General features: G+C 49.2%; 18 protein-coding genes and 4 non-coding genes across 34 annotated transcripts; 13 read left to right on the top strand and 9 right to left on the bottom strand.

The window, feature by feature from the left end:
• Positions 1-5,038: 5,038 nt before the first annotated feature.
• TSC1 (TSC complex subunit 1) lies at positions 5,039-29,557 on the bottom strand. Of its 7 annotated transcripts, none has more exons than XM_058818075.1 (23): positions 29,425-29,557; positions 22,183-22,245; positions 20,987-21,162; positions 20,035-20,138; positions 19,268-19,420; positions 17,523-17,667; positions 16,349-16,503; positions 15,975-16,048; positions 14,395-14,573; positions 13,849-13,958; positions 13,508-13,631; positions 13,004-13,119; positions 12,700-12,772; positions 11,298-11,396; positions 10,638-11,205; positions 10,374-10,417; positions 9,683-9,849; positions 8,643-8,825; positions 8,181-8,291; positions 7,571-7,693; positions 6,433-6,620; positions 6,171-6,332; positions 5,039-5,898 (listed from the first exon to the last, which is right to left on the bottom strand). In XM_058818075.1, the coding sequence occupies exons 3-23, from the start codon at positions 21,090-21,092 to the stop codon at positions 5,418-5,420; spliced, it is 3,465 nt and encodes a 1,154-aa protein (XP_058674058.1). In that variant the 5' UTR covers positions 21,093-21,162; positions 22,183-22,245; positions 29,425-29,557; the 3' UTR covers positions 5,039-5,417. The 7 variants fall into 7 exon arrangements, with proteins under 7 accessions (XP_058674058.1, XP_058674057.1, XP_058674060.1 ...); XM_058818074.1 differs by lacking the exon at positions 29,425-29,557 and adding an exon at positions 29,283-29,365; XM_058818077.1 differs by lacking the exon at positions 29,425-29,557 and adding an exon at positions 29,283-29,365 and having other exon boundaries at positions 5,039-5,895.
• A 4,097-nt stretch (positions 29,558-33,654) lies between these two features.
• GFI1B (growth factor independent 1B transcriptional repressor) lies at positions 33,655-46,078 on the top strand. 2 transcript variants are annotated; one of them, XM_058818314.1, is made up of 7 exons: positions 33,655-33,813; positions 38,666-38,794; positions 40,196-40,342; positions 40,898-41,160; positions 41,422-41,559; positions 41,989-42,154; positions 42,552-46,078. In XM_058818314.1, exons 2-7 carry the CDS (start codon positions 38,680-38,682, stop codon positions 42,728-42,730), a joined length of 1,008 nt encoding a protein of 335 aa, XP_058674297.1. In that variant the 5' UTR covers positions 33,655-33,813; positions 38,666-38,679; the 3' UTR covers positions 42,731-46,078. The 2 variants fall into 2 exon arrangements, with proteins under 2 accessions (XP_058674297.1, XP_058674296.1); XM_058818313.1 differs by having other exon boundaries at positions 40,184-40,342.
• A 7,594-nt stretch (positions 46,079-53,672) lies between these two features.
• On the top strand, positions 53,673-58,219 carry LOC131566953 (bile salt-activated lipase-like). Its single transcript, XM_058818415.1, has 11 exons — positions 53,673-53,738; positions 54,014-54,164; positions 54,404-54,526; positions 54,865-55,062; positions 55,161-55,291; positions 55,787-55,894; positions 56,119-56,236; positions 56,506-56,692; positions 56,937-57,140; positions 57,377-57,574; positions 58,015-58,219. Exons 1-11 carry the CDS (start codon positions 53,673-53,675, stop codon positions 58,217-58,219), a joined length of 1,689 nt encoding a protein of 562 aa, XP_058674398.1.
• Positions 58,220-60,358: 2,139 nt separating this feature from the next.
• LOC131567020 (bile salt-activated lipase-like) lies at positions 60,359-65,546 on the top strand. Its single transcript, XM_058818500.1, has 11 exons — positions 60,359-60,424; positions 60,700-60,850; positions 61,326-61,448; positions 61,787-61,984; positions 62,083-62,213; positions 62,635-62,742; positions 62,955-63,072; positions 63,920-64,106; positions 64,351-64,554; positions 64,791-64,988; positions 65,342-65,546. Exons 1-11 carry the CDS (start codon positions 60,359-60,361, stop codon positions 65,544-65,546), a joined length of 1,689 nt encoding a protein of 562 aa, XP_058674483.1.
• Positions 65,547-66,155: 609 nt separating this feature from the next.
• GTF3C5 (general transcription factor IIIC subunit 5) lies at positions 66,156-74,490 on the top strand. Its single transcript, XM_058818097.1, has 11 exons — positions 66,156-66,305; positions 66,971-67,193; positions 67,408-67,606; positions 68,345-68,540; positions 69,165-69,269; positions 69,928-70,042; positions 70,707-70,787; positions 71,288-71,385; positions 72,006-72,088; positions 72,378-72,520; positions 73,082-74,490. Exons 1-11 carry the CDS (start codon positions 66,156-66,158, stop codon positions 73,237-73,239), a joined length of 1,551 nt encoding a protein of 516 aa, XP_058674080.1. The 3' UTR covers positions 73,240-74,490.
• On the bottom strand, positions 74,256-129,471 carry RALGDS (ral guanine nucleotide dissociation stimulator). 4 transcript variants are annotated; one of them, XM_058818094.1, is made up of 18 exons: positions 97,300-97,611; positions 82,217-82,327; positions 81,545-81,738; positions 81,145-81,219; positions 80,815-81,008; positions 80,318-80,439; positions 79,983-80,198; positions 79,761-79,864; positions 79,358-79,442; positions 78,619-78,696; positions 78,438-78,524; positions 78,128-78,160; positions 77,851-77,972; positions 77,623-77,718; positions 77,277-77,478; positions 76,731-77,057; positions 76,502-76,616; positions 74,256-76,331 (listed from the first exon to the last, which is right to left on the bottom strand). In XM_058818094.1, the coding sequence occupies exons 1-18, from the start codon at positions 97,477-97,479 to the stop codon at positions 76,156-76,158; spliced, it is 2,517 nt and encodes an 838-aa protein (XP_058674077.1). In that variant the 5' UTR covers positions 97,480-97,611; the 3' UTR covers positions 74,256-76,155. The 4 variants fall into 4 exon arrangements, with proteins under 4 accessions (XP_058674077.1, XP_058674078.1, XP_058674076.1 ...); XM_058818095.1 differs by having other exon boundaries at positions 74,257-76,331; positions 76,731-76,976; XM_058818093.1 differs by having other exon boundaries at positions 74,258-76,331; positions 76,731-77,090.
• A 2,659-nt stretch (positions 129,472-132,130) lies between these two features.
• On the bottom strand, positions 132,131-142,552 carry GBGT1 (globoside alpha-1,3-N-acetylgalactosaminyltransferase 1 (FORS blood group)). Its single transcript, XM_058818499.1, is given in 11 exon segments — positions 132,131-132,262; positions 134,662-134,684; positions 134,687-134,707; positions 134,710-134,822; positions 134,824-134,901; positions 135,500-135,634; positions 138,156-138,191; positions 138,291-138,341; positions 139,417-139,479; positions 140,748-140,766; positions 142,498-142,552. Coding segments are annotated over 11 exon segments (726 nt in total).
• Positions 142,553-144,152: 1,600 nt separating this feature from the next.
• Positions 144,153-146,953, bottom strand: SURF6 (surfeit 6). The gene is made up of 4 exons (XM_058818387.1): positions 146,638-146,953; positions 146,041-146,253; positions 145,387-145,478; positions 144,153-144,906 (listed from the first exon to the last, which is right to left on the bottom strand). The coding sequence occupies exons 1-4, from the start codon at positions 146,729-146,731 to the stop codon at positions 144,235-144,237; spliced, it is 1,071 nt and encodes a 356-aa protein (XP_058674370.1). The 5' UTR covers positions 146,732-146,953; the 3' UTR covers positions 144,153-144,234.
• A 307-nt stretch (positions 146,954-147,260) lies between these two features.
• Positions 147,261-153,255, bottom strand: MED22 (mediator complex subunit 22). 2 transcript variants are annotated; one of them, XM_058818110.1, is made up of 4 exons: positions 153,092-153,255; positions 152,551-152,631; positions 152,098-152,306; positions 147,261-148,720 (listed from the first exon to the last, which is right to left on the bottom strand). In XM_058818110.1, the coding sequence occupies exons 1-4, from the start codon at positions 153,212-153,214 to the stop codon at positions 148,522-148,524; spliced, it is 612 nt and encodes a 203-aa protein (XP_058674093.1). In that variant the 5' UTR covers positions 153,215-153,255; the 3' UTR covers positions 147,261-148,521. The 2 variants fall into 2 exon arrangements, with proteins under 2 accessions (XP_058674093.1, XP_058674094.1); XM_058818111.1 differs by having other exon boundaries at positions 147,261-148,714.
• A 40-nt stretch (positions 153,256-153,295) lies between these two features.
• Positions 153,296-157,179, top strand: RPL7A (ribosomal protein L7a). The gene is made up of 8 exons (XM_058818167.1): positions 153,296-153,342; positions 153,858-153,978; positions 154,239-154,388; positions 155,113-155,253; positions 155,586-155,665; positions 155,997-156,127; positions 156,488-156,557; positions 157,007-157,179. The coding sequence occupies exons 1-8, from the start codon at positions 153,340-153,342 to the stop codon at positions 157,109-157,111; spliced, it is 801 nt and encodes a 266-aa protein (XP_058674150.1). The 5' UTR covers positions 153,296-153,339; the 3' UTR covers positions 157,112-157,179.
• Positions 154,099-154,171, top strand: LOC131567048 (small nucleolar RNA SNORD24). The gene has a single exon (XR_009275621.1). It is a non-coding gene; the product is annotated as a small nucleolar RNA SNORD24 (small nucleolar RNA).
• On the top strand, positions 154,976-155,041 carry LOC131567049 (small nucleolar RNA SNORD24). Its single transcript, XR_009275622.1, has one exon. It is a non-coding gene; the product is annotated as a small nucleolar RNA SNORD24 (small nucleolar RNA).
• LOC131567046 (small nucleolar RNA SNORD36) lies at positions 155,351-155,428 on the top strand. The gene has a single exon (XR_009275619.1). It is a non-coding gene; the product is annotated as a small nucleolar RNA SNORD36 (small nucleolar RNA).
• Positions 155,849-155,922, top strand: LOC131567047 (small nucleolar RNA SNORD36). The gene has a single exon (XR_009275620.1). It is a non-coding gene; the product is annotated as a small nucleolar RNA SNORD36 (small nucleolar RNA).
• Positions 157,180-157,698: 519 nt separating the features above from the next.
• LOC131566775 (surfeit locus protein 1) lies at positions 157,699-163,432 on the bottom strand. Its single transcript, XM_058818166.1, has 9 exons — positions 163,329-163,432; positions 162,495-162,576; positions 162,248-162,375; positions 161,824-161,906; positions 160,523-160,714; positions 159,555-159,627; positions 159,020-159,182; positions 158,390-158,471; positions 157,699-158,171 (listed from the first exon to the last, which is right to left on the bottom strand). The coding sequence occupies exons 1-9, from the start codon at positions 163,413-163,415 to the stop codon at positions 158,105-158,107; spliced, it is 957 nt and encodes a 318-aa protein (XP_058674149.1). The 5' UTR covers positions 163,416-163,432; the 3' UTR covers positions 157,699-158,104.
• A 62-nt stretch (positions 163,433-163,494) lies between these two features.
• SURF2 (surfeit 2) lies at positions 163,495-166,507 on the top strand. Its single transcript, XM_058818126.1, has 6 exons — positions 163,495-163,613; positions 164,009-164,163; positions 164,386-164,489; positions 164,884-165,075; positions 165,615-165,766; positions 166,405-166,507. Exons 1-6 carry the CDS (start codon positions 163,506-163,508, stop codon positions 166,486-166,488), a joined length of 795 nt encoding a protein of 264 aa, XP_058674109.1. The 5' UTR covers positions 163,495-163,505; the 3' UTR covers positions 166,489-166,507.
• Positions 166,508-166,816: 309 nt separating this feature from the next.
• On the bottom strand, positions 166,817-180,672 carry SURF4 (surfeit 4). 2 transcript variants are annotated; one of them, XM_058818124.1, is made up of 6 exons: positions 180,554-180,672; positions 173,541-173,727; positions 172,149-172,225; positions 171,515-171,558; positions 170,412-170,598; positions 166,817-169,725 (listed from the first exon to the last, which is right to left on the bottom strand). In XM_058818124.1, the coding sequence occupies exons 1-6, from the start codon at positions 180,599-180,601 to the stop codon at positions 169,459-169,461; spliced, it is 810 nt and encodes a 269-aa protein (XP_058674107.1). In that variant the 5' UTR covers positions 180,602-180,672; the 3' UTR covers positions 166,817-169,458. The 2 variants fall into 2 exon arrangements, with proteins under 2 accessions (XP_058674107.1, XP_058674108.1); XM_058818125.1 differs by lacking the exon at positions 180,554-180,672 and adding an exon at positions 179,460-179,536.
• A 143-nt stretch (positions 180,673-180,815) lies between these two features.
• STKLD1 (serine/threonine kinase like domain containing 1) lies at positions 180,816-193,218 on the top strand. The gene is made up of 19 exons (XM_058818235.1): positions 180,816-180,887; positions 181,749-181,844; positions 182,271-182,315; positions 183,617-183,691; positions 184,310-184,414; positions 184,601-184,671; positions 185,238-185,353; positions 185,703-185,815; positions 185,902-186,062; positions 186,496-186,626; positions 187,244-187,327; positions 187,995-188,111; positions 188,648-188,782; positions 189,653-189,781; positions 190,601-190,729; positions 191,300-191,428; positions 191,661-191,798; positions 192,076-192,155; positions 192,987-193,218. Exons 1-19 carry the CDS (start codon positions 180,873-180,875, stop codon positions 193,047-193,049), a joined length of 1,932 nt encoding a protein of 643 aa, XP_058674218.1. The 5' UTR covers positions 180,816-180,872; the 3' UTR covers positions 193,050-193,218.
• REXO4 (REX4 homolog, 3'-5' exonuclease) lies at positions 192,461-197,843 on the bottom strand. Its single transcript, XM_058818236.1, has 8 exons — positions 197,557-197,843; positions 196,797-197,149; positions 196,369-196,521; positions 195,486-195,679; positions 194,955-195,043; positions 194,613-194,687; positions 194,280-194,354; positions 192,461-193,707 (listed from the first exon to the last, which is right to left on the bottom strand). Exons 1-8 carry the CDS (start codon positions 197,749-197,751, stop codon positions 193,606-193,608), a joined length of 1,236 nt encoding a protein of 411 aa, XP_058674219.1. The 5' UTR covers positions 197,752-197,843; the 3' UTR covers positions 192,461-193,605.
• Positions 197,844-198,269: 426 nt separating this feature from the next.
• ADAMTS13 (ADAM metallopeptidase with thrombospondin type 1 motif 13) lies at positions 198,270-216,516 on the top strand. The gene is made up of 29 exons (XM_058818350.1): positions 198,270-198,335; positions 198,616-198,682; positions 199,468-199,751; positions 199,891-200,032; positions 200,369-200,508; positions 201,069-201,152; positions 201,230-201,354; positions 201,617-201,763; positions 202,104-202,238; positions 202,740-202,890; positions 203,500-203,604; positions 204,026-204,177; positions 204,281-204,344; positions 204,856-204,982; positions 205,297-205,445; positions 206,778-206,898; positions 207,464-207,544; positions 208,244-208,425; positions 208,815-208,950; positions 210,523-210,652; positions 211,340-211,529; positions 211,769-211,886; positions 212,187-212,316; positions 213,151-213,355; positions 213,817-214,114; positions 214,575-214,721; positions 215,187-215,363; positions 215,686-215,870; positions 216,137-216,516. The coding sequence occupies exons 1-29, from the start codon at positions 198,270-198,272 to the stop codon at positions 216,293-216,295; spliced, it is 4,197 nt and encodes a 1,398-aa protein (XP_058674333.1). The 3' UTR covers positions 216,296-216,516.
• Positions 216,517-218,436: 1,920 nt separating this feature from the next.
• Positions 218,437-224,850, top strand: CACFD1 (calcium channel flower domain containing 1). Its single transcript, XM_058818438.1, has 5 exons — positions 218,437-218,569; positions 222,976-223,048; positions 223,684-223,809; positions 223,916-224,023; positions 224,624-224,850. The coding sequence occupies exons 1-5, from the start codon at positions 218,437-218,439 to the stop codon at positions 224,715-224,717; spliced, it is 534 nt and encodes a 177-aa protein (XP_058674421.1). The 3' UTR covers positions 224,718-224,850.
• A 4,520-nt stretch (positions 224,851-229,370) lies between these two features.
• On the bottom strand, positions 229,371-234,160 carry SLC2A6 (solute carrier family 2 member 6). The gene is made up of 10 exons (XM_058818407.1): positions 234,060-234,160; positions 233,398-233,560; positions 232,872-233,078; positions 232,010-232,109; positions 231,282-231,493; positions 231,007-231,159; positions 230,616-230,724; positions 230,213-230,386; positions 229,829-229,974; positions 229,371-229,746 (listed from the first exon to the last, which is right to left on the bottom strand). Exons 1-10 carry the CDS (start codon positions 234,158-234,160, stop codon positions 229,591-229,593), a joined length of 1,521 nt encoding a protein of 506 aa, XP_058674390.1. The 3' UTR covers positions 229,371-229,590.
• Between the last annotated feature and the right edge of the window lie 11,908 nt (positions 234,161-246,068).

The following is a 246,068-nucleotide window of genomic DNA, read 5'->3' as shown; positions in this document are numbered from 1 at the left end:
TGGTTTAAATTTGAACACACAAGCTGTGAGGAGACCAAAGTTATTCTCCAGTTTGTGTCTCAGCTTCCAGGGATGAGCACAGCACAAATGGTTTGTCATAATAGTCCTACCAAAGCCAGTCCACCACTGCTGCTCCAATTTCCTGTTGTCATTTTGCACTTGACCAAGGTGATACACACAAAAAAGTTCCCAAATTTCAATAATAGGATTCATACATGCAAGAAACAGTTCCCAAATCTTAGTAATAATTTCTAGCCTAGCCCTATACTTTCAGTCAGTGTCAGGCAGCCAAAATTTTAAGACCCAAGCAGAAAAATGAGTGCATAAAACTTGCAGCCTGAGGTTTGATAATGACAAGACCAGCATCTGTTGGAAGACTGCAAAGTTAAGTCTCAGAAAAACATCCAGACAAATTACTTAATTTCCATACAAGTTCTCCTCTTCCAGAGTGGATGGACACTTCAAAAGACGAAAAGATACAGCAAGAATTGTTTTCCTCTACTACAAATCAAGCTGTTTGAAGAATTTACATAAACAGGCTGTAAATGCCAAACACAAAAGTGCAATAAAGTTTTACTTTAGCCTCAGTGAGCATAAAATTGCAAGATACACACTGAGAAACCAGGCAGGGCACCAGCCTGACTTTCCTACAGATCTGTCAGTTAGTCCAGAAAATAAATGCTGCTTTTTTGTTCAAAGGCTGAAATAGACACATGGGCTCGTAAGAGATGATATCAACAGAATCCTGGCATCTGTATGAATTATCTCTGTGCTCCCCTTGATTCGGCTAAGGGTCAAATCAGCCTTTTGTCAAACTGAGAAACCTGATGTCAAAGGTGGGGAGTGGAAGGGGGGATTGGACTGGATGAGCTTTAGAGGTCCCTTCCAACCCAAACAGTTCTATGAGAAACCATTTATTCGGTGATAATCATTCTGTATGTTCAATATGTGGTTCCAGCACCGAGAGGACAGGCCAGAGCTCAGATCCCCAGGAGTGAGGATGAAGGGTCAGGAGCTGTGGTGGGCTCTGGGGGAAGCAGAAGGGTCTGTTGCAGGGAGAGCAAACTCAGCATCCCAGAGATGGGATGGGCTTGGCAGGGCCTCTAGCGGCCGCCTCGGAGCAGTGTCCAAACCTCTCACCAGAAACCTTTAAACAGCTCCAACAACCCTGCTGCCCCAGTCCTGGATCCACAGGGCTTTTTAACCCTGCTCACAGATATCCAACCCCAGGGACACCCCAAGGCAGCTCTGGGGCTGCTGCCCCCACTGCCATCCCCAGAGCTGTAATTTCAGAAGAGCCAGCGGCTGTTCCCTGTCACCACCAGCCTGTTCCCCACATCATCAACACCCCGAGGCAGGGGAGGCTTTCCTGGGAGTCCTCAATTCCCCTGGTGGCGCTGCGGCAGCAGTTTGAGCTTTCAGTCAGCTGAGCATCGAGCACAAGGAGCAGAGGCGGCTTCACAGAAACCAGGAATAGTGTCTGGCAGGCAGGAGAGATCAGCCAGCCCAGAGCTGGAGTGAAAAGACCTTCAGGAAAAAAAGGTTCAGCCAAGTAAAGCCCACAGACACCAAAATCATGAGGACCATAAGTCAAGTATTTGAACAGTCTTGTCTGGAAAGCAAAGCCCATGGGAATGCAAACCAGACTTCCTTTGCAGAGCTCCTGAGCATGAACTGATGAAGCAACTCAACTGCTGTGATTTCCTACTTTGTAACCACTTTTAAAATCCACCATTGTGCCAGCAGCTAAGTAGTTCCAACGAATCAGGATCAATCAGCAAAGATATTTGCATTTCCTAAATTTGAAGTATTTCCTTCCCTAATGTCTCCTTGTGTGATTATCAGCTGTTATGAACTACCAAATGTACTGCTTGGCATTAGTAAGGAAGGCATTTAATTTTTCTCTTTTTGTACCCAGTAATACACTTCTGTGGGTAATTTTTATGTCATGATTTTTTTACACTGGCAAGTTCACCTCTGCCATGCCAATTTTAAGGGATGCCTTATTTTGAACCCATTCTGCATAAGGGCAAGTTAAATTCACTTTGTGCTTTGTTTTCATTTTACTACCCCATGCTGTAGAACTAATCCCAGTGCAGGGGTCCAAACAACTCTGTGTCACTGCTGTTTATGGTATTTTCTATATAAAATTCTCCATAAACATTACTTGGCCACAGCATGTTCACAATGTGCCACTTGCACAACTCAGACCTTTGCCTGTGTTGCTCATATTTAAGAATTATACTTAATCCTTAATTGGAATGCTGAGGCTTGTGTATGGGTTATTAAACTGCTTTGAGCAATCTTTTAAATATTAATTTATTTTAAGAAGAAAGAAAAAAACAACAAAAAACAAGCAAACAAATAAAAAACAATGAAAGACCAGAACCAGTGAGAAAGTGCCAGTCTGGGAAAAAAGCAAAACTAGAGAACAACCTTACCTCACTAGAATGGAGTGGCCCCAAAATTCCTTGTGGTCTGAGGAAGTGTCCTCATGTATGCCCTGTATGGAAGGGAAAAGCACAGACAAAGCCAACTCCTGACAGCAGCCCCAGCTTTGCAAACAAGGCTCTGACATTTCCAGCTATTAATTTCTCTAATCACTGTGCAGTCCTGGCCTGCAGGAGCAAGGCCATGCAGAAGCTCACCAGCAGATCTGCAGCACTGAACTGTTTGCAGTTCATTTATGGATTATGCTGGCACATTGTTGGTGAGTTTGTTTGTCACAGAAGGAAAAAAAAGGCTTTGGCTCCATGCAGAAAAATGAGCTTCTAATGGTGAATCCTGGGCAAAGGGGCAGCAGCACTGACCTGCTCTGGACTGTCCCACCTGGGAAAATGTTTGGACACTGAACTCCCTTCCATGTGTTTGGTCCCAAAAAGGTCTGGCAGGGAATTTAACACAGAGTAGTGCAAAACAATACATTTTATTTGTTCACAGTTAAACACAAGCAACTGCCTTGACATTTTAGAACATTCTAATAAGGACAGCAAAACCTCCTTTTGGTTTAAGTTCTCTTTAGCTTACGATTGTACCATTTCCTCGTATTTCATATTTATGGCATTTAATGTGGATTGTTTAACATGCTTACAAAGAGCGAGGCAGGGAACAGATTAACTTGACAAAGACAGCAATTTTAGATTTAACTAAAAGCAGTCAGTTAAAAAAATCTGTTTCCACTTCACTGATGGGACCCCTTCAAACAAACTGCAAGTTAACTACATACAGCAGATCCATGATTTTTAGACTTAGGAAAGAAAATTGCAAAATTTGTTCCTCCATAATCTTTGTGGTCCATAAACAAACCTAAAGTGGTTTCCATTACTATCCTGGTGCTAAAATCCTGTTTAAAAGAAGAAAAAAAGCCACCTTACCAAAGAGCTTGCGTTGCTGCCAGGGCATTTTTGTGACTGACACAAAACCTGCCTCTCCTGGGAACGCCAGACCCGGGCTTGGCAGAGCAGGATGGGCAGGAGCTCCTCCAGCATTCCCAGCTGAGCTGGCCCATCAGGCCCTTTGTGTGCAAACCATTCACTCCCCAGGCTGGGATCCAGTGGGAGAGGGGCAGGGAAGCTCCAAATCTCACCGAAACACGCGCTACCACGTTTGCTACCACTACGTCTGAGAAAGCCTAAAGACAAAACCAGGCTGCCACTTACAACCAACTCTCTACTCTCTACTCCATGCAGAGTCAGCTTTGACACAACCACTGAAGTTCACCTCTACTCTCAGAGTTTGGACTGACCAACTGAAAGGACACGGAGAATAATTTAAGACAGGCAGAAATGTATTCAGACCTTGGAGTTACGGAGGAGGCGGGAATGGAGGACGAGTCCTGTCAGCCATGAGCTGAGCTGCCCTGACTGCCTCGCTCCCAGCTGGGCTAAGAAGGGATTTGAACTACAAATGCAAGTGTGCTTGGACTTGATTTCTATGTGAGGTGGTTCTTAAACAGCAGCTGCCACCCACAGAATGTTTAGGAGAAGAGGCCACGAGTGATGCAGGGGAATTGTGAAGCCTGAACCGTCTGAGTACACCTGGACCCAGCCACGTGGGACATTTAAAACAAGCACTGCCTTCCTAACAGCAGGCCCTGCTCTGCCACGAAGGAGATTGAGTCTGATCACTGACAAGCCCTGATCCCACAATCCTCCTTCACAGAAGGCTCAAAATTGACTTAAAACATGATTAACACCAAAAGGCTTCACACCAAGATTCTGATTTCAGTGTGAGCAGGATTCCTCCTCAGCCTTGTCACCTAAGGAAGGAGGATGAGGGTGAAGGGGAGAGACCTAAAGCCAAACTGACACTGCTGAACTCAAAAATGTGCTGCAATCTGAGTAGGAGGGCACTCAAAGGAAATAATGCTCTCCAAGGCAAGCCTGAAAAGGTACTGCCAGGAAGAATGAAGCCAATTTCTTGGACTCAAAACATGGTGGTCTTGTTCAGATCAGAAACAAATGAAGGAGGGTGAAGCAGCACATTTCCCTGATTAGAGAAGCAAATCCTCCTCTGCAGATCTTCATAAGCTTGGAATTCTACCTCCATGCTCTGCATCCTCTCCCTACTAGAGTAAAGCTTCCTCTTCCCTCTTCTCCTACCCCAACTGCTTTCACATACAAACCAGGGTGAGGTCAATCAGGCAAACACTTCAAACACCAAGAAGATCTGAAGCTGGTGTTTTAACAAGTCTTCAGCATTTACGGTCTCTTCTGCATTACAAGCTCCAGTTCCTTTTTGTCTGTTCAAATGTAACTTCCCAGGAAATGTTAAGGACAATATAAACAATGATCATGAATTAGGGTGAATGAATCATTTTGCAGAGGTACAATGTTCTTTAAACATTTGGGTATTCAATCAGACTCCAACTTAATGAAGGTTGGGCTCTGAGGGATGTGGGACAGTGGAGAGGCAAAAATAGAGAATGCACTGGAAATCCTAGTGCTGCTTCTTTCCAGGATGAAAGGAACCAAAGTCACCTGGACAGGCAGCACAACCGACTGCTCTAAATGGGAAGCTTGCAAAGAAATACAAAGCATTCAGAGTAAACTCACAAATGTTAATTTGGCCTCATATTGCACTCAAGTTCATAAACGCAGCCACTCAACTGGGGACAGGGAGAAAGGGAAAAAAATACTTGCAAATGCTAACAGTTGTCCCTTCAAATTAGTACACGCTGCTAAGGACTGAATTTGAGAAAGAAGCAAGAGTTAGGCTGGGCATTTTCAATTCCAGACCCAAAAATCCACTTTGCATTCATTCAGCAGCCTCCTTCCGTTCCTGGCCATCGATCCTGCTCCGCTGCATGAGCCACTGCTCAGACCAAAGAAACATAAAAGCTTTTAGTTAAACTTGCACTCACGCCTCCTGTTCTATGCCAAGAATATGAAAATAACACTGATTGACTATCTTCCTCTTTAACTGTGGTCATGATGAGTTTCATTGTAGTCCATGATATGAAGCTGTCCAACACTGCTTTCCTGGAGCTTAGGCGAGAGGTTTTCGGGGCTTGGAGGGGCCTTTGACTCCATGCTTGGATCTTTACATAGTTCAGTCTTTAGGGCATCAGACAGCCTGTTGATGCTGACCCCCTCCTCATCACACTGGCTCTCACTCTTGTTTCGAAATAATTCTCGTGCCTTCATTCCAAGGAAGCTCTTGGAGCTGGGGAGTGAACCTACAGTCAGTGGGACAGTAGTGGAGGGCTCCAGCAACATGGATGTCTCCCAGCGACTGCTCAGCCTCTGGTTCTGGGGTTTTTCTGGGGTGGAGAGCTCGCTGCTGCTGCCCCCTTTACTGCTACTGCTGCCTCGGGTGCTGGGAGGTTTGGTCTCTCCATTTCTACCCAGTGTTTCTTCACTGTGTCCCGCTGTGTCTTCATTACCACAATCCAGCCTGCTGGGGAAGAGAGAGGACACAGAGTCAGGGAATCACAGGAATTAAACAGTGGAGAGGGAAGTGCTGGCCAGGGCAGATTGCTTTGATTACTTTCCCTTTCTGCCTCTGGGTATGTACTTGAACAGGTTTCCTTTCACAATTCTGGGGCAAAGCAGGAGAGACAGGAAGTAACCAGATGTGTCACACACTCAGCTTTGCACATCCACTGTTTTTAAGTCCAAAATTGACATAAACCCACATTAGTCCTGCAGATTTCACACCACCACCCTCACCTTTCTTCTGCTGCTTCAGCTGCTTCTGTTTTATCATCTTCAAGTTTTTTCAGTAGACTGCTCTTCTCCAGCCGCCCAAACAGATCCAAGATCTCCAGCTCAAATGCCTGGGTGATTTTTTTCTGAGCTTTGTATCTGCTTTCTACTGCCTGCAGCTGACCCCTGAGCAAAGAGAGAAACCAGAATGTCCAAAATCTCCAAATTCAGCCTCAGCTGTGCATCTGTGAAAGCACAGCTAAAATGTTACATAGGAAGCTCCTACCTTGCTTGGATTTTAACATCTTCCAGGTATTTCTTTTGCTCCAGGAAGAGGTGGTCCTTTTTTGCAAGCTGAGATTCCAGTTCAGCTATCCTTTTCTGGGAAGCATCGAGCCTTTGGCTTTGCTGCTGAACACACAACTTTGCTTTCTCCAGTTCTTTCCGAAAAGCAGCGTGCAACATTTCAACCTCCTCGAAGCAAACAACACAATGGTAAAGTCTAATTTGATCCTGTGTTATTTTTATTGGTGTTTAGACATGTTTCTGATGTTATAAATAGGCACATTTTAAAGCAAGCCAGAATAAAAGCAGCATTTCTAAAAACAGATATAGAAAACCAGCCCTGATGAAGATGTACACTATTAAAATAACTACACATCACTGGAATTTATTAGCACATTAATGTTCCTTATGAAAACCTCTTTTCATCAAAGCAACTCTTGCCAGTTCTGCACTGGATTAGAGTACACAAACTCTATTTTAAATCCATTTTCCAACAGAACCTTCATTAAATACCAGTAGAAGACTTTTTTTCAGTGTACTATTCACCTTCTTTAATTACGTGCTCTCACGCAGGAACAGTTATATTATTGTGTAATTTACTTGCTTCTAATTAAAAAAAGGTTCCTTTGAAGTCAGGAAGTAAAACCATATGAACCACAGAAGTTTCAGTGAAGTTACTGTTAACTTTTAATAGGAAAATGACTGAGTGGGAAGGCTGAGATGCTCATTTTGAAGTAACACCTCAAAAAACCCGTAAAATCCTTGTTAAGATCTTTCCACAAATTCTGGCACTACTACCCTGCATTATTTTACCAACAATCTGCTGTCATTTGAGCACAGTAAAGTCTTGGCTTTTGGAAAAGAAATTGCTAGAATTTACATCAGTTGGCTAAAACAGACCCCAGGTGTACCCCAACAACTCCTCCTTAGCTTTCAGAAGGGGCACTGAAAATATTCCTCAAACCCACAGGGCACAAAACATCTGAACAGAAGATAAAACATACAATCAAATCCCTGAAAATCAATTTCAGAACAAAGAGTCTGTTAAGATACAAAGCCTTTCCTTCTGAACTCAGAGCTGGGAAGTGCTGGATGATGACCTCAAGAGAAGTCTCCCCAAAAGTCCTCTGCACTGGTACCTTTGTAGTGTCTGTGTGCTTGTGCTGCAGCTGCTCCAGGTACAGCTCATTGACCTCCCCAAGAACCAGCAGCTGCCTGTTCAAGAACTCCATCTGCTGTTGCACTGATTCACTGTTGGAAAGCTGGGAAGGGAAATGGAACAGAATCCAACATTGGGATGAACAGTTCAGGAGAGTCACAGCTGACAGGCACTCTGGGTATTTTTATGAAGAAGGGAAACAAAGGCTAAAATCCAATGCTTCATAAGTAGTTAAGTGTTGAATAAATTGTTTTCATAAAGAACTTTTCATTCCATTTAACTTACAATATAAACAGTATCTCTCAGTTGTCAAGATTTAGCAGAGCTTTAATACGAATTCATAATGCTCAATCTGCAAATCCCTGCTGTGGAAAAAGCCAAAATAAGAACTTCCAGAAGCCCTTTAACTGAGCTTAGAGTTTCTTCACCAAAATTTTTCTGTGTTGTTTTTGTGTAATTAAATATCAGACTCTCTGGAGCTCAGCACAGGCTTCTTTCAGATCAAGAAATAAAAATCACCTGATGAAAATTATCAGATTAAAAATAATCAGAAAGACACAAAGGGACCCTGGGAACACTGACTTTCTTACCTTTTGAGAAACTTGGCTAAGCAGCAATTCAGTGTGACACACCTTGTTATTTGCCTTCTTTAACTCTAACCTCAGATCTGCTATCATGTTCCTGCAGTCTTCCAGCTTGGTCTGTTCAAGTGACAAAAAAATTACTGAGGGTTCTGAAACTTCACTAAGGACAGCAAGGGCACAGAGCTGGGAGGCTGCAAACCCCCAGCACTGGAAATCAAGTTATAACTGACCCCTCCAAACCAGCTAAGAACCTGCCTTTTCCTATTTCCAAGATGAAGACAGGACAAAACAGAACTATAAAAGGATAACATTAAGTGAAACACTTTCAATTATGCACTGTCTTATTCTAAATCAGGACAATATCTCCAATAAAAATGTGCAGCTTTCTCTCAGGTATTTCATGCCTTGTTACAAAGAAGGTTATTTTTAAAACCATTAAGTAGACAACAAATTGTTGTTGCTTCATACCTGCAATTCCTGGCTCTGGTTGTAGAATTCCTCCCGGTCGTGCTGCAGCTGTCGGATCTGGCTGTGAAGCTGAGCCACAATATTATCATGTTCCTCCTGAAACTGGTGGTACCTTGCCTGTTCTTTCTGCAGACTCAGTTTCAAGGCCTGGATCTCCTTTTCCTGCAGTTTCAGCTGATCTTTCTGTTAAGAATCCCACATGAGGCATCAGACAAGACACCTCCTTAGCAACTAGGATATCTATGCTCAGCCAAGCAAAGCTGTCATTAGCAGCATGCAGGAAAACACTTTTCCACACACACAAAATTTTATACAGAGCATTTTCTCAAGGCTTTTGGGGCTTGGCTTGGTTTTGGCTGAAAAGGAGATGAAATGGTGATAAGGGTGGACAGGCTGAAAACTCACAGCCACATTCAAAGCATGAATGAGCAACAGTCTATTTTTCCACTGCCTCTCATGCTTTCAACAGGGACTTGAGCTTCACAGCTGAAGCAACAGTCCATCTTCCAAAACCTACTTAGAAGTTTATTTTTGGCTCTTGTAGTTAATTATCAGAAGGTGAAACTGTTGATGGAATTAGTTATAACATGAAAATATATAATGAAACACACCTAAATCTGTACTGAGACATCCTTCAGTGTACTTATACCTTCAAATTCTATCACAGTGAACAACTCTGGAAAACAACACTTGAGTTTCCAAAGCTTTTGCTATTAGTCCTCATCTGAGGAGCAAAAGGACAATACTTTATCAAATATGCAGTAAGGTGTTTAGGCATTGAAAACCACTCCAGTAACAGGGAAGCTGGTAGGGGTAAAGCAGGAAGGATTGAGGTGCCTGCAATCAACTCCAAACTACTGACATTAATAACAGCACACAGAACCGGTGTGTGTGTCACTCCACAAACACCGACTTCAATAAAGCAACAAATGAGGCTTCTTTGTTAATTGAGTGGTACCAACAGACACCAGGCAGGCCAATTAACACTTTGAGCAGCACCAGTGTGTCTCAGGCACTGGTGGAGCTGTGTCCCTGCTCACCATGGCAGCGTTGTGCTCCTCCAGGGCCGTGGCTTTGATGACTTTGCGCAGGAGGCGGCGGTTGCGCAGCGCGTGCTGCTGCCTCTTGAAGCGCTCGTACAGCAGCTGGTTGTGCAGCAGAAGCAGCTGGTTCCTCAGGGTGTGAATCTCATCTGAGGGGGGAGAACCTGCAGTGGGACACACAAGAGGTTACTGAGCTGCACTCTCTGCTTTATTTGATCTCCAACATAAAAATCATAAATGTTTTTCCCAAAGCAATGGATATATGCCTCAAATGGATTGCTCCTTTGATTAAGGAAAAAAAGCCAAACCATCATCACCACAAAAGTCTCAGAGCACAAAACTAAGACACAGACTCATAAATAAGCAAGAAAAACGATCAGTTTTAGATTGAATGAGCAGTGAGAAGGTGCAAGGATCTGTCAGATGACCAGCAGCACTCTGAAACTTAGCAAGGCTGAAATGGTCAAAAGCAAGAAGTGTCTAGAATTCTGCACTTTTCAAAGATGAAGAAAGCAGCTCATCTCTCTGGAACACAGCTATTTGCTAAGCAGATAAACCATGACTTAGTGGAGGGCATCATCTTTCTGCAGCATTAGTTAAAAACCCACAAGCAAAAAGTATCAGGTCATTGTTTAAGCAAGTCTAATAATAGAGGAACAGATTGCCAAAACATGAGAAATTTCCTCACCTCCAAAGTGAGTCCAGTCAGCAGATTTGCTTGGCAGAGACAATCTGAAAAAAGAAAATGCAGCATTAACAGGTAAGTTTAAGTAAAAAAATGGAATGTTCACCTCAAAAGAGCTTATAGCCTGGTAAAAGTACAATTAAGGTCAGTTGGAATAAAAAGATTAGGGAGGAACTGTGCAGCTGCTTTTTTGGCACCGCTTAAAATTAAACCAGCACAAAAAAGAGTAACAATAAAGTCTGCAAAGTAAGATTTTCAGTCACCTACTTGTTCAGCTCCTTAGTGTGTGCATCTGCTCCTTGCTGAATCAGCCTGTCCAGCACTTCCACGGGAGAAGTTGAGGACATACAGTCTTCATCCTGGCCTCCCTTGGCTTTCTTTAGCAGCTCCTCAGTCTTCTTGCCAACAAAGAGGTAGGCAGTCTTTGGTAATGCAACCTCAAAGAGGTGCTCATAGAGGGGAGGCTGCCCACTCCCAAACACCATTCTCCTGTGTGCTGGTACTTTACAAGGGCTGGGAGTGAGAATACTCGGCTCCCCAGAGGTTCCTTCCCTGTTCCCAGCAGGGCTTTCCCCAGGGCCTCCACAGGGCTTGTCTATGGGAGTAAACGTTTGTTTGGGTGTTTCCCGTGCACCCTCAGGCCCAGGCTTGTCCAGAGATGTTAAAGGCTCAGAGGTCTGACTGTGTCCCTGAACACTGGAGGCTGCTGAGTGGGTTTTCTTCTGAGAGCCTGACAGACTTTCATTTGTGCGGTAAAACGGGGAGTCAAATCCTCCTCTAGGCACCATGTGTTCAGCATCGGTGGTGATCTCGGAGATCTCTTTAGATATTGCATCTGAGGAGAGGGGGAGCACCATGATGCATCTGGCATTTCAACAGGACAAACATTTCCTTAACTAAGATGTAGGTAAGGAGGGCAGACATTACCTTCCTCTCTGTCCTTCTCAGCGCTATCTTCAAATGACAACCCACCTAGAAACTCTGGAAGATCACTTAAGGTTACTGAACTTTTACTACTGGGTATGTCTGAAAAAAAACAGAAAACAAAAATTTAGTTGTACAGGTGCTGTTTTCTCCAGCCTTAGCAAGCACAACACAAGTCTTACTGCTGCAAGGTCATCAGAATAAAAGCCTGTCCCTGCTTCAGATGCTTCCTCAGAGGAGGAAGGTATCTGACTGTTCCATTCCACATAGAAAACAGTTCAGAGATCAGTCACAGGTTAGTCCTGATCCCAAAATGTAATTTTGTAAACTTAACATTTGCTATTGCACAACCTCTGTGAGGAAGAATGTGTTGTTTGCAATTTAATCCATTAAATAAATAAAATAAAGTGGCTCCTGTGCATTGTGACTGCTGCACTTCCACATTAGCATTAACCTTCCCTTTAGCTTCTCAGCTGGCTCCACAAGCACACAGCACCTGCCTGAAAAAAGGAAGTTTAGCAATCTGATGTAATACAAACTTGCCAATATGTGGCTACTGATCAAAACTGAGACAGCAGCTGTGGGATACACACTGCAGGACAGAAATCTCATGCTCAGCTCAGTCACACATCAGGAACTCGGTAAAAAACTTTGCTTGCTCATAACTTGGAATTCAGAATATTCAGATTCCAGTGGTACTACACAACTACACCACAGAAAACCAACTTTAGATTTCACTATCATCTCTACTTTGAAGATGGTTAAGATTCACAGCACAGAAGTCTCAAATACAGTTCCAAAATCCCTTCTGTCTGTCACATAGGTAGATGACAGGAATGGAAAATGGAACCTACATTTATCTATTAAAAGTTGAGTTCCTCAACTTACTCATTTCAGTATTCCATGGGACTTTAAAATAGGTTCAAGTACAGCAATATAATTGTAGATAGAAAACAAAGTTTTTCCAGAGGCCTTTAAGAGGGAGCATCATATCTATCCTTATGTGCAGCCTTACAGTTTGATCCACACGTGACTGATAACTTGATGAAGCAAAATTTAATACACAACTTGCTGCTTCTAATAATAATCCTCAAAAAATCAGCTTTTATAAAAATAAATATTCCTTTTCAGCCTTCAGTTTATATTTGCATTTTTACATATGCAAGAGAGTAAGGTAAAAAAAATCTCAAGCAGTTTCTGAACATGAATGGGTAAATTGAAATCAGAAGCATCACAAGAAGGTTTTAAGTTGAATCACAGGTTAAAACAGGATCCTGGAACTACAAAGAACTAAGGGGAAAAAAAGAACCTGTGGAAAAGGGTTTGGGAATTGGAACAAGTGTCAATAAAAACTGGAGTTGTTTACAATAGGTTGTAGTAATGGGGAGAGGAAAATGGAGTTTACCCAATGATTTATCGCTGTTTATGACATTTTGCTGTCGGTGCAGTAAAGGCCTCCCAGAATCTGGTTTGTCCTCCTGGAAAACAAAAGAAACCCAGAACTCATTAATTGCCTTAGATTTCATTGGCAACTGTGCAGCTGGAAGTGGCAATAGTTGTCTACATTTAGAAGAGTTTTTGCAGTGAAATGCAAAATTTTTTTATAAACCACCTACTCTGATTTTTCTTTCTCAGTTAAGGTCACTGCATTAAGGCAAGTCAATGAAAAAAAAAAACCAGATCAGTTCAGCAGAAGAATTTTGTAATACCTTTTTAGGAGGTGTGGCAGCAGCTGAAGGGAGTGAAACATGCACAAAGTCATCTGAAGTGCAGGGTGGAGGAGGAGATGTGGCTGGTGTTCCCAAAGGTGTTCCTTTCCCCCCTGCTGAAAAGGAGCACAAGTTCTCTCAGCAGGCTCCCCCTTCCTCCTTTCAGCTGAACATTGTATGTGAAGAATTGTACATTTAAACACCTCATAGCATTTATTTCTTATCCCTTAAATTGCTTATCTTCTTAAATCTCTTTCAACTGTTCATCAACACAAAAGTGCAGTTTTCCAAAAGTTGTTTCAGATTTTGGCACTGAATTCACAAATTCCCTCTCAGTTTGCATCAGCACTGCTCTAGGTGAGGTACTCAGTTTGTAGGAGTAACCACTCCAGCTATCAACTGGCATGATGTGGCATTCCCATTTAAAAACTGCCAGTCAAATTTACAGCCAGAATTTCCAGTAAAACAAACCTTGGAGGCCTAATCCCAAACTGCAGCACGTACCAGATGTGCCAAAAGCTTTGCTGTAGGGTTGTGATGCAGACTGGGATGACTCTGATGGGACAATGCCGGGGGACGTGGGTGGTGTGGTCATACCACACACTGCAGAAGGGCTCCAGATGGTGACCTGGGCACAGAATAAAACACAGTAGAGCTCAGATAAGGAACATGTGAAGCACCTGCATCCAGGTCTTCACTCAGGAAATTCAATTAAATGTGAAACGAACACCAACTTCGGAAGGATTCACAGCACAGCTCAAAAGCTCATGGATTTTTAAGACTGGCACAAGAAATTCTTAAAGTGCAAAGAATGAAAACTTGCTGGGCTTCATCTTCTGCTTTACCTGCTGTGGCTCAGTTGACAGCCTCGTGGACTGTGGGCTCAGAATCTGAGGTAGCTGCCCTGGCATTTGTGATAGTGTTAACCGAGGAGTGGAATATGGGGTAGAAGTCCCTGAAAGTTAAATAAAAGAAAAAATCAAAATTCCAAAGCATCCAGCACATCAAATACAAACCCATGATTCTTCTGGATAGGATTAAAGGCTTTTAATCAAAGCATTTCAAATTCATTCAACATACACATTTGTAGCTAGAGATTTTTCTTACAGCCCAAGAAAATATCTGTTGAATACATTATACTATAGCTTTCTTTTTTTGTTGTTATTTTAGGGTAGGGAGGACAGGGGATGAAGAAACAATGCTGAGAATGTGCTGTATGTCTGCATATAGAAAATATATCTATGTATTTATATTTTTAATGATAGTTTATTTTCTGGTGCCTAAGAATCAGACTTTTAAGTGGGATAAATTAGTGAGATAAATTTTTTTTTGCTCTAGGGCCAGTTCTTCTCCAGCAATTGGGTATTGATTAACCATCAGGCAGGTCTTACCATAGCTGCTCTGTATGTCAATGTAAGAGCTGGCACTGGGGTCAGTTTGATGATGTTTTGAGCTTGTGCAGAGTTTCCGAGACACAGGGTAATAACCATCTTCATAGGAGGCTTCTGCAGGGTCCAGGGAGATTTTGGCACATTCTATCACAACATCATGAGTTTCTAGCCTTTTCCACCTGCAGACAGTTTTTGGATCCAAAAGAGTAAGTTAGTCAATTATTGTTAAAAACAAGAGTTCCAGGAGATAGGGAGAACTGGCTTGTAGGATGGCTCATTTGTTCCAGGCAGCTTTGCATGCTCCCAGCCAAACTGGAACAAGGCACCAGACAGAAATTGCAACCAGATGACTTGTGAGAAGGGGTCTCAAAGAGGAGACAAACAGCTTTGACACAGAGATCCATAAAGGTCTGCCATGGAGCACTCTGGAAAGGAGGAACAGCACACGAAGACTTGGTTGATCCTGAGCTTCAGCAGCTGTAGAAATCAGCTCAACTACACTCAGATGTTGGTAGTCAAAATTTAGACATGCCAGCAGTGAGGGAATCTGTATTACTTAAGCAAACACTGTCTGCAATGCCAGTTTCAGATCTGTGTTTTTCCTCCCAAGTTTGGGGAATGTTTTTTACTAATACTACCTCCTTCATCCTGAGATAAATTAAACAGCCAGATTAGATCTGCCCAATATTTCAGGGGATGGAAATTCACTGCAAAGAAGAGAAAGCCCAGAAGGCTGTCTATGAAAGGCTGGGTTGCTTTGAAAAGTAAAATACTCTCTGTCCAAGATACCAAAAGAGAAGGCTTCCACTGGAAGGTTTGTGCCAATTGTGCTCCTGAGTGGTGCCACCCTCCCCCCTGCAAAATTGAGCATTGTGACATTCAATGGGTTCCCAGTTAGGAGTGATTTCCTAGTGGCTCTGAAAAGCAGGGCAAGAGCACTACTGTGCAGCAACAAGAGTCAAATTCTCCTCTTCAGTGGCTGGGCCTGTGGAGACAAGAGAAAAGCAGCAAGTGGTGCTGCTGCAGGCAAATGAGCCTATTGCTAAAGAAAACTAATACAACTGATAATGTTAACACATACCTGTTAAAAGAACTGATCTGTTAAATGAACCAAAATCTAGGTACCAAAACAAGACACACTGAAGCCATTTTAAACACTTCAATCCCATCAAATACTTCAAGAAACCCAGGGAATATGACCCAAACCTTCAGGCAATGAAGCACCTCTGGCAGTTTCACTTTATTCATTATAGGAAAACTGTTTTAAATCTTTACGAGGATGTTTGATCATTAAGATAAAGTAAAGTAGAAGACAGATGCCATCCCAGACACAAAATGAATTTAGAGTCCCAACATTGTTGTTAATGACCTTTCACAACAGTTTCTGCTTATTCATCCAGCTGAAAGCTGGGATGAGGAAAGTCTACATGTTTACATGGTGCACCTACAAATCTGGGTGGCAAAACACCCCCACACAAACCAATACTGACAGAAAAGGTTTTGCTGCAACCTTCTGAAATAACCCCACAGAAAGCTGCTCAATTTGAGCCTTTCCTAATAGCAGAGAGAACATATAATACCTTCGTGGGTCCAGTTCATGGTCCTTGGATCCAGTCACTAACTCTGGATGAATACGCACATGTTCCATCATTGGCTGTGAGGAAGAAGAAGGATTTGTTAGCAGTGCAGCACTTTGGATTGCACTAAAACACACAAAGCTGATGAGTAAACTACTGATCCCAATAGTTCAGAAAGTTACATTTAACAGATAAGGTTAATACACATCACCACAGCTTCAGGAGTTCATCCCAACTGAGCTTTCAGTCAAATCACTCATTTTTATACTGTTTTGTCAAACAGCCCTCAGCTGAATTGACAAATTAACTGTAATTAATTGGAATATATAGCTATAAATTTCTTGCCTCAGATAACACAGAAAGGAGCAGCATTCTACCTTGACTACTTCTTCAAAGGTCTCCAGGTTTTCCTTCATACTGTAGTGAGAGCGCAGAAAGGAGACAAAATTGCAAGGATACATTCCATAAAGACGATGAAAGAGAGAATAAACGCTGGCATGAAGATGGACAAGATAAATCTCTGCCACATGACCTGGAAAAAGTAGTTAGAATCTTTTTCATTACATTGGAGAAAAGAATAAAAGTTCTAAGAATGCAAACAAAGTACTTTTAAATTTGAAATGTTAACTGGAAGAAGTCTTCTGAGGTACAAATAGTCCCTATTGAAATTGTGAAGTCTTCTCAGAAGACAAGCAACACTTAGTCATCAGCTCATAGCAAACCCAGAATTTAAGATAAGGACCATTAATTCCAACCAGTGTGCTGTCATTCTCAAAGCACAGCTGAAATAAATAAAACCTGAAACTCCTTGAGATAGTGAGCCAGAGTAAGACTGACTGGATGATTAAAAAAGGAAACCAAGGTTTGTTTCACTTTAAAAGGTAAAAACTAATAGCTTGCAGCCACCAAGAGCAATCACAGCAGACAAATCTTAGTATTCACCTCAGAAGTTCCAATCCTACTTGCAATGCAGAATGGCTCTCTAAATAGCAGTTCTATGTGCTTAACACAGCATTTGTTCATTCAGCCATGAGCCACACTCACAGATATTGCTGCTGTTAGACATCAGACCCCTTACAGCAAATTCAGCAAAGCCAGGGCTCTGAGAAAGCCAGTTTTATCAACCTTCATGACTATTGATAGTTGCACATTAAATTAAACTCTTATATATGTTGCTTCTTTTCTCCCACCCCATTTATATCTGGGAATATCAAATTCCCCAAAATCTGCCTGAAACATTAGCATTTTTCCTTCTCTCTCCATTAAGATCAATCTCTGCTTTTCACTGTCATCAGGGCAGTACTTTGGTTCAGTGAAATTTCATGCAGTAGCAGCACCACATGGAAGATTCTAAGAGACTTCTGAATTCTGAGCAAAGAACTCCCCCATGCTCTCAAAGAACAGAACAGCTTGTGGGTTTAACACATAATTTTCTGTGTTTAAATAATCTCAGACCACTAAGAGTCTCACAAAAGAATGTGCTCACCAACTGCACAAGAGTCACAAGGATACTGCAGACCACAACTGCATGCAACAAAGTTGAAATCTCACCTGGATTCTGCAAGCACCAGGCTGAGAGACGCCCAAAGATACCAAAGAAATCATGAAGGTACTGTTTGCCAGACTGAGGAATCATTGGCAACATGGTTATTAGCACTAGGACACCTGTGGTGAGTACTACTACATCTGTGTCAGTCTGCAAGAAGGGAAAAAACCTGCATTAGTTAAATGTGTTGAACTTAATTTTTTTCCAAGGATGAAGTGAACATTGAATCATCATCATGGAAAAAGTTCTCTATTGAAACAGTTCCTCTGAAACCTACTAGAACTTAATGATCCAAGATTATTGAATTTTTCATAAAGAACAACTTGAAGAAAAAATAGATTTGGGATTCTTGCTCCTACTCTGCTGCTTTTCTGTAGAGATACTTCACTTAGTTAAAAAGGGAACATCACCACAGTTCCACAGCTGAGTAAAAACAATTACTGGTATGTGAAGCATCTTATGAGCCACCTTCCTTCCTTCCCACAGCTAAGCACACACAGCACTCAGAGGCTCAGAAACTGCAGATCTGATCAGGGTGTCCAAGGGTGTTGGCCAGTTACCAACACAGGGGTCAAAAGCTTTTCTGCTAAATCTGGCTGCTGGAAACTTCTCCCAGCAGTAATTCAAACAATGACTAGAACACCTTGGCTTGTCCCACAAGAAAGGGAGGTGGCAGTACAAAACTTTGGCTGGATGAAACAGGAAGAGAGAATCTGATTTTAGGAAAGGACACAGAAAATGTTCAAACTCTTTCCTTGCTTCTTCAGTTTAATGCACAATTTCCTTGGTAGCTCCCCTGCTTTGTCAGCACAGGGTGCACAGAGCACTGGGCAGGTGCTGCTGAGCTCTCTGGGTATCTCCCAGGAGATGGGACAGAGTTTTTAGGGATTTATCCTCCTCTGTGTGTCTACTCTCCCTCAGTCACACAAAACCTATCAGAGCACATTTCCTGTCCATCCCCAACCTCTGTCCACATCCCAAGAACTTCCACATCTCTGTCCTACTCCCAGCAGCTTTCTGACACACCTCATTCCTCCCTCAGTCACACTGCAAAGGACAACAGATCTTGTCAGGCACATCAGGAGTTCCAGGAACAGCAGCTGGAGCTGCTCCTTTGGCAGTTACAAATCTGTGGTGCTTTTGTTTTGAAGAGTGCTGGCACTTGACTGCTTTGTGCATTTAAATGTGACTTCATGACTAATGTGGATTCCTCACTATCATAATAAATTCCATTACTGCCAATGCATTCTAGGTCTCAAAGCACTTTTCACTCCTTATTCACTGGTACAGTGCTGTACAGTATTATACCTGATCAATCTGCAGATGAGAGAAAAAACCCACAAAGCTTGGGAAAACAGCCACCTCCTTGTAATCAGTAGCTAAGAAGGGAAAGTCTGCTAATTCCAAGGTTACTTCACCTGGGAATAGTCCATTGCATGGCCCATCTACACTGCAAGCAGAGGACACACAAATTCAAATTGCACCAGTGGGAAGTTACTGTATTTCTCATTAGATTCAAATTCATGATATCCACCAACTTATTTTGGGGAAGTTTTAATAAACATTCCTAACTCACAGTGACAGTGGCTTTTAGAAACAAGATTGTCAGCAATAACAGCATCAGCACAGAGCATTCAGCTGATATTAACAGCACTGTGGCTTAGCTAAATGACATCAAAACAAGAATCAAATGCCTTGCATCTGTATGCAAGTTTACCTCAGGTGTTTAGACAGCCCTGACAGTTCTTACCTTGAGACATTTGAGTAATGAAAGCAGGAGAGGTGCTTGAGAAAGTTTGTGTTTCCAAGATGGTTGTCGTCTTATCACATGTCCCAGCAGAGAGAGGGTGGGTAAACGAGTAGCAGCTTTGCCCATATAATCATTAATTTTGTCCAGTAGATGCTGACAAAGGATTTTTCAGAGAGTGGTAGAAAAAGAAAATTATTTATATTTAACTGCTCTATACCCTATTTCACCAGTCTACATTCAGCAGTTTGTCAATATGGAAATTATGGGCATTTTACAAATATACAAGATCCCAGGGGAAATAAAACCCTGCAATAACTTTGAGACTACGGGTAGACAAATACAAACTATACAGGCCAGAAGCAGCGACTGCACTTTGAAATGTTTTTAAGTAAATAATAAAAAAAAAAAAATCTGGGCAGCAGCCAATTTGTAGTGCCATTTCCAATCTACTTAAAATCTCTACTTGCTCTCAAAATACCCAATTTGTTTTAGGCTAACACATCCTGCACCAGGAGCACTGTAAAGAGACAACACTAATCTTTTAACCCTTTGCTTTACAGAGGTTCTTTGATTAACTGGGTCAGTTTAAGCAACTCTGTAAGAAACAGAGACCTCTGAAGTTTTTTTTAAAGCTTAAACTACTCTTACTACAGAGATACTACATCTCTACAGCAAGGTAATTCTACACCAGCGTGGAACCCCTAGAGTTTTAATGGATGCTATTTAAAGGCTGCTAAAATCTGCCATAACAAGATTATTTTTTTTACCTTGTCATGAGGCTCTTGCAGAGTGGACAGAATATGCAGTGCCTGCTGAGAATTGGTTTCCAAGTAATAGTCCACCAGGTTGTTGACAAGCATAGGCCCGCGGTCTGTCAGTTTGGGGACAGCAAGGAAAAAAGCCAAAAATATTCTCAATACACTAAAATGAAGTATTTGCTACAAGGACATTGCAGAAGTTTTAAGCAATTGTTACACAATTTCTAACATAATGCTTGGTGTTTAGGAAACCTCTGGGAAAATGAGACCTCTCAACCACATTTCCTGATTCCAAACCATTCCAGTGAATGCATTCAGCTCAGGGAAAGGAATCAGGTTTTTTAATAACAATTCCTGTCTAACCATAAAAGCCCACAGGGAGCTCAGCTGCAAGGGTGCTTTACCCAGTACAGTGCTCAGGAGTGAGCTGATGTTCTCTCCCTTCAGCAGATAAAGAGAGCAAGTTCAGGGACAAGGACACTGGCAGTGCTCTGAAAAGGCTCTGTCAGCACAAGTGATGCCTCAACAGCAGCAATCGCTTTTCACCAAGTCTCAGTCTGTTGTTTTGTTTGGGAATTGGATTTTTTGTTTTTTGCTTTTTTTTAACAAAATCCCACTGGCTCCCATAATGTAGGTGACACCTAATTCCTTCTGGATACACTTGACAAAGAAAGTTTCATCAGCTCACACTTGAGGCTCTGCCTCAGGAAAAGCCAGTCATTTTGTAATAGAGTTTTAACAATTATGTAACAGACCTTCCAGGAGCCATGCCATTAAACAAAATGGACTGAAGAGAAGCCTCAACCCTTAAAGCAATTTCAAACCCAAACATCAAGAGTTTCTTTCAAGCTGCATTTGCAAAGACAGTGTTTGATATAAAAAAAAAAAAAATCCTACATCATTCTACCTTTATTGATGTGAAAACAAAACCCTTCCCAAAACTACACAAAAGGATACATACCACAAATGAGATTATCTTTGAATGCAGCTGTTATATCTTCCAGGACACCCAGAATTGGAGAATCCAGCATTGAGAGGAGCTCACCAACATTTCCTTGCTGTGCCATGATGCACGTACTGACATGAATGTGGAGGTTAAAACTTCAGGAAGTTCTTCATTGGTGTCTTTCTACCAGACTGGGAGAGAAGACACAGCAGATGAGTGAACTTTTCCCTTTCCACATAAAAAAAATCTCATCTCTCCTACTCCTTTTCCACATAAGTGCCCATTTAACACTGAGAAGATTGTGAGGGTTTCCACACCTGCAATAAAAGCTGTAAGAGTTTCCAAAAAGCCAATGAGTCATGAGCAGGGTTTTCTTCATGTTTTTCACAAAGATATTAATCTGTTTTGCAGAAGACCTCAGTATCTACACAGTCCAAGCATTATCTTACCATATTTTTTTTAATTTGCTCTCCAGGTCAGTAAACTGAAGCTAAAGGTTTGAATAAAATGTAAAAAGCTGCCTGGAATCTCTCCATTGCTGAGTTCTTACAGCAATTCCTCCTCAAACCACCTTCCCAGTTCTTTGCACAAGACTAAAATCTGGAGAAAACACCTCCAGATCCTTCTCCACTCCTGTGACCAGGTCAGGAATTCACTGCCCTGGGCTCTGCATTGTTGCACTCTGAGAGATTTGGGTTTCAAGACTTTGCAGCTGTGGCCAGGCTGCAGTTGTTGGGAAACTGGAGCAGGGCTGCTGCAGCTGCTGCTCCTGGGCAGCCTGAGCAGCACAGCACACTTCAGCTTCACTGGTGTGATCTGTGATCACAAACTGCAGTGCAAAACTGCAGAAAGTATTAAATGCAACAGTAAGCAGGTAACTATTGGTCAGCTGGAGCAAATCTAAGCCATGTCAGGCTTTTAAAATGGTTTTTCCCATCTACCAGCACCAGAGGGGTTCAGGTGTCACACTGACCTACCTACCACCAAATGAATCAGGTTTTATTTCATCCAGAAGAATCCAATACCAAATCTTTCCCAGTGGAAGAACAAATCTGGCTTTAGATCACACCTCATATTATCAGCAAGGGTTTCTTCTTCCCTCCCACTCCAAGCTAGAATACATTTTTCACTTCCCCCATGGAAGGCAAGACTGACACATACCAAGTTTACACACAAAATTGTTTTTTTTACTGCAGTTGTGTTTACAGCACCTGTTCTGTGGATGAGCTGTGCTTCTGTCTGCAATGCTGCCAGCCACACACCTTTCATGATCACTAATAAAGAAAAAACAGAAAGAGGTTAAGAAAAGGCACAAATTATTTCTTCTTTATCACAGCAGGTAAATGTTCAGAACATCACTAAGTGTTTTACACAGAACAGAAGAGCTGTGCACCCCCTGCATGAGAAGAGTCAGCCCTCAGTCTGAAAACACCAAATGGTGCTGCAGTTGCTCTTTCCAAAGCTGTCCACAGGTTAAGCTGTGCAATTACCTCAAACTAGATGGTTTTCACAAGACCATGGTTTTGTACTGTGACCCTTCATAAGCTGCTAAAGTTTTATTTATGGCAGGTAGAATCTTACACAGAAAGGATTCCTCTCTATTCTGAACATACAGTAATTAATTTCAACCTTTAAATTCTATTCAAAACATCTTTAGCCATTAGCCAAGGACCACAGAACACTGCTCTGTTTTAAATAATAATAATGCTGTAATTGCCAGTTTAATAGGTACAGATAATGCTGTAATTACCTATATACATATTACTTTCTTGAATATTTATGTTTTAAAAAGTCACTGGACAGCAGGAGTTAACATGTTCACCAGTAAACTTTGTCATTTGCAACACAGCACTCTGCAGTTGCAGAACTGCCCAAGGTCACTTTTCTTAGTGCCACCAGACATCAGCTTACTTAACCTGGCACTGATTGCAAATTCAAAGGTGATAATATGGCACCACTCTCCCAACTGGCATTTCAGGAGCAACAAACTGGCTGGAGCATTGCAGGAATCACCACTGCAGAACATAAAACCCCTCACCCTCAGTTTTCCATGATCATAACTGAACCGTCCAAATGAAACTCCAGGTCATGTACAAGCAGCCAGCAGAGTCTGATCACTGAAGTGTTTAGATTTAAATGCTATTTCCTTTCTAGTCTAATGCTGGCAAAATGCTAAACCTGCATTAAAACTGGCTGGTAGTGTGAGCAAGACTTGGATAATAATAGAATAGAGATTTGGGGTGAGGGAAGTTGCCTTTTACTGAAAGGAGAATGTATCTATGCTTTTCACAAAATCAGAGCTGGCATTTGTTGTGGTTTAGGATTTTGGTTTGGGTGTTTTTGTTGGTTTTTTACCCTACATTGTGCAGACTCCAAAGCTTCCACTCCTTCCTCAAAGCACTTGCTGTTCAGAAGACAAACAATGCTCAGAGAGTGGCACCATCCTTTCAAAAGGTTTAAAGCCACACATCCATGCAACCTAAGAAGTCAGCCTTCCACTCTGTTAATCATTTTGAGGAATGAACAGCTTTTTCCACTTCTAGCAATCATTGTAACATTGAATTGACTCAATGACTGCATTTGCAATATTGTATGGGGAAGCAGCTCACTCCAAGGAAATTATTCCTTCATTTCTGAGAACACATCTTTCAAACAGGACTTGCTGTGCCTCGGTTTCTATCAGGACAGTCTCAGCTATGGTCAAGCAACAGATTCACCAGCTTCCTAAGCAACATGAATTAGTTCTTTAAAGTACTGTTAACAAAAGAGATGCATGGCCACACCCCCAGAGCAACTGCAAGCAAAACCTGTTTTAAGAATTAAAGCAGCAGAAACACAACTCTCTGCTTTTTTACCCCATGAAAGCCTTGTAAACTCTCTTCCTTTAATTCCCATCCCAACCCAGTAAAAAAGAGTGATTTTTGTTTTATTTTCCTTGAGCAATACCATTATTTTGGACCAGATCTTTGTCACACCAGTAAGAACCTCAACAGCAGTTTCACAGATTCTGATATTGCCAGAGGAAAATCTGCAGCCTGGTGAAATCATAAAAATCCAAACCCACTTTGGATGGGCTCTGGAAGTCAGGCTCATCAATTCCTCTGCAGACAGATGGGGAAAACCCCTGTTAAATGTTGAGTAGTAAAAGGATTTCAAACTTTGTGCCATTGTGCCTGCCATCAGATAAGGGTGAGGCTGATAAGGGAGCTCAGCACTGATAACACCACACATGTAGGTAAGGGATCATTTCCCAAGCTCCCTGACTAAAACAGATGGCTGGAGTGACCTTGTGCCAATAAATCCAATAATCCATTATTTCAACTTTTCAATCATGCATTGGGACTTCTTTAAAGTAGAGCAGTCTCCACACCTAAAATATTCAAAATATGAATAAAAGTATTCAAAATATGAATAAAAGCATTTCAAAGCATATCTGAAAATGGAGCAATGTTACACACAGATACCTCATGAGGTGAAGTTTATCTCAAGTTACACCAAACCAGTCAATGCTGTCACCCCACTGTACACAAATGGTCACAACTTTAAAAAAGCAAATCACAGCTGTCTCAAGGTAAAGTCATTTTAAACTCTAAGTAAGACTGAGAGGCTCCAAATCTGTGCCCAACACAAATGAACAAGCCAGGAAATTCCAGTAATAATCTTAAATCATGTCACACTTTTTTCAGGCAGCTGAGTAAGTAATTTACAGGCAACAGGCTTTAGTCAGAAAGGTCCTGTTCTGCTCTGTGTGTCAGTGTGATTTATCACAGTCCCACCAGGAATTTGGGATGTGATTTCCAAATCTTGCAGATAAGCACAGGCCAGGTTAAGGGGCTGCCATCACCCTGTGAAACAGCCACTGACTGTCAGGGTATTTTGTATCTGGAATTGATACTTGCTGTGAACAGGACATCCCTGACACCTTTACAGTATCAGCAGCAGCAGGGCTTTATGCTCAAATACACAGTTACAAGATGAGCCTCCATAATGCTTCCATCCCCAGATACTGCAATCATTCTCTCATCAGAAGAATTTCCATGTCCCTGCAGCCATTCTTGCAACTAACAGGATTAAAACAAATAAGTTTTCCATGTGATTTAACTCACTGACTCTTCACTAACTTTTAAAACTAGTTTTATACAAAAGATCCAAAGTGCTTGGTTAGTAAAGCATAGAAAAAAGTCTGTTTAAATACCTTTTAAAATGCAGCATTTTAATCTCACTGGAAAATATCACACCCACAGCATTTCTTATATTCAAGAGCCTTCTTTAAGATATACTTAGTAAAAAGTATTAAAGTACCAACACAGCTTTGGAGCCATCTTACAGAAGGAAAAGGAGAAGCCAACAAGCCAAGAACCAAGTCTAAATTTATTTTAATTTAACAACACAAACCAGTTTAAGCTCCAAACTCGAGACAAAGAGAGAGACTGCAGAAATATTAATTGGAAAAGGCTAAACAGAGAGAAAGAGACAGCAGAGTATTCCCAAAGATTATGACTTCTGTAAGTATTTCTGTCAAGAGAAGATGTTCTTCTGTTCAGGGTATTTTTATCCCAAGGCAAATGAAAAAGCAGCTGGTAGTGCCAGTTATGCTGCTCGCAGGGCTGGGGAGGAGGGGGACACCACAAACACACCCTCAGCCTTGGCTGCAAAAACACCCAAATTCACACCAGGAGCACCTATTCTGAGGGAGGGGGATCAGCAGTTTTATCTCTCCTCATTAAGCAGAGTTAAATTCAGGGTGTGCCAGTAAATGGTTATTGCCCCTCTGCCCCCAGAGGAAAGGGGATTTCAACATCACAGCACCAGAAGCTCCAGATTTTCACTTTTCCATCTGATTTCCATGGCAGGTAAGGTCAGGTCACATCCCCAGGTACTGCTCTGGCAAAAGCCATGAACGAGGACAGAAGGATTTTACAGCAATTGTGCTCAAAGAAAAATTCTGATTGACAACACAGCAGCCCTTTTCACTGACATCTTTGAAATGTTGGTCATGAAAGGATTAAGCCTAACCCCCTCCCTTTCACCACACAAAAAACTGAAGCCCATTTTATGCTTCCTAACCATGCCCAATCTTACATTTCCCTCCCAGTTAAACTGAACATTGCCATTATACAAGTGACATAAGCAATGAATGAAAAGTTCCAGCAGGGAGAAAAACCACTGGTGGCATAGGAAAGCAAGCAGCTGATAATTCCCCTTTTCACCACCCAGAAATAATAACTCTAAACATTCTAAACCTCATTTCAAACTGATCACTACAACTGGCAATACAACCAATTTAATTTATTTATTCATCTTTAAAGAAAGAAGGTGTCTGGCTTCTTCTAATAGTAAATATTTTCATGGTTATATTAAGATCTGATACTAGATTCTATAACTAAATTAGATCACTATTTATAGTTATAATTTGATATTATACACATTCTCCTCTATTTTGTTACAGGTGCTTAACTGATGTGGGAACAGGAATAGCACAAAAAAACACAGCAAGCCCAAACAAAGAGAGAAAATCAGATTCAGCAATATTTAAGATTCTTTGGGCTCTATGCTGTGCTAATACACCACTGCTAATTGCTACTCATCACATTTCTGTCAGAGGAAAATTGTTTAAAAACAATCCATGTCACAAAAAGCCCCAAACATGGAAGGGCTGTCTCACAGGAGCCAGGCTAACCAGCCAGCCACGAAAGGGAGTCAGGGATTATTGCAATTCCTCACACACAACTGCACATATTAATAGCAAATAAATAAATAAGAACAAGCCCTGCTTTCTAGAACAATTTAATTAACACTACACACAGTAAGTCAGCCCAACTATGGAATCTTTTAAACTACAAACAGGTGATCAGAGAGCTCTGACTTGGCACTAACACAAGGACTGAGACTCCTAAATCTCTGCAGCATTTTTTTTTGCCCCCAAGAGGAACCTTTTAAAATATTCACAGAGTTAGGCAGCAATTCAGTAAACCTTGAAACCACTGCAACCTATCTAATGTACTCATCAAGGCTTTTTAAAACTGCTCCAAGAATGAAACCCAGCATTACACAGAACAACAGCAAATGATGTGTAACTGTAAAGTAAAAACAAAACATGAATAATGCCCAGCAAAGTGACAGCAATTCACCACTGCAAGAACTTCACTCTGGGTCTTAATGTGCTGCTCAAAGAAATGCTTCTGCTAAGAAAGGAAACATCATTAATTGTGCTCATTATGTTTATTAAACTACAGGAACATGTAACACCAGACACTAAGCTGTGACATTCTTAAAACACACACCTGTCTGCAATTGCCACAAAACCTGGTGCCTCCCCTGCTTCCACCACTGCAAAGTGCTCTCATTATTATTTTTATAATTAATATTTCATTGTTATTATTTCATTATCATTCATTTATTTCCTTATTATTGAAGAATCCCAGAATGGTTTGGGTTGGAAAGGACCTTAAAGCTCATCCATGCTGCCATGGGCAGGGATAATTTCCATTATCCATCATCCCAGGCTGCTCCAAGCCTCATCCAAACTGGCCTTGGGCACTTCCAGGGATCCAGGGGCAGCCACAGCTTCTCAGCCTCCCCACCCTCACAGGGAAGGATTTCTTCCTAATAAAATAAAATAATTCTTCCTAATAAATCAAAAGGCATCTTTTCCAAAGATCTGTTAGTGTGTGTTTGCACCCTGCATGTGTTCCAGGCCACTCAGTTTGCACAGGGGCTGAATCACATCCCCAGCTCCTGTCAGGGCTGACAAGAAGGTGCCTGGCAGTTGGAAGAATTTCAGGAATCAGGACGAGTCAACATCCCAGCAGTCCAGCTGCAAATAGAGCCAGCATTCATTTTAAGCTACAAATAGCTACTGAAGACAAATATTTGTCCAAACACCAAAACATCTGCAGTTGGCCAGTGTATCTCACATTAATAATGCCACGTCTTAGTCAACATAAAGGTAACAAAGAGTTAAGGTGTCAGGATTAAACACAGCCAGAGATAAAATCATTTTAATTAAAGCTTATCTCATGACTTATTAGATATTCTGACTGTATTTTCATGGTGTAAGTCCCTGCAATTCCCCACAAATGTAGTCCTGGGTGAACTGGGCTGCTACAAAACCAGAACAAATGAACAAATCAAAGCAAAATCCTTCACTCAGTTTTTTTACTGAGTAAAGGATTTTAAGCCCCTGATTTTATGTTAAACTTCAGCTGTTTCTGATAAGCAGAGTACCTGATTGCTGCTCAGCAAATACAACAGCAGGCAGATGGATTCCCAAGGTTTGCACTGATTATCAGAACTCCCAGAGTTTTCAAAGATTTACTTTCCAGTTGCTCATACATGTAAATTGAAGAGGGATTTTTTCACCTAACGGGATCACTTCAGCAGTGCTTCAATTCTGATAGATTTCCAACAACTATCCCCAGAAATTAATGTCAGGAAACTGCAGGATCAGACCACACAACGAATGAAAACCTGTATTAGCACCCACTGGAAGGTTCTCTGGAAACAGCAGCTCTGGAAAGAGTTCTGCACACAAAACCTGATCCTGGTTTCTGGGTCATTTCCAGGGGTTTTGAATCATACATTCCTTTAAGGCACGTTCTTCCTTTCACTCACTGCCGTGTAAGAGATTCATTAAAAAACCCCAACCCCGAAGAGCAAGGAGAGAAGCTCTGCATAAACTGATAAAACAATGACAGAGGCTGCATCCATAGCAAACAAAGGGTGAAAACTTCAGAACTGCAGCCTTCCAAGTTCTTTGTGATAACAGGAAGCAAAATGTTTTATTGTAGAAGTAAACAACATCCTGACTTCACATTACCTACCCAGGAGCAAGGAAATGAGAAAAGCCTTCCTCACCGAGGGAAAGACTTTAACAACTGATTTATTTAAAGCCCAACCCCGGACAAGGAACCTCCTCGGCAAATAACCAAGGCAGGGGAAACCTGGAAATCGCTCCTCAGCCTTTGCAATGGGAGTGCTGAGCCTTTTTCAATAAAAATCACAGAATTAAAAGGGGGCTTTGGCTGGTGGGGGGACCCTGAGTGGGGGTAGGGGCAGCACCCCGGAGCAAGTTTGTCTGGAAGGAAGGAAAGCGGACAGAGGGAGGCAGGAAAGGGGACGCAGGGGGAACATCACCCCCCCCGCCTTCCCCATCCCCCCGACCCCTTCCCTTTCTCCTGCCGCCTCCTCCCCCAGCCCTTTCTCTCTGCTTCGCCGCTCATCTCTCTGCTCTGCCTCCTCCTCTCCGTCCCCGCGGCCGTCCCCGGTGTCGCCGCGGCGGTGGCGGCGGGGGGCGGCCCGGCGCACTCACCTCGCCCTCTCCTCCCCTCAGCTGTTTACCACTCCGGGCTCCTCCGGCCCACAGGGCGCCGCCATCTTGGCCCTGCCTCCCCCTCCCATCACAGCGCTTCGCCCCTCGGATCCCTCCGCCGCACAACCTAGTCCCGCCTCACCGCCTCGCTTTCCGCTGCCTGCCCGGCTTCTCTCCAGGTCCTTCCCCGCCCCGTTCACCCCTCCCGCCTCACGGGACGTTCCCGCCGCGGGGGATGAACGGGGGGCGAGCCTGCGGCCGCCGAGCCCCCGCGGAGTGCCGCCGCGGAGGGATCTCGGCGGGGTCAGCGCTGCGGCTGCGGAGGTCGCGTGATGCGGGGGGCGGGGCCGCGCGCGGGCGGTAAACAAGGCCCGGCCCTGAGGGGAAGCGGCCGGTGGGGGTCTGTCCCGGTTCTTTCGGGTTTTATTTGGAGATCCTGCACAAAGTGCTGAAATGAAATAAAAAAGTGTCTCGGAAGTGCCGTTCTGTGCTGGCGGGACACGGCTCTGGTGGCTCCCGGACAGCACCCCCGGGCACGCTCCCCAAATCTCATTGATTTTAATGGATGAGCGTGCAAAGCTCGTTTCCTTCTGGTTTTAGTTCCCTCAGGACTCAGTCATCCAAACCGCGCACAAGGATTCTTTGTTTTTGTTTTCTGTTTTTTTCCCCCCCTAGAATACAGCAACATAGGACACAAACATCCCATCCTTGCAGATAAAGGTTAATTTTTCCCTGTGGAAAATACAGGGTAGGAGAGAAAAAATAAAATCACCACGGGGAAGGATCTCTAGCCTTCGGTTTGGTGTGCCAGAGCAACAGGTTTAAAACTCAACATTTCATTCCCCAGGCTGGCGGAATCTCAGTGTTTGTCCTTCTCCAAGGAGGAGCAGCTCCACAAGGGTGCTCGGTCTGACTCCTGAGCCTGCCTGAATTGCACCCAGAGCCCAGCAGGAACCACAGGCATTACATTTGCAAGGTGGAAATGACGTGCAAGGGAAAAAAACCTAAAAAAACCTAAAAAAAAAAAAAAAAAAAGCAGATCACAGCCCCATCTGAGAGGGATCGGTTGGTTTTTAACTTCTGCAGCAGTTTCTGTGTTTCCCAGCTCTGATCGCTGCAGGACTGAGATAGTTCCTTCCTGCTGCACCTGCAATGGGTTGTCCTGCTTCATGAGGAGATAAGAGTTGCTTGGAGCCAGCATATTTTTAATCTAGTCCCGCCTTGTGCCTGGCAATTAATATTTATTATGGTCTGGACAGAGTGATGGTAGTTTGTTGTTTTTTTGGGTTTTTTTTCCTTGATGTGCAGAAGACATGTTTGTTTAATCTGCCACAGAAAAGAGTGGAAATTAAGATGAGCTTCAGAAAAGAGCTGGAAGCAATTAGTTGTGTTATTTTACTGGGACTTAATTGCTGTAACAGTCAAATTGACAAAGAAAACATGGATGCTATAGCAGGGGTTTGCTGCTGGATTTGAAAGGAGAAACAACTGCACTAAAAGGGACGTGTTATGTTGTAATTAACCTGTTTACTATTACTGAACTGTACATGTAAAAATCTATTTAATTAAGGTGCACTGGAGCATAAGACAAGTAGTGAGCACTCACAGCAGCACACAGAATTTAATTCCACACAGAATTAAACTGTCCTTGTGTGCAAGCAGGGCTCTCTGCATCCCCTGTGGGTCAGGGCCAGGACAAACCTCTGGGAGCCCAGATAAGCTCTCTGTGGCTCTCCCCTCTCTGCTGAGCCTGAATAAGAGAGAACGGGGAAAATTATATCAACAGGAAGAACATAAAATAAGAATGACCACACGGGGTCAGCTCAAAGGTTCTGCCAGCCCCAACTGCACCTCCAGCTCTCTATAATAATTCAGCTTGTGTAAGTCACCTTTTGATGGTGCTTTCAGTGGAGAGATGAACAGAAGCCAGAGACAGAAATCCAGTGAACACAACAAGCCAAGCTGACTGCACTCCCATCCTGCAGCTTTTTGCTCCACAGGAATCCCTGAAATCAAATAAAGGGAGAAGGAGTGGGTGACAGCTGGAGAAAGCCCAGCAGTGTCCCCGTGTCCCTTCAGGCTTTACAGTGTGGTGACCTTGGTGCTGAATGAGAGTTTCTGTGCTGTTAGCTCAGGGATCAGGCTGTCCGCACTTACATCTGGCCTTGTGAGGGACATGGGGAGGCAGAAGAGCTGCTCCAGCTGTTACTGACACTGGAGATGGAGGCAGCCTCCTTTTCCACAGCCCTCTGAAATCAGCTGGCTGGGAGGTTTTACTGAACACAGAATCCTAGAGTGGCCTGGAGGGGACCTTAAGTATTTTGACACAACTACTTTTCTAGAGTTTTTTTTTTTTTGTGTGATTGACTTACTTGGACTGTCTCGAGTTCAAGAGTCACATTCTGCACCCATCTGCATTTTGTGTCAATGTGAAGTCTATGCTCAGGGGTGCTGGCAGAAGGCAGCTCCAATGTTTGATAAAATTACACCTCAGTCCTTTGCAGCAGCTTGTCATTTTCCTGTTTTGTTTAATTCCTGTAACTGTCTTCATACGGAACCCTGAAGCTGCAATGTACATTTTGGGTTTGTTACAATGCTTGTTTTTGTAGCGGGAAATGTAATCCCTCAAATGCCTGTGTTTAAGAGGATGCAAATCAGCTCCCCAGCACAATGCCCTGGGAACGTTTCTTTCATGCAAAACTCGCCTAGATAAATATGGAGGGGAGGAGGGAGCGGGGAAAAGGGATTGTTCACTTCTCTAAACAACGACAATTAATTATGCTCAGTATTATGACAGATGGGTTAAGATCAAAATCTGAATCTTTCTCAATGCGGGTGAAATCCACGTTCCTATCTCGAGTTGCATCAGTCCCATTGCACGGCCTGGCCGGTGCCATGGGGCAATGCCACCATGGCTGGCACGGGCACAGCGTTGGGGACAGCAGGATGTCCCCAATGCCGTGGCTGGTGCAGGATCCCTCTGCTCTCAGCCCCGAGTGTCCCTGGATCTGCTCCGTCAGGGAAGCCCCAGCCTCCCTCTGATCCCCGGGCAGAACAAAGGTTGTTCCTTCCTGGTGTTCCCCACCCCGGGCTGCAGCAGGAAAAGGGACCCAGCAGAGCTGTAGGAAGCAGGGAAATGTGTTTAGAAGCTCACAGGGAGCAGGAAACTCCCATCTCCAGAGGAGTTTTCCTGCTGGTGGCAGTCCAGTGCTCAGCACACAATGCTGGTTTGCACTTTACCTCTGATGAATTCCTTGGAAGGCATGTCTGCACTCTCAGTTCCACCATGCACGGAGAGGGGACATCTGAGGGCACACACAGCTCATGCCACTGTGCACCTGCACAGCCAGGAGGGTTGTGAGAATAGAGAATAGCTAGAGAATAGGTGGAATCAAGGAATTATTCCCATTCTCTCCCTCCCAAGTATTTGGGGATTTCAGCTCTCCTTGTTTGTTTCCAAATAAGAGTGGTGCCCAAGGATTCTAAAAGAAAAATCTGTTCTCCAGCTCCTATTCCCAGCTGTGCTAGAGAACAACCTGGGGACAGTCACTCTGCCCCTGCTCCATCCTCCCTCCTTCCACTGGGCCATTACTTTGACACTCAATTATTCCACATTTGCAAACCCGTTCTCAAACCTTTTTTGAAAGCAAGCGATAGAAGTGCAAATTCTTATTATTGCTCTTGAAGAGCTTTTTGCAAAGCTGTTGTTAATGAGCTTGCTTAATGAGCTTTCTTAAATCTATATTTATACCCTGTATACAGCTGTATATAGATAGAGCAATGCCTAAAATATGTGTGGATTGCACACACATATGCCTGGGAAAATGAAGGGTGATTAACAGGCATCTTCTTCAGTTATACCATGCAAGTATTTATTCGTTTTTCCTTGGAAATAGGAGAGATAAAAGATCCATTCTGGAATAAAATAATTCTGTGCACATGTGCTTGATGGTTTTGTTTATAAGCCCCAAGTATATGAGTGTGTGTGTGTGTGAGACAGATGGTGTGTCTGTTTGTGAGAGATATGATGCAGGGATGAATGTCTGTAAAAATACAGGTTTCTTAAGGGCTTTCTTAAATTATTTTTTTTTTAACTGAAAGACAAAATAACAAATGCCTGCTCAGTGCATTATTTCCTGTGTCATGCTTTTTGTCAATATGACAGAGGAGTATTCCTGCAGAAGGCAAAGCTGCCCCTAAAAGTGAGGGTGCTGCCCCCAGGGCTTCGAGCTGGGCATCGTGAATTCTCTTCAAGTTGTCAAAGTCCTGGGAAGTTTTGATAAGCAAATACTTTCTGGGCTCTGCCTCTTATTGGCTGTTTCTTCACCGCCAGATTTTGACACAAATAATCTGATTGAAAAATCAGGGAGGGGAACAGGGGAAAAAAAACAGAGAGAAAAAAGGAGAAGTATCTATTTCAACTGACTGCGACCAAGTGAAAAAGTGGAAGAGGAGTCCTGAGAGAGGACGACGTCTCGCTTGTCTGGGGAGATTTCAAGGCAAATCCAGTAAAGCAAAGTCCCTCAAACAGGTGATTGATTTATTCTTTTAAACACTTTTAACTGCATTGGTTTTCTCATTTTTCTGATATGTTTTTCTAAGCTTTTTTCCTCCTCCTTCTTTGCTCATGTCTGCAAATATGTAATATATTCCATTGCCTAAGCCTCTTGTCCTGAGGGCTCCTTTGTGGTAATAGTTCACCTGACTCATTTGAATTGAACCTTTTGGAATTATGTGCCATGTGCTTCACTTTTAAACATGAAAATGGTAATAGAACAAAATATAACAGATGTGACAATGGTCTCAGGTACCTGTGTCCCAGCCAGCTCCATTAGCAGGACCTGTGGAGTTTTTTACTTTGCCATTGAGGAGAGGGAAAACCATGTTTTTCCTTTTATTTGCTCTTTTATAGGGCCAGACCTTAACATCCAGAGAGCAGCACACCTCTGCTGCCATCACGTGTGCCAGTTTTTGTAGATGACAATTCCTCTCCCATTCAGGATTTTTGCTTTGAATTCATCTTTTATTATTTTTCCACCCTTTTTGAATACAGGGTAATTAATCTAACAATTTTTTAGCATATGGAATTAGCTATTTATAGGCACTTCTCATATCACAAGATTGATTCAACACATTAATGGTTTGCAAGTTCACATTGAAATTGCATTTGTACAATAAGGAGATCTGGAATTTGGGAGATTGCACTGTATAATTCCATCCCTAAGGCAAAGTTTCCTCAAGCCAGTGGCATTCCCAACATCACAGGGAGCTATGTGAGCTTTCCAGAGAACAAGTGCTGCAATTACTGTCTAAATATATTTTTTTCTAGATGTTGCAGCTATACCAACATTTCTGTTCAACTTCTTGGACAAAATTTCCACCATAATTTGCTGCCCCTGCCATAATGTCCATTCATCCAGTTTTACCACAAGAATTAAATATGTCCTGCTCATTTTTCCAATAAAAAAGTGGCGTTTAAATTACTTGCTCCAAGTACATTCGATCTTGCAAGGATGGACTAGTGAAGAAATTATTAATTTTGTTGTAAAGAGCTGAAATTCTTTCAAATTTGACTTTAAAAAGTCAAGAGTCCATAAAACCTCTTATTTTATTTTATTTTATTTGGGTTCTTAAACCACAGATACATTGTGTTCTACTTTGTGCTTTTTTCTTCTAAAATCTTTTGAAAGAGAAACTATTTTGTATTTTTGGAAGCTTCACTTTTTCCAGGAAAAAAAAAAAAAACAAACAGAAAAAGAAGGGGGAAAAAAGCACAAAAAGGGTAATATTAAGATATAAATGTAAATAATATCAATTAAACAATGGAAAGGAAAAAGTGCTTTTTAGCCTAAAACTTTGTATGCTCATAAACTTTAAGATGTGGTGTAATGTACTACTAGTGAGTTCTAGTCTTCTAATGCCAGTTAAAATTTAATGTTTCACTGAGTGTAGCAAGAAAAAGCATTTAATCTCTACAATTAACCTTGGAAATCTGAAAACAGAATTACTTGAATTTAGAGAAAAATGAAAGTCAGCTTTAGAATGGAGCTTTCACTGCAAATTGGGTTCAGTGTGGCACAATCCTGCAAACACTGTCCCCACCAAAGGCTCCATAACCTAATCCAGTGAGAGAATGAGTTTCTAAATTCATGGAATTTATAGAATATAGAATTCATAGTTTATTTCTAAATTACATCAAGGACCAGTGCTGTGGATTTGGGAACTGAGCTGTTGTGCAGTGAAGTGAATGAGGGCTTCATGAGCAACACAGGATGTACTAAAATGAGGATCCTGGAGTCAGAAGCCACCCCTAAACTAAAAACCAAGACCACTTGCAATGTTTCAGTGTCCCATTAGAGTTTTACCTGGGATACTCTGCAAAATCATCCAAAAGCGTTGCTGAGGGTGGAGGAACTTTGAGTTTGAACATGGAAATGCTGGATCTGCTTTCAGATCCGACTGGGGAATTTATAACTGGTGAAAGAAACCCTTCCAAGGTGCTTCAGGTGAGGTACCCAAAATAGTGAAGCTGCTTTTTTCCCCTTGGCTCCTGCTGTCTTTTCCTCAAGGCACATTAGAACATTATTATACAGCTGCATGAATGGCAGGCTAATAAGAATGTCAATTTTAGCCACCTGCTGGTTTTATATCCTCTATTGAATTAATAAAAATGCCAGAACACTTCAATTTTGAATGGGCACTCTTGCCCAAGCAATAAATTCCCTTGTGCACTTACCAGTCCAGGTAGAAACAGCTGCCACAGGGGCTGAAATGAACAACAAAAAAAAAGAAAGTTTAATTTTCAGCAAAAGGTTGAAGCTAAATTCTGTCAGAAGCTTCAATAACTCTAAAATGTAGCAGGTGGCAGGGTCCACAGCACTGCTTTTCCTGGGAAATACAGTGAGCCTTTAGGAGCAGCTGATCTCTTGTACAGATAATCTGGAGTTTCGAGGAAGAACAGTCCTTTTTCCTCCCACAATCTCTGCTTGTAGCTTTCCTCTAGCCTGGCTGTGTGAATCACAAAGCCAGTCCAGTACAGTTGTTAATTAACTCTGCTTTGGGCTCCCAGTTCCTTTTTTTTCTGTAAAATGGGGTGGGGGAAGGTGACTTCCTTTTGCAACGTTCAGTCCATTGAGATGGCTGTGCTCAGTCCTTATCAGCACTCAGGATACTGCACCAAATTTGACTTTTACACAGCCTGGGGCAAACCCATCCAGAAATATTCTTTTTATTCATGGACATCTGCTTTTAGGCACCACTGGAAAAGAGGGGCTGTACTTAGTGCTGTCTGAACTTGGCATAAAACTTTGCTGGATTGTTTAAACCACCTATCTCCCATCTGATTCACCTGGCTGAGCTGCCACAGGATTCTGCAGGATTCTGCAGCCTGAGGGCAGGGAGAATTCCAGCAGGCACAGCTGCATGCAGGCTCTCCCCACTGCCACAGCTCCTCTACCCTGGAGGAAGCCCAGGGAAAGCAGGAGCTGGTTAATTCAGGCAGAGGAATCTGATGCCTGAAGTTTCCTGGTGTCAATTCCCTCATTGTGGACACAGTGCTGCCCCACCACATGGGAAAACCCCCGTGACAGGAGTGGAAATTCCAGGTTTAAAGGGTTTGGAGCAGCACTTTACCTTGGGGCAGGTTATAATGCAGGGCTGGGTCAGTGCATAGGTGGCTCAGCTGGGACTGACCAGGAGCTGAGCAGAGCTGCTGAAGGGTCACAGCCCACTGCAGAACAGCCCTGTCTTTGAGCTGCAGCTATTTCTGTGCCTGCAGCTTTCACTGGGCAGGGGCTCTTTACAGATCTTTGAATAAACCTCATTAGAGAGTTCCAGGAGAGCAAAAAGCAGCAGTGTGTGCTTCAGTGCCCCTTCCCTCAAGGGCCTGCTTATGGTCCCTCCTCGGTGCTGTTCTGTCCTTTTTCTAAAATTAAATTAAAAGTCTGCTCTTGTCCTCAGCTTTCTATTATTCATCTCAAGCTAGACGTAAATTTCTTGGAAAAAGATGAAGAAAAACAGGTGAGTCATTTCAGAAGAAAAAATTACTTGAGCCAACAAGAGTTATCCCTGAATTCATAGATGGAACAGTGGGAATCCTGGTCCAGATTTAAAAAGACAGCAGCATATCCAAAGGCAGCTGGGCTGGGGGCAGACTGGCAATCCCCCTGTCCCCAGCAGACCTGGCTGTGGCAATCCCACAGCTTTGGGCACCACTGTAAATGTGGCCCTCAGACCTTTAAACAAAACACCACTGGGCTCTGTAATTATATTTAGCATGAAGGGGCAGTACAGGCACTTCTGATCTCTGGGGAACAGACCTTTCCATCCCTGCCCGTTTGGGATTTCAGGACTGCTGTGTCCTTGGACAGACATTTCATATCATTCCTGCTTAACAGGTGCAAACTTTATGGATTTTGGAGGGTTTTCTTTAGTAAATAAGTAAGTTCCACTGAACTGCTCTCAGGAAGGAACAAAACTTAATTACAGTTTCCAGTCAACAGAGAGTCAGGACTTAAATGCTGACTTTTCAAATGAAATATAGCAAGATTTGTTTTTAGTGCCTCTATCCCAAACAATTACAAGGGAAAATGCAAATACAAATGCAAATTAAGCACCAGCTGATATTAGTGCTCACAACATTTTCCCTGTTGCCACCCTGCCTCCATCAGAGCAGTTACCAGCCCCAGGGAGTGGGCACAGGGTGGGCTGGGTTCTGGGTAGCAAAGATAACACATTAATTGCAAGAGAATTTGGTATGATTAAATTTCAGCATTTTATGTTTGTCCCTAACCCGCCTTTTCAACGGTCTGCAATATTTGAGTTGGGTCCAAAAGGTGACTTCTCACCCAGCCCTCCTGCTCTGCCTCTGCTCTCTTGTTTGTCAGCCAGAGCTCCAGCTACTCAAGCAAGAGGGAAACCCTCCACACATCACTCTGCAGGGATCTCCCTGTCTCTCTCCTATTGTTGGTGTAGTTTTATCATTGTTGTTTATATAATCATTTCACAGTAGAGCCCAGGCTGTGGTTTGGGACAGCACAAACACTCATACTTTCTCCAGTGGGGATCTCTAACCTATGGTTCCCTCTCCTGCCAGGGAGGAGAAGATCTGAAATGAAAAAATGAAAAGTCAGACAGGACTGCAAGAGACAGGTCCTGGCTTTCAACAGGTCCAGGCTTTCACCCTGCCTTCCACAGACAGTTTTGGTCTGTAACTCAGATCTCAGGTTAAGCCTGTCCCTGTTTCTTTTTCTGTAATCCTTTGCCTCAGCCTGGGGTAGGTTGTGAAGTATGATTTTTACAGGGTGCATTTAATCTGAAACAAGTGTGAATTTACTCCCCAAGCCACAGAGGTTTAGCTGGTGTTTTTCTGTGTTTCATCCCAGAAGGTGAATGGAAGATGCCACGTTCCTTTTTGGTGAAGAGCAAAAAGGCTCACACCTATCACCAGCCCCGCTGTGCGGAAGATGACCTGCCAGTCCTCCCCTGGGGTCCAGTGCCCTCTGCCTTCACTGGTGAGTGTGTCCATCTCCTGGGCTTGTAGAAACACACTGAGGTGAATCAATCATTCAGCAGGCAGCTAAGGGAGCAGGATGAGTGAGCTAAGGAGCATCCAAGGGCTTCCACACAGGGATGCCAGTGTAAGGGCAAGCTGATCCCTTTCTGTGTGTCCTTTCCCTGCATAAATCCACACTGATCCTCCCTTTGTTTCCTGCTGGGTTACTGGGGAGGTTTGAGCTGTAAGATGCTGTGTGGAGTTGGTCACAATTGCGAAAAATGACCAACTTCAGGCCACTTATAGCTGGGAAAAGAGCTTGCACTGGGTTGTCAGTGTTCTACAAACTCACAACTCTGCCACCTCCACCTCTGGTTTCCTGTGCTTACTGCCCACATTCCCTCTGGACTGCATTTTCTCTACCATCTCTTCCTGGTGTTAACACCACCCAACACAGCTCTGCCATCCCTGCTGTGCTCCCTCTGCTCCTGGTCTCCCACAGCCATCCAAGCAGTGGCAGGGCCAGAGTAATTATCTCCTCCCTTCAGGCACCATTCAAATTTTCTTTATTCAAATTTAGGATCAGTTTACCCTTTGTTCTAGCCCTGGCTATCAAATTAGAGTCTAGCCCTGAGATAAGTTTGATAAAAAAGAAAGGAGGTAACATTTTAATTTCCATTCCTGCCATCATCCTTGGGCCATTTGTTGTGTCTCTGGTGCAGTGGCAGGTTTTGACAAGAGATAAACACTGTTCCTCAGCAGATCTAGCCCATCTCCAGCAGAAAGGAGACACATTTTGCACCTCTGTGATTTTAGATTTTTACTACAAAGTTTAACAAGTGTTGGTTCGTGCCTTTAAGGGCTGGGACAAGCATGGAGAAATAAATGGGAGTGTGGGCAGGAGGAGATGAGGCTCAGTGCATAAGGACTTGCCTCCCCCCTCTGCTTCCTTACTTGGCTGTCCATAAATCCAAGTTAACAATACCCAGCTCTCTCAGGAGAGGGGTGGGGAGGTTAATAAGTTAGTGATTGTTAGTTACCCACACAAATGGAAATGGTTTTAAATAGGGAAATTATTCTTACAGACATAATTCTGGGGTTGATTTTCTCTAAGTGTATCAGGTATCAAGGATCCTATAATCTCATCCTGCCCCCTCTGCCTTGCCTGTCTCATCCTGCTTGGAATTTCCCTTCCTCAGCAATGGGCAGACCTTGAATGCTGATTGCATCACTCTGCACTTCCTCAGGGAATCGAGCATGGGCTGCTCTGTCCAGGCAGGAGTTCACACATGAGTGCAAAACTCACCTAAACAGACTCTTCTTGTAGCAGCCAGAGTGACATAACTGTGCAAGAAGTGACATAACCTTACAGCATCAAGAGTGACATAATGTGACACAACTGTGACAGTGCTCTTTACAGCCACAGGAGACAGGACACCAGAGGACATCAAGAAACAGGACCTGGGATGTGTGGTTCCAAAACAAGAGAAGGACCCACCTGAACTGAAAGAAGAGAGTGTCCCTGTCCAGTACCTGAGCAGGATGCTGCCAGGCCCTTCAGCTCAAGGTTGGCTACCCAAAACCCCAATTGCAGAAGAGGTCAGGGCTGAGCTGGTTATGGAGCCCCTAAAACTGGGCCCAGATTTTCAGTAATGAGAGTTCTTATTTTGACATCAATGGCCAAACTTGCCACAGGCAGAGCTCATCAGGAGCATTCTGTATTTCCCTTTACAGTTCTGGTCTGTACCAGGAAGAATGAAGGATTGTGCTGTTATTCCCAGTGAATGACCCTCCCCACATCAATGCAGCTCTGTGCTATGTGGGTCAAGGCAGGTGCCCACAGGGCACTTGTTCAAACACCTCATCAAGGAGGGCTAGCAGGGGGCTCAGTATTCCCTTAGCCAGAAAATTTCCATGGCATTCGGTGCCATAAAATTTCCTCAGACTGAAATCAAAGTCATGATGGGAACTTTACCTGGGGAATGGGGATTTGAATCAAGGAGAATTTACCAACTGCAACTCCCGAGGCAAGGTGGGGAGGCAAGATGGGGAACTTTTTAACAGGTGCCCAGCTTCAGGCCATGGTGTGACACTGACCTCTCCCTCTCCTTTGCAATCTCAGAGATGGCCATGCCAGGGCTGCAGATCAAGGACTGCACTAACACAGCGAGCACCCCAGCCTTTTACAAAGCTGGCTTTTCCTGGGATGCTTTCCACATGCCATACAGCTACCAGCAGATGTCTTCCAGCATGCAGTCAGCCCTGCTGGAGCACCCTGTGAGCCTCTATGGGAGCCACCTCCTGCCCAGCACCGAGCCCCCCCTGGATTACAGCCTGCATTATTCCTCAGACATGGAGACCTTCCACTGTGTCAAGTGCAACAAGGTGTGTGTTGGATGAGAACCTCTGGGATGGGGAGGGCCTGGAGGGATTTTCATGGCACACATGAAGCATGGAATGCTTCATTTGGGCACACCAAAATGTGGCTCAGAGCAGGGCCTGCAGTGAGGAGAACAAGGCAGTGGGAATGCTGCCGTTCACATGAGCTCTCACAGAGGGGAGAATGAAATAAAGAGAAGGAATTGAAAACAGAGATGGAAGTGCAGCCACCTCATGTCAGAAAGTCACAGGGATTTTGTTTTGCAGGTGTTCTCCACTCCCCATGGCCTGGAGGTCCATGTCCGAAGGTCTCACAGCGGGACCCGTCCCTTTGCCTGTGAAGTGTGTGGCAAAACCTTTGGGCACGCTGTGAGCCTGGAGCAGCACACCAACATCCACTCCCAGGTGGGTGGCATGGTTCCAGAGAACCAGCTCTGGACCTCAGCTCTTGCTTAACCCATTACAGAGGAAGTGACACTTCCTAGGTTACAAACGTGATGCTTTTCCTGTGGCACGCAGTGACAAGGGCAGGAGCTCTGAAAACTACAGGCCAGAGCTCTTGGTCTCACAAATCTCAGTCTGCCCTTCAGAATTCCTTGGAAGGCAAGGGAGGATCATTGCTACTCACTCTGCTAGAGGGTGCAGGAGTTGGGATCACAAGATGTGATCCATTTCCATAATTAACCCTCCCTGCATTCCCTTTGTGCTGCACCCAGCATTATCAGTCCACGAGCCAAGGAGATTTGCTTATCAAATCTACAACTCTCATCACTCTTCAAGCTCTGTCACATGTCTTACAGCCTCAGACATCCCATGATTTTCCTTCCCCAACAGGAAAGAAGCTTTGAGTGCAAGATGTGTGGGAAGACATTCAAACGTTCCTCCACCCTCTCCACTCACCTGCTGATCCACTCGGACACGCGGCCCTACCCCTGCCAGTACTGCGGGAAGCGCTTCCACCAGAAGTCAGACATGAAGAAGCACACCTACATCCACACAGGTGAGAAACCAAATATTCCATGAGAAAACCAAAATTCGAGCTGATGTACACTCACAGCCCCCAGACACAGGTATTAGACTGGGGGTAAGTGTGCAGAGGCACTGCAAAGTCATTATTCCACATGGAATGAGACAGCAGGAGGCTGGAGCACATCTGCCTGACAAGGAGGTGGTTATTGGCCGGCCTGTGGTGCATGTTGGGGTTGTACCCAGCTGGAGAGGACTGTCCCTGGTTCTTCCCACCCTCTGGTGCTGGATCTCACCCAGTCACATCACCAGGAGAGCTGGGCTGGCAGCACCCTGATGCCCAAGCAGGTCTGACTCTGCTAAAATGCATTTCTCTCTCTCTTTGTTCAGCTGTTAAAGTGAGGTTTTCTACCATTTTCTGTGCCCTGCAGGGGAGAAGCCCCACAAATGCCAGGTGTGTGGCAAAGCCTTCAGCCAGAGCTCCAACCTGATCACCCACAGCCGCAAGCACACGGGCTTCAAACCCTTCAGCTGCGAGCTCTGCGCCAAGGGCTTCCAGCGCAAGGTGGATCTGCGCAGGCACCGCGAGACCCAGCACAGCCTCAAGTGAGGCCTCTCTGCTGGAGCTCCACCTTCAAGACTGTCCCCAGCACCTCCATCCAGCTCATAAAGCTCCCATGGTGTCCTGTGTTCCCCTGGGGACTCACCAAGTCATCACTGGCTTTGGTGTTTGGCACCACAGGGCCTTGCACATCCCGAAGAAATCTGTGGAAGCTTTCACTTTTTGATTGCAACAGGTACCAGCCCAGATCTGACATCACCTGCTCAAGTGTAAATCCAGAGGAATTCCTCCAAGGTCACTGTTACTCTGGCTTTACACCAGGAGCAGGATTCAGGTTGTCAGGCTGCCCAGCTGGGAGGAGGGGACTCCTGGGCTGGTGGCAGCAGCAATCTGTACAAAGCTGGTGCTGTAACCATGTTCTGCTCTGATGGTTGGGAAGATAAGCCCAGGGCATGCAAATAGATTGCATTTAGTCAGCTGTGTTCAACCTGGACAGGCCTTCTGCAGAGACTTGCCCAGGCCATAAATTCTGCCAACAGACACCTTAAAGTAATTTCTTTCAGCAGAGCATTTACTGTGATCAAATGACAACTTAACTGTGCTGTATTTTTAGCTTGGAGTGGGAGGAAAATACTGAAGAAACAGCTCCTATCCCTTACAGATAACAGGGGTCTCTAAATACATTCCTCAGACACACCACACTGCAGAGATCCCAAGCAGGCTCCAGGAAGAGCCAGAGCACAGCACCAGGCACGAGCTAATGATCCCCATGCCTTGGTAGCATGGGAGAGTCTTGGAATCGGGGCTAGCATGTCCCACAATATTTCCCTGCATGCTGCACATGCCAGCTTAGAGCTGTCCTGAGCAATCCTGAGTCACTGCCTGGGCAGGAGTGACCCTGGATATCAATGTCAAGGGCCAGAGTTCTGCTTGCCAGGCTCTCTCCTCAAGGAGGAAGTGACTGAGCCTGTACATGTTGGCAGAGCATGCAAGTACCTCACAAGTATTATACAAAGAGAGCAGTGGTATTTCCTCCTTTTGCCAGGTCTAGGGGTTGAAGCAAAGCACTGGAGCAAGTAAAGAACCAGTTTCCCTCCAAGCTCTGCCAAATTCTCTCTATAATCTTTGGCAAGGCACTGCACTGGGCTTTTGTTTTTCCAACCCCTCCTGGTGGAGTGGGGCCATTCACTCAGGTTTGTGGAGTCCCCTGAGTTCTTAACAGGAAGGACAAAGTATTATTATAACATTATTATAACACAGACAAGTGTTTTCAGTTAATTGGGGCATTGTAGCAGCACGTGGCTCACTCCATAACTGCATCCCTGAACACACAGCCCTGGACGATGACACCTGTGGAAATTACCCTGGGAACAGGCTGGGGCCAATTCACTCCAGAGGCTTATGAAGGAGTGCCCATCGTGGGCAAACAAAAAATGATCCAAGTGGAAAATTCATATATTGCCAGAAGAGAACTGCCCTCAGTTCCACTGCTGTAAATCCCAAGTTATTCTCCTAAGACCTAAAATGTTCTTGTCCCTTTTATGCTGTGCCTAAGCTGTAAGTCATTAATCTGTACGTGGAAGCTCAAACCCAGAGTCTGGGCTCTGGGCTTTACTTGTACTCCTGGCTTTACTTGTACACTGTAAATATGTATTTATACTTATTCTAATGTATCTTTTTATTGCACTATACCAGACAGGGACATGTACAGGCCTGCTGGGATTTATCTGATAAATCTGTTCCTTCTTAGTAACTGGGCTAACACAGTGTATTTCATGTTCAAAATACTCATTTAAAGAATGGCTCACACCTGACTCTGGGGACACAGGCAGTGGGGATGGGGTAAAAAAAGAGAAGGGAAAGAATCTAGGATTGCTCTTTATGGTTTGAATAGGAATAAAGATGGAAATTCACATGCAGGAAAGGGCCCCATTAGAGAGATTTCATCCTGGAGACAGATTGGTTCAGAGCCAGCTCTGCAGAGCAGGAGGGCACACCAGGTACATGGAATGTGTGTCCAACAGCCAAAGCCCCCAAAAATCCCTGCTGTCCTTCCCTAGGCCATTCTGGGGAAGGTGCATAACCTGTGATGGAACTGCTCCCCAGCCCCACACACACCTCTGAACACCCACACATGCACAAGCCTTGCTCAAGGTAAAGGCACTTCAGCTTATTAAAATTACTGCCCAAAATGCAAACTGTGTTTGTTATTCCCCTTGTCCTCCACTAATCTGCAAACAGAAATATTCAAAGAGGGTGTCAGCATCTGGACTGCTCAGGAGCAAAACCTTCCAGCCCCAAACCACACAGGCACACCAGCACAGACTTCCCTGGGGACAGCAGAGGTGACTGATTCATGTAAAGCTTCCCAATTTTGGCCATTTGCAGTCAAGTGCTGGCACACATCAATTGGGAGAGTGCCTGTGACCACTCATAAAACCAAACCAGACCCCTCGTTCTCCTGAGCCTTGTGAAGAAGAGCTGCTGTATCCATTAGATTTTCATTCCAAGGTACAGAGGAGCTAAAACCCTCAATGGACAGTTGGGATCTTCTCTCCTGTGTGCTCCTACAGCTTCTCCCTCCAAACACAGCACTCATCACCCCAGTCCTGCTGTTTCCCAGGACTCCAGGGTGGGTTACTGAGCCCAGAGATTCCTGAGGAGCACCTACACTGGAGGAGGCAGTGCCAGCAGAGAACTGGTGTTGTTAACACTCAGCCTGGTGCTTGTGAGGAGCCTGGGGAGCCCATCCCAGGAGATCCAGGGACAAATTTGGCTGGATGGGCAGCAAGGGGAGGAGCACAAGGGATGGCTGCAGGCAGTGCTGCAGAGCTCAGGAGAACACAGCTGTGGCCAGAGCAGGGCAGGGGAACTTGGCTGAGCCATCCCCACAGGCACAGGCAGCACAACAGAGACACAGCCGGTGCAGGGGGGCACTGGCAAAGGCACCAGCAAGGGACAGACAGGAGGTGACAAAAGGGAGGAGAGGACAGGGAATTAACTTCCAGTGTTTTCCACTAAGACACTGCAGTTTCTTCCTCTTGAGTAATGAGTTGTCACTTTAAAATCACCTAATGCCCAAGTCCTGGCATTGCCTGAGGCCTGTGGATGCCCCTGCCTGAGGCCTATGGATGCCCCTGCTTGGGGCCTATGGATGCCCCTGCTTGGGGCCTATGGATGCCCCTGCTTGAGGCCTAGGGATGCCAGCAGCCCAAATGAAAAACAAGGCAGAGCCCCAGTGCCCCTTCTTCTCTCTCAGCCATGGGCAGACCTGCTACAAAGAGCAGGCAAAGGGCTGCCCTGATCCTTGGAGCTGCTGAATCTGCACCACGGGCACCCAAGGATGCTCAGCACCCCTCAGGACCAGGCCATGGCTGTCACCAACTCCAAACACCTGGCCTTGCTCTCCAAACATGCAAATCCTCAGTCCTGATCACTCTGGCCCAGCCCCTTTCTCACCACCTCCCCTTGCATCACAAACACTCTGGTCAGTCAGTCAAGGAAACAGATAGCAAAAAGCAAAATCTCAACTAATCTCTGTGGCTGAATAAAGAGCTGATTGTTTTTGCCTCTGAGCTGGCTCTGTATCCTGTACTTCCTCAGTCCCCTTCACAACTTCTTCCCTTTATTGCTAGGGAAAAATAAATCCTGGTCTCTGGGCTGTTTTGTTTAGCAAATGAGGGACATGCAAAGCACTAACCCCGGGCATTGTCAGGAGGAGAGAGGTGCCTCTGTGTCTTCCAGACAGCCTTGAGGCACTGAGAGCAGCAGCCCAGAAGAGCTGTGATTAAGGGTGAATTTCAGTTTGGACACATGAATCTGTCTCCCCAGTGAGGACAGAGCCAGGGGACACCTGCAGGAAGCAGAGGGTGTTCCCATTAAGCTGGAATTTATCTTCAGATTGTAATAACCTCACAGAGTGCAATCCTGGAGGAGGCAAGATCCTGAAGCCTTCTTGTGTTGGCAATTGTTAAGGAAGCCCTAAACAGAACTGCGGGGAAGGACAGGGAAGAATTAGACTCCAGTTGGATGCAGGTTCTACTGGTTAAAGTTATTTGCTGCATCTGCTTCCTTCCCACCTTAGACATCACAAGAAGGGGTTTTAAGTGAAAAAAAAGATAAGAGCAGAGTCCCTTGTCCTCACAGCACGTTGCTCCCCAGTCTCAGGTGATGGAGACACAGCAGCAGTTTAAATCCAGCCCATCAGCACAGCACACAAAAGGAAACTTGAAGGTGTGGGGACAAAAATAGCTGCATACACATTTCCTTGCACAGGGAAAACATTCCTGCCTGCAATTAAGGGCCTAACATGGGACTGGATATGGAGCTCATCCTGTAGTGTTGCTACGGAATAATTTTTTAAAAGTACATCACTAACCATTTTTTAAACATTTAATCTGCTCACAAAGCAGAGATTTCCCTCTGCTTTTCACCTGGAATAGCACATCCACTCAGAGGAGGCAACCCAGAACAGCCACACAGGAATTATTCAGGGATAGTGAATCTCTATGCTGGATGAGAGGTAAGAGAACACAGATCTCTGCAGAATTCCTGGCCCACCATCTTAAAACTAACAGTCACCATGGACACACACTCATCTTACATCTTTAAACTGAGACTTAAAATCTGCCACACATTTCCTGCACGACCTTGGGCAAGGCTTGAGTGCTGGATTTCTGAAGTTGTTCAGCACACTGTGAAGCTCTCAGATGATCTTCACCCCATCTGTGAGAGGAGGATAATCATTCTCCCTCTCCCCTTCATTTCACTTGTTTATTTCAACGGTAAGATAGTCAGGAATGAGGCTGCTCCTCCTTATCTGCCACATCCAGCACCTCACACAATGGAGCCTTGATGGGGCTGGAACGCCCAACTGTGGCAGCAATAACGAGAGATAGGAGCTGAATCCAGCAGAGCTCCCTCGCTCCAGAGCTGGCTCAGCAATCCTGCAGCAGGCACAGAGACCCAGCATTGAACCCACTAAACTCACAACCAGCAGAGGAACAGGGTGAGCGGCAACACAGGGAGGATAAACCAGACAGGAGCAATTTGACTTGTGAATAATATTGCAGGGAGAGAGACAGAGCTGGATATGAGCTGTGAACATCCCACTCAGTGCCCTCACTCTGAATGTGCTGCTTCAATCTGAGCACTCCTCAGTCTGGTCCTTGGGCTGATTTTGACCTGTGGGCCCAAGGGGGATCTGTGTTCACTGCACCAGAGAGCAGAGAGTCCTCAGGAATGGGGAAATCTGGGGCTGGGGAGGAGCTGAGCATGCACTGAGCTCAGCTTTGGTCTGATAAGTTTATCAAGCACTGCCGGCTGCTAACTGCCAGCCGGGGAAAGGAGCCTGTTAGGGAGGAGGAACAGCTCCCAGGGCAAGATAGGAGAGCCCAGGCCTTATCAGAGTGCCTGAGCCAAAGAGGGAACTGGAGAGTGAGCACTTTCCAACCACTTCATCTGAACAACAGACAGATTGGCAGGAAAGGCCTGTCAGCCCTTTGGCACCCAGGCACCAGGCAGCCCCCCATCCATGCAAGTAACCTGGCTAAGTGCAGCCTGGGAGCTGCAAATGTGAAATTTGGGACCTGAGGGAGTGCATGGGAAAGGTTTTCTTAGGGCGTTGCTGAGTGTGAGAGTCAGATTTACAACAAACAATTCTGATGCTCACTGAGTGAGCTGCTCCTGTTCAGTGCCCAGAGCAGCTTCTCCCTGTGCTGCCTCCCCTGAGGTTTGGGAGGGGGATCTTCCACTTCACAGTTCCAGCAGTCACTAAGGTTTGGTGTCCAGATAATTGCTCTGTCTCTGAAAAGTAGTAAAAACCCCTGAGTGAATAGAAGGGGGAAAATCCTGACTGTTCCCATTTGAGGTGAAAAACAAGAGCCAGCAAATACCCCTTCACATCTTCTCCTAGGGCAACAATAACTAAATCAATCCAGCTGAAGATCACACCAGGGACACCCTCCAGTGTTTGGATGAGCTCCCCTGGACCTGTGCAAGCCCCCTGTGCAAACACCTCAGCTCTGACAGGGAGGAGAATGAGAGATCCCTGCAGGGCACATCCTCTGCTTGGTTTCCCTGATGGAGCTGGGTCGTGCAGGATGAGCCAGTGTCACACCTGCAGCTTTAACACATTTCTTTAGCTTTGCTGTTATCAGGTCACTGCTGTTATCAGGTCACTGCTCATCCAGACCATATGGACAGCCCTCATCTTGCATCCCACCACCTTTGGTTCAGGCTGGTGTCCCAGGTCCTGCCTGCATCTGGGGATTTTGCTGAGATTCAAGCCCTGCCCCTGTGCTGGCAGGATGTGCTCATCCTTGGCTGCAGTGCTATCCCCTGCTCTCCATGGGAAATGAGGCAGGAAACCTTCAGGAGTAGGTCAGGAGATCTCTGCTGTGACCTACTGACTCAAAGGCTCCCTTTTTTGATAAGAAACATACCTAGGAAATGATTTCTCTCTCTTAAAGCACATATCTAAACCAGGGCTGAAGTCCTGCCTTGTATGCACCTACTTCTCTCCCTGAAGAGAGGGAGCCCAGTATCTGTAGGCATCTGAAGTTGCACCAGCTGAGTCACAGCCCTGTGGTTTCTGCACCACTCTCAGGCTGAGTTTCTCACAGCTGATTCTGCTCCAGCCCATAATCTGCATTTCTCCAGGTCATGAACAACCTCTGAGCCATTTAATTCCTCTGTGCATCAAGGGCTGCTCAGCAAGCTCCAACAGCCACATTCAGCACCAGCCAACACAACTCTGATGTTCAAGGCTTCCTCATGAAGAGCAAGGGGTTTAAAAACCCATCTCCATTGATTCTGCCTTCCTCTTGAATAATTTTAAAGCCATGGGAGTTTATCTTACATCCCAGGCTCATCTATATTAGGAGTTTTGGTGGGATTTTTAGCAGTGGTCAAGTTCACTGTTTTTTTTCTCTTTATAAAGTAGAAGTTATCTCTTGTCTCAGTTGAGGAAGGGGAAGTTGGAGATGACAGAGCATTCCTGTTCCTGAGGGCCCCATCCTGAGAGTGTGGACATGGTGGAGCATGTGTCAGTCAGACATCCCTGCCTCAGCTCCTTATTTAGATCCAGCCTGTAGCAGCTTCAAGATCTGCAGATAAGAGCAAGATAGAATTCCTGCACATGCACAGCAATGAACTGGAGTGGCATCATGAAAAACCCCACAAAAACCCATAAAGCATCAAAGTTCTGCATTGGAATCTGCCAACCTGCATTTTCCACCTTAAAATATTTGCCCAAATTTAAGTAGGAAATGGAGCTGAGCTGGACTTGCAGTCTTGTTTGTTAACCAATTTTATCTTAACCTCCTTGAAGTATTAAAACTAAGTAGAACATCCCAAGTTAAAACTCTTTTCTTAGGAAAAGTGTGATGTACTATTGGTAAGACTTTATTTCTGAATGATACTTATGAGACCTGCACAAAACTCATTTTCTAGTGTCTTAAAGGCAGAGCTGGCAGGGCAGAAGACCTTGGGTTTCAGACTGGGTGTGCATGAGACAGCTGAGGTTTCTCTGTTACCTGGAACACAGGGAAACAGCTGGAAAGTCAGAGAGCCATGTCCCTGTGCCTGCTGCACAGTGCCACAGCTGTGGTGGTGGAGAATTCAGCAGGATTGATAATACTTTGCATTTGAATGTGCCTAAGGATTTCAAAAGGGCACAACATCCATTTAGCCCCCAGCCTGCGTGTTTTCTCACAGCATCATTATTAATTTTGCAGAAGATACAACACAAACTTTAGCAGGAACAATAATTTCTGCTTTGGGAGTGCCACCTCCTCATCCTCCCTTCCCAATCCCCAAGTGCCCAGCAATCTTAGCTCAGAAGGGAATGTGACTCAGGCCTTCAACTGAAGGGCTGTCACTTGCAAACCCTCAAGGCTGGATGTGGCCCTGGTTTTATCACTGGCCACCAGCTGCTTCTACAGCTCTTGCCTCCTCCCCAATGATTCAGCAAATCTTCTTTGAGGAGAAAAACAAGCACACAAGTGAACAAATCACAATGTCAGATTACAAAGATGAGCGGGGAAAAGCTGTGGCTCGAAGGAGGAAGATAAAAGTTGGTGAAGTTACAGGAGCCAAGGATGAAAATGCCCAATAAAGACAAGGTTTTTATTGAAGGGAAGCAGTAATAACATGAAAAAAATGTTGTAGTTTGGATACTTAATGCTGTGGAACATTGCTAAGAGTAAGGGAACACAATGTGGAAGGAAATGAAGCATATTCTACCCTCTACTATCTGGGCATTGCACAGGGCTGATAGGGATTTGTGCTGGTATAGATGAGAACTGAACAGTCCATTCTGGTTTACACTGAAACAGAGTTCCCCTAAGAAAGCTATTTTCAGGAGGAGTTTCTCTGTCTGTCACCAAGATTTCCAATAATCGGGAAGCACCTTGCCAGGCACTTTGAATATCACTGTTCCTGGAAAAAAGGATGCAAGTCATTAGCAGAGGGCAGTTGGAAGTAATGTTTTAACTCCTGACAGCTTTGACCACTGCATCATATTTTTATATCATTTTTATATCCATGAATGTATGGTTTCCTGCTTGAGGTGAAACACAGGATCAGTGTAACAGCTCTATAGAATAAAGAGTAAAAAAAGTAAAAAAGAAATTCCAGCCAGACCTCAGCTAGGAGATGTAATATTTCTTCTAAAGGCATTCCACTCTACTCAAAGCCCAGACTTCCAAGAATGCCATGAAATCTTAGGGAAAATAAATGTTTGGAATTTATGGAGAGCTCATGCCTCATCTGGGGAATCTCTCAGGCAAGTGAGTCCTCCAAGCTCTGTGAGAGAGATACAGCATGGAATTAATGTAACACAAAAAGCAAGCCCAGAAGGAAGGGAGCTCAGGAACTGTGGACACATATGGGATGGATAAACTGTTCCCAGAGGCATTTGGGGTACATACTTGCGCTGCTGCTCTTCCCCAGGAAATACAAAAGATGAAACCATGGCACAGCCCAGAGGCTCTCCCCTCGAGCTCACCCCGGGATATTGTTGGTGTGTAAGTCATGCAAAGAGTGCCAGGGGTGGCTCCTTTTAAAGCATTTCCCTGTGCTGTGCTGCCACCTGCTCTCACAGCTCTGGGAGTCCCCCCTGGCTCTGACAATACTCAGGTGAGCTCTAGAACTGCAGTGTCAGCCCACCTGAAAAGCGGAGACCTTACCACCAAGTTCAAATGTTTAAAGTGTGGCTACAGAGGAGATGGAGACTCCTTTTAGGAGGTGTCACATGTTAAAAATGAGGGGTAATGGGTACAAGTGACTCCTGGGGAGATACAATTGAGTACTAGAGGACAAATTTTCATAGTGAGAGCAATCAGTCACTGGAATAACCTCCCCAGGGAAGTGGTGGATTCCCCAACACTGGACACTTCTCAGATCAGCTGGGCTGTGTTAACTAGACGGGGCTTTGCCAAGGGAGGTTGGATCAGGTGATCTTTGAGATCCCTTCCAAGCTGGTGTTCTTTGTTTCCATTAAAATGCGCTTCTGCTGCACCCTACAGGCTGAAAACAGTTCTTTTATCATTAATCACAACTTCTAAGCCAGGCTTATGGTTTTGTGAGTGGAGGCTGGCTCCTGGGTATTTGGGGGTTGAACTGTTTCTACTCCATGCCAGAGCTCTCACAGAAGGAGCACACACAGTTCCCACAGTTCCCACCTTGCTGGGATGGGCAGGAGGAAGAGCAGCAGCTGTAACACAGACACACAGACACACAGACGTGCCACCACCCCTGACTCAAAGACCCCACAGAGGTGGGGGACACAGGGCTCAGCTGTGCCAGAGATGTCCCACATGCTGGATCCCCTTGGGAAAGGGAGAGCTCAGGAACAGGGGGGAGATGGCTGGAGACCTCCAGCTGCTGAAGCTGCTGCCTTGTTCTGCTTTATCCCTTTAGGGAACAACAGAGGAGGCACAGGGGAAAACTGCCTGGCAGTGCCACTCCAGCAAAAGTCCACTTGAGGTGAGGGGACCTGAGGATGTGGTGAAGGGCACTCCCCCTCCCAGCACACCCCACACATCCTGGGATGCAGCAAACCTGGTTTTCTGCCAGAAATCGATGTCCTGTGTTCCTGTGCACACCTGACCCTGATTTGCTTTGCCAGAAGGACAATCTGGGAGATCTCCCACAAGAAACATCTTTCATTTTCTCACTGTTGACCTTCATCTGCACTCTTTTAAGAAAAAAAACCTCAATGGCTTTCTCCTCTTGCATTGCCCCTTGATGCAGAAGTTGGGCCAAAGCTATAGGGTCACTCAGCTGAGTCCCTTCTCTTCTGGAATCTGGAGCACAAACTTCATTTTCACATGTTCTAGTGACAGCCCCATGTCTCTGTGAGCTACAGGCAGAGTGAAAACCTGGTCCCTTCCCTGTTTCTTAGAGAGGGATATAACAATTCCCTGTTTTGGGGTGAGAGCCTGATTTCCCTCAGCAGGACCTGTCACCCACACAATGCCATCTTTGTCATGAAGAAATCTCAAACAAACTACTGGATGCTGCTGTCCAGACCTGGAAAAAAGTGTTCACCATTGCTATGGGTAAATGGGTGCCTACATTTTCATAATAACTGGCTAATGAGGAAGCTCAAAAAGCTCCCAAGAGAGAGGCAAGCATCTAAACGAGCTGGTAATACACCACAGAGGAAAAATAACAGAGAAGTTGCATTGCCAAATCTCTCTGAGTGTGGGAAGTATAGTCTGATCAGGTAAGTGGCCATGTAGAAAATCAAAAATATACCTGAGGAGATAGGCCTCCAGCCCAAACAAGCAGCAGCTGCAGGGCTCTCACAGGGCCATGCCCTTCAGCCAGGGACTGGCCTCAGGCTACTGAAGGACAAGGCTGTGGAGGCTGCCCCGCTTCAGCCCAGAGCCAATCCTGGCCCATGGCATTGGCACACACACCTGCACTGGTGGCTTTATAAAGGCAGCCCTCCAGCTGGCACTTTCCCCTCAGGGCTGCTCTCACCATGGCTCGCTGGCACATCCTGGCCTTGGCCCTGTGCTCCTACCTCGGGGTAGCCTGGGCTGCCACAGTAAGTACAAAGCTGGCTTTGCACCCTCAAGCTGGAGGTTTTCTGCTCCTGCCATTTGTCTTTGGGCCTGTGGGGGGATTGCTGCTGCCTCTCTGCTCCCAAGGGCACCTGCAGGACACCTGCACAGGCACAGCTCCAGTGACACCTGGGGGCTTTCCACAAGGCACCAAGGGCACGGATGGGGAGGGTGGGATGGGAATGGGTGGCAGTGTGGGAAGCCAGAGTGATGAAGGGCAGAGCAATGGATTTTCTCTTCTCCATGGTGCCTCCTGTAGCTGGGTGTGGTGCACACTGAGGGAGGATTTGTGGAAGGAGAGAGCAAGAAATTGGGACTCTTTGGGGGCTACGTTGACATCTTCAGAGGGATCCCCTTTGCTGCCCCTCCAAAGACTCTGGAAGACCCCCAACCTCATCCTGGCTGGGATGGTAAGGTCCAACTTTTGAATACCTGTGGTTTAGGGTTTTATTTTCACTTGTCTCCTCAATCTGGCACATATGGAAAATGGTACAACATATTACTCAGACTGGTCACAATGGCTGGGGAGGCTTTGCTGCCATTTGCACTCGACTCAAAGAGGAAAGCATGGTTGAGCAGACAACTTTCAACCAGAAAATGGAGCTGATGCCCTTAATTAGGACTTGCTGTCTTCCTTTTCCACTCTTAGGAACACTGGAAGCAAAAGAATTCAAAAAACGCTGCATGCAGTTGAAGCTGACACAGACCGATGTCCGTGGGAGTGAGGACTGTCTCTACCTGAACATCTGGGTCCCTCAAGGGAGAAAACAGGGTATGAGGCTAGAAGGGACCTGGGATGGGCTTTCCCACCTGCCTTGTGTGCACAGATTGTGCTGCAGCCTCTCTCAGCAGTTCTGTTCCATAGTGGGCAGGTGCTGAGCAGTGATTTTCAGGGGGAAAGGTGGGGACTGTGTCAGACAATGTCCTAACTCACCTTCACCCTGTTGGGAGGGTCAGCCTCTTGAGCAGAGCAAGGATGTACTTGCAGAGCATCAAGTCAGCTCCTGCCCAGGGCAGGTGCAGCAGTGCTCAGGGAGGGGATGAGGGATGGAGGGGCAGCACCTGCCAGCTCAGTGGGGGCTCACTCTGCTCCTGTTCCCCTCCTCCCAGTCTCTACCAAGCTGCCTGTGATGGTTTATATCTATGGCGGTGCCTTCCTGCTCGGAGGCAGCCAGGGAGCCAATTTCCTGGACAACTACCTGTACGATGGGGAGGAGATCGCCGTGCGGGGCAACGTCATTGTGGTGACCATCAACTACCGCGTGGGGCCGCTGGGCTTCCTGAGCACCGGCGACGAAAACCTGCCAGGTACCAGGGCCGATCCCTCGCTGGGACCCTGCCCCCGGTGCCCACTTTGACAGCTTGGCTGTGCCCCTGCTCACTGCCGGGGGATGTCTGTCCCTCAGGGAACTACGGGCTGAAGGACCAGCACATGGCCATTGCCTGGGTGAAGAGGAACATCAAGGCCTTTGGGGGTGACCCAGACAACATCACCATCTTTGGGGAATCGGCCGGTGCTGCCAGTGTCTCCCTGCAGGTGAGTTATCTTCGTTGGTTCTGATCAGAGCCCCTGCTCTGCCAGTGGGAGAGAGGCACCCCTTGGCACTCATCTGCTTTCCTCCCCACTGCTGCCTCATTAATGTCCTGCCCTGGCCAGCCCAGCAATGCTCAGCCTCAGTGCTTTGTAGCTGCTCCTCTTCTTCAGCTTCATCCATCCCACCAGTGCAGCCACGTGTCCTTGCTTTTGGGAGGTGTGGGCAAACAGCCATTACTTTCCGTGTTCCTCTCTTCTCTTCTCTTCTCTTCTCTTCTCTTCTCTTCTCTTCTCTTCTCTTCTCTTCTCTTCTCTTCTCTTCTCTTCTCTTCTCTTCTCTTCTCTTCCTCACTTCATGTTTAACTCCTGAGACTGTTCAACAACACAAGACCTGGCAGTTTCCCCAGGCTGAGTGCACAAGATGTGGGGGGTCTGGTAGGCCATGGTCTCCTCAGGAGTTTGTTCCCAAACCCCTCTTGTTTCCATTTTTCCCCCCAGACGCTGTCCCCAAAGAACAAGGGCCTGTTCAAGAGAGCCATCAGCCAGAGCGGTGTCGGGGTCTGCAGCTGGGCCATCCAGAGGGATCCACTCGTCTGGGCCAAAAAGGTAATATGCAAGTCGTTTGGAAAACTATAAAAAGCAACAAACCAATTCCCTAGAGGAAAGCCTGGCTAGGAAGTGATTGGCCAAGAGCTGTGCCCAACAGTGCTGTGGAACTTCGCTGCTTTGAGATTAAAATGAGATTTAAACGAACCCACATATCTGACTGCATAAAAACTACTCCTGGCTTTGGAAGTAATGCTAGGATGTTTCTCTCTCTTCTGCCACAGCTTGGAGAAAAGGTGGGCTGCTCCACAGACAACACCACCGTCTTGGCCAACTGCCTCCGTATCTCTGACCCCAAAGCCTTGACCCTGGCCTACCACCTGCAGCTCACCCACCTAACCAGTAAGTGCCCTGCCCTGTGCTCTAGTCCATCAGCCACCCTGGGCTCTCCAAGCCACCTGCAGGACTCTGGAGCAACTGCCAGGAGTGTTGAGGTGTTGCTTGTGCCCGTCAGAAAAGGGACATTAATGAGAGCTCTTGCAGTCACCTTTCTGTGGGCAGATGCATATTGCATCTGATGCACACTGCCCACCTCAACCTTTTCTTGGGATATGCCAGAGCACACATTTGTTTCCTCACCTCCTTACAGACCCCACTCTTGTCTCTTGCAGTGCCCCTGGTGCACACCCTTGCCTTCTCCCCAGTTGTGGATGGGGATTTCCTCCCAGACGTGCCAGAGAAGCTCTTTGCCAACGCTGCTGACATCGATTACCTGGCCGGGGTCAACAACATGGACGGGCACATCTTTGCTGGTGTGGATGTCCCCGCCATCAACCGCCCGCTGGTGAAGGTCACTGCGTGAGTGACAGAGCCCTTAGAACCCTCAGCAGGAGACATCTGCTCTTCAGAGTAGCTCCCAAACCCCAAGGAGTCAGACTTGAGTGGACAGGGCACAGCCTTCCACACAGGATGTCACTCCAAGCCTGGGTGCCCAGGTCTTTTGTTGCGGAGTCCAGAGCCTTCAAGAGAAAGGACCAGGCAAGAGCCCTGCCCTGCCTGAAGCTGCTGCTCAGTAATTAATTCATATCATTTGTCTTTTCAGTGACCAGGTGTACAATTTGATCAAAGGCCTCACCGTGGACAGGGGTGAGGCTGGAGCCAACGCCACCTACAACATCTACACACAGAGCTGGGGTGACAAACCCGAGCAGGAGGTCGTGAAGAAGACAGTGGTGGACCTGACCACTGACTACATCTTCCTGATTCCCACACAGGTGGCACTGGACCTGCACCTGCAGAATGCCAAGTGAGCAGCTCAGCCCTGGGGGTGTTGCACATGGGGCAGGGTGAGGGTGAGAATTGGAAATGGAAGTTAAAAATGGCCTCAGGATGTTTTCTCCTGAAACCACCCCATGTGAGGTGATGCACGTGAGCATCTTCCAAGGCTGAATCTGTGGCCCTGACGGTGTTTGGTGTGTTGGTTGGGATTTGCAGCCCCTTTTCTGCTTTCTCCTTACTGAGCCAGTCTCTTTGATTGCCCAGGAGTGGCAAGACCTACAGCTATGTGTTCTCTGAGCCGTCCCGCATGCCCGTCTACCCCCGCTGGGTTGGGGCAGACCATGCTGATGACCTGCAGTACGTGTTTGGGAAGCCCTTTGCCACCCCTCTGGGCTACTGGCCCAAGCACAGGACTCTCTCAAAGGCCATGATTGCTTACTGGACCAATTTTGCTAGAACTGGGTGAGTGATCTGTGGTTTGATGCAGCATTTCAGGCTACTGGTTTTGCCCAATAACTTTTCAGGATCATTCCCAGAAGTTCTCTTTATTTGTATTGTGAGCAGGGCTCTGTGTCTCACAGGACTGGAATTTGGTCTGCGTTCTCCTCCTCCATAGCACATGTGGGGAAGACAGAGGCATTTTCATTACTTATGATCTCTGCTTCCACTTGATGAGGTTTACTCCTCAATCCTTGTGTTCAGGCAGGACATAAATCCCTGTGTGAAGCTGGGATTATGCCAGTGGGGATGGAGGGAGAAGGCTGCAGGTTATCAACTCACTCCTGGCAGGCACAATTCCTAGTGCTTGTGCCAGTGTCAAACACTCTGCATGGTCACACATTTAACTGCATCCCCAAGCTGCCCTGATAAAACTGAGCTTCTGTGTCTCCTTTTTCCCCCAGTGATCCCAACAAAGGGCATTCAGATGTGCCCGTTTCCTGGCCAGCCTACACCAACGATGGCAAGCACTACCTGGATATCAACCACAAGATGAACAAGGACTCTGTGAAGCAGAACCTGAGGTCCCGCTTTGTGACCTTCTGGAACTCGGTCTATCTGAAGCTGCCGCAGGTTGCTGACATCTCCCAGTCAGAGTTAATGTTCTGAACCCTTTAAAGATAGTTCATTAAAAGCTTGTAACTGAGTGACTCTGGTTCCCATTTTGTTTGCCATGACAGGATTTTCTTGCCAGTATTAAGATCAGGCAGGATGGCACATCCATTGTGTGGGCAGTGTGTGTTCCCCTGGCTGTGAAACCCCGATGTCCCAGGGAAGCTGATGGCAGCTGGGGTCCAGTCTCTCCCTGCTCAGCCAGCTATTGGCCCTGGGGTTGTTTTTCCTCATTGCCCCTGTGAGCCCAGGCAGGACAGCCCCAATCCTGACCTGTCCTCTGGATTTCCCTGTGTTACCATCAAAGTTCCTGCTACTGCCAACCAGATCATAGAGAGCTACAGCTGCAACAGGTGAATGCAAACCAGTCCTGACCTGTTGTTTATCATGCACTGACATTGCTCAAAAACTGATGGGACAGAATAAATCCATGTGGGTGGTGATTCCCCACTGGTTTTGGGGCAGAGGCTGGGCTTGATTGGGCTGAGGAGCTGCAGCTCTAAGCAGGGCAGGATAAAGAGCACAACTTTCCACAAACCTTATCCAGCACATGTCCCCCATCCACACACTGGGTCTGGTCTGTCCAGGCCCTGGTACCCTGTGGGAAGAGCAGGGGGGCCCAGCCGTGCTGGGGCTGCCCCACAGGCCTGGCTGGTGTGGAGAAACCAGGGCTGGTGTGGGACATCGGGGCTGTGGATGCTGGGAGGAGAGCAGGGGTGTCACAGTGGATGGGACCCTGGTGTGTGTGTGTGTGTTGAGGTTCTCCATGCAGAGAGGCTGGAGGATACGGAGCCCATCCCTGGGGAGCCCCTGCACTAGAGCCATCCTCCTGCCTGCTTCCAGAGGGCTGGAGCTTGGAGACAGGGCTTCCAAGAATTGATGTCATGTGTTCCTGTGCCCTCCTGGCCTCCAAAGGCTTTGCCAGAAGAACAATCTGGGAGATCTCCCACAAGAAACATCTTTCATTTTCTCACTGTTGGCCTTCACTGGTTCTTTTTAAAGGAAAAGAAATTTCCAGATTGAGTTGATGCCTGCAGTTCCCTCTTGCTTTGCCCCTGTCCCAGTGAGTAGCTGCAGTAGCTCCAGGAGAACAAATGAAGCCTTTCCAACCCAGACTTCATACAGATCATTCCTGAGTGCTGGAGGGTTTCTTGCCAGCCAGGGTAGAGCTCCTCTGTCAGTGTGCAAGTGCATGTAGCTTTGAGTGGATTTTTAAAAATTTTCTTTCTTCGGTGGTGCCATGAGATCCTTTATGGTACCAGTGTGTGATCAAGGAAGGTTGAGCCAAAGTTAAACCAACCCAGTGCTCACCTGGCTGAGTCTCTTTTTAGATATCTGGAACACAAACTCCATTTTTGCATGTTCCTATGAGGACTCTCACCATAAAATGCACGGGAATCCTTTCCTTCTTTGCTTCTCTTATCAACTGATGTTCTACCAGCGCTGGGATTAAATGTGAAAAGGTATTGCACGATGACAGATGAGTTTTCTGTTAAGAGACAAATTTCAAAGCTATTATTTGTATCTATCCATTCCCCTCTCTCTCTGACAAACACAAAAAGCGGTGAAGATGACAAAGAGCTACTGCCATGAGCCTGCACAGATATGAGGAGGAAGGAAACTTCAAGCTTTCTGATAGATGTGGCAATGAAATGGAGACAGAAATTCTGGACTCTGTGTGAACTTGAGCAATCTGGCTGCTGTTGGATGGAATCAGCTTTAAGACTTGCTGTCATTTAGAATCTTTTACATTCCCCAGTGTGTTACAAATGCAAGGCTTCTCGTAGGTTGCTGATATTATGTTCTACTGCACAGCTTAATATGATGTCAGCCCCCTGTGCTGGGATGAGGCGTCTCAAGACTCCATTGGGTTTAATTTCTCTGGAATTTTCTTGGACTGAGCAATTTCCTTTGGTTTGGCCTCCAGCCCAAACAAGCAGCAGCTGCAGGGCTCTCACAGGGCCATGCCCTTCAGCCAGGGACTGGCCTCAGGCTACTGAAGGACAAGGCTGTGGAGGCTGCCCCGCTTCAGCCCAGAGCCAATCCTGGCCCATGGCATTGGCACACACACCTGCACTGGTGGCTTTATAAAGGCAGCCCTCCAGCTGGCACTTTCCCCTCAGGGCTGCTCTCACCATGGCTCGCTGGCACATCCTGGCCTTGGCCCTGTGCTCCTACCTCGGGGTAGCCTGGGCTGCCACAGTAAGTACAAAGCTGGCTTTGCACCCTCAAGCTGGAGGTTTTCTGCTCCTGCCATTTGTCTTTGGGCCTGTGGGGGGATTGCTGCTGCCTCTCTGCTCCCAAGGGCACCTGCAGGACACCTGCACAGGCACAGCTCCAGTGGCACCTGGGGGCTTTCCACAAGGCACCAAGGGCACGGATGGGGAGGGTGGGATGGGAATGGGTGGCAGTGTGGGAAGCCAGAGTGATGAAGGGCAGAGCAATGGATTTTCTCTTCTCCATGGTGCCTCCTGTAGCTGGGTGTGGTGCTCACTGAGGGAGGATTTGTGGAAGGAGAGAGCAAGAAACTGGGACTCTTTGGGGGCTACGTTGACATCTTCAGAGGGATCCCCTTTGCTGCCCCTCCAAAGACTCTGGAAGACCCCCAACCTCATCCTGGCTGGGATGGTAAGGTCCAACTTTTGAATACCTTTGGTTTGGGGCTTTATTCTTGCTTCTCTTTCTTTTAGTTGGTTTTTCTCAAACTAAAGATGTTCTTGCCTGCTTTCATCAACTAAGCACAGCCAAAAAAAATCTCTTTGTCTCCTGAAGGGTCTGAAAGTCTGTGTCTAAATGTTCCCAAGAACCTCAAGTAACCCTGGGAAGTAACAAAACTCAGGCATGGCACCTGCATCTGCCTTCCCTATGCCTTGGCTGTCTAGAGCTGGTTCAAAAGGGAAAGTCTCCCAGTTTGTCACTCCCTCATACCAGGCTGGGAAGGCTTTGCTGCCACTTGCACTGGGAAGGCTTTGCTGCCACTTGCACTGGGAAGGCTTTGCTGCCACTTGCACTGGACTCACAGAGGAAAGGATGGGTGAGCAGACAACTTTCAACCAGAAAATGGAGCTGATGCCCTTAACTGGTCATCCCTCTTTTCATTCAGGAACTCTGAAGGCAAAGGAATTCAAAAAACGCTGCATGCAGTTGAAGCTGACACAGACTGATGTCCGTGGGAGTGAGGACTGTCTCTACCTGAACATCTGGGTCCCTCAAGGGAGAAAACAGGGTATGAGGCTAGAAGGGACCTGGGATGGGCTTTCCCACCTGCCTTGTGTGCACAGATTGTGCTGCAGCCTCTCTCAGCAGTTCTGTTCCATAGTGGGCAGGTGCTGAGCAGTGATTTTCAGGGGGAAAGGTGGGGACTGTGTCAGACAATGTCCTAACTCACCTTCACCCTGTTGGGAGGGTCAGCCTCTTGAGCAGAGCAAGGATGTACTTGCAGAGCATCAAGTCAGCTCCTGCCCAGGGCAGGTGCAGCAGTGCTCAGGGAGGGGATGAGGGATGGAGGAGCAGCACCTCCCAGCTCAGTGGGGGCTCACTCTGCTCCTGTTCCCCTCCTCCCAGTCTCTACCAAGCTGCCTGTGATGGTTTATATCTATGGCGGTGCCTTCCTGCTCGGAGGCAGCCAGGGAGCCAATTTCCTGGACAACTACCTGTACGATGGGGAGGAGATCGCCGTGCGGGGCAACGTCATTGTGGTGACCATCAACTACCGCGTGGGGCCGCTGGGCTTCCTGAGCACCGGCGACGAAAACCTGCCAGGTACCAGGGCCGATCCCTCGCTGGGACCCTGCCCCCGGTGCCCACTTTGACAGCTTGGCTGTGCCCCTGCTCACTGCCGGGGGATGTCTGTCCCTCAGGGAACTACGGGCTGAAGGACCAGCACATGGCCATTGCCTGGGTGAAGAGGAACATCAAGGCCTTTGGGGGTGACCCAGACAACATCACCATCTTTGGGGAATCGGCCGGTGCTGCCAGTGTCTCCCTGCAGGTGAGTTATCCTCGTTGGTTCTGATCAGAGCCCCTGCTCTGCCAGTGGGAGAGAGGCACCCCTTGGCACTCATCTGCTTTCCTCCCCACTGCTGCCTCATTAATGTCCTGCCCTGGCCAGCCCAGCAATGCTCAGCCTCAGTGCTTTGTAGCTGCTCCTCTTCTTCAGCTTCATCCATCCCACCAGTGCAGCCACGTGTGCTGTGAAGAAACAGCCTCTACTTTCCATGTCCCCCTCCTCTGCTCCTCCTCTCAACATCTCACTTTTTAGCTTTAACTCCTGACACTGTTGAACACCACAAGACCTTGCAGCTTCCCCGGGACAGGTGCACACCCTGCAAGGCCGTCCACCTGATTTGGCAGGCCATGGTCTCCTCAGGAGTTTGTTCCCAAAACCCCCTTGTTTCCGTTTTGCCCCCCAGACGCTGTCCCCAAAGAACAAGGGCCTGTTCAAGAGAGCCATCAGCCAGAGTGGTGTTGGGCTGTGCAACTGGGCCATCCAGAGGGATCCGCTCCTCTGGGCCAAAAAGGTAACGTGCAAGTCATGATTGAAGGACTATAGAAACCAAAAAAGTTTTTCCCTAAAGGAGAGCAGTGCTAGGAAGTGATTGGGCAGGAGCTGTGCCCACAGCGCTGTGGAACTTTGCTGCTTTGAGATTAAAACCCCAGCTCTGCCTCTGAAACAATAAGCCCTGCCTTTGGGAGCTAACACTAGGATGTTTCTCTCTCTCTTCTGCCACAGCTTGGAGAAAAGGTGGGCTGCTCCACAGACAACACCACCATCTTGGCCAACTGCCTGCGCCACTCTAATCCCAAGGACTTGACTCTGTCCTACCACATGCAGTTCACTCACCTGCCCAGTAAGTTTCCCAGCCCATGATGTGGTCCATCAGCCACCCTGGGCTCCCGAAGTTCTTGGCAGGACTCTGGAGCAACTGCCAGGAGTGTTGAGGTGTTGCTTGTGCCCTTCAGAAAAGGGATATTATTGAGAGTCTTGCAGTCACCTTTCTGTGGGCAGATGCACATTGCACCAGATGAACACTGCCCACCATGCAATGGCAGCAGTGGCTGGATTATCCAATGGTCCTGCCTTGGCCTCAGAGCAGCTGTTTTGGCTTCCTGTTCTATGAAAACAGCAAGAGCAATCCCAGAAAACAGCTTGTAAACAAACAAAAAAGATCCTACCCCTGCTATTTCTATTTGAGTCGCTGGGTGGAGTGCAGGAACGCGGCTGCTTTTGTGCTGGGGGGATTCCTTTCCCAAGAACATTCTCCTGGAGCTTCTGGTCACAAACCACAGCGTTTAGCCTTGGTCAGAACAGAGAGTGGCCAAAACACTGCTGTGCTACTGCACACTCTGGGGCTGGCTGTCCTGACAATCAGACAGCATGGCCAGGTGGGATGAGAAGTTCAGTTCTTTCCTATCTTTAAGTGGGTTTTTCAGAAAGGATTTGAAGGAGGAGAGGATTTGTGGATGATAGCAGGTGGTATTTGGCTGGCAGACCTCTTGCTCTTCTCCTTCAGCCATAGTCATGAGGTTTACCCTGCATCTGGGTGACCTCCTGCCCATGCTGAAGTCACTGCTCAAGCTGTCATTCACGTCACCTTGTTCTTTCCTGAGCTCTTTGAGTCATGAGATATGCCAGAACACAAATCTGTGTTTCCTCCTTACAGGCCACCTTACAGACCCCACTCTTGTCTCTTGCAGTGCCCTTTGCGCACACCCTTGCCTTCTCCCCAGTTGTGGATGGGGATTTCCTTCCAGACGTGCCAGAGAAGCTCTTTGCCAACGCTGCTGACATCGATTACCTGGCCGGGGTCAACAACATGGACGGGCACATCTTTGCTGGTGTGGATGTCCCTGCCATCAACCGCCCGCTGGTGAAGGTCACTGCGTGAGTGACAGAGCCCTTAGAACCCTCAGCAGGAGACATCTGCTCTTCAGAGTAGCTCCCAAACCCCAAGGAGTCAGACTTGAGTGGACAGGGCACAGCCTTCCACACAGGATGTCACTCCAAGCCTGGGTGCCCAGGTCTTTTGTTGCGGAGTCCAGAGCCTGCAAGAGAAAGGACCAGGCAAGAGCCCTGCCCTGCCTGAAGCTGCTGCTCAGTAATTAATTCATATCATTTGTCTTTTCAGTGACCAGGTGTACAATTTGATCAAAGGCCTCACCGTGGACAGGGGTGAGGCTGGAGCCAACGCCACCTACAACATCTACACACAGAGCTGGGGTGACAAACCCGAGCAGGAGGTCGTGAAGAAGACAGTGGTGGACCTGACCACTGACTACATCTTCCTGATTCCCACACAGGTGGCACTAGACCTGCACCTGCAGAATGCCAAGTGAGCAGCTCAGCCCTGGGGGTGTTGCACATGGGGCAGGGTGAGGGTGAGAATTGGAAATGGAAGTTAAAAATGGCCTCAGGATGTTTTCTCCTGAAACCACCCCATGTGAGGTGATGCACGTGAGCATCTTCCAAGGCTGAATCTGTGGCCCTGACGGTGTTTGGTGTGTTGGTTGGGATTTGCAGCCCCTTTTCTGCTTTCTCCTTGCTGAGCCAGTCTCTTTGATTTCCCAGGAGTGGCAAGACCTACAGCTACGTGTTCTCTGAGCCGTCCCGCATGCCCGTCTACCCCCGCTGGGTTGGGGCAGACCATATGGATGACCTGCAGTACGTGTTTGGGAAGCCCTTTGCCACCCCTCTGGGCTACTGGCCCAAGCACAGGACTCTCTCAAAGGCCATGATTGCTTACTGGACCAACTTTGCCAGGAGTGGGTGAGTGATTCCCATTCCACATTTGGGGCTTGATGCAGCCCTTCAGGCTGCTGGTTTTGTCCAGGAAGTTTTCAGGTTCATTCACAAAATCAGAGTGTTTCGTGTCTGTATTTCTTATTCCTGAATCCTGATGTTGGTACAGAGGTTAAGTCCCTTTGTGAAGCTGGGATGATACCAGTGGGGATGGAGGGAAGAGACTGCAGGTTGTGCACTCATTCCTGGCAGATAGAATTCCTATGGCTTTTCTCACTGTCAGATTCTCTCCTTTCCTCTCACTTAAAGCCTGACTTGATCAGACAGTGTTCCTGCCAAAATCTTCAAAACTGAGCCTCTCTGTTTTCTTTTTCCCCCAGTGATCCCAACATTGGCCATTCGGACGTGCCTGTTTCCTGGCCAGCCTACACCGACAAGAGCAAGTACTACCTAGATATCAACCACAAGATGAACAAGGACTCTGTGAAGCAGAACCTGAGGTCCCGCTTTGTGACCTTCTGGAACTCGGTCTATCTGAAGCTGCCGCATGTTGCTGACATCTCCCAGTCGGAGTTAATGTTGTGAAGCTAAGAAAGAAATACCTTTTAGAGATCATTAAAGGATTTCTTGTAGCTGAGTGTCTCCGTTTCTCTGTTTTTTGTGTCTCTGTGTTGGCTGTGACAGAGTTTTCTTGCTAATGTCAAGGACAGGCAGGATGGAACATCCTGAGGGCAGCGCGTGTTCCCTGGCTGTGACTGTCAGTCCTGGCCAAGCTGTCCTTGCGGCAAATTACATTCTCACCCTCACCTTCATACCCTTCATCTGCCACCTTTTGTGGCTTTAAACATTGCTGAGACGAAAGCTGAAGTTCTTAGGGAGCAAAACCTCATTTCAGTGAGAATTAACACCACACTCCTTGCACGATCAGAGAAATGTATGTGTACGTGCGAGCATTTGCTCAGCTCAGAAATGTCCAGGCAGCACAGGGACAAAACAACCCACGGGGGAGGTGATTCTGTGTTTGTTTACGGTCACAAGCCGGGCTGAGGAGCCCCAGCAGGACAGGACGAGCGCAGACCGCCCTCAGGCCTCGCCCTCCCCTCAGGCCCAGCCCGGCCCGGCCGGAACCGCGGTGCGGCGGAACCTTCGTGCCGCGGTGCGCGGGGCGGCGCCGGGAGGGAGCGGCGCGCAGCGATGGCGGCGGCGCGGCAGCGCGGCCCGCGGGGCTCGGCCGTGCTGGAGCTGCCCCGCAAGCCGCGCCTGGTCTGCGTGGAGTACCCGGGGCTCGTCCGGGACGTCGGGGCTATGCTGCGGACGCTGGGAGGAGAGCAGGGGGTGTCGCGGGTGAGGGGGTTCGGGGAGTGTGGGGGCTCGCTGGGCTGAGGGTGAGGGGCGGTGAGACCGGCCCTGGGCAAGGGGATGGGGCGGGAGGGGGCCGGGACCGGGGCCGGGGCCGGGGCTGGGGCTGGGGAGAGCCTCCATGTGGGATCCTCTGTGTGAGCCGTTCCAGCCCAGCGTGTCCCCACCCGGGGCCCGTGGGTGGTTTGGGGGTGATGCCGCTTCCCTGCTGTCCCCGAGCAGGCATTCAGGCGGTGTGCAGTGAAATCATGGAGTCATAGAAGCGTTTGAAAGGTTCCATAAAGTTCATTCAATTCCACCCTCTTGCTGTGGGCAGGGACACCTTCCACTAGACCAGCTTGCTCCAACCTGTCCTTCTGGGGATGAAGCAGCCACAGCTTCTCTGGGCAGCCTGTGCCAGGGCCTCCCCACCCTTATAGGGAAGAATTCCTTCCTCATATCCAGGATATTATATTTTTAATTAATTTTTCCTGATACCCAGGATGTGAGTAGCTGCACACCCCTGCGATGTGGGGCAGGGATGGTTCCCCTGGGGCTGTGTGAGGGGCACAGCTGGTGCCCACAGCAGCCTCTGGGGCTGGGGGCTGGCACAGGAGCACGGGGCTGTGGGGGTGACATGCTGACAGGGGCTGTGCCCCCCTTGCTGACAGATCTACGCCGACCCTGCCAAAAGGCTGGAGCTGTATTTCCGCCCCAAGGACCCCTACTGCCACCCCGTGTGTGCCAACCGCTTCCCCACCTCCACCATGCTGCTCAGGGTCACCAGGAGGAGCAGGAAGAAGCAGCAGTTGGACCCCGAGGAGCAAATCCAGCCAGAAGTGCAATTTGAGATGGACATTCTTGGGATTGTCAGCACTGTTTACAAATTTCAAGGTAACCCTTGTGATGTGGCTTAGAGATGAGTGTGTTTGCTGGGAAAGGGAAGTGTTTCCCCCTAAGCAGTTGAGGGCTGGAAGGAAAATCAAACCTCCTTGCTGGATAAACCTTTGCATAAACTTGTCAGACTCCTGCTCCTGAAAGTTGAGTGTGAGAATTATTGTTGGATTCACAACAAACTTCACAGTGTTTTATCTTTTGTTTCTTACAGGAATGTCTGACTTCCAGTACCTGGCAATGCACTCTGGCCCTGATGGCAAGCAAACCTCCATGTATGACAAAGTCCTGATGCTCAAACCAGAGAAGGAAGAGTTTTTCAATAAAGATTTACCTCTTTACATCCCACCACCCATTTTCTCACGCCTGGACACTCCTGTGGACTATTTTTATCGCCCAGATATACAGCACAGGTCAGTGCCTTTTCTCATGATACATCTTTCATGTGTTTCACCCTTTTAATTTGCTGCCTTGTGCTGATTTGGCACAACACAGGCAAAAAACCACAGAAGGTGCCTGGCAGTGGCAACCTCAGCAAAATTCCACTTGAGGATTTGCCAGCTGAGGGGAGCTGGGCATGAGGTGAAGATGATGATGCCTCTCCCAGCTCACCTCACACAGCTCCTGCCTGCCTCCAGAGGGCTGGAGCCAAGGACAGGGTTTCCAAGAATTGATGCCATGTGTTCTGTGCTCTCCTGGCCTCCAGTGGCTTTGCCAGAAGAACAATCTGGGAGATCTCCCACAAGAAACATCTTTCATTTTCTCACTGTTGGCCTTCACTGGTTCTTTTTAAAGGGAAAGGAGTTTCCAGATTGAGTGGGTGCCTGCAGTTCCCTCTTGCTTTGCCCCTGTCCCAGTGAGTAGCTGCAGTAGCTCCAGGAGAGCAAATGCAGAGGGTGAAGCCTTTCCAATACAGATCATTCCTGAGTGCTGGAGGGTTTCCTGCCAGCCAGGGCAGAGCTCCTCTGTCAGTGTGCAAATGGATGTAGTTTAGAAGTTTTGGAATTTATTTAAATTTAAATTTTCTTTCTTCAGTGGTGCCATGAGAATCTTTTATAGTACCAGTGTGTGTGATCAAGGGAAGTTGAGCCAAAGTTAACCCAACCCATTGCTCACCCAGCTGAGTCCCTTTTGTTTTCCCTGTTCCCTAGGGAGGGCTACAACAATCCCCAGGTGTCTGGTGAGAACCTGATTGGCCTCAGCAGGGCCCGGCGCCCACACAACGCCATCTTTGTCAACTTTGATGATGAGGAAATCCCAACTAAGCCCCTGGATGCTGCTGTACAGAACTGGAAGAAAGTGTGCACCAATCCTGTGGATAAAAAGGTGGAGGAAGAGCTGAGAAAGGTGTGTGCCTTATTCCTGGTGTCAGCACTGTCCTGGGGAGGAAAAAGTAGATTTTTCTCCCTAGAAATTCTTGGTGATTGTGAGTGACTGACACAAGTGTGAGTAGATGCTGCTGACACTGCTGTGTCCATTTCAGTTCTGCAAGTCAAGACTTGAATCTGTGTCTTAACTCTCATTAGGCCCTACAAGTTCTCACATCACCATCCAACAGCTCCTGTTGAGGGCCAAAGGCTCTGATATGGACCTGAGTGCACTTGGAAAGCTGCTCTGCCTTTGGGAACCCTTCCCACTGATGTGTGCCTGTCTGTGTGTCCTTCAGCTCTTTGGGAACCCTTCCCACTGATGTGTGCCTGTCTGTGTGTCCTTGCAGCTCTTTGGGAACCCTTCCCACTGATGTGTGCCTGTCTGTGTGTCCTTCAGCTCTTTGGGAACCCCTTCCCACTGATGTGTGCCTGTCTGTGTGTCCTTCAGCTCTTTGGGAACCCCTTCCCACTGATGTGTGCCTGTCTGTGTGTCCTTGCACCTCTTTGGGAACCCTTCCCACTGATGTGTGCCTGTCTGTGTGTCCTTCAGCTCTTTGGGAACCCTTCCCACTGATGTGTGCCTGTCTGTGTGTCCTTGCAGCTCTTTGAGGTGCGTCCCGTGTGGTCTCGCAATGCAGTCAAAGCCAACATCAGTGTCCATCCAGACAAGCTGAAGGTGCTGCTGCCTTATTTGGCCTATTACATGGTGAGTGGTACTTCTGTGAGCATCACCCTGCTCTTCCTGGTCCTTTACCACTTCTGAGGTCCTGCCACTAAGTACCTGAGCTTAATTTAATGTCAAGAGACGGGGGGAAGGAAATGCTTTAGAGCCAAAGTTGAAGCCAAGAAGGATTCAGTGGCTGTTTGCTCTACAGGTTTTAATCACCTCTGCAGGTCAGGACCCCCATCCCCCCCAAACAATTCTCTCAATGAGACATTTGAAAGGAATTACAATTGTTTGTCTACTCTGAGTTGGACTCACTGGAGAAATACCAACAAGAGATTCTCAGGGGCTCAAAACAACAAAACAGTCATTACTGGGAACTTTGGAAAATCAGAAAAACTTTGGTCACTCCAAGTCACTGTTCACCTGGCAGTGGTAGCAGTTTTTCCACACAAGCACTTGGCTGTGACCTTGCAGGTTGGTTTGTAAAAGCACACAAATATTTGTGCTTTGATTGCCAAGTGTATAAATATATTTCAGTGTATAAATATTAGCATGGCAAGTGAGCAAAGAGCTGGTAAAACAAATATCTTTGGGCAATGAGGGAAAATATTAGAACTTTCCAAGGACCTTGCTACTGAAGGAAGTTGCAACACTGTGGTGCTTTTTTGTAACCATGTTCCCTCATGTGTTTGTGCAGTTAACAGGTCCTTGGAGAAGCTTGTGGGTTAGGTTTGGGTATGACCCCAGGAAACACCCTGAAGCAAAGATTTATCAAGTGCTGGACTTCCGAATTCGCTGTGGAATGAAATATGGTAAAAGGGCCCAACCCACAGAGCTGCTCTCTCTGCTTTCTGGTTAATCCTGGTAGTATTTTTCTTTTTATGTGTTTTTCAAACTCTTTTGCCATATTTCTGCTTTGATGAACTTGTCACCTTTTGAGCTCCTTACTTACTGTAGTTCTTTTTAAAATTCCTGTAATACTTTCTTTCATAGTATGCAATAGCTCTTTTCTCATTTGGCACATTCTAAACTCTGCCTTTCCTCCTCCATATGTTCCAAGCCCAAGTGGGTGTAGCAGAGCATCCTCCTCACTCAGGGGAGGCACCAAGCAGGAATTCTGGTGCTCACATAGCAGCTTTTCCTCAAGGACCTCAGCATTTCCTGCAGGATGCTGGTCTCAGACCTTGGATGTGGGGTTCCCTGTTTTGATTTCGCAAAGGACAAGTTGAGGAAAAGGAGTTTTTGATGCCATCTAATAAGTCCATGACAGAGCTGGGTTCCACTCATTGATATCAGATCACATTTCCAAGTTAAAGGGTTTTGTTGATCTCTTCTCCCCACCCTGCTAAGACCAGCATATCCTCCAAGACCAGCCTGCCCTTCCCACACCAGTCCAGCCCTTGTGTTCCTGAGCTGGGGATATTCTGCAGAGTGCTTGCCCTCAGTTCATGACTGGATTTTGGTTTTCACCTCTAGGTTACGCTGCTACTGACATGCCTGTGAAAGCAAAACGGAGCACGTACAACTACAGCCTGCCCATCACTGTCAAGAAACAAGGTATGGGCCAGAAGGGCTGCTTGGCTCTTCTGCTTCTCTGTTTGCCCATCCCAGACACAGGTGGTGAAGCTGAGTTCCTGTGTTCTAGCTGAGCCAAAACTGGAGCTTGTGTTTTGGTTATAATATTGCTGCTGTTAAGCCAGAGAAAAATCTGCTGGGAAGTGTTGTGGGAGTCTGGCTGAGCCACAATGTCTGTTAGCAGGCAGGAGGGAGTTCTGCAAGCCACACTGGGAATTCAGAATTCACTGAGGTGCAGAGAATAGGGGAGTTCTCTTTGCTGTGTCAAAAGAGAGTAGAAAAGGTTAAAATTGTGAACAAATGGGCTCTGGAAAAAGCTGCACAAGTCAGCACTTTTCCTGGGGCTGTCCAGTAACATCTCTAAAGAATGAGCAAAGCACATGCTCTGTTGCTGGTTGGTCTGGTTTTGTTGAATCGACAGAGAGAGGTGACAGTCCAATATGAAAGATGTCCCTCATTAGGACTCTTTGTTTTCCTTTCAGGAAGTCACACAGTCAGTGTCCACGACCTGAAACAGGGGCTGGGTTCAGCTGGTACATCTGGGGCAAAAAAGTCCCCCTCCAGCAGGTATAAGCTGAAGGTAAGCATGACTTTCTATGCCAAAATCTTGAATTATCTCAGTGAAATGGAGATGATTCCTGGCTTATCAGTCATCAGGGGATCAGCTGTGAGTGATTTAATGTGCTCAGGTTTACCTGGGAAGCTCCCAGTTGGATATGGCACTATGGAACACCACCTGAGTGTATTTTATTACATGCTGCAAGGTGAGATTGCTGCTCATCTTAGATGTGAGGAGTATTTTGCTTAAGTTGATAAAACTGGAACTTCATGGGCAGCGAAGTGCAAAAAAATCACCATGTCTTTATGAGGTCATGCTGCAAAATCCAACAGGGTGGAATAAATAAATAAATGAGTCTTACCATTCCTTTTTTTGCTAGAATGAAGCCCATGATGCACTGCTGGGCAGTGACAGGCTGCAGACAGAGCTGCAGACTGGAGAGGTGAAGTGTGTTCTCTGCCCAGCAGTGCTGGTGTGACTGTGGCTGCAGGGACATTTTGGGGCATTCCTCATTCAGCTTTTATCTTCTGCCTTAAAACTTGTTTCTCTTGGAAGTACAATGTTCTTCAATCAGCCCATTGGAAGTACTTTCATTACAGCATAACATGCACATGAATACTTTCCTTTTTTCCTTCTTTTAGGAATCTGTCTACATTTTCCGGGAAGGAGCCTTACCCCCTTACCGCCAGATGTTCTACCAGCTCTGTGACTTAAATGTGGAAAGGTACTGCACCCTGACAGCTGAGTCAGACAGATTTCAGAGCCTGTTGTTTATACCCTGTCCATTCACCCCTCTCCCCCTGAGCAGGAACATCAGAGGTGTTCAGTTGCTCAATAAAAACAGAAAAGTATTTTCACACATGAACTTCCTTTCCCATCTGACAATTAACCTGGATAACCAACTGTGCTATTCCAGCTCAGTGAAGGGAAATGGAAGTGAAGCAGTGTGTCTCATTTGAAACTCACACCTGAGTGCAGAAGATTAAGGTTTCTTTCCCTTTTGCTCTCTTCAGCCTGCAGAAGATCATCCATCGGAATGACGGCACCGAGTCGGAGTGCACGGAGCGGGACGGGTGGTGCCTTGCCAAGACCAGTGATGACCTCAGGGACAGCATGTCCCTGATGATAAAGCAGATCATCAGATCCACCAGACCTGGTAAGGATGCTTTGAACATGAGGATGTTGTAGCTGGCACAGGCAGAGGTGTCCCTGCATCCTCTGTGTGTTCTTTGGGATGTAGCTCATTCCAGTGTGGGAGCTGAGGCTGCTGGCCTGCAGTGGGAATGTGAGGTGGCATTAGGGATGGCTGGGAGTTAAGGTTTTATATTTCATCTTCCCAGTATCAAAAGCCCTTCAGCTTTTAAATGTCTTTTGCACAGTGATAATCAAAATCTTCATTTCGTTGGTAGCATTTTACTTTTTATTGATATTATTGATTGACCAAGAAGTGAGAAAATTATTTCTTGATGATGCTGGGCCAACGCAATAATATCCCAGTGAATTGGGTCAGAATGAGGCAGGAGAGGAGGTACAGCACTGCAGCTCTGCTGCTGTTCTGCTCTCCTTCCTGGACTGTGGAGTTGGATTGCTCTGGGCTTGATTTGTTAAGATGAGCAATATTAGCTGTGCCCCTGAGGCTGCTGTGAACTCAATTGCAAATGCCCCTAGGCTGCACTGAGAGAAGCATCACAGTGTCTTTCTTTCTTCCCAATTTAAGCTCTTTTCTCAAATACAACAAGCAGTGAAGATGGCAAAGAGCAGCTGGCATATGAGTCTGGAGAGGATGAGGATGATGAAGAGGAGGAGGAAGAGGACTTCAAGCCTTCTGATGGGAGTGAAAATGAAATGGAGACAGAAATTCTGGACTATGTGTGAACTCAGTGAGCAGTGTGGCTGCTGTGGACAGAACTGTCTGCGCTTGCTCCTTGAGAGCCAAGGGTTCAGGGAAAGCAGAGCTTGTGCTAAGCTGATGATGTTCTCTGCACTGACTGCTGGTGGGCAACATTCTGGGTGTTTGGGAGCCACTGCTGCATTTTCAGAATTGCTGGCTGAGAAACCCTCCAGCATGCTCAAGAAACTCCCAAGAGTGAGCCCAGAATCCAAACCAGCTGGTAACACACCTGAACATGGGAGAAGCTGCATTCCCACATCTCTCCATGTGTGGGAGTGCACTCTCTCCAGGTTGGTGGCCATGTGGAAAATAGAAAAGGTGCCTGAGGAGATGCTGGGAGAAGAAACAATCAGTGCTCCTGGAGTCCCTAAGGCAGGTTCTGCCCTTCTGCTTGTCCAGAGGGAGTGAAAATACTGAGCCATGCCTTCAGCACTGAGCCTTGCTGGTCATCTTGGAAATAAAGCCAGCAAGAAAAGACACTTTCTAGCAGTGAATAATTCCCTTCCTGGGTGCAGTGTTTGTTGTCCTCATTACCTGATGCACTTCTCAGGTCTGTTTTGACTTCCCCAGCTAGCAAGTAATAAGCACTGAAGGCAGAGGGGCAGAGCTTCAGGTGCACAGAAGTTGGCCACTGCCAGCTGCATTGTTCCCACCAAAAGAAAGCCCCAAAAAATTAAAGAGCTACTGGTATTTTCTAGTTCTTGTGCATTCCCCAGTGTGTTCTGAGCACACCTGAAAGCCAAGCTCTTTTAAAAAACAAGACCTCCTCTTCTCCTCCACTGAGGAGGCCCTGTTACAGTTGCTTTCAAAGCTGTTATTTGTAACAAAAGTGGTAAAACCCAACAAATTATAATTGGAAGTGCAACAGTTTCAAATCACAGGTTCAAAGGAATGAGGTTCATTTCAAAATTGAGCCCTGGTCCCTCAGCCAAAACACCAATTTGCCAAAATAAAGTTCAACCCCCAGAGTGAACATAAAGTATGAACTCCCCCACAGTCAGGCCCATCCGTCTTTCCCCAGGAAAGTGCTGGCATTTTGGGGAAGGAGAACAGGACAAGCCCTGCCTTGGGGCAGAGACGTTTGAGCATCAGTATTTTATTGCAAAGACTAATTACATTGCTGTGTACAAGTCACACCGGGCAGTGTGCTCCTTCATTGAAGTGGTACAAAATACACAGGGTACAGCCAGTCCCCCCGCTGGGAGGGGAGGGGACAGTGCCAGGGTGGGCAGGCACGGAGCAGAGGGGTGGTGCTGGTGCCCAGGGGAAGGGGCTTTGGGCAGGGGGGAGGCAGGAGGCTGCCCGTGCGTCAGGGAGCCAGGAGCTCCCATCATGTGCATCATGGGCAGCGCTGCCCGAGGGGCCGCGGGGCGGGAGGAGCTCCGTGCCAGCCACGCTCACACCCAAGCAGCCTCTTCCTCACCAGCCCCAGCCCCTGGAGGGTGCTCCCTGTCCTGGAGCAGGGGAAGGCACCACAACCACCTGGGAACGCTGACGGGCGGGAAACTGAAAAGATCTGCTGGAATGACGAGCTTAAAAAACAGAGATGGAGGCAGGAGCAACAAAAGGTCCCCCTTTGGTTAGTGTTTCCTACAATGGTTAAAACAGGCATCTCTGCCCCTGCTCGAGCAATTAGTGGTAGAGAATTTGGGGGGGGGGCTGGCAGGGTCTGCACCCCGTGAGCACAGCGCAGCAATGCTGCTGCTGCTGCCAGCGTCCCTCCCAGCAGCCTTAAATACCAGGGGGTGCACAGGACAGGGACTGGGCTGCAGGGCAGGGGAAGGCTGGATTAGTAAAATGTACAAGTTTACCTCTTCTATTTACAACCAATAAATACTGGAAAAAAAAAATCAGTAAACTTTTTTGTTTTATACAAAAAAAAAGTCTCATTGCTGCTTCTCCCATGGTCAGTGTTTGAAAAAGTCCGGTTAAAGCCCAAAGTGAGTGGCACTTTCTGTGGGTCAGGCAGTGGCAGCTGGGGCACCTGGAGCACCTTGAGCTCTCTGGCCCCTCCATGCCCACACAGACCCAAAGTCTCTATTTACACAGTTTCACACAGAACTTTGCTCTCCTCCTCCTCAGGCTGGCAGCGCCGGGGGCACGGCCTGAAGCTCCCCCTTGGCAGAAGAGACACTGGCATTTGATCTTTGGTGCAAGTTTGAACTGGCCCAGTCCAGCTGGAGGATGTGCTGGATCCAGAGAAGAGCGAGACCACGCAGGCTTCCAGCTGGGGAGAGCACGAGGCACCCACTCCATCATGGCACGGCCACAGGCTCCTCCATGGGGCTCAGCACTGGTGCAGGGCTGCATCCTTCCAGCTCACTCCCAGCCCAGGGCATCCGTGGCTTCTCCAAGGGAAGGACAAGGACAGGCAGAGCTGTGCGGTGGTGGCAACGCCAGTGATCCCAGGGAGGACAGACGTGGAGGTAACACTGGGAAAGCTGGGAAGGAGGCTTGGCAGCCCCTTCCAGGGTGATGGTAGCTCCTGCTCTGCTTTGTCACAGCCCCTCTGCAAGTCACTGCTCCTCAGCTCGCTTAGACACAAGGCACCTACGGCAGAGGCGGGCTCCAGCTCTGGGCTGGCCGGGCTGGCCGAGTGTCGCACCGTGGAAGGTTAAAAAAAACGAAAAAAACAAAAAAATAGACAAATACCCCCCCCATTGCTGCCTTCCTGTGTAGAAAAAAAGACCTGATTGGAACGGGGGCTTGTGCAGAGAGAGGCAGAGGTTGACACCAGTTGCCCAACTCTCAGCTCTGGGTGCGGAAGGAGGTGCACGGCCATCGCCCATGGGTGAGGGTCACTCCTCTGCCCTGCAGGGTGGCACAAGGAGTGGCCACAGCCAAGCCCGGAGCAGCTGCCCCCAAGGCCCCGTCGGTGATGGGTGGCAGTGGGGCTGAGGCTAGAAGATGCCCTTGGCGATCTTCAGGCCTTTCTGCTTCATCCTGGGCAGGGTGGAGCTGGAGCCGTGCTTGATCTTCACCCCCTTGGAGAAGCCCCGCTTCTTGAGCACAAAGTCATAGTTGGCAGCGGAGTTCATGGCGTAGAAGACGTTGGCATTGTCGGGGATCTTCAGCTCTGGAAGTGAACAAGGATGAGGGTCAGTCAGGTGCCCTTTCCTTGAAAAGGGACCAGAGCAGGGCTAAGGTTTGTCCCCAGGTGCTGGATGCCTCTTGCTGTCACCTCTCATCCCAGCTCCAGCCTGGTGCTGCCCAGGAAAGCCCCCACAGCCCAGCTCACACACACACCTCTCTCCTCCGAGATGATCTGGACAAGCTCATAGTCTTCAGGCCGGTCCCCATCCAGGTTGTGTTTGGCCATGGCCTTACGAATAACCACGGGGGTCTTGTCCTGGCTCGTCACCTGCAAGCACAGAGTGCTGTGAGCTCAGAACACTGCTAAAGCCTCCTCCAAAACGTGCCATGCCCACATCCAACCAGCACAAGCCACCCACCCCTCCCTGGGGATGTCACTAACCAGGATGCTCTTGTACATGTTGCCGTTGTCCACAGCCAGGCTGACTCGGATGATGCAACAGTCGTCGACCTGCTGGTTGTAGAGGGGCAGCGAGAGTGAGGAGTAGCTGGAGATGCCGGAGACCGAGCGCTTGTGAGTGCGGGAGGCCGTCACCGGCGTGGAGGAGACGGAGGAGGAGGAGGCACTGCTGGAGCCTGAGCCGATGCCTGACGTGTCCAGGGAAGAGAGGGAGGTGGATTCCCAGAACTGGAGGGCAGGGAGGAGAGGGGATGCGGAGGACACAGTGGGTTTAGCTTCTCCATCGGCCACAGACGGGGCGTACCAGCGCTGGGGGAGGGAGGCCAGAGGGATCTCACTGACCTGTGACAACGGGGGACCGACACAGCTACAGCCACCGGAGGCACCAGAGCCTTGCCGTGCTGCCGGAGCAGCCCCCGGGCCCCCCGCCTGCTCCCCCAGCCCCAGCGCCAGGGCAGAGGTGGGACAGTCCCCACAGCATGGCCACAGCGGCCCTGGGACCCTTGGACCCTGAAAGCTGCCACGTACCTTCTTCTCCTGGCAGTCAGGGGACTCAGGGATGAAGCTGATGTTGATCTCCTCCACGTCAGAGCTGCTGGAGCCAGCAGAGGTGACACTCACTGAGTCAGTGGCGTCCCCACTGCACAGGTACTGCCCACACTTGAGCTGGTCGAAGGATTTCGAGTGGGAGCTGCCGCTGGCACAGGGCTCCGTGCTTGGTGGCTGCCGGCTGCCAGGAGAGAGGTGGGGCAGGTGAGAAGGGAGCAGGTGAGGCTGCATTTGACTGGCAGGACAGTGGCCATGCCTGCCTGGTCCCCTGCAATGTCCAGCCAGAGATGCCCCACGCTGGCCCCACCTCCCACCAGGGACTCACTCGCTCCATCTCTTGATGATGCCCGTGTTCTTCTTGGCCTTCAGCGTGTTGCTGGCTGACTCTGACAGCGGCTCAATCTCACACGACAGCCCATAGCTGGGAGGGGAGAGAGGAAGGTTTGAGATCCCTGTGCTGCCACCAAGTGTGAGGGAGGCAGAGCAGAGAGGGGAGCAGGGGGCAGCTGCTGCTGTCAGAGGAAACGAGTGGTGGGACCTCCCTCTCACTCACCTCTCGGCCTCACTGAGCCTCTCCAGGCTGTGGAACCACTCCACAAACTGGTCCTCCTGTGTGAAGCTGTAGTTGTTGCAGGCTGACTGGAGCAGCTTGATCTGTGCAATCACTTCGAACTCCTGCAGCAAAGGGAAGCCATGAGACCAGAATGCCCTCCCTCAAAAGTGAAGGACACGAAGGAAAAAAGGAGAGGGATCAAGTCCTAAGTGACTGGCACAGCCTGGGATTGCAGCAGGCCAGCCCTGCTGTGCAGCTGCCAGGGCAAAACTCTCACCTTCCTTCTCTTCTCAAAGTTGATCAGCCCACCCTGGAAAAGAAAGAGATGAAGGTCAGGATGGAGCAGGCAGAAGAATATTGCTCCCTCCTCTATCTCTATATTGCTGCCACTGCAATGTGAGTAACCCTGCTGAGAAACAGTAGCCCATTTCCTTGGGAGAGAGGTGGATGGGCAGTGTTGGATATGGGATGTGGGATACAGGATGTGCAGTGTGGGATACAGGATGTCGTGTGGGACACAGGACACAGCCTTCCTTTTATCAGCCCAGGCTCTGGGAGGAAGGGGAGGACAAGCAGGAGGTACATACATCCAGGAAATCCTTCATGGCCGTGTCCAGCATCACCAGGTCTGTCAAGAAGGTGCCAAGGTAGGGAATGGTGCCCTGCATCACACCCTGTGGGGACAGAAGGGACAGAGGGGTCAGCAGAACTGGGATCAGCCTGGGCAGCTGCTGGGAAGGGGCACAGGGACAGCCCTGCCAGACTCACCATCTCTCGCTGCTGCTGCTGCCGTTTCTGAGCCCTCTTTGGGTTGATCTCCAAGGTGGCAAACTTGGATGTGCCCTCCTGGATGGTGGGGAGAGTTGGGATCAGCACAGGTGGGAAATGGCACTAATACCTGTTAGCTAAAATTCACACCCATTTTCATTTATATGACTTCAATTGTAGGAAAGAGGAGGGAATCAAAGCTTTTTCATGGCTCACACAGAGGAGAGCCTTAGTGGACAGGAACTGCTGCTCTCATTTCTGTACAAATGCCTCCCTAATGGGATGTGTTGTTACCTTCTGCATTTTGTTTCTTCTCACTCCCTAAACCAGAGCTAGGCTGGGATCTGTGGAGAAGTTCCACATGGAATAAGGACATTTTTGCTGCAGCCTTTCACCAACTCCACCACCCCACCTGGAATCAAGAGGACTTTGCACTGGACTCTTAACACGCAGCTGCCTCTGGGGACAAGCTGTCACCTGGTGCTCTGGATCCCATCCCAGTGCTTATCTGTTCCCTGAATTGATTTGCCAGCTCCAAGCAGTAAGTTTGGGGTGGAGAAACAGAAATTACAGCCTTGATCTGAAAACCCTGCTTGCTCCCCAGACTCAGCACACCCTGCCTGCACCCATAACTGTGACTCCAGCAGCTCTGCCAGGGCTTCATGCCTGTGGCTGGCACGCCATGGAAAGCTGAGCTGCCTGCCAGGAACAGGGCAATGAGGGTTCTCCTTCCCCCTACCTTGATGAGAAGCTCCCGGCTCAGCGAGTGGTTGTTCTCGTCGGAGAAGATCTCGGAGAGCTCGTGGAATGTGCGGAAGCTCTCCCTGCACAGGGGAACAAGGGGAAAAGTCAGCAATGCTGCCATGGTGGGGTTTCCTCCTTGGGCTCTCTTCTGCTCACCCCAATGACCCCAGTTGTGCTCAGCTCCAGCTGGGCCTTGCTGTTTGGGAGCTATTCCAAGGTGTTTCACACAGAAGGGTGAGGTGCTTTTATTTCCTCACCCTCCTGAAATCCCTGACACTGGCCCCTGGGTTTTGGGCGCACTCCAAGAGGCAGTGCTGGAGCTGAGGTGATCCCATAGACACATCCAAGTGCCACAGCACATTATTCCCCTTGAAAGCAGCCCTGCAGGAGCTCCTTACCTCAGGACCTCGTCCCAGGTTTTCTTGAGCCGGTGCACGGCGTTGCACTGCAGGGCAGAGAGGATGGCTCGGAGGGAGGAGAAGTTTTTCAGGATGCGGCACTCCTGAGGGCAGACAAAGAGATAACAGGATTGGGGTTAAAAAAAGCTGGAGGATCTGCTGGCATTCCAGCAGGGGAAAAAGCTCATCCCTGGGGTGGAGGTGGGAGGGGAGCTGTCCTACCCGAGCCACTTCGATCCACCGCTCCACCACCTTGGCCCTCTGCTGTGGCTTCAGGGACCTGTCCCCGAGACAAGTGGCAATGACACAGTTGGCCACGCTGTTGAACTGGGAGACCGTGGCACGGATGGTGGGGGCCAGGTGCTCTTTGCCCTTCTTGTCCCTCTGGGACCAGATGCAGCCCAGGCAGTGGTAAGGCACCACTTTCTTGAACAGCTCCTGGAAGATGAAGGGATGGAGAAGGGTTTCTTGGTGTTCTTTGAGGAGAGAACAGGCCAGGAGAAGAGCCAGGACAGTGCCCAGAGCACCACTGACCCAGCTGGTGGGTGACTACTCACAGCATCCATCAGTGTGAACTGTTCTGCCACCATCTCTGGGGAGAAGGAGAGGAAATCTGGCTTCCCATCACTGACGCCGTTCTCTTCTACCAGCTGGAAGGTGCAGCTGCTGTGGTCCACAGCTGCAGGAGACAAGGGTGAGGCTGAGCACTGCAGTGCCCACACCAACCCACACCAACCCCCTACAGACACCTACACCCCACCTCCCTAGATCTTCATCCCATCTAGCTGTGCACCTCCAGCAATAAGGCTCAGATAAAAGGATAGTCATTTTAAACCTGGGTGCAAATGTCTACAGAGGATTAAAGGCAGATTAACTAATCCACTTAGAAATCCCACTCCTCCTGCAGCTGGATTGGCTTCCCAGTGAAATCCCATGTACAATTCACAGGTGTTCATCCACGTGGCTCAAGTTTTAGAGAGCCTCAATGCCAACCAGCAGCATTCCCTTCACCAGCAGCCCCAAATGAGCCCTGCAAGCCAGGGGAGCACCCCACCTTCTGCCTCGGCCTCGCTCTGCTCCTGCTGCTGGAACTGGGCCAGCAGGATGCGGGCTCGGCGCTCCAGGTCGGAGCCGGGGATGTTGTGGCGCACGTAGGAGATGAGCTGCTTCAGGCAGGCAAAGTCGGGGGGCTTGCGGAAATCCTCCGAGTACTGGTCCAGCCAGGCCCCCAGGATGGAGGAGATGGTGCTGCAGGAAGGGGGAGAACACAGGCAAAGGGAATCAGGTGCCAGGAGAAACCTGTGTGCACGCCCACAAGCCCAGGGCAGTGCTGGGATGACAGATCCTTCCCAAAGAGCTGCCACCACAGCACAGGCAGACTTACTTCTTCAGCTCCATCCTCTCATCCACAGTGTGCCTGGCGTGGTCCCCGTTCGCCTGCACGTGGAGTTTGCCATACCTGGTGGGGCAGAGGGGAGGCAGTGAGCACCCTGCCTTCTTCTCCCTCCACATCACTCCCAGCTCTGCCACGGGGTCAGGATGAACCTGCTCTGCAGTGTCCTGCTCCCCTCCCTCTGCCACAACCTCCCCATTACAAGAAGGGAAGCAGCCAGCACTGGCCACCTCACTGGAAGAGCTCCAGCTTTCCAGAAAGTTCTGTCCTCCCTGCCCTGTCCCAAAACCCTCACTGATGGAGCTGGGAGAAGCCACCAAACCCCCAAGGCATCGCGGCAGAAGATGCTGGGGCTTTCCTGGCCACCCCCAGCTGTGTTTTTGGGACTCACCTGTTCAGCAACAGGTCCAGCACTTGCTTGGTGGTGGCGAAGGCCCGGTAGGTGCAGAGGAAGATGGTGACATAGGTGGAGTCATTGCCCTTGAAGGCTGAGACCAGGTACTCCACCAGCTTCTCCAAGGTCCCGGCTTTGATCGTCCTCACCTTGCACGTCTCGTAGAGGTTTAAGGCTGACTCGTTCTCAAACTGCCAGGACAGGAGCAGAAGTCAGTGGGCTGGGTGAACACAGACACCATCAAGTGCAAAGTGTTCCCAGCAGCTTCAGAAGGCCAGGTCTAGGCTGGGATCCCCACAGGGATCTTCCTTGCAAAGTGTTTCCTGCAACTTCACAAAGTCAGGTGTAGTCTGGGATCCCCACAGGGATTTTCCTTTCCTGGGAAAGGACGGCTGAATCTCCTCAGATATCAAACACCAGCAACACAGCTGAGAGGACCTGAGCTCTTGGGAAACCTCAGGAAAGGCCTTAGAGTTGCCAAAATCCAGATACAAATCAGAGTTGCCCTATTTTTCAAAACGGGGCTGTGCAGATTGTTTCACCTGTACCCCTTCCCATGCAGCAGAGGGCAACAGGTGCTCCCACTCCCTGCTCCCAAATCAACACATGATTCCCGTGGCAGGGAAACATCTGGATCCTGCCCTGAGGCAGGAGGAGCCCCCAGCTTACCCCCAGCCAGCGCTGCCCTTTGTTGGCCGTGTGGTGGAGCTGCACTTTCCGGAGGGATATGCTGTAGATCACACCATCCTCCAGCTCTTCTCCAATCTCCTGTGTGGAGCTCTGCATGGAAAAACAAGATACACCATGAGATAAGGGGAGCAAAGCGTGGCAGAGACGCTTTTGTGGCTCCTGTGAGGGATCCCAGCAAGCCAAAGGCAGCAGCTGGCTGGCAGGGAGTCTCCCTCACCTGCTCAGAAATGCAAACCAGGTGACACCAGGGTGTCTGGCTGGCTGAGCCTGCCCACAGTGGAGCCAGGACTTTGGGAAAGCTGCTCTTGGTCTGTCCCACATCCCCTGGCTCCATGTCTCAGCCCTTCAGCAAAGCCAGTGCAAGGACCCCTCACAAGACAGGGAAGGGGACAGTGACAGCACAGCCCAGTGCCCTGCCCTGGCTGCTCCCCTCTCCTGTGAGGTGACATTGGCTCCTGGTCTGAGCAGAGTCTCAGTGATCTGAACCAAGCACCCTGGTGCCCTTCCCTAATAAATAATAATAAAAATAACAAAATAATGAAAATAATAATAAAAATAATCACGGTCAAACCAAGCGGCCCATGGCACAAGGCAGAAACCCAAAGCTCAAAGCTGGGGGGAAAATCCCAGAGATCTGCACCAGGGTGGGATCAGGCACAGCCAGGACTGGTTTGGACACAGGGTTCAGGCACCCAGCTATGAGCTCCCATTTCTGCTCTGGAGAATGGAGAGCACCAACAAATTGTTGAGGAAAGGGGTGATGCTTCTCAGGGCAGGTCCCCAGGCACACACCTTCCCCAGCACCACACACCAGCACGGGCTCAGCAGCAGCTCCGGCCCCACAAGGACAATTTGTTTCCCTCCTCCTCCTCCTCCTCCCTAACCACGCTCTGCTGAGTCAGTGCCTCCCTTAAGGAGATTTATCCAGATCCTTTTAAACACTGCAGGGATCTCCCCCGCCCTCATCCCCCTCACCAAATGGCAGGACATGGATGAACACACACCAAAACCCAGAGCTCAGCAGAAGGAGAAAATGCCTGAAAGCTGTAAGCTGGTTAGAGGGGGAGGTGAGCATCACTGGGACACAGGGCCGTGGGGACAAACCTCTCCTGCCAGAGCCAGCCCTGAGCATTCACAACAACACGCTGAGGAAAAACTGCCATGAAAAGATTTAGGATGGAGCCCCAGAAGTGATGCTGCTCCCTGCAATAAATCCTCCCCAAATTGCCCTGTGAACACAGGGACAGCCACACCAGGCTCAGAAGAGGCTGCACACCTCAGGAAACAGGAGTAGAACACGACCACAGGATCCTGAGCTGATGGATGCCACGCACACCCAAACACTCCTCCTTTATCAGCCCCACCACAGCAGTGCCCACTGCTCTGCTCTCACACCCTGCTCAAGCCAGGGCTGTTCCTCACAAGGAGTTGAGGCAGGGAAGCACAGCCAGCCCAGAGACTGAGGGGAAGCTTGAAAAAGCCTCTCACTCACGGCTGTAATGAATGAGGGCAGAGAATCCCCCTGGGCAGGGTTCTGACTTTTTCACTTTCTGCTGAACCTGCTTTTCTCACTTCGTGCCAGACTATGGAGAGGGTTGGTTTGCTGAAGTTCAAGGAGCTGTGAGGTTCTGCTGTGGACACCAGGGGCCTTTCCCAGGGTCCACTGGCTTCCAGAGCAACCCAGAGAGCACCCACATGAGGCAGCAGACACCAAACATCCTTCCTGGCACCTGTGTCTGTCCCTCTCTTGTTCTCTGGGATAAATTATGGCACAAATTTGTGCTCAAGTACACTGCCCTGGGGACTGGCACAACCTTGGCACAGCTAAAGCTTTGTGTCCACGCTGGATCAAACATCTGCACTGACCACACCTGACCAAGTTGGCCAAGCTGTCTTTCTTCCACCTTTAGATGCTGTTCCCAACAAAAACAAAACAAACAAAAATCAACAAAACAAACAAAAAAAGCCACGGAAATGCTTCCCAATTTTTCCTGGGCTCTTTCCCAGCCTTTATCACCCAACCTGCATGTCAGCCCTGCCCCTGTGTACCTCCCACTTAAGCTCTGGGTCCAGCAGGACCAGAGCCCTGTACAGCCTAACTCAGAAAAGAGATTTGGCTGGGCAGTTGTAAACCCCAGACGAAAATATCGAGAAAAATCAGATACTTGCTAACATGCAATTAAATTCATAAATTAAAGCATATGGGAGGAAAAAACCATCTCAGGATCAACCCATGAATCATTGGCAACCGCTGTGCAACTACAGTGGAAATTATTGCCACAACTGCGCAGGGTTTTCACTCTGCATTTCATGTCACGTGCAGGGGATACACCCCACTCCACATGCAGAAAAGCAAATTTCATTTCCTTCCCATATTCAAGACTGTCAGATTCATTCATTTTTTGCCTTGCTGACTTGTGCATATCCCCCCAAGTTCCCCCTTTGCAAACCACACACGGCTTCCCAGCGGTCTGCAGGCTCCTGCCAAGAGCCAGGAGAGCTGCTACACTGGGACATTCTAAAATTTGGCTATTTATATTCCGTGTGAGCTTCCTCTTCCCTGCGGCTGCTCCTGCGAGATGCTGATTGTGCATTCCGCGCACGCTGGTTAAAAACCAACCCAAAGCAAAAAAGCAGCGGCAGGATGGAGCCAGAGCAGCCTCATCCCAACACCTGCACCAAGCACACGTTTCTCCCCTTGCAGGTGAGCTGGGAGCAGGGCAGGGACAGACTCAAAACCTTGACCTGTGCCACTGTGCAGAATCCTCCATTCACACCAGCAACCAAAGCTGAATGCCTTCAAAATGGTCTCTAAAGAGTCAGATGAGTGCTTTCCTTTGCTTAGATGATTGGAAATTACACTATTTCAAAAGATGCAGAGCAGACAGGGCCTTGGAGGCAGCAATCACTGAATATTGCCACAGTCCCTGCTCCCCAGTGCCTGCCCTGCACATCTGCTGGAATTTCCTGCCCCTCAGTTCAGAAGAAGGGAACATGAGTCGGGCTCAGCCAGCACACAAATCCTCCTCCACCTCAGCCTGAGGGTGAGACACAGGTGAACAGCCCCTTCTGTTGGCACAAGGGATAAATCCAACAGGCCCAGGCAGTGCTTTAAACATCTGCAACAAGATTTGATGGCTATGGCATCTGCACCTTCCACCAAATTCATACAGGTGGGACCTGGCAGCCCAGAAAGTGAGATCCAGCACATTTCAAGATGGGCACCAAGAAATGGAGTACACAGAGAAAATGAAGGTTTGGTGAAATCCTGGTTCTCTCCACACACCAGAAAGGCTGGAGCACAAGGGGCACAAGGAAAAGCCACATGTTTAACTCTCCCCAGTTGCGCAGAGCAGAGGCTCTCGCAGAAGCAGCAGTGAGTGAACTCTGCAGGAGTTCATCCCCTGAAATATGAAACGGGAGCCTGCACCAGATGGCTGCCCTGGGCCTGGGGACTGCCTCTTCCAACTGCAGCCAGCCCTGGAGCTCCCACTGATGGTTCAAAGCCTTTGTGACTACACCAGGGAGGAATTCCTGCTCCGTGCAATAAACTCTTCTGCTCTCCGCTCAATGTTCTTGTACTCGGCGTGGTGTCAAACCCCACGTCTTCACACAGAGGATTAATAAGGAGCTCTAAGAGATGCAGCCAAGGTTTGTGAGCCTGGAGGAAGGGTGTGAGGGACCCTGAGAGCAGGCAGAGAGCAGCAGCAGCAGCAGGGACTCTGCCTTGGGCTCTTCCCGACAGATGAAAGGAGGGGAAAATGCAAAAACCAAACAGCAAAGCAAAACATTGGCTCGGGCTCTACATTTTGGAAAGTGTTTGAGCTCAGTCACAAAGCTGGTTTTAGTTAGACAGGAGCAAAGTGCAGGATTAAGTGTGAGCGCGGCTGCATCCCCACACTTACACACAGACAATTACCCAACAATTACCAGGTCTTAAGAGCTCTGCTCCCACGTGCCCCAGGTTAGTGCACTGGCCTCCAAAGGCACAAAAATAATGAACTGTTAGTGGAAAAAGGTATTAATTTCAGCACACATGGAGGAGGCACAGCTGCCTAAAGTGCTTTTGCTGATGCTCTCTGGGCCACAGCTGGTTTAACAATCAAGATATTTGTGTTACTCTGCTCTCTTTTCTGTTGAGTTACACAAAATTCCTGTTCTACAGACAGGTACAGAGCAGCACCGAGAGTATCTCTGCTGAATTCAAAGGGGCTGCTGCTACCAGCCACAAGAGAGGAGCAGACACTAACCCAGCCCCTGGGAAGCCAGGAATGCGTGCCTGTTGGGAATTAACAGAGACAAGAAAAGGCAGAGCTGAGCTCCAGAGACGTCACCAGGGGTTTCCCATTGAAGCTCTTGCACAAGCTCAAATGAACCCAATGAAAGGTGGTAAAGCCAGAAGCAGCAAGTGGGGGTTTGTTCTTTACAATCCCCAGCCCTTTCTCAGAATAATCCCTTCCCACTAGCAACGGGAAATGGGCCTTTCCAGAAACAGAGGAAACCAGCTCCAGCATGGCCCACGTCCAACACCAACCCCCAGCTTGCTTTCATTTCACCCCCAGGAGCAAACCCTGAACCCCTGCAAGCAACAGCAGCGACTCTGGGACCTCTTATGCAAAGCTGAGTGTATGACATTATGTAAAAGGAAATAGGAAAAAAGTCAGCCCCGGGTAGTGAAAGGAAAACAAGCTCAGTTCTGTGAACTGAAGATAAAGACCACAAAAGCAGAAGCACCCTCTGTCCTACACGTCCAAAATAAGCACACACAGCACAACACTCTTCCCCTCATGGGGACTTCCAGGCAAAAAGCCCTGAGGTGGCTCTTCCCCCACAGCTCTGCCTCGAGGGATCATCCACTCCTGGCACTCACAGTTTCCTTCCCCTGGCTGTGCTCAGAAAGGCTCCAAGGACTACCCTGAGTGCTGAGGAAGCTGACAAACATCCCCTGCTTTAGGGGAAGGAAAGGTGCCCACGCTGCTGACTCACAGCATGTCCTTTGGAGCAGCAGCCCCACTGAGGGCAGCAGCACTTTTGCTCCAAAACATCATCCCAGCCATGGGTGTTGAACTGTTCATTCCCAGCCATGGCCATGGTGCCACTGGGGTGGGCAAGTTCATCTCCCACTGTCTCCTTTCCCCCTGCTGATGGAGCTCAGTGCCCTGCCACAGCTGGGTGTACCCAGCCCCTGCTCCCCATGCAGCAATGTTCAGCAGAAAGACAATTCCTTTGGGTTTCCAGCACTCTCTGCCTTCCTTCCTGCCTGCTCCGAGCTGCCTCAAACCAGGACCGATTCCAGCAGCCCATAAAAACACAGTAACAAAAGGGGAAACAGGAAAAGAACAGAAAGAGGGCCAGAAGCTGAACTCAAACCCACCATGAAAAAGGAGTGGTTTTGCCAGGACACCAGGCCAGTGGCAACAGCTGAGGGCCTGTTCTCTCTCCAGCAGATGCTGGGTTTTCCTGACACTCTGCTCCAGATGTTTCAGCACAGAAAGCTGTGCCCTAGGGGAACTGCCCTGGAGCCAGAGCATCTCCCAGCACCACGATGGGGCAGAGAAAAAGAGAAAGAGGGGTCACATCACCCCGTATCTGCCTCTTGTAGGGATCTTACACCTCCTCCTTTGGGCTCTGTGGGTCCTGAGGCCAACAGCAGCTCTGCCCCTGTGTCTGTGACCCAGAGGGAACCAAAGGCAGCCTTGTCCACCCTGGCAGCCCAGGGAGAAGGGAAGGGAAGCTGGCAGCTGTGTTGCAGAGGCATCTTGTGACTCACACGCAGTGAGTCAGTGGCTGGAGCAAGGATTAGGAGCTCAGCCTCGGTCTAGGAACGAGACAAAGCAGATAAGCAGGATTCCTCCCCCGTTTGCTCCTGGTTTGCTTTTAGGGAAAACGAAGAGCCTTCCCACATGGAGAGACTTTTCCCACTCTTTTTGTGGTTTGGAAATCAAAGGCTCTGCATGGCCACTCCATCCCCAGCCTTCAATCAGATCCCTGAGGTGGGGAAATGCAGGTGCTGGGGGCTCAGGCTGACAGGGGGACTCCCCAGGAAAAACAAACTCCAGCCACAACAGGGATGACTGATGAACTGCAAACCTTGAGTTTCCTACACCCAGGAAGCCACCGCCCATTTGCTCCCCATGTGGAAACACCACCCCGTGTGTTCCCTCCCAGGGGACGTGCTGGGATGGGCTCCCCTCGCAGCCTATTTGGAGAAAACTGAGTGCAGCAGGTTTTGCTTCCTCTCTAAGTTGATGGAAAAAAAAAGATCCCGCCAACACAGCAGATCTGGCTCTTGATCCAAAGCCCTGAGCCCCGTGCTGATAATGGCCCTGGAGCATCCCTGTCCTGAGCCAAGGCCTCTGCAGGGGCAGGCTGGTAGCAGAGGGACACAGCCCTGCTCACAGAGCCACCGGACTCGCCCACACCCCCGGGGCATTACTGGAAGTGAAACCAGAACGACGCGGCTGGTGAAAAACGGTGCATAAAAAATTAATGCAGGTACTGCTCTGCGAGGTTAAATAAAGATCGAGCGGTTCGTCCCGAGTCATTTCGGCTCAGAACAAAAAGGGTTTGGGTTTTACTGAGGTGGAACAGAAAAATCTGCGATAAAAACATAACTGAAACAAGTTCAAAAACTGATTGATGTTTTTCTGGGTGTACAGTAGCACCTGGAAGTCACATGCAACATGACAGCTCCCCAGTGCCTTGTTCAAAAGTGAATTTAAACATGAGGGGTGGCATGAAAAGTTCCAGCCTACCTGACCTAATGCTACTCCATCAATTCCACCTCTGGAGCAGGGCCCTGGTACACCAAATGTGTTATTTCTGGGGCAGCAACAGCTGCCAGGTGTGTTGGGGAAGGGATGGAGATGAGGTTGGCACTCAGAGATGATGTTCCTTGAAACTGATTGGAATAGTCACAACTAAAATGTCAATTCTGGCGTCACACATGTTCACCAGGACACACAGATTTGTTCCTTGTGGCAGCTCCAGGGCAATGCTTGTCCTTTTCATGCATCAGCACCTGCAAGTGACTCCATCTTCACAAAAGTCTTTACATTCCCAGAGATGCAAAACCTTGAACACTCTCCAGCTCTCAGCCCATGCACCAGCCCCAACAGCCAAAAAATTTGTCTTAAGAAGCATCATCTGCAATAAAATCAGCTCCTTTTGTCAAACCTGCCCCTTGCCCTGGCACATCCATATCCTGCATGAATGAAGTGCTCACCTGGGCACACACAAGGTGAAATGTGCAGGAAGGGCACACACAAGGTGAAATGTGCAGGAAGGGCAAAGATCCCAACTGCCAGATCCCACACTGACATTCCCAGAGAGTTTCACCCCACAGCACCCCCCAGCAGCCTGGTTAAACTGTAAATATAAATGTCTGTACAATAACTCTCCTGCTGCAGCTTGCAGAGGGGAAAAGACAGCAAAGCCAAAATCTCCCTGGAATTCTGAAGGTGCACACACTAGGGGCTGTCCAAAAGCCAAAGCCTTGCTCTGGCTGACAGAAACAGCACTTTTCCCCTCTGTTTCCATTTGAACAAGGTTAATTTCAATCTAGCTCAGACACATCCTTAGTTTAGATAAGCTGAACCGAAATAAACCCCAGTGAAATAAACCCCAGTGAATAAACGTGTCCACCCATGTGTTTACTCTGCCTTACGTCAACCAGCACTCCCTCCACCAAACCCAGCATGACCAAACTGGGCAAAGCTGACAAGCCCAGACCTTTAGGGACCCCCTCCTCAAAATCCCATACAGAGAGGATGCCCGGGGGCCTCTGCATGCCCTTATCCCAGCCTGGCTCGGGCACGCTGTGCCAGCCGGCTCGATGGCACCGCCGGTGGCACCGCGACAGCCTCGGCTCACTCTGTGTGTGCGTGTCTGCACCAGGGTGACCCAGTAAACAGCTGAAGCAGAGAAAATGCAGGAACAATCCAGCACGGAGGGGCTGGCGGTGAAAGGACGAGAGGAATAAATGCGGGGCTTTGTTCTCCGGCCGGGATGACGCGCGGCTCCTCCATTTGCTGCTGGTTTGTGATTCCCGGGACCAGCCGGGCTCGTCCCGGCCTCCTCCCGACACCCGCAGCCCCAGCGTGTCCCAGCACAGCCCAGCTGCGGGTTCCAGGCCATTCCCTTCGCTCCGAGGAGATTTTCCCCTGGCAGAGCATCCCGCTACTCGCTCCCCTCCCCGCGGCGCCCGTGGGAAGGTGGAAGAGGCGAGAGCGAGCGCTGCTGCTCTGTAATCAACAAAATCTCACCTTGGGAGTATTACTTAAATAGGTGTCAGGGAGGCAGGAGGTGCGACAGGAGCGGGTGGCAACATGCCGACACCTGGGGGGGGGAACGGGATGCTCCGCCAGCTCCCGGTGATTTCCACAGCTGAGGCAAATGAGATTTGACGATTAACTGGCACCTTTGGGGAGAAAGCCACTTGAAAAGGATAAAAATCGTGTTGTTGTCAAGAGTCTGAACACACAGCAAAGTGAGGTTTGGCCCCGGGTCCTGCCCTGTGTGCCAGATCTGTGGCACAAGGAACGCAGGTGCCCAGGCTGGGAGGACAAGTTCCATCCCCAGACCCTCAGCCCTTGCTCTGTAAGTGCGGGATTTTAGCCACGGAGCACTTCAGAGCAGCTCAAACATCCCCAGGTGCCTCTTCCTCCTGGCCACACACCTCGGCGAGCAGGCACACACACACGTTCCCATCCTCACTCATTTGCTCCTGCCACCCTGCCTGCTTCATCCTCTGTCATTAGCAGCCACAAGTGAACACTCCTGCAGCCTGCCCTCACATTCAATAAAATTATTTTGGGATACCCAAAAAGCTGAAGTGCACAATGACTGGGGCAGCATCAATGTGAAGAGGGCAGAACGCCAACCTTCATCCCCTGACTGCTTCCCTTTGATGTTCCCTGCATTAAGACCAGCCAAGCCTCAAACATCCCCATCCTGAGGAACACACCAAAACCCATGGGAATGAGGACTGGGAGGGAAGGAGTTTGTGGAATACCCCCCCCCCAAGAAGCACCTCAGGGAAGAAGTGTTTGTTATGACACCGCTGTGAGCCATAGCTGCGCTCTGAGTCACCCCAGCAGTGCCAGGGAAGAACCAGCCAGGCCTGTCCTGTCCCTGTGCCAGCTCTCACTGTTGCAACAGGGACAGAATGGAGTAGAGCACATTGTCTGGAAATCCAGAAATGCCAGTGAGTGTCACCAGCAACGGGCACCACCAACACTGCTCAGCACGGGGCTCCCGAGCAGCAGAACTGCAGCTGGGGACAGATAGCCGTGAAAAATTAAACCAAAAGCAAACAAAGAGCAGCTTTTGGAGGAAAAATAGCAGCATTTGGAGAAAAAGTGGGCTGTTTTAAGGTGATAAACCAGCCTGAGCCTTGGCCTTGCCCTGGAGGGTCTGTAGGGATTATTGGGGTGACACCATCAGCCCCACCTCACATCCCCCAGCTCCCAGGCTCTGCTGCTGCTCCAGTGCATAGAGCCAGACCTTGCCACCAGCTGAGCATTTCAGACAGCTGTCTGACCAAAATCCCCAGGGTTTCAGCCTAAAGTGGAAGGTGAGGTCCTGAACCCCCCAGGCACATGAAGGTGGAGCTTTAGCATCCTTCCCACAGCTGAGCTTTGCCCCTGCCAGACCCAGGCCAGGTGCTTTGCTTTGCCCAGCTTGGCTAAACCCTGGTTTCCTGAAGTCAGTTCCGACTCCTAGAGGTGAACCCAAAGCAAACACACAATTTCACAAACACTCTCTGGCTGGAGCAGGAGCCTGGGGCAGGCTCTCAGCTGCAGAGTCTCCATGGAGACCCAACCACTGCAAGGAGCAGGGAAAGGCTGTGTGGTTTTTCTCCATCACATGAAAAGAGGTTCTGGTAAGATGGGTAGTAAGCCCTTGGCAAAGCAGGTTTCCACACAAGCCCTCAGTTCAGCTGCTGGACTGTGGTTAGCAGAAAGCAAAAAAATAATGCCTCAGCATTCCAGATGAGGCTGCCTCCGATGAGTTTCCTCTCCAATCTGCTCTGTTTGCAATTCAGACCAACTTTTTTCCCCTCCCATCTGCTCTGAGGACTCGGCTGGTCCCTGGCAGGCAGAGCCATCCCCATCCTGCCTCTGCTGAGCCCGGGGCTCCCCACGCAGCTGCTCCCAGCACCCCACGTGTGCAGGGAAGACGCCCTTTCTCGTCCCAGCATGTTCCTGACAGCAGAGCTCATCCAAATACCATGGGTGCAATGAAAACAAACTGCTGCGGAGCCAGCCGAGGCTAAAGGGCCACGCCAGGAGCCTCTGTGTGTGTTTAATCTCCAGTGACACTCAGCTGTCACATAACTCCTGACCCTCAGGTGGAGGGAACTCGGCGTTATCTAATGTGAAAGTGCTGCCCTACAAGAACTTGGGTCAGCACAGCTGAATGCAACTGAAAACCAGGGAGGTGATTTGCATAACATCACAAAAACAAACCCAAACGAGGTGAGGGACGGGGTCTGGGGAGCTGCAGAGTCACTTCAGGGCTCAGGAGGAGAGCAGTGTTTGCTCAGCACAGCCCAGCCCACGCTGCCCGTGCTGGGAATTGGGAAAGGACTTTCCTGGCACCTCTGGCAGGGCTGTTCCCAGGTGTTATCAGAATAAATGCCCTTCTGCAAACCCCCTGTGCCAACCCAGTGCCCAGAGCAGCCCTTGCAGCTCTGCCCCTGCTCCAACCCCCTCCCCGTGACTCCCTGGCTGGGATTACTGGGATTACTGGGATTACTGGGATTAGTGCTCCGTGCTCAGCACTCCCTTTCCCCAACGACTCAGGAGCAAAGTCCAAATGCATTGTTACATTGGGGCTGCTGTGAGGTGCAGGTGAGTCCCCACCTGGGCACTGAGACACTGATAACTGGGATGTCCAAACACCCCAGTGGTGCTGCTGTTCCCAGGGATGCTCCCTCACAATTCCAGCGTGATGCTTCTGCCTGGGCACCAAACCCCACTGCCAGCCTCACCTTTCAGCCCACAGATGCTTCCCTCTGCAAAACAAAGACCCCACAGACCCCTGGAACAACAGACACACACTTGGGAGCAGCCACGGATGCTGCTGTGGGATCTAACCCACACAAACATCACATAAACCTGTAAAATGACTCAATCCCACAACTCAACTCCTTCTCCCCAAGGCCAGAGGAATGTTTCAAACCCCAGTCCTCCCCACCAAAGCAATGCACAAGCCCTGAGCTGTGCTGGAGCCCCCCGGGGCCCCCTGCCAGCAGCTCAGCCAGCTTTGTATCCAAATCCTGCTCCTTAGCAACCACATTTTTTCCCCCCCTCTTGCTGAGTCCGTGGGAGATGAAGAAATATTTGAGAACTGAGACAGCCCTGCTGCAAGGATATATTTAAATAAAAGGAGCACGGACGTTTGAAAGCCGGGCATTAGGCAGCTCTGGAGATAAGGGTGTTAGAGAAAGTGTGAGCAGGGCAAACCCAGCCTTTAAATGTGCTCTGGAGTGACCTAAATAAGCTCTTTCCTCCCTCAATTACTCTCCCCTCGGGGGCACAGAGAGCTGGGAGGGGAGATGGAGGAGCTGCTGGCCAGACCAGCTCAGGGGGCCCTAAAACCAGGCAGACCTCTGGCCCTGAGAGTGGGGTGGTCACAGCCAGACCCCAAATCCCAAACAGTGCTGGGTGCTCAATGAGACCCATCCCTGCAGGCACAGCTGGCCTGATGCTCCTTTGGCTCATCACACCCCGAAGCCAGACCCAGGGAAGTGGGGAAATACTCCAGGAATAGATAAATAATCTGCATTTATTTGCCCCTGCCTGGTGATGCCACCCTGAGAGCCACAAAATGAGAGGCTGCAGTGCAGCAATAGTGTGATCTGAAGCTGAGTGATGCTGAAGCACAGGGGGGGCCTGGGGGGCTGTTTGCCCATTCAGCCTCTGAACACAGATTTCAGTTTCCAGGGCCGCCAGTCTGGTACTAAATCCACTAAAACCTCAGTGAGACCCCAGTGTGGGGATCCCCACCCTTATGGAAACATGGCACAGCAGCCTCTGAATAAAACAATTATTGCACAAACTCATTTGGAAGCTTCTCTGCAGCTTCTCTCTAACCCTATCAAACAATAATAATAATAAAAAACCCCTCCCACCTCTGTTATTCCCACCCTGCATCAGCCACCAACAAGCAGCATCCCAGCCTGCTCCAGGCCTCACCAAACCCCTCTGGAAGGGAGCCAGAAGGTCCAAGAAATACCAACAGATGATGTTCATCTGGCAAATTGCAAGGGACATATCAGGTTGTGCCTGGGGGGGGAGAACAGGCTGGGGGAAAAGGATCTTATTCCAAAGGCACCATAGGAAGTGAAAAGAAAATGGCTTTTAAGAGGTATCTTTGTCTCTCCCTCCCAGCTGTAAAGAACAAGCTCTGACCTATGAGGCATCTGGGCTGGGCAATTCAAGTTTTCAAGGATTCATTTAGCAACTGAAAATCTCCTAATTGTTCAGAAAACAAACACAGCCAGAATTACAAGGACTTTTTTTATGAGGGTTCTTTTTTTTTTTTTTTTTTTTTTTATGAGAGTCAGCCCAGCCTCCTCAGAGGTTCAGCAACATCAGCTGCATTAAAGTTTCACTCTGTGTCATCTGCAGTGGTGTTTTAGGCCAGCAGAATCAGGAGAGCCACCAGATTCACTCTGTGGCTCCTCTGTACTGGGAGGATTGACACTCACTGCTGAATATGGAGTGGACTGGAACTGAAAAGGTCAAAACAAAAGGTCTGCAAAGCTCCCCTGTCAATCGCCCACTTGAGGCAGCCAGTTTAAATTTTCCATCCCCCGTGGTTCGAATCCTGCTGAGAGCCCTTGGCTGCCTCACCCAGGGATGCTCTGGGATGCTGATCGATACCGTTGCTGTGGGATACAGGCCAAGGCTGCCCTGCTGCCCTCCCCTGGGGGCTCGGCCAGGACCAGAGAGAGCCACAACCCCTGCAGCCTGCCCAGCAGCTTTCCAGGGAGCCTCCATCCCCTGTGGGACCGGACTGTGCAGCCAGGAGCTCTGCCAAAACCAGCGCGGCTCCCCCTGATGAGGTGACAAAGGTCCTGGGGACTGTCACTGGGGCTCAGCAAAACGCTGATGGTCCCCGGGGGATCTTATTCAAATAATCTGCTTTCTCCTCTCAGTGCACAGCCTGAGGATTGCAACCCCACCAGGCCAGCACAGTTGTCACAACAGTGACACATTTTTTCCCTTTCCCAGTCATGCAGTGAACACCCTGTGCATCCCAAAGCTGCTCAGGAGGTCACAGTGCACCCCTCTGGGCTGCTCCTTTTCTCACCACCACTTGGAAATAGGAAAAAAAAATAATAAAATGGAGGAATTTCTCTGTTCAGGACTGGGAGGGAAGCTGGAGGGATGCTGGGGCTGTGCTCTGACCATTCCCCAGCACAGCCCAGGGCAGAGACGTGGGCACAGACAGCTCGGGGGGAGCCGTGGCTGGCAGCTGTGTCCGTGCCAGGCTCAGGTGAGCAGGGCTTTGCTCAGGGCCATCCCTTTTCCCACATCCCCCAAGATGCTCCAAATCCCCCCTGAGCTCCAGAGCCTCCTCCAGCCGGGCACATCGTGTCCCCTGGGATTAGAGGGGCAGCACGCTGCATCACCCCCTCTTTTTCCCCCCTCCCTGCTCCTGCTCTCCCTGCCAAAATCGCGGCCCCTGCGCCTCCCGAGGCCGGACTTCCTGCCAGGCATAACACGAACCAGATGATGCACTCCAAAGCATGTCAGCACGCCCACCCCCAGGAGAGAGCAGCGGGGAGGGGAGAGCGGCGAAAACAAGCTGGATGGAGCTGCCATGAACCCTCCCGGAGCTGAGGAGCTCGGCTGCCACCAGGCCAGAGGTGAAGCGGAACAGCCTGAGCTCATCAGCCCTTCCTGAGCAGGACTTTCCATCCAGCAGGTTGCGGGGTTGGTTGTTGGGGACAAGGAGGCGCTGCCCTCCCCGGATATCTGCACAGCAGCCGGAGAGGTTTTAGCGGTGATTTCCCCCCCTTCCACCGCCCCTTTTCCAGCGGGAAGCATCCAGAGCAGCACATCTGCAGCTGGCTCTAAATCCCAGCAAAGCCAGACGGGCTGACCCTCGCTGCTGTTAACCCTTGCACCGCCAGGGCTGCGAGGTCTGAACAGCAAAACCTTCCTCCTGACACACACCGTTTGCTCCCCACCAGCGACGCTCCCATCACACCGATGACGATCATCCATTATCGAGATAAAAGGCCCAGCTGTGACTCAGATTATCTCGGGTGCCTCCACATGCAGCTGCCATCAACAAAGCGCTCGGGCCTCGCTGGGACCAGACTGACTTTGAGCCACCCGGGGGGTCGAATCCAAACAAGCACAAATATTTTTGCATCCTCCAGGAAAGTCATCCCGATGCCCCTAACCTCCCCAGAGGACGCTTTTGTGGTTTGGACAAGCCTGAAGGCTTTAGAAACAGCTCAGATCTGAGCAGGCTCCTGCCTCCCGCAGCCAAAGTCTCAAATAAAATATTAAAAGCCTGAAGTTTTAGCAATCTGCCTCTTTCCCTGGGTGCTTGGAGGGAGAGCATCTGGTTTCTCCCTAGAGTCCCACAGAGACTCACAGCAAAAAAAGCCAAGTAGGGGCACCCATTTGTTCAATAAAATGAAACACCTAAAGCACTCAGAGGGCCCTACAAGAAGGCTGGTGAGACTTTTGCAAGGGCATGGAGTGGTAGGATTTCAGCTGAAGGAGGGCAGGTTTAGATATTAGGATGAAATTATTCTCTGTGAGGGTGGTGAGGCACAGGGTGCCCAGAGAAGCTGTGGCTGCCCCTGGAAGCGCTCCAGGCCAGGCTGGACGCCGCTTGGAGCAACCTGGGCTAGCGCAAGGCATCCCTGCCCATAGCAAGGGTGGGGAGAGATAATTTTTACGGTCCCTCCGAACCCAAACCGCTCAGCGATCCTGTGTAACAGCACTCTGCGAATCACCCTGCGGATGCCCACAAACTCCGAGCCAGCCCTAGCGAGGCAGAGCCCCCCCCAAACCCCCCAAACCCGGGCTCACCTCCAGCGGCGGCAGGTCGGGGTCGAGCTGCGTGAAGCTGTGCAGCACCACGGGGCTGCTCTCTCCGGCCACCTCCAGCCTGACGCCGCCCCAGAGGCTCCGGGCCCGCCGGCAGCCCTCGAACATCCTCTCGGTGCCGGCGGGGCCATGCTGCGGCGGGGCCCGGCGGCGGCTCACCATCGGCGGGGCCGCCGCGCCCGCATCCCCGGCTGCCCCCAACCCCGCCGCCGGCCCCGCCAGCCCCCCCGGCTGCCCGGGGAGCCGCAGCGGGGATGTGGGGGCGATGCTCGGCGGAGAGAGGAGCGGAGCGGGGCAGGCGCCGCACGGAGCGGGGCAGGCGCCGCACGGAGCGGGGCTGATGTCACGGCGGGGCAGGCACGGAGCCGGCCGGGCTGTAAAGCTCGGCTGGGTTTCCTCCCTCCCTCCCGTCCCTCCCGCAGCCTCCGCCCGCCCTCAGGGGCTGGCCCGGCTCGGCTCGGCCCCCTCGGGGAGGGGGGACGGGGATGGGACGCGGCGGGTGTGAAAAGCCCCGAGGCCGAGCGAAGGGGAGGAGGAAGATGAGGATGATGGTGATGGAGGAGAGGTAAAAGCAGCGACAACTGCTAACTCTTGTATCTGAGTATAAAACCTCAGTCTCCTTACTTTCAATAGTAATCCAATGGTTTTAGGAGCCACTCATCCCTGGTGCAAGTCCAAATGGACCTCTCACTAGCCCTAAACACATTCATACTCTTAACCCTAGAAACCCTCTCCACCCCCATCCTATTTCCACTTCTACCTAACAGCCTCCAGAACACCCCCAACACAATCACAAACACAGCCAAAACCTTGATCAGCCTAATCCCAGCAGCAATCTACATCCACTCCGGAACAGAAAGCCTCACCTCCTTCTGAGAGTGAAAATTCATTACAAACTTCAAAATCCCCATCGGCCTAAAAATAGACTTTCTACTCCCTTACCTCCTTCCCCACTGCACTGTTCGTGTCATGATCTATCTGTGGGATGGGGCGGCCGGAGCTCCAGCCTCAGCTGGGTGGGGTTAAAAACAAAAAAAACCACCGGGTTTGTTTTTTACCGTTGATGGGAGGGAGCAAAGTCACACAGGTGACAACGGCTCTGGGCGAGGAGCTTTGTGTCACCGGGTGCTCGTGAAACACCTGGGGTTCACACACCCAGCCAAAGGAAAAGTGTGAACTGCCAGCCCGTGAATATCATATCAGCACGTGTTTTCATCCCAGCGTTATCTCAGCCCATGAGCTCAGCTTGGTGACACGGTGACAGCGCTGCGGGGACAGCGGGCAGTGTCCCCTGTGACCCCCGGTGAGTCAGTGCCAGCCCCCCAGCACACGCAAAGGGGGCATCAGGGGCCAGGGCAGTGCTCTGAGCCCAGCAGGGACTCCGGGAAAGCAAAACGAGCCTGGGGGACAGCAGGGCTGCAGATCCCGCTTTAGAGAACCCCTGCAACATAATTTTGTTTTCAGAGGCAGAGAGAAATGAGCAAAACTGTTTGTCATTCATCAGCCCCCTGTGCTGAGCACTGCGTGCTCCAGCCCTCCCCTGCTCTTCCCCTTCCCTCCTCACACACTCACAAACTGCATCCCAGGGTCGGGGCAGTGCTGCTGACACCACCAAAACCCGGATTTTCATGCCTCAGCTCCCTCTGCAGCTGAAATAACATCGGCCTCCCAGGGCCTTGCAGCCCTGCAGCTTTATTTCCAGCGAGGATGGAGCCAAGGCTCACATGTCCAGCTCTGCCCAGGGCACCAGCAGCTCCTGCCCGGGCAGGAAGGGATTAACAAAACTGCCAGGCCGTGATAGGCTTCCAACTGGAAAGTTTACCAGGCAGAAGGATGAGCCAGGACAACGTGGCCTATTGTCCTGCTTTATCTGGAGCCAAAGAGGTCAGGGGGGACTTCCTGGACACGCTGGGAAAGGGGACCCAGCCCAGCAGCAGGGCCTTGCACTGCCCTGCCAGCCCCACATCTCTAGGGGCAATACACACAATTTAACCTGCCCAGGCACAGAAATCCAGCCCTGATCCCTGCCCAGGGCACCCTGCAGTGCCAGGTGGGTCAGGGCAGCTCACTCCACCACAGGAGGATGCGATGCTGCTCCCTGCAGAGGTGTCCCCAGCCCCACTGACACCTCGTGCAGGAACCACGGTGGCACTGCAAGATGTGCTGTGAAACCCAGAGCTGGGCATCCCTTTGCTCAGGACATGCCAGAATCAGAGGCAGGGACCTGCTGGAATCAGAGGCAGAGATATCCTGAAATCAGAGGCAGGGACATGTTGGAATCAGAGGCAGGGACCTGCTGGAATCAAAGCCATGGACCTGCTTTCCAGCAGAAATCAGCGTTGCCTCTCCAAGCTGTGAAATATTTCAGAGGGAGACTCTGCTTTGCTTCATGTTGGAGTCTTAGGGCAGAGAAATCACAGCCCACCCCTGGAACGGCTTGGCAGGGCTCGAGGGCACACAACAAACAACAGCAGCACTCATTTTCAGCTGGCAAAACCCTCCCAGAGCCTCCAGCTCCGTCTGACCTCTGCAGAAAGATGCAGCTCTGTCTGATGGGCAATTTTCAGCGTCCCTCGGTTGACCACTAAAGATGGTTTCAGGGGAAAAACACTTCTGATAATGGATAATAAATAATATAAGGCAGGAAAGCAACTGCAGGGGTTTAAAAATAGCCAGTCAGTTTCCTCTCTCCTCTCCTGGGAACCTTCTGGGTCTGAAAAGCAAAACACTCAAAGCAGGGTCAGGAGCCCAAGTTCAGGATGTTTGCTCTGCCTAGCTGACCCCAAACACTCAGAGGCAAGGATCTTGAAAATCATGAGATTCAAAACAAATGACTTTTCAAGGCTTCTTATTTGCCTCTGATCACACAGGTGAAAGGGAACAGGCAGCATCACACCCTCAGGTTTCCCTCTGGCACCCTTGAAGGTTGAGAGATTGTTGCAAAATGGGATTAATTGACATGCACGTGACTTCAGGGATTTAAGAAAAGGATCAGTGCTTGAGTGACTCATTAAAAAAAATATACTGTCAATTTGCACTTGGCAAACTCAGCCAGAAACTTTTCACAGCACACTGAGCTTTTCCATGCCATCTGTAAATGTCCCATCCATTCTGGCAGGCCCAGGAGTTGGGTGTTGTGACAAATCCACCAATTTTTGCCTTTCCACCACTCTGAAATCAGCTCTTGTCTGGATGAACACAAACCCACATGGTCAACACTGGAGCAGCTCTGCTCCTCTGCTGCAGCCTCCAGCCTTTCCTGCAGGGTCAGCAACATGGAGAGGGTAACACAGAGAAACTTTTGGGAACTTTAGGCCAGTTTTCTGGTTTGGGAATCAATTTGGGTCAATCTGTCATAGTCAGGACCTGCAGATTCAGACTGAGTTAACAACTGGGCTCAGCCTGGACCCCGAGTTGTCTCTCCCCAGCCCGTGGTGTCCGAGCATTCCCTCAGCTCCATCCTCCAGCCCTCCTTTGCTTTCCTCTCCCTGCTCTGCTGCTGAGTGGGGCTTCCCAGCACATTTCCTACAGGGCAAAACCCACAGTGACCCAGATGCTGTGCTCAGTGTTCCTGTGGGGGTTTTTTGCCATCAAGTGAAGGTGCCCACCCCAAAACGTAGCTCACAAACACTCCTACAGGAATTGCTCTTGCCTGGCATCAGCTGCCTGCAAACCACCCAGGGCTCCTGACAGCATCCTCGGGGCACTGCCAGCACCCCCAGGGCACTGCCAGCCCCCCAACAACCCCACATTCCCTTTGAGCCCCTGTGAAACCACAGCAGCACCGATGCCAAGAGCTGCAAAGATCCCAGCCCCGAGCAGAGAAGGCAGGAATCACCCTCACCACCTCAAACTCTGCAGCATCACACACCTCCAGCTCTCACTGTTGGACCAGAGAGAGACCCAGGGCAGTGCCAGCACCCCCAGGGCACTGCCAGCCCCCCAACAACCCCACATTCCCTTTGAGCCCCTGTGAAACCACAGCAGCACCGATGCCAAGAGCTGCAAAGATCCCAGCCCCGAGCAGAGAAGGCAGCAATCACCCTCAGCACCTCAAAGTGAGCCCCTCTGGAGCATCACACACCTCCAGCTCTCACTGTTGGACCAGAGAGGGACCCAGGACCCAAAGCAGCAGCCTCTGAGGGGAACTGGGCTGCTTTATGTGGGAGTTGCAGCATTATCCGGCCTCTGTCCCAGCTCTGGCACCAGCTCACAAGGCGAGTCTGTGTCAGGCTCTGACACGGAGCCCTCAGCACTTCCTCCTATTGTGCAGCTGGGAAAGCCCTTTTTCTGACTGTTTTTAAGGCATTTTAGAGGAAAAGTGCTACCTAGTTACAGGAATTACTAACTGGAGGTTAGGCATTATGCGCTAGATCAAAACGTTTTGGGCATTCCGATTTTAATTGGAAAAGATTTTTGTTTTCACTGCCCAGGCTCGGCTGGAAGGGTATTTTATAAGAGATAGTAATAAAATAAAATAATAAAATAAAATAAAATAAAATAAAATAAAATAAAATAAAATAAAATAAAATAAAATAAAAATAACCTATCTCTTCCACTTCAGGATGAGGGGGAAAGTTTGAGCAAGAAGGGAAAACGATGTCACTGATCTGTCCATACAATCTGTACAGAAATGTGAAATTGGGTCCCCCCAAATTTGGGAACCAACAGACCTCAGACCCTCCCACACCCAATTCTCACTCCCAGCACGATCAATGCCCTGATTTAACCAGATTTTAGATGAAAGCCACCCACCACGTGCCACAGCTTACAGCAGGCATGGATTTTAGGAGATCCTCTGCTGAGTTTTTCAGATGCAGGGCAGTTGGATCACTCTGCCTCCAGGTTCTGGGCGTTTTTTGGAGCTGTTTTTGACAGATCAGGCGCTGTGAACGCTGTGCTGGCAGGGAGGAAGGCTGGCTCAGGCTCTCCTGCCCCTTGTGCCTTTCCCAGCTGCAGCACCCCTCAGCCAGCCGCGTTAATTTGGGATCACAGCTCTCCTCCTCACCAAGCATTAACACAGCCAGGCAAGCCCCTAATTACCGTCAGCTCCTAGCAGAGGAAGCACAGCAAATCCCTGGGCAATCAGGATCTGAAAGTCTCCATGCAGCCATTCTGAGGTTCATTTCCTGCAGCCCCTGTGCACAGGCAGCTCCTGCCGAGGCTCCTGAAGCTCAGCAATTATCCCACAAGCCTTGCAGGAATATTTCTCCCCCATCCTACTCCTTCCACCACTCCCTTGGTTGTAGAAAAATCACAGATTTTTTGGGGGGTTGGGTTTTTTTGATTCCAACAGGTTTGGGTTGGAAGGGACCTTAAAGATTGTCTCGTTCAACCCCTGCCATGGGCAGGGACACCTTCCTCTAGCCCAGGGTGCTCCAAGCCTGGCCTGGAACATTTCCAGGGATCAGAGGCAGCCACAGCTTCCCTGGAAAACCTCCCCACCCTCACAGGGCACATTTCTTCCTAATATCTAATTTAAATCCACTCTTCATTTTAAAGCTCCTTGTGTTGTCACTCCAGACCCTTGTGCAAAGTCCTTCTCCAGCTCTCTTGAAGCCACTTCATGCTCTGGGATGCTAAGATTGCCCCAAACCTTCTCTTCTCCAAGCAATTTATCAAGTATTTGAGGAGCTTCCATTAGGGCAGCAAGCAACAACACAAACATCTGTTTTCCAAACTTTCTGACCTCTAAAATCTCATCAGAACAAGGCCAGCATGTGAGGTGGGGGGAGATCAAGCCACTTTCTCAGAAAGAAGCAACCACAGCACACTTCAAGCAGGCACCTGGATTCCTTCACAGCAAAGAAAACACTCAAAGAAAAATAAGAGGCAGGATACAACTATTAATATCAAAATGTGCCCAAAAAAGCTGAAGGCAGCAGGGCCCAAGGTGTGAAAAGCACCAAGAGATCTCAGAGTGCTCAGGATCACAAGACACAAGTTTTGTTAGGGACATCCCCACACTGAATTTTGTTAGGGACATCCCCACACTGAATTTTGTTAGGAATATCCTCACACTGAATTTTGTTAGGGACATCCTCACACTGAGTTTTGTTAGGAATATCCCCACACTGAATTTTGTTAGGAATATCCTCACACTGGATTTTGTTAGGGACATCCCCACACTGAGTTTTGTTAGGGACATCCCCACACTGAGTTTTGTTAGGGACATCCCCACACTGAGTTTTGTTAGGAATATCCTCACACTGAATTTTGTTAGGGACATCCCCACACCGAATTTTGTTAGGAATATCCCCACACTGAGTTTTGTTAGGAATATCCCCACACCGAATTTTGTTAGGGACATCCCCACACTGAATTTTGTTAGGGACATCCCCACACTGAGTTTTGTTAGGAATATCCCCACACTGGATTTTGTTAGGGACATCCCCACCCCTGGGGGAAGCTGCAGCTCCTGGTGGCAGCATTTTCCCTCCTCCCTGGCTCTCCCTGGAGTGCAGAGTCCAGCAGGCTTTAAGCCCCTCTGCTCAGGACCATTATTATTTCTCGAGCTGTTTGTCTTTAAAAGCAGCTTTTATCTCCCCATCACCTCTCTGCCAGAATGTTTCAGTCAGCTCTTTTAACGAATACCACCTAAGGTGCCTGCAACCAAAAGGAAAACAGGAAAAACATTTCTCCCTGTTGCTTAGCAATCAGAGTGTGGCGGGTTCAAGGCTCACAGGTGCTCCCTTATTGTAATTTCCATCCTTGCTGTTCTCTGCAGAGCAGCCAGGGAAAGGAAAAGAGGGGAAAGGTTATGGAGCCACAGAAAAATTCCAGGGAAAGGTGGGAATAGGTGTAACCCATCAGGATAAGGGAAACTCAGCTCTGAAATCAGGCTGCTCCTTCTCATCGGCCAGAAAAATTAGATGAAATGGTGAGATTTCATTTTATAGTGAAAACACACATCCAGCACCTGGGTGGATACAGAGCAGAGCAAAGCTCTGGCTCTGCTCACCTTTCGAAAACACATCCAAGGGCAGGCAGCACAGCTTTCCACCCACAACACCCAGCCAGAACCACTGAGTTCAGCTGAGTCGCGTAAGTGGAGAGTCCCAGAAACAGGAGGCTCTGGAAACCGACCCACGGAGAAATCCCAGCGGATATCAGGGAAACTTTGCTGGGCAGAGCAGCTCTTCCTCCCCCTCCTCCTCCTCCTCAGCTCCTGTGCCAGCCCTGGTGGCTGTGCTGCTGCAGGGACAGGTACACCCACCCCACCTGTGCCTGCAGATGGGGAATTGGGACTGGCTGTGCCTGCAGCCAGGAGAGCAGGAGGGCAGCTTTATTCCAATTTTATTCCAGTTTTATTCCAGCTTTATTCTAACTTTATTCCAGTTTTGTTCCAGTTTTATCCCATCTTTATTACAGATTTACTGCAGCTTTATCCCAGCCTTATTCCAGCCTTATTCCAGCTTTACCACAGCTTTATCCCAGCCTTATTCCAGTTTTATTCTAGCTATTTTCCAGCTTTATTCCAGCCTTATTCCAGTTCTATTCTAGCTATTTTCCAGTTTTATTCCAGCTTTATTCCAGTTTTATTCTAGCTATTTTCCAGTTTTATTCCAGCTTTATTCCAGTTTTATTCCAGCTATTTTCCAGCTTTATTCCAGCCTTATTCCAGTTTTATTCTAACTGCTTTCCAGTTTTATTCCAGTTTTATTCCAGTTTTATTCCAGCTTTATTCCAGCCTTATTCCAGTTTTATTCTAACTATTTTCCAGTTTTATTCCAGTTTTATCCCAGCTTTATTCCAGTTTTATCCCAGCTTTATTCCAGTTTTATCCCAGCTTTATTCTAGCTATTTTCCAGTTTTATTCTAGCTATTTTCCAGTTTTATTTCAGTTTTATTCCAGGTTTATTCCAGTTTTATTCCAGTTTTATTCCAGTTTTATTCCAGTTTTTTTCCATCTTTATCCCAGCTTTTTTCCAGCTTTATCCCAGCTTTATTTCAGTTTTATCCCAGCTTTTTCCCAGCTTTATCCCAGCTTTATTCCCACTGGCTCTCCTGGGCTAGGGACGGCCAGGAGATGCTCCCCGTGCCCCCTGCCCAGGTGACAGCACACGCAGGGCACCCCTGGGGACGTGCTGCGAGCCCACAGTGCCGCTCGCCCTGGGGACAGGGGTGCAGGCTGGTGGCTGTGTCACCACCCCAGCACGCCCAGACTCAGCTCCCTGAGCCTGCACTCATTGCCCCGTGCTGGGAGGACGTGCCTGGACACACACAGGGCAGGGGGTGATGCCACAGAGCTGCTGAGAGGCCCAAGAGAAAAGTGATGCCACAGCAAAGGCACAGGGAAGAAGCACACGGGGTTGATACCTTGCACAAGATTGGTTTATATCCAAAGCTTGAAAGTGGAGCCAAACAGGCTGCAAGGTGCTGAGCTGATAAAATAGATTTGCACAAAGTTATCCCGGTATAGGAATAAGGTGGAACAGATTTAAATGCCAGATCATGGGATAAACGAAGCAACAGCAAATTACACACACACAACGTTAATAACACCAATAAATAACTGAGATTACTGAAAATAAGAAAGCCAGTTAAACAGGAACAGAGCCCCTTAAGAGGGGATATGGAAAGGATGTTCCAACAATGGTCCTGCATCTCCTCTGACCGCACAAACGTCAGGGAAAGCATAAATCAAACCCCAGACACGCCGGGAGGCTGCAGGAAAGCCTGATCTGAAGTGAGGAGTGAAACCCTGGAGCCCAGCTCCAGCAGAGTGAAGAGCTGATGTGAGTGAAAGCCAGCAGCCAGGAGAGGAGCCAGAGGGCTGGAGCAGCCTCGGGGATGAGGGAGAGGAGCTGCAGGAGCAGCAGCAGAGACGTCCAGCAGCTGGACCAGCAACCCCAGTGCTGACACTGCACAGCCCCTGCCAAGGCATCTGGGCCAAATTCACCATGGGCTGGGCAGGGATGCAGTGAGTGGACGTGAAAACATTGTGCTGTGACAGCCTGAGCACACACTTACTGCTGTTGGCCACGTGAGAATCAGGAAAAGGGGCTGGCAAGAGCTGGAAAGGGAAAGTTTCACTGCCCAGCCCCGAGCTGGCTACTGCAGAGATACAGAAACAAACACTGACATGGCTGAAAAGTCAATTAAGGATTGGAAAAGTCCTTCAGTATTCCCAGGTATTGTTAGGCGCTCAGACAAAGGATGTTTAAAAAAAAAATATTTTCCCTTTGGTAATTACCACTCTGAAACGTTTCCGCTCCGCATTGTTTCAGAAGGGGAAGTTATTCCAGGGCCTCCCTCCATGGTCAGAACTCTTTTTTGTGGTGGGGGTTTTGGCATGGAGGAGCAGCGCTCTCCCAAACAATACTGTGTGCCAGGTTTGTCCCTCAGAAATATCAACAAACTCATCAAGTGCCACCAAGTCACACCATGGCTGAGTCTGGCCACGGTGCTGCTGACCCTCCCAACTTCTTACTGTCGAGGCCATGATTTATGTTGTTTTTCCTTCAAGCCTTGGCTCTGGGAATCACGTTGAGTGCCAAAAGAATTTCAGGTTTTATTAAAATAAAAGGTTATCCCATGAGCACTGAAACTACTTGTGTTGCTTCCTATGGTTTTGTGTCTCGAGACTGTTTTCGGTGCCTAAAAACGCATGAACCAAGAATGAAAATGTTTTTGCGGTTAAGTGTTTGTAAGAAGCATCTCCCACGTGGGTTTGCTGGTGTCTAATAATACATGAACTCACGCTACAGATGTTTTGGGGCATTTACAAGATTCTTTTCCTCCTCTCAACCATCTCATTTCATCATGTCTGAGCATAGACTCAATTATCTGCGAGCCCTGAGCCAGATCTGCGCGGCGCGGGTCGGCGGGTTCAGAAGTCATCTGGGGAGAGAGGGCACAGCCAGAGGAACACTGTGACAGCATCAGCCTGATTCTGGTAGGAAATTAGATTTTGAGCTCTTTCTGGCTCCCCTAACTGCAGGGAAAACAGAGAGGAAACAATGCAAGCTCCTGCAGAGGGTCAGGGAGCAGACAGTGGGACAAGGGGATCACCCAGCCTTTCACAGCAGTTGGGCCCTGAAAAGCTTCTCCCCTCTTTCAGGAAGGCCTGATCCATCCCTTCCTGAGCTGCCAGCACCACTGCAGGGTGACTTTAACCCCTGCAACGAGGATCAGACCCATATCAAGGCTCATTTCCCAATGCCACCCGTGCCACGCGGGCACGGAGCAGTGTCAGGGTTTCCATGACATGTGGGCACGTAACACGGTGGCACAGAGGGTGCCACCCAGCCAGGGAGTGCACTGAGTCATCTCTCACAACAGCCAAACCCTTGGGGAGCTTCCCTTTGCCCCTCCTTGCCCCAGCCCTGGCTGAGAGTCACCTTTGGCAAAGCTCCTTCCCAGGGCACAGCTGGCACTCGAGGGGCCCTGGCAGTGGAATTGTGTCACAGCTCTCAGACAGGGTCTGGTGCCACTGAGGCCAGTGGGACTGTCAGCAGCAGCCAGATCTTCAATTATAGATAACTAAATAGCTGGGGAGGGTTGGGAGGGCCAGTTTCCCCCAGGGGTGTGGGTGCAGAGGCGTGGGGACAAGGTGGAGCTGAGCCCACTTGACTCGTCTGTCTCCTCTCCTGTGCTTCCCCCATCCGTCTCTGCCAAACAGAAAGGGAAATCCGGGATTTTCAGCTGCTTTTGATTCCCTCTTGCCCTGCACACAGCTGGGTGGGGAGGGATTATTCTGCATTTCCTGACTCCAGACAGATCCAGGGCTGCCCAGGCGGGATCCCCCTGGTCAGGGGCTCCCCAGTCCACGACCATGACACTGCCAGACCCCACAGGGCTGGACCAGCTCCTCCATCCCCTCCCCAGAGCCCCCAGAAGTGCCTCCTAAGCTGCTCTGCTCGGCCAGCCCAGGCTCTGACACCACAAACCACGTTGCTCCTCCTTCCTCCCTCAGCTGCAGTTTCTAATTCACACTGGGTTTCCAGTATGGGAAAGGAGAAGCGCTGGGAGGGCACTGTGATGAAAGAAAACCCCCCTGACTCTCAGAGCAATGCACACGGGAGCCTGAAGGGAGAAGGATGAGCAGAAAGGGGTTATTCAGGGGGATTTTTGGGTGCTGCTTTCCTGGCAGGCAGCAGAGGAAGCCCGTTTGTGTCAGGTCAGCACTGCATTTCCCTGTCAGCAACATCACAGCCAGGCACTACCAAGATTGTCACACCCAAACCATCCTTGTCCTCCCAAACTGCTCCTCAATACACCCAAACCATCCTTGTCCTCCCAAACTGCTCCTCAATACACCCAAACCAGCCTTGTCCTCCCAAACTGCTCCTCAATACACCCAAACCATCCTTGTCCTCCCAAACTGCTCCTCAATACACCCAAACCAGCCTTGTCCTCCCAAACTGCTCCTCAATACACCCAAACCAGCCTTGTCCTCCCAAACTGCTCCTCAGTTCCTCCAGGTGAAGGGCCTGATGCTCACAGCTGCTCTCTGGGAGCTCACAGTACCCAAATTACAAAGGCAGCTGTCAGCAGGATGGGATTGGGTGTTTCCCACTCCTGAACTGTCAAGTGGAACCAAAATCCTGCTGCCAAAAGCTGCTGCAGCCCCATCACACCCAGGGAGAACCCCAGGAGAAGCCAGGGGAGGAGTGAAGACACAGGGCTGAGGAGATGCCTGCACAGAGGTGACACAAGAAAATCAACAAATCAGATTTTTGGATGGAAACAGCCTTTGAGGTTCCTAAAGTCAGGCCTTCAGCAGCATCTTTCTGGAGGTGGTGGCCCAAAGCCTGAGCTCTGGCCCACAACACTGGGGGGCACCACGAGTGATGCCACACACATGACTCCAGGAGTTTAAAACACCAAATATCACAAGTTCTGCCCCAAGTGAACCAGCAGCCCTGCCTGTCCTGTCATTGTCATATGGTGGGGCAGGCAGGGGAACCTGGGGAGAACCAACCCCATGGGCAGCAGAGCCAATGCTTCCAGCAGTGCTGGCACCACAAAGCTCTCCAGGTTCATAAAAGAGCCAACACCAAACTGCACCTGGCTGTCCCCTCTCTCTGTAGGGTTTTACCACCTCAGGAGCAATTGCCCTGAAACCAAAGATGCTCTTTGCTTCTCAATAGCATTTAACAGCCAGCAGCGGCCAAATCGAGCTGATACAGACCAGGGCTTTGCCAAAGCAGTCAGCAAAGTGGATTTGCCTTATTTGGGTTTGCCTGGGTTTGCCCAAGCACACTTGGGCAGCGCTGGCAGCGCTCAGGGCTCCCTCCTGCAGCAGCTGCTTCTGCCAGCACTGCCCCGAGCCCTCTGCAGGGGACAGACAACAGCAAATTGCACTGACAGGCCCTTAACTGAACCAAACTGCCAGAGGCAGCTGCTCCGTGGCTGATCTGCCGTGAGTCAGGGTGCCCAGCCCCGGGGCAGGGATGGAGCCAGCACTGGGACCTGGCTGTGCAGGGACCTGGCTGTGCAGGGACCTGGCTGTGCAGGGACCTGGGTTTGTAGGGACCTGGATTTGCAGGGATCTGGCTGTGCAGGGATCTGGATTTGCAGGGATCTGGGTTTGTAGGGACCTGGCTGTGCAGGGATCTGGGTTTGTAGGGACCTGGGTTTGTAGGGACCTGGGTTTGTAGGGACCTGGCTGTGCAGGGATCTGGATTTGCAGGGATCTCAGTTTGCAGGGACCTGGCTGTGCAGGGATCTGGCTGTGCAGGGATTTGGGCTGTGCAGGGACCTGGCTGTGCAGGGATTTGGGCTGTGCAGGGATTTGGGCTGTGCAGGGCTCTGGCTGTGCAGGGACCTGGGTTTGCAGGGACCTGGGTTTGTAGGGACCTGGCTGTGCAGGAACCTGGCTGTGCAGGGATTTGGGCTGTGCAGGATCTGGCTGTGCAGGGATCTGGCTGTGCAGGGATCTGGCTGTGCAGGGACCTGGGTTTGCAGGGACCTGGCTGTGCAGGGACCTGGCTGTGCAGGGATTTGGGTTTGCAGCCACCTCGGCAGCGCCTGAAAGGCTCTGCTGATCCCACGGGATTGTCAGGATGGAAACTGAGAGCAGACAGCGAGAGAAGGCTGAAAGTGCAGGGAAGAGATCCCATTTCACTGGAGAGAGGGAAAGTGCAAGAGGCAGAGCCTGCATCTCCGGGAGAATCACAGCTACAGAGTAAAAGCTGCATGAGGAGCAAATTCTCACATTGCCCTCGAGCTCCAGACAGAGAAGCTGGTGCTGAAGGATAGGGAGGAAGAGCAAAGAAGCATTCCAGGAGGTCACCTTGAACATCACATTCTTAGTTAGGGACAGGTTGTAATGCCACCAAAATCAGAGGGCTGACTGGATGTGCACCAGCTGAGGATGTGGCACAGGGTGTTTCATCTCATTTTCTCACTAGCACAGACCCAGCCAGACCACTTAAAAAATACATTGAAAATAGATATACTGAACAATTCCTGGAAACATCAGCTCCCTCTGCCTCACAGTACACAGAATTAGCACAGCTTTAATTGCACCCGTGACTATGAGGGCAGCAGGGAGAGCTGGGCAGGCAATTCCAGCCCCTGCAGCGAGCACATCCATGGGGTGACCACTGGTGTGGCCACACATGGGCAAGGCACAGAGGTTTGGAGAGCACCAGGCATCTCAAAACCTGCAGCCAGCCTGTCCCAGAGGTGACAGAGCCCAGGCAATAATGACAAACCTTTGGCCAGCATGAGCCCCAAGACAGGCTGTACCCCAGGCAGTGTCAGATGCTGGCTCAGGCTCCAGAGGTCTGTGCTCTCACTCTCCTTCAGCAGCTCCTGTCTGCATCAACACCACCCTGCTCACCCTGCTACCTGCTTATTTGTAGTAACCCTGGTATTACTGGCCTGGCACCCCCAGGGCTGTGTTCCTCATGTTTATTCAGTGTGGGAACACGAAAACTCCAGATGTTTTAGCACCAGGGACCCAAACACCAGAAACTGGGGACACTTTTCCCCATCCCTTTCAAACCAGTGTAAGGGCTCAGCCATCACACCAGCTCTTCCCTCTCTGAAGGGCTGCAAACAGGGATTGCCACCACCCCAAAAGCTCCTGGGACAGCATCAGCCAGAGGCACAAAGCAGTGTGTTCATGGCCTCATGGATTCAGAGCTGGATGTGCACAAACAGTGTGGGATGGGCCCAGCCTTGCCAGGGCAATTCCCAGAAATCCCAAGACTTTACAGAGTATTCCTAAATCTCTGTCCTTACAGATGAGAATTAAACCTGGGAGTCTTTTTCCATAGTTTCTTGCTATCTCCAAAGAAACCAAACGATAATTTGCCTGAGGGAAAAGGAGAGTTTGGCCAAGAGCAGGAGATCGAGGGATTTGTTGTTTTTGACTGCAGCCGTGGTCAGGAAATGGTCCTAGAGCTCATTTTCAGCTCCTCCCTCCTGATAACATCTACCATATGCACACAGTGGAAAAGAAACAACCTTTGATACACACACAGCAGACTTTGATTCACCACGGGGCCATTGGCAGCTGTCACTTCAAACTGGATTGACACCAGCATCAGCTCCCTGGCCCTGCTTCACTCCCAGTTCAAACATTTCCATCTCCAACATCTTCAACCTGGGATCGACACCAGCATCAGCTCCCTGGCCCTGCTTCACTCCCAGTTCAAACATTTCCATCCCAACAGCTTCCACCTGGGATTGACACCAGCATCAGCTCCCTGGCCCTGTCTGAATCCCAGTTCAAACCTTTCCATCCCAACAGATTCAACCTGGGATCGACACCAGCATCAGCTCCCTGGCCCTGTCTGAATCCCAGTTCAAACCTTTCCATCTCCAACATCTTCAATCTGGGATTGACACCAGCATCAGCTCCCTAGCTCTGTTTGACTCCCAGTTCAAACCTTTCCATCCTCAACAGATTCAACCTGGGATTGACACCAGCATCAGCTCCCTGGCCCTGCTTCACTCCCAGTTAAAGCCTTTCCACCCCGATGAGGGAAGTAACACCATTCCCACCCAGTCCTGCAAGGATTAATTGGCTATTTATTCAGTGCTCCAAGGTGGTACCGGTGCTGCGGACAGGAACAATGAAGTCGGAAATTAGTAGCTCATTACTGAAAGTTTTCTTTCTGTGTGCCACAGGACAACGTTTCACCCAGGATGCTAAAACTCTTAAAACTCCACCGAATGAGGTCTCAAACGCGGCAGGGAATAAGCCTGTGCTACAGCAAACCCGGGAAATAACCATTAGTTCCCATCTCCAGCTCCTCTGAGCCCGGCTCTAAGGTCAAACCAAGCTTTTATCTTCTCCTGTATTTCAGTATGCTGAGGGAAAAAAAAAATATAATATTAGAGGAATAAATTAGCATGTGAAATGCAATTTAACTAATTAGCTCGCTGGAGTGGAAAATATTTGCTAACCACTTTGAAGTCAGGCCGAGTGCACTTATTAGGACATCAGAGAGGAGAGAGGAAGGAGGCAGAGATGGGGAGACCTCCAGGACAGGCTGAGGAGGCTGCAAGCAGGACAATGAGATTTTTCCTGATCTCTTCTGAGTGAGAAATGCTGGGATAGCCCCGGGCTGTGCTGCTCTCCCCTGTCCTGCAGCAAGGGGGGCTTTCCCAGCACTTTCCATCATTGCACAAGGCTGTGAAAAATGCATGTATTTTATGATCGGCTTTTCGCAAATATTAAAATGAATATTGTATGTGTTGTGTTAGAAAGTAATGCTGTATTAATTCTCTTAAGTTCTGTGTTAAATATAGTTTTAGGTTATAAAAAGTGTTAAAATAGAAACGATGCTATGCAGGATACTTTTTTAAAGAAAGGATTTTCAGTGAGATAGCAGCCACAGGACACCTGAATCTTTCAGAGAAAGAGAATTTATTGCTCCATTATCAGAAGAAATTAACTTCTTCCTACCTCGAAGGAGCTGTCAGGACTCAGAGGAAGAAGTTGACACTGACCAGACAGAATCCTGTGTTTGAATGGAATTTATGCATCATGGATGAGGTGTATGAATATTCAACAGATTATTGTTTTTAAGGGTTAATCCTCTGTTAACGTGGATCCTTTTTCAGGCTTATGCTGCCCAGAAAAAGGTACCCAGACGTTCGTAACTCTTTGTTTCTATTGTCTCATATTGTCCTAATTCAAATTATCCAAATTATTATTACTCTAATTGTATTACTATTTTTATAACCATTTTATTACTATTAAACTTTTAAAATTTTGAAAACAAGTGATTGGCGTTTTTCACAAGGCTGTGACAGCATGGTGGCACCAGCCTGGCGTGCCCTGGGATGCCCAGCAGGCAGAGGGATGCCCTGGGTGAGAGCAGCAGCATCCCATGGCTGTGGGACATCCCTCCCTGCTCCCTGCCAGCCCTAGCAAGGAGGGGATGTGCCCATTTGAGCAGACAAACATCGAGCCACAAAGCTGCATCATGCCAGGGAACTGCCTGGGAACCACAAAAAGCCCGTTAATATCACTTGCAACAGCCTGCTCATTGATTTCCCCACCTTCCACACATGGAAACTGTTGCTCTTTTATTAGCAAAGCTTTGGAAATCCCTCGCCATCGTAGCAGAAGGGGCGGTCTGGGCGATTTTGCAACTGCTGCGGGTGAATTATGAAAGGGGGGATTGACAGCCCCGCTGAAAGTGATGGAGGGAGGCAGAAATGAGAGCATCCTCTGCCTGATACACAGCACAACGCTGAGGGTGACCTGGGGGGATGCTCACCCTCTGAACATGGGCACCTGCCTGCTCATGTCCCCCAAACGAGACCCAGTCCATTGCTGGGGCAGAGCAGTTTCCCTGAAAAACAGGAATATGAGATGAGAACCAACAGAGCTGCTGCCCTGGGAGGAGAGACTTTGACCCAGAGGTTCCAGTTTTTGTGAGGTGTCCCCAGCCTGGGCTCTGCCTTGCTGCTTTTTGAAATCAAAGATTTTCTCCCTGGGAACCCAGCCTGGAAAAGGTCAGTGGTGTGCTCAGTGAATGGGTTTGCAGCAGGAGGAAAACCCATTTTCCAAGCCAGGCCCTCCCACAGGGATGGCCCAGATGTGACTGACACAGAATCCTGCAGAAAACCCCAGGTAATGCAGCCCCATAACTTTTCCCAACCTGCCTGTGTCATCTCCAAGAAAAAAAAAAAAAAAAAAGGAAATTAACGAACCTGAAATAGAAATTAAAGCCCTGAAATAGAGGGGGAAATGCCAGCAGTGCTCCCTCCCTGCTGCCCACGCAGACGGGGAAGCGACGGCAGGAGATGAGCAGGGACCCGAGGGTGGGTGTGAGACTCCAAACCCTGCCTGGCTGGGGGAAACGCTTCAGCTCTGAAACAGGAGCTTCTCCATCACCCCACAGACAAAAACACCGCTCAGGGTTTCCCTGCTGGGGAAATTCCCAGTCTGTGCTCTGCAGCAGACGGAGATTCCAGTGATTCCACCGTGGTGCTGCTTTCCAGGAATGGGAATCGAGCCTCAGAGCAGGGGGACGTGGGCATGGAGAGGCAGAGCAGCCCCTGAGCCACCTCCTGCTCACGGGGGCTGACAGACAGTGCTCAGCCCTGGGGGTTCCATCCCACTGTGCCCAGTGCAGGACAGGGCAGGGGCTGAAAGCTCCAGTGAGCTCCAGTGACTGGGAAATGTGAGCAAGGCTGGAAAATGTGAAAATGGGGATGCTGCAGACCCGGTGTGACCCCCCTGGCAGCTGGAGTTTCCCCAGGGAAGCCCTCACAACCTCTCCCATCCTGCATTAAGGTCCCCGCCATGACCTGAGGGCTGGGGACACCCTGATGTGCCAGTCACCAGCCAGAGCCTCACCATGACACTGCCAGGACTGGCTGCCACCCAGCAGCCTCCAGAGGGCTCGTAGGAATTGCTAAAAACCCAACCAACCAAATGAGAAAATAACCCAGTACTAACACATTGCACAGCCCCTTTAACAATTACTTCTCTTTTCTGCTAAAAACCAGGAACAGGATGAACAAGCAGAGGTCCCTGAGTGACCCAGGCCAGGGCATTCCCCGTGCCTGGTCCCAGATCATGCCCAGAGCAGGGAGGGAAGCAGGGAAGCCCCCACCTGTGCCAGGCAAACCCTGAGGATCCCCCTTGCTGCAGCAGGAGCTGCAGGGAAGTCCAGCACCAGACTGCACTGCTGAGCAGGACTGGAGAATCCTGGAGAAATCTGCTGCTTGGGAATGGAGCTGAAGGAGAATAAAGCATCCAGGCTCTGCTTCCCCCGCTCCATCCCCTGCTCCAGCCACCTCCCAGCTCCCTCCTTGCCAGGAATGCTGCAGGAGGCACCTGCCCACCCTGGCACACCCCAGCACTCCGCAGGGCCGCCACAGGTATCCTCATTATCCTCATTAGTGCAGCAACCCTGCCGAGGCTGGCAAAGCCCCCCGGGCTGATTCTAAAAATAGGAGGCTCCCTGCAAGTCCCCTGAGCCTGCAGGGACACTCAGGATGCTGGGCTGGGGCTCCCCAGCCCTGCCAGGATCCAACACACCTCCCTGCAGGAAATGCTCCCTCCTCCCGGCGAGCTGGGCTCGGTTTTGTGCTCTCGTTTCACCTCTTTAAACGCACAGACAATGCTGGAGAGAAGGTGGCAGTGATTGTGACAGAACAGTTGGTGGCCACGGAGAAAATCCAGATTTAAGGCTCCTGCAGTGACATTACACGCCCTGAGCACATACAGCAAGAGATGGGCTTTCCCTGCTCCAAAAATCAAAGCAAGTTTGGCCTCAAATTGTAACAGCACCTGGATCACACCCTGAACATTTACACAGGTGGGACACCGAGCACTCACCACCCACCAGCCCTAAAAAGCATCACCCTGATTTTGGGTTCCCTCACGCACAGCCAGACTCGGGGTGTGTTTCTGAGAGGGGCAGAGGGAAGGCGGCAAGAGGAGCCCTGAGCAAGAGGAATCCCCTGACCCACATTGGGAAGGCTCTGCCTCCCTCGATGCTGCAATCCACACCGATTTTTGCGTGGTGAACCAAACCCTGCAGCTGCAGCAGGGCAGGACCCAAGCCCACGGGTGGTGACAGTGACAGCGACAGCAGGCAGGGCAGCCACCAAGAAACCAGGCTTTCACACCCACAGCAAACCCTCCCTTTTGCACCGAGCCACAACACCAAAGGCTTCCCCTGCCTCCCAAACCCCTCCTTCGGTTTTGGTGCCCTGGATTTGGCAAGCGCCACAGCCTGCCCGGGGACACGGCGCTCGAGAGAGGAAACGGTCACATCTGGAGGCGGTGCCAGCTCTCGGCATCGTCAACTTCGCCACCACAAGTTCAGCACCCCGGGCTGGTGCCGGGGTGGGGTCGCGGCCCCCGCTGCCCCCGCGCTCCCACCGCGCCCGCAGCCTTGCGCTCACTCACATCGTCATCCTGCACGCTCAGCGGGATATCCAACATGCACATCTGCACGGGCTGCACCAGAGCCTTCTGCACGTTGAACAAAGGTTTCGCCTCCATCTTCCCGGGGATGGAGGGGCTGCTCATCCTCCTCCCTCTCCTCCGCCGGGAGCAGCTCCAGCGCAGGCGGCGAAACCGATCGGAGATTTCTCCCTCTCTTTCTCTCTCCCGATTTTGTCAGCACATCTTGCCGGCAGCTGCTGCTTGTGCCGCTCCTGCGAGCTCTTATTTCCTCCCTCGCGAATCAAAGAGCGCCGAGGAGCCGCACCGGGAGCTGGGCGTGCGCGCCCGTCAGAGCGCGCCCGTGTGCGCGCCCGTGTGTGCGGGGATGGGGAACCTGCCCCGGCTCCCTCCCTGCTGCCCCCAGCTTCTCCTTCCTCCCGGGGAGAGCTGGGCTCGGCTCGGCCCCGCCGGGAGCTCCCCAGCCTCATCGGCATGCGCGGCACCCGCGCATTGTCTCGGAGACGCACAACAGGTCCTGCCTGCTGCTGGGCTGCGATTGTGATCAAACCGCGGCGCTCACAGCCTTCCCCTCTGGCTGTTGTGACAGGCAAACAGGCCGAGCTGGAAGGATGAGAGGGTGTGAAACACAGGGAGAATGAATGGTCGGAGCTGGAGCCTCCCCCTTTCTTCTCCCATCCTTGTTTTCCATTGTCAGAGGCAGGTTCAGCTCAGCGCCTTCCTGTGCTCCCCTTAAGGACCACGGTGAGGCTTAAATAATTCACGTGGCACAGAGTGCTGGGGAACCTTGTGGCACTGAGAATGCAGCATGGCACTGGGAGACCACCAGTGCTGGTGATCACTTCCTTTGTAGCACAATTGTGCCTGGAAGGTTTTGCTCAGGTGAGCATTCCCAAGTTCCTTTCCCACCAGAGAACCTGTGAATCCAAACTGGAGCTCTGCTAAAGGAAGCATGGCACAAAATCGGGTGTGAAAATCACCTTCCTATAGAGTTTTCACCAAGAGCAGCAGTGGGGTGGGTGTCTCAACACGGAGCAATTCGTGTCATCACCTGCAGACACAGATCACTCACAGGTGTTCTTGTCCTCACAAACAGGAGGGAACCTGAGCCCAGCCCATGAGCCACCACCTCACCCTCAACAGCTGCAGAGGCAGGGGGGACACCCAGGGTGACTCCTCCCAGCGAGGACAGCAGGACAGGAGCAGTTCGGGGGGTTCATTGATTCACACCCAACCTGGGGAGACACTGGGGCCAGCCACACACACAACAGGGTGACCAGGGTGAAATGCCAATGAAAATCTACACCCAACAGAGGGACCAGGGTGAAATGCCAATGAAAATCCACACCCAACAGGGTTACCAGGGTGAAATGTCACTGAAAATCCCAGACAAACAGGAGCTGATGTCCTTACACTGCCCTTCTTGCAGGGGTGACATAAATATGATGAACAAACCCTGCTCCTCCTGGGTGCTTTGGGGTGGCTTTGTGGCTCCCACTCCGAGGAGCCTCTTGCAGGGCAAAGCTCAGGGATGGCGCAGCTTTTCCCAGCTTTCCCAAAGGCACAATCGCAGCCCCAGCAGGGCCGGGTGCGGAGCAGAGCCGGGCAGCCCCCCTGAGCCAGGCATTCCTGCGGCGTTAGGTAAGCCCGGCTTGGCAGAGCCCCGCTCAGCGCTAAGCCAGCGCTGGGCTGACTCATCCGCGCAGCAGCCAGAGCCAAGAGCCGGGCTTACAGGGGTCTCACACACTCACACACCCTCCCTGCCATCGCAGAGGGAGCTGAGCCCCTTCTCGGCTGAGTGTGGGACTGGTCCATCATTCCTGGGGGAAATGCAAGGATGAGAAAAGCAGCCCTTACATGCTGCAGCAATGGGAGATAATGGGCAAGCCTGGAACGAGACCAAGTAGGGATAAACTCACCATAAATTAAGTTTTAAGTGGAAATTAGGCAGATTTTTCATCCACCATATGGCTGAGATGAGCAGCAGCAGCGAGGATGAGAAGGCAGCACTGCAGCAGCCCCAGGAATGGATTTACAGGGGAGGAGAGAGGGGAGATCACAGCTGGAACAGGTGCACAAGGCAGAATTTCCAGGGGCATGCCCCAGCTGCTGACTGGGAGAATTTTGGGCACTCTTTTCAGGGCAGAGAGGCAGTGGCCCAGCCCTGGGAACTCCCTGGCATTGTCTGTCCTGCTCCTTGGTGATTCCTTGGTGACTCAGAGCAAAGTGCATTCCCAGGGAGGAACTGTCCCACATTTCACCAGCAGCAAGCCCTGCCCTCAGCACAGGCAGTGCCCTCAGCTCTGCTTCCAGGAAAGGTGATTCACACCTGAGCTTCAGCCCCAGCTCGGGTTACTCACCTGCCTGCAACCCTCGGTCAGCAGAGCTTGGCTTTCCAACAACAACTCTCCAGTAACAGGCAGGGCTTGGTCAGCTGAGATTGCAGCTTCCAAACACCCTGAGAGGGACACAGATTTCACACTCAAGTGAAGTTTCCAAGGGCTGCCATTCCCAGGAACTCATCATCCTGTTCAGCAGCTGATGTGTACTGTGAGAACAGGAATCTCTGCAGAGGTGGTGGGGAGGTGCAGAAGTCCCATCACCGGCTGGTTCCCTGGTTTCTAGGGCTTCCCTGGACTTCCAGGGCTAGGGACGGACTCAGAGGTTGTCACACACCTCTGCCAGGGCTCAGTGTGCTCTGCTGGCCCCCACAGCCCAGTGACCTCCCAGCTGGCAGCCATAAAGATACCAAAAGGGACAATCCTTCTGGAAAAGTCACAAACCACACAGGCAGGCTGTAAAAGAAAGTAAAAGGGAGCAAGGAGAGCAGCAGAGACTGGAGAAAAGAAGAGATGCTCCAGAGATCCATCCCAAACCAGCAGGAACAGGACACAGTGGATTGATGGGACATGGGAGCTGCTGTGCAGGGAATGCTTTGGTCCAAGGTGAGCAGCCAGATGTTGTGAGCATTCACACAGCCCCAGAAATGGTGTGGAGCCTCCCCCTCCTCTGCTGGGGCCAGGTCATGCATGCCCACCCACCAGAGTCCCCAGTCACTGGGAATGGAACAGACCCTCAGTGAGATGGCAGAGTGGCTCTGGACCTTCCCACTGGGAATGGGAACAGAACTGACCCTCAGTGAGATGGCAGAGTGGCTCTGAACCTTCCCACTGGGAATGGGAATGAACAGACCCTCAGTGAGATGGCAGAGTGGCTCTGGACCTTCCCACTGGGAATGGGAATGGACAGACCCTCAGTGAGATGGCAGAGTGGCTCTGAACCCTTCCCACTGGGAATGGGAACAGAACTGACCCTCAGTGAGATGGCAGAGTGGCTCTGGACCCTTCCCACTGGGAATGGGAACAGAACTGACCCTCAGTGAGATGGCAGAGTGGCTCTGAACCTTCCCACTGGGAGTGGGAATGAACAGACCCTCAGTGAGATGGCAGAGTGACTCTGGACCCTTCCCACTGGGAATGGGAACAGAACAGACCCTCAGTGAGATGGCAGAGTGGCTCTGAACCTTCCCACTGGGAATGGGAATGGACAGACCCTCAGTGAGATGGCAGAGTGGCTCTGAACCCTTCCCACCGGGAGATCTGCAGCACAGACACAAAACAAAACCCCTCTGTCAAACCAGCCCAGACAGGAGGATCCCACGCAGGTGTTTGAGCGACAGCTTCACCCTCCTGCTCCCCCAGCCTGGCTGATGTGAGCACAAACCCTGCTGGGAACCCAGATCTGCCAGCAGGAACCACCCCTGAGCAGGAAAACAGAGGAGCCATCCCCTCTGGCACAGGACTGAGGTGATGCTCAGCCCCACAGGCTCCAGGGTGAGGGGAAATCTCCTCCTGGTGCTGCCTCTGGAGGACAGGGAAGCCCCAGCTCAGGCTCTGATGTTTTTCCCCGTTTCATTTCGCTCTGGAGCTTTATTGTGGCAGCTCCAGCTGAGCAGATAAAGCCCATCACAGGAGCTCAGTGCTTAGCAACCATTACTGGGAAAATACTGTTTTCCAGTAAGAGTCTTGGCAGGAACAGAGCAACTGCAGGGGAAATTCACTGCAATTCCTGTGCTGGGCGCATCCTGCTCCCAACTGCTCGGCTGCTGCCCCAGGGACATGCAGCCATTCCTCAAAGTGCAAACAGCCTCTGTCACCCTGCAGAAACATCATTTTGAGCACCCACGGCCGAACCTCTGCACAGGTGAATGCAGCTTTCAGGGATAAATTCATGCACAGGAGGATTTTAGCACCCAGCACTGCTGAACATTTGGGATGCTCCAGAAACCAGTGACCAACCTCTCCAGTGAAGCTGGGCATTCCTGACACCCAGTGACTCACAAAGGAAGGCTGACTCCAATGCTTGATGTCAAGCATCAAAGGCATCCACAAAATGAAAGAAATTCCCCAGGAATTACAATGGTGAGTTTGTTTTTCAAAGGAAATTGCAGCTCCATGCCCAAACATCACAGCATCCTGCACCAGAGTGTGGTACTTGAGAGAAATGACACAAAACCTGCAGGTTTATTGTCACTGTGTGAAGCTGATAGAAAAGCAAAGGGGGAAAGAAAGGGCTGTGACAAGTAAATGGCAAATGGAAAATCCCAACAGCTCTTCCCTTTTGACACTTCTCAGTAATAGAAAGAGGAAATCTGGTTTCAAAACCACAGAAATCCCAACCAAACAGCATTTCTCTGGAGAAATGTGGTGTTTACAGAAAGCCTGCGGGTAGATTTAGAGAGGCAGGCATGGAGATGGAGCCTGGTGGGATTTCCAGGAGACCATGTGCAGGTAGGATACCTAATTCCCAGTGAAAATCAAAATCACCTTGACATCCAAGAGGGATTTCTAATGGGATAAATACAAGCACTCAAAACCTGTCTTCTCCCAAACTAATTGTGGGAATAAATCCCATTGATAAATCCCTGCACCCTTGTTTTTAGGCATTAATTTGGAGAAGCCACTGTCGTTTTCCTCTCAGGAGGGAGCAGGCACAGCCCGTGTGGCACTGCACCTCACACCCCTGGAAAGCCTGTCTGGCATCCAGCATGCTGAATAACTTCCCCTGCTCCCCAGAATAGATACACATGCAAAATTAATTCCCAATCAAGCCCGTGCAAAGCATGAGATGGCCTTTTAATAGGTGCAGAGCAGCAATTACCAGCGTGGAGTGAAAGCCAACAAGCACTAAAGCAGGGGTGGGGGAAAACCAATTAGGTTTCCTTGGGATTCCTCCACACATTTGCCACACACTTGAGGGATTTTCTATTTTCCACGCTCCCCTGGGGGCTGAGAGTGTCCCCATGGGGAGGGGGACACATTCCCAGCCGTGGTACCTGGGATGCAGCTCGGTCTCCATGGAGACAGTCACCGCAGCAACAGGGCTGGGAGGATGCGAGGGCACAGGAGAAATGGGGGGTAGGATGGTCGGGACAGAGGGAGATGAGAGATCTCTGCAGCCAGGTCAGGAATTTGGGGTTTATTGCAAAGGGCCTGGGGGCAGGGCCCTGCTGGGGGCTGCAGCCACAGCTCAGAGCAGGCTGAGAGAAGAGAGGGGGAGAGAGGATGAGAGGGTGAGAGAGTAAAAGGGTAAGAGAGTGAAGTTCCCGTTACAATACAATAAATCTTCTTCTGTGTTGAATATTCTGATTGTCACTAACCAATCTAGTACAGGATACAAATCCTACAGCATTTACATACAGCCTATAAGATTTACTACATTACCATACTGTGTTATATTTTAAACCCTAAAAACTCCTCTTTGGGCCCTTCTGCCAAGCTGGCAGGGTCTGCTCTGACCCTTGGGCTTGTCTGCAAGCAGAGGGTGTTGTTTCAACCTTCAGCCGGCCACACCATTGTTTCCCAGTTGTTCAGAAACTGAGCTACCTCAAAGCTTGCTTTCAATTCAATCTCACTTATAGTTTCTATATTCTCCAAATCTTTTGCCAGGCAATCATATTTATAAGGCTTTCCTGTTTCCTCTTCCCCAACAGGAGGAGTTCCAGTCTCCCCAGCCCTGCAGCTCGCTCTCAGGGTGCTGTAACCCACATCTCCCATGGCCAGGGCGTTATCTGCACATCCACACCTCTGCTCCTGGCCCACAGCAAGCCCCGGGCTCCAGAGATAACAGACACAGCCCTGGCAGCCTGCGGCTCCCCAGCCCTGCACCCTGAGCCAAGGGCTCTCCCAATTCTCCCTCTTCACCCTGCTCTGCAGCCCCCAGGGGTTAAAGAAGCCTCCACCACGTGCAGTCCCCTCTCTGGCAGCCAAGGGGATGGGAAACACTTTTTGCACGGCCAGATTGCTGAAGCAGGTTGGTTTCTCTGGAAGTTTCCCTGCTGCTCCCCACCCTCGCACTGTGACGGCGAAGGTTCCGTGGCTTCCCTGGCTGCAAGGGGAGCCTTGCGCAGAGCTCTCCCTGCTGGGTCGGAGGCGGAGAGAGGCATTCCAGCCTGGAATCCCCCGTGGAGGGCAGGGACAAGGCAGGGAGGGGCTGAGCAGAGCCCGAGGCTGCCAGCTCTGTGAGGCAGCCCAGAGAGCACAAAGAGCCCAGCTGAGCTCCCTGGGGGCTGTGGCCGGTCCTGCCCCTGTGCAGTGAAAGTGCAGGGAGGGGCTGGGAGCCTGCTGCGTGCTGGGGACAGCAGCTGGGAGCTCCCTTTGCATCACAGAAATCCACGAACCAGCCCATCCTGCCCAGCTGCTGATGCTACTGACAGCAGAGGGGAGGGCAAAGCCCCCCAGGCAATGCAGAGCAGCCCCTGCCCTCAGCTCTCAGGCCAAGGCATCGTTTTTGAGTGGAGAAAAGGAAAATCCCTGGGCTCCAGGAATCCCTGTGCACCAGACCAGCAGCACACACGGGAGCTGGGGAACGTGCAGCACTTTGGGGGCTGCATCAGCATCCTGAGTGCCTGTGGGACCCCAGGCACTGCCCCTGCTGGATCCTTGCAGCTGGTGGGACACACGGCTGGGAGGAGCGGTTTGGGAGCAGCCTCTGCATTTCAGAGATTCCCAAACTGGATGGGACCCACAATGATCATCAAATCACATTCCTGGTCCTGCTCAGACACCCCAAAACCCCACTCTGTGCATCTCTGAGAGCATTGTCCAAGCACTCCTGGAGCTCTGGGGTTGTGCCCATTGCCAGGGCAGCCTGGGCAGCGCTCAGCACCCTTTGGGGGAAGAACCTTTCCCTGATGTCCAACCTAAATCTTCTCAACCCAGCTCCAGCCATTCCCTTAGGTGCTGTTAGTGGTCCCCAGAGAAGAGAGATCAGAGCTGCTCCTCGTGAGGGAAGTGCAGATCTCAGTGTGTCCTTTTGTCCAGCCAAAAAGCTAAGTGCCCTCAGCCACTCCTCAGATGGCCCCACTGGAGCCTTCACCATTTTCTTAGGAAAATGCTCCATCTCCATAGATATCTCCACAGATATCTATCTCCACAAGCTCTATCTCCACACATGAAAAGCATCCCCCATGGTAATTGGGAAGGGTATGACTGGCTGCTGAAAACAGTACTGAGGTATAATTGCACCAAGAATCTGCATCTTTATCCACAGGGTGATAGGGAGTGATATCTGAAGTTTTGTCTTTGCTTTGCTCAAGCCAAAACCACTTAATTTGATGCAAAAAAATTCCATTTTTACAGAAGCAAGGATTTCTAATTCTTGGCCTTCAGGAAGGAATTTGGTCCAAACACTTTCCAATCGCTTTGTATCCTTTTTATCCTCATTTCCAGGAGGCCCCAGCAGCGTGGGGACAGCTTGTCCCCCTTCAGCAGCCCTGGCCACAGAGCCCTGCTGGGCTGGGCTGTAAATGGGATGAGGCTCATTCCCAGGGGCCCTGCATTGATTTCCGTTGCCTGACGACAGGAAAGCTTTATAATCCCATTAACTAAACACCCTTGCAGGCAGCACTGGGAGGAGTGCAGAGGGGACTTGTGTAAGCAGGCAGAGCCACCCTGTGCAGTACCCAGCCCCAGGAAATGCCCCAAAAATGCCCCAAAAATGCCCCAAAAAGCTGGGCTGTGACACCCACAGCGGCCAGGGAGGGGTCAGTGTTGGCCAGCACAGGGGAAATATGGAAAAATTTGGAAAATTTTGTGGATCCCACCATTCAGGACTATGGATGTGCTCCTGTTCCCTGCAATTCAGGACCATGGCCGTGTCCCTGTTCCTTCAATTCAGGGACATGGCTGTAACCCTGTTTTCTGAAATTCAGGGACGCTGAATTCCGTGTGAGGCTCTCAGCTCCAAGCACAGGAGCCATGAGGGGCACAGCAAACCCGTTGGGGGCTGTAAATCCGTGCAGAGGATGACCTCCCGCTGCATTGCAGGGCCTCGAGGGAGAGGAAACTCTGATCCTACAGCACTGAGCTGCCTTTGGCTCGGCTGATGTCTCCAAACCCCAAAGGCTGCCCCTGACCCGCGGCCGAGGGGATGCCAGCACAGACAGTGGGAATCCACCAGGACGTCCTTGGGAGCTGAGAGGTCCCCAGGAAACCCGGCCTGCCAAAAACGCAAATCCTCGAGGAAAAGAGGCGGGTGAGCCCCAGCCAGGTCACACGGGCCGGGCTCGGGTGATCCCATCGGGAAAAGCTGTCAACATCTGGGGGCTCCGTCAGTGCATCCCGCTCAGCTGGCACCAGGCAGGGCGGGATGGATTCGGTTCAGGGGTCCCCAAAGAAGCTTGCAGCAGCTGGCACAGCTCAATGCCAGGGCTGTGCCAGCCCCGGGCAATGGAAGGCGCTCCTGGAGTGACACCGGCGGCGCGGATGTGACAGCAGCACTGGCGGCTCTGCCAGGCGGCCCCAGGAAAGGTCACGGCCGCTTCCCTGCTGGTCACAGACTGCTGGGGACAGCTGGCATAGGCTGGGCTGGTGACAGCGGCCACGGGCACCAAGGGGAACGCGGGATCAGGGATTGCTTTTAACAGGAAGGACACGGTGATTGACGCGGCCTTGCTGGGGTCTCACGGAGGCTGCGGGGCTGGACCTGAGATCTGCGAGAATGGAGCTGAAATCTCTGAGAAGGGAGCAGAGATCTCCCCAGGATGGAGCTGAGATCCGTGAGAATGGAGCTGAGATCCCTCAGGATGGAGCTGAGATCTGCGAGAATGGAGCTGAGATCTCCGAGAATGGAGCCAAGATCTGCCAGGATGGAGCTGAGATCCCTGAGGATGGAGCTGAGATCCCTGAGGATGGAGCTGAGATCTGTGTCACTCATCACACACACGGCCCCTCCAGGCTGAGCAGTGCCCGCACACCGAGCTCTGCCGTCCCAGCCCAGCCCAGTTTGGCGAGCTGGGCCTTCCCAGGGCGCCGGGCTCTGGCTCTGTCCCCGCTGCCATCACCACTGACCCTTCCCGGCGCTGGGGAAGGGAACCCACGGCAATAACTCATCGGGAAAACAACAGTGCCATCTGCTGCACGCCCCGCCGGGCTCCGGGCAGCCCTGGCCGGCCCACGCAGGGTCACAGAGCCCGGCAGTGCCACCGAGACTGCATCATCAGAGGGAAGGCGGCCCCACAGCTGTCCTGGCGGCCCCACAGCTGTCCAGGCCGATGCCACAGCTGGATGGCCCCTGGTGTGCACAGACAGCACAGGACAGCAGGATGAGAGGCAGAGCAGAACGTGCTGGAGCCCATCTAGTGACTGCAGAGTGTGAAGGACATGGAGGAGGGAATAGACTCAGCAAAAGCAGGCAGAACCCTTCCTTCTCTATCAGCCCCTGGAGCTGAGACCCATCTTCCATCCTCTCCACAGGCAAGGGGAGGGGGAAGCAGCTCCTAACACTCACCAAGACTCGGTGAGCTGCTTCTCACCATCCTGAGCATCTCCTTTGGAGAGAAAACCCAAATCCTGGCACTGTGCACTCCCCCAGCTGTGCTGTATCACCCCACATCCCAGGGAAACTCCAGGTGATGGGGACACCTCGGAGTCAGCCTGAGGGAGCTGGCAGCAGCTCTTCTGCCTCTCCAGGCTGCAGTTTCCAGCTAAGTGCAGTTTCCAGCCCTGCCCCACGAGCGGTGGCAGCTTGGTGGCAGGTGAAGCAGTTTCCCTGCACACACTGCCTGGAGAGCGTGCTGGCATCCCCGTCAGAGGGGTTGCTATAGCAATGGGAAAGGTATCAGAAGCAAAATCCATCTTGATGGATAGTGCAGATTGCTCTGGAGATGACCACCTGAGATCAGAAGCCCTGATTGCCCCGGTCAGGTCCAGCAGTCAGGCCCCATTTAGGGAATGACAGAGTGACAACACCACGAGGAGATGAAAAACCCAACCCCAAAGTCCTGAAAAGCCCCTCATTTCTCCACTGAGCAAACTGGCTCACAGATAACCCACAGCACCGAGCCAGGGGATGTCAGATCCATCATTACAACATCCCAGAGATTCATTCTGGAGCCTGCAGCAGTTGCTGCATCCTCTGCTCGTGTCTGATCAGCCCAGGCACGCAGGCTGGGGCTGTGTGAGTGGGAGCTCCAGATGGAGCGGCTGAGCCGTGCCGAGGAGGGCTCAGCATCCTCCACCTGCTCCTCCCTCGCTGTCACTTGTTGCCAGCTCTCCCCCTGCCCCTGCAGAGCAGCAGAAAGGGTTAACCCCGAGCGCTGGAGCCGCTTCAGAGCTGGGGGCAGATGAAAGGGAAGAGTCAGGGATGAAAGGGAAGAGTCAGGCAGCAATGCAGCTCCCGCCGAGCCGAGCTGAGCTCCCTCCTGCCCCCAGCCAGCCCAAGGCTGCCCATCCACCATCTGCTCCCTTCTCCTGCCCAAACGGCCACAGAGGGACAGAGGGGATGAGCCTGCAGCCCTGGGAGCCTGATCCAGGATGGAAGCCACCTCCTGACCCGGCTCAAGAGCAGGTTTCTGTTTTAAAGGCTGAAATTCAGCCTTGCCTTTCACATGTCGGGACACCTGGAACAACACACCTGCAGCACTCAGAGGTGAAAAAAAACCCCTCCCTGTGTTTGCTCAGCTTATTTACTTTGCAACACTCAGTTTTAGCAGTTGTTTGTGTGGGTCTTTCCCTTAGCAACCAGGGAGAGGAACATTTACAAGGCATGAAAAATGTGGCTGTGCAGCCCTCAGAACCGGCAGGGCGCGGCTGCAGCTGGAAATTCCTCTCAACTGGTAGCCACAAACAACGGGACCTCAATGAATTGCACCCCTTAAAAGGCAGAGTGGCTCATCCCCTTCAGCAGGAGGAGCCAGGACTTTAAACCTGTGCTCCCCACCCACACAGGATCCCGGGCTTGGGACAAATATCTCTACGTGCCTCAGTTTACGCATATAAAATATACACCTATAAATAAATATATAAAATATACCAATAAATAAATAAATAAAATGGGGTGAGCATAAAAACGTGACAGGAAGACTAAAGCTGAGAGCTTAATGCAAACCATTCTGCAGGATGCCACATGCATTCCCCAGCCTGGGAGGCTCTGGACATCTTTTTCCAGACAACCTTACACCTTTAATTTTCTGCATCTCCCAGTAAGATCAATCTTCCCACTCCATAATGACAGAAAATTCACATTCATGACCCTAGGCAGGGTCAGGACCCAAACTCCAGTATTTTGGCTGCCAATCCCCTTTTCCAAAGGGACATTCCACCATCCAGCACACATTGGTGTGGCACCAGGGCCTGCCTCACATGTGTGCCCCCAATGAAGCTCATTCAGCTTTTGTTTTTTGGGCTGGACCAAGGTGAGTGAGGCCCAGACCAAAGGGACCCACAGGGTGCAGGAGGCAGCTCTGGAACGCACATTTTCCAGTCCAAAAATGGATCCCAGCCCACTCCTCCAGCACAGCATCAGCCCTTCCCTCTATTCATCCCTGGTCTCCAAGGAGCCATTGCTGCCCACTTGCATTCCCAGCACAGCCCCCCCTGCCCAGGGATGGGGCCAAACATCACAAGAAGAGAAAGTAAAAAGTCAGAGGAGCATCAGGACCCAACCCAGAGTCACGCTCTGGTGCCACCCCCAAATTTCATCCCTATGCTTCATCCTCTGTACCCCAAAAACACCAGGGGGTTTGGGAGCGCAGAGCTTTAGCCCACCTCGGCTCGATTGCAAAGCTGCAGCCCACCTTAGCTTTTTTGGCTTTATAAACACACCAGGCAGAGACAAGGGAGCTGCGGATGCTCCCCGGCCCGGGGGGTGCCAGGGGAGCCGGCCCTGGCTGGGCACAGCAGCGGCAGCAGCATCACAGCGCGGCGGCTGCTGCAGCATCGCAGCGCCCTCAGAGCCTGTCCCAAACCGCGTCCCTCGCCTTCCCCATCCTTCAGCTCCTCTTCTCCCAGCCGCATTAACCATCGCACAAACAGAAAGCGAAAAAATCGAGAGAAAAACATTGACAAACACACTTCCCCCGCTCCCTGGGCAAAGCGGCTGCGTCTCCTCCGCCAAAGCGCCGCTGCTGGCACGGACAGTGACCGGGGCCGGGGCTGCTGGCACGGACAGTGACCCCGGCCCCAAGAGGCAGCAAGGGACGGACACCTGCAGCTACCGAGCCCCGGCAGAGCCCCCCGGCCCCGCGCCCCCATCGGTCACGGTCACGGCCACGCGTGGGCAGCCCCGAGGGCTCCGCAGGGAACCGAGCCGGGCAGCGCCGCACCGAGCCGGGCAATGCGGGCAGCGGTGCCCCGGGCGCTCGCTCACTCACTCACTCACTCACCTGGCTGTCGATCATCATCGTGCCCCGCTCATAGCCCCAGCGCCGCGGGGCTGCGCTGCCGCCGGTGCGGGGCCGCGCTCAGCGCCCCGCCGCGCTGCCCGGCGGCCGGGCCCGATGCTCCGAGCCGGCCATGGGGCCCCGCCGGCCCCGCCGAGCCGCCAGCGCCGAGCGCCGAGCGCGGCCGGGAGAGCCGAGCTGGGGCGGGGGCGGGAACGGGGCGGGAACGGCAGCGGAGCGGGGCGGGATCGGCTCCGCCGCCGGCAGCGAGGGGGCAGCTCCCGGCCCCGGTACCGGGAGGGGGGCGAGTCTGCAGCGGGGACAGCCGTGGGCACCTCTCCGGTGCCACCCCTTGGGGGTTTGGGGGTGTTCTCCCCCGGGAGCAATGGGAAGGAACCGTGCAGATCCCGCTGCGTGCGGTACAAACGGGAGAAGAGCTCGGGACAGACCCCTCCGGGCTGTCCCGCTCAGGAGGAGAGGACAAACATTGAGCCAGGGAGCTCCGGCTGCTCATCCGCGCTGAAACGGGGCACGGGGGGCAGCGCTGCCGGAGCTCGGCGTGTGCGGGAGCTGCGGGAGCCAGCGGAGTTGCCCTGGAAACAGCTCCGGTGCCCGTGGTTTGTCATGATGGGAGCGATGACACGAGCCGAGACAGCGATGGCAGGAGGAGAAGGAGCAGCGAGAAGGCTGCGCCAGTCCATGGCTGAGCGCTCCAGGCGCTGCAGGGCTGGTCCCGGCACCAACCCCCCTACACCAACCCCGCTCTCTGCAGGGTCACAGCGAGCGACAGGGACAGCCCAGCGCACCTGCCCGTGCCGCTCCCCCGCGGCTCCGGGCCAGCTGAAGCAGCAGCTCCGGCCGGGAAGAGCAGCCAGGAAAGGAGAAGGGGCTGCCAGGGCTCTGCCGCTGGCACTAGATGCTGCTACAGAGCAGCATAATTCTAATTATAGCAACGGTGTCGGTGAGAAGCACAGTGAGAAAAACACGCACGTCAAAAGGTCGAGAGCCGTGTGATTTGCTGCTGGCAAAACTCACTAAGAGCCACACCGGAATGAAGCACTTTTTAAATGTAATTTGTACTCATCTGGCTCGCTTTAAATTGGCTGGAGGTTCAGGGGGATGATGTGGGCATACAAGCAGTGGAGATTTGTGGTTAAAACTGCCTTTTTACTCCCAAGGCTTTACACTAGTTTTACACAAAACAGCGACATTTGGTGGATCTGTGTTCAAGCTAAATATAGCACAGGAGAAGTCACGTCAGTACAGCAACACTCGTGGGGAAAGGAGGGAGTCTGGTGGGCAGGCAGACATTCAAATGTCACATTTCAGATGGGTTTTTCTAGTGATGCTTCCCTAAATCATTTGATTGTGTGGAGCAGAACTCCAGGGTTGGGGATTTACCGTGAGCAAAGTAGAGCCCAACCCACTCCTGTAACTCCTGCTCCGGTTCCTGCTGTCCCCAGAACAGCCTGGCACTGTCACTGTCACACTGTCACTGTCACACTGTCACTGTCACTGGAGAGCAGCTGTTGCTCTGTGTGTGTCACCCTGGGGTCCCACGGGGACTTGCTGGGGCAGGAGGTGAAGCAGAGCAGGTGGGATTCAAGTGAGAAAATAATAATAATAACAACAACAATAGCAATTATAATAATAATAACCACCACCTTGATGCAAAGAGCTGCCCTTTGGGGTTGGAGCAAATCCCCCCTGAGTGCAAACAGAACAACAGACAGAGACAGTCTCTCCCTCAAAAAGCTGAACAGGTGAGACAAAGGGCAGGAGAGTGAACCCAGCTCCCATCCTTCCAGCTCCTCTCCACCCGTGGATGCCCGTGGCTTGTGCACAATCTGGTTTTGTGCAGGGAATGTGTGACTGATGTTCTTACCCCCCGCTGCTCAAAGATCATCTCATTTCCGTGCCCCACAGGCACAGATCTCACCCACAGAGGGTTTGACTAAGCCAGCCCTTTCATAACTGGCTCTGTGTGTGGCACAAAATGACATTTCTGGTTAAAACTGACAGGGAACATCACCTGTGGGAGGGTTATGGGAAATCCAAACCAGAGAGGAAAATAATCTGGCTTAAGTGGAAATGATTCTTGTTCTATCAGTGGGGAGAAGGAGAGGATCAGAGTCTGGCCCCACCTCAAATCATATTCAGCGCTGGAAGTTTCTGTTTCACATCACACAGAGCAATTTGCCCTTTGGGGGTGGATGCACTGGGCAAGGCAGCAGCAGGGAGAAGCAAAGAAGCAGCCTGTCAGATGGGTGCTTAAATTAGAGGGACTATGAATGATGAGTCTGTTCCAGCTGAGCAGAGAGGGATGGAAGGGAAAAGGGGCCCTTGGGAAGGCAAAAAGCTGCTGCTCTGAGGCTGGGCCGAGGGCTTGAGTGGGAAATACCTTGAGAGCGCAACCACATCCCCAGGAGTGGGGTTTATTCACGCGTGGTGATTGAGTTTTCATGCAGCTCCCTGCGTTTCTAAGTCCCAATTCCTTTGGCACAAGAACACATAAAACAAGATTGTCCTCCGTGGCGAGTGGCACTGTGCTGCCTCCCTGCCATGTGCCTCAGTTTCCCCGCTGTGCACTGGGTGTGGGTGGGGAATGCAGGTCCTGGTGAAGCTCCCACAGCGCACACACGAGCCTCAGGCTGCACAATCCAAACCGGGAGAAGGAAAGCTGGCTGCTGCTGCTGCTGCTGCTGGGGGAAGGGGATTAATCAGCAGGAGATGACAGCAGAAGTCCAGCCTTTCATTAATTACAGGAGGGCACGAGCTGATTCAGGGAGCAGCTCCCACACGGCGCTGTGGGGGTTGTTTTATTCTGCAGACATTTTCTCCTCTCTCTGGAGGCACCAGGAGAGTTTGTAGGTGCTGCTTCCAACCACAGCGCCGTGGAGCAGAACTGTGTCACACAGCACGAGCCATTCCCCCGGGGAGGAGCTGCAGGCCTGCCAGGAAAATAAACACGTTTGGCACAGCACAAACCAGGCCGTTATGGTGTCAATCAGAGGGCTGAGGATGCAGCCAAAAAGCAGCTCAGATGCAGAGCTCAGACCAAGCCCTTCACAGTTTGTTCAAAACAGGTACCCCAGAAACACAGACCACCCTCTACCACCCATCATCAGTGCTGCAGAAATTCCTCTCACAGAGGGTTTGTGAGTATCTGCGCAGGAATCCAGTAATTAATGTGGCAGAATGGCTGCAAACTCAGAGCAATTTCCAGCAGAATTAACCATGAGGGGAACTGGCCATTGCCACAGCTGATCTATGGATTTTTTTTTTTTTTTTTTTTTTGTGTGGCTGCTATGGAACTTCATGTTTTTCTTGGAATCTGAGTACATTTCTACGAGGTCTAGCCCAGCCCAGCCACATACTGACACCAGGAGATAAAATTATCTGCCTTGACTGGACAGTTCCTTCTGGCTGGTAAAGAATCCATACGCACGTATGTATAATTAGCATAATGAGAACCCAGTTTCAGCGTGGCCTTGAGGCACTAACTCATTGAACAAGTAAGAAACAGACAGTATTAATCCTGGGCTGGTTGGAAATGTATCTTTCTGGAAATATTTGGATAAGTGTTTTTCCTCACCATTTTGGCTTAGGTGAGGTGCCTGGTACATACATGGCAGGGGTTTAAATTCTGTTTTAGTTATGTAAAGGAGCAACTTCCTCCTGCACCACATCGCTAAGAACAGTCTGGAGAAAATATAACAAAGACCCTGTGCTGGATTAAGCACAAATCAGCCAACCCAGCTGCCGCTGGGGCTTTGGGGCTGGAGGTATTTCAGGTACCTTATCTATATTATGGGTCCGTGAAAGCTTTTCTAATTAGTCTTCTGGAAGATGAAATGCCTGCAATGACAGTGGCAAGTGCCATTTCCAGCCTGCTCACAGGGCTGAAATGGCTCATTAAGTCATCTGCAATCAGTGGTGGGGCCCTAAAGCTTTGCATACTTGATTCCCTGCCATACAGCAATTTTCTCATGTGAGGAGAAGCAGGAACAGTCAGGCACCTCTTCCCTATTTTCCCTCTCTCTGCCAATTTAGCTTTTTATATTTTTCCTCTTTTTTTTTTCCTTTTTTCCCCCCCAAACTGTTCCCTTAGAAACAGCCAGCTCAGCCTTTCACCCTGCTCCTCCTCTGCCCGCGGCCTCTCTGCTGCTCCCTCACAGAAAACAGGGACTGAGGTGCCCAGCCCTGCTGCAGCACAGGGAGATGGTGTTGGTGGCAGCCCTGCTGTGACAAGGGAGGTGGCACGGGCACCCCTGTGCTGTGACCTCAGCTGCCAGCCGTGCCATGCTCACCCCTCTGAACGCCTCCTTCAGCTCCCCAGCACATCCAGGGAGAGGAAATGTTAACCCCAGCCCCAGGCTGAGCTCCCAGCCCCTCCGGAGCGTTTCAGTGTGCAATGAAATCATCCTGCTTGCTGGAAAGGCATCAGCTCGTGCTGTCAGCTCCAGCAGCTCCTCGCCAATTTATTTCACAGAGCTCGGGAGAAATTGGAAAGGGCTGAAGCAATGGAGAGGGACACGAACATCTCAAAAGCAGATTTTCTGTGTTGGAAAAGATTGCATGATCCACAGAGACATGTGACCCAGGGAGAAGGTTCAGAGCACATCTGTGATTGAAATAAACCTGGAGAAGTTCAGTCTGCTCTGAGCTGAGCCAGTTCTGGCTAAACTTGGGTCTCCAAAGCACAGGCTGGAATTTGGGAGATAACTGCTGGATGAGTTCATGCTGTTTGTCCTGTCAGACCGGGGCTCTTACTGGCGATGCCTGGCACCAGCTCTCTGCTGAGAAGGTCCAAGAAATCCTGCTGCACACCAGTCAGGGATAGTGAGCTCTGAGTGCAGGTTTCCTCCTGATTCTGACAAAAGGCATTGGTTTAAATCACAATTCAGGAAAATTTCTAACCCCGCAACGTTCTTTTTTCAAAGTGAAAAGGTCTTTACCAAAACCCAAAGTCTTCTCCTCCACAGGAACATCAAACACCATTTTGATTTTGTTAAATTTCCATCAGGCCTCAGGAAAACACTCACAAAAGGCAACTACAGCCATGCATTGGATAACTGTTCTTGTGGATGCTTTTTTGTGTGCTACAGCCTCAAGCAGGATCAATTCATTAAGAGTGGGAGTCCACAAACCTTTTCAGTCTCACCTGCACTTTGCTGCTGCTTCTGAAATGCATTTAGACCCTGCTCTCCAGAGGAACTATCCACATATTCCCTTCCCAGTTTGCTCCTTCCTGGAACAAAAATCCAAGGTCGGGCACATTCTGGAAGAAGTAATTTTGGTGGGTTTGGCTGCGTGGAGGATCCCTCTGCAGGCATGATCAGCTTCTGACCTCTCTGTAGTTCTTATTCACATGGAAAAACATACGAGATGGATTTGGGGGGCTTTGGCTTCCTGTCACCCCGTATTTACTCTGGAGAAAGCAGCTTGGAGGGTTTGTGGGACACAAAGTGCCTGTTGAGGTGACTCTCCTCCTGCCAGGCTGCCAGGACGGGCATTGTGGCACATCTTGGTGAACTCACAGACTTTCTCCACCGAGCCTCCAAACACGGCCGCTCCGTAGCAAAAATACCTGAGCTCACACAGCCCGTGGGGCACAGCAGGGACAGGGAGGGCCTTGCTGTGGCCTTCTGCGAGGGCAGGGGTGATAGAGAAAAGGGGTGATGCCTCAGGTTTGGGTTTTAGATTTTTCGGGTTCTGTGCTGCTTTAGTGTTAGGGTCTGCGCTATATATGAGGGGATGGTGAGCTCTGTGCACAGAGCAGGGAGACAAAACAAGGAATTCTGTTCTTTCAGGAAAAACAACAATTAAAAAAAATTTGAATTCTATTCAATTAAAAAAATGGATTTCTATTCAATTCAAAAAAATTGAATTCTATTCAATTCTCTAGCTGGTCGAGCTGCCCTAGCTTGGTCTAGGGGACCAAGGACAAATGATCCAAATCTCAGGCCCCAAGAGCACAAACAACGTGGGCTGAAGAGAGAAAAACAAGGAGGATGGGACTTCATAAGCTAAAGCTGGAATTGGACAATGAACTCCAATATGCAAATGGAGCAGAACTGATCAAAGTGAGAGACCCCATGACTGGCTGTCCATTTTTGGACAATCATCTTCCCACAGAGGAAGGGCATCGCCCCAAGGACTGAGTGCCCACTGGGTGCTGCCCCTACTTTCCCACAGCAAAGGCTGCCACCCCCATGGTGAGGTTCAGGGGTCTGCAGGCACTGTCCAGGATCTCAGCATCAAAGGTCCCTTCCCAGATGATGGGCACCAGCCATGGTGTGACTGTCAGCACATCCTGGCGCCTGGAGAGAGAAAAAAACAGAAATGTTCATGAAATGTGATTGTCCCTGTTGAGTTTGAGGCCAGTAAATGGGAAAGAAGCACAAAAAAGGCAGCTGGAGCAGTGTGTGAATCAGCATTAACTCGCCATGGAGGGTGTTAGCCTCAGATATTTTCTCCCTGCACTCTTATTTGAGGTTACAGAGCATGGACATTTCAATTCCTGGGCTGAAATTAAGCACTTAACACATCAGCAAAAACCTGAGGATCTGCTAAAATCTCATTTAAGGACTTTTCTGCTGAGGAGAGTTTAATGACCACTGAACTCTCAGAATGGGAAGCTGTGCCTATTTGCTATCAGCCTGATGCAGATTAAAACACAAGTAATAATAATATGAAAATTACTATAAAATATAGCCCATTGCTCTGTTATTAAAACACAGCTTGCAGCATGACAGCTTATTTTTCCAGCATTTATATATAGCTCCAACACATTCAGATATAATTTAAAATGCTGTATGTGAGCCAGCATTCAAATGTGTAACAAAGTTAGAAAAAAAATCCTTAATCTCCTGTGAGGGAAGTGGAAATACTGAATATAAATGCAGCAGAGTCTGATTCTGCCCCTATTACAGCTCTGCAATGCTGTTTCAATTTGCTGCTTTGTTTTCAGTGTTTCATTACAGCTTTTTGATTCTAAAAGGAGATGTCATTTATGGTGGAATTCACCCCAGCCTGCTCACATTGCCTCCAGACCAGGAGCTGGAGCCCTCTGCTAATGAAATTTGTTGCACCTGTCAGAACTCAGTGCATCTCTCAGGGTGTCCAGAGTTGCTGAGGATCCCACCAGGGGCTCAGAGACCTTGGGATGCTGCCCAGAGCACCTGGGGATTTGATTTTGACCCTTGGGGCAAGTTACCAGCTCTGTATGAGGACATGAAAGTCACACAGGTTTGAATGGTGTAATAACAAAATGATCACAGGGTGAAAATGTAGATTTTAGGATTTTTGGTGTGGGGGTTATGGGGACAAGATAGAAGAATCTGGATGTGTCCAGCCTTTCTTCTTCTTCTTCTTCTTGGTCTCCATTTCCTGCAGTGCTGTTGGCACTTTGGGATTGGTTTAGAGTAGAAGTGCACTGTCTAACACGGGTGATGGGTATTGGGAATTAAGTGTAAATATGTTCTAGGTAGTTTGTAGTATAAAAGGAAAACACAAAGAGTGCCTGTGGCTGCCCTGCTGAGCAGAAAGAAAATTTTATAGATAAGAATTAATAAACAACCTCAAGACCGAAAAGTGAAGAGTCCAGACTCGTTCTTCAGAAGCAGAGACATCCTGCACATCTCGGGGCAGCAATGAACAACCAAAACCTGAGAGCATCCAGCACGTGGCCACACCTGGGGGCTGCCAGGTCCCACCTGACACAGCTCCAGGATAAAACAGCACCAGAAGCAAACGGGGGGAGCTGTGGGGAGCAGCAAATCCAGCCAGATCCTCCAAGCCAGATCCAATGCTTGCAGTCTGAGAGGATACAAGAATAACACTTCAGTCCTTCCTGCAGCAATGCCTGTGATTGAAAGATTAAATTATACAGGGAGAAGAATTTGGGGTGGGGAAATGTACTGACTGATCTGTCCTGTTTCTGGGTTGATTATCCTCTTTATTGGAGAGGGAAGGAAGTGGGCATGTTCTCTTCTCTAAGGTTGGTAAATTTGATTTTAAAGGGCTGCCCTGGGTTTCCCAGTGAGTCATGGTCATCCTCTCAGTGCCAGAAGACACAGAGCATGAAAAGCTTAGATTCTCCCCTCATTTAACCCAGTATTTACCAGCTGATTTAGCACAGGAATTTATTCCAATATGGAAGAAATATTCAGGCTGAGCACATCCTGAATATGTTGGGGAAATAAAATATATATATATATCTGTGTACCAACAGGGTGTGTTTATTAGCTTGCAAAGGAATGTGGCTGTTGAAGGTGAACTGCTCCAGATAAAAGTCAGCCCAAAGGAGGCTGTAACAACCTGAGCTGCACACAGAGTTTGTCCAAGCCATTTCTTAGTGCTGCTGTCCCAAATCTTCCCTTAAACTCCCTGCTTTAGCTGTGTTTGCTGCAGGTCACACAGAGCACCTGCTTTATTTTGCCCTGAAATGGGTTCAAAGCTCTCCCACAGCTGGCTCCAGCCTCAGCACAGCTCCAGAAGGCATTTCCCACTTACGGATATTACAGATCTGTAATATCTCACATACAGATAAGAGAAGTAATTTTTTACTTACAGATATTACAGATCTGCCACCTCAAAAAGAGTTCCTGGCCTCGACAGAGAGTGTGTGTGCTAATGTAATAATTGGGAATTAACAGGAAGTGTGTTAATGAGTGTACAGTCACCAAACCCAGCCTGAGAGCAGCTGCTGACACTCCCCTGTGGTTGGGCTCTCATGGAACAAGGTCCTGCTCAGGGTGCCCCAGGACTCTGGAACTGTGAGTGCTGCAAAGTGCCCAAACCAAACCCAGCAGAAAACAAAGTTCAAACAAAGAAACTCACTTTGGCGCCAGCGCTCTTGGCTGCAGATAAAATAATCTGTAAAAAGGGAGAAATATCCATTGAATTATACACTAATATGCCTGGGAGAGAGGAGCAGCAGTTTAAAGGTCAGGAGATAAAAAAGCCTGCACTTACTGGGGGAAAAGCTGGATTGGCTTCTCTTCTGTATATTGGAGTTTTGTGGAGCTGCAGGATGGGGTGGGAAGTGAAAGGGATTGTTATGCTTTGCTTAAAATATCAGCCAAGTTTGCTTCAGGACCTGCTGAAGGCATCACCTGCACACACCTCCAGGGCTCCCCAAGGGACAGCTTTGGGATAGAACACACAGCACAACAGGGACAGAGAGTGCTGGCAGCAATCCCAGTCTCTGAGGAAATCAGGCTGGGGTTTAGGGGTCAAAATCCCCGTGGGACTGTCAGCAATAATCATGTTTGTGCTCCATGCCCTGCAAAACTGCTCCTGCTCACCTGGAGGGCTGAACTACCTGAGATAATCACATTTCCAACAGCATACAGAGGAACAAGCACCTGCCCAGACACAATGGTTTGGAATAATCAGAAATACCTCCATGAAACATCATTTTTTTTCTATTTGCGTGGCTTGGTTTTGTTTTTACAAGTACAGCAGGTCATGGGAAAAGCCACAGCTTGTCATGTCCCAGCTCTGGGACAATGTGGCAGTGGGGAGGTCACTGGGGCCATGGCCCCTGCACTGTGTAAATTCCCTCCTGGGCACCCAGGATGGCTCAGGTACCAGCTCAGAGGGCATTTCCCAGCAGCAGCTCCCCTTCACCTGCCCAGGTGCTGCCACAGCACAAACACACCCATGGACAGAGCACAGATCCCAGAGGGAGGAACAGGAGCCTGATGAGAACAACTGGGGGTTATTCCTGCCTGTGCCAGAGCTCCTCCTGTGCCTGCTCATCTCCCCTCCGTGGTTCAGGTGTCTCTGTCTGGTGAGAGGACACTTGGAGCACATTTGTGCATGTGCAGGTGTGGGATTACACCTTGATAAAGAAGCTGCATTAACATTTCAGTCCTGGGACCACAACAAACAAATCCTCCCTCACCTGAGAGACCCAGAGCTGTCCCAACAGGCCCCAACAGCATTTTGGGGTAGCTTTTTGTTTTGAGAGAGTGACTAATTACAGGTTCATAAATAAAGAACAAGCCCCTTGTTAACCACTGTTTGTGTTGTCAGGGAAGAGCAGGGCTGGAACAATGATCTGTGTTACTCATTAGGCACAGAACAAAATACTCACAAGGTTTCAGGGCAGGGAAGGTAGTAGGGCAGGTAATGCACTTTTCCACTCCCATCCAGAGCCCTGTGAGAGCAAAGAAATGCTTTAGGATAGGAAATCAAAGAAATGTTTTAAGATCGGAAATGTTGAAGGAAACCTTCCTAGGATTTTTCAACATCACCTAAGGACCTGCTAAAGATTTTGAGAGGTGACCCTGGCTAACTCCATATCTGCTTTATTAATTAGTGCAGGATCTGCTGTGTTCACATTTTAACACAGTGTCCTGCTGCTGAGGCAAAATGCAGCTGCCCACAAGGTGAAAGTACAGCAAATTGCAGCATCATAAAAATGTGATAATTCCTGATAATTTACTAATTAATATTTTAATACTTAACAGAAATGCCTTGTCTCGGATTCCCTTCCATGTCTGAGTTTGCTCCATAAGCCATACTCAGCTGTCAGGATATTCAGTTACAAATTCTGTATTTGAAAGCTGTGATGTCTGATAGTTACAGAGCTGGTGACACTGGAGTGAGTTTGGACTGTGTGGAGAGACAGAGAATCACCTCTGTAAGGCCTGAGCTGAAATGTAACTGGAATATTCTATAGTCAAGCATTTGTTTGTGAGTCACTACGGTGTTAGCAGCCTGATTTGCACCCAAATTCTCTTTTTTCTTCTTTCCTTTAGGGCCTTCTCCCTCTACCAATGCTTCTTTACCTATTACACAAATTGCTTTTCTTCCTTACAGCTCAAAGAGAGGCTTCCCATAACATTTGTATTTTACAGCCTTTATTTTTGTGTTCTGGGGGTTTTAGCACGGGATCTACACAGGATGTTTCAGATATGACCGAGCTGGCCAGCAAATCCTTACCAGATAGCTGCAGCAACAGCAACCAGGCAGACAAGAGATGCCAGCAACACCTTCCTGTAAATCACTATTTCTGGAGGAGGAGGAAGAGCAACTTCTGAATTCCAGCAGCTTTCACTCTGCAAAGAGCAAACATAAAGGGAAAACCTCACTGTGAGTACCTCACTCTGAGAGAAATTGATAATTTCTTAGAGGAGGATGAAGTTTCTTGGTAGCTTCTCTTTCAGAAGTGATAAGCACAGAAGGCATCAGACTGTAAGAGCCAGGGCACCGAGGCAGCATCTGTAAAATATCTGAGCAAGTTCTTCATTCCAGGGAGCTTTAACCCCAGCTCTAGTGCATGGGGAACCTTTCTGATTTCATCCCCCTCTCTGTAGATTCCATTTTATCACCTCAAGCACGAACCCTTTGCAATTGGATCAAACCACCCCCTCCTGTGCTATCAGAGAGCCAACACAGTTATCACTGCGCTGATTAACTCACCTTTCACAGTCCAGGAACCCTGCAAAGGGGGCACACCCTGCAAAGGTGCCTGAAGGAAAGGCAAACTGAGGTGTGAGACCAGCAAAGGAGCATTTCACAATCCTAATGCCCCTTGGGTAAAGGTTAAGCCAAGGAAATTATTTCCTCTACAACAGCCCTGAAAATCAACTTTCCCAAGCCCAGCAGTCTTAAAATCACTCCTGCCTGTTCCTGCTTTAATTTCTTTGGCTGCAAATGGACAAGTGGCAAAAAGTGCTTTCATTTGCTTTACTGTGTCACACAGAAATCCTCTCTGGTGCTTCTCTCTCACTTTCCTTTGAGAGAATCTAATTTGCTTTCACCAGGAAGCATCACAAAATCCAGCTTAAAAATAATGACTAACTATATATATATACACATATATATGTGTGTATGTGTGTGCATCTATATAAATATATATCTTAAGGCCTTCCACCACTTAAAGCCTTCATGGATTCATGCTGAGCAGCTCTGGATTCTTGCCTAAAAATGCTGCAGATCCACAAACACAGAAAGAAGTACAAGCAGCCTTCCCCCTCAGGCAGTTGTTCTGTGTTTTGACCAGCTTTATCTCATTCCTGTGCTATGTGTCATGAGAGCTGCTGTGCTGACACCACGATTTGTCAGTGCCACGTTTCTTACCTTGTGCTTGATGCTTCCAGCACATGCAAAGCAGATAAACGTGCAGAAGGGGTTCAAACTGGTTTTTTTTCAGGCATTCTTTGAGAGATGGCTGCACACAGAGCAGGCAGGAAAGCCCTCCTCATCAGCAGGCTTCCAAATTTCCAGCCAGGATCTCTCTTGCTGCAGTCCAGGTCAGGGCATCTCCCTTTCCATTCCTCAGGGCTCTGATGTTTCCTTCCCTCTTCTCTCCTGTGACCTCCTTCGATCTTTCTCTGTAATTGTCTCACTAGAAGATCTGGGATTCTTTCTGTCAGTTCTGACTGGGCTCTCTCTAATCAGCCCATTCTCACAAAATTGGTGTCAAAGCACCCCAAATTCCCCTGCTGAGCCCTCAGCAGTGAAGTAAAGCTGGATTGTCCCCCAAATCTGAGAATCTGTCACAGTTCACACGTCCCACAGGACATCTGCCTGCTTTGCAGGACCTCAGCACTGGGGTGACATTCAGGATGTGCCCAAATGCAATCCATGTGTTTTCTGTGGAACCTCTCCCAGCCAGGTCTGAGGCACATAAAACCTTGTACTTCATGGAAACAAACTCAATTTCCAGGCTATTTGTTTTTCTGAAACATCAAGCCCTGAGTGAATCCTGTTTTCCTTGGGGTTTGCAGCCCCTCCCAGCTTGATGCCACTTTGCAATTGCATAAATATCCTCTCAGCATTTCCACCCAAAGCATAAAGGAATACACAAACAATCCCTTTGCAGAGTCTCCTGGGGATTCCCATTTTCTGGACCTGACCCATGCTCTATCTCCATGGCATACAGAATCTGCGTGATGGGGAAGGACAGGACATCAAGAATGGAGAGAAGAAAGGGGACTGATAGTTGTCCTCAAATTGGGCAGTAAAATTAACACAGAATTTAAAAACTGTGGATGTTTGGTTATTTTAGTTTCAGCTGTTGTAATGGGCATAGAGCACTTCCATGTGTCTTTTTACAGAGTAAACATCTAATCCCTCAGGAGGAGAAATACACATATTTTGAAATATTACATCATTAGGAGCACAGCTGATGCATTCCCGTCTTATTTTCAGTTTCTGTGGTACAAACCTGCCAGAGCACTAGAGCCAGCTGAGATTGAAACATCCTTTGCATCTAAAGCCATCTCACTGAGGTTTACCTCAACTGATTTACAGTTTACCATGAATACAAACAGAAATTAAATAGATGCGGTTGCAGCTGATGAAAGAATCTCCAACCTAACAGAAATCACAGCTAAAGCATTTTTAATAGTTACTCAGGTTCCTCGAATTTGTTCAGAGAGTTTTTTAAAAGGGGTATGGCTGAAAGTAGCTCTGTTACTCCCAAATGAACTTGCTTGACCTCCCAGAACAAAGCATTACTTTATCTTCAAGCCCTGCTTGGAAGGCACTCTGGACAGCTGATAAATACCTCACTTGTGGAGCGTTCCATGGAAAATATTCTTTGCAGAGCAACTATTTCAGATTTCCAAACGTGGATTTCAGATTTCTCCAAGTGAAGTGGCAAACTGTGAGTGCAGGACTGTTCAGAAAGCGAAGAAAGAGAAGATCTCCATGGGGAGAGCTCCATCTGTGCCTGGGGAGAGCTTTCCTTGCTGGACAGGCTGCAGGAACACAAATGTGTTCAGTCACACCTGAGGCTTGAACACGAGTTCAGCACAGATCCACTGCAGAGTCTCAGACTGCAGCTGCACCAGGGAGTTACCTGGGCTCTGGCAGGGATCCAGCTGGGCAGCACTGCACAGCACAGCCTGCATTTCCCTCACAGCAGTCCATCAGCTTTAGTCATGAGGTAAAAAAGAGCTTCTTCCAAAGAGCCAGATCGAGAGAATTCAATTGGACTCAATTAATAACATCCCTGGGCTCAGTACAAATCATCAGTTCACACCAACCAAGATCAGGAGGGCACCAGCAAGGTTTGACTGATCTCAGGGGCAGAGTTGCTTTATTTTCTGGATGGCTTGATCCCACCAATCTTCCCCAGACTGAATTGCCAGCAGCCAAGCTGTACCTTCCCTCCTGAGCTGGGCAAGCAGCTGCCCAAGTTCACATTTGTATTTCTGTATAAACAACAATAAAGGACAAAATTGGTAATGACCAAATACAATTTTGCACTGGTGAACTGCACAGAGAAGAAACCCTTGCAGGCACCTGTGGTTGCCAGAATTTTTTTTTAACCTAATTTTTTATTATTGCCAAAGACAGACTTGGAGCCAATCCTTCTACCATCAGGATCAGTCAGTGTGTCCTGTGGATGATCCAAAAAGATCAGTTAGCTCCACAATAATAAATCCATTAGCTACACAATAATAAATCCATTAGCTCCACAATAATAAATCCATGCACGTGTACATGTGCGTTTATATCTATATTGACCTAATGCTGATAAAACATAACTTATAAAGGAACAGCACTGCCTAAAACTGAAAATTATTTCCAGTTTTCTTGTGGTGGGGAGGATAAATGTATCTTCTTTTCAAAGGTATTTGCATATAAGCAAAGGTTTTACTCTATTTGTGTTGAGATGAATCCCATGTTTGGTCTTTTTGCCTTTTTGTTTCCTCTTTCCCATTCCCAGGGGATGCAAGGACACTGTGCTGCCCTTTAGAGGAAGTGACAGCAACTGACATTTCCCCTTTAGAAATATAATAATTGCTATTAGAAATCAGCCAGAAGGTGTTTCTTTAGGATAGAAAACTTTATTAACAAACATACAACTGTTTTTTTAGTACAATGAGGCTGGGAAACCGTGGCCTGGGACAGTGACAGACCCTGGAGCCCCAGTGCCAGGAGAGCTGCCTTGCCCTCAGTTTAACCCAGCTTTTTTCAAGTCCTCTGGCAGAACTCGGCCCTTCTTCCGGGCCCTGGCTTTTTTCTTCTCTATCCTCTCCTTCTTCTTCTTCTGGATGTTCTTCTTGCGCTTGTCTTGCCGCTGCTGCATCTTCTCCACCACCCTCACAGTCCGTTCCTCCCACTGCCTCTTGCGCTGCGCTCGCCGCTTCTCCTTGCGCTTCAGGGCCTCCTTCAGACGCTCCTCATCGTCACGGATCTTCACCCCTTCTGCCTTATACAGGGCATTTGTCCATTTTATCTTGGTCTCCAGCTCCTGAGCTTTCTTCTCATCCTTCTCCTTGAGCTCCTCCAGTTTATTCTTCCTGGTCTCCAGCCTGCTCAGCAGCTGCTTGTAGTTCTTGCCTGTCAGAGGAGTGATATTGCCTTTCACTGCTTTCCTCTTCTCTTTCTTCTTCTGGACCTTGTTTAACTCGTTCTCTTCATGAACTTTAACCCTGTTGAAGACAATGTCAGCTTTGCTCTCCTCCTTTTTGCTCTCCGGCTCTGCTGGTACCTCCTCAGTCTCTTTCTTCTCCATTTTTGCCTTCATCTTCAACTCCTTTCGCCGGCGTTTCTTTCTCTCTCTCTCATACTTCCTTCGCTGCCTCTTCTCCAGCACTGCAGGGGTTAACTCCTTGGCATTATCCTAAGGAGGAGGACGGACATGAATGAGAAGTCCTAAAGGGTTAAAGGAGAAGAAAAATTGGGCTGTGCCCCAGTTCCTGATTTCAAACTCCTCCTCAGAAGCACCACCTGTGATGTGAAGCAGTGACTCAGCCATTAGAGACACTAAACACAGTAACAACATTTCAAACCCCAAACACAGTAACAACATTTCAATCCCTCAGCTTTCCCTCAACAGCCTGTAGCTGTTCCCTTGAAGGCTCTCACTACTTTGCTTTTTCCTAAAAATCACCAAAAGCATGTTCTCTTTGAAGCTGACCCCATCTTTTCTCACAGGTTTTTCCACAGAACACACACAGGTCACCTGGCAATCCCTACAGGCAATTTTTTATGAGCTGGAATCAGCTCAAACCCAGTGAGATCCTGTCCCACGTCCTGGGAGGCTGGGGAGGATTTCAGGTGCACAAACACACACATGGATACACATTCTGAGTCCCCATACCTGTCCAGAAGCCTTTTTAATCTTCTCATGGAGTCTCTGACGCAACAGGCTGAGTGCAGAAACAGAAGGGGAACTCAGTTCACTTTTACTTCCTGAAAATGAGAGGGAGAAAATAAAAATACTTAAAAAGCAGCACCAGCTAAACAGTAGCACTTTCTCTGGCTTTGGGAAAAACTCTGGGAACTCTTTAGATGCTGTGAATGGAACGGAATATCCAAACAAACCCAGAGTTTCTATTTCATTGGTTTCTTTAGAATTTCCCCTTTCATCATTCAACACTGCCAGCAGTGGCCTGGCATGCCCTGGGGCTGCCTGGCAAGCCAAAGACAAGTACCAGGCTTGTGGAACAGAGAGGCTCAGGACATCTTTTCTCTGTGATCTGGCTTTTCATTGTCATAAAGGAAAGCTGAGCTGGCAGGACAGGGACTGCATCCACGGGTAATTCCCAAAGTTACTCACATGCACAAAACCTCAGTTCAGTTAAACACCGTTTCCAGAGAGCCACCCAGTGGTGATGCCACAAATTCCTGTCCATAGGCAAAAGCTTCTGGGGCACGTGAAATAAGCAAAGATGTTCCCAATTTAAGCTTTCCAAACTAGACTGGTGAGAAGGAAGAAAAGCAGTGCAGGCCATGGCAAAGCTGAAATTCTTACCTGTAGCCAAACTCTCCTTTCTGTTCTGTGTGCCATCTTGTGGTGATGATTTGTTGGCTTGAGGGGCTGCTTTCTGTCCTGGAGTGGGTTTACTGGTGTTAGAAACATCCTGTTTGGCTGAAGGAGCATTCTTCTTCTCAGTTTGCTTCCTGGGCTTATTTTTCTTCTGTTTTTTCACCTGTCTGCCATCCTCGGGCTGGCCTGGCTTAGACACTAGAACGCAAAAACAAATTACACAAAATAGGACAATGTCACATTTCCACTCATAACATTCAGTTATTACTGAACATTAATGTTCCAGCATTGCAATGGCATAGCTAAATGTTCAAGAATTATGTTCTAGGATTTATTTAATTAGATCAAACATCCTGTAAAACCCCAGCTCTCCACATCCATCACCGCAGTGAATGGAGATCACTGATTTCCAGGGCTCCCGGTGGACAACGTGTTCGGGAGTTCCCTGCTTGAGCAGATTGGTTTTTTTGTTAGAAACCGGCACAATCCCGGGCCAAGCCCCCCGTGGGGTCACGGCTGTCGCGCCCAGCCTCCCACAAACCGGCCGGAGAGGACAGAACCGAAGCGTTGCAGTTCCAGTACCAAATTTCCTCTTCCGCGACTCCGGGGCGTGCTGCACGCCGGCCCTCCTGGCCAAGCCCTGCAGGTAGGAGTCCTGGGCGGCCAGGCTGGCCATTGCCGCCCCGGGTGCCCGAGCTGCCCGGGACAGCGTGGGGACAGCGTGGGGACACGGCGCTCTCCTCGTGGAGCCCCGGCAGGCAGGAAGTGATGGAGCGAGCGCGCCGGCCGGGAAGTGACGGCAGCGCCGGGCGCACGGAGCGGCCGCGCCGGAGCCGCCCCCGCCGGGGCTCGGCACGGACCGACGGCGTCCGTCTGTCACACCAGGGATGCTCCGGGCTCTCCTGAGGGACTGCCACCTGTTGTATTGCACTAAAACGGATCTTACAGCGACCCCCGTGCCTTCCAGACACCTCCCCAGAGTCCCGCAGGCAGCCCCGGTTCGCCTCCTCCGCACTTCCCAAACCTTTCTTTGCCAAACCTCCCTTTATTGGAATACAAAACCCTGCACCGGGGTAAGGTCCCAAAGCACGGGCGAGTTTCGTGATGGTTTCTGCAGCCCCTGCAGGGAGCTCGTCCCCTCCTCTCGCATGTGCACGCTCATATTGCGACATTTTCATAAAGCCTCGAGGCTGAAAACACACGCCTTAAAAATTATACAAAACAGGCAGTTTTATTAAATCACCTAGTTACAAAAATAAATGGAATGGAAGAAAAAGAAACCGAAAAATAATAGCAAAAATTCACATCCTAAGAAATGAGACGTTACAGCAGAAAGCCGGGGAAGCTCAGCTCAGTTGTTGGAATGCCCTGGTGGCTCTGTGGTGCTGTGACACCGAGCTGTGGTGCCACTGTTCAGGTCAGTGGCATCTCCCTTTCAGCTGCACAGCTCGAGCCAAGGCAGGGCCACCCCCACAGGAAAGGACAGGAGATGTGCTGAGCTGCTGAACAGCTGCAGACCAAGCACCAAATGTGTTTCTTTGGAAGGAAACTGAGAGTAACCGAGTATTCCTCACTGCTCTCAAGATTTTGTCATTAGACAAAACCAAAAGCCAGCATAAACAGTGGCTCCATGTTAGCTCAGACTATATCAACAGGAATTTCTGTGTAAACACTGGGGAAGGAATCGACTGACTAAAGCATGAGACTGCTTCTCTTTGTGGCTTTGAGCAAGTGGTGTCATTGATCCCTCAGTTTGATCCCTGCTTTCTTCTTCTAGAGGGGAACATTGTCCTCCCATAAGGGTCTCCTGGGATCTTCCTTCCAAATCAAGAGTTCAAGTTTGTAAAGCATTTTGACAGTGAAGACTGTTGTGTAAAAATATTATAAGACTCTTTACAGTAGACCAGAGGTTGTCAGATGCTATCCTGAGAGAGCTTTAAAGCAGCCAGAATGTCAATAACCTTGGGAAGCAGAGTAAAAACCCCAACACGCTCACTGCCCCCACATTTGGCTCAAGTTTATCCCAAAGAAATTCAACTCCCAACACTCACATGGAAACAAACTTCTAAGACTTCTAATGAACTCTACACATAACTATCACATTAAAGCAAACCCGACTCTAATTTGTTCTAATGAGATTCACTTTGTGTCTACACAACTCTATCTCTTATGGACAGCAACACTCCTGGCAAGGTCCTGGCGTGGAGGAAGCACTGCAGCCATGCAGGGAGTGCCAGCACAGCTCCAGTGCCTCCTCCCGGCAGCAGGAGCGGCTTGCTCAGCACGTCACAGCAGGAGGAAGACTTCCAGCAGCGCGGGGCCATGCCCGGGTGAGCCGCGGATCCTGTTCGGGAATGCTCGGCGGGGCCATCCCCGGTGAACCGCGGCCGGCAGCAGCGGATCCTCCTCAGGAATGCTCGGCGGGGCCATCCCCGGTGAACCGCGGCCGGCAGCAGCGGATCCTCCTCAGGAATGCTCGGCGGGGCCCGCCCCGTGCCCGTTGACGTGCGGGTGCGAAGGGGTGGAACTCTGCGAGGTGACAACGCTCTGCTCGGCTGTGGCGGCTGCCAGAGGCATCGAGAGGCTCTCGGGGGACAGCGTGGCCAAGTCTTGTCTCCAGTAGGCTTCGCACAGTGGGAGATCATTGCTGTCACACAGACTGTAGCTTTCCAGAACAAACAACCCCAGTGAGGAGAGAGCAGGTGTGGTGATAGAGGAGGGGAGGGATGGAAAGGGTGGAGGGAGCAAGACAGAAGCAAAGCATTAAGAAAATGGCAAAAAAAATGCTGGATGTAAGGTCTGTGTTCATGAAATCATCCTAAGTCGTGTGACATTGACTTTCCCTAAGACACCCCCCCTAAGGGGTGGTCCTAAAATCTTTTGGGCCTGGTGAGCATTGGGGCAATTTTAGAGAAGAACTGTGGCTACAAAATAAAACAGAGGCTCAATTCTAATTCAATTCTCAGACACTCCTAGTCTCTGAAAAGATCTGAGCTGAAGTCCTGGCACCCCCAAATGTGCAATTTCTGCTACTGATGAGTGAGACATGGACCTTACCCACAATTATTTTACTTGGAATTAGACTGCAACCTATGTGAGGAAAAAATATAAATCCTGCTTTAAATTTTACTTCAGCAAAAAAACCCTGCCACAATTGTTTTGGGGCCTGTCCCTGTCACAATGAAGAAGAACCCTATTTGCACCCCTGCCCTTTCAAGAAAGTGCTCCACAGGTTTGGATCTTCCATTGAAGCTTCCCAGTTTGATTATAAAATACTGAGAGCTCCTGCCTTTTCCCAAAGAGCCTGAGCTAACAGTGCTTCTAAAAGCAGCTGGCTGGACTCCAACATTGGATGGACCAGCAGTGTGGGAAAATAAGGTTTTTAAACAACTGGTTAATTCTTGCCCATACTCTGAGGAAAACAAAATGTGGAAGGGCCAAAACTAAAAAGAAACATGGAAGGAACTGGAACAAAACCAACACAAATCCCAAAGAGAAGAGCTGCACACACAAGAGATACCCAAGACAAAGGGAGTGCTGGAGCAGAAAGCATTCAGAGAAAAACAAACCCAGGGGGTCAAGTGATTTTGTTGTTGCAGCTTTATTTACATTTGTAATGTATGGACTGATGCTTAGGGAAATATTTTAAGTATAGAAATATGAGACAGTTCATATTGCACAAACATGAAACATGTGAGATTTAACCCCACACTGAGGACAGCTCCTGTGGTCTCAGAGGAGGGAGCAATGGAACACAAATGCAGCTCTGGGGGTTAGGATGAGAGAGGGCAAGCTGGACTTGCAGTCACCACTTTGGGGCACAAGCACACAGAGCACCAGGGGCAAGCTGAGCTCTTTCCTGGCAGCCTCACCCAGCTGGCTTTGCAGGAGTGAGAAGGCAGTGGGTACAGGTTTTATATCTGGGGCTTCTGTAAAATCCCTTGGAAGATCAGTCCCCAACACTGGATCTGGGCTCCAGGACTGAACCAGAACTACAATTTCTGCTCTGTCACAGACCTCAGGCCACGATTTCCCAGGAGAACTTGACCACAGCACCCACACCTCATGGCAGGGAGCTGCTAACCATGTTCCAGCTGTGTCAGAAGTGTGACTGCTTCTCCTGCTGCCCCAGTTAGAACAGGTGCAGAGCCCAAGCTCCACTCTCAGCTAACACTGCTCAGAAGTCAGGCTCAGTGAGCAGCTCTGCACAGCCCAGCTGCTCTGTCCTGGGAGGGCTCCTCAGGGCATGGAAGGGACTTCACTACTACCATGAGGCTCCCAGCCAGTCTGAGGGCAGAGGGACACTCCAGAACTTGATCACAGGGCAGGAAAACAGATTCCTTCAGGACAATCTTCTTGGGTCTAGTTTCAAAAGGCCCATGTGCACACAAAAAGCCTGGCAAACACCTGACCCTACAACTGACCAGGCATCCTAGGACAGCAAGGAACTCCCCTTGGGGGCAAACAGGCTGTTGTGCTGACAGCTACTGAAACATGGCTGTGACATAACAGAAACCCTTCCCCCACATTAGACAAGATTTCATTAAAAATATTGTAGTATTCTAATTACAAAAGGACTTTGAATAAATCACTGTTTCTGTATTTACACAGACATGATTTCTTTGGTGCAGAAAAAGACAGGAAAGAGCACAGGAAGGGAGGAAGCAAATGACCAAGTGCTACATGATAACAAAGTGTCAGATCACAGCTCTGCAGAGCTGCCAGGTTTCCTCACCTCATGACCCATAAGAAAGAGCAGGAAGGCAAATCCATCTGATGCACACCAACATTTGTCAGTTTTGCAGGGTTGGTTTATGCAGCACCTGGGGCCAGGCAGGTGAACAGACCATGCCAGCATGGCCAGAACCCCTCAGTGCAAAAGTGAGAGTGACCAGCACACAGTGGTGGCAGTTTGGGGACACCTGGCACATGTGGGGCACTCTCATCCCACACCACACCCCTCTGGATAAGCTCATTGCTATGTCATGGACCTATCAGCACCCACACAGGTGCTTGGGTTTGTGATCATCACAACCTCCTCAAAAAACTGAATACAGTTTGAAAAATAACTCTAAATGTTTACCTCTAAGCTGTGTCATATTATTATCTTTTTACTCTTAAAATACATATATTACTCATAAACAATCGCCTTACTTTCAAAGATATTGAGCAATTTAGTTGACTTTGCTGGGGTTATAGGCATTCAGCATTCTTAGAAAAATGAAAAAGGCAAACATAGAAAACCTGGTTAGTAAAATTTTAAGTAAGATTTTTTAAAGGTAAGTGTTTGTTTAATATTCCTAGAATTATTGCACTGACTTCACTCAGCTTGGAAAGTGCAGCCAAAATAACCAGGTTTACATTTGTTTTCTTCTGCTTTCATTTACTGCATCATTAACTAGAAGTGCTGGAGTGCATGACAAAAAAATAAAGTGTCTGAATTCTCTAAAATCTGTTTGCTAAATAAGAAGCTTTTAAAAATATTAAAAATCCCACAAACAAACCAGTAATAAATCATTCCTTAGAAAATCCTATCACAATACTTCACAATTCAACGGAACTGAGCAAGTCTTTTTTTCTCCTTGCAAATGTTGCCCCCAGCAGGACTGGAGGCAGCTGGGGGCAGTGGGCTGGGAAGGAAAAGGCACAATGTGTGACCAGGTCACTTGTGAAAGGACTCACCAGCAAGGTGAGGTGACACCAGCTGACATCAGGACCCAGCTCAGCAGGGAGAGAGCCAGAGGCTCCTTCAGAGGGATTCCCCCAAGGAAATTCATCTTCTTTTCTAATGATTACAACAGAAGCCTAAGGAAATTACCTATCAAACCTCTTTCACCAGGATATTTAAACCCTGGAGGCTATCTACAAGGAAAAGGCAGCTGCTTTAGTTGAAGAAAAAGAGTTTGACCTAATTAAAAGTAGGACTAAAAATTTTTGGGGAACGTTCTCAACACCTATACTCTCAGGGCTATTTGATGGTCTGGACTAAGTACCCCAAAAAGGCCTGGAGTTGTAAGGCAGAGTCCACTGCCCTATTTGTACCTGGAAGAGTAATATTCTTCTTCTAGCTCGTACAGGTCAATGGAGATCTCATCCCTCAGGGCAATCAGCTTCTTGTCACACTCCTCCTGCAGGCTCCTGAGCTGCTGGTTGCGCTGGTTGATGGCCTCGTTCACAGAGGGGAAATCGTTGAGGATCAGGAACTGCTTCAGGTCAGACACGAGTTTCATCAGGGACTCGCCAGCTCGGACCTTGCAGCAGCGAGAAAAATCACACAGCAGAGCAGATCAGAACACACATCACAACTTTGCTGCAGTTCCGAGATCTCCCAAGTTGCTCCTTCAGCCCAAACTCCCACAACATGAGAATTCTGACCTAGCTTGAAGTTACTCTCCTGGCAGCAGTCCTTGGGAGTGTTATAAAGACCCAAAAATGAACCCAACAGCCCGTGCAGGATGTGCTGCCCACAGGTCTGACCAGTACAGTGCTACTCACGATATTTGCAGCTCTGACGTGCATCTCGTAGTTATCTTGTTCACCCTGGGTTGCTCGAGACACTTGAGTTTCATCCTCGATCTAAAGAGAAAAGTACACAAATCTACCTCTACATACTTAAAATTCAAATAGATAATTATATGTTATAAGGTACAATGTCTGGGAATATATACGTGGATAGGTGTGTGGATTTCCTATAGATGTGAATATGTGTGTGAATTTCCTATAGATGTGGAAATGCATGAGAATCTCCTATAGATGTGAAATGAGATCACACATTATGTATATGAAATTTACATCCGTATGTGAATTACAATTCAATTCACACACTGTTCAAGGTCAGGTTGAACAGGGCTTGGAGCAACTTCGAGAGGCCTGAAGGCTTCTCTGCCCACTGTAGGGAGTGGAACAAGATAATCTTTAAGGTCCCTTTAAAGCCTTTAACATTCGGGGATTCTACGAAAGGTTCTCCCCTCACAGCCCCTTCTACCTCGCGTACCCCCGCCCTTCTCCGCTTAGCACCCGGGGTGCTCAGGCCCACCTTGGCCGTCTTGATGATCTCGGTGAAGTTGTCCATGATGGATTTGACATCGTCCTTGAGGCGTTTGTTGTAGGACTGCAGCAGGGTCTCCTTGCTCTGCGGCAGCACCCGGGGCTGCGCCATGGCCGCGCCCTCCCCTCACGGCCCCGGCCCGGCCCGGCCCCGCCCTCCCGCGCTCTCGCGAGATCTCGCGCGCCGTAGATATCTCCCGGCATGCCTCGCTCCGCCTTTCTCTCCCTCCGCCCAAGATGGTGAGTGATGGCGGCGGCGCGGGGGGCCGGGGCCATCCGTCGCCATCGGGGGTCATCCGCCGCCGGTGATGGGTCGTAGTAGCGTCGCGACGGTGCTCGGCTGGCGGGGGAGGCGGTGGAGCGGCGTTTTGTGCCCGGTTTGCGGTGATGGGGGAAGGCCGCGGATGGGCCTGGCAGCCTGGGCCCGGAACCTGCGGCTGCTGCCGGCTCGGGCAGCCCGGTCGGGCCGCGGGGCCTTCCCGGGGTAGGTCGGGTTCCGGTGATCACTAACGTGTGGGGATATCTCGGCTGCTCTCGGGGAAGTGATCACGCTCGCTTTAATCCTGTCCCTCTCAGCGTGGTTCATAAACCTTGTAAGTGCAAAGCACAGGATTTCCTCTTTCTGGGAGAGCATGGGAGACCGCCAGCCTGGTGAAATGCCTGGGAAAACAAATGCATTTCTAGGGTAGGTTGGTAATTTCCAAGCACACAAGTTTTGGAGGCAAAAGAAGACAGAGTGTGTTTCTTTCTTGCAGCCGAAAGGGAAGAAGGCCAAGGGCAAGAAGGTGGCACCGGCCCCTGCTGTAGTCAAGAAGCAGGAGGCCAAGAAGGTTGTCAATCCCCTCTTTGAGAAGAGGCCCAAGAACTTTGGTATCGGTGAGTAAGTGGATATTTGGGATAGTTCCTTCCCTGGCTTTTTTCTTGTTCATTGAACAGATGAAGTTATAAACGTTAAAAACCACTGCAGACTTTGTGCAGTGCTGTTCTTGTGCAAGGCGCAGATGATGTGAAAGAATATTTGCTATCTGAGTGGTCGTGCTGACACATTACCACCAAGATCACTGATGCTCCTGTGCCTTTGCCGTGCTGCTGCTCTGGGTTTGGGGCAGCCCTGAGCTAAAGGCTGTGTTTTTTAGGACAGGATATCCAGCCCAAGCGTGACCTCACTCGGTTTGTGAAATGGCCACGCTACATTCGGCTGCAGCGCCAGAGGTCCATCCTCTACAAACGCCTCAAGGTTCCTCCTGCCATCAACCAGTTCACCCAGGCCTTGGACCGCCAGACAGGTGAGGATGTGCCCCGCAAGGCTCTCTTGGCTTGGGTTGTAAATGGGATGTGCCTCAGAAAAGGGCAAAGAAACCAAAATGAGCCTTAACAGAGCTAAGCTGGGCTGTGTCTGTGGAAGTGTTTTAGGGAGGCTTTAACAGTGATCAGAGTGCTGTCAAAATCAATTTGCTGGCTTAAATCTTAGATTGCTGCTGTGTACCCTGAAAAGGGATTTAGAAAATACCAAAGCTCTATTTACTGACCCAACCCTGCATTACATCTAAACTGTGATTCCATTCTTCCATCTTGATGGAGAGCTACCCAGGGTGGTATAAACAGATTGCTTGAGACATCTGTGGAAATGCAGGTTTTGGGGGAAAGCTGGCACTGAAGAAAGAAGGGATTTAGGGGTCTTCTGTGAATGCAAAAAACTTTGGACCTGTGTAGCATAATTCTTCCTCATAGATGCTCCTTGCATTAAAAGAGCCATGCACCACCTCTAACCATAATTGCTGTGGCATTTCCTCATCCAGACACTCAGGGAGCTCTCAGTGCCATCAGAGCTGCATGCAAACAGGGGCTCTCAGGGTGCTCTTCTCTTGGGCTGTGCAGATGATGATCACTTTTTGCTGTGAAAAAAAATGTGATGACAACCACCAAGATCGCTGATGCACTGCAGTGTTTTTTAAAAAGAATGCTTAGATTTTCAGGTCATGCAACTAATTAGTAGGTGTTATCTTCCAGCCACACAGCTTCTGAAGCTGGCACACAAATACAGGCCTGAAAATAAGCAAGAGAAGAAGCAGAGGCTGCTGGCTCGGGCTGAGCAGAAAGCTGCAGGAAAGGGAGATGCTCCAACCAAGCGGCCGCCCGTCCTCCGAGCAGGTAACTTTGTACCTGAGCTGGGGGAACATGGCAGTGTGGCACTTTGGGAGAGAGACCTTTTGAACAGTTGGTTCTTCAGCCAGCCTTGGACAAGCTATGGCAATGATGTTATGAATTTCTTCACCTGAGCTCAAAGTGAAGAGCAAAATATACGAGCTTTTTAACCCTGAGCTTTAGCAAATTGTCCATGAAATGTTTTTGTGCTACTGATGGTTTTGTAAAGTTTTTGTAACTTCCATAGTGATGCTGTGCTATGGAATCAGACTTGGCTTGCAAGAAAGCTCTGAAAATGGACTGAGGGGAATCAGACTTATCTAGAACTTGTTTTTCAGGTATCAATACTGTCACAACTCTGGTGGAGAACAAGAAAGCTCAGCTTGTCGTTATTGCCCACGATGTAGACCCCATTGAGGTGAGCATGTTACAGGCTGCCTGTGTAACTAGGGTTAGAAATGCTTTTAAGGCAAAAATGGGTTTTAGGACAAATTGCATGAAAGAGAATGCACCAAAAAAGAAATGCACAAGTGCACATTTGCCTGAACTGGATGCTTGTGCATGTTTGTAGTTGTCCTGCTTGGACAGTCAGGCTGGGCCCTTGCAATGATGTTTTGAATTTCTTCACCTGAAGCAGCAGTGAAGAGCAAAACAAGCTTTTTAACACTGAGCAGTTGGCACAGCCCAGGCTGACAGCCACCACAAAGGGCTGTTCTCCCCCAGTTGCTGAGCTCTCCCTTCCCTTCCAGCTCGTGGTTTTCCTGCCAGCCCTGTGCCGCAAGATGGGGGTCCCCTACTGCATCATCAAGGGCAAAGCCAGGCTGGGCAGGCTGGTCCACAGGAAGACCTGCACCTCTGTGGCCTTCACCCAGGTTAACCCGTAAGTGTTTTGGAGCTCACTTGATTTGTCTTGTGGAGAAAGCAAACTGCCCTAAACAGGTGCTAGGCAGGTGGGTAGCAAACTTGGGTCTCTCTGAAATGGTAAAATATAAATGCCACCTCTGTAGTGTCTGATAAAAATGTCTCTATCAAATCATGAAGGTGCAGGTTATTTTGGTTTACCAAAAGGGTGGTTACTCTAAAATCCCAGCAGTGCAGATTGAGTGTTAACCCTTTGTAGGTGATGCTTTTGCTTAACCTGGAAAATTGGTTGTCTGTTGAGGCTCTCAAATTCTATGGCAAAATAGTTATTGAAAATGTTAAATTAAGGCTCTAAAGGAACTAAAACTGTCATCAACAGGGAGGATAAGGGAGCCCTTGCAAAGCTGGTGGAGGCTGTAAAGACCAACTACAATGACAGATATGATGAGGTAAGATTCTGTGTGCTGCTGGCCTTGTCTTTGTACACTGTTAACATTCCCAGAAGGGAGAAATGGGACATGGTGACATCAGTTTATACTTGGGTGTGTTACAGCTAGGTTTGCTTAGTGTACCCAGATTCTTTACCTGAGGATGGGGTAAAATGTGAAAGCTGTCACCAGGTTAGAAGTAAACAGCAATCCTAGGGCAAAGACTGTAGAGAGGGCAGTACTTTCTGCTACCTGAATTCCATATCCCAAATCCAGGAGTTACGGGATAGCTGAATCCAACCTCCCTCATTGGGAAAGACTTAAAACTTTTCTCTTTGCTGCCCCAAAATGTAGTGCAGTGCTTGAAATGTGCAGGATTTTTTAGTTGAAGGAGCTTTTCCCCTTGTGCAGAATTGAGTGCCACAGTGAGAGATGGATGAGGTCTCTAACCTGTTGTCCCTTCCTTGCAGATCCGTCGTCACTGGGGCGGGAATGTCCTGGGTCCAAAATCGGTGGCTCGCATTGCCAAGCTGGAAAAGGCAAAGGCTAAAGAGCTGGCTACAAAGCTGGGCTGAAGATGTACTGCATTGCACCCTGTTCTCTGTACATAATAAACCCCAGCTGTTTCAGTGGTCTCTGTTCATGGGAGTGTTCTAGGCAGCGAGTATTTCTTGCTTTCCATCTGGTGACAGAAACATCTGCTCAGAGCTGGTTATTTCTTACCTTGGAGTAACTTTACTCTTGAACACACAGCCCAGCAGCTCAGGCTGCACATGGGATTTTGAAGTTGACTGGGCTGGGCTACTTCTGGCTTTAGGCCTGGCTTGGTTTTGCAAATCTAAATTGGAAATAGCTCTTGATTTCTCCTTACTTAGGACTGGGTTACAGTATGGGTTACACACAGTGGTACAGCCTTCCACACCTGCAGTGCCCCTTGCAGTAAGGGCAGGCTGAGGGGGGAAGAATCAGGAGTTTCCCGAGTGCACACTTGGTCTGTGGCACTGTGGATGGAGGCTACCAAGGCTCCAGCTGTGGCAGTTGCTTGTTTTTGCCAGCCCTCATCTTGCAAAGCCACAGGCTGCCTTCCCCAGCTAGACCTGAGTCTCCACAGTACCCTCTAATTCAGCTTTGCTGCTGTTCCATGTAAGATGCATGATGCAAGTCACAAAGCAAAGACCTGAAGGCCTTTATTTATTCTGCTGCAGCTGCTGTGAGCCATTCCTGACTTCAGGAAGGACTACTTGCTGCAAATAGGCCGATTGACAAAATCCTCTGGATTTGTCTTAAGAAAAAAAAAAATGGAGATATTAAAATGTAGTTTGCAGCCAACCCCAATAGAAAAATGTATTTTTGTGATTACTATTGAAGTTCAGTTCTCCCAAGCTCAGCCAAATCACACTGGTGGGAGCTCAGTTTGCAGGGATTGCTTCAAGTCTGTTTGCAGCTTGATAACCTGTTTGCTCAAACTGCTCTGGAATTCCAGGTGCTTCAAGTATTTAGTGATCAGGCTCCTGTCATCCATAAAAGTCTGCTCTTGACTGTAGCATGAAGATGTTTCTTCCTTCCCCTCACAGAGGCACCTTCTGTATAAATTTCTTGTACCACAAGAAGGAAGTTGCAGCACACAAGCCGTACCTGTGAGAGAATCACACGTTGGCAACTTTCCAGGGTGGACTGGGCCTCCCTAAGACAGCTGCAATAACCAAATCAAACCACCTGGCACAAGCTGTTTAGGTTAAAACTGGCCTTTTGTACCTCAAGGGCTCCTCCAGAGGAGCCTGGGCCTGTCCCCCAGGTGGGCTGGCCCCTTACCAGGTGACAATGTACTGCATGTGCTGGGGTTGGTTCCTTACCAGGTGACAATGTACTGCATGTGCTCGTTCCTCAGGCTCACCCTGGTCTGGCCCCCGATGGGTCCCCCTGGGACTGTGCTTTCTGTGGGGACAACACAGCCAAGGTAAATCCTTACCTGCACAGTGTGGAGCTGCACTTTGTTTAAGAAGGGAAGAAGGTGATCCATCTGGTGGATACCCTGCTCTCCCTCAGGCAGTGGTGGTCCCAAGTTCACAATCCCAGAATGGTTTGGGTTGGAAAGGACATAAAGCTTATCTCATTCTACCCCCTGCCATGGGCAGGGATACCTTCCTCTATCCCAGGTTGCTCCAAGCCCTGTCCAGCCTGGCCTGGGACACTTCCAGGGATCCAGGGGCAGCCAGAGCTGCTCTGGGCACCCTGTGCAGGGCCTGCCCACTCTCCCAGGAAAGAATTCTTTCCCAATATCCCATCCAACCCTGCCCTCCGGCAGTTTGAAGTCACACCCTTTGCCCTATCTTTGATGCTCCTGACAAAAGTCCTCCAGCTCTCTCATAGGCTCCCTGTCACCTTCAACAGAGTGGGCTGGCAGAGCACAGGGAGAGAACTGAGGGCAAAGGGAGGGAGAGTGATGTAAATTGGATGTGGGGCTGGGCCCCTCTGTGACTTACTGAAATCTGCATCGATGAAGATGGGCTCAGCACCGGTCACCTTGGCCATGGCCTCCAGGTCCCGGTAGTGCCAGCGGTTTTGTTCAATGTTGTTTTCAGGCACAAAGGGTTTCCTTTTTTCTGTTAATCTCACCACCCCTGTGAGATTAATCTCATCTTCAATCTGAGGAGCAGTGCAGAAAGAAAAAAGCAATGTTTCAAGATTGATTTCATATTCTGACACATCAAGTCCTGTCAGGAAAATGAGGCACTTGAAGGGTCTAAGCATAAATGAAGTGGTTGTTCCCGGCAGTGGGGCAGTGCTGTAACACAGCAGGGAAAAAAGCAGAACAACAGCTCCTTGTTTGTAAAACACGTTATTTACTTAACAAAAAGGTGGGAATTAAAGGTTTGTTGTCTTTGAAAATTGCAATGACTAATTAAATCACCTCCCATGATGCTGAACATAGCTCCTGCCTTTCTGGATTGGTGAGTGGTGCCTCTGGGTAACCAAGGGGCACAAAGTAACACCCCCCATTCCCTGGATCCCCCTTACCTGTCCCTTCAGCCTGGTCTCTGGTTTCAATTTATTCTTGGGCACGAATCCTCGGTTGACTAAGATCGTGACCCTAGAGTTACATAAAGAAGCACTGCTCAGGAGTGGAAGGGAATTTATTCCTGCTGCTGCTAGAACTAAAGACCAAAGAAAGAAGCAACCCACGTGTTAGTTGCCACTTCTGCTGTCACCTGAATGCACATTATAAAGGAATTTAAATACAATTTCAATTGGAGCCTCAGTGATGTCACAGACTGAGAGATACCTTTTAAGGCAGGGAAATATGGGTTGGATATTAGGAAGAAGTTTTTTGCAGAAAGGGTGATAAAGTTCTGTAATGGTCTGTGCCTGGGGAGGTGGTGGAGTTACCATCCCTGGATGTGTTTAAGAAAAGACTGGATGTGGAATTGGGTGCTGTTGCAGACATCTTTTCATTAAAATACTTTCATTAGGATTTTTCTTGCTGAGAAGTTGAGAAGTTTTAGCAACAAAATGTAAACAATGGTTATCTGCTGCTGTGGAATGCAACAGGTCCATCTGTGACTGGCCCATCTTGGATGTTTATAATTAATGGCCAATCAAGGCTGAGCTATCTCAGGGTCCGAGACAGCTAGCTTTTGTTACCATTCTTTTCCTTCCTATTCTATTCTTAGCTAGCCATCTGAGAGGAAACCTTTCCTTCTATTTCTTTTTAGTACAGTTATAATGTAATATATATATTGTAAAATAATACATCAAGCCTTCTGAACATGGAGTCAGCATTCTTGTCTCTTCCCTCACCTGAAGACCCCTGTGACCACTGTCACAGGGTGCCATGGTTTAGTTGAGGTGTTGGGGCTGGGTTGAACTTGATGATCTTTAGCGATTCTGTCAATTCTGTGAGTGATAGATACAAACCCAACCACCAGGATTCAGATTTTCCAAGGAGAAGTGCGTGCCCCCATGGAGCAGGGCCCTCCTGGACTCACCCCAGCTCTGTGCAGTAGAAGGGGGTGATGACGTTGGCTCCGTTCTCCGGGTGGGACGAGATCCTGCCGGCCTCGCGCGCCTCGCGCTGGGGGTCCAGCAGGGAGCGGGGCAGCAGGTACAGCTCCTTGGAGTGGTCAAAGCGCCCCCGCACCCGCACGGGTCTGTACTCCAACTCCTTCAGCTCCATGGGGCTGCAAGGAACAAGAAAAAAACAAAATCATGGCTATGCTAGGTGAGTTCAATCAGGAGATTTTATTGCGGGATTCTCCTTTTCCCTAATGGTTCACTCTGATGGAGCCTGTTGTGTAGTAGATAGGGTCAGGCATTCGGAAAATCTCGCGATGTTACGGAAAGCAGTAGAGTCCCTCTCCCCCTAACTCCTAGTGATAAAGGATCACCCAAGAATGTAGTCCCCCCTAACATTAGTAACTTTCTACTCCTTACTAACCAATTACAGTAAAGTAAGACCCCCTGACGTAGGGAAAAAACTTTCCCAGTATAAAACCCGACGAGACGGGACAATAAAGGTCTTGAACCGTCCACCATACTGGTGTCTGCGTGCGTTCTTGGCCCGAGTGACCCTGGGGAGTGGGTCGCCGTGCCGTCTCCTCAGAACCAGGTCGCCTCACCTTGCATCGGAAGGCAACACTGTTGGCAAACAGAGGCAGAACACAAACTCATGGAATATGGCTTAATGTATTTCAGCTGTCCCAGAGATGATAGAGATGATCAAGAGCATCCAGGGAGAAGTTTTCCACAATATCTGCAACCCAGGTATCACAGAGCAGGTGGACTCACTGCCCGTGCATCCAGCCATGGCAAGTGTTTCTTTTCCATCCCACACCATGAAATCCAACAACTGAGCCCTTCTGAGAATTGTGCCAGGTGACCAAGTGGCCTTAAAAATCTCTCTCACATCTGGCACAACTGCTCCACATGTCCTGCTGCTGCTCCAAGACTCCCTGGTGCAGTAACAATTCCTTTGGGACACCACAGACACCCAAGTCCTCTTTCCCCAGTGAGATCAAAAATGCCATGAATTACATCCCACATTCTCCTGAACAGAGATTCATCCTTCCCCAAGCATTTAGAGTATCCCACAGGAAAGAACTGACATATCCTTTTACTAAAAATAAATAAATTATCAGGATGTCTTTCTAATTTGCTGGTACATCCCAATTTCCATTGCATCCCTTCATTTTCATGCAGGTCAGTTCAGCACAAGCTCATTAGTGCACAGTCCATATCTAATATTCCCAATCAGTACTCTGTAGACAACAAACCATCCCTGCTTTCATACTCTAATGTCAGAGGGATGGGATCTGCTCTGGTTCTTGATGCCAGCTGTGCAATCAAATCTAATTTCCACTTGCGCCGCTGAACCTGGAAATAAACAAACACAAAAGAAACTCCTTAGGGTAGAACAGAGCAATGTGACAACCCCAGCAAGCCTTAAAACCTTGGTCATAATTTTATCATCAGACCTTGCCTAAATCAGGGTAATTGGAGACATGAATTGAATTTGAGGAAATATTTATACTAAATTAAAAGTGTAAAAAACAAAGACTTCCTTTAAAGACTTACGAGTGGACACTTGGAAAACAGAAATGTAAAATAACAGCAAATCTTTAACCTGCCTGTTGTCTGAACTAAATCAAACAGATGGAAAAACTTGACAGTCCTCAAGTGCTCATTTTTTGAAAAAATGAAATATTTGTTTGTACCTGCCATGTGCCGAGACCAAACGTGGTCAGAGGGACGAGGAGAAGGCCCCATTTCAGCAAGGCATCCTCTCCAGATTTGCCAGCAGCTGCTGTAGAACTTTGTGGTCTGCAGAACCTCAAACAAACATCTACAGAAAACCAGAATGAGGAACAGGATTCAGAGAAGAGATGCCAAATTCCTGCAGGAAATATTACATCTTGGTATTAGGGTGAAACAGGGCAGAAGCCCAGATAAATATTTTCTTACCTTTAGTCTTTTGAATCAGACCAGCACCTCCCTTAGTTAGAGGACATCCAAAAAATGTTCTTCTGATTAAGCACTGTGATGCCTACATGGAATAAGAAAGATCCTTTGTAATGTTGCTGCTTTATAAAACTTCTATTCAAGTGATATTAGAGATTGATGATTGTGTGAAATATTTTTTTTATCCACTGATTTGAGTCTCAAATGAGCAACTGCCTGTGAAACATTATGGGTTAGTCTACAATTTAAATTGAATAAGATAAAATTTCCGTTACGGAGCTGCATATAGCAGAGCAAGGAACTTCCATCTATGCTATCAGCAAACACACAACAGCTTAATCTATTCTTGACAAAAACAAGGGCCTACAGGGGATGGGATGAGGGGGCTGAAACAGGGGACAGGAGGAGGGGACACGATGAGGGGACTGGATCGGGAAACGAGAGAAGGGGACTGGATCAGGGGACAGGATAATGGGACACGATCAGGGGACAGGATAATGGGACATGATCAGGGGACAGGATGAGCGAATAGGGTGAAGAGATAGGAGCAAGGGACTGGATCAGGATGAGGGGACAGAATGAGGGAACTGGATCAGGAGACTGGATCAGGGGACAGGACGACTGGACATGATCAGGGGACAGGATCAGGAAAAGAGAGAAAGGGACAGGATGAGGGGACAGGATATTGGGACACGATCAGGGGACAGGATAAGGGGACAGGATAATGGGACATGATCGGGGGACAGGATAATGGGACACGATCAGGGGACAGAATAATGGGACACGATCAGGAGACGAGATGAGGGGACGGAATGAAGGACAGGATCAGCGGCTTACCCGTCCCGGTCCCGCTGCCCCGAGGCTCCCCGGGCCCCGCCGCTCCCTCAGCAGCCTGGGCGCCGCTCGCAGCACCAGAGCGGCCATGGCGGCCCCGGCCCGGCCTGGCCCGGCCCCGCTGCCCCCGCCCTGCCCGCGGCCCGGAACGGGAAACGCGGCCGGGCCCGGCCCCTCGCGATGGCGGCGCCGGGCCCGGGCAGTAGCGCGGCCGTGCCGGAGGTGCCCGAGGCGGAGCGGCTGTTCCTGAGGCAGCACCCGCTGCTCAGCCCCGCGGGGCCGGGCAAGGTGCGGCCGTGGGAGGGCTGTGAGGGCTGGGGGGCACCGAGAGGGTCCTGAGGGGATGGGGCCGTGATGGGGACGGCACCGCGTGGTACCCGATGGGCTCGGCTCCAGCCAGCTCCTGCCTCCAGGGGTTTGTCCGGCCGTGGTCTGTCCTGCGCTCCCCAGCCCTGGGGTGGATACGGGAAGGGTGATCAGACATTGGAAGGGGCCGCCCAGGGAGGTGTCCCCATGCCTGGAGAAGCACTGGACGTGGCACTGAGTGCCATGGTGTGGTTGACAAGGTGGGGATCGGTCACAGGTTGGACTCTAATGATCTCAGAAGTTCTTTCCAACCCAATGGATTCTGACATTCAGTGGGATAAACCCCTGGGTTTCCTGACCATCAGTGTGTTTTTCAGGTGAGGTGCAGGCTGACAGGACACGAGCTGCCCTGTCGCCTGTCGGAGCTGCAGGCTTACACCAGTGGCAAGAAGTACCAGCGGCTCATAAAGGCAGCCAGGGAGTTCGACTATGGCACGTTTGAGCCCCACATAGTGCCCAGCACGAAGAATTTGTACGTATTCTCCCTCCTGTGTGTTGTGCTTTACACTTTGTTTAATGTCTGAGGACATAAAGTGGTTGGGCTTTATGAAGCTCTTAGGTCTTTATGGATTTGGGGAGACTGGGAAAAGCTTCATAAAGTATTTATCAACTTTGAGCAACTTGCAGTGCTTGTGAATGAAAAGTTCTGAAGTCATGCACACTTTAACTCTGTTGCTGGTCCTTTCTGTGTCAGACACCAGCTGTTCTGCAAGCTCACCCTCAGACACATCAACAAGCTTCCAGAGCATGTCCTGCGTCACGTCCAAGGGAAGCGCTACCAGAAGGCCCTGAAAACGTGTAAGTCGCTTTTCTGAAGCTGTGCCAGGCAGCATTTCTTTTCTGAGCTGTTAAGATTCCAGCCTCTCTCTGAAGTGGGTGGGACAGCTTTGTTTAAATTGACAGCAGTGTGTTACTATGTGTCCTCCTCAGCTAGGAAGGAAGGTCCCTGATATAGGGAGCAATTGGCTTCTAGCAAATACCTTGGAACATCCTTCTGTAAGAGTATCAGCTCTGAAACTCCCCCAGGGAGTGTGTGATCTGTATTAACATCTTCTCTGGTCCATAGTGTCACTGTAGATGTATATTTGGAGCATGCTGGACTTTGGAGTTGCATGTCTTACAAGCTTGAGCTGGGAATGGGAGGATTGAGGGGCTGGGCAGCTGCTCAGTGCTGCCTGACCCTCTCTCTCAGATGAGGAATGCCAGAGGGAAGGAGTGGAGTACGTCCCTGCCTGCCTGAGACAGAAGAAGCAGCGGGCACAGCACCCTGATGACCAAACAAATGGGAGCAAGCAGCCTCACAGGAAAGAGGAGTTCTGGGAGCCAAAATCCAGTGAAGAGGATGGAGAGGACACAGACGACAGCATGAGTGACCTGTACCCACGTGAGTGAGAACCTTGGTGACATCCATGTCCTCAGGGGAGTTGCTTGGTTAATTGTGTCCCGATTTCTTTACACTGCTGCTGATGCTGGTGTGCCAGAGGCACCTGACTTCGTCCAGTTGGGAGTCCTGGGTTTTGGAAAAGCTTACCTCCACCAAATAAGAAATAATTGATGCTAATAATGAGTTGGATCATGCAAGGTGTGAGGGAAGGGATACAAAATCTGCTGGGATTTGCTGTTTTAAGAATCTCCACTTTCCATGTTTCTCAGCAAATCTTTGACAGAAGGTGGTTAGGGTGTTCTCCTGACTTAGATCTGGAGGTGCAAATCCATCTTGTAACACATGGCACCACCTGTGCTGACATTCCCAGAATGGGAACAGAAAGAGCACCCAGGCACATTTCCAATAAAACACCAGCATGTTTATTTCCCAAGTATTTCAGTAGTGACACGTGGTGACTGGAAGCGGCTTTAAAGCAAAGTGGGGGGAGGCAGAGCCTGTGTGCACAGGGAACTGATTTTGAGCTGAATCTTTTTTAGCTGCACTCTTCACAGAAAAAACCCCAGCAGCTGCAGAGAGCACAAAGGGCAGCGATGACTTTGTGACAGACAGCGAGGACGATGGCACCAAGCAGAACAGAGAGCACGGGGCAAGGAGGGACAGCAGCAGAGCAGCTGGCAAGAGAGGAAAGGTGGGAGTCATCCTCTGCCTGCAGCAGCAGGGGGTGTGGAGCTGGGATGCCAGCCCGTAGGTGTGCCAGCTATTCCTGTCTGGGAACCAGCAGAAGGTGCAAAGCTGCTCAGAATAGATTTTTCCCTGTGTGCCAGACAGTGACTTGCATCCCGAGGTGTGAATTCCTGCCATATTTATGGCAATATTTATCCTGCCTGGGGTAGGGAGGGATGTTCCTGCCTGTACAAAGAGCTCATCTAGGCTGGGATCCTGCCCCACACCATCATAGAAGGAAAGCTGATGTGTGTCCTGTGGGTTCTGTAATTGTTCTTCAAACACACAAAAAAAATTACTGTTTTGCAGTCACAGAGTCCCTCTAGACCATTTTTCTGCCACTGCCTTACTTTATAAATGTCTCAAAGTAGAAAGTTAGGGCTGGATAAAGTTAGGATTCATTGCTGCAGGGAGCCTGTCAGTTTGTACCTAATGAAACCATCAGAAAGGGCTGCTGAGCTGCAGGATCCTGGCTCCATGGGCAGACTTGGGCTCATTCTGGCTGTTGAAGATCATCACACTCAGTTTCTGTTTAAGCTGTCTCAGGCAAGGCTTGATCTGCATGTTGGAAATAAGCTGATTAACTTTCATTTTTCCCTACAGAAACAGACAGGCCCTTTAAAGAAGAAATTCAAGAGCCATCATCGAAAACCCAAAAACTTCAAGAAAGCAACCAACGGGAAATAAATTTTATGATAAATACCTGGACTGAAGTCTGTTGTGTAACAATTCCAGAGGGAGCACAGGATGAAGTGTCTGCCCATTCCAGTTAACTGTTAAAGGTGTGGAGGGGAATAATGGGCTGGAATTAAGTTGCATTCCAAGAGATTCAATCCAGCCCCACACTGAGGGAAGGATGAGTGCTGCAGTCAAGTCCAGACAGCTGAGTTTTTTACAGAAAGCTGTTTTTTCTTAGGCAGGAAAGCAGAGCAGCTCAGCTGAGTTTTTTACAGAAAGCTGGTTTTCCTTGGGCAGGAAAGCACAGGAGCATCACCAGCCGCACACGCCCAGTGGATACAAAGATGCCGTTGTTTTATTTTGATTGTTTTCAAAAATCAAAACATTTTCAAACACAACTAAGGTACAAAATACAGCATAAAATGAGAATTTATACTTATTTCTTTTTTTTTTTTTCCACATAGAAAGCAAAAATATATTCAGAATGAATTCCAGAACACTTTGCAGAGCCAATTGGTAGCTGACATCCTGCTTGTGAGAGCTTCTCAGCCACGGGGAGAGGTCACTGAATTTCTGGGAGATGCACAAGTACAGCAGTGTATGTAGGAAACCAGAATCTTCTGCATCAGGACTCACAGTTAATAAATCTGCATGTTGTGCTGCCTAGAAGTATCTGATAATGCCCTCCACCTAACTGTGCCCCTGGAATACTGAAATATTCCTGCTGCAGGGGACAGCAGCAGTTCCTTTCCTAGGGTCTTTTGTTGGAAAGGGGACTTGATTTTTGCAGAGGAAACTGGTCAATATTTCAGACTAGTGTGTCATCCAGCTCCTTAGTTAGACAGGACACAAGGAAGTTGAGAAAGACAAGGGGCTACTTGCAGGAGTAGTTTGTGTCATTTATAAATACTATGAACATCAACAGCAGTTCAGGTATGTGAGAGCGGCTGCCTTGATCAGTCTAGAACTGTTGTAAGACCTGCAGTGGAACAGTGAAACCTCCTGTGCTGCAGATCTGGCACTGAAAGGACCAGTTCAGCCAGGAAGAGTCAGGAACACAGAACACTTTGAGGTGAAGATTTCTCTTGCAAAACTTTCTTGAAAAGAAAGCCATCGGTGACCTGACCTTAATGCTGAATTCCCCTCCCATCAATCTGGACATGGGGGTTGGACTAGGTGATCTCCAGAGGTCCCTTCCAACCCTAATTATTAATTATTCTGGGATAGCAACTGGCTTCCTCCAGCAGCAGCACATCTTGCCCTTACAGAGGCTATTATCCCCTTAAGATGATGAAATCACTGGTTTAACTTTCAACAGTGCTCTTCTATTTTTCATTAGTTCTTTCAGCCCAGTTTTCTCTCCTAAAAAGCAACTGTTTAACTGAACTGTCCAGGTGAGTGTCCTTATCAGGAGACCCTGGGGAACAGCTCCCACTGGAGATGTTCAGCTGAATTCCTCCTTGAACAAAGAGGGGAGGCAACAGAGCAAGGAATCAGTGTAATGGCAGGAAGTTGGTAGGGCTCATGCTGTCTAGAATTCCTCCACAATCTAGTGAAACAGGTTCTCACCTAGTTGACTAAGAGAGGACACAAAGCCTCCCCTGAGCAGCACTAAGCATGGTCATGGCACAGAGGTCGTGGCACTGAGAAGCCAAACAGGGCCTTCCTCTCCTCACCCTCCTGAGCTCCTCCCAGGGAAGGTTCACCCCCGGCTGCTTCTCCACTGCCCAGGCTTTGCACCCCCATTCCTCAGCTAGAACCGTTTGCAGAGTTGGGAACAGGGGTCATTTGCACACTTCTTGCACAGCTCAGGGTGCTCTGAGGTGGCAGAGGAGGATTTCTGAGCTCTCTGTCCTGGAGAGCTCAGCAGCCCAGCTCTTCAGTCAGCTGGGACTCTTGCAGCCAAGAGACTGACAGAAGTGAATCTAAGAAGCAAAGACTACAGATTAGGAGATTGACTGCTCTCATCTGGCAAGTACTGAGTGCACAGAAAAGGGGAGTTTCTGTAATTCTCAAGACATTTTCACCATTAACCTGCAATTCAAATATGAATTTGGGGTATATATGGATGGAAGCTGGTTAATAGCAGAAAGGAGCTTTTATCAGGGAACCTGCAGCACAACTTGGCTCCCTTCTTGGGAATTCAGGAAGGGCAACTTTTGGGGGAAAGAATGTAGAATAAAGAATTCTTTTGGCACAGAATTTTCACAGAATCTAATGTTCTGTCTCTTCAGGATTACCTCCCCCACTTCCTTTAAATCTGATTAGCAATACAGGATTCATGATTAACAATACAGGATTTCCCCTTGCTCCCCTCAAGGGCAGAACTGGGACATGTTAGAAAACCCTCTCCCTTTTCTTACCCAGAAAGGAGTACAACTACTTCCAGGGTTTTCTTTTTTGCCTTCTGTTCAGGAGCAGGAAAGACCCTTCCCTGCTGAACAAAAGGGAATTACAGGCCTCTGAGCAGCAAAATAACAGTGATTTTCTATTTTCTGGATTTTCTTTGATGCTGCTTTCACCTTGATAAGCAATGCTATAACCAGCCATGGAACTCCTTATGCACAAGACAGTTTTGATAAGGGCAAGAAAGGGGACCCACTTTTTTAGTTATACCTACAACCCAACACCACACTGAATGATCCAGCTGTATCTGCTCACCTTTCTGCAAATTTTAAGACATTGCTGACATTCCAGACAGCAACTGTTCTACTGCAATTCACTGAAGCATCAGCAAAATGCAGGTTTCCTTGGGTTAGTTCCAAATCTAGAAAGTTAGAATAGCCTAGGCAACATTCCTTGAAGAAATAGGATTTTATCTATTGTATTACTGGTGCCACAGTAAATCAAATTCAAAACATCTGTGCCTTTTATAGGAAGGGGGCATGTACGTGTAAAACGCTGGCAGTTTTTGTTGAATCCATAGAGAATCAGTTCTGGACTTAGTACAGTATGTCCCAAGAAGTGTTGCTATTCCTGTTACCACTCTTTTTTCTTCTCATCCATGGAGACTCCACCAGGACCCAGTGCAACCACGAGGAGGAGCCCTCCAATGACAGACATGGTCTGGAAGAAATCGTATTTGAGGAAGTCGTGCATGGGCTTGTAGGCTGGGACGGTCCAGAAGGCATTGAAGTAGATGTTGATGCCAAAGAGCCAGATGACCAGAGTCAAGGCAGCCAGCTTAGTCTTGAAGCCAATTGCCACCAAGATAATCAGGGCTGTGCCCACAATGTTCTGCAGAATCTGCAAGGAAAAAAGCCATGAAAAAAAGTCATTTACTTATACAGTTCTTAAATAGTTACACCAACATCAAAATAAAATAAAAACAGATACACCAGAGCAGAGTTTTTAAATAGATGCAGAGCTTGCATAAGTTCAGTTGTCATGGCACAGGTAACCTACCTAGTATTATTTTCTGAAGTATTAATTTTTGTCACAGACATCTTTTAGGAAAAATCCTTTTGCTAGGATCCTTTCTCCTGAGAAGCTGAGAGGCCTCAGAAACGAAATGTGAACAATAATTATCTGCTGCTGTGGAATGCAACAGGTGCATCTGTGATTGGTCTCATGTGGTTGTTTTTAATTAATGGCCAATCACAGTCCAGCTGTCTCAGACTCTGATCAGTCACAAGATTTTATCATCATTCCTTTCTATTCCTTTCAAGCCTTCTGATGAAATCCTTTTTTCTATTCTTTTAGTATAGTTTTAATATATCATTTTCTTTTAATATAATATATCTCATAAAATAATAAATCAGCCTTCTGAAACACGGAGTCAAGATTTTCATATGTTCCTTCATCCTGGAACCCCTGCAAACACCACCACAAATTTTATTTAGAGATTTCAATTGAGCAGATCCTGCAGCCCACCTGGGCACTGGTGCTACATTCTAGTTGCTCAATTCATACTTTAATACTGAAATACTTACAGAAAAGAAGTTCATGTCAAAGTGTAGCAGTGTCATGAACATGAGGACGAGCAGCACACGTCCCCCCAGCTGCATGTACTGTTTTGGGGAGCTCTCCCTCATGGTGGGGACACCAGCAAACATGCTCTTCCCCTCCGAGCGGGACTCAGCCAGAAGCAGCAGCAAGCCTCCCCCAAGGGCAAGATTCCTACACAAATGGGGAAAAAGGAAGAAAAAAAGCAGTTTAGTACAGCTTGCCCTGATCTATATCTGCAAAGTCTTATCTGACAATTTCAGTGAGATAATGTGAGAGTGAGGAGTGACTTGCTGTGCACTGTGGGATGTGTTGGTCTGTGTTAGATTTCCCAGCCCCAGCAGCACTGAGCACAGCCAGCATTTGTGGGAACACAACCTGCCAGGGAAGTCCAGCACCCACCACCCAGGCACAGTTGCTTCAGGGGCTGTTACAACACAAATTTCGTTGTGTTTGAGTTATTCTGTACCTCAGGTTTAGCCATATATGCCAAAGTAGTTCAGAGGTTGCTTTGAGAAAACAGAGCAGCAGCGCTGCTGGGAAGTTACACATTGACAGGGCTGTAGTAAGCCCAGAGTGCAGCTCCTGTGCTGGCCTCCCCTCACAGGGGTGCAAAGGCAACAGCCAGCATCACTCAGGGCCTGACAGGAAAGCTCATGTTTAGAATCTTGTCTTCTCCTTAGAGAAGGTGTTAAGAGGTTTAAAATCCCAGAAACCACTCCTCTGACCACATGCTGTAGCTTTCTGAGAAAATGGCTTCAGTCATGCAGAAGCAGAGTTGCTATTTTAGCCATTTAGGAAATAAAAGCAACTCTGATCAAGTGTAAACAGCTGGTTGAGATCTCAGCCAGGTTAGCAGCAGAAGCACTTGGATCCTAGAGGGTTAGGATTAGTCTTTCCCTTCCTGAGCCTGCTGCCTACAGTTTAACACAGACTCCCTTGATTTTTCAAAAGCTGTCATTTCTTCTTTAATGTAAATGCATCACTTGTAAAATCTTTCTAGTAAATACTATGTACAAATGTCATTTCCTCTGCCCCCAAGTGTCAGTTTTCATTCTGTTTCCATAAAAACTTCCAGAAGCAGGCATACCTCATCAAGAACTTCAGGTCCCATAGAATGCTGTATGCAATAGTCTAGGTAAAGAATAAAACAGGTTAAAACAACACATAAATGACACTGAAGTTCTGAATTTCTGTTACAATCTCAAGTCTGTATCAGACACAGCATAATTTGCTTATAAATACAATATAGTGAGGGAAACAAGGTAATTACATCAGTGTGGTAATGAATCCATGTAACACAAGGAAGGGAAGGCAGAATTTGATTTGTGCTTTAGGACCCCCAAAATTCCCTGGTTTTGTAGGGGAAGGATGCTACTAGACAGGATCCTTTGTGATGGGAACACAGCTGAAGGCCAAAGCAACTGCAAATGCCACATCTGGCTCATTAAGTGACATCCAGGTAAATTGCCAGTTACTTCTGCTAAATTGGTCAAGGTCAAGTATTGAGTGAATGTCTCCAAGCTGACTAATTGCAATTACATTATTGGGCACATCAGGAGAACAGAAGCAGCAAAATAGTTCAATGCCATCAAGGACTGGCACTAAGCCAGGGTGGAGAAAAATTCCAGGGTTGCAAGTTATATTTAAACATGTTGGGAGTATTGGGGCTAAGAGAGATTTGAAAGGTACAGTTTAGAAGGGATGAAATTTAAGCCTCCTACCTGTAATGCTATAATTCCAAACAGTCCAAAGCAGGCATATTGCACAAAGTTCCTACTCAGCACCAGGATACAGCCACCTGAGGTGGGGAAATTGAACACAGTTACACTTGGAAAAGCTCCTGCAGGAATGCTAACTTGGATTTTCCCTTGTCTTTTGTGAAATAACTGTTAGGCCCATCATGCTGTATTCCTTTTCCTTAAAAGGATAAAACCCAAAACCTTTCTCAAAACTTCCATCAGAAAGCACCAACAGCCTCTGTCACTTTAACATGAGGACTGGCAACTGCATTAAATTAAAGTGACTCTACAAAAATACTGAGGGCAAAAAATCTAAATCAAGACACAAGATAAGAAATTGGCAATCAGGAACAGTAAATCAGGGACATAATATAAACAGAACAGGATTTCTCCTCTCTCCTGAAGGAAAGGCTGTTGTGACAGCCTGAACCCACCCAGCAGTGCACTCCTTCTGGGATTATTTTGATTCCTGGGTTTTGGAAAAATTTCTGACACAAGCACCTCACTCAGGCTTCAATGCATCCTCTCCAGGATAAGATTTTGCCTTGAAGATGAATGCCCATAAAAACAGGAGGCTGAGAAAGCCTCAAAATTGCCCTGTTTAAAAGAACAGGAGTATTAAATTTGGAGCACTCTGGGTGTGGCATACATGGGTGCATGTACAGAACTGAAACCAGATCGACCTGATGGATTCTTGGCATCTGTGACTCAGAGGCAGCGTGTCACAAGAAACTCTCTATGACTGCTTCCAGGAAAGGCTGAAGCAAGTCAATTCAGAGCTCTTTCCAATTCATTCAGCCCATGTAGTACTATCATTTCTAAGCTGTCAGGAGCTATCAGGAAATCAGCGAGGAATCCCACGCTGCCATGATTAACAGGGCTGAACAGCCCTGTTGGAAAAGAAATGAAATTTAGCAAAATATTTAATTATAGTGAGTCGTGTGTGAACTGGTTTGTTAAAAAGTAGTTTTGTAGCCGTTGAAAGTGTGTGTTGGGTTTTGTGTGTTACCTAGCAGGTAGTCTCAGGGATTTAATAAATAATTAAACTAGTGCAGGAAAGTAAGAATACTAACCTGTCTGGAGGCAGCATACAATGCTCTTAGAATAAGATAAGCAGAGGATTAATGATCTTGTTTGTGAACCAAGGAATGTATCACAAGGGGTCTGTGACCAGGCAAGGGGAATGGAGGACTGTTTCTTGGAGACTTTGTTGTGAATCGCATGTATAAGAGGGAAGCATCCACACGTGAATTTGGGGGCTCGGACTTTGGGACGTGAGTCCCCCAGTTCCTCGGGCCCTTAATAAAGCACCCACAAAACTTATCCGAGTTTTGTGTCATTTATCAATCGGGCAACAGCCCCAGAGACACTTACTCAGCTGCCCAAAGAGGTTTAGGATGACAAAGATGGAGGCCAGGAAGTAGCCACAGTTCCACGTGCCATCGATGTAGTCCCTCTGCTCACTCCACTGGAACCACATGCGGATGCCATCCTCCAGGAAGGTGCTGATCAGGCACAGCCGGGCCACGTGGGGCAGGTACTGCTTGGTCACCCTCAGGAACTGCAGGGACACACAGGGCATTAGCAGGGAAGGCAGGGGAAGGGACACTGCAGGGATAACACAGCCCTGCTCTCTGCACACTGAGATCAGCAGTTCTCATGCACTCAGGGTCACTGACATCCAGAGAGAAACTGGGACTTGGATTTAATGAAATGCTTCTTCACACACAGCAGGGGAAACCTGTTGGCATTCTCCACTGGACTAGGAGTTGGAAAAAAGCAGAATCCAGCAGCACATTTCTGTGTAACAGGAACTGTGCTTTGATGGAGCTCTCACTAATGAAGGCTGACCTTGGTTTTAGGTTCTCTATCTCAGGGTTTCATGTTACAGCTCAGCTATCAGATAGCCTGGAGCTGAAAGGGCAATCCTGCTCCCACCCCTGTGCTCAGGCACTCAGCACCCTGAACAACCCAGATTCAGGGAGCCAGGCTGAGAGAAGACAAATTCTGTACAAATTAAAAAAAAAAAAAAAAGAACTAAATTATTTGCCAAACTGCCTCCAACAGCTCAGTGCAAACAAAGCACATATACTTGAGCAGCAGATCTCAGCTCCACATAACCACTGCATGGAACTGCACCCTCTGTCCTCAGGGCAGGTTTTTATTTCCATTCAAAGGAGCATCCTCTGTAGAAAGGAAACAGAGGTTTACAGCCACAGTTCAGTGCAGTGGTTAAAAGGAAATTATATCATCAGGCAACAGATGCTGAGCTTCAGTTTTTGGGAATGGAAGATGTATCTGGGCCCCCTTCATCTTGCAGGCTCCTGGATCAGTTTTGTCTGTAATTACAACAATTAAAGGAACAAATACAAAATTGCCAGAGTCTACAGAGTTGTGTTCTATAGGGCTGTGGGGTGCACAGGAAAGCTTACTGCCTCTGGGTAAGGACAAGTGTCTAATTGTCAACCCATTTTCTAGGCAGCACTAGTTATTACTTAATTGAGACTTCCAGCAGGAAGGAGACAAAAGCCACTTCTGACAGTTTATTCCTGCCAGCAGCAATCAGTCAATACTAAAAGCTATGCAAATGACAAGCCTAGCTCACTGTGCAATTACAGATTATCACAAGCAAAAAAAATCAGCAAACATCCTTAATGGTCAATTAAATAGTTAATATTGGAACAAACTGCACTGTTGTACTACCTGCATCCAGAGTCTAAGGGTCAAAATTCACCTTAATCAAGAGCATTTTAAGTGCAGCTGTACTCTGCCTCCTGAAGGCTGCCACTTCAGGCTTTTTTAAGCCATGTCAACAGTTGGATGAATGAGTCAGAAGAGAATTTCTGATCTTTGTCACTCACTGAATGAGACACACATCTTGGCTTACAGCTTTCCTCCCTCCTGGGTTTCACTGTGAGGTCGAGGAAACTTGCTGAGGAATACTAAGAATAAAGTTCTTACAAACCAGAAGTCGTTTGTAAGATACTGAACAAGCAACTTTGGTCTAGAAAGAAATGAGAGAAGATAAATGCTGGGGATCTGTAAGGAAAGGATAAAAACAGTGCTGAAAGGCTGAAAAAAGCAGCAAATAGACAACATCTTCCTCCAGGCCTCATCTTTGCTGTTTTGAAGTGGGAGTTGTCCTCATTTTCCCCTTCCCTTGAACCATGAAGAGCACAGGTGAAGGATCCAAGAAGACATTTAACATTTACCTGTTCTCTTGGCACACACAGAGGGAATTTAACACTGGCTATTGAACACGAGTGCACACATCCAATGGGCTCCAGACAAGTCAGAGAAGCTGCAGCCCATGGCTGCTCCAGTGCTAAGCAACCTCAGAGCACACACAGCTCCTGGAGCTGCACTCAAATTGAACCCTCTGCACACAGCAAACTCAAATAAGCTTCAGAAACAGCCTGTGGGAACAAAAAGCCAAGCCAAAGGAACCAGGAGATCCAGAGAGAAAGGAAGAGAACAACTACAGGAAGAGAATGTAACAGGCATCAAGTGATCTCACAATTAGAGGATCTGGGTGTAAATCACTCGAGTAATTTAACTAAAGATGGAACAAATGACAAGAAACAGGAGAGCTCCAGCAGTGGGACTCAGTGAACAGCACCAGGCACCCTGGGTTTAGCCTTGCACAGCACCAGCACTGAGTGCCTCAAAAGCTGCACCCTGAGCCCACTTCCTTTAAGATTCACATAGATAAAGTGGCACACATGGGAAAATTGCAGTTTGATTTGTGCAGCTAAGAAATGGGACCTGAAACACACCCAAATCCAAATCCACTGATGGAGGCGGCAGCATTAAACTCACAACATTAAAAACTACACGGCATTTTCTGCTCTGGGCTCAACTGCTCTCCACATGTGCTGTCTCCTTGGAAGAAGTGAAACATCATGAGAAAAGACAAGAAAATGCTAAATAAAACTATTTTAAAGAAGAACAGCTGGTTGTGTGCTGGCAGCCAAGTCACTGACATATGCTAGAGGGGCTTTGTGTTGCCACTTCCCCCTCTAATGGGATTAGAAAGGCAAATATAGATTTAAATGCTCCTTTAAGTTTAATGACCAAAGATGTACAAGAAGATCCAGGCATCCCTCAACCAAAGCTCTGCTCAACCCCTCGTTTTTCTAAAGGGGGACTGAAATTTTCAAAGCCATAAAGGCCTGACCAAAAGAGAGGGAATAAAGTGATTCATTTGGATCCAACCTCCAAAAGTTTCAAATTTGCTGAAAGTTCACTCTGTTTTGATGAAAGTGCATAAAGCATGGTACAATCACAGGTATTTCAAGTCCAATAAATGGACATGAGTTGGGAATTTTTGCAGGTATGTTCTGTCCAGGCACAAAGCTTTTTCCTTTGTATTCATGTATCAGGGAAATTCTGATTATGGTGAGGAACAGCACTCTGCTCATCTGTACAGAAACCCTCCTGAGCTGCACAGCATTATTAGTCTGGAGCTTCTGATAAGGCATATCCCAGATAACTTGAACACTTTTAAGGGATTGCTTTATTCTGGGACACCACTGATCATTCCTGGAAAAGGATGCTCAATCCACAGAGAAAAAAAAAATAATTCACTTTCTTTCACCAGCTTGGATACATTCACTCAAAGAGATCCCACCCCAAAATCACAGGGACAGCAAAACCCATCACATTCATTAGCCCAGTGCCTACAAATACTGTAAAAAACTGGGAATAGCTTTCCCATTTATTTCCAAAGGCAGGAAGAGGGCTCTGACCCACTAGAGCATTGTCAGCAATATTAATTAGATTTTTAATTGCAGGAAGATTTCTCAGTGCTCTTCCCTTCTGTAGTGTGCTTTATACCAATTCCCTTTTCCAAAAGGCTATTTATTAATGAAACCTTTAAAATGGTACTTTTAGTAATTTATTGCATTTTACTATCATTCTTCATGGGAAAATTTTTCCTCAGCCTAATCAGAACAGGCTACTTGGCTTATAATGATAAACAATCAGTGCATTACCATGGCAAAGTTCTAGAGAATACTTCCAAATTCAATTTTTTTAATCTAACTGACAAAGTTCAGAATAACAATGAATTTTTTTTTTCCTCCCTTCCATTTTCTGCAAAAGAGGATATTGAGGACAAGAAATAATGGGTTCAAACTAAAATGTAAACTGGAAATTAGGGAGAAATTCCTCCTTGTGAGGGTGGGGAGGCCCTGGCACAGGGTGCCCACAGAAGCTGTGGCTGCCCCATCCCTGGCAGTGCCCAAGGCCAGGTTGGACAGGACTTGGAGCAACCTGGGAGAGTGGTAAATCCATGGCAAGGAGCAGAACAAGATGGGCTTTAAGGTCCCTTCAAACCTAAATGGTTCTGTGATTTTATATCAGAATTATCTGGACAAGATACATCAGCATTTATCTTAGAAAATGAAATAAACTCCCCCAGTCTGGCTGTCCCTGCAGCCCTCTCACTGCTGTGCAATGACTCAATAGTCTCCTTGCTTTTTTGTTCAGGAATCTTTTTTTTTTTTTTAATAGCAGAAATGCCAAGCACCCACATTCCTAAGGATTTATTCCTACAGATTATTACAGACACTAGGAAAGCTACCTGAGGTCTGCTCCCTCTTAGGAAGGGATTACAAAGGAGAGACAATCCTAAACATTCTCTGCAGGCTCCAGATACAGCTATTTCCAGTACTTGGTGGCTCCACTGAAGGGGTTGCCAAGTAATATTTTAACAAAATCACTAAAAATCAGCTTAGTTTCTGAGGATGTAAATTATTGAGTTAGTAACACTGGGCTGGTGTTAGTGTCCCCTCACTGCAATTCCTTCCAGCTCAGAGCAGCCTATTAACACCATCTCACCCCCAGTACTGCCTCACTTGTCCTGAACATGGAGATAACTGAACCAAGTGGGGAAAAAAATCCTCAAATTTTTCTCCGGCCAGTTCAGCTCCCCAGTTCAATGACAGAAGTGCTGGTGAGAGAGAAAAGAAAGGGGAATGTAGCCTTGGGAGAAGTAGGACAAGCCCTTTCACTGACAACTTAGCACAGCTCACCTCTGGATTAAAGCCACTCACTACTGCTGAGCATCCTGGCATCCAGGGCATAATTTGTTAATTCAAAGGGAAATTACAGTATCTGAGAAAGGCTAAACCCTGCTGTTTGAATTTAAGGAACAGATTATTCTTGCTTTTGTAAGAGACATTCAGGATTTGCTGATAAGCCATGGAATTAACTCTAACATTCTCCCACAGGGGTTTTATGCTACAGAAATTAAGGCTCATTATGTGTTGAGCACTAGTACAGAGAGTGGAAAAAGCAAGAATTTCACTGAGAATGCATTCAGCTCCCAGCACAGCCATTGTCCAGCCTCCACCAGGGGAGTTTCAACACAGTTTGAGTCCAAACATTCCAAGTACTTTTTTTAATCCAAGATGAACTAACAGCTCCTGCAATGCCAAGTGTTAACTCCACAATATATACCAAAGGTTAGTGTTTAGCAAGTCACTCCTACATTGGTGTGACACTGAGCTTTAGCAACACAGACAGCACTGAAAGTTCTGACTGAGCTACCAGGCAGAATTATCACAGCAGTTATTACTCAGAACACCATAAAAATTCCTTTGCAATCTGCTGGTAAGAGGAGCAAAACTCTAAATTCTGCAGCTTAAGGCGAGCCTCATCTTTAAACAGGATGTGGCCAAGCACAAGTGAGTTTGTGCCATTTAAAACTCACTTCAGGAGGAGGAAAACTACATTTAAGCTGGACAAAAGAGCTTTCAGCAGAGTGAAAAAAGGGGTGTTAAGGACATCTAGAAATAACCCCACAGGAATAAATAGAGAGGTGTTATAAAAAGGTCAGGACAAGCATTGCAAATTTTGGCAAGAAATGTGAACACTGCAGTGATGGTTTATTTCTTCTCTAAAGGAGCAAGAGGACAAGGTAAACAGAGAATGACTAAGGTAATCCAGATATCCCTTAAACTGAATATTCCACACGCGACAAAAAGCTTTAATCTAAAACTCTAAATCGAGTTTTCCTTCTTCCACCTGGGGGTGGGGAGGAAGTGCAGAACAGGTTTTCCCAGTGAAATCAGTGAAAGACAGAGGCAGCACAGCCCCCTCAGAGCTGTGACGTGTTATCGTGCACCACACAACTCACACTAAATCACAGTGGTTGTAGAACCAGGCAGAATCAGATTTTCCAGCCAATTTGCTGAATATGATTACTTGCTGCTTCTCATTGTCGATTAGATGAATCACCATGACTGTGAAGATCTTTGCAACACCATCCCCAGCAGAGCAACTACTTACACTCAAAATAATCCTGTTGTCAGACATTGTAAGAGATCACAAACTTCTATTTAACAGAGAAATCACTCGGGCCTCCACTGAAATAAACGTAAGAAGGTTTACAAGACAACGTCAGCTTGTTCGCTTTCCTTTTGCCCCAATCCTGAGCACAGCACCACGGTGCTGACCAACCTTTTCCAGTGTGGGCTTCCAGAAATACATCAGGGTTCCACGAAATCACAGAATGGTTTGGGTTGGAAAGACCCTAAAGTAAATTTTGTTCCAAACCTCGGACGTGGGCAGGGACACCTTCCATTAACCCAGGTTGCTCCAATCCCTGTCCAGCCTGGCCTTGAACTCTTGCAGGGATCCAGGGGCAGCCGCAGCTTCTCTGGCAGCCTGTGCCACCCTCACAGGGAGGAATTTGTCCCTAACAACCCCTGTCAGGTTGGATAACCCGGGCACTGTCCCATCCCTGCCAGCTCACACGGGTCCCCCACACCCCTCTGTGCCCTCTCCACCGGCCGGGAGGGTTCCTGCTCTCCTTCCATTTCATCCCTTCCCAGAGAAGCGCTGTCCCCAAGGAGAACGCGGTGTCCGAGGGCAGGGGCGGCCGCTGGGCCCGCGGCGGTGGGAGCCGGGCCCGGGGTGCCCTCGGAAACAACTTACAGGAAACTTACAGGAAAGATGGAAACAGAAACGGGCAGCGAGAAGGCAAAGTAGACAGGCTACAAATTGAAAGACAGGAAACTTAGGCTGGGTATTGGGAAGGAATTCTCCTCTGTGAGGCCGTGGCACAGAGAAGCCGTGGCTGCCCCTGGATCCCTGGCAGTGCCCAAGGCCAGGCTGGACCGTGCTTGGAGCAGCCTGAGCCAGTGGAAGGTGTCCCTGCCCATGGCAGGGGCTGAACGAGACGATCTTTAGGACCCCTTCCAGCCCAAACCGCTGCACGGCTCCATAATTCCATACCCCCACCGCCCCGCCGCAGCGCGGCCCCGAGGCGGCAGCGACCCCGCCGCCATCCCGGCCTGCCTCGGCCGGGCCCCTCAGCGTGGCCCCGCCGCACAAAGGCCGCCGGGCGGGCGCGGAGGTGGGGGAGACGAGCAGGCACGCACCTGGTCGGCGAAGTCCTCGGCGGTGTTCATAATGTCGTTGTGGCCCATGGCGGGGCCCGGGCTGGCTCGGGGCGGGCGGGGCGGTGGCGGGGCCGGGCCGCGCTCGGTGCAGGCGCTGCCACGTCGGACGGGCCGGGCCTTGAAGGCGCCGCCGCGCCGGCGCGCGGGGGGCGGGGCCTCCCCGCTGGGACACGCCCCCAAGACACGCCCCTCAGCGCTCTTAAAGGGGCCGCGCCCCCACCACACTCCTGTGGGGGTCTCATGCCCCCAGGGCCGCTGCCCCGCGGTCCTGGGTTGGAGGCCGGGCTGTGCCCCTACCATGGAAAAATATGAGGTGCTGCCCTCCGTCTACCCGGCAATAAGCAGCATTGTTGGGTGTCGGTGGTGCTGGAGGGGTCTGTGTGGGGTACAAGGCCCTCAGGGGGGGCTGTGACCAGGGCAGGGGCTGTGGGTGCCTTTGGGGGACATGGTGAAGGTAGCTCTGACTGGTTAAAGTGGCTCTGGAGGGGTTTATGAGGGGTCTGTGACCAGGGCAGGTGCTGTGAGTGACCGTGGGGACGTGGTATGAGTGGCCCCGAGTGGGTAAAGTGGCACTAGAGGGGTTTATGAGGGGTCTGTGACCAGGGTGCCCTTGGGGACATGGTGTGGGTGGTTCTGAGTGGGTAAAGTGGCACTTGGAGGGTTTATGAGGGGTCTGTGACCAGGGCAGGCGCTGTGGGTGCCCTTGGGGACGTGGTGAGGGTGGCTCTGAGTAGGTCGAGTTACACTAGAGGGGTTTTGAGGGGTCCATGGCCCTGGGGGTGGTGTGGGGACCCCTGAGAGCAGCACACAACCAAAGGACGTAGAGATAGAGCAGCTCAGGGGGGTTCCGTGGTCCTGGAGGGGGTTTGGGGGTGTTTTCAGCGCAGGGAATGCCCTGAAGGGGAGGGAAGGGAAGGTCCGTGTTCCTCCCAGGAGCTGAGTGAAAATGGTGAGAGTATCCCAAGGCCAGAGTTCCTCTCAGGGACTGGATGAAGGTGGGGTTGTCCCAAGGCCTGTGTCCCTCTCAGGAGCTGGGGTGAAGGTGGATGTGTCCCCAGTCCTACCCTGGGGAGCCGCAGGTGTTTTCTGTGTGGAAGGTTTCTATGGAATGGGGTTTTTTTGCCTCGGTTGTTCTGCCCTAGCTGAGCAGGTGCTCTGGGTGTGCCCTGTGCAGGTGCTGGAGCAGCTCCAGCCCGGGGCACTGGGCACGGTGCTGGTGGCTCAGCTGAGAACAGAGCAGGCTGCCCAGAAGAAATATGCAATAAAGCAGGTGAGCAGGTGGTTGCTATGAAAACAAGAGTGTGGAATGTTTGTTGTCTCCAGGGGCACCAGGATAGCAGCAAGAGACCCATGCTGGGCAGCTGAGCTGCTGGATAAGAGCAGGCTTGCCTGTTATAGTGCTGCTTTTTGGGAAAACGGGACATTCAGATCAGTTTAGGGGAATGTTGAGGCTCAAAGTGGGGAAAGGGCATCAGCCTAGTGAGGTCCCATCAGTGCTCTCGCCTCAGCTCAGTGCAGAAACACTGTCTGTCACACAGCTTTGTTTTACCCATCTCCTGACACCAAATCTGCCCCAAACACGAGATTTGACCTATCATTGAAAATTTATGTCATTTGAACCTTGCTAAGAGTGTTCTGGCTTGAAGTTCCCTGGTGTTTCTGTTACAGTCTCAGCCCTGTCTTTTGTTTGGTGCAGGTTGAATGCATTGACCAACACCAAGCAAATGTGGCCTTGAAAGAGGTATTGGTGCAGTCTTTTCTTTACTACTTCACTTACAAAGACCAAAGTCTTGGTAGAACCAAGTCTTTTATCTGCAAGGATTAGCTGAGTAAATAAGTAAATCAGGTAGGACTATTTGTGGGGTGTGCTCTCTGCCCTCTGCTTGGGCTCAGGCCAGGGTTTTGTATTAATTGTTGTTATTTATGGATATGTAAATTCAAATGGACAGCTCTTCTGAGAGGATAGTTCCTTCTCAGGCTTTTTATTTGTTTTGTGAAGCCAAAGGACAAAACTCATCATTTTGGCCTTTAAACTGAAGGAGAACCTTGGTCTGTTTATAGTTTATTATTAATAACTTGATGTCTAGATAACATATTTCATTATATACTCATTTCTCAGAGTTGAACATTTTTATTGTGAATGATTTTCTCCCTTTGTTGTACCCTTTTTTTTGTGATGCAAACTTTGTCATAATGCCTTGAGTAAGAAGCATCAGAAATACTCTAAAAAGACCAAAAATGGTTTCAATAAAATAGTGGAATAGCACATGATGGATGAATCTCCCAGTGCCCAGTATGCACAGCATCTGGAGTTGGAAAAGAAGAAAAATAAATGTCTCTGCAGATATTTTATCCTGGTCAGACCTTTCTGATCTCTTTCTGTACCAAATATTGCATTACCAGTAAAACTTATTCCAATTTTTCTATTGAAATAAATATTGAAATACATCTATTAAAATAAATGCAGTTGTCCCATTTGGGAGCCTGGCTCTTTTTAGCTTGTTATTTTGTGCCTGCACAGCCAGAAACACAACTACAAGAGAGTAACCTGAATTCTTTTTATCTTCCACATAATCAGCAAATTTGCTGAAGTGGTGAGGATTTGTTAGAGCCCTGCACAGAAACCACCTTCAAGGAGATAAAAATCTCTCCTGCCATTTTATTTGCTGAGGTTCAAGCTTGCATGGAGCTTACAGGAAATAATGGCTGCACTTGAAAAATCAGCCTGACTTAGATTCTGAGAAATGTTTTCAGGTTAAGATGTCAGGAGCTGAAGAAGGGGGTGGTTCACACATCATCTCCCTGTGGATCACTTTATATCTCTGAGTCTCACAAGGCTGTTGCAGCACTGGGTGAAATATTTTCCTTCTTTCCACATTTGTGTATGCAAATATTTAACAGAGCTGGCACTTTGGAAGAGTTGGATCAGAAATGTGGCATGAACAAGTGAGGAACTGGCTTTGGGTGTTATTTAAGGTCCTGTTAAAGGGAAGGGCTGTGTAGCTGTAGAAATCTGTCTCTATTTTATATTTTTCTGTGCAGGCAAAGGATTTGCTAAAACTCTGCCATGTTAACATCTGCACTTACAAAGAATTGTTCCTGACTTGGAACAATGAGGTGAGAATGGAACAAGATTAGTTAAACTGGAATGTGTGGTTTATGTTCTAGGCACAGGAGCCTGTTCACAGATTTAAATTTGGGGTCACTGGGGTGAGATGCTAAAAAGGAAGGTTTTTTGATTTGAAACAATCCTGATTTTTTTTTTTTTTTTGCCTCCTGAATACACACATTAAAAAGCTGTGAATATGTATGGATTGAAGTGACATGGCAGACTCCAGATTCTGATGGGAATTAGTGTGCAATTCTGATTTTCATGCCTGCATAAAAACCCTTCTATAGGGGACCACAAGAAGCTGAAAGCCCTGACTTATTTATTGGCAGATTTTCTTCAGTGCTTGGACAGAACCTTTGATGATTTTTTGGATGTATAATTGATTTGAATCATCCTACACAGCTTCAGATAAGATGCTTGATAGTGGTGGTTTGTTTTATTTGCTAAAACAATGAGCATGCTGGATTTTGAATGAAATAAATTAAATATTGTCTCTTCTGTGAGAGAATAATCATCTCAGAACCTTTTATTTTTTTGTACTATGAAGATCACACCCACCAGCTTGGTTTTGTCTCTGTTACCTGCAAACAATTCAGCAATTTTGGTGCAATGTTTTATTGCAGGTCTCATCTCTGTTCCTCTGCCTGGTAATGCAGCACTCAGGCCAAGGAGATCTCTCAGCTCTAATCAGGGAAAAGAGGGAGAACTCAGAAAAGATATCAACCATGGTAAAAAGTACAGAGGAGGCACCTGTTTGAACTGAGAGACTTGTTGCTTTTCTGGTATTCCTTCTTTCTGAAAATCCACCCTAAAAGCTTCAAAGCACAGGAGGGTGGTTTTGGAAGCTCACTTCTGAAGGATATTTGAAAGTTCCTCTGTTTTTGTCACACTTTCATGTCTGTTTCCCTCCACAGGTGGTTCAGAAGCTCCTGGGACAGATGGTGGATGCTTTGTTTTACATACACAAACAAAATATTTGGCACAGGTGAGCAGAAATGTAATTTTCTTTGTCTGACAGGCTCCTGTTCTTTGCAGTGCTCAGAGCCAGGGAATTTTACTCTTCCAAAAGGAGAAGTAGGGGGTAGAAGTTCCAGATTTTAGATTAGTTTTTTTTACTTCTGAAGTTACCTATTTCCTGAGTTTTGTCTGGAATACTCATTTTATTAAAGTATTGTCTCCTGGGGGTTTTGGGGTTTTTTGGCTGTTTAAAAAATTGTCCATCTCTTTAAACGCTCACATTTTGGTGGCTGTGATGGACAAAGTTTGTGTATCTGAATAAGAGACAACCCTTGCAATCCATGCTCAGATCAATCTGTGTCCCAAGCACAAATTTTAAAGCATTTAGAGAGGAAAATAATTGTATTTTGGTTGATTATCACTTGTATATTAAAAAAACCACAACAAAACACAAACAAAAAATGTCCAAACCAATTCCCCAACCCCACAAAAACCCCAAACCAAACCTTCTGAGGGCTAAAGATGCAGGGAATTTGTAATTACATGTGATTAGACTCTAATTTCACAGGCTGACAGAAAATATTTGTGTTGCAGAAATCTGAAGCCATCAAACATCCTGGTGACTGGTGAGCCATCCTTCATGCTGAGTGACTTCAGCACTGAAACACTGATGAGTGATGAGCTGAAATGGAAAATCAGAGTGGAAGAAGGTAGACATTTGTTTTGCTATTTTTTCTTTCCTACTGTATTTTAAAAGGTTTCAGTTGTGGTGGATATTTTTATTCCTCAGAGAGAAATGAGGAAAGAGGAAAAAGTTGTCTTTCCTTTCCTTTCTCTGCTATTTGTCTTCTAGATAGGATTTTCATAGGCAGCTGTCTGCAGCATTAATTGTGTTCACAAGTGAAAAATGTAGATATGTGTGTGAGTTTCTGCAATCAATACACTTGGAATCCTTTTTAGCTTTGTCCTCAGGAACATCTTAGAGAAATGTTCATTAGTTACAATGTGTTTTGTAGTTTTTGGAAGCACAATGTCACCATGTGATTCCTGTTTCTACAGAAAGCAAGTCTTGGATGGCTCCAGAAACATTTGGGTTTTCTTTCACTGAGAAATCTGACATCTGGTCCCTGGGCTGTGTCCTCCTTGACATGATGAGCTGCTTTGTTCTGAATGTGTGTAAGAGTGATTTATTTGGGATTTGAAGGGTCCTGGGCTCATCAGGATATGTGAGAGCTCTCTGGCACTGTGCTCTTCCCAGGCAGAAGAGATAAAATCCTTACTGCAGGGTATCAGAGGGGACAGCAGCTGCCTTGAGGGAGTCCTGACCCTGATAAAGGATGGAGAAAGAAATTATTTGCCTTTCTTCCCACTATTATTGATGATGCTACAGATTGAGCCCAGCATGAGGCCCACAGCAAGGTGAGTTCTGGCTCCTTCCCTTGATTTATTTTGTCCTAAACCCCTCCTACCTCCACAAACTGGGAATGTTCACTGCTGTTGCAAAGGATTAATATTGCTTATCCTCCTGCCTCAACAAATTGAGTTATTAAACATTTGATATTCCTGCAGAGTGGACACTGAGATGCACAGGTGTCCCTTTTTGCAGTTATATTATAAATTCATGTTATACACAATTTTATGAGTCTGAACTTGACACCTAACATGGCTTGTGCCATGTGAGCTCTTTCTTGAGCTGTCTGGAAGCAAATTGTTTAAGTTCTGTCAAAAATAATCTACTCTAGAAGTAATATTAGATTTTTTATATCAAAATGAAACAACACCTGTAGATTTTTTCTTGTCTAACTTATCAGCCCTAACTCACTGGGGCTGCTTTTGTCTCTCAAAATTCCAGGGATCTGATCACTGATCCATTTGTTGAGAAATGCCTGATTTTTGCTGGTGAGACCTCAATAAAACTGAAGAAGTCTCTGCTTCCCTCAATAACAGATGAGCTCTTGCAGGGAGGAGTTGAAAATGTTCTAGGTAATAAGGAGAATAAGATTCATGTAAAGGTGATTTTCACAGGAAATAAACCCTTCCAGTCAGGATGTATTCTAACTGGAAATAAATTCTTGCCCACTCATTTTACCTGCAATAAAATGGGATAATCTTTGGAGCAAGGAGCACTGTTATTTTTCCTCTAAATTTCTAAGGTTCTCAGCCATTCCTGCTGTAAAAGTTAAACAGGCTCAGAGGTCATTCCTCAGAAAATTTGGGAGCTTCACTTATTTTGTTTGCATTGTAACATGTTTGCTGATTCATGCCACAAGGGATCTGCTCCATTATTTTCCTTCTAAGTAAGGAAGATGTTATTTTAATCTGAAAAGTCTCTTGGAATAATGCATTTAAAGCTCCTATCCCTGCTGATTTAATATTCCAACAGATCCCCAAAAATATATATATATAATACAAAATACACTGTGAATCATAACACTTGATGTTTAATGAGTTGGGGGGTGAAAGTTTTTCTCTTTTCAACAATCCCAAATTGCATTATTTTCATTCATATGAATTCACAGCTTGCACAAAACAGAGACAATTTGAGTGCTTTCTGTAAGTGTTTGTGTGGAATGGTTGGAAGAATTTCCTTGGTTTCTCAGCATTCATGCAGGCTTCCTGGGATGTTGAAGAAGTCCAGGCTGAAGGCATTCAATACCTTGCCAGCTTTGTAGAGGATAAAACTGGTAAGGCACTATTTGATCTATTTATTTATTCATTTATTCTGCTCCTTCCTTACATTTTGAGATAATAGGAAGAGGAAAACATTTCTAATGCCTACAAATGAGAATGAAATTGTTCTCTTCCTATCTCTGTAGTGATGGGATTGTGTTGGTTCTTGTTCTGTACATGCTTTTGTTAACCAGCAGAGGGGTTTTACTGGATAATAAAAATGGGCACTAGGGGAAGAAAACTCTGTGATATTTGAATTGGCAGCAAACTGACATTTGAGGAAGGTAATTTCCACAAGCCCCGTGATGACCTGGGGGTAATTCCTGGGGCTGCAAGGCTGGTAGAGCAAAAGGAAGCTCCACATGGCCAATTCCTGTGTCTGTAAAGCTCTGAGGGTGAGAGCTGTGTGTTTTCTCCCAGAAGCTGCACATTTTTCAAAAGAAAATCTTTCTTTTGAAAGATTCTCAGATCAAGGTTCATAATTCAAAGCACTGTGTTAAATCAGTTATAAAATGCTCTGTCCTCTGACAGCACTTTAATGCTGGCATTGGTTTATGATGTTAAAACTTATTCTTAGCTTTAATTGATAGGAGACATTTTCCACACAGATTAAAACAATTCACTCTGTTTTGTTCTCTTTGATTCAAGAGCCTTTCTCAAAGAATTTCTTTTCCCCCACAGCATTGCCCTATCTGCTGACATGCACAGAAGTGATCACTCTTGCCATGAAGGTTCACACAGATTCTCTGGATTTACAAGTGGAAGGCTGCACTTTATTGCTTGAAATTCTTAGTCAAGGTACAATTAAGATTTCCTCCTTCTGCTGGGTCTTGTAAAGATTATTGAATCCATTATCTGCTCAATTAACAGTTTTAGGGGATGAATTTAAAGAACTAAAGGAAGTTAAGCAGCTTTTTGAATTCTCATGGCCTTCCTTCAGGACTGGCACACAGCAATTCTGTGTTAATTTTAAATACAGGTGCTGATCTTGTCCAACCAAGTTTTCATGTTATGTAGAGTGTTGCTAGAGGGCATAAATAAGACTCTTGTTGTTTTGGTATTTTAATTTTAAACCATAAAAGTGGTTTTGGGTCTCTTGTGTGGTCCCTGCTGTCACTTTCATGGCATTTTACCCCAAAACCACCTGATGATATGAGCTTAAAAATACTAAGAATTGATTTTCAGAAAATGAAAGTTTAAAGTAACTTTTGCTTATTTTATATGAAGAAATGCTGCTAATTGAATGTTTTGCTATGCTGATTGCAGGGCAGGGGGTTCAGATTTCATTCAAAACCACTGAAATCTTTGTTCCATTCCAATGTTTGTGGTGACAGCTCTGAAACAGGGGGTGACGATGGCCTTGGATGAGAGTGTGGCCAGCTGCCTGTTACACACAGTGAGGGAACATTCTGAGAATGAGGAGTTCCTTTCAATGCTCTGCACAGTTCTGATGATGGTTTCAGCCAGTGGTGGGTCACCTTGCTCATTCTTTGGGGAATCTTAATTTGTTTTTACTTTTTGAAACAAATCCAAGGTAATGCAGTGATTTCACTGAGAGGTGTGGATGTCTGTGTGTAATTATTAATTTAATAGTGCTAATATTGGTAAGATTGACCAGATAGTGATAACACCCCTGAAAGTTTAAGATACAATGCTGAGGCTTCAGGGATTTACTCTAAAAGATACAATTCTGTATTTCCTCTTGGTTTGGAAACAAGTACAAGCTCTGCAAATAGTAGTGCTTGAGAAAATGAGGGCACAGAACCTGAATTCTATTTTGGACTCTGCCATGATGAATTGAAACCATTCTCCCTAACTTCTCTACTTTGTTCTCTTTTCTTCTGAACTTGTAATTGCTAAATATTTATAATATTTTTAGTTGTTTTCAGTGTCAGTTCAACAGTCATCAAAGACTCTTTTTAGAAATGGTTACAGTAGGATGTAGCAGCAAGGGGGAAATCTTCAAAAAAATTATTACAAAGAGTCATGTCTAAGACTAAACTATTTTTAACCAGCCTTTCCTAATTCTGAAGCTTAGTTTGAATCGTTGAAATGGAAACAGGTGAAAAATTGTAATTTAAATCCTCTCAGTTCCTTTCCTGCTCTGTGAATTCCCAGTCTGTGAGGAAGCAGGGTAGCCAGGCATGCATTTGAATGGATCAGATGTGTTAAATGCATCTTGTTAAAGAATTCGGTCTGTTCTCTTGCTTCCTTTTGTGCAGCTGATGGGCTCATGTTCCCGCTCTGTTATCTCAGTTTAAACACCTTAGTGCTGCCTGTTTCCAGGCCAGTGAGTGGGACAAAACCCCCAGATTCTATAGAATTTCTGTGGTTTGCAGAAGTAGCTGCGGAGAACCTAAGGAAAGTTGGAATCATCCCAGACCTTCTGTCAATTTTGAGACGTTTTCTTCACAATGACAATATCTGCTTCTCTTGCTGTGCCGTTCTCTGGAGCTTGGCTGTGAGTGGTGAGTAGAACACGGGAATATTGTGCCTGCACTCCCGTGGCTGAAGGGCAGCAGGTATTGAGCCTAATTGAGTTCAGACATTCCTGTCGCTGGGATTGGATTTTCTCCCATTCTTGTTCCAGGGAGATGGAATGAGATAATTTTTAAGATTCCTTCCAGCCCAAACCAATCTGATTTTGTGATTCTGGAGAGATGTTTTCACAGCACTGCTGCCATCACTTTGTGATCCAGGGTTAGATAAAAACAAAAATCAATGCAGAGTTTTTTAGCAACGCTTTATGTGATAAGGTGTCACATTTGAGCCGTTCAGGCCAAGATGTGACCTGATTTCATATTTACTGATTTGTTTGTGATGTGTTCTTGTGGAGGTGTGTTCTGATCATCCTGCAAGGCTGGAAGCACAGCTTGTGCACAGTTTCACCTGGTGTGTTTTATTCCCTCTGTGCAGCAAATTACCCATTGGATTTATGGGACAGCTGAATTTCCATCCTGCAGCCTGGATACTGTCAAAACTGTGGTTATTTCTGGATGCTTCTTGCTGTGATCCCTATGCATAATTTAAATGACAAAGAACACTAGTTCCTGCAGAAGTTCAGCTTTCTCCAATAAGCAAAATTATTTGTTAGTTCTGTAGCACTTGGTTTGGTTCTGTACATTTTTGATTCCTTCCCTCTGCTGCCCTCCAGACTAAAACAATGTTGCATTATTCCAATGCCAGCAGCCATTAAGGCTTTACTGATATAATTTGACACACAGTGATATCATTACTTCATTAAATAACTCTGCCTGCTGCATTTCCTTTCTGCTAAGGGAATTCAGAGGATAACACAGACCAAGCAGTGCTGGCAAGTGCTGTCCCTGTCACCTCAGCAGTGCTGCAGGAACACCTCCACAATGGAGTCATTGCAGAGTCTGCCTGCTCAGCTCTGTGGGCACTGGCACTCCAAGGTGGGTGACCCCAGTGTCCCCGTTGTCCCTTGGGCATGGGAAAGGCTGGGATGTCTGTGTGTCAGTGGTGACACTGCAATCCGGGCTGCTGGGCTGGAGAGGCTCTGCAGAGGGCAGCAGAGGGAGGAGCTTGCATCCTCTCCTGGTTGCTCTTCCTGCACTCGCTCTGTGGCTCCCTAATGGAGCCATTTTTGATGAGCTGCAGCAATTAAATCACCAGATACTGCTAATGGGGAGTCCACTGGTGGGCAGCTTATTTGCTTGGTTGATTTGGAACAGTGTTTCATGTTAAATAAGAAAAAATCTTTGATTATCATTTGCACTAAGGAACTCATCCTTGCAGTCCTACTCTGTCTTATTTCTTCCTCATGCAACAATATTGTCACATTTACCTACTGCCTGCCCTTGTGCCATTGTTCCACTGAGAAAAGATGAGCAAAACACTCTCAGCAATCTCATTTCTATTCCCCATCAGTAGAATAAGTTGAGTATTCAGGACTCTTGATTCTTCTGGCCTGGAGGATACTGAAATTTTGGGCTTTTCTGTGTGTTTTGTTTCTTTCTTTAAAGGTTGCTTAGCTGACAGTGACTATGAGCCTACAGCAGCACTTCTGCTGGATGCACTCAGGATGAACCCAGAAAGAAAAAGGCTGGTGCAGAATGGCTGCCTGGCTTTAGCCACCCTTGTGAGGCTCTCAGGTAACATTCAGCACTTCTGCTTTTATTAATTACCAATCAGCTCCATCAACATGAAATTAAAATCACTTCTGCATACCTGGTCTTCTATTTTTACCCAATTATGCTTCAGAATAGTTGTTAGGAAGACTGAAAATGGGCACAACTTCCTGAAAATGTGCCCTGAGCCAGCTCTGAGGGGATGGGAAGCAGATCCTGCAGTCTGCAGCTCCAGCAGTGTTTGTCTTCCTTGCAGAAACTGCAGCTTTGGCAATTCTGCTGGACTCAAAGGGCAGTGGAACAGAGCTGATCAAACAGGAATATCACCTTCATTCCCACGAGCCAGGGGTGGCAGAGGCTCTGTGCCTGCTCATGAACGAGATGGTTCAGTATGGTGAGATGGCTGCTGCTGCCATTTGTTGAGTCTCCCCCTCTCTCCCAGCCCTAAAATCAGTAAAACCACAACAGCAGCTCTCAGGAAAGACTTCATGTCTGAGAAAATTGCATTCATCCTCCTGAGAATTCACTCCACTTGTTCAAACAAATACCACTCTGATGGTAAAACATTTTAACTTCATCTTCTCTTGCCCGCTCTCCCTGTGCTTCTTTAGCTCCTGCTCCACTGGCAGTTGTGCTATAACCATAAATTTTCTTGTTCATTGGCACTGCAGATGAAGTTATGCTGAATATGAGGTCCCAGAAAATGGAAAAGCTGTTGTCTGAAATAAAATTCCAGTTTCCATTTAGCACGGTATGGAGAAGTCTCTGTGATAATAAAGTATATTAATATATTATTTCTGGTGAGGGATTTGATCATAGTGCAGAAATTTAGAGAATTAGCTGCATGTGGAGTGAAGAGTGAGTTTCTAAGGATAGTTCTAATTACTGAGAACAAATGATTGAAAGTTGTTTGTCTTGTTGTTGTTGTTGTTAATGCTGAAATTTTAAAAAATTATGTTCTGGTCTCTTGCAACATTACATTAATTTATTACAGTCCTCATGCTAAACCAGGCTGAAGTTTACAGGAATAAAGCCATAAGTATATTACATCCAATTTATTTTTGGTTTGGAAGTGGCATCGTTAACAAATAAACAAAAACCCAACAAAAACTCTCTGACAGTTTGTGGGAAGATTTAACTTGCATTAAATTTCACCAAGTAGTCACACTGAAAAAAAAGGGAAAACCAGCAAAGTTATCAGAGCTATTTAATGTGTTACACCTATATTTCTTCTGCAATGGCTTGCTGGCCAGAAACCAACAATTAGGTTTGTTCATCAAGCCAGTACAACTGGTTAATCCTAATTTTGCTGATTTCAGTTAAGTATTTACAGAATTGTTCTCAAAGACAGTCACAAACTGTTCTCCTGCAGGCATTGCCTGCACCCCTTCAGTGAACACTGCAGCCCCAAGGTAGCACAGAAAAAATAATCCCAGAAGGGGAGAAAGCTCCCTCTCCTGTTGTAACAGCAGCCACTTCAAAGACCTGTGTTAGACACATTGTTTTTATTAATAAATGAATACAAAAATAAGTGGAGCAACAAGGTAATCTTCTGTCTGACAATTCTCACCTTTCTCTCCAGGAGATTCTGACCCTGGTGGATGCAACACTTTCGAAACTGAGGAAGGAAAAATGCTTTGTCTGAGAACAACACTTGGCCACTGCTGGATACAAAAGCCTGGAGCCTCCATTAGAGGATTCCTCTCACCAGAAAAAAGAATATTGGGCTATTAATAATATACAAACAGGTATTTATTGGTGGTTTGGGTACCACAACTGTGTAACTAACAGCAATCATTAAGAATTCATCTTGCAGTAGACCTCACTTTGTGGGCCTCAACATACTTGAAATAAAGATCTTAATCCTTGGAGTTTTGACAAAGCAATGACAGTTTCTTCCTTCATCTACCATAATTTAATTTTTTTTTAACTTATTCAGTGTCTATTTCAAATTCTATTTGAAGGAATTTAACTGATGAAGTTCTTCCCAGCTGCAGGCATTTGTTACAAAGGTTGTTTGAGCACAGTAGCAGGCATCAGGCACAGGGTACCAGCAGCATTCCTGTACTTCCAGGTTATTGTAGCATTGTCTTTGGATTGATTTTATGAAGTAGCTGCTGTCAGTTCTGACTTCTCTCTAAATTTGGAATGTGACATCAATCCAGCAAATGCTGCAGATGAAAGATTCTACCCTGTGTTTTTTAAGTTTTACAATTTTTCTTGTTAGCTTTGTTCTTAACAGCAGCTTCCCATTTCTTCTTCTCCAGGGTGTAAAGTCTCATAGCTGCCTGTGCATCCTGGATCTGAAACAGAACAGACCAGACAAGGATGTGAGATAATAAGCAGCTAAATCTTTCATAATTTTAATACATCCTTCCAATTAACATTTCAAGATCTCTTTTTACATGTAGGCTCTGTGCCTGGGGAAAGGGATAAATGGTGTATTTAGAGTGCAGGGCCCACCACAAGGCTCTACATTGGAAAGTCCTAAGAGAATTTTGTCATTGATAAAGTATCTATGAGCTCCCCTCCCAGTTTTGCTTCCCCAGTTCATTCCTCTTTTCCATCCTCCTGCCCAGTGAAATAAAGGATCTGCTGAGGTTCAGGTGTCTCCCACTGTTTATCCATCCTGCCACAGTGCAGAATGCTGCTTTTAGAGTAAACAGATCTTGATCATTGCTTTTCCCCCTGGGAATTTTAAGAAGAATTCAGAGTTGTGCAGAAGTTGTTTATGAAGTGAGTGAACAGTGAGCAAGCTGAGATGACAATCTCACTGCTGCTGTCCAAGCAGAGCTTGCTGAGTTCCACTGGGATGAAGGCACAGCCCTGGGGACTGAAGCAGAGCCAGAGCTGGCTGTTCTGGGCAGGTACCTACCGAGCAGTGCTCTGCTGTCTGCACCTGGACATTGAGCAGCTTCTCACACAGCAGCTTCAGGGATGGCCTGGAACTCTGGGGACAGAACAGATCATAAACCATGCTGTCTCACAGGACTCAAAATAACAGAGATGGGTGTTATATAAAAATATGTTCCTCAAAGTACAGCACATCTTAGCCTCTGCTGGTGAAATACCAGGAGTAATTAATTAATTAGGAGATTTGAGTGTGCATAGGTAGGAAAGAAGGAACAGGGTGAGGTAAAAGCAAGCTCAGGAGTGAGTCAGCAGCTCTGGAGTCTGTTAATTGAGCACCTTCCCTGCAGTCTCTTACCTTTACTCTCTCTTTGAAAGGTTTGTATCTCTGTGTGTCCCTGATCATCTTGTGAGGGTGATCAAGAAGTAGGACCTAGAAGAAATCACATTTTCAGTCTAAAATGTGTCATTGCATGAAACTTTACACAGCTGAGTGTGCAGCTGCCTATTATTTCCTCCCATCCACTGTAAGAGACACTTTAAAGCCATGAAAGGACCCAGCTAATACAGACAGGGCTGGATTCAGGAGGTTTCCAGGAGCTCAGGTGTGTTCCCTTGATCCAGAATGATGGATCAGAAACTCCATTTTCAGTGTCCCTTGATCCAGAATGATGGATCAGAAACTCCATTTTCACTGTACCTTTAGGTCATTTCGTAGGGCGTGCCCAACTAAAATCCTTCCCTGCAGGATCTCAGCCACCTCCTTCTGAACTGTTTTGAAGTCTTCACCTAAAAATGCCACACAAGGAAACACTTTCCATGAGCAACCAGTGCATCTTTTCTGGGAAGTAACTGATCCTTGGGACTGTAGTTTTTGTACAGTACACTGAATCTCTGCTTGCTAGAACATAGTATAAAAAAAATCATTTTCTTTTCTCTTCATAGAATTCTCTATGTTCCACCAGTTAATTCTTTCAAGGGTGTAGAGAATTCTACAAAGAGTACAGCATGAAAATGAAATTATTTTTTATACTATATTCCACCAGTTAATTCCTTCAAAGGTGTTGATGATCACTGTATAAAAACACTTCCTCCCACAATTTTTCTTAGCATTAAGTCAAATCTCAGCATTTTGCTTTCCCAAATTAGGTCTCAAACCCTTCCAAGCTCAGCCAATGAGGCTCCTGTGACAACCCACTGAATCCTCCCACTTTGGGGGACCCCTGGTTACCTGAGTTTATGTTCTGAGGCCGGATGCCACTGACAGCTGTCCTGTAGTCTGTCACCTTCTCCGTGGGCTTGACAAACTTGTCATACACACACTTGCCAAACTGGTTGACGATGGACACCCGAGCCAAGATGCTGTCCTCACCCTTGGGGCCAACCCCCACCATCTCACAGTCCATGGCCACGGCCCTGGTCAGCCTGGGAGGCAAAGGGACACCTTGGGGACACCTTGATGTGAGCAGGGCAAAGCCTGGCAGCAGGGACAGGGAGATGTCAGCTCAGTGTGCAGGTCAGTTATCAGAAGCCAATCTGATAGCCCTGATATTATTGTTATTATTGTTTAATTGAAGGGATGGGACTACAGTCAGGTTAAAAACAATTTATTGTTCAGACTAGGGGCTGTGAGATTTATGAGGGTAAGTAGTTGGTTATAGCTCAAGAGTAGTTATAAGTTCTTTGTTTCAAGACAATATATAACTTTCTAATCTAACAGACACTTGCTACAAAGTTTATTTTGCTTTTCTAACCTATCACTTTTACTTATTTCTACTGCACTGTGTATACTTTTATCTAATGGGCTATTATGGACATGTACACACAGATGTTTCTATTATAACTTCTAAGCTCTTAGCTTACTCTGTACAATTACACCTTGACATTATAAACCCTTCACTATCTTATTAATACAGTTTTTTACTTAAGGTATACTCTTACTTACAACTATAGAAACATGAGTTTATGATTTTTCTGCTTCTCTGTGTACATTTTTTTACATCAATCTAAGCCTCTTCCAAGGCTGCAGATCAAACCTTTCAGTGTTTCTGGAAGTTTCTATCTTCCCATTTTTCACACTCTGATGCCATCCTTCCCTCTGCAATGTCACTCACCCATCAAAAGCCTTTTCCTTAACCAGCACCTTCTCCACAGACTGGCATTGCTCTGTTTCAAGCCCCAGGTTTCTTCTGGCAATTTTTGCTGCTTCAGGTCCTAGTGCTGCTTCAATATCTTTGGGATCAACATCATCAAACCAGATGTCAGCCCTGGGAAGAACAGATTTAATGACATTTAACACTCTCAAAACAATCTGGTGTCTGTTGTACAAAAAGTATGTTTACTTTTAAAACCAAGAGATAAACCCTGTGAAAATTATGGCTGGCACCTCTGCAGGTTTCTTGCTGTGTCTGAGAAATAGGGGCAAAATGTTCCTTATTTCTTTCAGAATTGAGTCTGGAAAAGTGCAGCAGTTTGGAATGTACCTCTCTGAGCTCCTCCCACAATAAATATTCACATCCAGGTTGCTGCCTGAAATACTCACTCTTTGGGCTGGTGCTCCAGGGGTTCCTCAGCTTTCCTCCTCTTGTGTTTCAGCTCATCATTCTCCTTCACAACAATGCCATTTTTCCTTTTTTCTTTGCTGCTTTTCCCATTGCTTTTGGTGCCATTTAAGTTCTTATTTGCTGTAACCCCCTTGGATTCTGGCTTGGCCAAAGGAGCTTTAGCAGCACCATTGTCCATTTTATTTGTGGATTTGGTCTTTACCACATTCCCATTCCCATTGACTGCTGGGACTTCTGGGCTTTTGGCTGCTTTGAGTGGCTGCTTCCTTTTGGTGTCTGTTTGACCCGTGGGGATGGGCTTCTTGGAGTTATTTGCCTTTTGTTTCAGCAGCTGAAATGACATTTAAAAAAAAAAAAAAGACAGAAAGATAAAGGGAAAAGAGCCTGGAAAAGAGAAGGCTTTAGAGTGACCTAGAGTAACAAAAAAGGGCATTCAGGAAAGGGGGAGAGGGACTGTTCACATGAGTCTGGAGTGACAGGATAAAGGGAATGACTTCAAGTAGTGTTAGATGGCTTTTGGGAACAAATTCTTCCCTGTGAGAGTGGGCACACCCTGGCACAGGGTGCCCAGAGCAGCTGAGGCCGCCCCTGGATCCCTGGCAGTGCCCAAGGCCGGGCTGGACATTGGGGTTTGCTGGGACAGTGGGAGGTGTCCCTGCCCCGCGCAGCTGCATTCAGGCACTGCCAGCATGGCCCCGCTGCTTCCTTGTCCCCACCGCATCCCCCGGTCCCTCTCACCTCCTGCAGCGCCTTCCAGTTGGAGGAGAACTCCTGCGGGTTGCGGGGGGGACCCACAGCCGCCATGCCGGGGCCTTTGGACGCGGCCGCCGCTTCCCCGAGGGCCTTCCTCTTTTTCCTCCTCTTCTTGCTCTTCCCGCGGGCCGCGCCGCTCGGGCCCGCCGCCTGCGGCTCCGCAGGGCTCTGCTTGGCCATGGGGGGGTCAGCGGGGTGGGACCGGGACCGGGACCGGGATCGGGAACGGGATCGGGATCAGGGGACAGCGAGTCCCACCCGGGCCGGCGCTACCGCGGGGGGACCGGCACAGCGCCGCACCGCCCCGCCGGGGAACGCCGGCCCGCGCTTGGGTTCCGGGCTGGATGGGGGGGCGGTTCCGTGGTTCCGGGGCTGGGGATGGCGGGGTGAGGAATGAACCCTATTCATAACAGCGGGGTGACCCCCACCCCACACGGGTGTGTCCCCAGGGCCACACGGCCCCCGAGCCGCCCCTCGGCCCGCCGGGGCTGGCGCACGAGCCGGAGAGTCCGCGGTCATTGCGCAAGGGCGGCCGGCGCGGCCGCGTTCCCCTCGGGCCAGCTCTAAGCGTGTTTGCTCAGGGGCTGTTTGCTCAAACAAACGCTGCTTCTGCTCTTTCTGCTCTTCCCTTCCGCTCCACGTGAGGCCCCGGGCCGAAAGCTCTCGGTGCTCGGCTGGGAGAGCTCGGTCGGTCCGGCATGGCCGTCAGCTTGGCGCTGCGGGCGCTCGCCGTGCTCCCGCTGGGGCTGTGCTGGCTCCCTGAGGTGAGTCTGACCTCGCAACGGCCCTTCCAGGAACGCTGCCCGCCTTCTAAGAAAAGCTAAAAAAAAAAAAAAAAGAAAAAGAAGAGGAGACGACGCGGTTCTAAGCCAAACTCTGTCCGAGCTCGCTAATCACGAAGATAAAGCTACTCCCTCCTTTGTGCAGCCCCTGCTCAGCCATGAGGGTTTGGCACCGGGGCTGCTGAGCTGTTTGCTGGCGTTCCTTCCAGCGAAGGGAGAGCTTCGTGTCCATTTGTTTTTGCTCTTCTTCTTCCTCTTGCAGAAATTCTTGGGCGCTCTGGATGCGGGAGATGTTGTATCTTACTTTGGAAGCAGCTCAGTGGCTGATGGTATGCCGGGCTCAGTGTCCCTCGGTTTAGAGCACATCTGGCCATTGGGTTTTACCCTGTGTGGCTGGCAGTGCAGAAAACACTGATTAACAACCCCTGAAATTAGCAGCTTTTGGTGTTTCTGAGTCCCAGTGCAAGTGAGACAATCTGGGTTTCAGTGTGAGTGGATGGAGAGATGTGTCAGAGCTTCAGATCTGCTCAACCTCTCTGCACATTTCTGCTCAGTCCCCATTCTCTGTATCGGTGTTTTTCTTCTGAAAAAAGCTTTAGACTAAGGGTAATCTTAACTACTTGTTAATTGTTATGATTCTCTTTAATAAATGCACAAACAAATTTGAATTTTGGTTCTGGATTGATGGTAGTTCAGAATAAAGATGTTTTGAAGTCTCAAATCCCTGAAGGAAGGGTGTTGTCTCCTTGTGAGTTCACCTAGTGCTCATCCCAGTGTCTTTGCATCATGATAATTCCCACTCAGTAACAGTTAAAATCTGCAGGAACAAAACTGTCTCAGCCTTTTTTAGATGAACTGTTCTCCTTATTGAGAGAGCATAAGCTCCAATAAATTCGGTGCCAGTTTTTGTTGTGTGTTCCCAGTCAGATTATCCTCACTTTGGAATACACAAAAGCACAGAAATTCTCTGGCTGTTGGCACCATTAACCCAAGAGGTCACAGCTGTCATTTTTAGGGTATTTTTCCTGGGGAAATAGACCTTACATTGGGATTTTGTGTATCAACCTTCCTCATAACTGCTCCACTTGTTCTGCTCTTGTTTCATTTCTTTCAGTACCTGAATTTGTTGTGGCTGAGCCAGCTTGCCCTTGTCAGGAAGAACATTTTGGGCTGAGGCCCTGTCGGGTCCAGCACTGCTCCATCCAGGCCTGGGGGCAGCTCTATGCCTTTGAATTCCTTGAGGACCATGCCCTCCTTTCCTCCTCCTTTGTGAGCAGCCAGGTGGTGAACTCTTCCTTTGTTTTACTGAGGAGATTCCCAGGGAGCTGCTTTGCAGGTGGGAAAGCCCTGCAGCCTCCTGGGGCCAGCAGCAGAGTCACTTTCTGTGAAGGGCAGCTGGTGAGTATGAGCAGGAAACGGGGTGACAGCTTCCTTCACACCAAACATGTGTGAACCACCCACTGAATAAATCCCTGCCATCCTCATGGATAGCAAATATCTTAGGAGTAACTCAGAGGTGGAATTTTATCTGCTTCAGCAAGGAGTGGTCACCGTGGGTGAGGAGAGGATTCACATCAGGCCAGTCAGGAGCAAAGATGTGGCTCTGCTGAAGGACCTCGGCTTCTCCAGCCCCCACATCCTCTTCAAAAGTGCTGCAAGAGAGGCAAAACCAACCAGAGGTAACAGCCCTGCTGGAAAAGTTGTCTCCTGGAGCATTGCTTCCATGAGCTCAGAGGGAAAACTGATGTTTACAAATACCGGAGTAGACCTGAAAATGTTCCTCACCTCACCAAGGTGTGCCCGGTGTGTCTGAGGTGGCTGGTTGTTATTTTGATGGCACAGGTGTGATGCTAAAGCTGCTGGCAGCTGAAAGACACCACCAGAAGTGGGAAAACTGAGCAAACCCCTAGAAAAGTGGACTTGCAGCTGAGTTATTGCAGCCTTGGGGGAGAGGGAGTGGGTCTGTAGGAGCTTTATGGTGCATTTGAACCTCCTGGTGTCCCTCTGCTGTCCAGCAGGGTGGGCTCCTCCTCGCCTGCACAAGAGGGCTGAGGCAGCTGTCAAACATCTGGAGCTGATGGTGGTGGCAGGGCCAGATGTTTACTTGTACCACAAAGAGGACACAGAACGTTACATCCTGGCCAACCTGAACATTGTGAGTGCCTCTGTCCCCCAGGGTGGTTGGGGTCACCTGTGCCTGGTACAGAGCTCATGTGCAGGGCATTCCCCTGTGCTTCCCTGGGCATGAAATCCCCCAAATTCCCTTGTACAAAGAGTAAAAGGAAACCTTAGAGGATTTAAAACCCACATAGAAAATGTAGCTCTTGATTTCATTACTAATGTTGCAACACAGGTAAAGAGTTTTCTCACCCTGGGATTGAGCTAAATCCACTGAATCCATTTTATATTTTACACTTCACTTTTATTTCTGTTGCAGAATTTTCATGTCTCTTTTTGCTACTATTAAGAATTTTTCTCAGTGTGTACTGCAGAAAAGTCTTTAGCATTCACTCTACCCTATGAGACTTTTCATGCAGATTCTTCTCTCTGCTTCAGAGTGTCTGACAAATCCAACCACTTCCTATCTCTTGACAGATTTATTCACATTTGTAATGCATATGTTAGTGTTGTAGTGAGTGCAGCCCAGTTTTTGGGAGCAGGGAGTGGGGCTCCCCAAGGCCCCCTGTTTATTGAATCCTTTCTGTCTCTTCTCAGGGAGCAGAGCTGCTCAGAGATGCCTCACTGGGGGCTCATTTCAGAGTTCACCTGATGCAAATGCTGGTTTTGAGGGAGCCAGAGGTAAGGGGAGGGCTGTGTTTGAGGCTTGCCCAAGCTCCAGGCTGTTTGGAATGTGCCAACATGTGCCTTCCCTCCAGGCAGAGGTGAACATCACCACCAACATCACCTCCTCCCTCATCAGCGTCTGTGAGTGGAGCAAGAAGGTGAACCCCCAGAACGACTCTGACCCCCAGCACGCTGACATTGTCCTCTACATCACCAGGTGCTGAGCTCCCTGCCCTGGGAGGGACTGGGAAATTGGGTTAGGTCGTTTTATTCAGTTCTGCTTTCTGAGGATTGTTTGGATTTTTTAACGTGGAATCATCTTAAAATTTGAGCAGTGGGCACTGGTGTCAAAAGAAATGTTAGATGGCTGGCAAAGCTAGACCAGGAAAGCTCAGATAAATTCAACTGAATGTCTAGACCTGGCTTTTTTAGCTGTGGGGGTTCTTTGCTCTTTCCTCTTTATGTCTCCCTTACTTTAGGTTTGACCTGGAGTTGCCTGATGGGAACAAGGAACTTCGTGGGGTGACTCAGTTAGGGGGAGTCTGCTCCTCCTTCTGGAGCTGTGTCATTACCCAGGACACTGGCTTTGACCTTGGAGTCACCATAGCCCATGAGATTGGGCACAGGTCAGTGGGAAACTGCCAGAGCAGCCCAGCAGGTTTTATTCAGGTAAAAACATCCTCCAGTTTAGGAAAGAAGACAAAGCGCCTCTTCACATAAAAGGGAATTCCCCATGGATTATTCTAACCCTTTTGATCATCATCATGGATTATTTTGGAGAGAGTACCTTGCATTTCTTGCATTCCTGCATGTCCTGTGACAATTAGAAGCTGCAAAGAGGAGAGAAACCCTTTGTGACAACAGGAGGAGGAAGGGCTGCAGAGGGAGCTCAGTGCTTGCTTAGAGAAGGGAGGCTCCAGCCTCTGGGTTTCCTCTTCTCAGGGCTCTGTGCTGCTTCTGTTGCAGCCTTGGCATTGCCCACGATGGAGAGGGGAATCTGTGCAGCAGCAGTGGTTACATCATGGGCTCAGCAAGAAACCACAACAGCATCGATCTCACCTGGTCTCCCTGCAGCCGGGAGCAGTTCCTGGCCCTTGTCAGGTAAGGGAATGGTTGAGTTCTCCCTATGCTGGGAGCTTAGGAGAGAAAAACTCAAAGAATAAAAAAGTTTATTGAAAAATGAGGAACAGTGAAAAACTTGGGGTTTGTTTATTTCTTAGCACTTGTTGCTGAGGTTAAACCCAGTTTTTGCTTCACGTTGCTGGAAGTGGCTTTGGTTGGTGCCTGACGTGCCTGGGCTGGGTTGGATTTCTCAGACACTGGCTCAGCCTGCACATTTTATTTACAACATCAGAGCATCCAGGCACTGCAGGCTGTGCTGGCTGGGTGCAGGACAGGAATGGGATAAAACTCCAGCACCAGGGAACTGTGAGCATCTCCAGGCAGCTGCTGCAACTAAATCCATCCCAGCCCACAGCGAGCATGTGTTGTCTGGGAAAGCAGCAGCCAACTCCCAGAGTGAAACTCAGCACAAGTCTGCAAACATGTCCTTGTCCTCACTACCCACAGCTGGGAAAGTGTTATTCCTCATGTTTCTATCAGTACAAGCCAAACAAGCTGCTTGAATGACCTGCCGGCCATGGACGGCAGCATCCCGGGGTGGAAGCCTGGCTTGTACTACGGAGCAGATGAGCAGTGTAAAATCGCCTTTGGGAGTGTGGCCACAGCTTGCACCTTTGCTGACACCAATGTTGTAGGTAGAAAGTTTGTTTGTCTTGCTAAGGGCAGCTGGGAAATGTTCAGGAGCCAAAATCTGGGAGAGCTGGCTGGCAGCATTTTTATTCTGAAGGGATCCAAGGTGCTTTTCTGCACCTTTTCACAGATTTCTTGGCAAAGCTTTCAAAATGTTTCCCTTTTCTTCATCACCTCCTTCCTCCACATACATCTCCTGTAAACTTTGCTGTTTGGTGCTGTTGTGCACAGCTGGCAGTGCTGGGTGCACCCACTCAGGATCCTGCCTTGGGGAATTTCTGTTCATTGGATTCCTCCAGCTTCCCTGCCACGGCCCAAATCCCTTTGTCTGGGAAGCACAGCGTGTTTAATAGCTGCCATCTGGACATGTTTTGTTAATGAGGAAACACTAAGGTGGGTGAAACTTTAATTGCTTCAGTTGATCAACTTCCAGCATTACAGCTGGTGATCACTACAGTGAGGATCTTTTGACTTGCCCACAGCAGGAAAAATGAAGGAACTTGCATTGTTGGGTGTCTGGGAGAAAACCTGGGACATGCCCTCTCTAGACTTTTAGGACTGTGTTGTTGAGCCTGGCTCTCTGAACTCCCTGATTTTCTTGTCACACCAGGACATCTGTAAAGTTCTCTCGTGCCATGTACATCCAGCAGACAAATCCAGCTGTACTCGGCTTCTGGTGCCCCTCCTGGATGGGACTGAGTGTGGGATCAACAAGGTAAGGAGGCTCCCACCAGGACTGGGTGTGGAGGCTGTGGGGCTCAGACAGCAAAGCCCTGTCAGTGTCTGGAAGGTACCTGCCACTCACTGCCCCTTGGCCAGGGAGCTGACACCAGTCCTAAACTGGTACCATTATGTCCTGATTTTTGCCTTTCCACCTTGTCTTTATCTCTGGAGTTCCTTTGCAGTTATATAGACAGATATCTGAGCAGTCCTTCTACTGGTGTGCTCTTTGCTTTGACCCCAGCCTGATGTTAGGCCCTAATTAGGAAGGGGACTCTTCAGCCTCTTGTCAGAAGGTGCCTCATTAACCTTGGGACTCTGTTACTGGCCTGCCAAAGACAGGGAGTTGTGCCAACCTTTTAGATCCCAGCCCTGCCGTGTTCACTGCTGCCAGTTGTGTGTGTTCTTGCTCCTAGTGGTGCTCCAAGGGTCAGTGCAGCTCTCTGGAGGAACTGAACCCCATGGCTGTGGTCCATGGGCACTGGTCTGCCTGGAGCCCTGTGTCCCCCTGCTCCCGCAGCTGTGGCGGGGGGGTGGTGCTGAGGCAGCGCTTCTGTAACAACCCCAGGTGAGATGTGGGCACCTGCCTGTGCTCAGGGCCTCGGGGATGAGTCTTCCTCTTTGCTTTCCTCTTCCTTGCTGCCTCTGTTGAGGAATTCTGTCATTTCCAGGCCTGCTTTTGGGGGGCAGCAGTGCCACGGTGCCAGCGTGCAAGCAGAGATGTGCAATACACAGGTAATGGAGCTCAGCAGCTTCTGAACTTCTGTCTCACTGTGGAACCCTTTGAGGGATGGGTGTTTTGTGACTGTCCTTCCCACAGCTGACTGCTCTGGTAAAGATCTGGTGTACAGGCTCCATCTGTCTGACAGCAGGAGAGGTATTTGTGCCATGGAAGGCAGCAGGATTATTTAATAGCATTGTTCACATGTAATGAAGCATTTTCTCTATGCCCCATAGCAGGACAGATGCTGAGAAAATGGTGACTCACAATGATGGTTTTCTTCAGATGGGCTTTCTTGTATTGTTCCTGTTTTCCTTATCTATTTATTTTTATAAATTGCAAAGATATCAGCTTCCAAGCACAATTCCCTGCATATCCTGCAGCCTTCCTTTAAAGTGGTTTTCTTTCTTTGCAGTTGTTTGGGTGTTTCAATCACCAGGCACTGCATTTTGCCTTTAGCTAGAGGGTTAAATGTCAGTGCTCAGTCACTTCCTTTCCTTACACAATTATCTCTCTGGGATCCAGGCCTGTCTGATCACCCAGCAGGACTTCATGGCTGAACAATGTGCAGCAACAAATTTAAAGCCACTGTACCTTGATGTAGAGACACCATCCTTTTATACCTGGACCTCTGCTGTTGGCTTTGCCAAGGGTAAGGAATGTCCAGAACCTCAGTTTGTGCTCATGGACTTCTGAACTTTGCAATGAAAAGTTTCACTGAGAGTTTTAGTTTTCACATGAAACTTGGGTGCTTTCTGAGAGATCATAGAATCCCAGAATGGTGTGGGTTGGGAGGGACCTTAGAACCTTCCACTCTCCCAGGTTGCTCCAAACCCCATCCAACCTGGGCTTGGACACTTCCAGGGATGGGAGTCCACAACTTCTCTGGGTTTTTTCCCATTGCTTGATGAGCAGCCCTGTGCCTTCCTGAAAGAGTAACTCCTTCCTTGTGCCTGCCTGCTCCAGGAGACCTGCTCTGCAAGCACATGTGCAGGGCTGTGGGCAAGGAGTTCATGGTGAGCCGTGGGGACAATTTCCTGGATGGAACCAGGTGTGAGCAGGATGACACAGAGCACCACGGGGATCTCCATCTGTGTGTCATGGGGAGATGCAGAGTAAGTGACTGGGGAGTCCAGGAGAGCCCCTTGCAGGTGATCTGTACCACAGGAACCAGGGGAAATCATGCTAGGAAAAACCACAGTGTCCCAAACAACAGAGTGAGCTCTTCTCAGAGAAGAGTTTTGTTCTTGGTGTGTTGGATGGAGTCCAAAAAATCTCCTGTTCTGTCTGTGCATCCAATGCCCTCTAGATAAGACATTCAGCTAATTATGCAGTAAACACACAGGGCTATTCATCCCTAATCCAAGAAGCAATTGGTTTATGTGTTGGTGGAGGAAACATCATTAGCTGCTCAGCTTGCCTGCTGTAATTAGCCCCATAAAACGCTGACTGTATTGGAGGGAAGTTCCATTATTTGAATCACTGAGTCAGTGGCAAGATAAGAAGCAAAGCCTGAGCATCACAGATCAACAGATTGATTTTTGGAGTATTGCTGATCAAAACTGCAGTCTGATTTCTGGAGTTTTTCCCTGGGTTGGACCTGAGGAAGGCATTCTTTCCTGATGACCTTGGATCCAACTCCCCCGCGCTGTCTGCATTTTAGGAACTGCTCACTGCTGACCCGGCTGGATGTTTTCTGTTGTTTCTTTACATTCCCAGAATACTCCTTGTAAATTTTATGGTTTTCTCATTATCACCATGTTTTGTGAAGTGTTTCCCCCCATGAACAGCAGAGGGTGTAGGCACAACCTGTTCTGATTTTGGCTCTTTCATTGGCAGCAGTGATAAATATGCATGTTATGGCAGCTTCCAAAGCCTGGGATCAGTGGCTGCAGCATAAATTCAGCAGTTGCACATGTTTTGCTGTTAAGCCTGCTGAGATCCTCCTGTAGCTTTGTATAAATTAGTCTTGTTCGTGGGAATGGGGATAGAATCTCTCTTCTGAGTTCCATGGCACTGAAGTGATGTGAGCTAGGTTTGGCTGTGGAGTCTGGGGAGCTAAAGATTCCTTTAGACCCTGCCATTCATGTTTACTGTCCTCTTGGGCTTTTGTTTTTCCCTCCCTTCCTCTCTCCTCCAGAAAGAGTTCATAGAAGAGAGCACAGAGTTTTGGGTTTAGGTCACAGGAGAGATTTTTTGGGCTGCTTCTTATGGGAAAGAAAATGTCACAGTTTCTGAGAGTTGTGCTCTCAGCTAAGACCTCCCAGTCCCTGGCTTTGCACATGCTGCTCAGTGGCATCTGTAGGTACAAACACATCTTTTCCTTTATTGTGTTCCTAAATGCAGATTCCAGATGGAAAGGGCAGTTTCAGGAGCTCAGGAATGTTGCTTTTGCTCACTTGTTTTCTCAGAACAGGCCAGGCTGACAGACTCTCCCCTCTGCTCAGGCATTTGGGTGTGATGGCCAGATGGGCTCCAGGAAGGCCATGGATCCCTGCAAGGTCTGTGGGGGTGACAACTCCACCTGCACCCAAGTGAGTGGAGCCTACACAGAAGGGAAAGCTAAAGGTGTGTAGTCCTCCCCCTCAGTGCAGTCAGTGTCCCAAATCTTCTCCCTTCTGCTTCTTCTTGGTTTTATTTTATGGAGGGTATGGAGATGGATTTTGGGAGGTGGGCAGAATGCCTTTTTTTGTCATAATTCTCTGGATGTGGGTCAGAAATGTAACTGTTTGGGAAGTCCCATAAATTGTTGGGAGCTGGGGTGATATCAGGTCACAGAATCATAAATATCCCAAGGGATCCACAAGGATCATTGGGTTCAGCTCCTGGCCCTGTTCACCAATCCCACCATGTCCTGAGAGTGTTGTCCATGCTTCCTGATTTGTTAAATTTGGGAGCTGGTCTGGCTCTTTCAGTCTCATGTAGAGATCTTAGCAGAGAACCTAAAAAGAACCAAAGAAATGTGAGAAGAGGACACAGGATGCCGCTCAGCTGTGTTTGCTGTGTCACCATCACTGTGTTCAGGGCAAGGAGCAGGGCCAGGGTGAATTTAGCAGAGCTGCAAGCTCCATCCTTTCCCACAGAGCTTCAGTGATGGAAGGTGACCACATCTTTCTCCTTTCCACCCTTCCAGAGTATGTGACATTTCTGTCCCTGCCCTACAACACCACCTCAGTCCATGTCACCAACAGGAAGCCTCTCTTCACACACCTGGGTGAGTGGAATGAAAAGGAGAGGAGGCAACGAAACTAATAAGGGGCTTGGAACACAAGCCATATGAAGAGCGACTGAGGGAGCTGGGGTTGTTCAGCCTGGAGAAAAGGAGACTCAGGGGTGACCTCATCACTCTCTACAACTTCCTGAAGGGTGGCTGTAGTGAGCTGGGGGTTGGCCTCTTTCTCCGGGCGACAACGGATAGAACAAGAGGACACAGTCTCAAGTTGCGTCAAGCTAGATGTAAGTTAGAAGTAAGAAGGAAATACTTCACAGAAAGAGTGGTCAGAAACTGGAATCATTTACCCAGTGAGGTGGTAGAGGCATCATCCCTTGAAGAATTTAAAAAAAGACTGGATGTGGCACTTGCTGCCATGATCTAGTTGAACAGTTAGAACATCGGCTGGACTTGATGATCTTATAGGTCTCTTCCAGTCTTGAAAATTCTGTGATTCTGTGATTCTGTGATACAGGCAGGGCTGAAAGGAGCTGGTGCAAACAAAGAAATGGAATTTTTGGTGCTGCATTTTGCTTGTGGGATGCTCCCCAGTGGGAAGCTGTAGGAGCCACGCTCCATGGGATGCCAAACTTGGATCAAACTGGTTCCTACCAAGTGGGCAGCCAGCACCAGGGGACCCTGGTGACCACATCATGTCTCATAACCTCACTCTTAACCTCACTGCTCCTCTGGATTCTGCAGCTGTGAAGGTTAAAGGAGAGTACGTGGTGGCTGGAAAAGGAAAAATCTCACTGAATGTCACCTACCCATCAGTTCTGGAGGACAAGCAGATCAAATACCAAGTGTTTCTCACCCAGGACAACCTGCCAAGCCTGGAGGAAATCCATGTGGATGGGCCAACAAAGGAAGAAATTGAAATACAGGTGAATTTAAGCAGCAGAGTTGGAAGGGGGCCAGTCAGAAGTGGCCTGGTGTGGGTGGCTTTGCTGCCCACAGAATCCAGGTGTGGTGGATTCAGGTAACTCAGTGTCCAAGGCCAGGGGAGATGGTGTTCACTGAAGAGTGATGGGATTGCTGCACTTGGGAATGGCTGGGGGTTGGCACTGGGGGTGATTGTGTGGGGAAAAGCACGCTGAGTTAAACCTTCTGCTTGGCTTATTGACTTTCAGTGCCCGGAATTGACAGGGTGGGACTGAGGCACTGCAGTGAGGCTCAGGATTGGATGGAAAGAAGGGAGACTGGCTTCTCTTACCTCCATTCAAAGAAATAAATCCAAGTTTTCTTCTGCACTGACCAGTTTTTCCTTCCCCAGGTCTACAGGAGGTACACAAAAGAATATGGCAATGCCACCAACCCTGACATCACCTTCAGCTACTTTGTCCCCAAGGAGAGCCTGAGCTATCTGTGGGTTCCTCAGCAGGGCCCATGTTCAGTGACCTGTGGGGAAGGTGAGGCAGCAGGACTCAGTCCTGACTTTTTATGGAGACTTCTTCTTTGGTCTGAACTGAATTTCAAAGCAGATTGCTGGAAATGATTGCTAGTGTTTAACTGAACCAAAGAAAAAAGTGCTGGAGCTTTTGAATTAAATTAACTAATCAGCAAATGAGCTGAATCATCAAAATGATACTGAAAATGTTTGATCACAAAGAGGATTTTTAAATAGGTCTGAACTGAACCCTTGGTTTTAAGACTAAATAATTTTCTCAGATTTTTCAAAGTTACTGAAGACTGTAATTTGAAGTTGGCTAAACATCAGAAGTCTGAGACCAAAGGGGTATCTGGTGTCTCACTAAAGCCTCAGAGCTAATTATGAAACTTCCTTCTTTGAATTCTATTCCTGTGCCATGGCTAATCCTTTCTGTCTCCCTGAAGGAATCATAATGCAGATTGTAACAGCTCACTCTGATAGATGGCCTGACATCCTGTTTACCAGATAATTCAGATGACACTGTCAGGCCTCTCAAGACTTCTGTGACAAGGATTTAGAAAATGCATTAATGAATATTTATGGAAGTCAATCTACACAACTAGTTATGCCTGGAGAGCTTTTCTCCAGCAAATCCCCCAGGTGAAGTGATTGCTGAAACCCTGAAGTAAAGAGCTCGAAATGCTCCAGAGCCTCCAGCTAATGCAGCCACAAACAGAAAAAAGAATGAGAAACTTGGGACTTAAAATAACAGAAAGTTGGGAATCTGGGCTGAAATTGCACCTTGAGAGCTGAAAGTGATGCCCAGGCCCTCCTCAGCAATGGTCTTTATTTGAAAACAAGGAGGGTAGAGCAAAGATAAAGCTGCTGATGGATTCTGGGCATTTAGTGCTCAGGGTCATGGTGCTTGAGATTCAGGAATGCCTGGCTCTCCTTGTAGCCCATTCACTGTAAGGAGACTCCTTTTAGCTTTGCTTGTAATTTCTTTGAGTTTGACTTTTCATCTGCTTTGCTTTTTATGTTCATTATTGTTAAAAATCTTCTCTAGAGCTGTAGTTTATGAATATTTCATTCCTTGCCTGCTGCAGGCACTGGAAATCTCCAGTTTCTGTCCCAGTGCCTCTGGTTTGGCTGCTGCTGATGCATTTGGGGAGGTTGGTGCTGTTTGAGCACAAGGGCTGTGTGATGATATTACCTGGTCACTTCTACACAATGGCATTTCAAACCAGCTCCCTCCTAGAGCTTATTTTGCTGTCCCTCATCAGTCAGATCATTAGAAATAAATTATTCCAAATTATGATTGATATCTTTGTTCTTTCAAGCAGCCAGTTTAGAGCAACCTTTCCATTTTGGCAGTGGGTTATCAATCAGACTTCTCCCTGCTGGGGTGCTCACCCTGGCAAATCACTTTAAAACTCTTGAGGGAGGTTATATCACAAAGAAGGAGTTTGTGTGTTTAAAGGAAGTCTGAATTCCCACACAGCCCATTTTCTTACCCAGGTGATCAAGTAAAGCAAAATCACTGCATCTTCCTTCCATAACAGAGGGGAGCTGCTCACTTATAAATTTAATTCCTTTTTCCTTTGTGTCCCAGGGGTGCAGCCAGTGGCTCATGTGTGCTTTGATCAGACCAAGAATGAAGTGACAGAGGATCAGAAGTGTCAGGAGCTGCCACAGCCCCTCCCAGAGCACAAGCCCTGTGCCATGGAGCCGTGCCTCTACAGGTTGGTGTTCCTGGGAGGAATTCCTCAATTCTTGCTTTGCTCTGCCACTTAACCCAGGCTCTGTATTTGTGTTGTCAAGGCCAAAAAAACCAAACCAAACCAAACCAAAACAACAACAACAACAAACCACAACAAAACAAAACAACAAAACAAAACAAAACAAAAAGATAAGGAAGCTGTTTTTTCCTAATTATAATGGGGTAGCAGATCCCAAACCATGTTCTGTCTTTCCTGGTCCTGTGACATAATTGAGATGTCAGCTGAAGGAATGGGAAATAGTTCTTCAATATTTTACAGTAATCTGCTAAATGAAGATATTTCAGGGATTTAAGGGTATATCCAGAAGAAATGCCTCTCACATCCTTTCCAAGATGGTGCCAACAAAGAGGGTTGATCCTCGTGCTGATTATTTGGGAAGGAGGAGCAAGGGCCAAGCCTGCCCAGACATTGCCCTCAGAGACCTTTTGGTGTTCAATAAAAAGTGATTGCACTGTGACCTCTAGTCTATAGCTTAGGTGCTTTTAGTCCTTGAAAGGACTTAAACTGTCCTCTCAGTCACATCCAGACAAGGCTTTGGAAACAGAGAAGCTGAATACTCTGCATGCCCCATTTCTATAAGCAGTGGCCTGAGTAATAAACCCCCCTGATGCAGATGGGAGATGGGGTGATGCAGCTGCCTCCATTTAGGTGGAAGATGTCTCAGAGAGATGAATGCTCTGCTGTGTGTGGGACTGGAGTTGCCCAGCAGAACCTGACCTGTGTGCAGTTCCATGATGGCCTGGAGACTGTGGTGGATGACAGCCTGTGCCCAGCAGAGGAAAAACCCCTCTCCCTTGTGCCATGTGTGGTCAATGTCTGCCCTTTGGGCTGGGACAAAGTGAGTTTGCTGGTTTGGCTTTGCAGGAACCTCACTGGGAGCTTTGCACTTTTAATCCACCAGTTAAGAACCACCAGCTTACTCCTGGAGCCTGGAGGGTGGTTTACACCACTGCTGTGCCCAGTTAAAAGCTCATCCTGTCACTTTAGACAGCTCCATCCCTCTTTAATTGGGCTGCTGGATCCCTCAGTTCATCATGGTGGTTTGTTTAGGGCAGCTGTTTTTTGCTCTGTTCTGAGGAGGAAGATGCACACTTACTTCAGCCTCTGGAGCCACTTGGGCATGTCCAGCTGGAAAATCAGACTGTGTATGTCTGGAGCCCTGTAGCTGGGGAGTGTTCTGTCTCCTGTGGTAGAGGTGAGGCCTTTCTGTGCTGCAGGGAAATGTTGCTTGGCTGTAGGTGTGAGTTCTGTGCCTGGGAACCTCGGGGCCCTGCTGGTCTTTCCCCCTCTACAGTTCCAAGAGTAGCTGTGATCACAGATTTTTTGGAACAGAATAATTGGAGGGTGGTCTGGCTGTGTTTCAGAGCTGGGGGATGAGTGCAGTGAGAGTGCCATGCCTTGGGCAGAGTTTGCTTGTTTTGTACACACAGATGGGACACTTCTGACCTATTTTCAACCCTTGCATCCAAACCACACAGATTGCTTCCCTTCCTAGGTAAGACTCAGCTGCATTATGTTTGTGTGGCTTTTGACACCAAAGAAGAAACCCAGGAGGAAAACTGTCAGCCAGTGCCAAAGCCAGAGAGCAGGGTGGAAGTCTGTGAGCTCAACCCCTGCCCACCAAGGTAAAGCAGTTACCAGGTGACAATGAGACAGTGAGGGGTCCTTCCTTTCTCTCTCTGTCTGCAGGGACATGGTAAAGGAAGGATTTAGGCTGCTCTTCCCTTCTTTGGAAGCACAGCCAGCTGCAAAAGCTGTAGCACTGCTCCATAGTCAGCAAACTCAGAGTCTTTCCTGGGCTGGTACATCTCAGACAGAAATCAGTGCAGTTCTCAGAGGAAAACTGAAAACCTCTCAATCCCTTATTACTCTGGGGAAGCAGGAACAAATCTACAGCTGCAAAAGGTGGTGACACATTTGCCAGCTGTGCACTTTCCACAGAACATCAAGGAAAGTAGCAAGAATTAAATTCTCTCAGAATCTGGAACAGCTGCTCTGAAAACTGAAGAAAATGCATTGCGCTTTCCTTAGGATTTGTGGTGAGCTTGCCCTGCCCTATTTGCTGTGGGATTGGAAAGCTACTGGAACTTTTGTTACAGGATGCCACTCCCAGGGCCTCTGGGTCTGATCCTGATCTGAGAGTTCAGTGGTGTGTGTGTTTTGGAGGGAGATAAGATTGTTTCTGCAGTTAAGCCTGTGTGTGTCACTCTGGGGAGGGCAGTGATGGATGCAGAGTAAGATTCAGTGTGCATTTCAAATCTGTGGGCTCCTGGCAAAATGGGAATGCCCTCTGTATCCAACTCCAAACCTGCTCCAGGCTGCATTCCAAGCCCCACAGACCATGTGAGGCAGAGGATGAAGAAGGAGGAAGGGTGAGGGAGCTGCAGTGCCTTTTCTGCAGTGAGAGACAGGGTGGGGATTCATCCCTAACTCACTTTTTGTCCTCCCTGCCCTGTCAGGTGGAAGGTAACCCCAGCTGGGCCCTGCTCCTCCAGCTGTGGGCTGGGCTTGGCAGTGCAGCTGGTCACCTGTGTGCAGACTCTGCATGGCCAGGAGGTGTTGCAGGAGGAACATTTGTGCCCTGTGGCAGAGAAGCCCCTCACCAGTGTCCCCTGTGTCATCCGCATGTGCTCTTACGAGTGGAGCTTCAGCGAGTGGTCAGAGGTACCTGCTCCCCTTCAGATGCAGAAATTTTCCACCTCTTCCCTTCCCTGGAGGCTGCAGGGGAGAAATAACAACTTTTGCCTTGTCTGTTGGCTTCCCACAGAAATGCTAAACTGTTTCCAGGGGTGTTTTCCATCCTTTCCACTGCCCTGTGTTTAGCAGCCGTAGGTTTGCTTCCCACCTTCCTCAGCTCAAGTTTTGGCTGCAGCCTAGAAATGGTTTTGGCATGTTTTCTCCTGGAATGCAGATATTTTGGGATTTTTTAGGAAGTGGTTCTGCAATTTAAATATATAGTTTGGAAGGTCCCCTGGAAGGGGGGGCATCTTATAGCTGATGGAACAAGAGCACTGGTAAAAGAGCATCAGTGAACCCCCCCAGATCATGTATGAACTTATCAATGCATTTATTTCCAAAGACCACCTGGAATGCAGAGATAAAAATCTGGGTTTGTTCTTCTGCAGTGCTCAACATCCTGTGGGAATGGCATTCAGACCAGGCAGGATTTCTGCCTCAGCTCTCTGACCCACAAGCCCGTGAACCCCCTTTTCTGCCGGCACTTCCCCAAGGCCATCGTGGTGCGTGGCTGCTCTGCAGGACCCTGTCCTGAGCAGGGGGGGACCCAGTCCCCTGGGGCACAGCTGCATTCAGTGACACCAGCCACACACCTGCCAACAGCTGCAGCTGCCCCAGAGCACAGACACACGGACCTGGGTGTGCCTCTGCCTGCTGGGCCCTGGGAGCAGACAAAGCCCAGTGGAGGTGAGGAGGACACGGCCAAAAGGAGCTTCTTGTGTGCAGCTGGGCTGTGGGGATCTTGCTGCCAGACAGGGACAGGAGCATGGGAGGGAATGCATCTGGCTGGGAGGGAAAACCTGCTGTTCCAGCACGTCCATGTTACCTGAGCTAGGAACAGTGACTCGCTTCCCTGTGCTTCCCAAAACTCTTCTGGCTTGGGAGCCTGTGGGACAGCAGCTCAAGGCTTCAGGGAGTGTTTAAACAGCATTCTCAGGCACATGGTGTGATTCCTGGGGCTGTCCTGTGAAGGGCCAGGAGTTGGATTTTGATGATCCTTTTGTGGGTCCCTTCCAATTCTGTGACTCTGTGACTCTTCCTGTGCTTTACCCAGAATATGTGAACTTATCTGTTCATTGTGCCACAAAGGGAGATATTTTCCTGCAGTTCCTTCTGGGTGTGTTTCTCACCTTTCTCTGCTGTCCAGGTGTCTGTGGAAACCTGTTTCTCAATGCCACTGGCATCATCAACATGACAGGCGTGGAGAGCAGGGACTGCACGGTGGCCATCGGGCGTCCCCTGAGGGAGGAGATCTCAGTGACCATCCTGGAGAGCTCCCTCAACTGCACTGCAGGTACTGCCTGCAGCTCTGGGCTCCAGCCTGGCCCTTTGGCAAGGCTGCATCTCAAGCTGCACTTTTCTGCTGCCTTGAGAAGCTCTGGCTGCCTCAGAGCCTCTGTAATCTCTGAAACCATTTTACTGAGTTTTTCTGTTCCACCAAGTTGGTGCCAGATGGAACAAAGTGAAGATGCTGCTTGTCCTCCCCTCAAACAGTGGTTTCTTACCTGCTTTGTTGGTAAACATGAGATGAAAGGAGCTTATGGGGTTAAAAGATCTGCTTGTTTTGACCTGTTATAAAACTAATGTACCCTCTAGCTGGAATCAGCAGTTAGATTAGTTAACTGGCCTGTTCTCATGACAGATTTTGATAAGATAGAAACAAGATGCAGAAATTACTTGATTCCAGACCTGTCTAAGAGAGACTTTGGCTTTTACTTGAAAGAAAAGTGTTTCTAGGCCCTGTGCTCATCCGTTCCAGGTGAGATCCTGCTGTTTTCTGGGCGAATGATGTGGCGGACAGGCTGCAGGAAGCTCCCTCTGTCACTGATAAATTCCAGAACCAACACACTGATTGTGAAACAGCGAGTTGTGCTGCCAGGAAACGGGGTCATTCTGCAGTACAACAGCAGAACTGCAACCAAAAAATATTACCAAGGTACAGTACTGAAAGCTTTGCTCTTGCTTTAGATTAAGGCCCACAGAGTTCCATGAATGGTGGTTGCTTATGGAAATCTATGGAAATCTTGCTTCATTTTAGCAGCTAACAATGCTCTTCTGAGGAGTGTTGGATTCAGTTTTAATTGTGGACTCCCCCTTTGTTTTAAAGCAAACGCCCCACAGATATTTGCTGATGCTTGAAGGTCCTCAGCTGAAAATCCCTAAAGAAACTGTTCTGTCTGTGTTTAATTTAAGATTTCTTCCTTGGAGATGCCGGATACTTCTCTAAGCCATTTTCTCTTGTCCCTTTGCCCTGCCAGACTGTGACCAGCAGCTGTTTGGCCCCCAGGGTGAAATAGTGAATCCTGTGCAGGTTCCTGCTGAGGGGCAGGGCGTGGTGTGCCGGACGTTCATCACGGTGGCGCCGCGGCAGCGCATCTCCATCCGCGCCCTCAACGCTGACCTGGGCACTGAGGGCAACCAGACTCACTTCAACTACATCCTGGTGAGGAGGCAGGAACCCCAGGGGGATGATTAGGGTGGGATCAAACCCATCTCCATCACAGATTTCCACCCAGATGCACAGATGCACAAATCAGAGCCTCAGATCTCTGTTGTGTTCCCATCTCTGATGGCAATGAAAATTTCTCATCTCTACTGTATTTCTTCTAACCTTTGTAGCACAGCTTTTCCCTGAGTGACCAATCTGCAAGTCTCCAGTATTTTTGTGTAGCCTGCTGAGATAAAATGGTTTGGTTTTTCTTGCTGCAGGTCCGAGATGTCAGCACCATGAGGACAGTGGTGTTCCATGGGAAGCAGCAGTTCCTCTGGCAGTCAACAGGAAGCCAAGCTGAAATTGAATTCCATGAGAATGTTAAGGATCACAGAACACATTTCTGGGCTGAATATCATGCTATTGAGCCTAAATAAAAGGACTGCCTTGAGAAAAGCCCAGTTGGTCACTGCTGCCTGCTCACAGCACACATTTAATCTTCTTGCTTCCTCATCTGTTGAATAAGAGCAATGTCTGCTGACTCCTTTGGGATCTCAGTCTTGATAAAGATCATACAAAACACATGTAACCCCCAAATATTTAGCAAATCTTCCTCATATGGATTTTCTGTCTGATTTAGTTGGCATTAATGCACTTCACATGTCTGCAGGAGGTGACTTGAGCACTGGAGTGTGGCAGGGTCCTGCCTCTGTAACGTGGTGGGACCTTTTAGGAGAGTCATTTGATTTCTTGGTGTTCCAGTATAAACCTCTGTACAGCACAAGGAATGTTTTAGCCATTAAATTCACTCCCTTGCAGTGTAAATGCCCCTCAAAACTGAGGCACAGTGAAGTTCTGGAATGGAATAGAGAAGGCAGAGATGTGGATGAGGATAAACTGCCAGCACAAGGAGATGTGTGGGGTGGGCAGTGCCACCCTAGGACAGGTCACTCAAAGCTTGAATGTTTTCAGAAATTGGCTGAACTGAGGCACTGCTGGGCAAGCCCTGCTGCCAGCTGGCCTTATGTGGGAGGACTAAATGACATCCTGAGTCCCTCCCCAGCCACCCTTTCTGTGGTTCTGCTGTTGGATATCTGACAGTGAATACCACCTCTTCTTTTCTGTGAGAAAATAAAAGAATTAATGCCAGGTTTGATGCCGGGTCTGATTTACTCAGATAAGAACAGATCAATCTGTATCTTCATTTGACAAGAACTGTGGTTGAGGCTGCATGGACAAGCTGTGGCAGGAAGAGGGATTTTAGAGCAGTGGCAAATACACAAGTTTCATTTAAATGATTTTTTTAGGTTATTTCTTTTTTTCAGTATCTTGAACATTGCGCTGTGCTTTGGTCCAAATCTGTCATCCTCCTCAAAATCACAATATACTGCCTAAAGTGTCTTTTCTGCACCTGGAGCCTGGCTGGACACATCTGCACTTGCTCTTCATGCTGGATGCAATAAATGGTTCTGCCTGGGCAGTTTTAACCCTGCTTCTGCTTTCTCTCAGTTGGATTCTCTGACATCCTTCTACAACCACAAATACTCTCCTTAATTAATAGCTGTTTTTTTGCTGGTTAAACCTGGAGTTTTTTGCTTGCCAGCCTCCAGATTTATGTTCCATTCCTGGAGGAGCCAGAAAATAGATTCCTGAAGTGAGATCCTCGAGGAGCTGGATACATCAGCTATCCCTCTGCAGTGCGTGGGTGATGCAGGCCCTGGGCCTTCATTTCCTGTCTGACAGGAGATGGTAATGAAAAGACATCCTTTCCTTAATCCCTTTTTTGTAACCTTTTAGCAGATGGGATCTGTCTTCCCACTCTGCTCTGGATCCCAAGTCTCACTGCTATTTACTGTTCCAGATCGACTGAGCAGAGCTGGGCTCTGCTTCTGTTCCACGTTCATCTGCACAAAATGCAGCTGTTGCCTTCATCACTTAGGAGAGTTCAGGGTGTTCCCCTGTCCCATTTGGACAACACCAGCTTGCCAGCTGGGGCATCTGCTTGCAAAGTGCTATTTGTGCTCCCATTTTTAGGGAGAAAACCTAATTCCAGTCAGATAAGGGGGAGTGCAACCCTCTTATCTGGAGAGCAGGATTTTGCAACAGCGTTCAGTTCCCGTCAGTGGGAAGGATTCCTGTTTCCCTTTCTGGAAAACAGAGCATTCCTGTTTCCCTTTCTGGAGCAGCAAACACTGCCTTGCCTGGATAACAACACCCAGTTTTTCCCGGGGGCACCCAGAGCTGGAGTGAGGTGCTGGCCGTGCCTGTGCTGATGAATATGAGCAGCAGAGCTCTGCCCACAGCCTTTTAATGCAGTGACATCAAAGGCAAAGCCCTGCCTGCTGCCGGGGGGGACCCACAATGCAGCTCGAGCCGCCGTGGAGCAGCTCCAGGCCCGCTGGCATCACCGCTCTGCAGCCAGCCAGCCTCCATTGTCAGCCCTGGGGGGCCAGCCCTGCATGGGAACACGGGCACAGGCCCAGGCCTGCCTGTAGGGGCTGTCCCCGGGGCTGGCTGCACCAGGGGGTGACACCTGGGGGCTCAGGTGGGCAGCAGGAGCCCCCGGCAGCGGGGGGAGATGAGCTCGCAGGATGAGCAGCTCCCAGCAGCAGCGGCAGCAGCAGAAGCCCCCGAGGCAGCAGCGGCCGATGAGGGCATGACCTGGTGGTACAGGTGGCTCTGCAGGATTGCCGGGGTCATCGGGGGCATGTGTGAGTATCCCCTCCCCTCTGTGTGCCCCCTCCTGCATGACAGAGCTCCTGTTGGGGTCCTGACCCCGTTTTGGGGTCCTGACCCCATTTTGGGGGTCATGTTGGCTGTGCCATGAAGGGGTATTGGGGTGATGGGTTGTGCCAGCTCTGGTGCTGATTTGCTGTGTTTGGGGCAGAAGGGAGAGCGGTGGCTGTGCCTGCAGTAGGGTGGGCTCAGCTGCTCATGAGGGATGGGCTCTGCCCACTGAGCCCACCAGGGATGTGCTGGGTGCCCACTGAGCCCACCAGGGATGGGCTCTGTGCTCACTGAGCCCACCAGGGATGTGCTGGATGCCCACTGAGCCCACCAGGGATGGGCTCTGTGCCCACTGAGCCCACCAGGGATGTGCCCTGTGCCCACTGAGCCGACCAGGGATGTGCTCTGTGCTCACTGACCCTGCTGAACTTTGGCACCCACAGCAGGACGTCACAAGGCAATCTGCAAATCCCTGAGGTTCTTTTTGGATGTGGCACTCCCTGGCAGTGATGGGAGCAGCAGCTGAGCCCTGGTGCCTGGCAGGCAATTTAGATGGTTTTACAATGAGCATCAGGCTCATGGGGTCAGGTCAGGGCTGGAAGAATGGCCACAGGGTTTGGTTTATCCTGTTTGATTTTGGGTGTTTATATGTTCCTACAACTTGGTTTTTTTCCCTCCATCCTGACTGTCAGAGCATGTTTCCCATTGCTCCTGTTGCTGATTGCAGAAGGCCTGCCCATGAGTTTTGCTGAAGGTGAAGAATGGTTTGGGTTTGGCTGTTTGCTTTTAAGGGCTTTGGTAGGACACAGAGAACGGAGCTGCAGACGCAGAGTGAGTTGGCTGAGCTCAGAATTACCTGCTGCTGCAAAAAATTTTCCCAGGGAAAGAGTCTCAGCAAGTTTGCCAGAAATCAGCCTGTCCTGGAGTGCTGTTTTGCTACGTTCTGTGGAGAGATTAATAGCTCTTAAAAGCAGGAGGGACTGTTATGACCGCTTAGTCTGATCTCCTGCAGAGCACAGGATGGAGAATTTCTCCTGCTTCAGGTCCATGACTTCAAGTTAAACAAGAAGGTTTCTCAGCCAGTGCAATCAGCCCTGATTTATTCCATCAGCTGGAGCTTTGTGTCTGATCACCTTCTCCCCCTGCCTGCCTTTTGCCTTGGGGCTGGGCTGCACAACCCCACCATGTTTTTGGGGCTGACATTTGCACCCTGTGGTATCACTGGGCAGTCTCCTCTAAGCCCTTTTTAGCCAGGCTGGTAAAACATGAGCTGCTCTCCCCGTTCCATGTGCTAGGTGCTGAAATGCTGGAGGTGTGACAGGATTTGGTGGGACTGCTCTGCACACCCCGTGCCCTGCCGGAGGCCCCCGCACTCCTGGCCCGGCCAGCAGCCAGGAGAACCAGCTGGGAAGTGTCTGTGGAGCAGGTCCCAGGTGGGGGTTCAGAGGAGCAGCTTCTTTCCCACGGGCTGTGGCTGTAGCAGGAGCCTCAGCACTGTTCCTGCAGTCTTATTCCATGCAGAGCTCAGGGTGATGTGGATGGAGGGTGAAGAGCTGGTGGGTCACGCTGGTGGCACTGCCAGCCTCGTGCTACAGCAGCTCGTGAGTGGCTTGAAAGTGCAAATTTCTTCTTTTTCCTTCTCCGTCTTTGTGTTTCAAAGCAGCTGAATTATACTTGGATTATTTTCCCAACCTTTTGTTCACAGATCTGCGACCTCGTGGCTTGTTTTTACAGGAAAGATGAGAGTTTTATGTCTTTGGGTGAGTCTGGGAGAAGCTTTTGGAAGAAGAGCCAGGTTCTTAACAGGGTTTGCCAAAGATTTGGGGAGTGACAGCTGGCTCTGGAGCCCTGTCTCTTTATCAGGCAGAGAATGAGGCACAAACTCTCCTTATGAACAGGGAAAGGGGTGATTGTGGAAAAAACAACCAGTGCCCTGTGCTACCAACACTCCTCTTCAAAATGCTGCTTGTTCAGCACCACCTTGTTGAAGGTGGATGGTTTGGAGAAGAGGTGATGAATAAACCAGCAAGGCTGGAGTTTGCTGTTGTTCTCAGAGCTCGCTGTGAAAAAACAGAACTAATTTATAAGTTTTGTGAGCAACTGGATTGTAATGCTGCTACAGGGCTGGATTGTTTCTTACAGAAGGAAAAATTCCCTAAGAAAGGAAGAGAAACTTTGTTAGCAGAGGTGAGACCAGCAGGCAACATCTGCCACATGCAAACACCTGCAGCCACAGCTTGCTGCAGCCAGAAAAATCCAAGGGCTGGAGCAAGAACCAGACAGACAAGGTTCAGGATCCCTTTCTGGCTCCTGCACATGCTGGCTTGGTGACCTTGGCCAAGTCCCTTCTCTCCTTGTGTTCCTGTTTGTAATGGGACGAGGAGAGTCTGTGGCTTTTGTAAAACACTCCAGGAGCAAAAATAGGCTTGTGTTGAGGACAGTGACCAGCTGCTGGAAATGAATAGAGCCTTTGTAGGGAAGGGTGTCCTTCCCCCCTCATTTAACTCCCAGTTATTTGTGCTTCCTCAGAGATTCGAGATGGGACAGCAGTTAAACAAATGGCAGAACTGTCTGTCTCCCATAGCTTACGTGCCACGGAGCATTATCTGTGTTTTAACCCTGTTGTGAGGCCTCTGTTTGAAAAGAAAACATTTTAAAAACAAATTTTTGGCTTGGCAGGGTTGGAATCAGCTCCTGCCCTGGTGGGACAAGGATGTACCAGGCTGTGTGGGACAAGCAGCTCTGCAAAGGAGACCCAAGGTCACTTGAGTTGTCCTGTGGCTGTTGGCAGCAGCTCTGGGGGCAGTGCTCCTGTGATCCCAAACCTTTGACTCCTTTCCTGCTGCTCCTGCTGACGTGGGGCTTGCTCAGCTCTGCTTCCTGGGTCATTAGTCCTCTGCCAACCAGGCTGGTTGCTGAGCCAGGAGTGCTGCAGGGACACGGTGCTGCAGGGTTGTTTTGGAGTGTTTGGGGACAAAACCAAACCAGAAACCTGGCAAAACAACCCCTGGAAACTTGCTTGGAAAAGAACATTCTGCTTCTCTTGGTTTGTTGTGTGGTGGAGACCTGCTGGGAACTGCCTGAACCTCTGTGCTCTGCTGGAATCCTATTTGCCATTGCTCCTCTCCAGCTGTTTGCACCTGTGACCATGAACAGATCACCTCACCCCCGTGCCTCAGTTTCCCCTGGGGACAGTGACAGTGGAACCTGTGGCATGGGAGGGTGAGAAGTGCCCTTGGAGCACAGACGTTAGCACAACCTCTGGAATATCCCCTCTGCTAGCTGATCTTGCTCTTGCAGGACTCTCCAAAAGATTTTGGGTCCTGTGGGCTTAGTTCTAGGAAGTGTTAAAAAATAATGTTTTTGGTATTTCCTAAGACCAGGAGGTCATTTGCTCATGGGATGACCTTCAATGTGTCCTGTCACTGCCTGCAATTCTGCTTCCCAGCTTGGTAAACAAGGATAACTATTTTTAAAGGAACTTTGAGGATTCAGCAGCAACTGCTTAAAAGAAACCTTGCAAGCATGTGCCAGGCTTTTGAAGGTCAAGGCTGCTCACAGCAGCTCTGCTCAGGGATCCCCTCAGCAGACACCCAAAATCCTCAATCCAGGGCTGGTCTCATCCTCAGAGAGGGGCTCTGCTGCTCTCCATCATCCCCAAGACAGCCTTTAAAGTCTATAGAATCCATTTTAGGTGGAGTTTTACAGTGTGATGATGTTTGCTGAGGTGTGTCTCCTGCCCTCCCAGCTGAGCTCGAGTTCCTGGTGCCAGCTCTGGCCCTGGCAGAGGGAAGGGCCCATATCAGGTGCCAGGAACACTCTGCAAGTTTAATGAGGCAGCAGGGAGGTGGGTGCAGCTCAGCTCAGTCATTGCTGCCTGGTTCCTCTCCCTGAGTTACAGAGCCAGGAGCACTGGGGTGATTTTGGGCTTTATTCACTTCCTTTTGTATTACCAGAGACCCCAACTTGGCTTTTTTCTGCCCACCTCTGGTGAAGCTGCACAGAACCAGCAGTGAGTGGCAGAGCTGTGTTCACCTCTGCTGTATTTATTATTTTCCTCTGTGCAAGCCATGTTTCTGCTGAACTTGCCCTGTGCTGCTCAGAGGTGGAACCTGCTGGCACTTCTTGTCCACCTTGACACATAAAATCCAGGTGCACATCCTGAACTCCACGTGGAAGCAAATATTGTTCTACACAAGGGAAATAATTGTTGGAACAGCACTCAGAGCAAAAAGATACCAGGGGAGGGCTCTTCCCTGCATTCCAGTCTCCTTTTGGGCCACCAGACCTTTCCACCCACCATCCTGTGCTGCCCTGCAGTGCCCATAGGTGCTGGCCAAGGGCATTCAAGGTTGGTCATGGTGGTCACTGAAAACCTCTTTCTTTCCAGCCTGTGCCATTGCTGGTCTCTGGAACTGTGTCACCATCAACCCCCTGAACATCGCAGCCGGCGTGTGGATGATGTGAGCAGGTTTATTTTCATTTTCCTGCTGGGAGGGAGGCATTGTTAACCAGATCCCACTGAGGAGGCAAAGCTGCCCTGCTTGGGCAGTGGATGGGAGTGAAACATCCATCAGGCTCTGGGAATTGCCAGGCAGGTTGAGATGTTGGGTTTATTCTGTTTATATTATTTCATAATGCATTTTTAGGTAAATACCTAGATACCCTTGTCCAATATAAGTTTGAGGTAGCAGAGCTTGGAAATTTGGAAATTATCAAGAACTGAGGGGGGAGCAGAGCGGGGCTCAGCTTCACCATTCCCTCCACCTGCACGGAGCATGGAATATCTGCTCTCTGTGGGCCTGGAGGGCATTGCTGACCCCCAGTCTGGTGCCTAAAAGCAGGATTAACTCTGGTTTGCTCTCTCTGGAGAGCAAATACCGAGCTACCCTTGTCCAAAATAAATCTGGGGCAACAGGGCTTGGAAATGTGGAAATCATCAAGAACTGAGGGGGGGGAGCAGAGCGGGGCCCAGCCTCACCATTCACTCCACCTGCGCAGAGCATGGAATATCTGCTCTCTGTGGGTCTGGGGGGCATTGCTGACCCCCAAATTGGTGCCTAATGGCAGGATTAACTCTGGTTTGCTCTCTCTGGAGGTTCAACGCCTTCGTGTTGTTCCTGTGTGAGGCCCCTTTCTGCTGCCAGTTCATCGAGTTCGCCAACGCCGTGGCTGCCAGGGCCGACCGGCTGCGGGCCTGGCAGAAAGCAGCTTTCTACTGCGGGTGAGGATGCTCCTGAGGGCTCATGGTGGGCACACCCCAGGATAAAAACACCCCTGCAACCCCTGGGGAGCAGGGCCCTGCTCTGAGGGCTGCCCCTGTCTTGCAGCATGGCCGTGTTCCCCGTCATACTCAGCCTGACGCTGACCACGCTCCTGGGCAATGCCATCGCCTTCGCCACCGGCGTGCTCTACGGAATGTCGGCCCTGGGAAAGAAGTAAGAGAGGTTCAGGTGCTCGGGGAGGGAAAGGGGGAGATGGAGCTCCAGAGCTGCTCCATCTGCCTCCCTAAGGCTCTGCTTTGCTGGTGCACAAACCGTGCTGAGGTGTGAGCGTGGATCATTCCACGTTCTCCCTCATGGCAGAGAAAATCTCCCTCACCTCAGGGCCCTGTGAGGGGAGGTCATGGGGGCTGCTGAAGCTCTGAGTTTTGGGGGTTCTGAGGGTCCCACCCTTCTTCCCTGTGAGGGAAGGCCCTGGGGGCTGCTGAAGCTTTGAATTTTGGGAGTTCTGAGAGTCTCACCCTTCTGCTCTGTGAGGGAAGGTCCTGGGGGCTGCTGAAGCTCTGAGTTTTGGGGATTCTGAGAGTCCCACCCTTGTGCCCTGTGTGGGGAGGTTCTGGGGGCTGCTGAAGCTCTGAGTTTTGGGGGTTCTGGGGGTCCCACTCTTCTGTCTGCAGCTGTTGGGTGGATGGGCCCAGCTTTGGGGGTTGGGGAGGGCCAGCAAGTGTGGTTTGACCCCTGGAATCCCTTGGCACGGAGAGGCAGCCCCAGCTGGGACAGTCCCTGCCACACCCATGCTGTCCCTTGCTCCCACAGGGGAGATGCCATCTCCTACGCCCGCATCCACCAGCAGCAGAAGCAGATGGATGAAGAGAAGCTGACGGGAAGCCTGGAGGGACAGGCTCTCTGAAGGACACGAGCTCTGGATGGCATCTCCTGGACATGGTGAAGATGTGGAAGTCTGCTCTGCCCTTCCCTCTGTCCTCTCCACTCCCTGCTACACCACGATGTCCCTGGACACTGCAGCAAGTGGGAATCTCAGGGGCTGGGGCAGGCTGTGTCCTCTCCTCACACCAGCAGCCAGACCTCAGCACGTCTCTCCTTCTCTCCTCAGCTCTCAACCCAAACAGTGCCCTTATTTTTTAATATTTTCTTTTCTTTTACCTGCAGAGGTGCTGGCTCTCTGAGTGCTGCTTTCACAACCTTTTATTTTTTTTCTGGACTGCCCTGTGGATGGGTGAGGAGAGACAGAGGACCTGCCAGTGCAGGTTCCACGTCTTAGCAACACTCCCTGGGATGGCCCTTCCCAGGTACAACACCTAAAACCCCCTGGTGCTTAACCTTGGTCTTCTTCCATTGTTTTAATTATGGGACCAAGCACTGGAGGCATCGCTGCACAGGAAAGGATTTCCAGAAAAACTCATCTAAAGATAAAATCCATCTCTTCAAGGGAGCTGCCGGAGCTGCTGGGCAGATCCTAGGGCCTCCAAAGCACAGTCCCTGCTTCCTCTGGACACAGATACAGGCAGTGACTGCCATTTACTTAAATTGTAAGAATTAATTACTTTGTCTTAATAAGGGCACTTTTCTTAAGCTTCACTCTTTTATTGGGGCAAAAGGGAAACAATATTTCCTGTACCTCAGCTGAAAAGGATGTTGTTTCTTGAGCCAAGTGGGATTTTTTGCTGGTGTGAGGGTAACTGATGAGCAGGAGCATTCCTGCCTTATGAGCCTGGGACTCTGCATCCCTCTGTCAAGGGACCTACTCTGCTCTGGTGCAGCCTTTGTCTTTGGGATTGTGGTTTTTGCATCAATCCTGAGCTGGTTTTGTATGGGAAGGTGGCACAACTTCCCTGTGCAAACAGAGAGGAGGCTGCACCATTTCAGTGTGGACAGCTGGGATGTTTTAATTTGCTATTCCAGGCTCTCTGTGGTTTTCACACTGCATTTTCTGTTTGCTTTGTACCATGCAGTACAAAACTGCTCACTAAGTCCAGATCCCCCTCTTCTCATCCCAGTTTGTCCTGGGGATTTTAATTTATTTGATTTTTATATGGTTGCTTTTTGTTTTCATTAGGAAAAAGGGGAATAATTTATTTCTAGCTATTTAAGTTCTTTAATGGGACTCATTTTCTCTGGATATAGGAGAAAGGAGTGCTCTGTTTCCTGTCCTTCACAGGCTGCCTCATTTCGCCAGGAGTCTCTGAACCCAGGGACAGCCCTGGCTGCTGCAAAATCCAATTTCAGCCTTCAGAGTGTTTCTCAGATTCTTCAAAAAAAGTGCGTTGTCCTTTGACCCATTTGTCTTTTTCTGGGCCACAAACTTGACAAACTGTGTTTTCCCCTTCTTCTGGGAGAGAGAAGGGAGGAAAACTGGGCTGTAACTGCTGGACTGGGACAGCCACCAGCACTGTGTGTCCCAGTTTGAATCCTTGGGTTCAGAGGGCTTGTGCTGTGCTCTGAGAAATGCTGCTGGAGGCTCAGTGCTGTCTGTCTGTCTGTCAGAGGGGTCTGTCCGTGCTGAAAACTCTCCTCAACCCTGCCCTTCCTCAAGCTGCTGGCTCCTGTGAGCTGCTGCTTCTTCCCTGGAGCTCAGGAGCTGTGAGGATTCCAGGATTTCCTGGATGTGGGCACCCTTTTTGTGCAAAGCCCCTTTCCCCCACCTTTGAACTGGGATTGCTCCAACACCCCTTGTCTGGGGTGCACAGCAGGAACCACCAGCCTGGGTTTTTTCCATAAAGGAAGGTTTTTTTCCCTCAAAGCTGTGCTGGTTTGGAGCTCCTAGCCCTTGGCTGATCCCTGGTGCTGGATGCAATGCAGGGGCCATGCAGGAGGAATACTCCAGAGGGAAAAACCTCCGGTGCTGCAAGGGCAGAGCCCTGCCTCAGGAATGGGCACAGGCTTTGATTTCAGGGGGGTGTGGGGAGTTCTGTAGTTTAGTAGAGGAATGTTGCAGACTGATGCATGTCAGTGTCTCTGGTAGTGGCAGCTTTGCTCTGTGAGTAGTTCTGCAGTAGCTTTAGTGTCAGGAGGCCAAAGGCAAAGCAGAGCTCAACGGCTGAGACTTCCAGGGTGCTCTGAGGGAGCACAGAGCTGGTGGGACCCTCATCTGCCTCTCCTCCTGCATGGTCCCTGTGGCTGGGGGAGGTGGGTGCTGCTCCAGGGCACCTGCAGGGCCCACTCTGCTCCTTGGCACCGAGGCAGGAGACCCAGCAGTGCTGTCACAGTGTTTGGTGGCAGCAGGGTGTGACCCTGGGGCTGAGGCAAGGGAGAAATGTGCATCAATCTGCCACCATGAGTGGGTGGCAAAGCTCAGCTGAAAATGGTCTCAGGGACTCCCCTGACAGACCTGAGCTGGAGCCTTTGGCCACAGTGCTTGAAGTGCTGCCACCATGGAGGTGTCTCAGATGGTGCTCCAAGGGTGGTGACTCCTACAGGGTCCTCTCTGGAGTGAGAACCCTTGGCTGTCTGCTGCAGCAGGAACCAAGCCAGATGCTGCCAGACAGGCTTGGTGACAGCACCCTGGCTTGTAAGAGCTGTAGTGACATCAGTGGATGGTTTCACCTCCATGTGGGCCTGTTTGGTGGAGATAGGAAGAGCTTTAGAGTAGAGTAGCATCCCAGTAGTTAATGCCAGTGCATGGTGCTTGTTAGTTGTGTTTAGAGGCACCCTCGGGGTACTTGGAGCTGTGTGAGGACAAATGAGGTTTAAACCCTGCTCTGGAGGTTTCACAGGCTCAATCCAACCCCTGCTGAGGGCTTGCAGGTGGGATGGCTGATCCAGAGGGGCTCTGTGGGGCAGGGTCTGCTCTCCAGGCTTGGAAAGGAGATGATGTGAGGGCTCAGGGGGTGACACACTGAGGACTGAGCTGGAAGGACCCCTGGGGAGCAGTGGCCTGTCACACACCAGTCACCAGGGCAGGTTTGTGCACTGTGCCACTCTTCCATGCCTCTGCCACTCATGTGTGGCAGCTCTGTGTCCCCTGGGGCTGCCCATGGGGCGTGAAGAGCAGGGCAGAGCTCGCTGCTCTGTAACACCCATCGATTCTCTGTGTGTGCAGTGAATAAAAACACCATTCTACCTCTGGAAAGAGCCACTGTGATTTCTCACACTCCAAATGTTGTAGCAAAAGCCCTGGGACTCGCTGTGCTGGAGGAAGGAGGTCACTCAGAAAATGCTCCTCCATGGGGTTCTCTCAGGAGCTGGAGTCCAACCTCGTTTCCTAGTGGGGCATTTCCTCCTTAGGCTGAGCCCTGGGAAGCTCAATTAATCTCTGTCATTTTTTTCCTCAGGAAAAAAACATCCACTGTCTTCAGGGAAGGGTTTCACTGAAGTGAAGGTATCAAGAGCTGGTCCCTAGCCATGTGAGAAAGAGAATGCTCGAGCACAGGGCTGCCAGAAATCCTGATCTTCAGAAAGTCATTGGAAACCAGAGGCTCTTGAGACCTCTTGTAGTCAGGCCATGCTTAGAAAAAGTTGTGTTCCAGCCAGGGCTGAACATCTTTCTGGAAAAGGGTCTCAGCAGCAAAGGGTAGGTTTAATACTGAATGTTTTCTGTGTTTTTAATTTTGGCCCACTACTCTCCCTCTGTCCTAGGCTGTTTTAAATTAATGCTGTGATAAAGCACATCTTCTCCTAGGTGATTTCTCATCTCCTGCTGCAGGAGATTAGAATGGCAGCTGACACATCTGGAGGGCTGACTCAGACATGCTGTTTTACCCCCTGCTTCCTCAGGACAGCAGGCTGAATGTCCCAGGAATAGCCCTCAGGGTGCCAAGTGCATCTCAGGAGCTTGGACAAATGCTTGGGCACATCCTGTCCCAGCTCAGCCTTGTGCCTCTGCCCTTCTGGGAGGAGCCAGGCTGGACCAAGCAAGGCCATTTGTTCCTCACAGCCATAACCACCTCCTGCAGCCGTGTTTTACCTCGGGTTAGCTCTAAAAATAATTATAAAAGGTTCTTAATCTTGCAGGACACACAGGAAAGGGGTAAGACTGATTTGCTACTAGCTATGCAGTTGAAATCTCAAAGTGATGGAGGTGGAGGCGCATCCACCTCCCTCTTTGTGTGGTGGGAAGGACCCACCCCAGCACAAAGTGTTGTCAGTACTCACTGTGTCTTTCCCACAGGGAATCACTTGCACTACAGCTGGATGTTTGTCTGTTCCCACTCTTTTGTCCTGGGTTTTCTTTGTGAACTGTATTTGGTCTTGTTCATTAGGCTTCTAGTGTAATGTGTGTTTTTAGAGCAATAAAATGTGGCAGCTTTTTATACAAAAGATCTGGCTCTGCCTCTTTCACAGTCCTTGAGTGCCTGACACTGCTCTGGGGAGCTGCAGGCTGCTGTGGTTCCCCTTGCCTCAGTCCTGCTCTGCCTCTCCCATCCCTCCCTTCTCTGCAAATCAAGGCAATGCAGTTGGAGGCAAAAAATCAAGTCCTGCAGTTGGAGGCAAAACTGTTTTATTCTTGCAGCTACACGATGAGCTTTTGCTGTAAACTCAACTCCAGCCAAGCCCTCAGACCCTCAGGCTGCTGAGCAAAGGGCAACCACAGTCTCCTGCCCACACTGTTATTCTTCCAGGACACCTTCATCTCCAGCCTGGCCCTGCTGGTGACCTGCTCCCATCCCAAGGGTTGACAGGAGGAGAAGGTAAAGTTCCAGCTGGCAGCTTCTACAGCCAGAGCAAGGTGAATACTGCTGCCCCTTCCTGTCCCACAGGGAGCTCCAGCCTCCACTTCCAGCAGCACAAGTTTGCTTCGCCCTCAGCCTGGGCAAGGGCAGCTCCTACCTCAGGAAGGACCTCCTGCCAGTCCTGAAAAAGGCCTCAATCTGCTCCAGAGACCTGCCTTTGGTTTCAGGGACACAACAACCAGTGAATAAGATGTTCCCAGCACTGATGACAGCGAAGAACAGGAAGGGCACCTCGAGGCCGAAGGAGTTCTGGAAAGGAGCAGAAAGCAGCTGTGAGCTGGTACAGAGAGGGGCTGGGAGGGACTGCTGGACACCCCCAGGCAGTACCCACCACGACTGGGAGGAAGAACTGGGTCAGGGTGAAGGCTGTCAGCCAGCTCACGAGCACACAGAGGCCTGAGGCGACCCCACGGGCTTTGAGAGGGAGGATCTCCGACATCAGCAGCCAAGTGATGGGGCCCCAGCCCATGGCATAACCTGCAGGGAAGAAGAGGAGGGGGTCAGGCCTTGAAGATCACTGAGGAGTGCAGAAGAACCCTGAGCAATCATTATGCCTCCCATTCATGTCATTCCTCATGCCACCTTTCTTGCTCTTCCAGGGACATCTGCCTTCCTTCCCCCTCCAACCCCAATCTCCTTGCTCCACATCACCCTGCCTTGGATGAGAAACACCCTCCCCTGGCTGGTGGCCAGTCCTGTGGCTCTCTGCACCTACCCATGATGAAGAACATGGTTGCCAGGAGGGGGATGAGGGTGATGTAGTTTGTTGGCTCAGCAGGGAGGTTGGCAGAACTCTCCAGGGTGGTGTTGGCCACGGTGCCATTGTGAGAAGTTGGCTCAAAGTGGATGTAGAGCCCCATGGTCAGGTTGGAGATCAACATGACACCAGCTGTGGAGAGAGGCAGCAGCACAGTGAGAATGAGGGGTGAGTGATTCCTCTCCTGGGAATGCCTCTGCTGAGGAGCTGAAGCACCACCAAGGGAAAGAGACCTCCCTGCCTCTCTTCCTGAGCCCTGTAGGGCTGAAATTTCCACTCCTGCACACTTGCAGAGCTCCTGAAAATCCTTCAATAGGAGCTTCCCTTGAGAACACAGTGGGAGAAGTGGAGAGAGCCACACCTGACACAAACAGGAGAATCTTCCTGCCAGCTTTGTCCATGGACACAGCAGCGATGACCACTGCAGACAGACGCACCAGGCCCACCAGAGCTGCATCGTACTCCGCTTTCTGCAAAAAACCCATGGGGAAGCTGAGCTGAGGAAAGGGACAAGTGCCTACAGCTGCTGAGGGCTTGGCCAAGGCTGTTCCCCCAGTAGGAGACTGGAGATGATGAGCCTGAACTCAGAGGAGGAGCACAGTGGGGCCAGTCCTGCTCCCCATCCTCCCTCAGCCTTTTGAAGGGCAGATCCTTTAAAAAAAGGGTTTTATGTCTGTAGGGAAGTGGGAGCATTCGGCAACCCTCACTGAAGGCCCAGGCAGCCCGAGCAGGAGCTGAAGCCCAGGGCTCACCAGGATGACAGATGTTTTCTTGAATATTGGCTGCAGGTACACGAGGATGCAGGTGACCCCCGAGAGCTGCTGCAGGAACCTCATCAGCCCCGAAATCAGGATGGGCTTGTAAAGAAAGGGGTCCTTGAGCTCAGCACAGGAAACCCGACGGCTCTGGGGGGCACAAAGGCAGAAACACAAAGTGAGAACCTCTGGGAGCCATCTGGCAGAAGAGTTGCCCAGGGCATGGATTTTGCAGTTTTCATGTTATTTCTGCCCATGCTGAACTTCCTCACCTGCTTCCTCACGCTGTCCTTGATCTGCTCGTACTCCCGGGCATAATCTGTGTCCTGACCCCTCAGCCAGCACAGGGAGCCCAGGGCCTCCTCCTCCTTGCCCTGGGAGAGCAGGAACCGGGGCGAGTTGGGCATGAAGCAGAGCAGGAGGACCATGGCAAGCACCGGCACCTCCCCGGCCACGGCCAGCCAGCGCCAGTCCAGGACCAGCCCTGCCAGAGCAGCACAGTTAGGGGAAAACCACTCAGGAATGGGTGTCCTGGCCTTGCCTCCACCTGAGCACCCCAATGATTTCATTTAATAAACACAGCAGGAAAAACAGTAATAACAAAAAATGTATTTTGAATGTATTCTCTCCTATTACAGCAGCATTTCCAGCAGTATATAATGGGGAAATTCCAGCAAATCTGAGAGCATCCAGCAAGATCCTGCTGCAACCAGGGCATGTGCTGGCAGGTGATGCACAGGGATATCATTGTGTGCTGCCCTCGAGCCTGGGCAAAACCTCATCAGGACCTGGATCTGTGGGCACAGTGATGGCCACAGGTCCATGTAGGCTATGGATTCATTCCTCAGGGCACACACACCAGGGTAAGGGGCATGAATGACCTGTCCAGCCCTCTCAGCACTGCTGAGGGGAACAAGCCCTCATCTGCTCAGAAGGTTATTTTAAGCTCCCCCTCCCCACAGTGTTGCCCTGGCCACTGGGACACCACAGAGATACTTACCCAGAGCGTACAGGACGAGGGAGCCCAGCACTGCCATGATCTGGGGACAGGCACCCAGCATCCCCCTGACCCCCGGGTGGGAGATCTCCGAGATGTAAACCTGCACAGGGACAGCACACACTTCACAGAGCTGCAACATCCCCTTCACAGAGCTGCAACATCCCCTTGTCACCCACTGCTCCTGCCCTCTGTCACCTCGCAGTCACACCCTGTGACCAGAGGAAACCCAAATTGCTGGGGAATTGCCCTCTCGGCGTGGGGACCTGATGGGTTCTGCTGCTTCTGGCCAGAGGAAGGGACAGCCTGGCCGGCAGCACTGCTTCTCTCCTCCCCCCGGTGTAGGAGAAGTGCTCCAGTGGCTGCATTACTGGAAAGAGGTGCCCTGGTGTTACTCAACCCCTGCCTTCCCCTCTGTGTGAAACACGAGCCTGCTGTTCGGGAGGAAATAACTGCTGGGAGGAGCAGGGGCTGGGGACCTGCCTTGTCTTTCCTGCGGGCGAGGAAATCCAGCACCAACAGCGGGTACACCCTCCCCAGCCCTGGTGCTGCATCCTCCCCATCCCCGCTCGCCCAGACACAGCCCTGATGCCTCCGAAAAGCAGCGGGGTGCCCCGGCATCATCACCGGGTCATCCAGGGCACCACAGCACCTGCTGCATCCCCCTGCCATCCACAGCACCTCCTGCCCATCCACAGCACCTCCTGCCCTGCATCCCCCTGCCCATCCAACCCTCCTGCCCTGCATTCCCCTACCCATCTACAGCCCCTTCTGCCCTGCATCCCCCTGCCCATCCAACCCTCCTGCCCTGCATTCCCCTACCCATCTACAGCCCCTTCTGCCCCGCATTCCCCTGGCACATTACCGGGATGGAGGCAGAGGTCACTCCGCCGGCGTAGCCCGTCAGCACCCGGCCCAGCAGCAGCATCCAGAGGCCCTGGGCTCCTGCCAGCAGCGCGTACCCCAGCGCCGAGGGCAGAGCCGAGAACATGATGCTCAGCTTGCGGCCCAGGCAGTCGTTGAGCAGCATCGTGCTGAGCCCGCCCGCCGCCGCTCCCAGCGTGAACACCGACTGTGGGGCATGCGGAGAGAGGGGCTGGGTGAGCCTGGCATCCCCCCCGGCATCCCTGGCACTGCCCCATCCTGATCCCCAGCTCCTTATGACCCCTTCTGTGCGAGCCTGGCATCCCTCGGGGCACCCCACGGCTCTGCCCCATCCTGCTTCCCAGCTCCTTATAACCAGGGCACTTTATAAGCCTGGCACCCCCGGCTTTGCCCCATCCCACTCTCCAGCTCCTTACCCCTAACCAGGGTGCTATGTGAGCCTGGCATCCCCCCCGGGCGCCCCCCGGCTCTGCCCGCACCCTGGCCGGGATAACCCCGCTCCTTACCCCGAACCAGGGCGCTGTGTGCTGGTCCAGCCTCAGCGCAGGGCTGGGATGAGCCTCCAGGGCAGGGATGACGGGGGAGGGATAAACCAGGGCGAAGCCGAAGCTGAAGTTGCCCAGGACAGCGGCAAACACGGCCAGGTAAAGCCGCTTGTTGTGGAGGCTCCTGGGGGAGGCACAGAGGGACAGGGACGTGTTGGGTGCCAGCAGAAACTCAAACCCTGCTTCCTCCAGCCTCTGGTGACAGCCAAGGAGGGATTTTCCTGGGGAATGGCTCTGCACAGCCCCAGGCTGTTGGGGTTTCTCTGTGCTAGTGCTTCTCTCTGTGCCAGGCAGTTTTCAGGGGGTTCAACAAAGCGAGAAAAGCAGAGGCTGGAGCTGGGTGGCACCACGGACCCAGTTGCAGCTGGTTCATCCCAGCAGAGCAAGGAAAAAGTTCTTGCAAAGCCCCCATGCCCCCAGCAGGACCTCTTGCCCCCGTAAGAGTCACACAAACCCATCAGGCTGCCAAGTGGGCTCCTGCAGCCACCGTGGGCAGGTGAGATTCCATCCCAAAGCAGCTCAGCAATTGCAGGAATTTGGAACAGCTCTTCTCCCAGCTGCCCCCAGCCCACTGCCCTCGGGATGGGGGGCACAGCCCAACCTCTGCCCAGCCTGCTCCTCACCTCAGGTACTCCTTGTCGAGCCTCCTGGCAGTGCCCTCGGGGAAGGTGTGGTACGAGGAGCTCGTTTTCCTCACCAGGGGCTCTCGGTCCCTGCTCTCCATGGCCATGCAGGGCTCTGCTGCTGCTGCTGCTGCTGCTCTCGGGGCGGATGCTGGGGCTGCCCAGGGGAAGAGGAAGAAGAGGCACTGAAAACGAAAGGGGAGAGGCTGCCTGGCGTTGCCTAATCACAGAAATCTCTGCCTCGTGGGCTTACACCCAGCTGCCCCACAGCAGGAAACTGGGGGGGCCGGAAAACCAGCAGGAGGAGAGCCAGGGGGTGACAGTGATGGTGACAGTGATGGTGACAGTGATGGTGACAGAGGTGTCCTGCAGTCTTCACCCTGCCCAGCCCCACAGACACCAACCAACCCCTCCCACTGCAGGGATGGTCCTCACAGAGCTGGGTTCACCAGCAGAAACATCTCTCCTTGCTAAGGCCACGTCCCTCCCATTGAGGAACTGGTACCAGTCAGACCAGCCCGGTGCTGCCTCTGTTTACAGGGGAAAATTCCATCTGGGGGAGCCCCCAGAGCCACCCTAGGAAAGGGTTTCCAGTGTGGAACAGAGGTGGGGAAGAGGCAGGAGAGGAAAGCAGAGGGAGGTGAACAAGGGACGGGCACAGGAGCGGGGGATGGGGATGAAGGGCAGTGATGAGGATGGAAAAGGGGAGAGAGCAGCATCTCTGCCACAATGGGTGAACCCCAGGCTGCCCATGGGTGGATTTGCCCTCTCACCCTGCTCCCCCCAACCCCTTCTCTCTCTGTGCTGGGACATCTGCATGTCCAAACTCACGCTGTAGGAAAGGGCTTTGTCTGTGTCTTGCTAGCTCTGAACACAAAGCCACTTGGATTTAATTATCAAAAGCTCTATTTCCCCAAACTAACACAGTGCTCCTCTTGTTTCCATCATTCCCCTTGGCTCCTGGTGCTTTTTGGAACACATGGATGGTTCCTGCACCCCAAGCCCTTGTGGGGGCTGCAGTGACACCTCAGGAACTGCTGTGTCTGTTCTGTGCAAGCTGGTTCTGCTTCTGCAGCCACCCAGAGCTGCCTTGTCTGTCTGCTCCTGCAGGGGATTTACAGCTGACTCAGGCACTCGGGGCTCTGGTTTCCCCAAAGGAAGAAAGGTCATGGACAGGGGGGACAGAAGGGTGGGCAGGACAGCTCATGCAAAAAAATTTCATCTCTGTATTGGTCTGAGCAGGGAGGTCACAACAGCCCTGGAGCTGGTCCCTGTGCCCTTCCATCAGCAGGCACCAGCAGTTTCCTCCCTTTTTGCACTTTGCTCCATGAATTTGGGCTGGCTTCCACTACATGATTTTGCAGCATCCATCCCTGAAACGCAGAGGGTTCTCCAGTTTCTGTGCAGATTTGTCAACTGCTTCAAGCAGGAAATTACTTTGTGTCTTGAAAACCCTCCCAGCACCTGTAACTCTGGGAAGGGGAGCTGCTGTCTGTGCTGCTCTTGGCTCAGGGCTCAGCCCCTGGGCTGCTCTGTCCCTGAGTGTCACCTGAGGGAAGGGATCCCTCGGGTGGGGTGGAACAACTTGCACCACATCCTCCCTCTGCTCAGTGTTTTTTTTTTTTAATAAAAGTGCATTTTTGGTATGGAATAAAGGATCCACCACCTTGCCCCAGATCTCCCTGACCTGCTGTGGGTCCCTCCAAGCCAGACAAGGGGTAGGTGAGGTGACAGCAGACTCAGCAGCAGGGCTGTCCCTGGTGGGCTGTGCTTGGCCATCCTCACATGGCAGTGGCTCCTGCTGTCTGCAGCCAATACCAGCTCCAGGGTGGACAGGGGAGGGCTGAGGTGCCCACTTTGGGAAAGCAGAGCAGCCCCTGGCTGATTAAAGGGCAATCTGGTTTTGTTGAGAGCTGTTGGCTGCCTCGGCTCAGTGATGCATTGGTCCAGCTCCCCAGGACCTTCCTCCCCCCCAACAGCTGGGAGATAGATCACGAACATATGCAAAAAAATAACCAGCATCAAAGCCACTTGGCAACTCAACGAACCCAATTCATAAATTAATTTCTATCCCTCTTGTAAGGGAGAAATCAGTCACTCCTCAGGGCTATCCATCTCTATCGCTCATCTGGCCACATCCTTTCATAAATTTTGCTGTGAGTCTGAGCTGGTGAGTGCTGGATCGGGATGGAGGAATGCCTGGTGTCTGTGCTGGGTTGGGGCAGCCCCAGGGCTGGGGTAAGGATGGTTCTCTCTGCATCCCCCCATCCTGAGGCTGGAGCAGAGCTGGGGTTTTGCAGCGTGGTGCTGCTTTGTGGGTGATTTTGGGGAGTGTGGTTCCTGTTGAGGAGCCATCAGGGTGGTGCAGAGGTGAAATGATGAATTATTTCCTTGCACATCAGCGTGTGCTGGGTTGGCAGAGCCATGCAGGAGGTGGCTGCTGGGGACACGTGGGGTGAAGGTGGGTGCTCGCTGGGGTCTGGCCTGGTGTTGGATACACCCCTGGGAGGTGCAAATGGGGGACTCCCAGCTCCAGCTGCTCCTCCCTCAGCTTTCCAAAACCCCACAGCCTTGGAAAATAATTCCTGCACCCCCAGCTCCCTGTGGGCACCAGCACCTGGAACCCAGGGTAGCCTTTCCAACCAGGCAGACAGAGCTCAGCTCTTCCCTGGCTGAATCCCTCACCCCACTCCCCCCTCAGAGCAGAAAATCACCACCTTTCAGGCTGCCATCTGTTTATTTGGTCGGACTCTGAACTTGCTGAAACGTCTCTCGATGGATGAAGGAACGCAGAGTAGAAGAGCAGAGCCTGGCAGGCTGCATGGTGAGTGGAAAATAAGTTTTTTTGGGGCTTTCTGGAGTTTGAAGGCCTGATGATGGATGTGCATGAGAGGGATGGTAATGGCTTTGTGAGTATCCAAGCACAGAGCAGAGGAATAATTCTGCCTGATAGACCGAGAAATGTGTGTGGGACAGGATCCTCCCCGCTCCAACACGGGGCTGAGTGATGGAGTGCTGCAGGTTTTGGGAAGGGAGGCTGGCATGGGCTGCATGTGTTGGAAAAAAGGTGCAAATAACTTGGAAATCCTATTAAATTTTTGCTGTGAATGCATTGGAAAAAGCTGCATCTTGCCTCGGAATGAGGCTGGAGGAGCTTGCAGCGATCTGAGAGGGACTCGCTGTGGTTCAGACCTGCTGGGCAGGGCTGGTGCTCCCTGTGCCTCCTGGCTTCCCTTTCCCTGCCTTCCCACTCTGCTCCCAGTGTCCAGACCTACTGACAAAAGTGATGGGTTTATGTGGAAATTTTGTGGGGATAAATATTTGCCTGTCAGCAGGGTTGGGTCCGAGTGTGATTTCTCATGTGCCATTTGGAAATTACATTTCCAAACAAAGTTAGAATTTCCCATTGAGGTTATCTAGGGTTTTTTGTTGTTTATAAGCTGGAAAATGGTTGAATTTGAGGGATTTCCTTGTTGCCATGCTAATGGAAGAGTTGTTCATGTCCCCATGCTTGGAGTGAGGGGTTTTAGTGTCCCACTTCCAACCTGGCCACCTGAGGAGCTGGGATGAGCTGGAAGATGTGTGTGTGCCCTTCAGTGGGTGGGGAATGCACCAAAAGTGGGATATTTTAACCTGCTTGGGGGACTTTTTTTGACATCACATGAAATCCCACAACCCACAAATTACACTGGCTGTGGGTACAAGTGAAACTGGGACATTGCATGGAAAGGGGATGTGCGGAAAGGTTCTGGGTTTCCAGCCCTTCCTGGGCCATGTGGTGACTTTGTTGTGATGACTTTGTCACTCACTGTGACTTCTGTGGCAGCTTTGGGTGTGAGTAGTGTCAGGGCAGGACACTCTTGTGGATCCTGAATGTCCCCAGGGCTGTAGTGGCCCCCTGGATGTCCTTGCACCCCTTGGATCTCTCCTCCCTTGCCTGGATGGGGTTGGGGTCACCTGTGCAGTGACAAACGTAGGGCTGGCTGTCCCCAGGGATGCTGAGCTGTTGGATTTTCCCCAAAATCCAGTGCTGGGATGTGGCTGCTTCCAGCTGGGATAGGCTCTGGTGGCTCTCAGTGCCCTGGTGCTGAGCCAGGACAGGGTTTGGGTGCTGGGTGAGAATTTGGTGAGCACAGGCTGCACATCCATGGGGATCCCTGCAGGGATGTCTCCAGGGCAGGCCTGAGAGGCTGATGGTGACCTTGGGATGAGGATTCTGCCACTGCCCGACTCAGCCCACATCAGCATGCAGCCACAGGGGCTAAAAACTGAATTTTAAGAACAAATGCAGGAAATATCCTGCACATCCAGAGGCACCAGCAAGGTTTACGACACTCTGTGTTTGCTGGCAGGTGGCAGGATAAATAAAATTATTTGAAGAAGAATTTTAAGCACACCTTTTTTTTACTGTGTCCCTTTGGAGCTGCTGGGCCAGGCTTTGGAGCAGTGCCTGTTGTGATGCTACAACCTGAATTTTTTGGATCCCCCTTCCCTTGCCCACTTCTGCTGGGTATTTTGAAGCTGAAATTATTTTTTCTTTAATGGAAAGGACTGGATTTCTTTACACTTGGGACAAAAAATCTCCCCCCCTAAATTCCTGAGAGCTGCTGCCTGCTCCTTCTTTGGCTCCGTGTGGGTTTTGCCTGTTTAATATGATTAAAAAAAAAAAAAAAAAAGAGGAAAACAAAACATATCATTTCCTTACTTTAATGTGAGCCAATTATGGCTTGCAGGCTGTTAACTTCATCACCACTTCTTCCAGCAAAGCCCTTGGTAAAATAAACCACAGCAGAGCTGCCTTCCCTGGACCTGCTGTCCACCACAGCCTGGAGCCACAGCATTTTATCCATTCCCACTGGCTGGAAAAAAAAAACCCCAGTGGCTCAGTCCCACACATGCCCACTAAAATATCCCAGCACTTGTTCTACATCTGCTGAGGGACACCAACTGGAAAGGAGATTAGGGCTCAGACTGGCTGGGCTGTCTGCCCCTCCTAATGAGGAACACATTGGAGCCTGCCCGCCGCTCCAAATGGCAAAATCAGGAGGGCTTGGGAGGCTGGAGGGTGCCAGGGTGTGGGACAGAGGGACTGGAGGGTGCCAGCAGCCAGGGACAGCCCACAGGGGCTGTGTGGGGTGTGAGACCAGGGGACAGTGACAGCTGGGGACACCTGAGGTGCTGAGGGGCTGGCCCAGGGTACCAAGGATGCTCTCTGTGCTCTCCCCAGGGATTTTCTCTGTGCTGTCTCCAGGCTTGCTCTGTGTGCTGTCCCAGGGATGCTCTGTGTGCTGTCCCCAAGAATGCTAACTGTGCTGTCCCCAAGGATGTGGTCTGGGCTGTCCTCAGGGTTCTCCTGTCCCTGCCCTGTCCTGCCCATGGCCCTCAGTCACACTTTGGGGCAGGTGGGCACTGCTGGCTGAGGGAGCTGGAGCTGGGTGGGACCCAGCCCCTGTGGGGCACATTTTGTGTGGTGTTCCCCAGCTGCTTTGCTTTTCCTTGGGAACAAAAATGCTCTTGGCATTTAGAAGCCTGTCAGGGCCATCCCCAGGAGCCAGGGGCAGGGTCCCTGTTTTTCTCACCTTTGGCCACAGCCATTTCCATGGAGTTTTGCTCTGGGATACACAGACCCTGCACCCCTTTGCTGGTGACTGCACCCCCATCTCCTGTATTGCTCCATCCCCTGGCTGGGATCCAGGGAAGGAATGTTAATTTATTTTTATTCATTTTGTGGCTAATTTGGGATTTTGGGCAGACCTGATACTCGCTCCCTCTGCTGCAGCATCCTACAAAAAGGCCAAGATGAGCTGGGATTCCCATACAATGCTCAGTTTGAGGCAGCTGCATCCTCAAAGCAGAGGAATCAGAAGATTCTGATAAGCCCATTTTTATAGGCACCTTTTAACCTGTTTATCCTGCTGTCAGAAAATCTCATGGATGGAATTTGGAGTGGAAGCAGAGACTTGAAAGCATATTTCTGCCCTGCTGCAGATCTGTAAATAGGATAATCTTGTTACAGCCACCTGTTAGTCCTGCAGTGACCGTTGAGGATTTCTGGGCAGATATTACATTATTTTAATGGCATAACAGTGTCCTGTCCTGTGATCCTGGCTTGTCCCCAACAGCCCAGCCCTCAATTGCTTTCCCATTCAGTATCACTGAAAGTGACACTAAATATCTTCAATTAAACCAAAGTGGATTGGAGGTTTTGGAAGCTCATGGTGCACCAGGATTTTATTCAGGGGCCTTTAGGGCAAGCCCTATAAACAATATAAAAAATCCTCAGGTACCTTCATGACTTTGAGTTTCTCCCAACTTTGTGACTGAATAGAGAAGAAAAAACCCCAAAAACGTCTCCTTGCCATGGGTGTGAACTCAGAGCCATGTGCCCATGCCACAGAGCTCCTTTCCCTTCCCACCTGCTTTGCTGCAGCTCCTTTGGGATGCTGTCCCTGCACTTTTAAACCCCACAAGCCTCCTGTCCCCTGCAACCCTGAACTCTCAGTCACCCAGCAGGTAGGGCTGACCCCAAAACTCATTTCCCTTGGGAAAGCCTCCTAAGCCCCTTGCACATCCCACTGCCCCCCGGGTCCCTAAGGGGTGAGCCAGACCTTGCAGGAGGATGGGATGGGAAAATCCATGAGCAGGGATGGCAGGTGTCACCCCTCCTGTGTCCCTGTCCCCTCCTGGGAGCTCCTGGAGCTTTTGGGTGTTTGCAGCCCCTGGGGCAGTGCCCACGTCTGGAGGAGCTCATGTGAAAGCCATTAAGGAGCGTAAGGAAAGGGAGCACGACGGTTGGGAATGGTTTTGTTTGGGTTTCTGAAACGTGCGCATGAAAACACTGTGTGGTTTTCTGACAAATTTGAACCAGTGCTGCTCAATCCGCTCCAGCGCTGCTACTGTTGATCTTGCAGACTGTAAAGCATTTATTGGAGCTGCTTGAGGCGAACTTAAGCATCTGTGGAATAACAAGTCCAGGAAGTAATTGCATCCACAAGGAAAATATTTTTATGTATAATTCAGTGACCCATTTTATAAACATTGCGGTTCCACCTTGGACTTTTTTTTTTTTTTAATCCTTTTTTTTCCTTTTTTTTTTTTTTCACCCACAGCCTTTCCTCTCCCTGGGTCTGGGTTTGGTGATCCATGTGGGGCTGTGTTTAGTGGCTCTGTGGCTCTGGGGTGGGAATTAGAGGGGAAAACCCTGGAGCTGCAGGGAGATGGGGGTCCAGCTCTGAAGGTGGCACCACAGTGGGGTGCTCCAGGGAAGCAGAGACAGCGTGGATGGCTCCTGCTGAGCTTGGCAGGCACTGAGGAATTGTTTTCTTTCTTCCTTAGCAAACCAGCTTTACGAGAAGATGAGTCACTTCCAGCCTGGGTGGCACAGTGCTCGCACGGGGCTGGGGACCTGGGGACTCCATGGCCTCTTTTTGGGGTTTGGGGGTTTCATTTCCAGTAGAAATTCCAGTAGAAATTCAGCTCTGTTTGCTCTTACACCTAGCACAGGTGGGAGCTGGAAGGAGCTGCCTCACAAAGACTTTTGTACCCTGCCTGTCCCCTGACAGCCTGGGCATAGCACTGGATACTGGTGTTTAAATGCATGACAACTTGGAAATAGATTTGCTCTGACAGAATAAAATTATAAAAAGATAAACTGCAAAACAGTGTGTTAAAATTACACTAAAGTTTTGTAGGGTTAATATTGGCACCTTACCCGGGGTAGAGCTGCCCCTCCTGGGGAGTGAGGGATTGATGGCCTGGGACCTTGCTCCCCCTTTTCCTGCCATGGATTTGTTGGCATCTTTCTCTTTTGGGAGGAATGAAATTTGACTAAATGGAGTGGTGAAAGGCCTGTGGCTGCTGTGCTGTAGGACCAGTGGCATCTCCTGTGTCCCCATCCTTGCTGTGGCACCGTGGGGATGTGACTGACCCCCTGTCAGTGCCTGTGCTGTGGGGATGGACCCACCACCTCCATCCCAGCTCCTGTCCCTCTGTCTGTCCCTCTGCACTGGGCATGGCTCAAACAAAGCCTGGCAGGGATGAAAATCAGAGGGTGAAGCTCAAGTTTGAGGTGCCAGGCTGAGCTTCCCTTGCTTTTCCCATTGCTCTCATTGTCCCCAAACTGCTCTGTCCTGCCCAGGGAGCAGCAATGCCAAGGGCAGCCACAGCCCCAGGGCCAGGCCTCACTCCAGGAGGGAGAAGAAAACAAAACAAAACAGGCTTGGAAGTAAATATTATCTGAATATAGAGGAACGCGATGTTTCTTCATATGGGTCTAGAATTTCTGCCTTTTAACAGCTAACCTTGACTCAGCCAATATCCACAACATGCAGCTCTGGCCAAAATATGCTGGGCCTTAAAGTACCACAACAGCTGTTTTTCTTGCTAAAATATGACATTAAATTTTTTGGATGGCTGGATGCTTCCTTGATGAAAGTGAAATAAGGGGCTATTTTTCCTCTCCCTCTTCCCCCTCTCCAGCCCTTCCTCCTCCTCCTCCCGTGCAGGGTGATAAAGCCAGAGCCTTTGCAGATATCCCATGTGGGCAGGCCCCGTGGGGCCACAGGGGAGGGGGCTGCAGCCCAGGGGAGGGGGCTGCTGCTCACTGAGCCCCCCCTGTTGTTGCAGGGTCAGTGCCAGCAGCAGTTTTAGTCCTCACATCTTGTTTTGCCCGTGTCAAAATTTTCTGCCCTTAAGATAAAGGCACTCACTGTTGGAGGGACTGGGGCTGGTGGGTTTTGTGCTTTGTCACAAAAGGGGCAGTTTGGGGCTTTCCAAGAGCTCCAGATGTGGTCAGGGGAGTGGGGCAGGAGCCTGGTGGCCGCATCTGAGTGAGGCAGTGCTGGTCCCTGTCCTTGGGCTGACCAATACTTGGAGGAATTGCTGGTGGGGAGAGCTGGGATCTGCCCTGCTTTGTCCTGGGACTCCAGTGAGGGCTTGTGCAGGGTTTGGAGCTCTGCACACTCTGCTGCAGTGGCTTTTGCTCTGCTGGTGTCACCTGGTGTGACAGGTGCCTCTCAGGACAGCCCATCCATGGATGAGCAGCATTCCTCAGGATGCAAAGTTGCCGACTTTGTATCAGGACCTGAAAGTCACACAGGTTTGAATAGTGTAATAACAAAATGATCACAGGGTGAAAATGCAGATTTTAGGATTTTTGGTGTGGGGGTTATGGGGACAAGATGGAGGAACTTGGGTGTGTCCAGCCTTTCTTGTTCTTATTGTTGTTGTTCTTCTTCTTCTTCTTTTTCTTCTTCTTCTTCTTCTTCTTCTTCTCCATTTCCTGCAGTGCTGTTGGCACTTTGGGATTGGTTTAGAGTAGAAGTGCACTTTCTAACACAGGTGATAGGTATTGGGAATTAAGTGTAAATATGATATAGGTAGTTTGTAGTATAAAAGGACAACACAAAGAGTGCCTGTGGCTGCTCTGCTGAGCAGACCTTGGCTGAGCAGAAAGAAAATTTTATAGATAAGAATTAATAAACAACCTCAAGACTGAAAAGTGAAGAGTCCAGACTCGTTCTTCAGAAACAGAGACATCCTGCACATCTCGGGGCAGCAATGAACAACCAAAACCCGAGAGTGGTTGATAACCCAGCGAGGTGTAGCATGAGCATTACCCATTCCTCCTCTTATTTCCACAACAACTCCACTGCAGAACCTTCTTTATCCCGCTCCCTCCAAGCTCTCAGCCTCTCTGTGCTGTTTTTTAGGAGCATCCTCGGGTGCTCACGGCCGGGATGCCCTCGGGGGTGCCCGGTGTGCCGGGTCCCGTTGGTGCCCGCGTGTTTGGAAGGGATTCGTTCCCTTTTCCCGAGCATGTGGTTGGAATTAGCGGCGCGGCTGCAGGGGGAGCGGGCAGCTGGGTTTCTCCGGAGCGTTTCAGTGCTTAATCTCTGAAGAATGCAGAATGTCTGTCTGGACGGCCCGGCCAAAATCAACTCCGCGGCACGGGGAGGCCAATATAAACGTTCATGTTTTGTGTCACCGAGATTTCATTAGATGTTTTTTATGTAATTGCATAAGTCGGACTACTGTGATGAAAATGCCACAGCGAGCAAATGAGATGAATTGTGAAACCTCTCCTTCAAGGAGACTCTGGCCCCCTCTGGGCCGTGGGGATCCAGCTCCAGCCCCTTCCAAGGTGCTCAGTGACCTTTTGGGGATAAATGATCGGTTGTTTCCTTGTGTCCTCGCTCTCTACCCCTCGCCCTGACGTCAGGGAGAGCTCAGAGCTGGGCCAGGAGCAGGTCTGGTCTCCCCATGGCCAGTGCTGGGAGGTGGAGGGACTGGCTGCTCCTGTGCTCCAAAGGGGCTCCCATCCCTCCTTGGAATCCCAGGGGGAGGCAGCAGAGTGGGGGGTGAGGATGAAAAATCTCCCATTTCTTGATTGCCCGACATCCAAGTGCTCTTCAGCATCTGAGTGATGTCACTGCCCTCTTTATTTCCTGCTTTAAACCCTGGCAGAGGCAGGGATGGGGAGTTCAGGGCTCCATCCTGAACATCCTGAAAGCAGCACCCCCAGTGATGCTGTGCCCCATTCCCGTCCTCTGACCCTCTCCACTAACAACAACAGTTTTGTTAATCTGTCCCTTCAAGGCCTGGTATGTTTTCCTGATGATAACAGATTAATGCTAATTTAATTAGCCCTGAACCAATGCTCGCTTGCTCCAAACCCAGACATGCTCCGAGGGCTGCTGAGTGCTGTGAAATGATGCTGCTGCTCATCCTGGGCTGGAGAGCTCAGTGAGGTAACACCCCATCATCCTCCTCCTCCTCAGGGGGAAAGTCTGTACCCAGGGGTGACAGCCCACCACAAAGCCCTGGGTTTTGCTCCTGGAGGAAGCTCTGCCCTCTGCAGGGATGGGAAGTGTTGTAGGTGGATAATGAGATGATTGGCTCTCGCAATTAAAAGACAACTATTGTGTGAGTATTAAGAGAAGCTTTAGTGATGTGTAGTTATGTTGTTGTAGTTTAATGTCCTCTGTTCTCCCCATAGTTCCCCTTTCCCCCCTGTATGGTTGCCATCAGACAGCCTGGGTTGTCTGGACAGGTACAAAGAAGCTGCACAGGTGTCCCTTGCATGGGGCAGTTGGGAATGGAAGAGCTTGGGGGTGCTTAGGGGTGCAGCATGGCAACACCTGACCTCCAATCCAGTTACAAAAAAGCAATTTCCACTGATAAATGGCAAAGAAGAGCTGACTGACAGACGTTGGGAGGGGCCAGGGCTGGCTGATGCAACCCCCAGGGGTATAAAACACTGAGCATCCATCTTGAACACAAACCAGCCTCATGGTGTGCACGAGGGGCAGCTCCCAGCGCTGCACCTTCTTCCTTCCATAGCCCTTTGTTGTATTTTTGTTCAGGTTTAACAAACCTCTTTACATTTTTGAAGGGAGCAGCTGTTTCTCACAGGAAGCACCACGGGAGCCCTGGGTGCTGCATCCCCGCAGCGGCTCCGCGAGCGGGGCTGGCCCTGGCCACAGACACATCTGCTGGGCGGGAGGGCCTGGAATTCGGGATATTGTTTGTCTGGCGGGGAGCGGTGGGTGCCAAAAGCCTGATAAATTAATCACCTCTGACATGGGTCAGTCCAGCTCTGGCGTGCGCAGCCTGGGCCCCCTGAGACGCTGCTGCTGCTGCTGCAAGGCCAAAATTCATCAAGCAGTGAGAGCAGCGGGTTTTGGGAGGGGGTTTGACCACTGCAGCCCTCTGGCGTGGCAGCACAGCTCTTCCAGCTGCCTGTGCCTGGCAGTGCTGCCACCTGACATCACTTGTTTTGGAGCAGGAGCTGGCTGGGTGGCTGCTGGGGGATGAGGATGGGTTTAGGGTTTGTGCAGCTCCTGTCACAGCAAGCTGCCAGCTCAGGGAGTGCTCTGGGCACACAGAGCCCAGGGAGGCTGTGTGGGATGGGGATGTGGGGCAGGGGTGCAGCTGCTGGAGGTCACAGGCAGCCTCTTGTGGCCCCTCAGCCCAGTCCCTGCTGGGAGTTGGGTCTGGATGTCCCTCTGT

The sequence above is a fragment of the Ammospiza caudacuta genome, chromosome 21 (assembly GCF_027887145.1).
Source record: "Ammospiza caudacuta isolate bAmmCau1 chromosome 21, bAmmCau1.pri, whole genome shotgun sequence".
Classification (NCBI taxonomy): domain Eukaryota; kingdom Metazoa; phylum Chordata; class Aves; order Passeriformes; family Passerellidae; genus Ammospiza; species Ammospiza caudacuta.
Note: the sequence above shows the minus strand (reverse complement) of the source record. Positions and strands in the feature narration are given on the sequence as shown.

Bases quoted from the DNA above. Each gene is read 5' to 3' on its own strand.
- MED22 (XM_058818110.1), bottom strand. From the start codon at position 153,214: ATGGCGCAGCCCCGGGTGCTGCCGCAGAGCAAGGAGACCCTGCTGCAG. The intron at 152,307-152,550 runs GTGAGTAGCACT...CGCTGCTGCAAG, and splicing joins ACGTCAGAGCTGCAAATATC to GTCCGAGCTGGCGAGTCCCT. The intron at 148,721-152,097 runs GTACAAATAGGG...TGTTCTGGAAAG, and splicing joins GAAGAATATTACTCTTCCAG to CTACAGTCTGTGTGACAGCA.
- CACFD1 (XM_058818438.1), top strand. From the start codon at position 218,437: ATGAGCTCGCAGGATGAGCAGCTCCCAGCAGCAGCGGCAGCAGCAGAA. The intron at 223,049-223,683 runs GTGAGCAGGTTT...CTCTCTCTGGAG, and splicing joins GCAGCCGGCGTGTGGATGAT to GTTCAACGCCTTCGTGTTGT. The intron at 223,810-223,915 runs GTGAGGATGCTC...CCTGTCTTGCAG, and splicing joins AAAGCAGCTTTCTACTGCGG to CATGGCCGTGTTCCCCGTCA.
- GFI1B (XM_058818313.1), top strand. From the start codon at position 38,680: ATGCCACGTTCCTTTTTGGTGAAGAGCAAAAAGGCTCACACCTATCAC. The intron at 41,161-41,421 runs GTGTGTGTTGGA...TTTGTTTTGCAG, and splicing joins ACTGTGTCAAGTGCAACAAG to GTGTTCTCCACTCCCCATGG. The intron at 42,155-42,551 runs GTGAGAAACCAA...TGTGCCCTGCAG, and splicing joins GCACACCTACATCCACACAG to GGGAGAAGCCCCACAAATGC.
- LOC131566775 (XM_058818166.1), bottom strand. From the start codon at position 163,415: ATGGCCGCTCTGGTGCTGCGAGCGGCGCCCAGGCTGCTGAGGGAGCGG. The intron at 160,715-161,823 runs GTATGAAAGCAG...TGTTCCTTGCAG, and splicing joins CCCATCCCTCTGACATTAGA to CCCCATGGAGCTGAAGGAGT. The intron at 158,472-159,019 runs GTAAGTCACAGA...TTGTCCCCACAG, and splicing joins CTTCATCGATGCAGATTTCA to AAAGCACAGTCCCAGGGGGA.
- LOC131566953 (XM_058818415.1), top strand. From the start codon at position 53,673: ATGGCTCGCTGGCACATCCTGGCCTTGGCCCTGTGCTCCTACCTCGGG. The intron at 55,895-56,118 runs GTAATATGCAAG...CTTCTGCCACAG, and splicing joins CACTCGTCTGGGCCAAAAAG to CTTGGAGAAAAGGTGGGCTG. The intron at 57,141-57,376 runs GTGAGCAGCTCA...TTGATTGCCCAG, and splicing joins CTGCACCTGCAGAATGCCAA to GAGTGGCAAGACCTACAGCT.
- TSC1 (XM_058818075.1), bottom strand. From the start codon at position 21,092: ATGGCACAGCAAGGAAATGTTGGTGAGCTCCTCTCAATGCTGGATTCT. The intron at 10,418-10,637 runs GTAGGTGACTGA...TTCTTTTTTCAG, and splicing joins CACACTAAGGAGCTGAACAA to ATTGTCTCTGCCAAGCAAAT. The intron at 8,292-8,642 runs GTATGAAGCAAC...TCACTTGAACAG, and splicing joins ACCAGAGCCAGGAATTGCAG to ACCAAGCTGGAAGACTGCAG.
- SURF2 (XM_058818126.1), top strand. From the start codon at position 163,506: ATGGCGGCGCCGGGCCCGGGCAGTAGCGCGGCCGTGCCGGAGGTGCCC. The intron at 164,164-164,385 runs GTACGTATTCTC...TTTCTGTGTCAG, and splicing joins GTGCCCAGCACGAAGAATTT to ACACCAGCTGTTCTGCAAGC. The intron at 165,076-165,614 runs GTGAGTGAGAAC...AATCTTTTTTAG, and splicing joins CATGAGTGACCTGTACCCAC to CTGCACTCTTCACAGAAAAA.
- RPL7A (XM_058818167.1), top strand. The intron at 154,389-155,112 runs GTGAGGATGTGC...GTTATCTTCCAG, and splicing joins GGCCTTGGACCGCCAGACAG to CCACACAGCTTCTGAAGCTG. The intron at 156,128-156,487 runs GTAAGTGTTTTG...TGTCATCAACAG, and splicing joins GCCTTCACCCAGGTTAACCC to GGAGGATAAGGGAGCCCTTG.
- REXO4 (XM_058818236.1), bottom strand. From the start codon at position 197,751: ATGGCCAAGCAGAGCCCTGCGGAGCCGCAGGCGGCGGGCCCGAGCGGC. The intron at 197,150-197,556 runs GTGAGAGGGACC...ATGTCATTTCAG, and splicing joins ACTGGAAGGCGCTGCAGGAG to CTGCTGAAACAAAAGGCAAA. The intron at 195,044-195,485 runs GTAACCAGGGGT...TGGCATTTTTAG, and splicing joins GCCTCAGAACATAAACTCAG to GTGAAGACTTCAAAACAGTT.
- SURF6 (XM_058818387.1), bottom strand. From the start codon at position 146,731: ATGGCCAGCCTGGCCGCCCAGGACTCCTACCTGCAGGGCTTGGCCAGG. The intron at 146,254-146,637 runs GTACTGGAACTG...TTTGCGTTCTAG, and splicing joins GTCGCGGAAGAGGAAATTTG to TGTCTAAGCCAGGCCAGCCC. The intron at 144,907-145,386 runs GTATGGGGACTC...CCTCCTCCTTAG, and splicing joins TTAAAAAGGCTTCTGGACAG to GATAATGCCAAGGAGTTAAC.
- LOC131567020 (XM_058818500.1), top strand. From the start codon at position 60,359: ATGGCTCGCTGGCACATCCTGGCCTTGGCCCTGTGCTCCTACCTCGGG. The intron at 60,851-61,325 runs GTAAGGTCCAAC...CTTTTCATTCAG, and splicing joins ACCTCATCCTGGCTGGGATG to GAACTCTGAAGGCAAAGGAA. The intron at 61,985-62,082 runs GTACCAGGGCCG...TCTGTCCCTCAG, and splicing joins CGGCGACGAAAACCTGCCAG to GGAACTACGGGCTGAAGGAC.
- SURF4 (XM_058818124.1), bottom strand. From the start codon at position 180,601: ATGGGCCACAACGACATTATGAACACCGCCGAGGACTTCGCCGACCAG. The intron at 173,728-180,553 runs GTGCGTGCCTGC...GTGTCCCTGCAG, and splicing joins CCGAGGACTTCGCCGACCAG to TTCCTGAGGGTGACCAAGCA. The intron at 172,226-173,540 runs GTAAGTGTCTCT...TCCCCACCTCAG, and splicing joins AAACCTCTTTGGGCAGCTGA to GTGGCTGTATCCTGGTGCTG.
- RALGDS (XM_058818093.1), bottom strand. From the start codon at position 97,479: ATGGTGAGCCGCCGCCGGGCCCCGCCGCAGCATGGCCCCGCCGGCACC. The intron at 80,440-80,814 runs GTGGGGTGCTCC...TGTCTCCTGCAG, and splicing joins GAGCGAGGCCGAGGCAGAAG to CTGTGGACCACAGCAGCTGC. The intron at 76,332-76,501 runs GTGTGTGTGTGA...GTTCACTTCCAG, and splicing joins GATCATCTCGGAGGAGAGAG to AGCTGAAGATCCCCGACAAT.
- GTF3C5 (XM_058818097.1), top strand. From the start codon at position 66,156: ATGGCGGCGGCGCGGCAGCGCGGCCCGCGGGGCTCGGCCGTGCTGGAG. The intron at 70,788-71,287 runs GTATGGGCCAGA...TTTTCCTTTCAG, and splicing joins CATCACTGTCAAGAAACAAG to GAAGTCACACAGTCAGTGTC. The intron at 71,386-72,005 runs GTAAGCATGACT...TCCTTCTTTTAG, and splicing joins CCAGCAGGTATAAGCTGAAG to GAATCTGTCTACATTTTCCG.
- SLC2A6 (XM_058818407.1), bottom strand. From the start codon at position 234,160: ATGGAGAGCAGGGACCGAGAGCCCCTGGTGAGGAAAACGAGCTCCTCG. The intron at 233,561-234,059 runs GTGAGGAGCAGG...TGCCTCCCCCAG, and splicing joins CTCGACAAGGAGTACCTGAG to GAGCCTCCACAACAAGCGGC. The intron at 230,725-231,006 runs GTGAGCCCTGGG...GGTTTTTTGCAG, and splicing joins AGAAAACATCTGTCATCCTG to AAAGCGGAGTACGATGCAGC.
- STKLD1 (XM_058818235.1), top strand. The intron at 182,316-183,616 runs GTATTGGTGCAG...TTTTCTGTGCAG, and splicing joins CAAATGTGGCCTTGAAAGAG to GCAAAGGATTTGCTAAAACT. The intron at 185,354-185,702 runs GTAGACATTTGT...CTGTTTCTACAG, and splicing joins GAAAATCAGAGTGGAAGAAG to AAAGCAAGTCTTGGATGGCT.
- ADAMTS13 (XM_058818350.1), top strand. From the start codon at position 198,270: ATGGCCGTCAGCTTGGCGCTGCGGGCGCTCGCCGTGCTCCCGCTGGGG. The intron at 202,891-203,499 runs GTAGGTAGAAAG...TTGTCACACCAG, and splicing joins CCTTTGCTGACACCAATGTT to GACATCTGTAAAGTTCTCTC. The intron at 207,545-208,243 runs GTGAGTGGAATG...TGGATTCTGCAG, and splicing joins GCCTCTCTTCACACACCTGG to CTGTGAAGGTTAAAGGAGAG.